Source organism: Argopecten irradians, chromosome 2, assembly GCF_041381155.1.
Source record: "Argopecten irradians isolate NY chromosome 2, Ai_NY, whole genome shotgun sequence".
Classification (NCBI taxonomy): domain Eukaryota; kingdom Metazoa; phylum Mollusca; class Bivalvia; order Pectinida; family Pectinidae; genus Argopecten; species Argopecten irradians.
In genome coordinates, this window is record NC_091135.1 from 8,280,450 (window position 1) to 8,559,747 (window position 279,298).

The 279,298-nt window shown below is 35.2% G+C and overlaps 9 protein-coding genes, 1 long non-coding RNA gene and 1 pseudogene across 21 annotated transcripts; 7 read left to right on the forward strand and 4 right to left on the reverse strand.

Moving 5' to 3' along the window:
• Positions 1 to 13,020: 13,020 nt before the first annotated feature.
• LOC138314340 (solute carrier family 28 member 3-like) lies at positions 13,021 to 33,613 on the reverse strand. Of its 2 annotated transcripts, XM_069254634.1 has the most exons (14): positions 33,478 to 33,613; positions 25,921 to 26,111; positions 25,386 to 25,525; positions 24,831 to 25,069; positions 23,944 to 24,085; positions 23,197 to 23,388; positions 22,725 to 22,886; positions 22,164 to 22,289; positions 20,502 to 20,641; positions 20,182 to 20,232; positions 19,743 to 19,908; positions 19,198 to 19,377; positions 18,827 to 19,007; positions 13,021 to 18,454 (listed from the first exon to the last, which is right to left on the reverse strand). In XM_069254634.1, exons 2-14 carry the CDS (start codon positions 26,102 to 26,104, stop codon positions 18,297 to 18,299), a joined length of 2,061 nt encoding a protein of 686 aa, XP_069110735.1. In that variant the 5' UTR covers positions 26,105 to 26,111; positions 33,478 to 33,613; the 3' UTR covers positions 13,021 to 18,296. The 2 variants fall into 2 exon arrangements, with proteins under 2 accessions (XP_069110735.1, XP_069110736.1); XM_069254635.1 differs by lacking the exon at positions 33,478 to 33,613 and having other exon boundaries at positions 25,868 to 26,061.
• Positions 33,614 to 37,225: 3,612 nt separating this feature from the next.
• LOC138314341 (aladin-like) lies at positions 37,226 to 50,383 on the forward strand. The gene is made up of 15 exons (XM_069254636.1): positions 37,226 to 37,451; positions 40,062 to 40,186; positions 40,705 to 40,760; positions 41,047 to 41,138; positions 42,230 to 42,276; positions 42,763 to 42,921; positions 43,284 to 43,367; positions 44,048 to 44,168; positions 44,673 to 44,797; positions 45,214 to 45,274; positions 46,200 to 46,387; positions 46,740 to 46,807; positions 47,169 to 47,241; positions 47,715 to 47,799; positions 49,483 to 50,383. Exons 1-15 carry the CDS (start codon positions 37,329 to 37,331, stop codon positions 49,615 to 49,617), a joined length of 1,542 nt encoding a protein of 513 aa, XP_069110737.1. The 5' UTR covers positions 37,226 to 37,328; the 3' UTR covers positions 49,618 to 50,383.
• Positions 50,384 to 82,778: 32,395 nt separating this feature from the next.
• On the forward strand, positions 82,779 to 83,892 carry LOC138316416 (skin secretory protein xP2-like). Its single transcript, XM_069258110.1, has 2 exons — positions 82,779 to 82,791; positions 83,231 to 83,892. The coding sequence occupies exons 1-2, from the start codon at positions 82,779 to 82,781 to the stop codon at positions 83,890 to 83,892; spliced, it is 675 nt and encodes a 224-aa protein (XP_069114211.1).
• A 7,221-nt stretch (positions 83,893 to 91,113) lies between these two features.
• LOC138314343 (secretin receptor-like) lies at positions 91,114 to 183,194 on the reverse strand. 4 transcript variants are annotated; one of them, XR_011207360.1, is made up of 15 exons: positions 182,679 to 183,194; positions 168,562 to 169,208; positions 109,771 to 109,867; positions 104,998 to 105,117; positions 103,195 to 103,325; positions 100,698 to 100,792; positions 100,186 to 100,351; positions 98,517 to 98,673; positions 97,826 to 97,886; positions 97,408 to 97,480; positions 96,640 to 96,731; positions 93,953 to 94,094; positions 93,532 to 93,573; positions 92,266 to 92,371; positions 91,761 to 91,893 (listed from the first exon to the last, which is right to left on the reverse strand). XR_011207360.1 is itself a non-coding variant. In XM_069254638.1 (14 exons), exons 2-14 carry the CDS (start codon positions 168,646 to 168,648, stop codon positions 91,534 to 91,536), a joined length of 1,617 nt encoding a protein of 538 aa, XP_069110739.1. In that variant the 5' UTR covers positions 168,649 to 169,208; positions 182,679 to 183,191; the 3' UTR covers positions 91,114 to 91,533. The 4 variants fall into 4 exon arrangements, 3 of the variants coding, with proteins under 3 accessions (XP_069110739.1, XP_069110738.1, XP_069110740.1); XM_069254638.1 differs by lacking the exon at positions 92,266 to 92,371 and having other exon boundaries at positions 91,114 to 91,893; positions 96,646 to 96,731; positions 182,679 to 183,191; XM_069254637.1 differs by lacking the exon at positions 92,266 to 92,371 and having other exon boundaries at positions 91,114 to 91,893; positions 182,679 to 183,189.
• A 20,113-nt stretch (positions 183,195 to 203,307) lies between these two features.
• Positions 203,308 to 220,396, forward strand: LOC138314344 (uncharacterized). 7 transcript variants are annotated; one of them, XM_069254640.1, is made up of 22 exons: positions 203,308 to 203,324; positions 203,619 to 203,715; positions 204,506 to 204,683; positions 205,248 to 205,342; positions 205,587 to 205,761; positions 206,321 to 206,412; positions 206,877 to 207,051; positions 207,700 to 207,791; positions 208,245 to 208,419; positions 209,068 to 209,159; positions 209,613 to 209,787; positions 210,284 to 210,375; positions 210,791 to 210,965; positions 211,510 to 211,619; positions 211,940 to 212,117; positions 212,643 to 212,752; positions 213,082 to 213,259; positions 213,664 to 213,773; positions 215,502 to 215,679; positions 217,035 to 217,141; positions 218,148 to 218,325; positions 220,252 to 220,396. In XM_069254640.1, the coding sequence occupies exons 2-22, from the start codon at positions 203,625 to 203,627 to the stop codon at positions 220,322 to 220,324; spliced, it is 2,829 nt and encodes a 942-aa protein (XP_069110741.1). In that variant the 5' UTR covers positions 203,308 to 203,324; positions 203,619 to 203,624; the 3' UTR covers positions 220,325 to 220,396. The 7 variants fall into 7 exon arrangements, with proteins under 7 accessions (XP_069110741.1, XP_069110746.1, XP_069110745.1 ...); XM_069254645.1 differs by lacking the exons at positions 212,643 to 212,752; positions 213,082 to 213,259; XM_069254644.1 differs by lacking the exons at positions 210,284 to 210,375; positions 210,791 to 210,965 and having other exon boundaries at positions 203,309 to 203,324.
• Positions 220,397 to 229,175: 8,779 nt separating this feature from the next.
• Positions 229,176 to 230,160, forward strand: LOC138314351 (uncharacterized; annotated as a pseudogene).
• Positions 230,161 to 234,763: 4,603 nt separating this feature from the next.
• On the reverse strand, positions 234,764 to 238,871 carry LOC138314352 (uncharacterized). Its single transcript, XR_011207361.1, has 4 exons — positions 238,388 to 238,871; positions 238,048 to 238,174; positions 236,126 to 236,657; positions 234,764 to 235,131 (listed from the first exon to the last, which is right to left on the reverse strand). It is a non-coding gene; the product is annotated as an uncharacterized lncRNA (long non-coding RNA).
• A 5,302-nt stretch (positions 238,872 to 244,173) lies between these two features.
• Positions 244,174 to 245,492, forward strand: LOC138314350 (uncharacterized). Its single transcript, XM_069254654.1, has 4 exons — positions 244,174 to 244,265; positions 244,551 to 244,683; positions 244,944 to 245,121; positions 245,367 to 245,492. The coding sequence occupies exons 2-4, from the start codon at positions 244,581 to 244,583 to the stop codon at positions 245,425 to 245,427; spliced, it is 342 nt and encodes a 113-aa protein (XP_069110755.1). The 5' UTR covers positions 244,174 to 244,265; positions 244,551 to 244,580; the 3' UTR covers positions 245,428 to 245,492.
• A 4,491-nt stretch (positions 245,493 to 249,983) lies between these two features.
• On the forward strand, positions 249,984 to 253,134 carry LOC138314349 (uncharacterized). Its single transcript, XM_069254652.1, has 4 exons — positions 249,984 to 250,138; positions 251,867 to 251,999; positions 252,568 to 252,745; positions 253,001 to 253,134. The coding sequence occupies exons 2-4, from the start codon at positions 251,897 to 251,899 to the stop codon at positions 253,068 to 253,070; spliced, it is 351 nt and encodes a 116-aa protein (XP_069110753.1). The 5' UTR covers positions 249,984 to 250,138; positions 251,867 to 251,896; the 3' UTR covers positions 253,071 to 253,134.
• A 6,412-nt stretch (positions 253,135 to 259,546) lies between these two features.
• On the forward strand, positions 259,547 to 263,841 carry LOC138314348 (uncharacterized). 2 transcript variants are annotated; one of them, XM_069254650.1, is made up of 5 exons: positions 259,588 to 259,623; positions 260,029 to 260,182; positions 262,437 to 262,569; positions 263,268 to 263,445; positions 263,712 to 263,841. In XM_069254650.1, exons 2-5 carry the CDS (start codon positions 260,129 to 260,131, stop codon positions 263,773 to 263,775), a joined length of 429 nt encoding a protein of 142 aa, XP_069110751.1. In that variant the 5' UTR covers positions 259,588 to 259,623; positions 260,029 to 260,128; the 3' UTR covers positions 263,776 to 263,841. The 2 variants fall into 2 exon arrangements, with proteins under 2 accessions (XP_069110752.1, XP_069110751.1); XM_069254651.1 differs by lacking the exon at positions 260,029 to 260,182 and having other exon boundaries at positions 259,547 to 259,623.
• A 5,175-nt stretch (positions 263,842 to 269,016) lies between these two features.
• Positions 269,017 to 275,268, reverse strand: LOC138314346 (uncharacterized). Its single transcript, XM_069254649.1, has 5 exons — positions 275,041 to 275,268; positions 272,918 to 273,023; positions 271,067 to 271,173; positions 270,167 to 270,339; positions 269,017 to 269,744 (listed from the first exon to the last, which is right to left on the reverse strand). Exons 1-5 carry the CDS (start codon positions 275,156 to 275,158, stop codon positions 269,469 to 269,471), a joined length of 780 nt encoding a protein of 259 aa, XP_069110750.1. The 5' UTR covers positions 275,159 to 275,268; the 3' UTR covers positions 269,017 to 269,468.
• Between the last annotated feature and the right edge of the window lie 4,030 nt (positions 275,269 to 279,298).

Consider the following 279,298-nt stretch of genomic DNA (forward strand, 5'->3'; position numbering starts at 1 on the left):
TGCACCTTGCTTTGAGCGCGATTTCATAGAAAAACAAAATGGCAGATTGGGCGGACACGTGTAATTATAAGTTGGCTGACGATGACTGTTAACATTTAAGAATGAACTATACATGAAATCCGTCACTAGTGAAGCAACAAAACAATTTCTGAGACCAGGGGAAGTATATGAACTTAATATCCCCGAGGTATATAAACGATTATTGGTGAACAAAATCATAAATATGCAGACTCCCGAAACGAAACAGCGAATAAAAAGCGAGTCTGCGATTCCTATGGGAAGACGAAACGCAGAACGGAAAAACAGTTATTTAGCGACGATTCGTGTAACGATAAAAACAGTTATTTAGCGACGATTCGTGTAAAGCTTCACCTTACGAAGAAATTATGACGAAATGGTCTCGATCGACGGAAAATTCCGTGACCGAAAAGTCCCCTGGGTACTTGGAATCGGAGATGACGAGAAAGAGATTCTCTGTCCATTCTATTATTTCTTAAGAAAGATGAACTGAAATCACTTTAAATCCATCCCAACACCACCCAAATCCCACCCATCCCGGGAGGTGCCATAATGAAAACAATAAGTGACAACTGCCACCACCGCGGGCACAAGGCGTACGGAAACAAAGGGAATCAGCCATGTCCATACGAGTCTTGCCCTGGGTACCATTTTTGTGCAATCTCCGCTAAGCATAGGGAGTTCAAACAAGATGTTACTAAGGTAATGTGTCTTTTTAAAACTCGATGTTTTATCTTGTGTACTACTTGTCAAAAACGTTGGCAGTCGTCTAATTTTATGGCACAGCAACAAAATGCTATTGCAAATATTGTAATTCATACTATACCTGGTTAAATAGATGATATTGTATGCATAAATGTAAACAGTAACTATACAAATATTTCGATTTGATGACAATTTAAGTTAATCAATAATATAGAAGTATGAAAAAAATGGTACCAGGTGCAGTATTTTATATGATGCTTTTTCAAAAGTTAAGTTGCGTATGGCTTCTACTTGAGACTAACCGAGTCTGGACACTCCGCCCAATAAATTGATCTAAAAAATAACCGATTTCTTTTGAATCTGTAAAGGCAGAAAATGAAATCGGCGAACTCGAAAAGGAGCTGAAAGGAAATGAAGAGTCGTTAAAAAACATAAATCCATTTCTGACAACAAATCGTACAGTACTAATTTCGTCAATACCGACAAAAATTACCGACATTAAACCCAGACAGATACCTTGGTAAATGCATCAAAAACTGTGTGCAACAACGTAAAGCAAGTCAAAAACCATGGGCAATATAAGTGGTCCTTGTCGCACACCATATTACTAAGTGTTTCCTATAATTTAAAGGGACTAACATTATCCTGACACAAATCTTGATTGCTTGAAGGCTAATTCGTCCAATCGTGTTTCCCGTAATATTTCGACGTAATTCTTATCTGGACGAGGTGACTTCACTAGCAGCACTTTGATCTATATGAAGGTTTATGAGGGGATTACAAAAACGAGGCATATCCAGTAATTCTGAAGCGGTTTTTTTCATGGATTACACAAATGAATGGAGATATTTTCTATCGACAAAATTCTATAGTATTCGGGGTTTGAATTTGACAATATGCCGTTTAAACGTGCATTCAACTTTATGGGAAATATTATTTTTTATGTTTGATGTCAAATTTCACAGAAACTAACGAAAAGATTAATGCAGTCTATATCCGATTACTTTACTCGATATAAAAATGTAATCTATTACAATTTTCCTTACAAACAAATAACATTTTGTGACCTTATAAACACTTGTTGAAGTGTGCTTAAATCTTTCCTCACAGGTGAAAGACAATAATTAAGATAATAAATTGTCACCTTTAATAAAACATAACCGGCAGGTACAAACCTTTCCTGTAGGGCAATCCATGAAAACCCTTCGTTTTATTCTCACTGATCTATCATGGTTATAACTTAAAGACGCAACTCCCATGCAAAATGATTTGAAGGGGATTTGTGCGCCAAGGTGATGTTTTATGTCATTATTTCTGATTAACCTTCAATAACCACATTGTCAATTTGATTGTCCAAATTAAACTTAACTAGTTATATGCTATGAATTCTACCAATTTAGGTTATTTGTCATCGCGCTTCGTCAGTCGTTGTCCGCCATGCGTGAGAAAATTTAATTCAAAAACACCCTTAACCGCAATGTGGATCGCTACCAAAAGAAGGAGATGCATGCATATGGTGGCTCACAGCCGATTATGATTTCATGCATCGTTTTATTGTTGGACTGTGGACTTCAAAATTGAAAAATGACAAATACCACCGAAGCAGTGCCACCTAACATGATTTTTGTATACTCAATATATATTTCTGCAAATGAAGTTTATTATAGTTTACAACGTTATTTATTTTCCTCTTTAATATTATATTTTACAGAAATATTTAGGTTAAGTATGAAAGCGTCAAACAAAAAACAATTAAAATGCAGTTTTAATAAAAGAAAAAACAGTTTGTTTGTTTGATTAAATTAAAGTCATATTAACAGCCAGTGTCATGTAAGGAAGACCCTTTCTCTATGCAGTGTGTTGTGTGTATTGGGAGACTGCGGTATATTCGTGTTACCCTTTTTTATCGTGTTATACCACTGTAACCTGTCGTCGAAGACACCAAGCAACACACCCCACCCGGTCACATCACACTGACAACCGGCGAACCAGTCGTGCCACTCCATTTATGCTGAGCGCCCATCAAGAGCAGAAACTACCACTTTTATAGACTTTGGTGTCTCGGTCGCGGGACAGAACCTAGAGTCTACCTCACAGGGGCGAGCGCTCAGCAAAAGGTCACATGTGAGACGGTGTCAAGGGGGACGTTAGTTCTCCATTTATTATCCAATAGGATAACCAACCAAAACACATGAAATGTATTTTCACGGCGACAGAGGCACTGGCTTTATTACAAAACCACCATTTATATACATACATCTATAATTAGTGCAAATGTTTAGAAAAATCTCATTCGACACAACAAAATTTTATTCTTTATGAATGTTCACCCCAAAACTCAAAACTCACAAAAAACAATTAACATGTGTTAATCCCGCTACCTGAGTCTCCTGAATGACCAACACAGGTATACCGACACGTGTACGTTCCCGTATTTGCACAACCTGCACGTGCAAATAGGCGCCATCTATTGGCATAACATGTCACGAACAATTTCAACCTAATTTCCCAGTCAAACGGTTGAAATTATATGAATAATAAAGTCAGTAAGGAAGAAGAGAAAAGATAGTTTCTGAAAACATCTCTTTTTTTCGTGTTAATGGAATGAAGTACAAAAGTCATAAGGTTACTATCAAATTTTGTTCTTTAAACACATATTTAAATGTCAAGACTAACATACATGCAAAGACGTACATCAATAATAACTGGTTAACCAAAGATTTTCACATTGAAAATAACAATGGCGTATTTCTTGTAGAAAACAAACAAAGGATAAACAGAGCACCCTGTGGAACACCCAATTCAAATAATGATTTTCAGATTTTTCTGCTCATCATAAAGAACGTGGGGTTGTCAGTATAATGTGACCGGGTAGGATGCATCTTTGGAGGCATATTTCAGCGAGATAGCTCCATCAAAAAGGGTAAAAGTTACACTTAACATAAATATTCAACAGCCTCTAAAACATAGAGATATCCACACATCACGCCGTCCCGTAACTAGGACGTTAAGTTCAAACTAGTGATATTTTCTATACCTATATATTACTTCTTATGTGTATTTTACCTAAGTTGATAAAAACAGTAAAGGAGCTAAGTGAGGTATTGCTGTTGATTTTGTTTGTTTGTTTGATTAAACTAACGTCCTATTCACAGCCAGGTTCATGAAAGGACGGCCTCCCATGTATGCGGCGTGTTGTGTGTATGAGTTTTGGTAGCCCTGCAGGTAGGGCGATAGAATTGTACCTGCTGCTCCTTATTGCATGATAGAAAAAGGCGACTTAATTTAGGATAACAATTTCCTCTTCAATGTGACAGGGTGGGTGTGTTGCTTGGTGTCTTCGGCGGCATGTTTCAGTGATATAGCACTATAAAACGGGCAACAGTTCCACTTTACAAGACGACACAACATGAATATACCGCAGTCTCCCAAAACACGCAATTCACACAACATACACGCAACACACCGCATACATGGGAGGCCGTCATTATATGACAATAGCTGTTAATAGGACGTTAATTAATCAATCAGACAAACAAACAAATTGTACTTTTCTATATATGCACTGCGTTTGGTGGAAAAACAAGCTCTTCCTGTCACTGCAGGAAATACGGTTTCCATGGCCTTTCTCGCTGCTACCAACATAACTGTCTTTGGAGCAAAAACTACGTTCCTCTGGGCCACAGCATCTCTCATTAGAGTAAAGAGTCTTCTGTTTGTGTTCTGTCTTGTTGGGCAGTAGGGCAAACACCAAGGAAAACACTGTTGAATCAATATATCCATGAAGTGAATACATCTGGCTGAACACTTCTGGGCAAGAATAAAAGGTTCCATCTCCAAACACAATGGTAGAATCACAGAGTTAATTCAAATTGTCATCTGTAGCGAAAACCATGATCATGTGTCCATTATTGTCACATAGTAGAAATCTCTCTTCTGCAAGTGTTTCCTCTAGGCACCCTGTAAGTCCACCTCTTGCTGTGTAGAAGAAAGCTTTGGTAAAGTCTTGGAACGGGATCTGTACATGGATGCTCTACAGCTCTCAAATGCCATTCTGCCAACATCATCATCAAAGTTTCCATCACGAAGGTTTCCTAATGCCTCGTCAAAGATAGTTGGGATGGCGCAGACTTCTTCCCGGCAACGTTGTTTTACTTCATTAATAAACACATCCGCCAGAAGTTTGCTGTTAATAGGACGTTAAACTAATCAAACAAACAAACAAACAAATGAACAAACAAATGATAGTATCGCGGAGATGGTTATGGCAATGTCAAACATTAAATGAAATGTTGTTGAGTGTAGTGATTGTGACAGGCCACTGTCTTTGTACACATCTCTAATAAACTCTGTCATTACGCCTGATTCGTATAGAAAACTTGAAGCCTACATGCACGAGATAGTTTTCACCTCTTCCATTTTCTGTAAAGTTAAAGTTAATCTGTGCATTTGCCATCATGAAATGAGAAGGATTAATTTAAAAATTGGATTAATTGGTTTGCCGCATCCACTAGGGTTTTGTTGTATTACGATGTCACCGACATGTGCACAATGTTCCATGTCGTGAGACATAATCGTATTTTTCAACTATCTCAAAGATATCGGCATTTTAAACAAAATAAGAACGTTTTCTCATCTTACATGTATAATCGCATCAACTCAACATTTTATCATTTCATCAACATTTTGCATGAGTTTTCTCATGTGTTTCAGCTAAAACAATTTTATCTCGTGCAACTCTTTTTTATGAAATCAGTATTTCCAATTTGTGTTTTAGTTCTTACTTGTCATTTTGTTGAATCCTGATCTTTTAGATACAGTCATTGTTTATGTCCTGATATTAATGCCTGATTTGTAGTTTGGCTCTAAATGACCTTAGTTGTCAAAGGACCGTAAAACTCAAACTAACAATGTTGTATCTCTCTACCTGTCCATTTGAAGGACAATAAGGAACAAAATACCTATGTGTTTTCACTTACCAGTCGCTTCAGAATTGTAACATCACAGTTCGGATAATTCCCAGATCCATAGGTTGTGGCATGTCTGTCTGTATTTTGTGACAAAAATGTGACGTTGAACAAAGATATTTTAAGGTAGGATGGCACATTGTCAACAAACAGAAGAATGACTATTCTTATCCCTATTTCTGTCAATTAATTGTCCGTTCTCCTCGTACACACAAATAGTCATTCAAGCTTTGGTGTTGTTTCTGTATATGACAGATAAATTCTTTATTAAATGCATGTTCTTGAAACACCGAGGATGAGCAGAGTTCCATATAATCAAAGGTTTCATGCTTGCACATAAAGCTGGAATGAATCTCTCGTTATTTCTCTTGTTTGTTTGATTCATTAACGTCCTATTATCAGTCAGTATCATGTACGGACGGCCTCCCGTGTATGCGGTGTATTGCGTGTGTGTAGTGTGCAGTGAGCGTTTTGGGAGACTGCGGTATATTCGTGTATCCTTGTGTAGTAGAACTGTTGCACTTTTTGTAGTGCTATATCACTTATACATGCCACTGAAGACACCATGCAAACCTTCGCTTACTGCTAGTGCAATCCTGTCGTTTTAATATTGGACAAAGATTTACCCGAAACAATACACCACTTTCATCCTTATTGAATATCTGACCTATACCGCACTCCCAGGGCACACACCCGCACTTGATGCACGCAGCACGAGGTTGCATATTTTTTAATTATTACGTCCCTTTTAATTTGATCTGGTTTACCATTCCATAAAAAATCAAAGCACAGACTATTAATTTGTTTAATATACAAATAATCAGGATGAAGAAGCGATATAAATAAATGGTTGAACTGGGATATTAGTGAAGTTTTTATAACAGCTATTTTGCCAATTGGTGTAAGTATTCTTTTAATCCAAATTGAAATTAGTGATTTTAGTTTTGCAATTCAATTGGATTATTCTGCTAAGATCTAAATCATATTCAAATATTAAATTCCCAATAGATTAAAGCGGGTGGTTCCCCATTTTCCAATCCAATTACCTGGGTCATTCATTTTTAAACCAGATATATTAGCATAGAAATTTAGTGATTTGAGAGTTTGATCTAAAGATTTTTCAGAGCCATCTAAAATAACAGACGTGTCATCCGCAAATTGTGATAATAGAATTTCATCTTCACGTATAAGTATACCTTTAATATTTTTTTTTATTTCTTAGTAGTTTGGATGAAATTTCTGCACAAAAAATAAAGATATATTAAGAGACGGGGTCACCTTGACGGCAGCCACGCTCTATATGGAAAAAGTTGGATAGATTTCCCCAAATATTTACTGCTGACTGTATATTCTTTCTAAATAGTTTTATCCATTTGATTATTGTTGGACCGAAATTAAAGTCATTTTAAAGTTTTATCGATAAAGTTTCAGGATACCGAGTTAAAAGCTTTTTCAAAGTCTATCAAGAGTAGAAGTCCAGGTATATTATTTTCTTCTGTGTATTGCATAACATTATATATTAACCTTGTATTTTCGCCTATATATCTTCCAGAGATATATCCAGTTTGATTATTGCTAATTAATTTACTGATTACTTTTTGAATCGTTGTGCTATTGCACCTGATGCTAATTTAATATATATTATTTAAAAGTGTTATCGGCCTCCAATTACTTAATTGATTACGAGGTTTATTGCCTTTGGGAATGCATGCAATTATTCCTTAAGTGATCTTAAAACAAATGGTCCCAATTGTTTCCAAAATATTTTCAAAAAGTTCCACTGTAAACCGTCTGAGCCAGGACTTTTATCATTTTTCATTTTTAGCAGTGTATTTTTCAATTCATTAAGAGTAAGTGTTCCTTCAATATTTAAAGATTCTTACTCAGATATTTTATGGACCAGTATAAACTTCTAGCAGTTGTTCAAGATTAACATTATTTAGTGTGGTGTTTTCTTTATATAAGTTTTTATAGTAATTTTCAGATTCATCAAGATTTTTTTTTTTATCACAGATTTTCCATTCCGTCCTCTTTAGTTATGTATGGAATAATTTTACTGGTGTAGTTTGCGAGATTCCAAGTTACAGAAATATTTAGTTGGTTTTTCCCCCTCCCTTATCCATTTTGCTCTAGATCTTATCATGCTGCCATTTATTCTTTTGCTTTCTTGTTTTTGAGCGTTCGCCCCTGTGAGGAAGGCCCTGGGTTCTGTCTCCCGGCCAAGACACACCAAAGTCTATAAAAGTGGTAATTTTTGCTTCTGTTTAGCGCTCAGTATACAGGAATGGGACGACTGGTTCGCCCGTTGTCAGTAAAATGTGACCGGATTGGGTGTGTTGCTTGGTGTCTTCGGCGGCATTTCATAACAGTTGTAGAGATTAATTCCAAATGAAAATGGTTTGTGTTGCTGTAGTTCGCTCATATGCATTGTGTTTATTATTCTGGGTCGTTCTAATTGTCATCGTATACTATCATTCTTTCGTTCTGTTTGTTATCGTTCCAATTTTTAGGTCATCTGAGTCTCAAGTGACCTATTCTAATCGCCTTTTGTCCGTCGTCGTGCGTCGTCCGTCGTATGTCCGTAAACAATTTTCATTTTCAACTTCTTCTCCAAAACTGCTGATGCAATTTCAATGAAATTTTGCACAAACCTTCTACGGCATAAGGCCAATCAAAATTGTGAATTATATGGTCCCCACCCCCCAGGGAGCTATGGGAGGGGCCAAAAGGGGTCAAATTGACTAAAATTTCAAAAATCTTCTTCTCAACTCACAGATGTGATGGAATTAAATACTCTTCATAGATAGAAAGGTCCTAAGGTCCTTTACAAAAATTGTGAATTATATGACCCTGGGGTCTCAGGTTTCCCCCTGGGGAGGGGGTTAAGTTTACTATAGTTTATATAGGGAAAACATTTTTGAGTATTATTTGATCATTGTAATAGGAAATGAGTCAAATATTGTCAGAATTATCAGTATGAGATGGCCATTGAATCCTATTAACCAATTTTCCATGACTAACCCCCAGCGGCCTTAGGGGCGGGGTCAAAAGGGGTCAAATAGGCTATAACTTCAAAAATCTTCTTCTGAAATTCTGGAAACGGTAGAATCACATACTCTTCATAGATGGAAAGGTCTTGAGGTCCTTTACAAAAATTGTGAATTATATGACCCTGGGGTCTCACGTTTCCCCCTGGGGAGGGGGTCAAGTTTACTATAGTTTATACAGGGAAAACACATTTATGAGCATTTTTTGCTCAATTTTCATAGGAAATGAGTCAAACTTGTTTAGAATTATTAGCCTGAGATAACATTTTAACATCATAACTATATTGGTCCTGGTCAACCCCCTCGGGGCAGAGGGGCGGGGCCAAAAGGGGCAAATAGGCTAAAACTTTAAAAATCTTCTTCTTAAATACTGGAAATGGTAGAATCAAATACTCGTGATAGATGGACAGGTCTTAAGGTGTTTTATGAAAATTGTGAATTATATGACCCTTGGGTTGTTTCCCACTGGGGAGGGGGTTAAGTTTACTGTAGTTTCTATAGGGAAAACACAATTTTGAGCATGATTTAGTCATTATATTAGGAAATTAGTCAATTGTCGTCAGAATTATCCCTATGTGATGGCGATTAATCTTATTACCAAATTTTCCATGACTGATCCCCAGGGGCCTTAGGGGCGGGGCCAAAAGGGGTCAAATTGGCTAAAACTTCGAAACATTTCTTCTGAAATTCTGGAACTTGTAGAATAAAATACTCGTCATTTATAAAAATATGACATGCACAACTGGCACCAAGAGGTGAGATGTTCAGTACTTGCAGAGAAAAAAGTGATAAATAATTGTTATTTATGAACAGACTGACCACAATCTGATTAAATAATACAGATCTTATAACCACTCCGTTAAATGAAGGATCTTACAAAATCCCATAGGGTAGAGTGATCTTAAGTCGGACACGATCTAGAGTCGGACATTTTTAACACGTCTTACCGCCCTTATTCCGGTTACCACGTTACAAAAAACGCTGTCTACATGCTAAATGAAGTATTGACTTTCTAGAGTTGTCTCCCGTTGATAACTTTCTCGTTTACATATTTTGCCAAGTCCGATCGCGAATAGTAGCAAAAGCGGTACATTTCACTGTGAGAGCGGGTAAAGTTTTGTGATTTCAAACTGATATGAGAAGTCATTTCTTTTGATTATTACGGCATGCAACTTAAAGCTGAAGTTTAGCTGTAAGATTTGTGTAAAACAAATGCAGAATTATCTTCAATTTGCCGATAGACACAGCATTTTATCTGATAATTTGGTTCAAAGTCGCAAACGTGATTTGATCTTGAGTCGGACACCAAAAATGTCCAAAACGATCATAAGTCGGACAGTGAATTTTAACATTATACCAGTGAATATATGTGATATATAGACATAAAGAGGTGCTGTAATTACCCTTTTTTCATCATATAAGTTTGAAACTTTCATCCCTTATTTTTTTTATAAATATTTCTTATCTATTTTTTATTTTCTAATCAGTCTTTTAAGTTTCCTTTCAGGTCACCATTGGTATTCTTCTTTAATTTTTAATCAGAATGTATGGCAGCGCACATTTTAGTAGAAAAACGTGTGTAGCCCAATGAATAAATTTTAAATATATATATACAACAAGATTTCTCATATTTTATTGGTGCCATCCTGTTGATTGTACAGTTACATAATGTACTTTGTAAAGCAAAGAAGTGATATCGAGTACGCAATACACGAATATTTTTACTTGTCCATCAAATAGACAATTTTCTCTGACATATCAATGGTATATATATCAAAACTCATTCTCTGAATCATTTATCTAAAATATCGGCAACACAAGCTACAATGTAGACACAGAAACTTTAATTTGGGATGGCCATGACTCATGATTAGCGCGGGAAAAGGATGTTGTCCATCCAGCCATCCTGGAATTTGGACACAGCACTTTTGGTTGTATAGTTTTCAATTCTTTTTAAAGTAATTGGAGCAGGTTCTGCATGTGTTTTATTAGGAACACCGGAGTTGCTATTGGCAATCGTCAATTCCTGAAAATGTTTGTGCTTTGCAAAGGACAAAGTCTCCTAGCATCAAAAAATGTACAGTGTATTTCAGAATGGGTTTAGAGCGACAGGCATTTCTCCTTATTCAACTTATGCAACCACGATAAAACACAAACTCAGATTAGGCAAATACATGTAGTTGTTTAATGATAAGGCCAGTGTGCTCGCCACGTCTGACCACGTAACATCGATACATAGCGCGTTTGAACTGCAGATCCCTTTCGTGGTTTGGTACGTCATGTTCTAAACTTTTACTAACATTGATAATTTTTCCCTGGAATCTTAGAAATAACTGAATATACTTTCAAGGAACATCTTATGTTAAAACATATAACAACCCAATTTCAAGCATTGTATGAAACAAAACCAATATACATTCCCTTATTAAAATTGACCGCAGTTTCTTTCGTTTTTCAGTCCAAGAAATATCTACAACTATTTCGTCAGGCTCATTTGTTATACAAGCTATATTTATTGATTTCCCAGAGATACACTGTATGTAAGGTGGAAACATTTTAAAGTGAAGTATATAGCCCACATCTCGTGCCCGCAAACGCACGTGTATCTATTCAATGTCGGAGCAAATGTAATGTTGTAGCATACACAATACAAAATGCATTTTTAGTCATGTGCAGTTTGCTTGACAACTGGCGATATGTCAATTACCGAAAGTAATATGAACAACAAATTTCTTATTTAATGATAAATGACTAATATTTTTGATTCAGAATTGTATAAAATGTTAACTTAATCCGATTGTCCGACGTAATATCAAAGCAATCTGGACTGTCCGACTCATAGTCAAATGCGTCCGACTCTCGATCGAATTGCAGGTTAGGTACTTTATTTGCTCTGTATTGTATTGTAAGGTAAAAAACGAGAGTATCGAAATGGAAATATGATGCAGAAAGTGTGCTCTCTCGGACGGTACCCATTAGATTAATAGTGGTCTTCATATCTCGACGTACTGCTGTTCTGAACACAAAGGGTGTCCGACTTACGATCACTTTACCCTAAGGGGTCACGTCCATATGACCTTTATACTACGTGGAATTCATACCAAATCCATTTTCTACACCTTCCTACATCAGTTGGAAGCGATATTTCGTCCCAATAAACATACACAAAGCTTTGTTGTGCTCTTTGGGCGAGATGGCTACGTAAACCAAAATAATAAATAATGTTTTTCAAACAATTTCGTCCCCTGAAATTCACTGTCAAAATTTTGCAAGTAGCAATTTGATTGGCCATTTTCAAAGGTCACCTGGACATGACCCCTAATGGGATTTTCTCAGATCCTCTTATCAAACGTAGTGACTATAAGGATCTGTATTTTAATCAGATTGGACTGACCATGGACAAAAGGTGAAATATCCAAGATATATCTGGAAAAAATGTGCTTATTTAGTTGACCACGAACAATACACCAATGAGACAAACACAATTCTTTGTTGAAATCAATACCGTTTATTGCTGTTTTTGGTTGGTCTAATTAAACACTAACACCGTATATTTATGTGACACAATGAAAGCACATGCATAGTGGAATGTAACTATTTCACAAGTATTTTATGTTAATCTCATAATTGGGATTTTCAGGGATGTGTATGAGATGTACAAAGATGATAATTATATGATAACACCGGGTTTAAGGCTTACTTAACTAATGTTTTCTCACTTTTCCAATTGTTTGAAAGAGAAAAAAATCACATTTGTAAAACAACACAAAAATGTAATGGATAAAAAATTTCATTTCCCATGAAAATAAGGGAAAAAACAAATATGCATTGGGTACAAGCTAAATTGTGTATGGATCTTAACCATGTAAATAGGTAAGTTACACAATTATATGCAGATGCAATATAATTATGTTTTAATTATGCTTGGATATATACATTCATAATGTAGTACAGTGTATATATATTTAACAACAAAATAATTTTATGCAATCAAAATGTCGTGGACATATACATTATGTACTTAATAAAAACTTCTAAGATGTTATTATGATGATTGCATATTCCAATATTTCAAACTTAAGGTTGTAACTTCATGACTGAAATAAATGGATGGGTTTGACTAGAATATGTTCACTTCCATTTTGTTAAAGGATGCAGCCTTCCTTATGATAATTAATAAATTATTAAGCTTTGTGTAAAAGATACCCATATCAATCTAATTGGTTGATACAATAGTCTTGTTAATATGAATTGACTAAATAATCAGTCAAAATTAGTTATAAACCATTGGTTTTATTGGTTCAATATAGTAAATTGAATATAAAAATCAAATCTATTGGTTAATTAGTTAAACTTTAGCAACATTTAATTGGAAGTTTTAAATCCAAACAATACTGATGAAATTAAATTCAGATAATTGCTAACTACCTTAAGAATTACATTTAGTTAAGTACTTTTGATACAGTAATGAAGCGAGATTCTTGCCTCTTTTGCTTTTGATTGTATAAGCTCATTGGTTTACATAACTCATTAGAATAATGGATATAGTTGATTCAAGTAAACAAATCTGTAATTTCTAATATAACACAATAATATCAAGGCACATATATACTTATGATAATAGCATTGCATTGAAATGTCACAAATCTCACTGATTAATATCACTCACAAATCACACACGTCAACAAAACAGTGTCTAAAACTTCCAACATTACATACTAGTTAGTGCAATGAAAGCATATGGTAAGAAATCACAGGAGCTATCTACATACAAATAGTACACTGTAGAAAAGGAGTATTGGTCAAAAAGGACCCAAGAACTAAAGCTTGTGTTAAAAATCACATACACTGTTAATGGAAGCTTGAACGGTGAGACAGACTTGTCTTGGAGAAAATATAGTGGAACCTCCCGAAACCGATCATGGTCGGTGCACATAATTTCGGCCGGTTTAGAGAGGGTTCGGTTTGTAGAAGTGAACCGAATACCGATCATTACGATCCGGATTTAATCGATCGGAAGTCTTTTTTTACACTAGTGTACTGCATGTATGGGTAGTGTTCGTTAAAACCGACCGATATTGATTGTTAATGTGAATGTTATCACAAAAGAGAGAATCATACGTTTAAAAAGGAATGGATTACAACAATCTTGACTTTGTTACCGCTTATAAACGTAGTTTAGTTAGTCAGTTGCGTGAATGTTCTTGGGGATGATCTCGTCTGCACTAACCTACACTATGATCGCTTCCGGTTACGTCAAGAATCAAATTATATGGTCTAATTACACCATGATCAGTTGATGCCGGTCATTATATGACATAGTCATTTTCTAAAACTATATGTGGCTTCAGCTTCTTCATACAGATAATTTACATTATCCAACAACTACATATGTAAATAAAAAATCCGTGTGATTTGAATACGAAACTTCTCTTTTATTACTAGCTCTGCTTGTTTTCCTACAGTAAACAAACCGCGTGCACATGGTAGACCTTCGTTAAATATCTAAACAATAGACATGATTAAATAATTACACCACCATCTCGGGTATAATTACCGTGTACCTATAGCCTTCACATCTGTATAAATGCCCCAGGACATGGCATGAGACAACTATGGTACAGGTACGTGTGTATTTCACGGTCCGTTGATCAGACCTCAGTGCAATCTATCTGTGTCGCTCAGGTAAGGCCGGTTTTCAGAAGTGTATTTTAGTTACATTTGACTATTCCGATCTCAAAATCGGTCTGGTATTCGGAATTGGGAGGGATCGGTTTTGGGAAGTTTTATATACTATTAATAAAGAGGAATTCATTCCGTACATGACATCCATGTTCGGTTTCTAGAGGTGATCGGTTTTGAGAAGGTTCGGTTTTGGGAAGTTCCACTGTACTGTTATCACATATGCAAAACAAAATCAAAGTACTTGCACACATCACAATATTTCTAGTGGTTAAAGGTCAAAAGTTCATAACTAAGAACGTAAATGACTGCATTCATTGCTTGGCTTCATTTCTTTGACTACGATAACAGTTCTGTTTGAATTAACGTAGGTAAACGTACATGTTATGATTAAATATACTTAGAATCATGAATAAAAAAATGTTGAATAATATTTTCTAAATAATTTGCTGACAAGTTAGGCCTATATATTTACACACATGAAACAATTAGATATTTGATATCTGAAAACAAAATGCAATATCGCAAATGATAGAATTATTGGATAATTCATATCTGTCAATGGTAATGCAAAAAAATAATAAAGTAGGTTGATGGTTCATAAAATATGTATTGGATAATCAAAATTCTGTTAATGAGTCGTGTATTTTTTCAACATCTGAAATAGCTGAAAAACGAAAGATTCAGAACCTGATGAGATTTTCTTTTCTGTAAAAATACATATCATTTTAAACAATTTTGAAACTCAAAACCATTCTGAAAGCTAGATCACTTTGGCAGTGAGAATATCAGCTTGAACAATTATTCTTCTCGAATATTTTCAAATCCAAATGCTATTAAGAATAGATCACTTTGGCAGTGAGAATATCAGCTTGAACAATTATTCTTCTCAAATATTTTCAAATCCAAATGCTATTAAGAATAGATCACTTTGGCAGTGAGAATATCAGCTTGAACAATTATTCTTCTCAAATATTTTCAAATCCAAATGCCATTAAGAAATGAGGTAATTAAGGGTATAAAAAGTTATGTTTATTTTGAACAACTGCTGAACGTTTTAAAATGTATAATAGAAGAAATGTTTATTGCAACTGATATTTAGATGATGTTCAATGATAATGAAATTAATGAATAGGTGATTTCATGACATTTTAGTTCATTTTATTGTTTTTGCATTTCCTACTAATTAACTAACACTTAAATACTTGGTATAGTCATTTAAGGATAAGTCAAGTTTTCATGGAGGATGAAAGCTGGAGTGCCTGACCAAAAATTATTTATCAATATTGACAAATGAGAATTTCCTATCTTACATAATACTAAACATGTTAGCTATTTGACATTAAAATATTAATTAGGAGGTATTTTAAGTACAATATATCAGTACATTGCATTACAGTACCCTGGGTATATTTCATCAAAAGCAGATCTTTAATGTTACATTGTAATGGAGAATTAGAGTATTGTAATAGTCAAGCTTTACTTTTGCTAGGTAACAAGAATAAAATATAATCAGATTTGGCAGAATTTATATTATTTGTACCCCTAAAAACTATTGCACCCATTAAAGTTTGTATGGGATGACGAACATTTAAAAAGACATGAATTGAATTTGAATAATGTGGCAAGAAAATTCAATTGATATGCAATAGCCAACAGTACAGATATAAAATGCACATGATAAGGCAAAAGCATTTAATACACTGTCTAATACTAAAACTCAACACAAAATAAACTTTAGAATGTCAGAATGGAAATGCCTATAATACAAAACTAAAAGAATAAAGATAGCGCATTGGTCTAAGATGTGTTTTAACAACAAACAAAACGACATGACAAAACCAACAGACAACATGGAAGGGATCGTGTTTAAACAAGAAACTAGACAGAAATTACCAATTAAGTTTATTTATTTTTTTTTAAATGGCTATCTGTTTGAAGGAATTTTAACAAATCAAACAGAATTTTAATAAATCTATTGCATAATCATTTAATGACAAAATAAAAATATTTGGCAAAACATCTGAATCTTTTTTGTGTAGTGAAGTTAATGAAACTTAAATAAATATTACAAGTAATCATGTCATCAAAGTGATTATATTCTTTCAGAAGGTGATTTGTACTGCATTTTATCAGTAACTAACAAAAGGTTAAAAAGATATCCTAAATTTGGGATTTCAGCTAGATCTCTTTACACAATCTGTATGCTCAAGTAATAAAAAAATAAAAAACAAAAAATGAAAAAAATATCTAAAAATTGTACATTGCTAAAAAAGACAAGAGATCCCAGAGGGATCTTGGCGCCCACCAAAGAATGATCTATGTCTGACAATGGAAAGAGGGATCTTTTCTCTGCTTTTCAAACTTTTGCAAACATACTACATATAAAATTTGAGACAGATCGCTTCAGTACTTTCTGAGAAATAGCAGTAACAAACTTCAACTATCAAAATCCAAGATGGCTCCTTGGCGGCCATCTTGTAAATCGATCGGTCCCAAATCGAAATATGCACAACTAGGGCCATAGAGGAACCTATATATGAAATTTGAGACAGATTCATTCAATACTTTCTGAGAAATAGTGATAACAAACTTTAACTATCAAATTCCAAGATGGCAGCCTGGCGGCCATTTTGTTGACCGATCGATCCAAAAACGCATTATGCACAACAAGAGCCCTAGGGAAACCTACATATGAAATATGAGAAAGATCCCTTCAGTACTTTGTGAGAAATAGCGATAACAAACTTTATTTATCAAATTCCAAGATGGCAGCCTGGCGGCCATTTTGTTGACCGATCGATCCAAAAACGCATTATGCACAACAAGAGCCCTAGGGAAACCTACATATGAAATATGAGAAAGATCCCTTCAGTACTTTGTGAGAAATAGCGATATTAATCTTTAACTATCAAAATCCAAGATGGCTGCCTGGTGGCCATTTTGTTGACCGATCGATCCAAAAACGCATTATGCACAACTAGGGCCCTAGGGGAACCTACATATGAAATTTGAGAAAGATCCCTTCAGTACTTTCTGAGAAATAGCGATAACAAACTTTAAGTATTAAAATCCAAGATGGCTGCCTGGCGGCCATCTTGTTAACCGATTGGTCCCAAAATGCAATATGCACAACTAGGGCCCTAGGGGAACCTACATATGAAATTTGAGAAAGATCCCTTTAGTACTTTCTGAGAAATAGCGATAACAAACTTTAAGTATTAAAATCCAAGATGGCTGCCTGGCGGCCATCTTGTTAACCGATTGGTCCCAAAATGCAATATGCACAACTAGGGCCCTAGGGGAACCTACATATGAAATTTGAGAAAGATCCCTTCAGTACTTTCTGAGAAATAGCGATAACAAACTTTAAGTATCAAAATCCAAGATGGCTGCCTGGCGGCCATCTTGTTAACCGATTGGTCCCAAAATGCAATATGCACAACTAGGGCCCTAGGGGAACCTACATATGAAATTTGAGAAAGATCCCTTCAGTACTTTCTGAGAAATAGCGATAACAAACTTTAAGTATCAAAATCCAAGATGGCTGCCTGGCGGCCATCTTGTTAACCGATTGGTCCCAAAATGCAATATGCACAACTAGGGCCCTAGGGGAACCTACATATGAAATTTGAGAAAGATCCCTTCAGTGCTTTCTGAGAAATAGCGATAACAAGAATTGTTAACGGACGGACGGACGGAAGGACGGACGGAAGGACGGACGGACCACGGACAAAAAGCGATTTGAATAGCCCACCATCTGATGATGGTGGGCTAAAAACTGATCAAATGGATTAGTTGAAACTAAAAGACAACGAAGACTAAAATGAACCTAATGAAAAGTAAACAATATATGTAGGCCCAGAGAATGCCTTCGTTATAAAGCTGGAACAGTTGTGTTGTAGATGAGACCCGTTTGTCCTGCCAGCTTAACATTCAGTATTGTTTCAGCGGTGCTGTTCCCAGTAAGGACGGATGATGTAACATTCAGTATCGAACAGGAAGCAGGGGCAGGGAACTCGGTCACCAACAAACCTAGACAAAACGTAAGTAAACAATGTAAACTGATACTAAGCTCAACACAAACATGAAAATACTGTCAATTCAACCAAAAAGGTAAATTCTGTAATTATATATTAATACACAGTATTGATTCGAGTCTGTGAAAAAAGGGGAGATAATTTCTTATTTCTATTTCAAACAATGGCCATTTATTAATTTGATCAATGTTATTAGATTGTATAGATGCAAGTTACTGAAATACTGGTATATGTTCGATTGTTTTGTGTCTTTTATCTAAACATGTCATTTTAGCTGTACATATCTAGTGAAAATCTCGAAAGTTATTAACTGTGACAATTAAATATAAAATGAATTGCTACAGTAGTTTATACATCATGAACTTACCTGCCACTGAGGCAGTGATCAGACAGGTAACAATTCCACCTAGAAGTGCCCGCATCACGACTGTAGCTAAATCTCCTCGACGTTCGGGTGCCATGGGGCCCAGAGCCCCTAACATGACGCCAATGGAGCCAAGATTGGAGAACCCACAAAGGGCATATGTCGCGATGACCTCTGACCTCAACTGGAAGGAAAAGAAATCAAAAGTGAGTAAATATCTAATCATGGACAAGTTTAGGATTATCTACACAAACCTATATTTTACTAGATTAGCCATTGGTAGTTATTTAAATTAGCTGGTTGTATTTTGTTAGATGAGACAGATAGCATTGTCCTAGCCTCCTCCTTCACAATCCTGAAGCTATCATACTCACAGACATGGTAGTACTATCCAGACACAGCTCCCTGGCCTTGATGTATGTAGATAATTCACTGTAGGCAATAAACTCGTTCAGGAAGGTTTTGATCCCGATGAGTTCTCCAACCACATTAGCATCCTTCCAGTCCACTCCCATGAGATAGGCCACTGGCATCAACAGGTATGAACAGATCAGCTACAAGATACAAGTGTTGTTACTATAGCAACAGTATTTAGATATACATCCCCTTTCCTATCATATAAAATCTGGATGGAATGTAACTGGATGGGTGTGACAATGCAAGATAAAATATTTCATGGCAATGGCAAAAACATGTCTTGCATAAAATTAAAACCTCTAATGAACATAAATCCACATATTTCCCCCTAAAAATATTTATAATTTAATAGTCAATCAAGTTTTTTATTCTAATTTGATAACCTATTTCACAGTATTTTTCATAGCTTTAAACATTAATCATGGTTTATAGAAATTATTCACCAACTTTCCTTTGTTTTAACTCTACAAACATTATAGTACATCTGTTAAAGAATTCTTACCTGGAAAGAGAAGTTAGAGACACCAACAAAGCTGCCAAACCAGGAAAGTATGGCGTTCACACAGGACAACATGGCGAGAAAGGCGATGAGGTTGGCAGCGATGTTGGCGACGAGTTTGATGGAAGCTGACGCTCCACCAGCTGCAGCCTCAATCACGTTCTTCTCCCTATAGTACAGTACATAAAACATTGATTAGGTTTCCTCTAAATCAAGTCATATACACTGGTAGTCATAATTTGAACTCAATGGTTATATAATCACACTTTTTTCTTTTAGATACTGGTAACTTATGCTGTGAATCAATTAATCAAATACAATCAGACGTTTTACTGGTTTAATACCTATAAACCTATTACTCTTTTCAGTTTTATATCACACAAGTTATATCACCAAGATATAAATGTGTTGGCACTTTATCCACTTTGGTAGGTAGACTTACTTTGGTTGTTGAGGTTTTATGCAGGGTTCTGTATCTAGCCCTTCTTCAATCCTGAAAACAGAAATTTGTGTTTAAAAACCAGGAAATAAAACATAACTCCTCCGGACACATAATCTGAACAGTATATGTATAGTGGATTCTTAGTAGGGTAAGTGACTACTATAAGTCTGTACACGAGGAGATATTAATTACAATCCAAATGCCAAATGGCATATAGCCAACTGTCTGTCCCTCAATGATTTGAAAAGAGATTAAACATTCCAATATCATGTTCTGTATTGTAACTCGGGTTTGGTTTTCAAACTGATTTAAAAACTCACTCTTCTGGTGTTGGTTCCGATTGGTTGGATGGTAAAACCTTCAGCTTGCTTTCTTCAGTCTCTGGGTACAAGAGTTTGGAAATAGCCAATGCACAGGGAGCGTTCATCACAGAGGCACAAAGCAAATGTTCAGCTGGTACCTACATGTATAAAATAAATTACAGATACAGGTTGTATATCTATTGGTTTTATCCCAAGTAAAACCCCATGCAGCCAAGTACAGAGGTACAACATATTCAATGTATCAAAAGTGTTATCAGCAGGTACTAAGCTCCCAGGCCTGTGCAAACAGACAACAATATGAGCTGTATTTGATACTGGTTTACAGGTGAAGATAATTTTGACTAAGCGACTGAAACTTCCAAAATCAATCGAAAAATGTCTGAGTATCTTGGGTATACGATCGGTCATATTTCTAGATGAAAATAGCTGGAAAAGTCATGCACATGATAGATGTTTTATCATAAAAAATATTTTACATAGTAAACGCCCCCCTCCCAGAAATGGACTGTTGAAATACTAAGTATGATCCTGATGTTCAATTTTAATTGTAAGTATGATGTGAACTAGAATTCTATTTATAGAAACCCAGTGTCACACCTGTACTGTTTATTTACCTGCTTGTATCATTACACTGTAACACAAGGTCAACAGTATACAAATGTAACAGGAAGCAATCTTTTCTACAAAGATTTTCACTTTCCAAAAGTTGTGAAACAAATTTGTTTTTAGTTTTCGTGTTCAAACTTGACCATTATTAAATTCTGTTTGAGAGGCGTAGGTATCTCAATATTAAATATTTCACATCCTGCACAGGATATAGAACCCTGTGTATATATGGGCAAAATGCAAGTATATGTAGGTTTGTTTCCTCGTTGTCTTTGAAAATGTTTCCCCTCCCCCCCCCCAAAGGTTTGTGAAAACAACAAGGTTGTTTAGAAAGTATGTTGGGAAGAGTATTGGAGTAAATTCAGTACCTTTTAGAAGTTTGGCTAAAAAACGAAAATCAAAACAATTTTCATTTGGAATGAGGCTAAAATTGCTTTTTCTCCATACACATATAACCTTAACTAATTTTGTTTGATCATTGAAAGCTAGAACACAGTTTAATTATAAAATTATCATTAATTACTATGTACTTTAAAACGACTTGATCATCTTGATATCTAAACATGGAAAGCGTATCAGATCGTAGTTGTAAAAAGATAAATTGTCGTACTGATGTGAATTAGAATTCTATTAATAGAAACCCAGTGTCACACCTGTACTGTTTATTTACCTGCTTGTATCATTACAATGTAACACAAAGTCAACAGTATACAAATGTAACAGGAATTCCTAGTCACCATAAACTCGGTAATATATACACACAGCACAAACCACAAAAAAAACCACATAGCATATTTGACGCAATAAGCACCCAGGGCGGTTCAAAAATTGAAGAAATCAAAGGACAAAATTTGGGCTAGGGCCATTGATAGAACCAACGTTTTGCTAAAATTTCATGAAATCATTGCACAGAGTTAGATATTATTTAATAATCAATTTGCAAAAGAAATAAAAAAACAGAAACATACACAGATTTCTTAGTTTCATTCTATATTTGATACAGTAGCATCATTTCCAGTTAAAGCTCCATTAGAATATTAAAACATTTCGTACCCCAAACTCGATGTATGCGGCCAACACTCCACCAGCTATGGTGGCAAATCCACAGGTGACGATAGCGTGTAACTCTGACTTTGTCATCAAGCTAAGATAGGGACGAATCAGGATAGGGGCCTCCGTCTGAAAACACATCAAATACATTAAATCAGACGACAAAACATATTTATCAAACCTAAATCAGAAGACAACAAAACAATAATAAAGGCTTTTCAATGAAGAGTATAAACTGTAATAGCAACAAGTCAAACGGATAACTTAATGAACAACAATTTACTAAAGATTTTAAATTCTGACTGTCCAAGCTAGGAGGAGAGTGTTTGGGGTAGGGGAAAAAGAAAATTGGAGTCATTGTGATAAAGTTGATCACTTTGTTGTCATCATTTGCAATAAAATTCTAAAGCTGTGCTAAAGAGGTAGAAAATAAAAGCACCAGGACGGTTTCTTTGTCCATTTCAGGAATCTAACCCCATAGAAGACAAGTGTGTATGTAACCACTGTCCTACAAATGCAACCTTCAAATGTATGACAATTTATTTAAAATCAATATTTCCCTACCAGGCCTACAAAGATGTTGCCTGCAGCACACAGAGACTCGGCAGCTGTTGTACCCAGGGTTACCCTCATAATCCAGGCAATCTTGCCGATGACGACCTGCATGACTCCCAGGTAGTACATCACAGAGATAGCACAGCTGAAGAACACAATGACTGGTAGCACCTGGACAACACAAAAAATATAGGGGTTACAGGTGTACTAGATTTCTTAACGACATGATATCAATATCAATGAGTGTTGAAATTTAAAGAAAGACGTTATATGTACATGTATACATTATCGTATGTAATATTTACAACAAAAACTAACTACTCCGAGAGCTACATGTACTTTGTTATATATCAAGTAAATACAAGTTTTGCAAAATATTTCAACTGTTAAAAAGATTTTATTCGGTACGAAATTATAAAATCAAAAATGCAACAAATAAATGAGTGCTCCATCAATGACTTCAGTTTATAAACAAACCCACCTTCATAGCAAAGAAATGATCGGTGTATTTTTCTCCAAACACAAACTGTGTGCCGTTGTTAGTGAAACTAAGAAATATCTGGATTTTGTCTCCGAGAAATTTAAATGCAGTGTATCCCACATCTAGCTTGAGGATAAGAGAGGCAAAGAAAAACTGTAACAAAAGTCCCCCAGCTACAGGTCTCCAGTTCACCTAAAGCAAAAAATAAAATGGTGAAATCAACAGCCAGATTTCATATAACATGCTGTCGTTGTACCCATCAGATGTGACAAGACCAGGAATAGGTTTACTTTTACAACTTCAGCTATATGTTAATCTAGCTTCATATCTATGAATAACATGTTGAAAGTCATAAATACTAAAACAATCTTGCTATTAACTGTCTGACTGATGACTATTACAACAATAACAAACATTCAAAAATAAAAAATGGCTACCTAAATAGATCAATGTTTTGCGGTGGATTGTCTGCAAATAAGACCCCCCCCTCCACACCATTTTGATCTTTATTTCTTCTCTGTGTCGGGAGTCTTGTTTGCGATGAAATATGATAGATGTTCTAAAATTCATCCTCAATATATCCTGTTATTTTTCTATGTAACCTGTTGGTATTTTTTCAAACTTCATGCTCCTTTAACTCCATTAACTGATTGGATCACTCTTACATTTACAGCAATCTCTGAGAAAATCGCATTCAATTGTATTTCATCATGATTTTCAATGACCGATAAATAAACCAATCTTTACCTTGGTGGGATGAGCTGAACAGATCCACATCACCAGTAAGAAAACAAAGATCCCCACCATGGAGATAGCATTTTCTGGTCGTACCCATATAGATGTTCCAGCGATTACTACAATGGCTGCCAATACACAGATCATCAAAAATCTGTGGAAACAAATAAAATATCATTACATTTACTCTTGGTAATGATTTGTTAAACATGCAAGTTATTTTTACTGACTGTATTAAGTCTGTTTACAAAATTGCTTCTTTAAAGATGCTCCACCGCTGACAAACGTTATTTTTTCACTATCAAAAACATGAGCAGATGATTTAGTATCTTACTTTACACCAATAACACCATTGAAAAGTTTGAGCTTCTAATTTTACTTTAAGTTAAAAATATGAAAAATAATTAATTGCATCCCGAAAAAATTCCGTGGCACTATATCTTGTATGGAATGAAGTACTGATTGCTCATGCACCAAAGGCAAAATAAATTATTTTATATTATTTTTTATGTTAATTAGACTTATATATACACGATTAAACACCAATTATTGTTCAAGTGATGAATATCTGTCGGTAGTGGAGCATCTTTAAAATCTATTAATTAATTCTTTCACTCCTAAAAACACAAATGGACATTTCTCATCCCAAAACAGGAATAGCTCATTATGAAATCACAGGGTTAAGAATTCTTAACTGGATTGCTAGATTTTTGATAGACCCCAAGAGAAGAACCATTTGTCAGTCCCAGGAACCTCTCCATTGCATATATATGGTTATTATACCTCGAACTCTTGACCCATGTGTACAGTTTCATGCTATAGTAGAAGACCATTTGACCACTATCAAAGTTTGGTGCATTATATATAATTAGAAGCCAGTGTAACAAATGTGTACTAACACTTTAAAAATCTTGATCATCTTTTTTCTGTCGTTCAAGAAGCTCTCTGTAGGCTGAATGAATCTTGTCTGTATTCTCTCTCCGAACTTATCGCTGATCAAACTTAACATGGTGATGACGACGCCGACACAGGTCAACACAACGAGTGGGGTAGGGTCTCGGAATCCTTCTGTCTGACACAGGACCATCGCCGCGACAAAATAGGCAACATAGGCAATGGCTAGAAAGGCATAGAACCCCTGAAACCAAGAAAAAATAAAAATTCAATATTTAATTCTAATTTGAACTGCTATTTCAATCCAAATCTTTTATATATACTTACCATATTTTCTCCAAGGTGTGTAAAATGAGATTTATGAGTAAGGGATTGCTATTGTAGTATGGAGAAAATGCATATAAAATGTCACTTTCATAAAGTCAATTCAGTTTTAAAAAAGTTATCCATGCATTGATCACAAAAACATTGTTATTTTCGTGTATTATATCAATAAGAAAAATAATCTTGTTTGTAATGAATTTAAATGTCATTTTGAAAGGACTTTTGAATTCAATTACCCGACAAATTTTGGTTTTCCTGGATGCGTAAAAGTCAGTCAACATCAGATGAGCTTGAATGAACCCAGAGGCCAGGTTGAAATGATCCGACGGCGCCTCATCTTCATTCTTACCATTCCCTATGTTACAGGCCACATCACCTGTACAGGTAAAACAGATGATTTTACATGGGGGGAACAAACATTTTGTTTCAAATACACTGTTATTTTAGAGAGAAAGTCTTTAGTTTAATAGTAATCCGTTTACTTTCTTAAATCCTTATATCTAAATAATTTTGGTTGTTAATTGTTGCTGACGTGGTAATAAATAGCATTAGAATAATTGTTGTAAATTCTACAATTAAAACCATAAATCTAGTTCCTTAATTGTAAGAAATATTGTTCAAATGCCTTCATTATCATGTAACAATATGTAATCAGAATTTTTTTTTTTTTTTTTTATTACGAAATTTAACTTATTTCATGTTAATTGAAGTTAGTTACCTCATTTAAAATCCCTACTCATGACCATTTACCAATCCAAAGCAGTTATTTACCACTGTTTATTCTTTGTCTTGGTCTAACTGCCTTTTTATCAGGTTGGTAGCTGACAGCATGTATGTCATCGTAAGGAGGAGGTTGACTGGCCATCGAGTCTGTGCTCTCAATAAACACCTCTGGGTCGATAGATCTGGGCTTCTCTTCATGTTCTACTTCTGTGTAGGTGTAGGCAGCAGGCATCTTCTTGCTAAAGGAAACAAAGAAATACTGTCATATTGAAAAAAGAATTTCATGTTCTTCCACTCACTATCTTTTTAATCATTTCAATCTTTTTTATAGTCAGTTAGATATACATGTAGCTGCAGCAGTAGATTGTGAAGTTTGACGGTTTCCAATAGGTTAGCGATTAGAGTGATCTCCCTTGAAACACAAAAGAGTTCCACCGGACAAAAGTTGGCCTTTACTATTAGTCAAATAAGAAAATGAGCTCAGTTGAATTGCTGTGTTCGCTAAAATCAAAATGTTTATGCTTGTATTTAGTTGTTGAGTGCTTTAAATCAAGCTGAGAGATATGTGCAAAGGCTGTCAACATATTCATTTAGCGATAAATCCGAATTTATCGTGCGCACATGCAGCCTGTGCCGGGCATAGCGAAACATTTTATTTATCGGATTCAGCTTAATCTTTACAGTGCTTAATATATATTTTCATCTGTGTTTTTATCAGATTTTATGTCACCGTTTATAAGCCTATTGTATGCTAAACATCTTGAATGTTTTAAGGGGCGCTTAGTCTGCTAAACTTGCCTATATTATTAGGCTTTTTAAACTTTTTTTTGTCTAATATATAGTCTGTACATGTAGTAATAGTCTACTGTACAAGTATATGAGCAATTGTTTTTGCAACATTTTTCCCTCGTTGCTACTGACGATAACCGTGGTACAAGTATCTAGAGTGTCAATTATATTGTCGAGAAATGATGTTTCACCTGTAATTATTAAACTAAATGCAGATTACATTCACAATACGAAGTAAGTAACTTTGATCTCAAAATACCAGGAAGTTGCTAGAGAAAGAATTAAATGTGTAACATTCATAATTTGCTGGGGAGATGTAGATGTGTTTGGCAGGTAATAAGATTTGCATCCACATTGTTTCAACCATGTATGTGCCCCATAGATTGTCACTGTTTGTGTCTGGGCATCAGTATATGTTTTAAGTAAAATCTCGATAAGAACTTTGATTGATAAGCTGATGATCTGAAGATATTCAAGATAATAAAAAAATTCTAAGTTGATTTAAAGTGCTAAGTAATCTAGCAAAATAAATGTACACGAATGTTATGTCAACGTACTAAGCAAAGGAATCCTTGTTTTTACATAAACATTTTCTTCCTTATTTGTGATTTTTATCATTTGTGCATTATTCCGTTGTTCCAATAGTAATTACACTATATACATTATTGTACATACAGTTGCATTACTTTATACATACATGTACAGTTATCAATCTGCAATAGGATAAATAATGTCTATTTTATTTCATTGAAAAAAGATGTTCCACGGTAGAAGATCCTCCAATATGCGCTCTATAAAAATAGGGAAAATCCTACTAAAATTTGCAAATCGCACGACTATGCAACTTTGCTGTCATGTAATAGATTATTTATTGGATTTTACAAACTGCTTTTTCACAAATACATTGTAGATCATTTATATATTAGATGTAAAGTATATAAACACATGTATTTAGAAACCTCATATTTGACATTTATTTCAGTCTAACGTCACTTTGAAAATGGTTACCTCTTTACTACTGAAATCTTCCCAAAGTTTACAACGTTACCTATCGACACAGCTTTGTACAACATTGACGGGTACACGTCATACCTCGGAAGTAGTGAATCGCGGGAAACCATTATTTATATTACCAATAATCTGAATGCAGAACAAATTAAGGAACACCATGGTCTAGATTATGTCAAATGTGAGATCAAGCTACAAAACAGAGACATCCTTCATATATGTTGTATCTATAGGAGCCCGAATAGCACTGAAGAAAACAACATGCTTCTGAACAGAATTATTGATGGATAGACAACAACAAGCCAACCCATATATTGCTGTTAGGAGATTTTAATTACAAGGAAATTAATTGGGAACTTCAAATATCAATGGCAGGTCCGAACAACCCCGCAAGTAAATTTCTTGAAACTATTAGGAACAAATTCCTGCATCAACATCTAAGACAACCAACAAGACTTCAGGAAAACCAAATCCCATCTCTACTAGACTTAATATTCAAAAATGAGGAGGAAATAATAGAAGACATTGGTACCTAGATAGTATTGGCAAAAGCGACCATGTGGGTATCATATTTAAAATGATCTGCTACCCCCAATCCGGTAAACAAAAACATCAATGTGAGGAAGCTAAATTTCCAGAGAGGAGACTATGAAGCTATCAAGGAAGATTTGTACACCATTGACTGTGACTTCCTAAACAATATAGATGGTATTGAGAACGTCTGGACGTACTTTACTGAACATCTCCAAACCATTTTAGAAAAACATATACCAGTGAGTAGGGTACAACACTCCAGTCGACCACACAACCCAGAAATTGACAAGGAAGCTTGTGCAGCAATAGCATTGAAAAGACGAAAATGGTACAAATACCTTAATAGCAAGACTCCTGAGAACTTCCGAAGCTACCAAGCAGCCCATAACAATGCAGCAAAAATCATTAGAAAATCAAAATATAAGTATGAAGAGAGTTTACCTCTGAAAATCAAAACAAATCCGAAACTTTTTTGGTCCCGAGTCCGATCCAAAACCAAGACTAAATCAACGATAGGGGGTATCGAAGCCGGAAACGGAAAAATTACAACAAATAACGAAGAAACTGCGAATGTCCTGAACACTTTCTTTGCCAGTGTCTTCGTTAATGACGAGGAGCTACCATTGCCAGTGGTTATTCCAAGACAAGTCAACAGCCTACTGACGGATATCTACATAAGCGAAGAAACTGTCCTCAAAGCAATTAAAAGAATTAACCCCAATAAATCTTCTGGACCAGATAATCTACACCCTAAATTCATTTTGAAACTGCTGATGTCATCAAAAAAACCTCTATCCATAATTTACAGGAAATCACTCGATGAATCAACATTACAAAAAGATTGGAACAGAGCAATAGTTACACCAATTTTCAAAAAAGGAGCAAAAAAAGAAGCTAATAATTACAGGCCCATCAGCCTAACCTCAGTACCATCAAAAATTATGCAACGAATAATCAGAGATATTCTTCTAGAGCATATGGACAACAACAATCTCTTTACTCCACACCAGCATGGGTTTAGCCTTTAGGCCAGGAAGATCTTGCATTACACAATTATTAGAAACACTTGAAGATTGGTATAGTGGACTAGACTCAGGAAGTAACATCGACGTGATATATTTAGACTTTAGTAAAGCGTTTGACAAGGTTTCACACAGATTTATTATCCACAAATTGAGAAGCTACAGTATTTGAGGGAAAATTCTAAGTTGGATAACTGCATTCCTGGCCAACAACGTTCAAAGTGTCACAGTCAATGGTCTACTATCATCAGAACTACCCATCACCAGTGGCGTACCACAAGGGAGTGTGCTGGGACCAATCCTATTCCTAATTTACGTTAATGATATGCCAGATATGCTGGACTGCACAATAAAGCTATTTGCAGATGACACTAAACTATCAGCAAAAATCACATCAATTTGATGACCGTTCTAAGCTGCAAGAAAATATCAACAAAATGTGTGACTGGACGTCGACATGGTTAATGAGCCTAAACACAGACAAACGTAAATTCTTGGAAATTGGAAACAATCTGGGAAACCACAATTACACCCTTACAACACAAGGCAACACGACTACTATCTCTCGAGTAACCATGGAAAAGGATCTTGGAGTCACTATAGACAACCAACTCAAATTCACAGCACAATTAGCGATAACATTGACAATAGTCTTTAAGGATGTACACCTCTGAGAAGTCAAAATTTTCTTGTATTAAACTTTTTTTCTCATATAGATTTGTAGAAAAAGGAGTTCATACCATGAAAGAAAATGGAATAAAAAACATATGTCCGTGTGCTCGTTTTTGAGCTTGTGTCACTCAAAGACACCTAGTTGACAAAATATTGTATTTTATGTGAACTTTGCCGTTTTGACCATATAAGATAGAGATTAAAGCCATAATTTTCTAATGAGGTGTTTGATATGTATGAATGTTTGTAGAATTCATTTTCTAGTTGTCTTCTTTAAAAATATACCAGTTTTGATCAATTAGACTAATATTTTTTCTCAGAATAACAACATTTGCTACCCCAACCCCTTAATTTTGTGCTACAAAATGCACCATTTTCAGCCATTTTTGTCAAATTTAACCTTTTATAGAAAAAGTTCTGGTATTAAACTTTTGTTATTATTTTGCATATCAATAGGGAAACGGTTGTTCTTTCTAAATCAGGAAGAAAAATTGGGGGTCCGTGTGCTTACTTTTTTGCCCCATTTGAATTTTTGTGATTTTTCAGTATTTTAGAGTAAAAAGTAAAAGTGCCCAAATTACTATTAAATGTAAAAATAAAGTCGCAAAAGTGTATTGTTTCACATATTAATGCTCAATATTTTAATAACTACGGACCTAGTAACGATTTGCAGCAAAAATTAGCTGAATAAAGCTAAAAATGCTGGCGCAGTGATGATTTAAGTAAAAACAATTTCAGTAAAAAATGGTAAAAGTGTGGCTTTTCTTGAAGCGAAAAAAGACACAATTTAAAAATGGCCGCCAAATGGACCATTTCTTAAATTCCCCGTATAAAAAAATCTACTAAACATAGAAATGCATTTTTTTTTACCAAATTTGCATCTGGCAACTTGCTACAGATACTGATAAATTATATTTGAAAATCTCATAATTTCTTTGATCTATGTTGAAACGAGACTTAAACGGGACTGAAACCTCAGAAGAATACACCCTTAAAAGCGAATAGGATGTTGGGAATAGTGTTAAAAAATATTATGAAAATAAATATTTTTATTTATTTTAATCAAATTGTTCAGAAGGTGATGATAAATGTAGTATTAACGGTCAGTTAATAATTTTAAGACTCTACAAAATTATCGATCTTGTTTTACATTCTCATTTTAAAGATTAAAAGCCGTTTCGGAAAGGTAGTGGGCCTTTAATCTATAATAACATATTTTAGCTGATACTTCTAAATACTACTAATTTATTCAAAGATTCTTTTCACAATCCAGTTTTATGAAGATAATATACATGTACCAGTCTACATTTGTTAAGGATAATGGAAATGTTAATCATAGTTTCCCTTTGGTGAACATTGAAATAAACCTGTACAAAAATATTATCTTATATCCACACACACCTGAAAATATGTCTCCAATTAAATTCAAAGGTCCCTTTGTTATGATTTGACAAGAATGTACAATAGTTGAATCATGTATGTTTATGAAATAATTACAAAATATGTTTAAAAAATACAAAAATTTTCTGAACCTTCCTTGGATTGTCTGACACACATTGTACTTCATGGTCCTTTCAATGAAAAAAATCAAATCAATTTTAAAAGGCTACTATTAAGCAAACATTTTTGAATCCATGGCTAAACAGTGGATTTTTGTAAAAAAAAAAAAAAAAAAGACTTATCTTTATTTCAGAGGAAATCTTGTTTTCAGACTCACTGTCAGCTGTCAAGAAACCGACATGAAGACACGGTTGTTTGTTATATTTTGTTAACTTCAGTTGAAGCACTCGATCACTACAAGATCTGCATGCAATCAAAGATCTTTTATATACACTGTACTTCCATTATTACTTGTGCATACTGAGTATGATTTGTTTCTGATTATCTACATGTATGTAGTGGTAAAACTACACAAGGATCATTTTGGGTGAAAAAGGGGCATGGGATGGATAATTTTCAAGAATTTGACAAATTTAGCTTAAAGCCACACTATACGTAACTATCAACAAAATTTCAAGTTAAATTCGACTCCGATATTGTTAGTATTTGTAGATGTAGTTGAAATTAAGATATATTAAAGAATATTTGTAATGATTTTTTAATAACTTTAGTACAGCAGTTGCTGAAAGTCGATACATGTAAACATGCCTTCATTTTAAACTGGTCGCCATAGAAGTTACGATTATTACCGAACGGAAGTCGGAAAGTTCATGACCCGTTTTCGGAAGAGTTCGGACAGACGTTACGTAGTAACGGTAGTCACATGACGTTCTCGGCAACGACGTTACAATGTCGGCTAACTTCGGCTTGTTTGACTAAGTGGGACCCACCTAGCGATGTTTAAGATTTTTATCAAAGTATTCCGAATCATAATCGCTCATCTTGACTTTGATTTAGTCCTCTCTCTGCATGATTTACAACAGGATTTTTTTTTCAACATTCTCCTAAATCATGAAAAAAATAAGAAAGATGCGGATATTGGGCCTTTAAGTAGGGGCATTTTCAGAAAGAAATATATAGAAATTTTCCCAATCATAGGGGCCATTTTCAAAATTGATGGGCCAATTGTCAAGGGCCACTCCAAAAGTATCCCTGCATGTCTAATCTCCCACATATAAAACAATCTGATATTCATAACAACGCCAAAGACTGGTTTAATTATGATTTATTGATTTCTGGTGTATGACTGCTGATGCAAGTGCATATTTTCTTTCCTAACATGTATAAATACATGCATCTAAATTTATTTACGACTAATTATGTACATGTAGTACTTTACAAATGAAACCTTACAAACAGTACTAGTGTACATTTACATGTACCGTGTTTCGTATTTTTCTATCATTATAATGTACAAGATAATATATAAACTCTTCAAAAATAAACAAAATAAACGCTGAAGATACAGTTGAAATAAACATAAATTCCCTTTTTAAACATTTTTTTTGTTACTGGGCCGTTATTGCAATAGGGCCGTTCTGACGGGGACCGTTTTTACAGTGGCGTCGTTTTAACTGGGATTCCACGGTTCACGACAGAATGAAGTCTATGACAACGACGAAGACGTGGAAAATAAATGGCAGTTAGGTACAGTTATATGCGAAAAATACACATACATAACGGACGATATATGTATGCTTTATGTTAAAGCAAAGATTTAAATGTAGTACATTGTGTCAATGTCACTGGATTGTACACAATCCACTGCATGGAGAAACACGTGTTTGAGAGTATGGGCTCGTTTACGCTGCCCAAATCAACAAAATGATATAAAATCTATCGATATTAAGTTAAGTAGGACAGCTCACATGTATCTAGTTCTTTTTCCAACTGTTTATTTATGTTTTCAAAGCAGTTTAACTGTTATGTCATATAAAATCTTGCACCTTGCTAAATTTCTTATGCAGGCCGCCATGCAAAATTTTGTAATGATGTAAGCGGTTTTTCCCCTATGACCTTTGACACGGCTTTTTAAGGCCGCTTAAAAAATTACGTGTTGATTGGTCTATAAACATGATTACAAGTATGAGAAAGCCAAGATCAGTAAAGTGTGAATGGTAACTAATAAAACATATCTTACTTGTTCAAATATAAGTATAGTCAGATCTGTTTCCAGTGTAAATATCGGCCGCTACAACACAAAACTTCCTGGACTGACCCACGTGTGTCAACCGGAGCTACCGAGGGGAGATAAATCATGTGTAATGCCCGATGTCGTCAGGTAGCATGTGTGTTAGTTACGTACTCTGCGCATGCACAACGGAAATACGTAAATAAATATGAGTGGGCGAGTGAAATATCTTCACTGCTGACTACACGCATGTGCTTTGATAAAAGGGCGGGATGGGCTGTTCTGTTACATCTGCTCTAATATCGATCCATGCCAAGGATCTAAAAATTAATCACTTTCAGATTTTGTTATATGAACAACCAAGGCCGTTTTCGATTATACGGTTTGACTTGTTGGACCTAGTTGTTCGTTTATTTATTAAAGACGGGCCAAACAAACAAACGAACAATAGTCCAACCAGTCAAACCGTATAATCGAAAACAGCCTAGCTAGTAAAGGTGTTGTACTAACTAGATATTATTCAATGTGTCACTAAAACATGCTAAATATTGATTATATCAGGAATTTCGAAAGGATCATTCAATTTATAACCAGGCACTGTCTTTTATATCCAATGAATCCCGTTGTTAGTGGAGGAAAAACACCGTTGATAATGAGTAAAACCTTTTTATACTATCTAGATTTCTTATATCTCTGATTTCATGTGATAGGCCTACTGTACATGAACGTAAAATATACAGTCACAGGCTTTTGGCTGTATCAGAGATTTAAATAGTATAATCATATTTAAATCTCTGGCTGTATATACATTTTTTTTCTATATATGTACATGTATATATATATAATATATAATAAATAAGAAATATCAAAGAAACAGGATGTGGCGCAGTGGTAGAAGGCGCAGGTATGTTTGGCTAGGCGATTGGGTGCCGTAGATCGTGAGGTCGAGGCCCGGATAGGGCACGAGTCAATAAATTGTCATGCTTTGTTAAATTGTGTTTCTTTGATATTTAATATTTTTATGTACTATTTTTCTATATTTTCTATTGTGTTTTTCTGTATTCTGTAGTATTTGTCTATACATAAGTATTTAGTGCTTTTCTATAGCGCATCTATCTGTTGACAGCTGGTAATTAGATGGGGGACACGCTGGACCCTTAATCCGTGAAGTAATTAATTATCTGCGGCCGTGGCATTTATCGTCTGCGGGGCTCCCTCAATTTTATTGCCCCCCCCCCCCCCCCCCCCCTATTTGAGAGATATTAATCGCCTCCCATCCCCATTATCTATAACAAATGGCTACATCGGTCTGGAAAATCTGCCAGTGTCCACATCTATATTACACACGGTCAACATTTACTTGTGGCTAATCGTTTTTCTAAGTGTTATGTTTTAGTGTTATTGTCAATTTTGGTAACCAGAGCCCACCTCCTGCAAAGGAGCGGGGTGCTCCTGCAGCGCTCCTGTACTCCTGCTGTTTGGTATAAAAGGGGCACGAAACTGAAGCTCGGGGAGTTCAGGTGTTAGCTGGTTTGAATAACGGAGTTCATGTGTTTGATGGCTGGTTTGAATGACGGAGTTCAAGTGTTAGCTATAGCTAGTTTGGATTATTGTTCAAGTGCACCATGGTTTCTATGCTAGAGAAAGCGGAGTGGTTATCCTGTGAACTGTACAGTATATATATAAAGAGACAAATGTCTAAGACCCAAGGGCCTTGGTAGTCTACTGTACAGCTACACGAGATCACTTACAAATCTTTGATTTGGACAATTTAATTAAATTAGGTTCAAATCAATGTTTGCTTTATTGCCTTAAAACGTTCTAATTCCCTCTCTGTTGTGGTCAACTTGGCCGTTTTCGTTTATAAATTCGGAACAATTTAACCGGTTAAAGTCATTATTTCAAGTATAAATCCTGACGGACCTGCAGTTTTTTTTAAGCATACCTATGAGGGCTTTATCAAGGGTCGTCTGAAAACAATATAAAAATCACCAGCAGGGGCGTAGGAAGCGGGGGGCAGGGGGGGCAACTGCCCCCCCGTTCCCCAGGACGGGGGGGGGGGGGGGGGGGCAAACATGTCTTTTTGCCCCCCCCATTTTCGCCGACTGAAATTTTCTAAAAAAGCTTATTTGAAAGAAAAAAGGGTCCTCCTGCACATTTTTCGTACTTCATTCTAGAAAATTTTCCGCTGCGCGGCGCATTTCCTAAAAGGTTCAAGCACATAATGTCAAACCTTAAATTGTAAAAATTCAATACACACAAACTAGACTAAAAATGTCCATCAAGGGATTCTATGTACTATTTAAAAAAATGTCTCTTAAAAGATCAATTTGTTTATATGTCTTAGCGAGACAATTAATTCATTTTTTTTTCTGTTACACAACAATGTACCGATGGTGTGAAGCCGGTATATTCAGATCGAGTAGGGTTCCATAATGTTATGACGACACAATTATCATTTCTAAATGCAGGTAGCTTTAAATCGAAAAATTACCATGTTAAGAACGCTTTATAATCATTAAACTTTATCGTAAAACTCATCTCAGCCATTTTAAATCGTAATTTTTTTCCCGGGGGAGACCCCCCGGACCCCCCTAACACCGAATTCTCGCGCCTTTGGGCGTTTGCAAATTCATCAAAATGCATCGAAAAACTCATCTAAGCCATTCTAAATTGTAATTTTTTCCCGGGGGAGACCCCCGCACCCCCCAAACACCAAATTTCTCGTGCTTTCGGGCGATCGCAAAATCATCAAAATACATAAAACCAGAGATTTAAATATCATTACTATTTAAATCTCTGATAAAACTCATCCCGGGGGCACCCTCAGACCCCTAATAAAACACCAAAATCTTGCGCCTTCGACGCTCACACGCTAATTTGGCCAATTTGCGTATTCGTTAATTTCCTTTTAGCGACCCCACTGTCTATAAATGTGTACAAGGATTAAATTTAGTGATATATAAAAAATGTACATAAAGCATATATTATATGGTTTGGGAGTTGAATTAATCTCCTCCTGTAGGTGTGGCGGGGGGGGGGGGGGGGGGGGGGGTTACAAAATATTGAGGACCTTTGCCCCCCCCCCCCCCCCCCCCCCCATGACGTTTCATCTTCCTACGCCACTGACCAGGTCCGTCTAAATTGTAGATCCAACCAGTCAAACCGTACACGCTTTCCGGATTATCTGTAATAACCCGTTTTCGTATTATATATTACATTAAAGCGTTTCAGTGATCAAGCACCTGCAGCCGCGAAAGTATTTTTGAAGTTGGTAAACTTCATTGAGTATGTAAGTTGTCTTTGATGATAACGCTCTAATTTATTATAACTTTTTGAATCGTTACGTTTAACATCTCGACATTGTCTATTTTGCCGTGAGATTCTCAATGTCGCCAGAAACTGATATCAAACAAATACAATAGACAAACATGCACATGTAAGCTATCGTCACTGATTGTGGTAAAAAAAAAATATTATAGATCTAGGCTACCAATATCAGTTCTGATTATGTACATGTAAGCAGCCACATGGGTTTGTAATGTGTAATATTGCAAATTCATGTGACTAGACCCTCTATATATGTGTCTGTAGTTTTGTCGTGGGTATTTTAAGAGATCTAGATAACAATGATCAACCATTTGGTTTATTTAAATTTCTGGTATTTTATTACTCTAAAATGTGATAAATATATTCCCAGAATTTTCCAAATTGCTTTTTCCAAGGTTTAGATATATATTATGCATGAATTAAGGTAATATTCTTTTTTTTTCATTCTAGTTGATGAACAATTATTATCAAACGAGAATTTGCTGTTGCATTTTGTAATTGGTCAACGTTGAATTTGAACCACATTCAAAATGAGTGGCAGCATATTTACCATATTCCCACCTGTCCCAGCAGAGGATTCAGTTACACTGTGTGAGCAGAATGGTCAAATGGTCAATGTCCGTTCAGATGGACGTGCGTCTGCTTCAAACAAGGTATAAAATAACATCCGACATAATTATAGCTTATATGACTATAACCGACCAGTACTCTACAAATTAAACAATATAGTATATCATTTACAAGAAAACACACATTTATATAGAGATTGGGAATGGGGCCTTTTATTAAAGAGACAATTCATTCAGGTTAATTCTTTTACATAACCAAGAAGCAAACTATGGCATAAATGTATTGTTCTAATTTCTTATGAAACATATAACATAAAATATTGACAAATTCCACATCAATGTTTAGTATTTTAATTGATACCGTGGTGATTACAAATCGTTGCTCAATACGATTAAGCGGGTACAATATGTACGCTGTACTCATACCCGAGCCAAAGTCACGCATGTTAAACAAATGAACTACATAACCACTGAGGAGGTGATAAAATGATTTTGAGGCAAGATAATTCACCTAATAAGGTAAGCACACTACTGTCAGAGCGATTTGAGCAGTTCTAGATAAAAGTTGCATTACTCTACGAGCAAGGGACAGGGTTCGGCATACAAGAAGTTCGACCACAATGTGTAATGGCGGACAGCGAGCGTGTTTGAACATTTCACACGCATTTCACCACCATGGGCTTTTCTGGCATATCACAGTAAAACCAACTGATCTAATTTCCATGAGAACTTGTTTTTTTTCCGATATATGTACAAATTTTAATGTTCTCTTATAATTAGACTGAATTGTCCCTTTAATTGACTTAAAATGTACTTCAGAATAGGCCCTGCAAATTGGAAAAATAAATTAACTGACGAGTGTGCATCAGCACAATACAAACAAAACAGATATTAACACAATCTCTGTCACATATGTAGATACACATTTTGTCTAACACCAAAAGATGTAATACTGATTTACCTGATGCATTGCACTCATGTCGCTGAGGCTGTATTACATGGCTACCCATGCAATCTAGACTAACTTTGTGATGCCCATGACACTGTGAAAACAAAATTACTATTTTCTCGCTGAATTTTAATACTATTTTCAGAAAATAAGCTGGTTTTTAATGCTGGTAATTGGACTGCATATCATAAATGATTAATCGGTGAGATAATTGGATGGCCTCTTCCAATCGATTATCTTATTTATTATAATCAGATTTATTTGATCTATTAATAAATATAGAAATTAAATTCCAAACACTAAATGAAAGCAATTTCAATAAAGTGGAGTCCTGAATCCATATTCCACCCTTTAGAGATGTCAAAGTGGGAGATCAGGCAATTTGACATTGACTAACATATACATGTGTTGTTTTCGCATATAATTAAAGACACACTGCCAATTTTGTGTCCAAATTCTCCTTATTTAGAGTGCTTATATCTTTCTATAGATAATTACACAATTCCTCATAGACAAGCTCAGGGAATTCATGATAACACAATCACGCATATTGTATGTATGGAAAATTGATTTGCATGCAGTTCAGATTTTCTTTGAAATTTTTCTCAAAATGGTTGGCAATTATAATTGTAAAATTGTATTGGAATATTGAGGTACGAGATAATAATATTATTTCATATGTGGATATGAAGGATATATTATAATCAAAACTCATTTTAGGGAAATTCTACCTGAGGGTCACATATTAATGTACACATAGTAAAACCTGAGGCTTGCTGAGGGTTTTACATTTTGTGATCCAGAGAAGGTAGATCCCTGTATTTCTCGCACCTCGGACAGGGAAATCTCACATGATACCCGGTGCTAGATTTTTCTATCTCGTCCGATCTGTCTGGTACCTTTACGCGAATTTTGGCGGAATTTTACGCCATTCATGTAACAGTCCGCGCATGTGACGTCAAACTCTCGAACCGGTAACGTCACAAGCGTCAGATAATCAATTTTATTAGAAATATGTGCATTCAGTCATTTACCATGAATTGTTTGGTTGTTGTTTTTAATTATGAAAACAGTATGTACCGATAGATCATCGTTTGTCTTTGATATAACCGAACTATAGTTTTATGCAGAATAACTGAAATTGAAGCGCAGATGAAATGGTTAATCGGCTTTGAACCAGGAGACCCAAGACGGGATAGTTTTACACTCTGAACGCGTATATAGATGGGTTTTGCTATATCTTAGAGGCACGAGAAAAAAAAATCTATTACCTTTAAGTGATCGAGATCGGGTTATCTCAGTCTCTGGCTAAGATTTTGTAACATTCCAACCTCAGCTAACGCCTCGGTTGGGATTATGTTACAAAATCTTAGCCCTCGACTGAGATAACCTGATCTCGATCACTTACAGGTAACAGATTTTATTAAGCCATCATATCCACATATGAAGAACGAGCCTTTAATATTTTACATGGATTGCAATCAATACAAAAACACAGATGTGCTTTAAATTTGTCTGTTGTCATGTGGGATGGGTAATGACAGAAAACATGAATTGGTAATTCTGCTTTATATTAATTATCTGCAATTCAAACGTTTTCACGACAATATATTTTCATGATTTTTTTTATTGCATGCGAAAAATACAAAGTTTAATTGCACATCAAAATAAGGTTTTTGCTAATGATTTGTATTCAAATTTTTACTTTTGCTAATGATTTGTATTCAAATTTTTACTTTTTCAAGCTTCCTGGTTACCCAGTTGTTACTATTCCAAAAGACACTACCAAAAGTTTATCACAGCGAGAGAATGCCAAATCGGCCTTTCTGTCTCATGATGAAACTGTCTGGAAAAGAGCCATGCATGCTTGGTGAGGAAATCCATATAATTAGAAACCCACTGTCTATAAAAATAACACTATTTCTATCTGGCTTTTAATTATCTATATTAAAGTAACCAAACTCACAGTAAGGCAAGACTATCATAAATAGGGTGTTTTCTTATCTATCAGCAGCAGAAACATTAATTGTGTCCGCTAAATATTGATTTGTTTTTGACAAATTATTGTTAATCACCTCCTATTGTTCTGAAACTATGCCAAGTTACTTTTTTCTCTTCATCTACAACACATATATATGTATACATACTTTTAAGAAATTAAAATGGAATCAGATTGATGGAGAAATATTTGTTCTGTATGTTTTTTTTTGTCAAATAGACTTAAACATTGTTTCATTATTTATAAAGTGGGATAAACAAGAAAAATAATCATGCATAAATCTTTAATAATTTAACCCTAGTGGTGCTGAATTGTTCTGTATGGAGATATAATATATATGATATTGACAAAGAAATATAAGATTTACAGGTCAAGTGATATTTTTACAGGTATGAGATTGGGCTGTCAGGTGTTTTTGAAGAAATAGTCAACAGTCAAGATGAAGGTAAGTACAATATCATTACATGTCTAATCTGTATATTATAACAGGTACTGTACAGTCAGTGTACAGGTAGACTGAACACATACCGTACCTGTATGGTATACACGTACATATACCCAGGGAGTGGTGTAATCCTTGTAGAGAGAAAACTAAAATAAAAATAAATGACTGCCTTTCTCTTCGATACGGCAGGAGAACATCTAACAAACCATTGTTGAAGTCTGATACTTCATTATTTATTTTAAATCTCAATTGCATTGCTTAATGTAACATTTTTTCCATACCTTAGTTCCAAATTGGGCTGCAACCATGGCCAAGTCAACTCTGACGTTCGTGAGAGGAACAAACTCTCTACATGGATCACTATTCCCCCATTTATCAGTGAGTATGATTATTTTAGATTAGACAAATTGAACATTATCAGGCTTTGAGAGGATCAGCAAAATACAATTATTGAACTTCTTTTGCTTAATTAGATATTACTCAAAGACCCTAATAAATTGAAGCATATCTTGTTGGTCTAAATTTAACTTTTTGATTGTATAGTCTAGTACACCTAGCATATTCTACCCAATAAGGTCACTTGGAAAGAAGGCCAGCAAAGGGCACTTAACAAGATAAAATTTGACATGAATCAATTTGCGAAAGAAATCATGTAAAGAAACCAATGATTTCCATATTATCAATCTGCATTAAAAAAAAAGATATTGAGATAAATCAAATGGAGGCTTTCAAAAAAAGGTTAGAGGGTGTTTGTTAGGTTGAATACCGTAACTTACAATAATTCATACCAGAGAATGGACATTACTCCAGACATTCAATTTTAAGATTCACTATGTGAAAGTTTTTTAGCTACCAAAATGGGATCCCCTTTTTTAACCAGTTTTCACCAGTATTGGAGGAACTGGGTCCCTTATTCGGGCCCCAGATTCTACTGTAGGAAAATCCCTGTGAAGCATATGTTGTTGGTCTAAATTTAACTTTTTGACTGTATAGTCTAGTACTCCTAACATATTCTACCCAATAAGGTACACTTGGACAGAAGCAGAGGGCACTTAACAAGACAAAATTGGACATAAATCAATATCAAAGAAATCATATAAAGAAACCAATGATTTCCATATTATGGATCTGCATTAAAAAAAAGATATTGAGATAAATTAAATGGAGGCTTTCAAAAAAAGGGTTAGAGGGTGTTTATTAGGTTGAATACCATAACTTGAATATGGTTATTCTATTTTTCTGTCATGGTCTTGCCAACATGAGTTAACATAACTCAACTGTACAGTAACAGCCACCTAAATGTAGATCCCCTTCTTAGTAAGACCACTTTCACCACCCAAAGGACCTATTTTGACATACTCTGACCTCTGTGTAAAAATTAAACCACTATGTGGAAAAAAAAGGTTTATAAGTAGCACTGATTTATAATAGGATTTTTATTTAAGATGTCTTATGTATTTATTTTTCAGATGTCAAACGAAGATATAATTAAAAAGTTTTCCCATATAGTGGAATGGTAAGATTATTATTTTTGGAAGTGAAATTAAGAAATGTGTGAATGGACATTGTTTCTGAGTTTTTATATGATGTTATATTAGCATATGGTAAATTATAAACTTATATAAAAGATTTTCACAGCCTCAATATTGTGTATTTGAAAATAGATAGCTATGATTTTACATATTTCAATAGCTGTATAAACATATTACCATCAGTATTCATAAATTGCATGCAATCAGTAAAGAAGTAAGAATATTCTTGTGTGGAGGGGACAGTTGTGTCGCTCATTTAAGTTATTAGTTATAAGGTGTCTGACATTTCTGCCTCTAAATCAATCGCTTCATGTTTGACTCGGGTTTTAGGCTAACATTGTTAATCAGTTGCTAGGTACTGATGTGACTACAGGATATTTAGAAACCCCTTTCACACGTCTTACAAAACTGGTGTATCTGAAATTACCACAACATTTTATATCACTTAAACACATTTTCCAATGTTGCAGGGGTTCAAGCCCAGTAAGAGCATTTGCCTGGCACCCTCACACAACCAAATTTGCATATGCAATGGAGGACGATTCCATCAAAGTTCACATGGCACGCAATGAACTTGTTCCCACTTTAAAACACAAACTTCAGAAAAATGTTTCTGATTTAGCTTGGAGGTAAGATTTCATTTTCTCTATAGTTAGTCAAGATTCTTTGCAATAATGGTATTAAATTAATCAGACTGTGTTCTCATTTCATGTGTGTAAAAAAAATAAATTTCATCAGTAATTGACATGTAATGAGTAACAGTCCTTTTGAGGAAGGATATTTTTGCTTATATATTTTTTGAAATGATATGACTCAGGTACATGTATACTATTTACTATTCTAATGAGCTAAAGTTTGCATTACAGTGTAAACTCTTTATGTGTAAATAAATTTAGCTGTTTATGAATGTTTACATGTATATTATTTATATCTTTAGGTTAGCTATATATCTATTTTATAACAAGCTGTGTATAACCTGTAATACTTACAGGCCTCAGTCAGCATCTGTGTTAGCTGTGGCATGTCAGTCCTGTATCCTCATCTGGCAGGTGGAACCAACATCCCTCGCAACTCGGTATGTGCTGCAAGATCATAATGGTCTGAAAAATGGGAGAAATGCTCTAATGTCAAGGACAAGAGACTTGCTTCAACAATACTTACTAGAGTTTCTTTTTGTTATTTTTTTTGTTCTTCCTTCTATCTCTCCTATTTTTCTACGCTCTTTCTCCTTTGTTGCTCATCACCATAAGATTACCTCAGTTACACTGCTATTTTGACAAATCAGCATATTTTGAATACGAATTAGGTAACTGTAACCAGAAAATGTTGATATTTCATATCCCTCCTTATTTCTTGTACCAGAAAACTTCCTATTTAGGCTAAAGATCAGTTCAGTTGATGTGGGGTATCATGTATCATGTATGAAAGAAATAGGTCATTAACATTGCATAAAGGAAAAAGTCTATTTGGACTCTATTTCTTACCTGTATTATTTCAGATACATGTACTTCATACATTTTTTTTTTGAATCATAGGTTCATCTAGGCAATGTATTGATGTCAATTAGTGTTAGGTCACTACCTTACATTTACATTTCTTTTATATTTTGACCATAAACTACCAGAAAAAGAAAAAAATACTATTTAATACCTTCTTCACTAACAAAGATCTATTTGAATTGTAGTATCAATTAAATTATCTTTTTATTGAAGAGTTAAACATTAAAATTTTCACATGTTCACGTTTCCATTTAAGGCCATCCACCAGTTCAGTACAAGTGTTACAACAAAGTAATCATGCACCAGTCACGTCACTGTCCTGGGACCCTAATGGATGTATCCTATTATCTGCCTCACCAGTGGACACAGCTATCCTGGTCAGTCAAATGTTTTATGTTCAATAATGATCAGTAAAATGGATTATGTGATATAATCCTTGTCAGACAATGTTCTATCAGCAGTGGTAAACATCTTCATAATTTATTATGCCTACATGTGATATTTATATTATGGGAAATTGTATATTATGTGTATCTTATGTGTTTTTTGTTAAATAACAATCCTTGTTAATCATATTCTTATTAATTAATTAATGCTATATTGCTGATGTAAAATTAGCATCACACAAAAATATTGGTACATGTTATTTGATTTTTTACATGTCAGATAGTATCTGTTAGTTTCGAATCATTCACTTCTGTAATTTCAAAATTTTCTAGTCTGATTCTCTGAAGCGTTTTGTTTTTGGAGATGAATTACATGGTGAAGACTTTGCATTTGAAATGACCAGATCAGTAAGTCTTTTGTCTCCATATTTTCAAATAAAATTCAGTTCTTAAATATGTAATGCCTTTAACATGTGTTTTCACTGTTTTTGTTAGGCCTGGGACGTTCCCATGGAAACCTGTATTCCCCTGAGGCGAGGCGGTGGTGGAGGCGTTTCTATGGTTTCTTGGTCGCCAGATGGCAGCAAAGTCTTCACAGCTACTCCTTCAAATGTGTTCAGGTAGGTTCAACTAAATGTCACTCAATACCCATCTTTGACGTCCATATATATTAAATGGTCATTTTAAAAAACCTATGTGATATGATTCAATCTCTGTTTTATAAGAATTCATTGTAGTTACCTAGAATATCTAACAACACCTGATCAGGTATTATGTTCTGGTAATATTTTAGTATTGACAACTAAATAATCACTAGAACTTTTATTAAAAATGAAAGTTTCGTGATATTTGCATAATCTGCATAAGATCAATATCTTAATAAAATCGCTATATGTTAAGAGAATATAAGTGTTATATTGAATGAAAACACAAATGCTTACATGCATCCTGACACTTGCAGCAATATAAATTATTTTATCGAAAGTTTAGTAGGAAATAGAATATAAGGTATATAACATCTTTAATGCCTTGACAGAGTATGGGAAACTACAAGATGGAGTTGTGAGAAGTGGACGAAGTGTCTTGGACGCTGTACGGTATGTGGGACTTTTATTGTTCTTTACAGTTACTTTAGCTAAACATTACAATGGAAAAATTAAATGTAAAAGATGTTACAGACCAATGTCTGTCCCATATTATTGTATTTATTCATTCAAACTTTGGGACATTTATTTTTTATGAAGGCAGACTTGGTATATAATCCTGTTCGAATGTTGTTAAAGATGCTGCACTACCGACAAATGGTATTTTTTTCACCATCAAAAACAGCAACAGACGATTTAGTATTTTTCTTCAGTTACAAAAGTTACTTACTTTACACCATTACCACCATTGAAAAGTTTGAGCTTCTGATTTTATTTTAAGTTAAAAATAATTAATTGCATCCCGAAAAAATTCCTTGGCACTATATCCTATATGGAATGAAGTACTGATTGCGCATGTACCAAAGGCAAAATGAATTATTTTACATCATTTTTTTTGTTAATTAGACATATATATACATGATTAAACACCAATTATTGTTCAAATGATGAATATCATTTATGCTCTGTCGGCGGTGGAGCATCTTTAATCAATCAAAATCCTACATTTAATACGTTGCTTTACATATCCAAGTTAAATGTATATGAAGAAAAAATCCATTCATTGACAAAAGCTTTTCACTCATTATAGAATGTATGTTTCCATGTTACATAGGCAGATTTTGCAGTCTATTTAGCGCTGTAAACCTTTTTATTTTTGCATAAACAACACATTTAACATATCAATGGCACTTACTGACAATCAAGCATTTAAATTCAAATTTGTACAAATATTTGCATCATATTTTAATTTGCGTTTTAGTTCCCTTTTGAAATTACATAGAAATTTGTTTCTTGTTGAAAAAAGGGGTTTACTTATTTTAAGTAGATTAATATTGGAATAATGAATTAGTAAAGCTATACATCTACATTCCTACAGGCAGCATGCTGGAGTCCAGATGGAAGTGTACTGTTGTTTACCACAGAGCGGGAACCAATCATATACTCCCTTACATTTTCCACATCTCGGAATGATAGAGGTACCGTGATTGGTGGGTCCCAGTCAGCTGTGGCCTCAGTGGACCTATCAGAAGTGGAGGTGAAAACAGAAGACAATGAAGATGTCGAGTGAGTGTGTAACAGTTACGAATTAAAGAATTAAGCTTTTACCTCTGCCTCGGTATATTCTTCCCTTAGGTGAAATCGTTGGTAAGCTTAGTTTAGCTAATGGTATTGAATATATTTTTCATGAAAATTGAAGCTAAGAGGACTCCAGCTATCCGCATAATGGTTATTCAAATAATTTGATTATTTGCATATTTGTCCCCTATCTATATACCTTGTTGTGTATTCCGACATGTTGTTTCTGGACATTTCTTAACCTCTGAATAGATCTAACTGTAGGCATGAAAGTGATGAAATAGCAAAGTCCAACAATTTATTATTCAATTGAAAAATCTGTTTTTTTATCTCTCGACAGCATTGGAGGTCTTGTTCATAATATGGTATGGGATTCAACTGGAGAAAGGCTTGCTGTACTTTTAGGTGGTAAGTGAATGTATTCATGATAGGACAATTGAATCACATTAATGTCTGCACTTCAAAATATACATTGAGGAAGCATCATCTAATTACTGCACAGTTAGTCAACTATTATTACGGCGGAATAATCTTACATAGGTTTACACAGGGAATCTTGCATTTGCGTGATGTTATTAGTGAACTTCTAATTTTTGTTTTGGAAATGCAGCGAGTCTATCATATGACAAATACATCATTAAATATGATAGTTAATTACTGATTATATTATAATTGTTTGTTATAAATGTTTTTCAAATGCAGTCTTCTATCTTTCTTTTTACGTATTTAAACTTTTCATATTTAATGTAAATCAATACTTTTCTTTCAGGAGATAAAAACACCAAACGCATGGTGGTTCTGTTCCGGACTAAAGTGTCTCCAATGCTTGAAGTAACACCTTGGTAGGTTGACACTGTATATGTTTAATCTTTGATGTAGATACATGTATAATCTTTACAAAAACTGTCCATACTTCATTTTGAATAATACACCTAGGCATATTCTATCTGTTTATAAACTCTGTTCTTTATGCTATACATTTTTTACTATGAAATATTATTTGTGTAGAAATGTTTGCTGTTTTCATGGTAGGCATGGAACCACAACTATAAATAACACAAAACTCACAAAATAATTGAGTTCCCAGTTAACTTATATTGTTATACAGTATCAAATCATGAATTTTGATATTTACCTAAACACAAATCTTGGTATGATTAAGTGTCATAAAATTATTTCATCTCTTTTCAGTGAATGCTATGTATCACTGTGTAGAAATATTTGTTGGTTTCGATGTAGTCATGGAAACACAAATATCAATAACACAAAATCTTCTGAATAAAAATAAATTTTGAATTTTTTGTTTTCTATTTAGTGGTTATGTAAGAGGAGATAACTGCGCCATCCCCTACCACCTCTCATTCCAGCCAAGCTACGATAATGGTGCACTTCTTACAGTGGTATGTATGGAGTCTGAAAGTAACAACATTAATAAAATTATTCTCATATCACTTCTAGTATCCTAAATGGTACAGGTAGTACAAAATAATTGCCTCATATCACTTCTAGTATCCTAAATGGTACATGTAGTACAAAATAATTGTCTCATATCACTTCTAGTATCCTAAATGGTACATGTAGTACAAAATAATTGTCTCATATCACTTCTAGTATCCTAAATGGTACATGTAGTACAAAATAATTGTCTCATATCACTTCTAGTATCCTAAATGGTACATGTAGTACAAAATAATTGTCTCATATCACTTCTAGTATCCTAAATGGTACATGTAGTACAAAATAATTGTCTCATATCACTTCTAGTATCCTAAATGGCACATGTAGTACAAAATAATTGTCTCATATCACTTCTAGTATCCTAAATGGTACATGTAGTACGTTCAAAATAATTGTCTCATATCACTTCTAGTATCCTAAATGGTACATGTAGTACAAAATAATTGTCTCATATCACTTCTAGTATCCTAAATGGTACATGTAGTACAAAATAATTGTCTCATATCACTTCTAGTATCCTAAATGGTACATGTAGTACAAAATAATTGTCTCATATCACTTCTAGTATCCTAAATGGTACATGTAGTACGTTCAAAATAATTGTCTCATATCACTTCTAGTATCCTAAATGGTACATGTAGTACAAAATAATTGTCTCATATCACTTCTAGTATCCTAAATGGTACATGTAGTACGTACAAAATAATTGTCTCACATTTCAAACATAGCATGATGTTGTGTTAGTAAATGCTATATTGGTTTTGATTAATCAACGATTTTGAAACAATATAAATTCAAAACTTCTTGTCCTTTAGTAATGTAGACTTACATACAAAAACTGATACTGTTAATAAAACAGAGAAACAGGTGATAAATAAATACATACAGAGGTTTGTATATGCATAACTTTTATCAGGTTCATAAAAATCATTTATCATAGTAGACTAGTGGTGTTCCGATTAATCAAGTTCGTCGAGTATCGTTGGTTTGAGGTGTTTTATCAATTAATCGAGTAAGAAATCTGTAATCGAGTTTCGTCGGAATTTTCCGACACTATGATAACCAAAGTATAAAGTTAGCTGATCAGTAAATAATGCAAAAAAATCATAGCCAACTTGTTAAACTCATTCCCTTGTGTGTGATTGTCACTCATATCATTTCAAATTTTAATGGTCTAGACGAATTGCATAAGCACTAAGTAGTAATGTAAACGTTCAGATGAGCTTGATTTGTGAAGAAAATTAGTGACATGAAAACATGGCAGCACAGATAGGCCTCGCGATCGTAAGCCTTTGAAGGAAATTTTATATGAGACAATTTTAATCGAGTTTATACATCAAGGAAAAAAATAATCAATTTTAATCGATCATTGATTGGTTAGATAAAACTGATGATCGACCATGAAATTTTAACTGATTCCTAACACTATAGTAGACCTGAATTAAAATTTCTCTATGTAGAAAGGGGAAAAGGGGAAAATTAGATTTATGTGTAGAAAGGGGAAAAGTGAAGACATTTCATTGGTTTTGAGTAGACCTAAATGAAACATTTATATGTTGAACTTTATATTTTGAAATAAGTATTCTAAACTGTCCATGTGCACTTTTGCCTTTTGTATATTGTAGGTATGGTCTACAGGTAGTGTGGCGTATGTTCCTCTGTACTTTGTTGCCAGTGATGTCGTGGAGTACCACAGATTCCAACAAAATGCTCCGATGTTAAATGGACAAATACTCTCTCCAATACACTCGGTGTCTTGATACACAATTGGGTTGTTCATAAACCACAAAGTTTCTTGGAGATGTTAATTTGACTGTGGCAATCGTACTTAGTACGTGTGTATATGTGCAATGTAAGTTTCAAGTTACATATCCAAATGTTCCGAAAATTTATGCATATTGATTCAAAGGTAACTTGGATGAAAAATGTATCCATTCCCACCAAACTCATGGTGTAATATGTACTAGCTGACAATTATCTTCTAAAGTTGGTGTTAATGTATTGAATTTACATTTCAGTCATGATCTATATTATTAACTACAATATATTTGTAAGTTAAAGGATAGCACTATTCTTTATGATTGAATTGAAATTGACTATAAATTGGATATTGAAACATTCTGTAATATTATTAATATCATAATATATTATGTTGATTGTGAAATGAAATTTATTTCATTTAACTGCTTTTACGAAAGGTAATTGATCATGACTCTACTACATGGAATTATTGCATGAACTAAAAAGTGCTATTGTAGAGTGTGATAAATATTTATATCTTTGCATATAAAAGGATTATTTTCAAGGAGTATTTAAAACATACATAATGATAGAAAGGATCTTGCTATATTAATATTTCATTCATGTATTTGTCTATAGAGGGTATACATGTAATGTTGAGTACATGCATATTTATGTTACATTAGTGCTTGATATCAGCGAAGGAAGAATGTTATATATATACTCTTTTGAAGGGTGAATATGTTTGAAAAACGAAAACGAAATATTTTCAATGTTGAGTAAAATGTGATAAAAATTATGTATGACTTGAAAATTTCTTTAGAAACTGATCGCCTGGATATAACTTGAACTATTACCAAAGTGGACAACTAATACTCCTGCTGCACAAATTCAGCAATTACTCCATTAATAGGGGACATTGCAGAACCTTATATAGTTTACTCAACTCTCCTTTATGTCGGGGTTCTGTGTACCAAATTTTATCAAAATCTGTCAAGTTGTTTAAGAGGAGTTCGTGGACAAATTTGTGTCTACATACATACAGATGGACGGGTGGAGAATAGTGTAAATCATCAACTAACAATTTGCTTCATTTCTGTGTATCATTTAGTGCCTTATGGTCGGGGTAAGGCTGAAGATTTATTTAACACTTCATCTGTAGATAACCAATCAGTCTTGTATTCGTCATCACCGGTCTGTAAGTCCTTTAGCACTGTACAGTGTGAAAAGCAGTGCAATGTCTGAAACACTCAAAGTATCTTACTTTTATTGGTGTTTACCACCATTGTAAGCTTCCAATATAAAGATATTATAATAAACATCCATGTCTATAATCGGACAATATATCTATATCAGTCAACTTGCAGAGGCACATTTACAACTTGTGTCGAAATCATACCATCATGCTGAATGTTTTTTGATAATTCATTAATTTTGTACTTCTACTGTTAAATATCATAACACACATCACCCTGGATTACTTGCCTCCCCATGGCTCCTGTATTTGACATATGCTTTACAAATCATTCAAACCATCTAAATCGCCTACTAAAGTACTGTACCGTCTGCTTGCCCTTGTCATCTAGCAAGCAAACACTATTGATGTAAATTCAGAACCAGGTAACAACAGCACCAAGTACTTGTGTGGTACATGTGATAACACCGTTAACTGGAACCTTAGGGGTAACCAGTGTTGCCACATCAACTGCTAAAACGTCCATACTGAAATGTATGAGGAACTGAATATGGTGTTAGCTGGCACTGTATTACATGGATAGCTATCCAAGCTATTTTTTGTTTGATCTTCATGGCATGAGCACCTGCAACCACTTTCATACACTGCCTGGTCTTGGTGACATGGGTCCATCTGTGGTCTACATTAGCATGGTGTTGTTGCCCATACACCACTTCACATCTCTACTTGGTCTCAACTGTTTGGTGACAAAATATCCGGTATTTTAAAAGAAATATAGATTATATTTATATAGGAAAGAGCTACAATCATCCTTTCCAATGGAAAAGTTATGGTGAAAAAAATAGAGCAATTACATGAAATTTATGAGTATCGTGTTCCCTGATGGATATGTCCTGGGCACAATTGGTCTGTTTGTAGGTAGCGACAACGACGCCAAAATTACCGATAAAAAGCCGATAGGTGTATAACCATGACACGTTGAGTAGTGGAAATTAAGCTACCTTTCTAGATTAAAAACAAAAAAGAACTGTCGTCTAATTATTTTTTTTTCAAAATCACTCTCGCCATCACTTATATATCAACAGGCTGAGGGCACCGATTTATCAACCGACTCCGTTGAAAAAAGAAACCGACGCCAAAATAATTTCCAATGAAAAGTTTTGTATGCAGTGACCTCCAAACGTGTCAAAGAAGACCCTAATTTGAGTAAAAGAACAATAAAAGAATGGAAAAATATGGAGTCTGCAGAGATATCATATTTCCCCGACACTAGACATGGTTTATTTGGAAACTTTGTCATGTGGATCTTAAAAATTAAAGATGGTGCCAGGGTATATTAAAGAACATTTGACATCCGATGGGAATTTTGAGGTTTATTTGTTTGTTTGTTTGATTATTTTAACGTCCTATTAACAGGCAGGGTCATGTAAGGACTGCCTCCCATGTATGCAGTGTGTAGAGTGTATGAAGTGCGGGGCGCGTGTTTTGGGAGCCTATCAACACTCTGCCGATCTTATACGATGCAAAATACAAAATGTGTCTTCTTGTATAGTGGAACTGTTGCCCTTTTTATAGTGCTATATCACTGAAGTATGCTGCCGAAAACACCAAACAACACACTCCATTCGGTCACATTATACTGACAACGGGCGAACGAGTCGTACCACTCCCTGTATGCTGAATGCTAAGCAGCAGAAACTACCACTTTATAGTTTTGGTTTGTTTAGTTTTCCTATTAACAGCCATTCATGTAGGACGTGCCAGGTTTGTTGTGTGGAGGAAACGGAGTACCCGGAAAAAACACACCGGCCAGCGTCAGTACCTGCAACTGCCCCACATAGGATTCGAACCCGCATCCCAGAGGTGGAGGGCTTGTGTACTCCCTGTATGCTGAATGCTAAGCAGGAGCAGAAACTACCACTTTTATAGACTTTGGTGTGTCGGGGACAGAACCCAGAGTCTACCTCATATGGGTGAGCGAGCGCTCAACAAAAGGCCAAAAGTGAGGCGGTGTCAATGGAGATGTAAGGAAGAAGAGAAAATATCAAATCCTAAATTTAGTCGCCTTTTACGATCATGCAATAGGGGCAGCAGGTACTATTCTTACGCCCTACCTACAGTGTGCCCACACAGCTTGCGTACTATATTAAAGATTCGGCAACATGCAAATGAGCATGTCCACACTAATAGGTACCGATTGTGTGACATGGGCATTAACTTCAAATACCAGTTCAGGGTCAGTTTGATGCACAAGGAGAAAGAGAGGATAATATTGGCTATCAGAAAATGAAAAAGAAAAGATAAACAAGGACATAGTCATTCAAATCCCCCGCCAATGGAGAGCTAAATCAATTAATGCATTAATTCTATATGCTAGTAAGAGTATAGGGAAAGTATTTTAAAACCCAACTGCAATTAAGAATATATACAAAACATATTTATGTTTTTTTTTTAACAAAGTGAAACCAACTTTGAAAACATTTGCTTCTTTGAAAAATATCAGAATTGATCTTAGCTTTAATAAAGTTCAGCAGCTAACAGTGCTATTTTTGATTTGTTTTAAACAGCGACGAGTTAATAGGAATTAAGTGAATGTTCATAGTAATTGAGTTTGATATATCTGAGTTTTACTGCATGCATATTAAATAAAAAGTAAAGCATAATACAAAATTGGAAGTCCTACATAAAATGTGTCTATGAAGTTTCATGGAAATATCTCTGCTGGTTTTAGAGTTGTGCTCTGGAAACGATTCTTACACAAAAATCTGCCATTTTCAGCAATGTTTCCATGGTTACAGAAAAAAAGTACAAAAAGTGAAAACCTTAAAATAGCAAAAGGCACTACTAGACCATAAGACTAATGTGCCTATGGAGTTCCGTGCATATATCTCAACCGGTTTTCCAGTTATGCTGCGGAAACGAACCTGGTACAAAAATATGATATTTTCAGCAATGTTTCCATGGTTAAGGAAAAAGTGCAAAAAATGAAAACCTAAAAATAGCAAAAGGCACTACTAGACCATAAGACCAATGTGTGTATGAAGTTTCGTAGAAATATCTCTACTGGTTTTAGAGTTATGTTTCGGAAACCATTCGTATGGACGGAAGGAACCCATTTGTATGTCCCCCGCCAACTTCGTTGGGCGGGGGATAATTAAAGCACGATTGTTGAAAAATAGTCGAATACAAGAGATCCTGGCGCCCACCAAAGAATGATCTATATCTGACAAAGGAAAGATGGATCTTTTCTCTACTTTTTAAATTCTCAAACATACTACATATAAAATTTGAGACAGATCGCTTCAGTACCTTTTGAGAAATAGCGGTAACAAACTTCAACTATCGAAATCCAAGATGACTCCTTGGCGGCCATCTTGTTGATCAATCGGTCCCAAATCACAATATGCACAACTAGGGCCCTAGGGGAACCTACATGTGAAATTTGAGACAGATCCCTTCAGTACTTTCTGAGAAATAGCGATTACAAACTTTGAATAACAAAATCCAAGATGGCTGCCTGGTGCCATCTTGTTAACCGATCGGTCCCAAAATGCAATATGCACAACTAGGTCCCTAGGGGAACCTACATATGAAATTTGAGACTGATACATGAGATAGCCATAACAACTTAACTATCGAAATCCAAGATGGCGCCTGGCGCCATGTCTACATTGTTACACCAGATTGGTGAGAAATAGCCATAACAAACTTTAACTATCGAAATCCAAGATGGCGGCCTGGCAGCCATCTTGTTTCACCAATTGGTCCAAAAATGCAATATGCACAACAAGGGCCCTAGGGGAACCTACATATTAAATTTGAGAAAGATCCCTTCAGCACTTTTTGAGAAATGGGGATATCAAACCTTAACTATCAAAATCCAAGATGGCCGCCTGGCGGCCATCTTGTTTTTTTCTATCAGCCTCAAAATCTGTATGGCACAACTAGGGACCAAGGGTAACCTCCATGTGAAGTTTTGACAAAATTCCTTCAGTAGTTCTCAAGAAAGAAATATTGATAACAAACTTCAACTGCCAAAATCAAAGATGGCTGCCTGGCGGCCATCTTGTTTTTTCCGATCAGCCTCAAAATCTGTATGGCACAACTAGGGACCAAGGGTAACCTCCATGTGAAGTTTGAACAAAACCCCTTCAGTAGTTCTCAAGAAATATCGATAACAAACTTCAACTGCCAAAATCAAAAGATGGCTGCCTGGCGGCCATCTTGTTTTTCCGATCAGCCTCAAAATCTGTATGGCACAAATATGGACCAAGGGGACCCTCCATGTGAAGTTTGAACAAAATCCCTGCAGCAGTTTTAGAAATAGTGATAACAAACAAAATCCCTGCAGCAATAGAAATAGTGATAACAAGCATTGTTTACGGACGGACGACGGACCACGGACGCAGGGCGATTTGAATAGCCCACCATCGATGATGGATCAGATGGTGGGCTAAAATGTCGTCCAGTAAATTTCCCGAACGCGATCTTTACATTGTATAAACCTTCATTATTGCAATTAAAATGATCAACAATTGCAATAAGGCGTTGTTTCATGTTCAGTTTGTACTTTTTTTTCAATACTATAATCAATGTTCAATTCTTTGCACTGATACTAGAACATAAATGACACATTTCACATGTCTGGAGAAGTATAGAAATTATAGGATACTTGCACATTTTTTGTGCTCCTCCATACATGAATAATTTCAACAAATTTCTTTTAATACTAAAGTACATTACTTATACTGATTAATATATCTTTTGTAGCTGTATTGCATGGAAAACAATGTAATCAAAGTCGTTATGTTTTCTTGGACGTGCTTGTTGACAAGTTCCCAGACGTGGTGTTATTGGACGTGATTTTTGACGATATTGACGTGATTTTGGATAAACAGACCGACAGACACCAACAAAACAATTCATCATTTATTACAATAGAAGAATTAGTCATTCATATTGTATATGAAACACATTGGATTTCATTTTATTTAAAATGTCTCATGTAATAACCGAGAAATTCTTTGTTTCATATGAAACCGATAATCTTAATTGGTACATGTATAGCTACTACCTAGCCCTCGGGCCCTCGATATTATCTGATTTGTTTGTTTGTTTGATTAATTAACGTCCTATTAATAGCTATGGTCACATAGGGACGGCCTCCCATGTATGCGATGTGTTGCGTGTATGTTTATTAACAAATGAACAATATCATGTAATACTTTTGAAGAACACACCACCAGAAAAGCCACTCTTATAGCTCTTTATACTTGTAAATAGATTTCAATCATCTATACATATTATATATAAATGTTTTCTGAAATCAAGCTCACTGCACATGCATTGTGTATATAATCCTTGCATACATTAAAACTGGATGACCTGAGCAAGCTGATTTAAAAATAATTTATAAGTACAAGGTCTATCAAAGTATTGTGAAGAGTCATCACAATAAATACTCTTATAAATAAATACAGGTATACTAACTATTCTTGTGACTGGCATATATACTTTGAATCAATTTTGTACCTCACATTATAACAACTCTGTACTATAGGCATATAATTATTAGAAGAGTAAGACTTTGATGATAATGTAAAGAATTATCATTGTTATTGTTCACATTCATGGCAATATCAAAATAATATAAAAGTATTGAGTTTATAGCACTGTATCAGCCCTGCAGGTAGGGCGTTAGAATTGTACCTACTGCTCCTATTGCATGATCGTAAAAGGCGACTAAATTTAGAATATCATCTTTTCTCTTCTTCCTAACTAACTTGTCCTTCCTAATGCCTCCTTTGGCACCGCCTCACTTTTAGCATTGAGTTGAGCGTTCGCCCCTGTGACGAAGACTCTGGGTTCTGTCCCCTGGCCGAGACACACCAAAGTCTATAAAAGTGGTAGTTTCTGCTCCTGCTTAGCGCTCAGCATACCGGGAGTGGGGCGACTGGTTCGCCCGTTGTCAGTATAATGTGACTGGGTGGGGTGTGTTGCTTGGTGTCTTCGGCGGCATGCTTCAGTGATATAGTACTATAAAATCAATCTGATTAAAATACAAATCCTTATTATCACTACGTTTGATAGGAGGATCTGAGAAAATTCCATTAGGGGTCATGTCCAGGTGACCTTTGAAATTGGCCAATCAAATTGCTACTTGCAATTTTCAAACAATTTCGTCCCCTGAAATTCACTGTCAAAATTATTTTGGTTTACGGAGTCATCTCGCCCAAATAGCACAACAAAGCTTATTGTGTATGTTTACTGCGACGAAATATCGTTTTCAATTGATGTAGCAAGGTGTAGAAAGGATTTGAAATGAATTCCACGTGGTATAAAGGTCATCTGGACGTGACCAGTGATGAAAGTTACATGACTAAAGAGACTGAATGCTGTATTCCGGAATCGGCGTATTAGATGCGTCGCCTGTTCCAATTTGTCGACAAACCCTGAAAATATATTTTTTAAAAATTATAAAAGTATATGTATTGGATATAATTATTTATACTTTTGTTTATTCAGTTTTGTGTATCCCCCGCCCAACGCAAACAAATGGGTTCCGTCCGTCCGTCCGTCCGTACGAATGGTTTCCGGAGCATAACTCTAAAACCAGTAGAGATATTTCCACGAAACTTCATACACACATTGGTCTTATGGTCTAGTAGTGCCTTTTGCTATTTTTAGGTTTTCATATTTTACATTTTTTCCGTAACCATGGAAACATTGCTGAAAATATCATATTTTTGTACCAGGTTCGTTTCCGGAGCATAACTCTAAAACCAGAAGAGATATTTCCACGAAACTTCATAGACACATTGGTCTTATGGTCTAGTAGTGCCTTTTGCTATTTTAAGGTTTTCACTTTTTGTACTTTTTTCTGTTACCATGGAAACATTGCTGAAAATGGCAGATTTTTGTGTAAGAATCGTTTCCGGAGCACAACTCTAAAACCAGCAGAGATATTTCCATGAAACTTCATAAACACATTGTTCTTATGGTCTAGTAGTGTTGGCCCTGCAGGTAGGGCGTTAGAATTGTACCTGCTGCCCCTATTGCATAATCGTAAAAGGCGACTAAATTTAGGATCTTATCTTTTCTCTTCTTCCTAACTGACTTTATCTTTCCTAATGCCTTCCTTGGCATCGCCTCACTTTTGGCCTTGAGTTGAGCGTTCGCCCCTGTGAGGAAGGCTCTGGGTTCTGTCCCCTGGCCGAGACACACTAAAGTCTATAAAAGTGGTAGTTTCTGCTCCTGCTTAGCGCTCAGCATACAGGGAGTGGGACGACTGGTTCGCCCGTTGTCAGTATAATGTGACCGGGTGGGGTGTGTTGCTTGGTGTCTTCGGCAGCATGCTTCAGTGATATAGCACTATAAAAAGGGCAATAGTTCCACTATACAAGAAGACACAACACGAATATACCGCAGTCTCCCAACACACGCACCTCGCACAACATACACGCAACACTACGCATACATGGGAGGCCGTCCTTACATGACCATAGCTGTTAATAGGACGTTAATAAATCAAACAAAGTCTAGTAGTGTCTTTTGCTATTTTTAGGTTTTCATTTTTTGCACTTTTTCCTTAACCATGGAAACATTGCTAAAAATATTATATTTTTGTACCAGGTTCGTTTCCGCAGCATAATTGGAAAAACCGGTTGAGATATATGCACGGAACTCCATAGGCACATTAGTCTTATGGTCTAGTAGTGCCTTATGCTATTTTAAGGTTTTCACTTTTTGTACTTTTTTCTGTAACCATGGAAACATTGCTGAAAATGGCAGATTTTTGTGTAAGAATCTTTTCCGGAGCACAACTCTAAAACCAGCAGAGATATTTCCATGAAACTTCATAGACACATTGTTCTTATGGTCTAGTAGTGTTTTTTGCTATTTTTAGTTTTCCACTTTTTGTGCTTTTTTTCTGTAACCATAGAAACATTGCTGAAAATATGTTTTTGTAGCAGGTTCATTTCCGGAACATAACTCTAAAACCAGCAGAGATATTTGCACGAAACTTCATAGACAAATTCTTTTTATGGTCTAGTAGTACCTTTTTAGGTTTTTATTTTTTTGCACTTTTTCCGTTACCATGGAAACATTGCTGAAAATAACATGGTAAATGATAAATGTTACTTTGCAAAACTCCACCTATCTTTGTGTATATAGTCTAATATAAATGTCAACCTGATTCAACAATTGCAGCCCCGCTCTACTTGAATTATACTCCATCTTTCTTTAGCTCAACTTCCTTTTTCCTGTTTTTTTTCCATACACATAAGTCTCCACAATCACACTTCAGCTTTGATATCTCCATTGGCGGGGGATCTGAATGACTATGTCCTTGTTATTATTGAAAACATATACATGTATAGTTTAAATATTATATTGTTATCAGTTTATCTCACCATTGAACAAGTAAAGCATCCGTCGTCCCATCATACGAATGTCCGGTGGAGGCAGGATCGAGACCACATCCTCTGGAAACAGTGTATGTTTTGTTGTCTGCAAGGCCCAACCAGAGTTTTTCCTAAGAAACAAAAACACTCATGGCCAACTTTCAACCTACGCCAGATATCAAGAAAATGGATTAGATGAATACTTTTAAATTTGGTTTCCAATTTTGTTAGACTCCATACAAAAACAGACTCACACGACCATACAATTTTAACTCATTGCAATTCTATGATATTCCATAAGCAATAAGAAATCAACACCCTGCGAAGCATATCAATCAAGCTTCAAAATACAGCATATCCTGCTTTTGTTTTTTCAGTATGTAGCTATTGGTTGAGCACTCCTTTCATGTTTTAGCTTCAATAAGTTACTTTGTAGTTCAGAGTAAAATGTTACAATACACATCAACCTAAAATGTTGAAAGTACGAAGGTTATAAACCCCCCCCCCCCCAAAAAAAACCCCCCACTTCGGAGTGATTTCCAACTCGTTATTGATATTATTTGATTGTTGATGTTGATGGTTCGCAGAACTTTAAAAGTTAAAATAAAAAAAGAAAATGAAACAATCTTGAAACTGAACTACAACAAGTGTTAATGTTAAAATTCCATATCAAACTTGGAAATGTTAGTCAAACAAAATGCGCTCTTTACTGATTGTTTGTTTGTTTGATTAATTTTCGTCCTATTTACAGCTATGGTCATGTAAGGACTGCTTGCGTGTATGCGAGGTGCGTGTTTAGGGAGACTGCGGTATATTCATGTTGTGTCTCTTGTATAGTGGAACTGTATTCTTCCTAACGACCCCTTGATATATTTCATTAGCTTTTTTTTTTTTTTTTTTTTTTTTTTGTCAGGGTCATGCTTTGTAGCCCATTATCCCAGCATATGCTAATGCCCAATACAGTCTCTAGAACTCTTTGGTATTAAGTTGAAGTTGGCTAATTGATTGCATCTATTATAGGTTCGCTTTATACTGTCACTTTAAAATATCTTTAAAGTTGCTCGACTCCTTTGAAAAATTATGCGCAATGTGATGGCATATGCTGTTCAAGTAAGGGAAGTCTATCCACCAAATCCTTTGAATGATGGTAAAATATTCAAATCTGAAAGATTAAGTTGTACACATGAAAAATTATTCACAATTACGTAAAGCATACTTATGCAAGACCATGCCACTCAGCAATGTCAGTAGACAGAATGCAATGAGGCGTAATGTAGTATACATGTATATCGATAAAACGAAAGCAACTTCCACACTACATTTCATGCTTTGGCATATCGAAATATTGAAAACATAAGCAGACTGGGTTTTAAAAAGATGTAGAAATTACTAAAAAGTGCATGTTCATAATTATGAAACAGCACAACACAATAACCTGATGCCAAATATGAAATACCGTCTTCTCACTTCTCAGTGTTGAGTAAATTGAAAAGTCGAATTACTAATTGATGTCGATAAATAAGATGCAGATTACCTTCAGGTTTCAACATCATCCATACTTGGGAAGAATGCCTCCACAGGAATAAGTCTGACATCATCTGCAGTAGGCCGTGTCTGGTCGTATTGCCAACAGGGTATCCTGTTTACAGCAGCAAATGCATGGACCATGTTCAGCATCATATTCTACTTCTCTCTGGTGCAATATCTGGCACTTGTCTTTTGATTTACATTGGCAAAGACAATACTAAAGCCCGTTTTTTTAATGTAACCTGACCGGATGGGGTGTGTTGCTTGGTGTTTTCGGCGCAATGTGATGGTATATGCTGTTCAAGTAAGGGAAGTCTTTCCACCAAATCCTTTGAATGATTAAGTTGTACACATGAACAATTATTAACAATTACGAAAAGCATACTTATGCAAGACCATGCCACTCAGCAATGTCAGTAGACAGAATGCAATGAGGCGTAATGTAGTATACATGTATATCGATATACCTGCTGCCCCTATTGCATGATCGTAAAAGGCGACTAAATTTAGGATCTTATCTTTTCTATTCTTCCTAACTGACTTTATCCTTCCTAATGCCTCCCTTGGCACCGCCTCACTTTTGGCCCTGAGTTGAGCGTTCGCCCCTGTGAGGAAGGCTCTGGGTTCTGTCCCCTGGCCGAGACACACCAAAGTCTGTAAAAGTGGTAGTTTCTGCTCCTGCTTAGCGCTCAGCAAAAAGGGAGTGGGACGACTGGTTCGCCCGTTGTCAGTATAACGTGACCGGGTGGGGTGTGTTGCTTGGTGTCTTCGGCGGCATGCTTCAGTGATATAGCACTATAAAAAGGGCAACAGTTCCACTATACAAGAAGACACAACATGAATATACCGCAGTCTCCCGAAACACGCACCTCGCACAACATACACGCAACACACCGCATACATGGGAGGCCGTCCTTACATGACCATAGCTGTTAATAGGACGTTAATTAATCAAACAAACAAACAAACAAAATTTTACTGAGGACTCGTAATGTAGTATACATGTATATCGATAAAACGAAAGCAACTTCCACACTACATTTCATGCTTTGGCATATCGAAATATTGAAAACATAAGCAGACTGGGTTTTAAAAAGATGTAGAAATTACTAAAAAGTGCATGTTCATAATTATGAAACAGCACAACACAATAACCTGATGCCAAATATGAAATACCGTCTTCTCACTTCTCAGTGTTGAGTAAATTGAAAAGTCGAATTACTAATTGATGTCGGTAAATAAGATACAGATTACCTTCAGGTTTCAACATCATCCATACTTGGGAAGAATGCCTCCACAGGAATAAGTCTGACATCATCTGCAGTAGGCCGTGTCTGGTCGTATTGCCAACAGGGTATCCTGTTTACAGCGGCAAATGCATGGACCATGTTCAGCATCATATTCTACTTCTCTCTGGTGCAATATCTGGCACTTGTCTTTTGATTTACATTGGCAAAGATAATACTAAAGCCCGTTTTTTAATGTAACCTGACCGGGTGGGGTGTGTTGCTTGGTGTTTTCGGCGCAATGTGATGGCATATGCTGTTCAAGTAAGGGAAGTCTTTCCACCAAATCCTTTGAATGATTAAGTTGTACACATGAAAAATTATTAACAATTACGTAAAGCATACTTATGCAAGACCATGCCACTCAGCAGGGTATCCAGTTTACAGCGGCAACTGCATGGACCATGTTCAGCATCATATTCTACTTCTCTCTGGTGCAATATCTGGCACTTTGCTTTTGATTTACATTGGCAAAGACAACACTATAGCCTGTTTTTTAGGTCACCTGAGACGAAGTCTCAAGTGACCTATTCTAATCGCCTTTTGTCCGTCGTCGTGCGTCGTCCGTCGTATGTCCGTAAACAATTTACATTTTCGACTTCTTCTCCAAAACTGCTGAAGCAATTTCAATGAAATTTTGCACAAACCTTCTTAGGTATAAGGCCAATCAAAATTGTGAATTATATGGTCCCCACCCCTCAGGGGGCTGTAAGAGGGGCCAAAAGGGGTAAAATTGAGTAAAATTTCAAAAATCTTCTCTACTCACAGATGTGGTAGAATCAAATACTTTTCATAAATAGAAAGGTCTTAAGGTCCTTTACAAAAATTGTGAATTATATGACCCTGGGGTCTCTAGTTTCCCCCTGGGGAGGGGGTTAAGTTTACTATAGTTTATATAGGGAAAACACAATTTTGCGCATTATTTGGTCATTTGTAATAGGAAATGAGTCAAATGTTGTCAGAATAATCAGTATGAGAAGGCCATTTAATCCTATTAACAAATTTTCAATGACTGACCTCCAGGGGCCTTAGGGGCGGGGTCAAAATGGGTCAAATAGGCTAAAATTTCAAAAATCTTCTTCTGAAATTCTGGAAATGGTAGAATCAAATACTTTTAATAAATAGAAAGGTCTTAAGGTCCTTTACAAAAATTGTGAATTATATGACCCTGGGGTCTCTAGGTTCCTCCCTGGGGAGGGGGTCAAGTTTACTATAGTTTATATAGGGAAAACACATTTATGAGCATGTTTTGCTCAATTTTCATTGGAAACGAGTCAAACTTGGTTAGAATTATTAGCCTGAGATAGCATTTTAATATCATATCCACATTGGTCCAGGCCGACCCCCTGGGGGCAGAGGGGCGGGGCTAAAAAAAGGGTCAAATAGGCTAAAACTTCAAAAATCTTCTTCTGAAATTCTGGAAATGGTAGAATCAAATACTTTTCATAAATAGAAAGGTCTTAAGGTCCTTTACAAAAATTGTGAATTATATGACCCTGGGGTCTCTAGTTTCCCCCTGGGGAGGGGGTCAAGTTTACTATAGTTTATATAGGGAAAACACATTTATGAGCAATTTTTGCTCAATTTTCATTGGAAACGAGTCAAACTTGGTTAGAATTATTAGCCTGAGATAGCATTTTAATATCATATCCATATTGGTCCAGGCCGACCCCCTGGGGGCAGAGAGGTGGGGCCAAAAAAGGTCAAATAGGCTAAAACTTCAAAAATATTCTTTTAAAATTCTGGAAATGGTATAATCAAATACACTTTATAGATGAAAAGTTTTTAAAGTTTGTTTATAAAAATTGTAAATTATATGACCCTGGGGTCTCCTGTTTCCCCTTGGGGAGGGGGTCAAGTTTACTATAGTTTATATAGGAAAAACACATTAATGAACATTTTTTGCTCAATTTTCATAGGAAATGAGTCAAACTTGGTTAGAATTATTAGCCTGAGATAGCATTTAAATATCATATCCACATTGGTCCTGGCCGACCCCCTGGGGGCAGAGGGGCGGGGCTAAAAAAGGGTAAAAATGATTAAAATTTCAAAAAATACCTCTAAGTTCACAGGTCTGATGGAAGCAAATACTCTTCATAGTCTAAAAAGTCAAATTTATAAATCACTGACCAACTTCAAGGCCCAGCATATGGTGTTTATATGTCTTTAATTTGTTTCATTATTTGTTTCATTATATATTCTAACTCAGGTGACCGTTAAGGCCCATGGGCCTCTTGTTTAATGTATCCTGACCGGATGGGATGTGTTGCTTGGTGTCTTCGGCGGCATGCTTCAGTGATATAGCACTATAACAAGAACAATCGTTCCACTATACAAGAAAACACAACACGAACATACCGCAGTCTCCCAAAACACACACCTCACACTGCATACATGGGAGGCCGTCCTTATATGACCCTGGTTGTTAATAGGACGTTAAAATAATCAAACAAACAAACAAAAGCCTGTTTTTCTGATTCTTGTTCAAGAATATCGTCATCTATGTATAATATACATGTAAATACATACAATCCAGATTTATACATTTCATAGTTTGATTTCATGACAGAATTTGTAAATTATTCTTGCCATTACAATATTTTAAGCAGAATTTGTTATTCATATCTCCTTATTGGAAATTGTGAACCACATTGGAACCAATTTTGTCTAAATTACATAAATAAATACATCAATCGTAGAGAATGTATTGTACATCATTGAAATTTTGTTTGTCAATTTTTTCTATGCATGTGTCTACAATTTTTTTTTCTTGTTTGTTGGATATGGTCTCTTCAAAGAAAGAGATAATAAATAATATATTTATGATTATATAGTTATGAAAACAGACATATCTATTATACATAGGACATAAAAATATTTTTCAAAACAACGATAGATGCGATATAATAGTAAGATTGTATCCATGTATCAGGGGGCCGCGGTGGCAGTGGTTAAGATGTTTAAACAAATTAAAACAAGCCCTCCACCTCAGTTCGAATCCCATGTTGGGCAGTTGCCAGGTATTGACTGCTGGTTTGTGATTTTTCTCCAGGTACTCCGGCTTTCCTCCACCACCAAACCTGGCACATCCATACATGACCCTGGCTGTTAATAGGACATTAACCCAATTAAACTCAAACACAACGTTGGGCAATTTGTTTGTTTAATTAACGTCCTATTCACAGCTATGGTAATGTAAGGACGGCCTCCCATGTACGCTGTTTGTTGCGTGTATGTTGTGAGAGGTGCGTGTTTCGGGAGACTGTGGTATATTCATGTAGTGTCTATTGTCCCTTTTATAGTGCTATATCACTGAAGCATGCCGACAGAGACTATAAGCAACACATCCCACTCGGTCACATTATACTGACAACGGGCGATTTTCTTTGTCTGTTTGATTCAATTAACGTCCTATTAACAGCTATGGTCATGCAAGGACGGCCTCCCATGTATGTGGTGTGTTGCGTGTATGTTGTGCGAGGTGCGTGTACTGGGAGACTGCGGTATATTCATGTTCTGTCTTCTTGTATAGTGGAACTTTTGCCCTTTTTTATAGTGCTATATCACTGAAGCATGCCGCCGAAGACACCAAGCAACACACACCCCACCCGGTCACATTATACTGACAACGGGCGAACCAGTCGTCCCACTCCCTTTTTGCTGAGCGCTATGCAGGAGCAGAAACTACCACTTTTACAGACTTTGGTGTGTCTCGGCCAGGGGACAGAACCCAGAGCCTTCCTCACAGGGGCGAACGCTCAACTCAAGGCCAAAAACGAGGCGGTGCCAAGGGAGGCATTAGGAAACATAATGTAAGTAAGGAGGAAGAGAGAAAAGATAAGATCAGGGAGTGGGACGACTGGTTCGCCCGTTGTCACTATAATGTGACCGGGTGGGGTGTATTGCTTGGTGTCTTCGGCGGCATGCTTCAGTGATATAGCACTATAAAAAGGCAACGGTTCCACTATACAAGAAGACACAACATGTATATACAGCAGTCTCCTAAAGCACGCACCTGGCACAACATACACACAACACACCGCATACATGGGAGGCCTTCCTTACACAATCAAAGCTGTTAACAGGACGTTAATGAATCAAACAAACAATGTAAACATGTCAGCAGTTTCTAAAGTTTCAGTAGACAATAGAGTGAAAATCTTTAGTACAACACTAGCAGGTAATAATTTTTTTTTAAAAGTAGGAATTAAAAAAGGTCAGTGCCATAGTAGATAATGGAGCAAGCATTTCATGACTAACGAATGCGTTCATCAAACAAGGATACCCAGGAGCAAAACTTGAGCCTTGTTCCTTAAAAACAGATAGAGGTGTATGAGGGGAATGTCATACAGTATTAGGTCAAGAAGAACTTCCTATCAAAATTGATGGTTTGAACTTGTATCAAAACTTTTATTCTTGAAAGATTACATTCAACAATAATTATGGGCATAGATCTTGTAAAGGATCAACAAGCTAACATAGATTTTTCAAGCAATACAGTGATTCTTAAAAATGGTTTTGCAAAAGTATGATTAGTTCCGTGACAGAGGACATACTTTTTCTTCTGTCAAGATTAAATAACATCCTGGACACAATAGGGGACTCAAAAGTTGAATGTTTTATAGATCTCGCAAGTGGATTTATGCTGATACTATTACATCAAGAAATAAAGCAAAAGTTAGCCTTTGTGACTCATCAAGGAGTATTATCATTTTAATCGCCTGTCATTTCATGCAAATGTCATTTCAAGCTTTAATGAATAGAGTCAATTTGAAATCAAATCAGATTTAGTGTACATCAATGATATTTTAGTTTATAGCAGAACATTCAGATTTGATATTTACAACCTTAGCAGAGCCCAAACTGACCTTAAAACCGACGAAATGTAACTGGGCAGTAAAACAGGTTAGGTATTTCGACCACATACTCTCAAAAGATGGATGGAGTCATTGTTGATCCAGAGAAAATTAGCGCAGTGGCAGATTTTCCGGTGCCAAAAATCACACAACGGATAAGAAAATTCCTAGGATTGTGTAACTATTATCGTGCGTTTGTAAGGGGTTACGCCAAAATTGTCTAGCCTCTTAATGAACTGCATAAGAAAGATCTCAAGTTTGTTTGGACCAAAGACTGTAACAGCGCATTGAAGCCTTGAAGACATGTCTGACAACAGCTCAAATTTAGGCCATTGGTTATCTCAACAGATGCTTCAGACTTTGTCATTGGATACGTGCTTGGACAAATTAATGGCGAGGGAAAGCGCGAGCATGCTGTAGCTTATAGAGACAGGTCGCTACATGCAGATGAGAGACGATGGAACATCAATGAAAAAGAGGGGCTTGCTTTGATAGAAGCTATCAATGCACTTAGGTCGTATTTGGAAGGAGCAATCAAAATAACTAAAAGCTGAACAGCAAAGTAGCACGAATGGCTCTACAATTACAATGATAGTGATTACACCAATAAAAGCCAAACATTTTCAGACATGTCTACAACTCAAGTCATTTGGAAGTTCAAATGCTTCTTCTTGAATCTGTATTAAACTGTGCGTGTGTCGCGGTGTTTAAATTCACCATATATATAATATGTATTATATATAGTGTTTTAACTACATGCGCCTGCAGGTAGGGCGTTAGAATTGTACCTGCTGCCCCTATTGCATGATCGTAAAAGGCGACTAAATTTAGGATCTTATCTTTTCTCTTCTTACTAACTGACTTTAATCTTTCCTAAAGCCTCCCTTGGCAACGCCTCACTTTTGGCCTTGGGTTGAGCGTTCGCCCCTGTGAGGAAGGCTCTGGGTCCTGTCCCCTGGCCGAGACACACCAAAGTCTATAAAAGTGGTAGTTTCTGCTCCTGCTTAGCGCTCAGCATAAAGGGAGTGGGACGACTGGTTCGCCCGTTGTCAGTATAATGTGACCGGGTGGGGTGTGTTGCTTGGTGTCTTCGGCGGCATGCTTCAGTGATATAGCACTATAAAAAGGGCAACAGTTCCACTATACAAGAAGACATAACATGAATATACCGCAGTCTCTCAAAACACGCACCTCGCACAACATTCACGCAACACACCGCATACATGGGAGGCCGTCCTTACATGACCATAGCTGTTAATAGGACGTTAATTAATCAAACAAACAAACAAACAAACAAGCAAAGTAATGTAGGGAGTGGGACGACTGGTTCGCCCGTTGCCAGTATAATGTGACCGGGTGGGGTGTGTTGCTTGGTGTCTTCGGCGGCATGCTTCAGTGATATAGCACTTTAAAAAGGGCAACAGTTCCACTATACAAGAAGGCACAACATGAATATACCGCAGTCTCCCGAAACACGCACCTCGCACAACATACACGCAACGCACCTCATACATGGGAGGCCGTCCTTACATGACCATAGCTGTTAATAGGACGTTAATCAAACAAACAAACAAACAAACAAACAAACATGCGCTGTGAATTTCCATGTCCCTGTGTCATGTAATGTCCTGTACGTGTAAATCTGTGTGTATGTAAGTTATGATGACATATGAGGCGAGTGAATCAAACAAACAAACAACTCAATAAATGAATGGGCTAAAAATGGCAAATTAATTTTAATGCTAATAAAACAGTAGGTCTTAATGTTACAAGAAGGAACCTAATCTTGTTTGTTTGATTATTTAACGTTCTATTAACAGCTATGGTCATGTAAGGACGGCCTCCCATGTATGCTGTGTGTTGCGTGTATGTTGTGAGAGGTGCGTGTTTTGGGAGACTGCGGTATATTCATGTAGTTTCTTCTTGTATAGTAGAACCTTTGCCCTTTTTATAGTGCTATATCACTGAGGCATGCCACGGAAGACACCAAGCAACACATCCCACCCGGTCACATTATACTGACATCGGGCTAACCAGTCGTCCCACTCCCTGACTTGGGTGCGTCTCGGCCAGGGGACAGAACATAGAGCCTTCCTCACAGGGGCGAACGCTCAACTCAAGGCCAAAAGTGAGGCAGTGCCAAGGGAGGCATAAGGAAACATAGTCAGTTAGGAAGAGGAGAAAAGATAATATCCTAAATTTAGTCGCCCTAAATGGGGCAGCAGGTACAATTCTAACGCCCTACCTGCAGGGCAGCACCTAAGAAAAAGATCATGTCAACAATCAAACGGCGGCGAGATTCTGAATGTCTCAGAAATTCAGTGAAAAACAAAAAGGTACTGTGTATTTTCCAATTTACTGACACTGAAAATAGTGAACTTCAAAACGATTTCCGGAAAGATTTATTACAGCAACTAGAAATGTTCTTTACTATCAAAACTTACCAACACGACATTAACAGAAAAGTGATTAAAATTACAAAGGGCAAACAAAATTATAGAAGAGGAATGTGCGCGCGCCAGGAATTTGAATATCAACAACTATGTGTCTCAAATTAAGGAACTAGAAAAAGCATTGAACAGAAAGAAACTAATGAAAGGCAAAGACGAAACAATCAGTACGCTAGAATTTCAGAAAAGGACGAAGAACTAAAACAGAGACAAAATATCATCACAAACCTCCAAAATCAACTGTTTTTACAGCGTTCCAAATACTACCAGACCAAATACTTTTCCCGGACAACAAAATAATTCACGACGTCAACGACCACACATTTCTAGTGAACATCGAATCTATAATTTCAAACCAAACAGTGGATAATTTTATTAAGACGCAAGACCCATCTTTCCCGGAGTGAAAGGAAATTATCACAAAGAATTTTGTGATAAACTTTAAGTCCTTAATATGTGAATAGTTGCTAAAGTTTTAACGTCCAATTATCAAAATTACTATATGTATATTTCAAAAAGAATTTGACATTCCATAGGCTTGGTTATATTTGCTCTATGTATATCTTTTTTGACATTTGAGATAAAAACTCGTGTGTGATAATTGTGTATATCCTCTGGCAGTTTACTTCAATACCTCTAATGAAAGATTTTATGTTTCATTCTATTACGTAACCGTGTTAAGTTTTCGTGTATTAATTATGTGACCGGGAGGGGTGTGTTGCTTGGTGTCTTCGGCGGCACGATATTACAGAAGAGATGCATCCAGTTGAGCCCAAGCCCCAAAATCAAGAACAGGAAAAAAACTTAAGAGTTTTGAACCAACCAAGAAAGTATGAAATTAAATGTGCTGTTCATTCATTACAATTTTCTGATTTTCCTTTTGTTCCACAAATATTTGGGCATAAAAAACTCCATTTGGATGTAGAAAAGGGGAATCAGTAACCACATTTTTTCGAAGACTATTTTATAGTGCAGCTGCAACATTTTTTTCTCGTAAATTGCAAAACCACTTTAACCATGAAACAACATTTCATTTTGAATTGCCTTAAAGATTCCAATATAATGAATATTCGTCACTGTCACGGTATGATATCCAAACTTATAACAGACCCATATTGGATTAAATATGAAAGGAGCGCCGGGAATGACATCAGTTTAGAGTCGAATGGTGGCAATTATCAAGGAAGGAGCCAACAATCCAAAATTATTCTTCCAAAACAACATCGGTCTTTTTCCAGCACCTACTCGAAATGATCAAATTTCAAACAATTTATTTTGTTCAGATATATCTCCAAATTTATGTTACATCTTCACACGCCTAAATCCCACACTACACACCAAATCATAACATCATGTTGGTTTTTATAGACGTTTTAGGCAAACGGTAATTCAACACATTACAAATGAAAGACTCATGGAAAAACTTAACAAAAAACTGAAATCTGCTCTTATATCTACTGTAAGCTTGGAAAGCTCTATTGTGCCCTGCGTAATAATTGTATCTGCTGCTTCTATATCAAGATCGTAAAATGCGACTAAATTCAATATCTTATCTTTTGTTACTTTCTTCTTTCTAACGTCTCCTTCGACACCACCTCACTTTTGACTTTTGGTTGAGCGCTCGGCCCTGTGAGGAAGGCTCTGGGCTCTGCCCCCTGGCCGAGACACCATATTCTTTAATTTGTTGGCTGTTTGTTCGATTAATTGACGTCCTATTACCAGTCAGGGTCATGTAAGGACGGAATTTCATGTATGTAATGTGTAGTGTGTATGAAGTGTGTGTTTTTGGAGGCTGTGGTATATTCGTGTTGTGTCTTGTATAGTAGCCGAACTGTTGCCCATTTTATAGTGCTATATCACTGAAGCATGCCGTCAAAGATTGTTTTATTAATTAAGATCATAGTAACAGCCAGGGACATGTAAGGACGACACCCATGTATGCGGTGTGTTGCGTGTAATGTGTGCGATGTACGTGTTTTCGGAGACTGCGGTATATTCGTGTTGTCTTCTGTTGCTCTTTTTAAAGTGCTATGCTGCCGAAGACACCAAGCAACACACCCCATACCGTCACATTTTACTGATAACGGGCGACCCAATCCCAAAAAAGCAGAAACTACCACTTTTATACACCTTTGATGTGTCTCGGTCAGGGGACAGAACCCAGAGCCTTCCTCACAGTGGTGAGCGTTCAACCAAAGGCTAAAAGTGAGATGGTGTCAAGGGAGACGTTAGGAAGAAAGAAAAGATAACATTATAAATTTAGTCGCCTTTTACGAACATGCAGTAGGGGCAGCAGGTACAATTCTAACGCCCTACCTGCCGCCAAATCTCAACCCGGTCACATTATACTGACAACGGAACAAACATACATGTACAATGTTTTTCGTTGTGTGGATGTATGTATATTTGGGAGGCTGCAGTATGTTGGTGCTTTATCCTTGAAGTAGTTGACTTTTGCATTTGCACTTTTTATACTGTTATCTCATAGGAACTTTGCATGCAGCCTTGGTATTACCGCATCAATATTTGTAGCATACCTATTGTCGAACTCTTGGGCTTTGACGAGCTGGCGCTGTTTATACTAACAGGGCTACTACCTCGGCGTACGTCTTGATTTTGTCCTCGATTTTTTACTACCGCATCCTTGGACTGTTCTCCTCGTGATATGAAAAGAGAACGATTTTGAATAGAATCGGTAAATGTTTAAATTCATATATACATGTACAACTGTACAGAATATTTAAATGTAAATTCAACAACACAACCGACGAATATATATGTACATTATAAGGTTGTGATAGGTGGCATATGTGTTCTGAGTTCGGTGTGATTCAAAAGGAAGCGCTGATAAGCGAATACGTTGTGACTTTAGTGAACCAGCAATAACACAGGGGTCCGTATTAGGCCCATTACTCAGATTTAGGAGTTTTACAGGGGTATCTCCTAGGTCCATTTATATTTCCGTTATATTGATATTTATTTCCAAAGGGCAAAGAAAATATTTTTGCAGTATGAATTAAAAGAATCCACAGACTTAGAGACAGATAGTCTAGTTTAGGGCCAGAGCGCAGTAGTACTCGCTAACTGTCATAATGTCTAAGTCTGGTGTCAGGGCCAGAGTATCTCGGGCTAGGATTAAAAGAATCACGAAAGCTATATTAAGGTTTGATTCTTGAGATATTTTTGAATCTTCGAAATATCGCATGATTTTAACTTGCGTTCTTGAGTTTGGATTCTCGAGATATTTTTTAATCTTAGAAAGATATATATCAATCATTTTGCGGAAGCATTCGCACGGTTGTAACTTGAGTTCTTTTTTCGTGATAGTTTTGAATCTAAAGACAACATTAATGAACCTCCACATGAATAATGTCATAAAAACAACAACGTTATCGTAATGCAGCACCATAAATATTTTTGTTGGCATGATGAATGGTGGCGTCCCAACCGAAACATGCGCCATTCAGGTAGGGCGTTAGAATTGTACCTGCTGCCCCTATTGCATGATCGTAACAGGCGTCTTAATTAAGGATCTTATCTTTTCTCTTCTTCCTAACTGACTTTATCTTTCCTAATGCCTCCCTTAGCACCGCTTCACTTTTGGCCTTGAGTTGAGCGTTCGCCCCTGTGAGGAAGGCTCTGCGTTCTGTCCCCTAGCCGAGACACACCAAAGTCTATAATAGTGGTAATTTCCGCTCCTGCTTAGCGCTCAGCACACAGGGAATGGGGCGACTGGTTCGCCCGTTGTCAGTATAATATGACCGGGTGGGGTGTGTTGGTTGGTGTCTTCGACGGCATGCTCAAGTGATATAGCACTATAAAAATGGCAACAGCTCCACTATACAAGAGGACACAACACGAACATACCACAGTCTCCCAAAACACGCACCTTGCATACATGGGTAGCCGTCCTTACATGACCCTGGCCGTTAAAATAATCAAACAAGCAAGCAAATCCCTCCTACCATGACTTAATGCCTTGATACCAGCGTCTTTGGCGATATGAAAAAGAACCTTCTCTATAGCAAGTAGAGAGGCAGGTTTAACGAATAACGGGTCTATCAATGTAAATGTAAATTATTCGACTTCCTCAGATCGAATGGTTTTTGTCTTCAACAAGCATCCCAGTTTCATTTGGTACATAATTGTGGAATTTCAAGGAGGAAGTGGAATGTTTAGATTTTTTCTTGGGTTCTACTAATCTTCCTTGTTAATAGCAAAATCTCTCTTATGAACACGTGACATATATCAAATTTGACTTATCTTTTCTCTTCTTCCTAACTGACGTTATAGCATTTGTGCAATCGCACTGCCTTCTTTAATATCGTTACCCAAAACAGAAATGGATCTGCGAAACAGATTTATAACTTTTTCGTCCGTTAGCTTGTAAAAGGATCCTTCAAATCCCATATTTTCTAAATCGGAATACTTTCGCCATATATCTGGATATAAATCACTATCAAACTGAAAATTCGACTTGGTAATGGAATACCTTAAAATATTTGTCATTATTTTACATCGATTTACTCCCCGTCATTCCATATGCAAGCAAAGATGGTAAAACGCTAAAGGAGACAGGTAATTTAGATCTGCTGTTCCTAACAAACATACCCCAAACCATGCTCATCTTAGGTTTTCTTATATATGAATGTATTGGTTGAATATATACACCATTACCGTTCTAAGTGCTTGATTTAGTACATTCTTGTATTAAAGCAGCTATAACAGGGTTTTGATGTCTTATTATTTATTTGTCTGATTAGTTGATAACAAGTTGTCTAATTTAAATCTATCTTTGTCTTTTTCCATATTGCTTATTTCATCAGTTAAATTGTTCTTTTCCATCGATATCACATGCCTCACAATTTCCACACATTTTCTTCAGTTCTTTTAAATTTCTACTTGAAATTGGAAAGTTTCTATTTCTGTGTCGTTATTTTTCAAAACAACACACATGGACTATATGGTTTTTTTTGTAGGCCGCTTACATAAATACGGATTCGGTGGCAACATAACATTTTATTTGTTTTAGAATAGCATGGATAGTCTCTTCTTTTTCATCATCATCATCATCATCATCATCATCATCTTCAATAACAACAGCAAGAGACGGGATCACCAACATTGCCAGGATCATCAGTAGAATCATCTATAACGTCAGAATAATTTACAGAGGCAGGATCATCAGTAGAATCATCCATAGCGTCATAATGATTTACAGAGGCAGGATCATCAGTAGAATCATCTAAAGCGAAACTGTCAGTGCGAGATGAATCGTTGTACATCTATGTTGCGTCAAACGTTCAGGCAATCTCTTCAATACATTTTCTGCGTTTTGGGCTAAATTTTGTGTCATTGTCTCTCTTCAAAGCTCGTTTCAGGTGATTCTGAAAATAAATTAATAATATACCACGTGTGGGATCAACTTGAAAAAAGTATACTTGACAGCAAAACTATATGGTTGCCGATTTATTCCATTTCGCCTAAAAGGTTTACCTTGTTCGGATTTTTGCGTTGGTCATAATAATACGAAAAAGCGAAATTGTAACAACCCGAACATGCGAAAAGACGAAACAGTAGAAATCAGCCATCATACAAAACGGAAATAAAATAGCACATATTTTGAAATCCAAATCCAAAATAACTAGATAAGTTCCTGTGTAAAACTATAGAGAATATGCATGTCTGCATGTACAATGTACGTTTAATGCACATCATTTGATTGTAGTTATGCTGTAACATTAAAGCATTAATTTAAACAGAGTTCTTATTTCATGGAAGTCAAAGCACGGAAATATGAAACTGATAAAACATCGGTTTGTTTGTTTGTTTGATTTATTAACGTCCTATTAACAGCTATGGTCATGTAAGGACGGCCTCTCATGTATGCGGTGTGTTGCGTGTATGTTGTGCGAGGTGAGTGTACTGGGAGACTGCGGTATGTTCGTGTTGTGTCTTCTTGTATAGTAGAACTGTTGCCCTTTTTATAGTGCTATATCACTGAAGCATGCCGCCGAAGACATCAAGCACCACACCCCACCCGGTCACATTATACTTACAACGGGCGAACCAGTCGTCCCACTCCCTGTATGCTGAACGCTAAGCAGGAGCAGAAACTACCACTTTTATAGACTTTGGTGTGTATCGGCAGGGGACAGAACCCAGAGCCTTCCTCACAGGGGCGAACGCTCAACTCAAGGCCAAAAGTGAGGCGTTGCCAAGGGAGGCATTAGGAAAGATAAAGTCAGTTAGGAAGAAGAGAAAAGATAAGATCCTAAATTTAGTCGCCTTTTACGATCATGCAATAGGGGCAGCAGGTACAATTCTAACGCCCTACCTGCAGGGCCGATTTTTCCGTTGTATTTAAGCATTAAACTAACGTTCTATGGCATCTATTGTTTATAAAGATGCCAGAGTTTTGCAGACAATCTTCATAATGCGCGCTAGCTCTTACATCTATACAGACCATAGATTCCACAGGAAGATAGTTTAATGCTTATATATACATATCAACTCTGCATTAACAATGTTCAATCCAAGACCAGGATAACCGTTTATTAATGACGATTTAATCCACAAGATGGAAAAACAATTTTAACGATGATTAGATGACATCACTACGTCAACATTAGTGACGTCATAATGGTCACATTTTGGGTGTCAGTTTTACCGTCATATACTTCGCTTTTTCTTGGTTAGTTTATATGATAGAAGTGACAAGTAATGTTGTGGATTCCGGATCCGGCTTACCGAAACGGGTTCCCTCACTACCTAGTGCGACGGGACTTCCGGCGGAGTGAGAAGTTTTGGTATGGTTGGAGCGAGAGGAACTGTTTCCCCGGCTCTTACGGTTCGCCGACGCTCTAAGGGGCTATCTACGCTTCCTGATAGGAAACCGGGATACCAAAGGCATACAGGTAACAATTGTTATCTCTGAACCCACAACAACTGGTGTCAGAAGTGGTTCAAACTGAATTACAGGTGTTTTCTCGCTGTTGTGATTTCTACTCACGACGCGGGGAGGCGTCATTTTTGAATGGTCGTTGTTCATTGTTTTGGTCGGGTTAGGTGAGGCACCCTCACCAGCCCTCTTACAAAATCATAAAACATTTTTTGTCATTTATTTTATGAGATCGCTCCAACAAATTCGAAAATTTATTTGGGAAAACCCGTTACCAAAAACATAAGGGTAAGGGTTGCTCTCTCAGATATCAATAGTACGCCATCACAATAAACGTTTACCATTAGAATTATGGTGTGTCACAGGAGCTTCTACTGCGTCTCTGGTTAATTTGGTCGACCACAGAATCGAGAAAGCGATCCATAGACATAAGTCAATTTTGCTGTATATGTGGGCTGGAACATGTGATATTACAAGGAAGAATGGAAAATTTATAAGGATTGCGGATCCAGCAGGGGGACATTGTGAATCAGATTGGAACAGAGTTTAGGAAATTATTAGATATTGTGAACAAATATCCAGGGTCGGTGATTTTGAAATGTGTAGAGATTCCAACTATATCTACCACAGCATGGAACCAATCCAGGAACCACAGAAACCCAGATAGTTTCCTTGAAGAGGATAAACTCATCACGGCCCAGGTATCTGTTCTAAACAGTGAAATACACTTATTGAACCTTGACCTTGGTCAAAATACTCTTAGGTTTAGTCAATACCTGGTGAGAAATAGGAAGGCTCGATCAAAGGCAAGGTCACGATACTCTCAGCGGCTGTCCTTGTTAACTGATGGGGTACATCCAGGTCCATATTTGAGCCTTGCCTGGATTAAGTGTTTCCTGGAGGATATGCTTAAGAACATTGATGAGAACAATAATGTCCAACAACCTTCAATTGTCCACCAGGCAGATGTGTTACAGATTGGAGTAGACCAGGAGGAATTACAGGAAATCTTATAGGTATTGTTATATATACACTCTAATTTACACTGCACATAGCTCTACGTAACTAGGTGAGAAAACTCATAAGCTTCAAATTAAGGTTAAGAAATCTTGTAAATTACCCTGTTCAAATAAAAAAAATTGTTAGATGTTTGTTTGAATTGTTCTAAACCTAATCAATTATACATCTATCTTTTCCGTCAGCGTATTGCTTATTGTAAACTGTTAGGTGAGGTCCACTCATCAACAGACATTAATTACAAATATGGACCCAATTAACATAAATACAGCCTCCCTCGATGAGCTTAAAGCTATCCCCAAGATCCGAGATGCAAGAGCGGAATCGATTCTTCAAAAAAGGAAGGAGTGTGGGGAGCTGACATTAGCAGATGTCAAACAAATAACTAGCATCCCGAGTACCATCTGGGATCCGCTGGTACAGCAGGGAATCGTAACTTTCGGCTCCTCGGAGAGTCCTGAGAGAGTAAAGGAGGACCTTCAGGAGGAGATAAACCTAGCCCTTATTGCCAGGTATGAGGCAAGTCTCGCAACGCTTGAAAGTGAAAGTAGAGAAAGGGAACAGCAACATCGGGCACAGATGGACAAGTTACGGAGGGAATTTGCGGATAAATTAAAGAGACAGCAAGAGCAGTTTCAAGAACACATGCATATTCTCTCGGCCAGCAAAAGAACAGACCTGGACAGGAAGCCTCAGGCAGTAGGAGAGAACCCTGACATGAAGGAAGTGATAGAGAAGTTGGCTCCCGGTGGTTTCTATCACAAGAAGCCTCTGACCAAGGACACTAACAGTAACCCAGAAGTCTCGACACGACACCGACCACCAGCGACTAGGATGGAGGGTCCACCACCTCCAAAGAAGGCGCTGTTTGATGGTAAGATCTACTGGCGTCCATACTTTGTCCAATTTTCTCACATAGCGGACCGATATCAGTGGTCAAACCCTCAGAATTTGGACAAACTGATTGAGTGTCTTCGAGGGAGAGCCCTGAAGTTCTTCACTTCCAGATCAAGGATCACACAGTTTGACTTCTAAGCCATCTGGTGGAGAGATTCAGCACGAAGGATCCACCTATTAAATCTGGTGAGGAGGGAGCTACAGGATATCAGACAGAGGAAAGATTGCAAAAAGACTTCAGGAGCTGATAATGGATGGTTACCCAAATGCCCCTGAAGACTTTTCACAATTACTTGCGGTGGACTCGTTCCTTAAAGGTTACTTAGACAAGATAGCTGCCCTGACCGCAATGGATAAGGCCCCAGAAACCCTGGACCAGGCAGTGGCAATGTTTAAACTGGCCTCCACTAACCAAAGATTGATACTTGGCGGGAAGAGACAAGAGGCAAGGAGGGTCAGTTTCCAGAAGGGTCGGAATGAAGCCTCAGGGTTCCAGGTTCGAGCATCTCCTGTGCAGGAGTCAACCCTGGCACAACTAGAGTAGCGGTTGGCCAAGACAGAGAGTCTTGGACTATACAAGGACTTCAGTGGAGCAGATACTCCAGATCTTGAAGGAGCAAAGAACGAACTCCTAGAAGATTTGGTTCCCAACAGAGGCCTCATAGTCCAGTTAGGTGCAATGCCTATTTTCGGTGTAACAGGGAGGGTCATTTTGCTAGACTGCCCGGACAAATCTTAGTTTCCCCAGAGGGATCGCTTAAGGTCACCTTCACCGGAAAACGAGGTACCTTTAAACAACTCCGGGGTAAGGCGGTAGGCCAACCCATGCCCCAGAGTTAAGACACCGGCCAGCCCCCTCCTGTACATAAATTGTCTGAAGTTCTTCTCTATTGAGAAGATGACAAACCAAAGCGATTGACGGCATATGTGCCCGTAACGCTAGGTTACTCCAATGGGCTAACTCTTAAGGCAGTGACTCCCTTGAGGCTACCGATACTGACCCGGATGACGGAGGAGTTGAGCTGACCAGATGTTGGAGGAGACCTGCCTGGCTCTCCGACTACTTGCTTGATTAGTCCCCAAGTTTCAATATTGTATATAAGTATGTAAATAGCTTTTATAATATGTATTCTGGTAATTTATTTGTCTAACCTTATCTACTTCCATACAGAAGGGGGAAGAGTGTTGTGGAATCCGGATTCGGCTTACCGAAACCGGCTCGCTAACTACCTAGTGCGACGGGACTTCCGGCGGAGGGTAACGGACCATCTGCGATCGGCTTTCATGCTCTGCAAATTGCAAACTATTCATGTACGACGTTAAAGAACGATCAGGTATCTACAATAAAGGCTGGACTTTAAATATTAAGAACTACTTACATGATAACATGAAAATAGAATGATACAAAAGCAGTGTCGTTCTATTGATAAATCAAATGAAATTACAGATGCAAATTACAACACTAGGGTTAATTGCTTCATCATTGGCCGAATATTTCTTTTAATTTATATTCTGTAATCAACACCTACACATGAAGAAGAAAACGGCATATTAATAGTCACTGAATGACTTAATTGTAGTATTATGAACTTGTAAATACCAGTTTGATAATATAAAAAAATAATTACATGTTTATTCTTTGAAAATGAAAACCATAAAACTTTGCAAAAGCTCACAAACGAGCACAAGAGAATATAACCTTTGTCATAGCTTATTCCATAATGGATTGACTTCACGTTCACTAAACTTTAGTCATCAGAACGTGATATTATTTTCACAGATGTAGAACCTTAAGGTATCGAAGAATGACATTGAAAAGGGTTATATAAATTTAAACAAAATGTGTACGACAGTAGAAAATAAGAACACTGCTACTTGCAGATTTGAAACATTATGAACAATTCGATTGTATTGTTGAATAATAAATTGGTCGTGTTCATCGATTTCCTTTTTTGATTCACTAGTGCTGATAGTCTTTCCTTCTTTTCTTTATTTTGTGATCTGACTCTCTCCTTCTTTAGATGGTTTCGGAAGCTTTCCTTCAGATATTCAAAAAAGTCTTTCTCTGTATCAGGGCGGAATTCCAAAGACCAGATCTTTTTTTCAACTCCTTCGTCGATGCACTTCTTGGCCAAAGCGTCATTTACACTTTCCGAGCGATGACTGGAGACAAACATTCTTAGAAACGCTCTCTGTTCCCGCGAAAGCCTATCATTGCTGCTGCACGCAGTCATGTATGGGGTTAGATAATCTAGAACAGCGGTGTCAATATTATGAGCCGGAGTTGTGTGGACTGGTAAAACATTGTCAACGTTTAGTATGGGTCTAGGTGTAGACACGATATTCGTGAATGCGTTTATAACAGAACTGTCTATTAGCATGTCTACTAGATCCTGAATAGCGTTGATTCCGGCCTGCAAGGCCGTCACTACAAATGTTGCTGAGTTCTTTTCGTTTTCTAAATGTTCTATTCTTTGCGCATGGACTTCAACCTCAGTCTTTAATTTATCTATTTCCTTGTCCTTTTCTAGCAACTCTCGCTTCTGCTTTCCAAGCCCACTTTTAAGTTCCCGAATATCAGCATGTTGGGAGGCGAATTTCAGTTCAAACTCCTTGACCTGGTTTGAGCTTGAATGTTGCATGTTTGCAACCTCCTCTGCCACAAACATGTCCATTTCCTCCATGGCAGATTTTTTATCTTCCATCATGTTAACTACAATGTAAGGAGAAAGATAAATATAAACAAAACATGCCAATTATAATAAAATGTTAATCTTCATTTCTGTAAAAATACCCATAGGTAAAAATTGATACCAATAAACTAGGACCGATCATAGGCCGAACCAAATAACCACAGTACATACCGACCAACCCAAATAATTGAAAAATAGATAAAAACACTAAATAACGATTATAGAAAAATAACATAAGGACCTTTAAAGAACCACGTATCATTAATTTAATGCTAAAAAACCAGGATTTACAAGTAATAGTTTTAGAGATCATCGGTCCATGAACTACGACCTATATAAGATTAATGAACCATGAACTATTTCTACAAAGTACCAAAATCCGATCAAAAAACAAAACAAAGAAAAAATATGAAGATCACGGAATTATTCTATTGCAAAAATCATTATGTATTCAAAACACCAAGCTAATGAACTGTTAACACTTATTAAAACTAAAGTATCCAAAAAAATCAACTGAAATTGCTGGTACTTTGAAGTAGTTTTTTTATGGTCCCTGGTTCATGGTTCTTTGAAGTGGTTCTTTGATGGTTCCTTGATCATGATTCTTTGAAGTGGTTCTTTGATGGTCTTTGGTTCATGGTTCTTCGAAATGGTTCTTTGATGGTCCCCGTTTCATGGTTCTTTGAAGGGGTTCTTTAATGGTCCCTTGGCCATGGTCATTGGAAGTGGTTCTTTGATGGTTCTTGGTTCAAGATTCTTTGAAGTGGTTCTTTGATGGTCCCTAGTACATGGTTCTTTCAAGTGGTTCTTTGATCGTCCCTGGTTCATGGGTCTTTGAACTGGTTCTTTGATGGTCCCTGGTTCATGGTTTTTGAAATTGTTCTTCGATGGTCCTCGGTTCATGGTTCTTTAAGGTAGTTCTTTGATGGTCCCTGGTCCATGGTTCTTTGAAGTCGTTCTTTGATGATCATTGGTTCGTGGTTCTTTAAGGTAGTTCAAAGTTCAAAGGTCATTGCTAATTGGTATTGTTATCTGATGGTCCCAAGGTCATTGTAAATTGATGTAGTTCTAATGTGTTACATTGTTCATTGTTATTACAGGTAGTTCTTTGATTGTCAAAAAGTCCTTGTAAATAGTAATGGTTCTTTAGTGGTCTCAGGTCGTTGCGAATTAAGGTTGTTGTTTGATGGTCATAAGATCATTGTAAATTTAAGTAGTTCTTTGATTGTCTTTGGGTTATTGTAAATTGATCTGGTTGTTATATGGTCACTAGGCCATAGTAAAATTGTGTGTCCCCGGGATGTCGTAACTTGATGTGGTTCTCATATGATCTATAGGTCATTGTAAATTGTGGTAGTTCATTGATTGCCCCATGTCCCTGTAAATTAATGTGGTTATTATATGGTTCCCCGGGATATTGTCTATTTACGTGAATCTTACATGGTCCCTAGGTCATTAAGGAACCAAGGACCGTTTCTACAAAGCACAGAATACATCCAAAAACCAATATATATAAACCGTGGAATTCGTATATTACAATACGCCATTATGCATCCACGCTAATGAACCAGTTGCACTAATAAAAAAATCTATAAACCCCAAACAAATAACCTTAAATTGCTGGTTATAATAGAAACACATTAAAGTCAAATATTTCAATCGAGCCATTATCTGCTTACAAAGAGTAACGATTGAAAGAACTGTAAACATTGGGCAAATGGTAAGAAAATCGATGTTTTCAAAATGTGATGCAATTCTTTTGGTTACATAAGTTATCGAATTGCACAGAACAGTTTCAGTATTACAAAACAAAATGTTACCTTATTGCACATAAACAGTTACCAGCGCAACAAGTGGTCTGTTTCCCTATTTTATCAATAGCTGGACATTATCAATCGATTAACAATACATCATCTTGATCTTTACTAAATGATACTTTTTTGGTACCTGGTTCATGATTCTTTTAGGTAATTCTTTGATGGTCCCTGGTTCATGGTTAAGGTATTTCTTTGTTGGTCCCTAATTTATGATTCTTTGAAATAGTTCTTCATACATAGAGCAGAAATGTTATTAGGGTTTGTGCAATTTTGCAGTCTAAGTAGGACTGAAATTTCATCGCTCGTACCTGGTCGAAGACACCTTGTCTACGACTAGGTACTGGTGAGGAGTATTAAAGTGCCTTAACGGGCTTAAATTACATTGCCCATAAAATCACCATGGCAGAGGCTTTAGCATTTTTCCTATACGAATCCTTAGCTAGTTCAATGAGGCCAACCTCTTCTGTTTCTACCAGGAACTGGACTACATGGAGACCAGTGTTCTTGGTTTCCATACCCTAGTTCTCTACTTGTTGAGCGAAGTAGATAATCTTATCGAGTTTAATATTCACCGGGGTCTCATGTACAGCCTGTACACTCTCCATTAGTTTAGATGCCCCGTCGCTTGATCCTGTTGAGGTGTCTGCCCCGTCGCTTGATCCTGTTGAAGTGTCTGCCCCATCGGCTGATCCTGTTGAGGTGTCTGCCCCATCACTTGATCCTGTTGAGGTGTCTGCCCCTTCTCTTGATCCTGTTGAGGTGTCTGCTCCATTGCTTGATCCTGTTGAGGTGTCTGCCCCATCGGCTGATTCTGTTGAGGTGTCTGCCCAATCGCTTGATCCTGTTGAGGTGTCTGCCCCATCGCTTGATCCTGTTGAGGTGTTTGCCCAATCGCTTGGTCAAGCTGAGGTGTCTGCCCCATCGGCTGATCCTGTTGAGGTGTCTGCCCAGTCTGTTGATCCTGTTGAGGTATCTGCCTCATCGGCTGATCCTGTTGAGGTGTCTGCCCCGTTGCTTGATCCTGTTGAGGTGTCTGCCCCATCACTTGATCCTGTTGAGGAGTCTGCCCCGTTGCTTGATCCTGTTGAGGTGTCTGCCCCATCACTTGATCCTGTTGAGGAGTCTGCCCCATCGGCTGATCCTGTTGAGGTGTCTGCCAAATCACTTGATCCTACAGATGGAGACACCATTTGTAAATATGTTATTTGTTTCATTTTCCAGTCAGATAATTTATTTATTTATGGCCTGTAATTAGCCATGGTGATTCCCTTGATTATACCCTACCAATCAGGTGGGATTGAAATTCAATTCATAGATCAGAAAACAATACCAGTCACACACTCACACACACACTCACACACGCACACACACACACACACACACACATATATATATATGTACACACACACATACAAATGTACTACAGCTACATGTACATGTACTGATCACTTTACGGATAGGAAGCTGGGTGTTCTCGGATGGCAATCCCAATCTTCTTTTCTCGGCAGCCGGTAAAGATACGGCGTCTTCAACGCAGTCCTTGCAGGACTGGTTTCTTCTGTCATTCTTGGCAATGAGGTTATTAAACACATACATGGCCTTTTTAGGACATGTCGTCGGTCAAGTAGCGAGATATTGCCTGTTGTCCAACAATCATGGAGAGTGTTACCACATGTTTTTTTCAAAACGTGAAGAAAATGGCATAAATATTGTTTGTTTGTTTGATTTATTAACGTCCTATTAACAGCTATGGTCATGTAAGGACGGCCTCCCATGTATGCGTAGTGTTGCGTGTATGTTGTGCGAGGTGCGTGTTTTGGGAGACTGCGGTATATTCATGTTGTGTCTTCTTGTATAGTGGAACTATTGCCCTTTTTATGGTGCTATATCACTGAAGCATGCCGCCGAAGACACCAAGCAACACACCCCACCCGGTCACATTATACTGACAACGGGCGAACCAGTCGTCCCACTCCCTGTATGCTGAGCGCTAAGCAGGAGCAGAAACTACCACTTTTATAGACTTTGGTGTGTCTCGGCCAGGGGACAGAACCCAGAGCCTTCCTCACAGGGGCGAACGCTCAACTCAAGGCCAAAAGTGAGGCGATGCCAAGGAAGGCATTAGGAAAGATAAAGTCAGTTAGGAAGAAGAGAAAAGATAAGATCCTAAATTTAGTCGCCTTTTACGATCATGCAATAGGGGCAGCAGGTACAATTCTAACGCCCTACCTGCAGGACGTGAAGAAAATGGCATAAATATACCAAGTAACAGTAAAAGAATGCTGCACATCGCCATGTTGTTATGTGAGGAATAAAACGTTGCTAGGAAATGCCAGTTTATATATGGTTGAATACTACGTGTAGCTCGTTTGATAATTCGGCAGCAAGATTCGCTTAATTCTCGTGGAACGTGCGCTACTTGCATTTCTACGGTTGATACGAGGATGTATTGACACGTGTTATTAACACTATCCATGTTTGTATGTTACTACATTGAAAATAATGATTTGTGTTTTATTATCATATTCTTGTTATGGAAATGTTGATTTCCAAAGATGAAATTGTTTATATTGTTGAAGACAATAACCATGCAAAATATTATCAATTTATTTGCATAAATGAATTACCCAGAGCGTAAAAACTAAATTATGCATATAACACATGTATTTTGTAAAGTAAATACGTAGTAAAACGATCACGTGTCTGTATGTCATTCACCCGATTGACTGAAGCGCGCAATGCATTATGGATAACTAGCAAGTGACGTAAATCTTTGTTTATTATCAACTGGACCTGCCTTGACACCGCCTTTCTTTTGGCCTCTTGTTGAACACTCGCCCATGTGAGGTAGGCTCTGGGTTCTGTCCATTGGCCAAGACACACCAAAGTCTATAAAAGTGGTAGTTTCTGCTCCTGCTTAGCGCTCAGCATACCGGGAGTGGAACCTCGAACTACATACACGCAGTACACAGCATACATGGGAGGTCGTCCTTACATGACGCTAGCTGTTAATAGGACGTTAATTAAATCAAACAAACAAACCGAACATGTCCACTTTCAATGAGTTGTTTGTTAGATTAATTAACGTCCTATTAAAACTCAGGGTCATGTAAGGACGGCATCTCGTGTATGTGGTGTGTAGCGTGTATGTATGCGTAGCGGTGCGTTAAACTGTGAACGACCGAACATTAATCAAAAGGGACAGTAACAGATAGTAGACAGATGTGTGTATTGATCAGGGGATGGAATCCAAAGTAATGCTCACAAAACATAGTTCCATACAAGAAGAGAAAAATAATATCCAAATTGAATTGTATTCTACGGTCGTGGAATTTAACAAGAGGACGTGCTGTTCAGGTAAAAACGCCTTAACTAAAGCATCATTCTTTCCAGTCGGAGAGATCGCAGAGCAGAAGCTTTCTTCGAAATGGACATACCTATCTTACTTGTGTGCGTCTGCTGAGAAAAGACAATCACTCTAAATACTCCTCATTTAAAACATGGCTGTGATGTCATCTATTGTTTGCCCGTTGTCAGTATAATGTGACCGGGTGGGGTGTGTTGCCTGGTGTCTTCGGCGGCATGTTTCAGTGATATAGCACTATAAAAAGGGCAACAGTTCCACTATACAAGAAGACGCAACACGAATATACCGCAGTCTCCCAAAACACACGCACCTCGCACAACATACACGCAACACACCGCATACATGGGAGGCCGTCCTTACATGACCATAGCTGTTAATAGGACGTTAATTAATCAAACAAACAAACAAACAAAAATCATCTATTGTTATAGCTTGAGGTATAGTTGAGACAAAGTCGACTATTATCACCTGCTTCTGTGGAATAGTTACCTTTCCCTTCAACCCTTGTGAAAGATTTTGGCCGTCAACCCTCGGCAAGCCTCGGATTGACCGGCCAAAATCTTTCACTCGGATTGAGATATCCCTGTCCACTTCACAGACCCATGTAAGATTCTATTAATCTTGACTATTCCATAGTTTTCGGTGTTTCTCCTATACATGATAATGCACATTTTATTGTACTGTGAATTTTTATTAAACAAGATTTTGATGTCTCTTTTTAATTTTGATGTACCTAAAATACATTATCAGAGTCGCACCAAAACATTCTTGTTTCCGTTGAATATTTATTTTAATTGATGAATAATGAATGTCAATCTGATTAAAATACAGATCCTTATAACCATTCCGTTAAATAGAAGATCTGACTACATCCCATAAGAGTCGTGTTCGGATGAGCATTTTACCACGTGTACTTCAGATCAAAAACATTTCTACACCTTGCTACGTCAATTGATAACGCCATTTCGTCTCAGTATACATATACACTTAGCTTTGGTGTGCTCTTTGGGCGAAATGACTACGTACACGAAAATAATTCTGACAGTTTTTCAAACTATTTCGTCCCCTGAAATTCACTATCAAAATTTTACAGGCAGCAATTTGATTGGCCATTTCCAAAGGTCACCTGGACATGACCTCTAATGGGATTTTCTCAGATCTTCTTACCAAACATGAGGAGGATAATAAGGATCTGTATTTTAATCAGATTGAAGGGAATTTCACCATCTTGGAATATACATTGTAAAACATGTTCGTCCCATAGTGTTTATTGCTGTATTCTATATATTTTTAAAGATAATTAAATTATGGCTTGGCAATTTTGTGGGGACGAGGCTTACTTCAGTTATTTTGTGTGTGATTTCAATTCAGTATTTTTATTTTTTCAGTAGACTATATTCATATTTACATTTTGACAATCTTTTGATTATTTTTTAATCAAGTTATAATCTGGCAGTTTTATATATCATTTGCCTCTTTCACAGTGAAATTGTATTAGATGTAAATGTTATTTTTCTCTGCCAAAAATAGGAACAGAAGAATTAGTATCTTTCTTCAGTTGCAAAAATTCTTACTTTACACCATTAACATCATTGAAAAGTTTGAGCTTCTCGTTTTACTTCAAGATAAAAATATTTAAAATAATTGCATCCCGAATAAAATTCGTAACACTATTTCCTATATGGAATGAAGTACTGATTTCGCATACACCAAAGTCAAAATAAATAATCTTACATTATTATCTTTGTTAATAAGATTGTTCAAATGATGAGTATCTTTTATGCTCTGTCGGCGGTGAACATCTGAAGTCCCTTCGAGTTGCAGTCAACCGAGTTCCACTGTACTTCATTAAAATACACCATAAATTGTTTCATACATTGAAGGATATGAAACAATCGAATCATTTAATATGTGATGAAAGACAAGGCCAATCATCTTAAAAACACAAAAGGGTTTTATTTAAATTACACAGTACAATTATGCAATGGAAAGAAAAAAACGATAAATATATCCCTTTAAGGTTTGATAAATTGATGAATATAAATGAATGCTAACGTGATACGTTCGCATATTTTCCAGATTTCTCTTTACTACGGTGTATTTTTCTCAACACATATCTCAATAAGCATTAAATATAAAATTAACCTGTGTATCGGTCCATTGCATTCTATTTAGAAAAAATATAATCAGCACCAGCACTGAGAAAAGGGGTAAGACGAAGTGATTAATGAAAAACATTGAATTTATTTCCATAACTTCAGTATAAAAAACAGTCCCATATCATATGATATGCTTAAATGTATTTTACTCCTGCGAAATAGAGAAACTAGTTAAATTTTGATTGCTAACACATCTTTACAAACTGTCAAATGATCTTGCATTTGTTTGGCGTCGTAAACTCATTTAAAACACTTGATAAGGGCGTTTTGATGGTAATTTTTTTCTTGTTAATTTCTTTTGTTTGTTCCATAGCCTAAAGGGCCCGTAAAGAAATGAAAAACTACTGTTATTCTGTTATGCGTGATAAAGCATGATTATAAATTAGTTCATTATACCAAATGCATATAGCTATGAAAGCATAGTTTGTTCTGGTCAATTAATATAATTGTGAATCGTAGCATGTAAAACAGATGACAGATCTTTTTTCATTGAACATATAATTTTTCGGACTCACTTCTGATAGTTTTGGATGCTTTCTTTTAAGCAACCAATTTTGCGGTTACATATTTTTTCAGTCGTCTTTTTAATTAATTGAAATCGTGAAAGTACTTTTTATGTCAGTTATTTAAATAAAATAAAATTCAATTTTGACAGCCTATATCGACTCTGTTATATACATTTGTATGCAAGGAGATTTCACTACGTGAAATATTGTTTATGTACGAAGTGGAATACAAAGGCATATATAGTATGGTAGTATTAAAGCTTGATATCAGGAACATTAGAAGCAGATTGACGAATTGTATTTGCTGTGTATCTTACTGATACTGTCTCTAGGTACAGGTTAAAAGAGATTCTGAAATCTGATACAAGAAAAATGTTAAGAAAATGCGACAATGTTTGAAACATTATTTTATACATATCACATCAATAATGAGGTTACAAAGTTACAAAACGTACATACAAAAAGGATAAACATCTGTGAATTAATCTAATAGAAACATACACGAAAATCGCCGTTCATATGGATAAAAAGAGAAATGGTAAGTTAGGTGGAAATGACGTTACGTTGGCTTATTTACTGTTGTGAAAATTGATTATATTGAGTGAATAATAGGGAATTCTTTAAAGATGATTTCAGATTCTTTAAAGATGATTTCAGATATTTCCAAATTACTTAAAATGCTCAACGAACATAACAGTTTATGCCATCAAGGATGTAGCTAGAACAAGTATTCGAGATTATCATTATTATGTCTTTATTACATAAACTTTGGCTTAATCCAAAAAATGATAGTATTTTATGTAGAAAAGGAAACGGTGCAAATCCGAATGCTAAACCTACTACCATCTAATAAAAAATATACGTCAGCTTATAAATTGTATGTTCGAAAATAATATCTAACCTTTACTGGATATATGTTCGAAAATAATATCTAACCTTTACTGGATATAAAAATAACTTTTGTTTAAGAACAATGCTACAAATTTGTAATTTCCTCCTTACAAGGTTATTGTTACGTGTAATTTGTAGCAATCAGCAGAAAGTGATGACGTTATACACGCACACTTACAAGTTAGTTATACAAATATCTCTCAGATTGAATGTTGACTGTGGTATAATTAAAAGTAAATGTTTATATAAACGCATTGATTTTTTTTAAACAAAACGATCCACCAATGAACGATTTTTATATTTGATATTTCTATAAGCTAAATAAAACGACATTTTACAACAGTAACATGTGCGCAATATCGATGAATTTCTATATATGATTCAGTTATTTAAAGATGCTCCACCGCTGACAAATGGTATTTTTTCACTATCAAAAACAGGAGCAGACGATTTGGTATTTTTCTTCAGTTACAAAAGTTACTTACTTTACACCAGTACCAACATTGAAAAGTTTGAGCTTCTAATTTTACTTCAAGTTAAAAATATGAAAAATAATTAATTGCATCCCGAAAAAATTCCACTGCACTATATCCTATATGGAATGATGTACTGATTGCGCATGCACCAACGGCAAAATAAATTATTTTATATTATTTTTTGTGTTAATTAGACATATATATACACGATAATACACCAATTATTGTTAAAATAATGAATATCATTTATGCTCCGTCGGCGGTGGAGCATCTTCAAATTTAAATGTTATTAATAATAAGTCAATTGTGAATATTTTAAAAGTTATTAATAATAAGTCAATTGTGAATATTTAAGTACCAAAGACAAACAAACGATATTCTTAAGATGACAAATATAATTGTTAATCTCTCTAACAAATATAAACACATATTTAGACAAGCACAATACATACTCATTAGAGAAGAAATGTTTGTGAAACATTGTGTAGCGTATTTAGGCCCTTTTATATACAATGTGTAAAATCATTAATCATTATGATTAAAACACACTCCAAACACTATTAAGATATATAATATTTAAAACAATATTTCCATGTTGCATGCAAAATATATGCTTCAATATAACTGCTGAAACATAGACAGAGACTGAAAACACAATGTGATATCAACGCTTCGCAAAGTAATTACATATGAAAATTGATTGTAACACTTTTCTCATGAACTGTAAGATAGTGATTCACGTGTGAATGTGATACAATCTGAATGATTACGAAGAAAACAAGAAATAGTGGTATTGAGAAAAACTTTTTATAATACATACATCAAATTGTTTGATATGTCATTCTTTCACGATAGCAATATATTAAAAAAACATTGCAACAGTCTATAATGATAAAGTATGAATATTAATTGCAATTCAAGTGGCACATGCATATTTGTACACCTCACAAAATAACATTTCTTCTGTGAAACATCATGACTACGAAGATAAATCTATAAAAAAAGAGTATATCATACCTTTTTGTCCTTGGTATAGAACAAGAAAAAGTGTAATATTGTCACTTTTTAAACGCAAGTTTACAGGTTGATACAATTTCAACTCTTGCAAACGTAGTAATGCAATATACCTACTGCATTAGCTGATGTAAATTTTGTTTTAATTGGGAATGGAATGAAAACACTGTCAATTCAAAACAGTAATATACTGATTTTTGTTATCGTTGCCTTAAGAAGCAAAGTCTTCTCATTTAAAACTATACCAACCTTTCATTTATGCACCTTTTATATACACATTGTCTTTTTATATATCGGAAATGTGTTTCCAATCACTCTACTTTGTTTTGTACATAAAATATATGTTTGTTTTGCACATGAAATATAATGTCATCTGAATGTCATACTGACTTCAAGACCTTTGAGATAAAACGGTCTTGCTGAATTATGAAAATATTTTTCCTCCTTTCATTTGAACTGCTGTTGAAGGTTCTAAAAGGTTATCTCCCTTTGCAGCCATCTTCTACCGTGTTGTCCGTCTGATGACATTCGAGTGTATGATTGTTATTCAAACAGGTTTCTGCCTCTTCACTCTTTGGCCACAAAGTGTCTGATTGATTTTCAATTACACTTTCCTGTGAGAATTCACTTGTGAAAGGAACTTTCTCATCATTGTTAAGACATGGGCTCATCTCCATCGGACTGATCCTGTCAGTGTACTGAATTGACCCATTCATACCGTCATTTGTAGTGTGATGACGTGATCTACTGACACGTGTCAGAAACGACGACCTTGACCTATAACTCTCCGCTCGGCGTAGATTACGCATCATCCAAGCCTTCTTCAGCTCCGATTGAACCTGTTAAACAGTACAAAACATTGGAATAAAAAGGGCAAACATTATTTAAAATAAAAAAAACATTTACATTAGAAATAAAGTGTTCAGACATTAACGGACATTGCATTGAAGTATTCTAAGTGCTCAAATGAATTTAAAATATAATAAAATGATCCGACATCTATCATGTGTTTGAAAATGTAAAGAATACAAGATTAGTGAGGCAGTAAATATCTTCTTAAATATTTTCAAGCGAAATAATTTAAGGTGAATATATTTCTAGGATCCTGAAATTTGATTTTTTTAAAAAGCACATTTATTTGCGTTTATTTTAATTTCATTGTATACAGAATGTTCATTTTAACAGTTCTCTGGAAATATAAGTTCATGTACAATGTGCTAAAACTACGTGAGGTTGAACATATGAATTCATCAATAATTTGTTGGGAAGTTTGTCGGCTCATTGTCTTCGCCAAGCCCTTTTAAGTTCTGATTGGACCTACAAAATAACGAACCACCAATCATATTATCTAATTGATACAACATTTAATTATTTTATGTGTAAATCATTGATGTTAAATTCAAGACATTTGTTCTAAATATGTTTTTCAAATCCTAATATTAGATTATGTAACGAGTTAATGCTGCATTTAGACTTGAAACAAAAACATATTTACAAAGCAATTACATTTATAAAACATTTATACTTATTCATGTCATTAATTTATTATTTCATTGGCGTTACCCTCATTTGTTACACCTACATATTTACCGGCTGATGGTTATTAGTTCCTACATACAACACCGTAACAGTTAGCAAAATAATGAAGTTAGTGCCAAGATTCTCTACAAATATTATTTAATTATTTTTATCTGACAATTAAGACAATCTTGCTGTGGAACAATACCTCACAATTAACCACGATTTGCTATATGATAAAACTGTGAACACTCATAAGGTTACTTACTAAACCACAACACAAATTGACATCTTAGAGCCGACTTTTGAATGAAGATTAATCCCATGATGCCAAGGTAAACAAGGCTAATGTCAGAATTGCACCAGCTGCTCCGTTGCAATGGTAAAAGTCGACAAATGTGAGATCTTTATTTTATTTTACTCTTTAATGAATTTCATCTTCCTTACGTCTCGCTTCACAATCACCACACTTCTGACTTTTGAAAAAGACTAGGTAATGTAGTTAACTAGAATCACAATTAATTTGAACACCTACTTCTTTCTCGGATATGAATCTATGATGTCAACAAGTTTCAACTTTCATTTCTAAAAAATAAATATTAATTTTGTAAGCAATTATACAGTGAATTATTAATGTGCATTTAGTTATTAGTTAACTAGAATAACAATTATTTTGAACAAATACATATTTTCGTTAGTGTAATTCTAATTAGACTTCTTCATGGTGGCTCGTTATAAGGACCTAACTATATTGGGTCTTTGATTTCTATATCTAAACGAAACTACATACAATAATATATATATATAATAGTCATGTGCGCTTTGTTAAAGTATATACAATAATTCCAATATGTTTTATTTGGAATGTCCTGGGTAGATGGATGCAGACGTGAGGTATTGTCTAATGTGGATGCAGAGCAATGCAAATATGCAACAATACACCAATATGTTTATTTTACCTCTGCATTGAGAAAGCAAAACAGCAAGGACAGCAAAAATCCCTGAAACAAGAGACATTATCAGTAAATTATTCATTACTATTCTTTTCAACTAATTTTGTTGACGGGTACTTATGTCAAAAGAAATTCTTTCCTTAATTATTATCCTTGTTTGTTTCTTTTTGTCTTAGTTTGCCAAACTAGCATGTCAAAATGTTTGCGTATATCTTTATATTTGTCAAACAAATTGTTTATTTATCAGATAAAAACACTGTCAACTGACATATTTGAAATCATATTTATAATTTTTATTTATAAATATATATAATATATAATATTATTAGATTAAGCAAAATTCATGATTCGGTCGAAATACAGGTTCCTGTTTTGTACGTTTTAAAATTCCTCTGCCTAAAGAAATTGAGAACCCATATTTGTTTACCTGGAATGAGTTGCAGAACATCTCGACGTACAGTAAGTGGATAAGGGCCTGTTGGTCCATACTTCCTAACGGAACGTAGGTAAAGACAATATAGTGGACTCCGAACAGCGGGATCAAGATCAATGTGGATTTAGCTAACCGTCTGTAAGAAACAAAGTTATATATGATGCTATGATGGAATTAAACTTTAATGTTATAAAACATATTAACAACGGTTACCAGTGTTTATTACTTTTCACACGTTTTGTATTAGATATTAAGCATCAATTTAATTCCGAAAAAATCATAGTTGTTCGCATTTTAAAAGATATGTAAGCTATATCAATTTGCATTAGCATATGCAAAATGCATATTTTGGAAACATGTTTTGAGTGAGGGAAAACGATATACTTGCTGTAATTCGGGTGAACATATAGAACGAAATGGCGAAACAACTAATAATTGTTGGCAAAGTATGTAGATAATTTTACAAATCTAAACGGTTCTTTACCTAAGCTAGATGCACATCAAACAAAAACATGTTAGAAGATACAGACGCTGATCCTCATAATTGTTTATTTATAATTACCATTATGTGATGAAACTGGACAACAATTTCGTTATGTATTAAACACAACAAAACACTGATACAAACGTGTCAGAGTATTTGTTTACTAATAACATGCCGCTCGTTCAGTAGCACGAGTAGTAATGTAATATGGTAGCATTGCAGAACAAATTTTACATTTTTATTTGGGATGATCCATAATGCTTTTAGTAATAGTATATACTGACATGAAAATAAAAACCTTTTTAGAATAACAAATGGTCGAAATGTACATGAAATTTGAAGTATTGCATTGACATTCAAGAAAATGCGATAAAAATCATAGAGAGGATAAAATAAGCATCCGGAGTGCTTTGTCGATAAACACTTACCAAATTTTAATAGCGAAACAGATGAATTGAAATCTGAGTCAAAGTTGGTGAGAGTAGTTCTTGACCCTTTAGAAAAGGCACCCAGGTTTTAACAAAAATGTAACCGTTATATGTTGTTAGGTATATTGCACCATTCCTTACCATTTTACGGATAACATACAAACCAACACAACATATATAGAGACACCCATGACCGAATTTCCACAAAGAATGCAAGACCATGTATGGACAGCCAAGGGGGAGGCTATCCTAGGCTATCCTACGTACAACACTGCCACGGCTAATGTACACAGTACCTACATGTTTTGTTAAACTAATTCCTTATATTGTTAGTTTTGATATGCCGATAATTCAATGGTTTAGCGATGAATATTCGCATAAAATGGGCATAAGAATAAGACAAAAAAATCTCTTCTGGATTGGCCACCTCATCATATCGATGTTATATGTTTGATAAATCAAGCATTCAAAGTAACAAGTATATGGTGTGACGGAGTTTTAGCTAATTGGACATTAATAACAAAATAATATTTATTATATTAGTTGAAAATGCATTGATAATCTACAATATTATAAGTGATTGACTTTTCCTCCTACCATGCACCTACAATGGATAAAATGATTAAATTGTTATTCCCATTTAACCTGAAATTCATTCATTATTAGGTAAAGAATAACCTTAAAGTGAATAGTCGGGCAAAGAAAACCAGTCTAAATGCGTTCATTGGCCTTCCAAAAGTTCTCACATATTAATACGACGATCAAGTTCTCCTTAGTTTCCCAGTTCTGACCATTAAAGTAAAGAAAAATTGAAAGCATTGAAAGCGAGGCTGCGTGGAAATGTAACCACGGACATAGTGAGCCGGGAGGACGTTTCAGAATTTCCATACTTTAAATTAATTTCTTCGTACGCAGACAAATTTTGACGAGAGATTTTATTTTTCCATTTCATAAGAAATTTTACTGGATACATTCACACCATTTTTACCGACTTTAGCCATCCTTGCCCGACTGTTCACTTTAATCAGTAAAGAACTGAAAGATAAGAATTCAGCTTCCCCAATAGAGGACATAAGCATAATTAGGAATACCACGACGCATGCGCTATGTATCAAAAATATATTACACATATTATCCCATCAAGCACATACAAAGTGTACAATATCATTTCCATACAACCTATGATATGTAAACCTGAAATGAAGATATATAGACTAGGTCAATCATATATACATGTACTTAAATGAAAAGGAAATTTGTGAACCCGATATTTGTTTCAAAATAAAGAGAACTGATTTACGGTAAATGATAATTCTCAGATGTTGAAGATCGACCAGTTCTTATCCATCACTATTGGTCTTCCCTATATAGACTTTGTTGTGCTGAACTCTATATGAACGATTAGATTCGGAGCTCACAAAATCTTCGGAATTCACAATTAAACATTTTCCCTTATAGGCTATAACCCTTTCCTATCTTGTATTTCTTTAAACATAATTAGTCTGTTGGTGTAATATATTTTGTTGTAAAGAGACATGCATTTTAAGGTGTTTGAAAAGGAAACGACGCCACGAAAATTACAAACAACATAAAAAGATAATATTCCTTTCCAGAAATAGGCTGATTTTGTTATCTTTGATGAATGGAAGTCAGCAACGCTCATCTGAAACTTATTCGTGTTAAGACTTTTGTTTCAAACATTCATGAGAAAGAAAATAACCTTTGAAGAATATTGAACTCATGCTTTATTAATGAAGTCGTTTACCTACCTGTACCTAAACTTCTTTGTTTCTGGACAAGGTGACGAGTTGAGTTTCGTAAATAATATCCGCACAATGTTAATGAATATACCAATATTTATCTGAAAAAAATAAAGAACAGTGTATGCCAATAATTAAACAAACGAAGTAAAATAAATAAAGTTTATATTTATATAACTAAGTTTATATTTATATAACTGTTGATATTCCTTCGGCAAAGACACAGGGAAAATGAAATGACATATTATAAGACTTAATGAAATCACTTGCTCTTTCATATACTTTTAAATACATATTTAGCATTGAATGTCTTTCAGTTGGCATTCATAGTCAATATAGCTAACTGGACAGAGGCAAATTCCATGAAGCGCGCTCCCAGTTGGCATTCATTTTGGCTATGAATGCAAACTGAAAGACGTTCAATTCTTATATTTACATTTGGAAACAATTTTATGTTGAAAGGATTTTGCATCTGTAATGAATTAATCATTCGTTATCGTCAAGGGTGGAACAACTATTTGAACAGCCGTTTTCCGCGATCGTCACAATGATAATAACGTCATAAGAAGCGATTGAAGTTCATATTCCATAAGACTGCCTACTGCACTTGGTAAGGTTACATAGTGGGACTGCAGTGAAAATGTAAATATATATTTGAAGTGAAAAAAACCCTATCAGAACTGTCATATCAATCAATGTCAAAAGAAATGCAAAGTGTATAAAAATGTGACCAATGACCACTAGTATTTTGAAAAGTACATATCAATACAGACTTACAACGATGGTAGCGGTAATTGGTCCATATATAATCCAGATCAGCCAGGGCTTATCGTAGTATGTGTTCCAACAGCTGGATAAACGATTATATATAAATGTTAATGAATCAATGCATTTTTAAACTTTGAATACTATGAATGGCTTTCTTTGAGGATTCACACATCACCGTATAACTACATATTTGATATAAGCCAATAGCCTCATCCTTTTGCTTCTAGTTGTGAAATGTAGGAAGAAAACCATAAACAATAGTTAAACATGAAAAGAGGGAGGTATGGAATACATCTTAAAAGTTTCCGTGCATGTTGATAAAAATATTAACAAATGTTTCATAAGTCAGTCAGAAGAACACTTTTCACTTCAACACATCATGTTAACTTGAGATCAGCAGATTTATCCGACAACTACACATACTTACTTCTCATTGTCTATCGTGGCTCGGACGATTGCCCATGGTATGATAAAGGACAGCGGTGTAACTGGAATACAAATATGTATGAAAGTTCAATGAAATTGTTAAAGATGCTCCACCGCTGACAAATGGTATTTTTTCACTATCAAAAACAGAAGGAGACGATTTAGTATTTTTCTTCAGTTACAAAAGTTACTTACTTTACACTATTACCGCCTTTGAAAAGTTTGATCTTCTAATTTTACTTCAAGTTAAAATTATGAAAAATAATTAATTGCATCCCGAAAAAATTCCGTCTATATCCTATATTGAATGAAGTACTGATTACGCATGTACCAAATGCAAAATAAATTATTTTATATTATTTTTGTGTTAATTAGACATATATATACACGATTAAATATCAATTATTGTTCAAATGATGAATACCATTTACACTCTGTCGGCGGTGGAGCATCTTTAAGGAACGTTTCCTTCAACATATTAATACTGTTTTTTTCATTATGTTGAATATGATAAAAACACTTTCAGTATATCCTTAATTAATTGATTTCTTGTTTTGTTAATTGATACATGCAACATCACAGATGTAGTCTAATGTAATTTAAATCTAGTTATGTACTAAGCATTCCTGCATAACATGTAGAATTAATGCACGTGTTCACCAGACAAATTTAGATATATAGTATTGTCTTACACCATCCGAGACACATGAAGTACTTGAGACGGTTCTTTTGATTGAACACGGCCACCGATATGATGACCTGGAGATAGAGAGCCTCCACAAAGATCCACATGTAGCTCGCGGCTATGATATAGTTGAATACAGTGAAGAACAAACGACATTCCCAATGCTGTAACGAAATATGTTTATTTCACATCATTATTTTCATAACAATTCCACATTTCAGAATAAAAATCCAACTATAGATTAAAACAATACATAATAATTTAGAATTTTCAAGTAGATTAATTGCAGATTGTAATTGCTATAACTATAATCCAAAAGAAACCATATTATACATGTTCAGTTGTGAGAATTTTCTCATTTTTCGAGTTTAATCCAAACATACAACTGCAAGCCGAATTTTGAATACTTTCTGTCAATTTTTTTGCGCAGCAAAACAGTAAGAGTTATCTCCCTTATAGTAAACAGACTGATTTTTAAACGGACATCCCAGGCTAGTTTTCCTTATATTATCGCACACGTGTTTTGGTTTTCTTCTTTATTGGCACAATAAAAGAGGAACTTTGATATGTGGCTAGAAGATGAGAAAATTTCTCAGGTCAGAATCCTAACGTTAACGTCTATTTCATTCCATAAGTCTCGTTATAAATTTCAAGAATTTATGTATTACGAAGACAGAGCTTTTGTATGATAGGATGGGGACTTTGGGTCGTTCTAAAGTTTTTTTCTGGGAAATGTCTTTTTCAGTCTGATATATATTTTTCTATTAATGCTTTCTTGCAGATGTTTGTTTTTACCAGTATGAAATATTTATTTTGAAGTGATTGATGGAAATAGAGATTGGTGAATATAGAGGATATAGGCTATCTTGCTGAAATTCAATATCATTTTTCATTACAAAACTGTCTACTTTAAGAGAAAGATATATGATACTTATTTAATACAGAGAGGGGAGAATGCTACCATGACATTTCTTATGGATAGAAATATACAAAAAATATATGAAAATCTATCATGTTAACTAATATCTTAAAAACAATTCCAGACGGAAAAGAAGCAAAAACAGATGAATGTTATCGAAATATGTGCTAGGGCTCTGTTTCAGGCGCCAATCCAGAATTTCGTTTAAATATCTGTTTTAAAGGGAAACAAAGATCATGATTTGTTTTTAATAAAAACGTGAGTCTGTCTACATCATCAGAACCATAATAGCCAGCTAACTAAACCCAATTTCATATATTCGGGAATGATAGCATCTGGGCGAAACGCTACCGATGAGATGATTGTCTTTACGATTAACTATCGATGTCTATGAAATAGAGTCTTTGTTAGTCACTCATGCCGTTTGATGTACATGAAATGTGTAATATCTCGTAAATCTGTTGTTGGCTCTTGTTACTATTCATTTCAATTGTATCGCAGTTGTGAGTTGTATTTTGTAATTTGTTATTTCACACAATGTGACTCCCTCAAAAACTTAGGAAAAAATAATGAAGAGATTATCAAAAGTAGATTGAATCATAAGGATATAATCTCATCATAAGTCGTCCGTGGTTGATTTAGAGTACATTTATGTATATATAAAAATATTCCTGGGGTATATCCATGTTAGTCTTTAAATCAATAACATACCCTTTATTAATTAACAACGAATAACCACAGCTGATGTTCCACCTACCGAAACATTTGGTAAGAAGACAATGCCGCCGTCCTCTACCTTCACGTCCGAAGCAAATCCTACACTTTCAATCAGGATGTTTTCTTTTACAAAGGACACACCGCCACGGAGTATGAAGGACAGGAATAGGTTAAGGTGGATGGTGTTCCTGGAGCAGTGTAGCTTCCTGGAAATAAACAATCCGTCTTAACATCATATATAAACTTAACATTGTGGCATTTAACTATTACCGCTGTAAAAACCATCAGATTGGCAACTGGCATATATCAAATATTCATGGGGATAGATTCGATTTTGCAGTTAGTGACATATTTTGCTTTATGGTTTTTATAACAGACTATTAGCGAGTTCATTTGGCGGGACTTTCCTGTTGGTCCGGAATGAGCCCGACGTTCCATTAAATGAAATTAAATTTTGTATTGAATATTTTAAAGATATAGGAATTTCGCATTTTTTATTATCAAATTAATAAATAAACGAAAAACACAAAAATGAATAATACGATTTCATACTTGAAGTAGATCATTATGAAGACAGCAATAACTAATGACGTCATTGATAATCCGTATCCAACGTTATACATTATGCGCATCTCCTGCATGTGTTTCTGAAAAAATAAATAATTACTATATTGTATAATTATTTTCTTTGCATAGGTTCAATATTTCAAGTGTTATGAGGTCGCCTTTGCGTACCCCTAAGTATGCTTGATATGATCCGCACGTTTGGTTTGGGGTAATTGTGTTATATTGTCTTTGTGTCCGTTTGAGATGGCTGAAATCGTTCCCATATTATTTTACTTTATCGCAGCTTGTTAATATCATAAACATCAATCACATCCCGTTACATTATAGTGATATCAGAAAGCATTCCCCAACACCTGATGGTGCACGCTACGTTGAATCGGTTGGCTAAAACCCTCAACTCATCATGATGTTTGTTTGTTTGATTAATTAACGTCCTATTAACAGCTATGGTCATGTAAGGACGGCCTCCCATGTATGCAGTGTGTTGTGTGTATGTTGTGCGAGGTGCGTGTTTTGGGAGACTGCGGTATATTCTTGTTGTGTCTTCTCGTATGGCGGAACTGTTGACATTTTTATAGTGCTATATCACTGAAGCATGCCGCCGAAGACCCCAAGCAACACACACCACCCGGTCACATTATACTGACAACGGGCGAACCAGTCGTCCCACTCCCGTTATGCTGAGCGCTAAGCAGGAACAGAAACTACCATTTTATAGACTTTGGTGCGTCTCGGCCAAGGGACAGAGCCTTCCTCACAGGGGCGAACGCTCAACCAAAATGAGGTGGTGTCAAGGGAGACGTTAGGAAGAATAAAATAAATTAGGACGAAAGAAAAGATAAGATCCTAACTTTAGTCGCCTTTTACGATCATGCAATAGGGGCGGCAGGTACAATTCTTACGCCCTACCTGCAGGGATAACAGAAAAGATAAGATCCTAAATTTAATCGCCTTTTACGATCATGCAATAGGGGCGGCAGGTACAATTCTTACGCCCTACCTGCAGGGCAGACTCATCATGATACCAACATGGTTATATAGTTTGTTTGTTACATGCTGCAATAAAAGATAAGCAGAGCACATTTGGATTGTGAAAAAATAACATATGTTAAGTTCTTTGATTTCCCTAACCACTGCACATTATCAAGTATTGATTCAATGGCATATATATATTTCGTGAATAAAGACATTGACTTTACTTTTCTCTAACCAAGGTCAGGTCGGTTACACAGAATTCTTCTTGTCAAACTTAAAGGACGATTGCAGGTAAACAAAACAATTACCATAGAAACGATAGCGTTTGACACATCCTTTGTGGTATACATTCAACTGATTGATGGATCGTAAATACCTGACAACTTCCCGCTTGAAGGGAGTGTCTAGGGGTCCAACAAGTATTTGATGACGTCCTGTATCACCCTCTAACACAAATTACAATAGATAATTAAAAAAACAATCCTGTTCGATGCTCACAATAAATTTTGATATCTTGATTTGTATACATAGTCATTCCACTCTACCTATGGTGTTATTACAAAAATCTTCTAATTATTTTTTATACAAAACATAAAAAATTAATCTAATTTGATTCTAACTGTTTGGCTACCTAAAGAGTTAAAATACTTCGTTATTAAGCACTTTTAAGCTTAAAACTCATTACATTTCATTTAAATAAGCTTTTTTACAACAAATTACGAATATAATATCATCGAATTCTCGCTATTCTTTCTAGGTGTACAATATAGCTACTTGTCCTTTTACTTGTAATTTTAGATTTGTCAATATTTCCACAATCTCGAGTTAGACCTTCATCTCGCTGTTAATGTAGATCATATATACGTCTGGGTCACGTAGAAAATGGCCTGACACGAAAAGCGGGAAAAGCTATATACAAAATAGACTGTATTTCACACATTTCGCTCATACTGTGACAAAGGAATTTCTTGTAGACAAGTACGTGCAGGAGGTATTAGTTTATTCATTCAATGGTTTTTCATATGAAAGGAAAAAGGGCTATATCATATGCCAGTTATCTAACTCTGAACAATCGATGTGTCAATATGTAGCTTCACTTCATCGAAAAGCATTTAGATGATAGAAATATTAAGTAAAAAGCTTAATAAAGCCTAATATAAGCTTAAACTATCGCTGAAGGCCATAACAAAGCTCTTTTTAAACTCAACAAAAAGATTCATTCTCTCTTATTTATGTCCTTAATTTTTGTTTTTTTATTTTGAGGGGGTTGGGGGGCTACATTAGCGGTTTTTCTGATTGCCGGAAATTCAAACACAAGAGAAATGTCTTGATTTTAACTGCAACTATACAAAAGCGCTAATATTGGATACACGGGATTCGATGTACCTGAACTCGCCGAATGTGTTCCATTAACGAACCCACGAAATGTGCGAATTTACGCACTATACATTTCTTTAATTTGAAAGTGACATCACTTACTTAATATTAGTGCGATACCCATACTTACAGCAAACGACCTTGGAACCGTCCAACCATTTACAACACTGGGTTGACAGGCTGTGTAGTTAGACCATGTCGTGTTTGTACCAGGCTTCATAAACCATGTTCCGTCCGGCATACACATCCGGGTCGCATTTTCTGAATGTTTAAATAACAAATAGACGAAATCAATAGCATATTCATGGAACGTTCACATCTTAATGATGTTATCATGTTTTCAGGTTCAATTGCAATCAAGTTCAAAACTACAATTAATTTTTAAGGTAGAAATGAATAACAGATTCTTTTGAAAACTAATGTCTTCATGGTAATATGCCCGCTGTTAATATAATGTGTCCAGGTAGGGTGTACTTGTTCGGTGTTTTGGACGACAAGCTACAGTGAGATTCACTAAAAAAAAGGGCAAGAGTTCACTATCACAAGGAGACACAGCAATATCGCATCGCAACATACAACACATATGGGATTTCGTCCTTAAATGACCCTTTCTGTAAAAAGTCCAAATACACAAAGCCAAACCCTGTGTTATGGCTAGCTTTGTATTATTGACATTGTTGAGAAAATCCATTATAAGCAATGTCTTTGGTTACAAACTGTAACAGTAACCCATTACCAATGACCATAATTCACACAGATACGACTATAGCTGTCATAACAAAGATAACAGCGCCATGGTATCAATATTTCTGAACTATTGAGATGAGCTATTCGTAAAGGTTGAAAACCCCTGTTAGATTGTTTCTAAAAATACAATTCTGGACAATGCCCTTTATATTACTGTCTTTTAAAGATGTTCGCCAAATAATATTTTATGAATACAATTGAAAACGTCAGTTTGTGGAATGATCGGGATATGTGCAAATGTGGGATAATTGGTTTAAATTAAGCAACCAAGAACAGGTAAATGTAACAAAGAGGTCTTCACAATGGAAGTGAAACTATTTTTGGAAAGAATCATAACGTTTAGGTTTATATTGATAATGGCTGATCTAATAATATAAATTGTAATATAAAGATTATATGCGAAAGGAGATTTCTATCTGTTGGTTTTATACAACAACATAACGTTGAGGTTTATATTGATGATGGCTAATTTAATAAAATAGTAATTCTATGCGAAAGGAGACTTTTATAATTATGTTGTTTTTATACCAGAAATTATTATATTAACCAAACTAATCATGTGATAAGAACAGGCAATACAAAATTATACATAACCGCCTAAGTATATCTGAAGAGGCATTCCAAAGTAAATATTGAAAAGAAAAATAAAACCTTTCCAAAGATAACAGGATTTTTTTCCCGTCTAAGCAAACATTTAAAATACTCAATGCAAGACAGCAGAATCACAATATCCTGAGTGAAATTAAAAAACTAAACATCCTAAAACTCAAAAATAACTGATATATCGTATAGGTTATCTCTTGTCAACAGGTTTATTGTTTTACTGTTATCAGGTAATTAACCTGTCGGCGTTTTTGTATAAAATTTGATAGATCCCAGCTGATCAAAGGATTATTGGGTTAATTACTGTCTATAAAAAATACTGTCTATAAAAAATCCTGACTTTGTTATTTCATTGAATTGGCTCACAAATTACCAGTTGAATCAAATGAGAAGTTTCCGCGTAATGTTGTTAAATTAATCATATTTGTAATTACTAGGCAAAGTATATTATAAATTTGAAAGTTCGTGCAATTTTCCTTACTTATGTCGGTTACTTTGTGTTAACATTCAACGTTTCTACCTTGTATTACTGAGAAGAAAGAGAAAACACACTGCATTAGTTAATACCAAACGAAATACTCACGTAAATAGTTGAATTTGGCGATGTATTTGGGACAAGGTTGACTTGCTACAGTACCAGCGTCCGTAGGGGCCCAGCACATGATGTTGTCCCAGATTCGCGGACATTTTAAAGAATCGTCTGCTAAAAAGAGACAATTTCGAAATTCGAACCAGGTTTTATAATCAATTGCTGACTAAGACTAATATTATGTCATGTTTTTTAAATAAATATTATTAAATGACATAGTTTTTTATGAGAAACGATCATCGTCGCATGTGAGGGGCAATTTAAACCATTTCGATATTACCCGAGTACTAAAACTGTATACATGTATTTCATCTACGCTGTGTTTTAGGAATACGCGGTTTTGTGTAATAAAAGATAAGTCATTACGTTTTTAAAACGATTGGACAATGTCATTACGTTTTTAAAATGATTAGACAGAGTAAATGAGAAACTAGAGTGACAATTGTAAAACTTATGTTTATTAAACTTTTAAAAGCAATCTTGGCGATATGAAAGAAATACGGCTAACGTTGAATTACTAAATATAGATTTAATGACATGAAAACTCGAACCTGTCCAAGATATTTAATATTTTCGTATACATCTTTTGTGTATATATTTATCCTTATTTTCACACTTCTAATACGAAATAATCGAATGTATTGCTTAGACATTTACTATGGTGCCTATTTGTCTTGGCTTGCGTAATATTTACAGAAAAATCGTTCCTACAATTAATTATGTCTGTCGGTTGCTAAGGAAAATTTACGTAGCTACCTCTAGGTTAAAATTACGAAACACAATTACAAAGCAAATTGACAAGACAATGGTTGTTATTAACAAATCGCCATAGTAAACCTTGACTGATGACAGATCATCAAAAGCTAATTTTCAGTTTCAATGACCATTTCACTGAATATTACGACCGCAAAGCATTGTTGCTGTATCGTAATTGGTAAAACAATGAAGCCTTTAGAGCGCTGGCTGAAACACTAATTGGTCAATAACTTTCTTTAATTAATAAATTTAAATTTTCTATTATATGTAAATTTTGGTGATAAATCCGTGGAGAAATAAAGCCGCTCAATAGCTGACCTCAGACGGTTAGACCGACGAAGGAACTCGTCGAAACCTCGCAAAAATAAGAACTAAAAGAGATCTTGAGCCTAACTCGATTTGCCCCTCTTCTACTTCCAGAATATAATTTCCGTTCACTCGATTGTAGCTATTCTACTTCTGGAAGCTCTTTCGTCTATAGGCTGGAAATCTTCTGAGAAGACTTCTCTTCTCTGAAGTCTTCTCAGAAGAGTGCAAATCGAGTTGAGCTCCAGACTGGTTAAAAAATCTCGTACGAAATGGACTTTCATCTATGATACTAGATTATATATATAGGATATCAAATCATTACATGACTGACTTTTGTTTCTAAAATATGAAAATTAAATGATTCCGCTGACCAGAGCTACTAGATACTTTCACAATATGTATCGGTAACTAATCAAAATACAAAGAAAATCAAGAAATTAACAGTAAAAGCTTTCTCTAACGAGATTTCAAAATGTAACTTGATAATCATACTTTGTGTGGTGTGGGGGTAATAGAAAGAGGCCGATGTTTGTTTTACTACCTCATGGAAGGTTGATTATGTTAACTCTAATTAAACTTCTTATAACATAGTTGCCATTTGGCTGATACATGGGCTGCCCAGAAACTAAGCCAAGGCTACACTTGACTAGATTATTTAAACATTTTACGATAAGTGATTCATCGATGGCACTATTCCAGAGCCGAAAATTAGGCCAATTGGATGTTGCTTTGTTATGGGAACAATGTATGTTAAAATAATTAAACAGAATGATTTTGCAAACAATACAAAAAATTAACGATTTAAAAGCCGTTATGGCAAACACTTTTGTTAAAGATGCTCCGCCGCTGACAAATGGTATTTTTTTACAATCGAAAACAGGAGCAGACGATTTAGTATTTTCTGCAGTTACAAAAGTTACTTAATTTACACCATTACCACAATTGAAAAGTTTGAGCTTCATATTTTACTTCCAGTTAAAAATATGAAATATAATTAATTGCATCCCGAAAAAAATCCGTGTCACTATATCCTATATTGAATGAAGTACTGATTGTGCATGCACCAAAGGAGAAATAAATTATATTATATCATTTTTGTGTTAATTAGACATATATATACTCGATTAAACACCAATTATTGTTCAAATGATGAATATCATTTATGCTCTGTCGGTGGTGGAGCATCTTTAACAGAGAAAAAAACAAATTGACTATTGATGGCGAAATTAAGTAAGGCCCCAATAGCTTGAAGACTTCGGTCTTGTCCAAAGCAGCAAGTTCAGACTTAACCAATAACATATCTGAAAATATTATGCCATTTTGATTGACTAACAAGAAATTCAAGATTTTTTTATGAATCTAGAGCCAGAGATGACATATAACATAAATATTAATTCCATCGATACATTTGAACGGGTTTGTACAGGTTATTGCCTGCGGACGAACTCTTGTAAATTGTTAGATTGACCTTATGCCTTGAGATCAAGGTCAAGGAGAAACCACGATAGCGACGAAACCAAATACAAATGTCCCCATCAATTCGATGTGAATGTGACTTGACATTCCGTTTTGTTGATAAACAATAAGTTACAAAATGATTTCAATTGAAATTATAAGAATATCCATTCAGATTTAATATCATATATCTTTATCATGCACTTCGTCTTCGTCATGACATGCTGTAAATTCGTGAGACGTACACTTGCTGCCCACATTGATATTCAGTCTATCACTTTTTGTAGATGATATATAGACACTGTTAAACATTTAAACGGTGTACATGCAAAATCAGTATTCGCATGAGGTAATCACTATCATCAATAAAATCTTAAACAAAGTAGTTAATTATTTATATGTACATGTATTTTCAAGATAAAAATGTGTCGTTTGTTTATATAATTTATCTTTGTAATAATTTTGAGGTTAAAACGAGTTTATAAAATTCCCCAAAGTTCAATTGTAGAAAACTAATGGGAAGTGACATCCAAGTTGAGTTTTTTTTTTTTTTTTTTTTTTTTAAATTTCATTGATTCACTGCACGTTTTCCTGGTATAAAACCTGTATGTCATGATCTTTAACCTTCTTGTTTTGGTCACAACCCATTCCGATTAAGCTTACTATGTACTCTCAGCAAGGTTTTTAGTCATTTTGGCCTGGTTCCCTGCCGGACACCAGACATGGCCGGCCGGTGGCATAGGCTTTCAGGCTTAATCGAGGAGGTGCTCGAAGAGTTAAAATCGCTCTGGTGTCCCGTAGACTTTCATAAGCGATAACATTTCCTTCAGTATATCCTGCGATATTCGGCCGGGCCAAGCACAACTATCGTTCGTTCTCCGTTAGATACTCGGGTGATATTCGAACGATGTCCTGTGTAGGCCGGCTGCAGGTAGGGCGTTAGAATTGTATCTGCTGCCCCAATTGCATGATCATAAAAGGCGACTAAATTTAGGATCTTAACTTTTCGCATCTTCCTAACTGACTTTATCCTTCCTAATGCCTCTCTTCGCACCGCCTCACTTTAGGCCTTGAGTTGAGCGTTCGCCCCTGTAAGGAAGGCTTTGGGTTCTACCCCCTGGCTGAGACACACCAAAGTCTATAAAATTGGTAGTTTCTGCTCCTGCTTAGCGCTCAGCATACAGGGAATGGGGCGACTGGTTCGACCGTTGCAAGTATAATGTGACCAGGTTGGGTGTGTTGTTGGTGTCTTCGGCGGCATGCTTCTATACAAGAAGACACTACTTGATCATACCACAGTCTCCCAAAACAAGCAATTCGCACAACATACACGCAACTCACAGCATACATGGGAGGCCGTCCTTACATGACCATAGCTTTTTATAGGACGTTAATTAATCAACGAACAAACAAATTATCGCCTGGACATCATATAATGATGGGCCTATAAGCATGATATGTTCGGTCTATATTCACTGTTTAACCGGTCCCCGAAAAAATCTCTTTCGAAACAGAAGCAGTACGATTACCGCACGGCCTTATTTTTATGTAAATTATGAGTGACACAATTTTTTGACCGCTGTTGTCCGATGTCGAAAAAATGGCAAAACTACCGGTGTTCTCCCGATTACCCTCTATCCCCGGTGACTGGCCGATCATTGTGACGATTCCCGACCGGATATCTGACAATATTCAAACAACATGTAAATGATATGTGTCCAGTTATGAAAATCTACGGGACACCGGAGAGATTTTAACTTAGAGCTATGTTACCTTCCCGATGCTACCTGAGAGCCCAGGCCACCGGCCGGCCAACTTTGGTACCCCGCCGGGAGTACATCCTAAGCCAAATTGGAAGGGATTGTGACCAAAGCATTACAATGTACTCAACATAAAATAGTATTATCAAGTTTATGGGGTTGTAACTGTTGAAATGTTTAAAACAAATGCATTTATTCAAAAGTGCTCCCTGTTCGGCATAGGCTTATGTTGTCACAAATAAGTCAATGTCATGTAAATGTTTCATTAACCTGAAGCATCTGATATTTCAAGCGCCTGCATGAAAAACATATTTTGTCTCCCATACGACGAAACTAACATCTTAATGCCATTGGAATTATTAAAAAAAAAATATTACCTTACAATTAAAACTTACTAATATAAGACAAAAACAAATATGTTATGAATATTTATCGGACTATGTAAAACACAGTGAAATAATATATGCAGGATATTCCTTATACTTACTTGTATTGGATTTGCTGTCTAGAATGGTGTGTCCCATACATTTTAGTCGATATTTGGCCAATGCTTTGCGTTGTGTATCCTCATCTTCTATAACATTCTGTAATGTTAATGGCACAGTTGAAAGGTTTGAAAATAAATCGTATATTCCAGTTGTTGTCATTTTCAAAAGTTTAACTTCACTAAACTTGTATGATCAGTAGTTTGCGTTTATGCAGATATTATTGGACATCATGTTCAAGGAATGACGGAGGTTGAATGAAATCCATCAAAACACTACCCGTGGACACTACAAAGTGCAAGAATACTAGGTCTTGTATTTGTATATACACAAAGTTTATTGTCTGCATCGTCTGGCCAAAGTAGCCTACTGTGAGATGACATATGTCATACCTATTACATTAACCTCACAAATTAACCTGTTATTTCGGACTATATGACATTTTGACGAAAGAGTCCGATAACTGTTTACAATGGAGTACGACTTCCGGTTTGATGAGGTCGCTGTAATGTCAAAACTGTTTGGCTACAATCTTGAAAATCTCCCATTCTGCCAGGGATGAATCAATAGATTAATTACTGAAAATCCGGTCTCTTCGAAATCTGATAGGAGAATATTTACTTCACATTTAAACTGTACACACGGGAAAATCCGATGACGTCCAACGCATATCACATCTAATAAAGATACTTCCGCTGATATTAATTGTTTCCATGAAGCAGAAAAACTGCAAAAAACCGTCTTTAAGAATACTGCATGATCCGGTAGCCATTCATTTTTCATAATTTTATATTAAATCTTCCATATTATCGAACATTTGCCTCCCAATCAGAGTTTAAACATGGACAGGATATCACTCCCATTGACAATGGACGATACTCATTCCATAGGATTAATCGAACGTCCCGGAAACGGTCGCTTCGATTAAACGGAGTGATTAGAATAGGAACTCGGTCAATTTCTATGGATTGCTTTTTTACATATATACGTTCCGTTTGGACTTCTGGTCAAAATCTGGGCATGAACTTAGGTGGCCAAGTATTTGTAGTGGTCAGTGTTTGTATATATTTATATACACACAGCAGCCGTCAAGAGATAAGGAGTGACCGCACGCTGTCCCTATGTATTACGATGCCTTTGGAGCCTGAAGGTAGTGGGAAACTAATTATAAACAATCAGCGTGGACAGGTGAATCTCATAAACGTCAACAAGACCAACAGACTTATCACAGTTCGGATCATCACAACCACGTGTCCACTAAACCAACCACATAACATATTTTCATATCTAACATGAAAAGTACGCGCGATTCATGACGGCTTAATTCAGTGCAAGACGTCCTGTTAGCATTAACAATGACAGAAATTAGATTTTATGAACACGCGCCCGTGTTATCAACGCAAGTTCGTTCTTAGGTTGATTGTCAAATAAATATATATTTGCAGCCAGATAAACAGCCGGTAGGAGCACATAAGCGATCGCTTTCAGTGAAGAGTTATTAACATTTAGATAAACTAAATTGTGGTTCATAAACAAACGTCCTAAAGACAGGATGATATTATTGTCAGTGTAAGGTAAGATTTCCACTTACAAAAATATTTATTTGAATGTATGTCGATAACTGTCCAATGTAAGAAAGAGTATCTTTTCTGTATTTGTTAATATTTATATATTCATTTCGAAGCTAATTAGAAAAAATACATATTATGAAAAAACAATATTGGCAGTATGTTATCAAAAGAGGTTACCGGATATAAAGGCATGTCAAATTATTCATGACAGACGACTATATACGATAAAGTTGCTGCATACAGGGAGTGGGACGACTGGTTCGCCCGTTGTCAGTATAATGTGACCGGGTGGGGTGTGTTGCTTGGTGTCTTCGGCGGCATGCTTCAGTGATATAGCACTATAAAAAGGGCAACAGTTCCACTATACAAGAAGACACAACATGAACATACCGCAGTCTCCCAGTACACTCACCTCGCACAACATACACGCAACACACCGCATACATGGGAGGCCGTCCTTACATGACCATAGCTGTTAATAGGACGTTAATAAATCAAACAAACAAACAAACAAACTGTATATAGGACGGATATATTATCTTAGGCCCCTTTTTGCAAAAGAACCTAATAATAAAAAAGTCCTAAGCATGCTATATGTTACTGATATGGTTTGAGTGAAAATCTAGAAATTATTTGTGATTTTCATCACTATCAATTCGCAAAGTATATAGAATATTACTTTACTACCATTTTCGGGAGACAAGTTCCAACATAATATATGTGTTTCTATTAGTGACCACTGAAATGCAGCGTAAAAAGCGTGTGGCGAGCATATGATCGGATCCAATATTTCTCCGAGGTAACTGTCAGAGTATTACAGAGAGCAGACATTTCACGCCAACATCCACGTTACATAAAATATAATATCTACATGAATGATCTGATACCATAGGCTCTCGCTGACGTTAATGGTGTATACAAATCTGGAATAGGGAAATGGATAGACAAATGTCGAGTTGGAAATCGTAGGAGAACCGATTTAAACAAGAGGTAAAAAACGTAATACAACGTTATCTGCTAATCTTAACTTTCATTTTGATTTACAACATATTTCAAAATATTAACGCTCTGGAAATATAATACCTTATCCATACAAACAGACCACATGTAAAATATGTATTGCTAAGATTTGGATTAGTGTATTAAGCTGAACGTCCTTTAAACCGTCAGGATATTTGAATGACGGCCTTCCATGTGTGCAATGTGTTTCGGTGTGTGAATGTCTGTATGTTTTGGGAGGCTGTGGTATATTCGTGTTGTCTCTTGTAATACAGGACACATGCCATTTTTTGTGCTATCTCATTGACGTATGTCGCCGAAGACACCGATCAAGCACAACCCATCCAGTCAGAATATACTGACAATGGGGAATTCAGTCGCCCTACACCCTTAATGCTAATTTTAATCAGGAGTAAACACCTTGTTATAGACCTTCGTGTGTCTCAGTCGGGGCAGAACTCAGAATATTTCTCAAAGAGCGAACTCAATAAAGAAACGGGAGTGACTGACACGTATGTGATTTGCTGATTTTACTGAGATTGAGGTGAAATGCTATCAATCTCTCTACACATATTGCTAGTCAGTCCCGCATGTTGTTACCTGAACGGCGAATACTGAGCAGTTTGGTGTCCTTGGTTTGCATGTCCACAATATATATACTATTACCATGTAACAACCCTGATTTATTCGCCAGCATGCAAATATTTCAATCAAATCGTTATTATTTTCTAAAGTATTCCCCTGTGAGGAGTTCCCCTATATCAGGCTCTTTATCGTCACTACCTTTATCATCCTCTACAGCTATAGCACAGTATATAATATGCTTTGAATAGTTAAAGATGCTCCACCGCCGACAGACCAAAAATGATATTCATCATTTCAACAATAATTGGTGTTTACTCGTGTATATAATAGTCTAATTAACACAAAAATTAATATAAAATAATTTCATTTTGCCTTTGGTACATGCGCATTCAGTAGTTCATTTCATATAGGATATAGTGGTACGGATTTTTTTCGGGATGCAATTAATTATTTTTCATAGTTTTAACTTGAAGTAAAATTAGAAGCTCAAACTTTTCATTGGTGGTAATGGTGTAAAGTAAGTAACTTTTGTAACTGAAGAAAAATACTAAATCGTCTGCTGCTGTTTTTAATAGTGAAAAAATACCATTTGTCAGCGGTGGATCAACTTTAAGTTATTTAGATAATGTATAAATTAGGTGTTCATCGGTGATAAATAAAAATGGAGGAAGTGTTCAATTATAATTCAAACACAAACTTTTTATGCCAAAATATGTTAAAATCATGAAAATACATTTTATTTTTCAATACAATCGATGTATTTTCTAATTTAGTTAATATAATTTGACCAATAGCTATGAAAATGTGATTGAATATAATTTTAATGTAGTAGATAATAAACCATTCCTTTGATTCTTAATGGATCGTTCCATAGTCCTTGAAAATTTCAGCTAGGTTTACCAGAATCCGATGATATCCATGATATGTCATTATATCTGAACATCTATCAAATGCTCTGGACGAAAAAGTGTCATTTGTGAAATCGACGATGTACATTATTTTTTTACATATTCCTTTCTTCTTTACCTTAACCTACCTTTCACGATAATATACTTTCGAATAGAAACCGTTATTGTTTTCAAAATATTCAAACGAAATTATCAAAAATCAATGCAAATATGAAATGATTTTCATGTCTTACAATTACGGCGGTATGTGTTTGGTGTGTTCTTTGTCCACTCCTCAATTCTAATTCAGACACATGCTACTTTCTACTAAAGACACAAATTATAATATTCCACCTGGTTACACTATGATGACACTGCTAAGCAAAACAGTCGTCCCATTGCCTGAACGTTAAGTATAAGCAGATACCTTCCTTATTGATAATTATGGTGTCTTTAGGCCAATTAAGAGAATCCTCCACTACTATCATCTCAAAAGTCAAACACAGGCCAGTGTTGAGAAAGACGTACAAGTAGGGAAAATATGGTCATATGAGTTATGAAAGACAAAATCCAATGAACAATCGCATTTTACCGTGATATTTTCTATGACAATCAGGAAAAATTCTTACGTCAACTACCTTGAGGGGTCAATTATCTATCAGACAGAAAACGTCTAGAAGTAATAATACGTTTTTTTTCTTCTGTTTACGAGGAAAAATAACAAATACTCAGCTAATGTATTTCCTGTTGTGATAAAAGTAGGTGGTCCGGATTTCGTTTCTGGCAGGTAATTAGATATAACTATGAAACTCGCGCTCGAGAAGATTAGTGCCCCGTAGGCCATATCTTACACGATATGTCTTATTGGCTGCAAGACATGCATCTTAATCACCGAGACGTTTGTCATAGCCATTAGCGGATAATCAAAGTCTCTGTATAACCTTGATCTAGCTAGGATCGCCACAAGAAAAATACACCGCGTGTTACTCTATTATAGAAATCAAATACTTAGCTGCACCTTATTAAAAGAGTATTTTTCCGTCCTCATTTGTTTTAAGTTGATTGCGTAACACTTTGTTATTTATTTTAGATAATATTTCCGTTATCGGGCTTGCAGACGGGATATTACTTATATCTATAGCGTTATAACAAAGCCTGATCATTTTCTTACGGTCTGATATACCAGTTTAGAATTTTCAACACATCACTAAAATGAATATATCTTCAAACTAGGGGGATATAATCTAGTATAGAACTCTGCTGAGAAAGTGTTATCATCACTATCATCATCAGCATCATCATCATCATCACTATCATCATCATATGTTTTTGATTCAAATTGGAATATTTGCGGATTTCAGTGTAAATACAAAAGTTGCGAAAATAAAGCACCCGCGAAAGTTAAGCTTTAAACAGTATATATATTGTGTTGGCTATATATATGCATTTCATTGTTACATTACTAATGTGTTATTTGACCAGCATTGTTAGTTTACTTTCTCTTTTTAACAATAAACACTTAGCTATGTCGGAGAAAAGCTATCAATGCGATCACCCGAGACAAGCGAATCATCGTTGGAAACTATCACATCCTGAGCACTCTACCTGTGAGAACATGACAGATATTTACTGGCCTAACGAGCGACACATAAAAGCAGGCCCAGACAAGCTTCTCCCATAGGAGGAAAACAAACAGATCTATAACATTACATAACGTCAACGTGGAGAAATATTAAAAACATTACTTTGTCGCCTCGTGTCTGATTAAGGTCAAAACGCTATCAATGTTGTATTTGTGCTTTTGCGTCATCGACTAAGAAGTAATTGTTATTCAAACATTAATGAAGGAAAAAAAACAAACGTTTTATTAATAATGACCCTAGAAACATTTTACCAAGATAAAAATGAAAATTTAAAACCTTTCTCGGATTTCAAAAGTAGAAATATACGAGTATAAGGTTCGATGAGAACTTTTAAGTTATTACATAAATCAAATGAAAAAAACCCCGGTTTCCAAAAATAAGTGAAAAGTTGAAAAAGTACATTTTGAGACGAAAATATCGCAATATCAAGAAAGAATGAAATTAAAATGCACTTTTACACATTCTTCATGGGACTCTTAGAAAATTAGCATGGAAATGGATATGACAAATTTGATGAGCTATCAAATTACAGATTATTATTCGAACTATGAAATATTCGGTTTTCGTATTAAAACGGAAATGATAGTGAAAGCCAAAGCATGTTAACGAGTTCCATTTATGAACTACTGAATGAAGATTACAAACTAATGTCTCTTTACGATTGTGCCAGATTTTCCTGATAATGTTCCAGGGAACAAAAACAAGAGTTCGACCATTTCCAGATGATTGCTTAGAGTATGCGACGATCAGAAAGGGATCTGTTCAAATACTGGTCTCACTAATGCAAAAGAATATCGAATATTCAAAGCAACATTATTACAACCAATACAGGTGTTTTACATTGATAATGTAACGTTTTCCTTTATCCACCAATATTTTGTTATAATTATTTAGGTCATTTTGTTCTTTATTCACAAAAACCTTTACATCCTTTATCACCAAATATCTCATTCCGTTTTCATTAAGGTACTAACATATCCCACGCACAGTTCTGTCAATGATACAGCAGAAAATGTTTGTGTTGATAATAACTCTATAGCATTCCTTTTATAAGTATTATACGTACATATTTACAGCTGCTTATCAATGTGGATTACATTGATACACAGATATGATTTGTATTACCAGTCATGCGGGCCTTTCAAAGAGGACACGAAGGAAGAAATTGTGCTAATGTGTTTATTGTCCTTTGTGGACTGTCATGGCATATTTACTACAGCCATGAGTGCAAAAGGGTTTAATGTACAAAATACCTGTTGAAAAACAAATAGTAATAAAGACATATGTGATGTCTGTACTATCTATCTTTTGTGGCAACATCAAAAATACGTGGTACTTCACAAACGACGAGGTATAAACGTTCTATGTGCTTTTAGAATGGATGAACCCAAGCAAAGAGAAAAGTTGTAAAAGGTGTTACGAGTTAATAGTCTGAATTATTAAGTGAATATTTCCTGAATGTGTTTCTTTTATTCAACACGATATTAATGTATTGGGTTACGCTGTACCTACTCAATGTTTATTTTATATCTACAGTATAAGGGTGTAAGCTATGTGACCTAACCCATGTTACAACAACGGAAATGATTTAATGTTCGTCCTTGTATAGTCACGTGTACTGATGAACCGGAAGGCAATACAGACGTCCGGAAGAACGCGTACTACACTATCCGGACATGTGGCTATATATCAAATCCAATATAGTAGTAATAGATACTATATATTTTAAAGGGACCCCATGGAAACTTCTTTGCAGTTACTCCAGCATAGAATTGTACTTGTAAAACACTATTTCTAACCATGAGCAATAAGAATAGCACTTAGATGGTTTATCTGCAAAAATTCTGAAAATGTGTAATAAACCAAACATCTAATCGTATAAATGCCAATTGTGTACCTAATTGAAGGTATTAAAACTAACGAGGAAAGAAAGCGTCTGAAATAAACTGGCATGCAGCTGTTCAAGTTAGTTAAATTAAAATACATTCACAAGGTTGAGGGTCCGTTTTAGAATCGTTAATTATATTTCAGGTGTCAAATATCACTGCGCATTCCGTTTCTTGCATTTAGCGTTTTTGCAAATAGGCGAAAGCTTCTCCTGTTAAACATCATGTTTGCACTTGCAATGAAGTATGGCTTTTATCAATGTTAAACGTTTTGTATAACAACAAACATTATTATTAATGCACGTTATGTGTTATAGTGTGAGAAATATACATTGTAAACTCGTAGCCTCCATGCAAGTTGAATATCTGTTTTCTTTGAAATTGATATCTGATGGCAGAGGACGAATATAACTTACTATAAAGGAATTTGTTTGAAAAACAGATTATAACACAACAACTGCAAAACAACAATTTAAATGCGTGGTCTATTAAACAGAAAGTCTGGACTGATATTGCCTTTAGTTAGGTTCGAAATCTCTACGGTATTGTAAAGCTAGCATTATACAAAACGTTGATGGGTAGTAAATGTTCCTGTGTGATAATATATACATACATAAACATGGTTAAGACCTACTACTAATCAAATTGTTGATAAGGTTTTCTCAAGTTTCATCACTGAAGGAGGTCCGTTTTAAAAATCACATACCGAAATGAATATCTATGGTGGAATTGGCGTTGATAAGACTGCAGTCCATTTCATTATTAACATACTTCGAATGTAATTGTATGTCTATCTTGATATACATTACATAAAAATCCGTCGAGTCAAATGATTAATGGCTTGGCATTAATATGCCCCTAATGGTATCTATGAATTATTCAGCTATTCAAAAAAAAAATCGATATATATTACTAATGGTTTATCAGATATAGAATGGCTACGTTATACACAATTTTACATTCTTATTTCACGTCTGGCAATTTTTATCAGACAGAAACTATACATACATTACTGTGTATCGTGGAATCATACATGCCATTTTTGGGTTATCGCTACTGGTTATTGGTGAGATAAATGTCACAGGAAATTTGAGTATAAGAAGGAGGGATTTGAAATGAAGAGCGGACATTATTTAAAGGGCTGTAATTCGCACAATAGTACTGATCGATAAGTTTCTGGACACGGTTTAGATAATCAGACACTATGACCCGGGGTCTTTATCATTATGAGTTCCACTATACCAGAAGATACAACACGAACATACCGCAGTCTCCCAAAACACGCACCACTTACACGCTACACACCACATACACGGGAGGCCGTACTTACATAACTCTGGCTGTTAATAGGACGTAAATATTATAACCAATCAAACCAATTTATCAAACAAACTTTGATACTCGAATCGATGTATACTGATATGGTCAATTGGGCAATGAGACCAGATGCTTTAATAAATAATCTAGAAAATAATTCTTAAACTCAGAGATATAGTAATTTCATTTCTTTATATACACCAGTATGAACTGAGTTTTATTTCGGTAAACCTATTGCAGAAGTGACGTTACAAATGGCAACGTCTTTTTTCTTTGATTGGCTAATAAACAAAATAGTTATGCCAGTGCAACTGTTCGGTTCGTTACAAGAATAATGGAAGTATTGAAAATGAGAGTAGACAATTTGGTTTGGTGTGATCTATTAGTTTAAAAATAATGTGTGTAGTCATGGAATATTGCATACTTTTGGTAGATTACATATAACAAAGTGAGTAAATGCTAATTCTCGGATATGTTTTGAAATAAGTTAGCAATGTACTTTAACTCCGGTCGGACAATCTGTGGTGTATTTTTGGGTTCTGTAGTGACGTCTTAAGTGGCTATATGGATGACTTTTAAAGCAAGTGTGCATATAGATAGTGTAATACCAGGAATTACACTCTGATGAATATCATGCACTTTTAGTACTGTTAGTCATATAGAAGTGAAAACATCGACATAACATAGGCGGCATGCTTCAGTGATATAGCACTATAAAAAGGAAAACAGTTCCACTATACAAGAAGACACTACATGAATATACCGCAGTCTCCCAAAACACGCACCTCGCACAACATACACGCAACACACCGCATACATGGGAGGCCGTCCTTACATGACCATAGCTGTTAATAGGACGTTAATTAAAACAAACAAACAAACAAACATAGGTTAATCAACAGTATCTTAACTATCCCTAAAAAGAAACTATATTAGAGGCATCAAATGAAGTCAGGTACATTAGAGAGGCGAAAACGATTTTGCTTCTTATCAACTTTTTCGGTTACGATATTTGAAATAAACTGCACACAGATACAGATAATTGACATGATAATAAACAGTTTAGGGTAACCTGCAAGGTTCACTTGCGGGTTTTGTGGCGGAGTTTGGCAACCCCCACACAGGCAGGCTTTTGGTTTTACTTTGTGTAATTGTTATTTTGATGCTTCGAAACTTTGTGGATGTGGCGCAGTGGTAGAAGGCGAAGGTATGTTTGGCTAGGCGATTGGGTGCCGTAGATCGTGAGTTCGAGGCCCGGATAGGGCACGAGTCAGTGAATTGTCGTGCTTTGTTAGATTGTGTTTCTTTGATATTTAACATATCCTATTAACAGACAGGTCATTTAAGGACGGTCTGTCCTGTGTGCAATGTTTTGGGAGGTTGTGGTTGATTCGTTGTGTGTCTCCTTATTATAGTGGAGCTTTTGTCCTTTTTATAGTGCTACCTCACTGAAACATACCGCTAAGTTAGTATTCGCTACTATAACACTATAATTTCATTCCATTGTTAATACTTTTATTGGTACATCCAAAACTAAATGTACGATGTAAAATTTAAGAGTAAACGTGATTTAAGACCAAGTGTTATCTCCGGGTCCATTCACATTTCTTGAACCACAGAATATGGAAGTATAAAATTCCGTTTCCATTCGATCTCTTTTCTTGGTAAGCTGATTGAACCTGGCATTATAATCCGGAGCATTAGACATCACTTCTTGTTCATAACAGGAAGGCGATTACTATTCATGATTAGACAAACGGGCTACAGCTCAGTCGATATTGCCGGTATATAATCACCTTTCTATACATACTATCCGCACGGTCAAGATGATACACCTGTTTCATTCTAATGAGAATTTGTCTGGTTCTATCGTGGATGGCCATAACAACAAAACGATGCCATGATTTAATTTAGACATCGATTTATTAAAATCAGTTTGTATAAAATCCTAAATTATCTAAATATCACGATTTCAAAGGTTTCTATTGCGAAAAGTGAAATTATGTTGCATGCTTGTTTGTTTGTTTGATTAGTTAACGTCCTATTAACAGCTATGGTCATGTAAGGACGGCCTTCCATGTATGCGGTGTGATAATTTGGTAACGAAACCATACATCCGGAGATGAAACAATCGCAACCCATCTTATCACATTATAATGACAACGGGCAAACTAGATACCAAGTCCTGTTGACTTGGTGCTGAGCGGTTAGCATGAATAGAAACTACCACTTGTATAGCCAATGTCTCGGATAGCACACATATCATTTGCTATACAAAAGATCATTTGATATGAGAAAATAGTCATAATATACACATGGTGAAGTCAAATGATACAATTTATAACATTCGTTTTTAATAAGTAAATAAAAATATGAGTATTATGACCTAGCGATACAGTAATTATCATTTAAATTAATAGTAGATGCAAATTTCTATTGTGTATCCATTATTATTGAATACGTCACTAGAAGCTTAAATGCCAATGATAATAATCTGTTATTAAATCCTGGCACACCTGTTTACGAATATGTCATCAAATGACTAATGATTTCTGAAATATGAATTTCAAATATATCTAGTTACGCGATATATTGAATAAAACAGTGACCCTAAAATAGCTGGTACGAATTACCAAGAACACTTAGAAACCCATCGCTTTGGTAAGTGAATAGTTAAAGTACTTCCCTGTATACCACTTCAAACCAGATGAGCCTCTTAATTAAAGAATACACCCTTCTGATAACAAAACAATCGTTCTTTATGTAGTGTCTACAATGTATGCATATAATTCACGCATATTTAAAAAAAATGATATTGGTGTATTGATAAGCCTGACATGTTTCTACATGTATGTTAGTGATTTTCAAATAACCTTTCCATTAGTTACATATGTGAGCTCTTGAATATCGGACTGTTGTAAATCTCAAAGAAACCTTTAATTTATCGGCTATGCGGAATGTGGTTCCCTTTTAGAATACAGAAAAAAGGAAGGATACGTGTATTACGCTACTTCAACCTGTCTCCTTGACACAGGGCACACATCAGTGTTTTAGTATATTTGGTGTGACGTAAAAGGACTTAATGTTACAACAAACAGTGCATGTGTTGTACTTAAAGTCGATGAAACATATCTCGTTTGTTCTCTTAGGTTCTTGGATACGCACAAAATGATTTTCTGTTTAACACAAGTGTTTTACATATATAAAACATTCAAGATGATATATAGTTGTCCTTCAGTAAAACCATATATCCGTTCACGAGTAAAACTCCGTTATATAAATACACATTTATACTTTATTTGTTGAATCACATACCATGAAGAGAACAGATGCTAATTCTCGGATATGTTTTGAAATAAGATAGCAAAGTACTTTAACTCCGGTCGGATAACATGTGGTGTATTTTTGGGGTCAGTAGTGACGTCTTATGTGGCTATATGGATTGCTTAACAAGTGTGTATATAGTTGGTGTAATACTAGGAAGTACTTTCTAATGAATCTCATGCCCTGTTAGTACTGTTAATCATATAGAAGTAAAAAAAAATCGACATAACATAGGTTAAGCAACAGTATCTTAACTCTATCCCTAAAAAGAAACTATGTAAGAGGCATCAAATGATGCTAGGTACATTAGAGAGTCGAAAATGATTTTGCTTCTTATCAACTTTTTCTTTGTTTGTTTGATTAATTATTTGTTTGTTTGATTTATTAACGTCCTATTAACAGCTATGGTCATATAAGGACGGCCTCCCATGTATGCGTGTGTGTTGCGTGTATGTTGTGTTTGATTAATTAACGTCCTATTAACAGCTATGGTCATGTAAGGACGGCCTCCCATGTATGCAGTGCTAGCGTGTATGTTGTGCGAGGTACGTATTAATGGAGACTGCGGTATATTCATGTTGTGTCTTCTTGTATAGTGGAACTGTTGCCCTTTTTATAGTGCTATATCACTGAAGCATGCCGCCGAAGACACCAAGCAACACACCCCACCCGGTCACATTATACTGACAACGGGCGAACCAGTCGTCCCACTCCCTGTATGCTGAGCGCTAAGCAGGAGCAGAAACTACCACTTTTATACACTTTGGTGTGTCTCGGACTGGGGAGAGAACCCAGAGCCTTCCTCACAGGGGCGAACGCTCAACTCAAGGCCAAAAGTGAGGCGGTGCCAAGGGAGGCATTAAGAAAGATAAAGTCAGTTAGGAAGAAGAGAAAAGAAAAGATCCTAAATTTAGTCGCCATTTACAATCATGCAATAGGGGTAGCAGGTACAATTCTACCGCCCTACCTGCAGGGCAGAAGATATATACGGAACAAAACATTGGACCTTTGATAAACCTAGAATGATAGAATTACCTACTTTTAAAAGGCGTTGTTTGCAACATCTAATTTATGAAGCTATCAAAACAAATAAATAGCATTTGGATAAATGTAATAAAATAAATACGTAAATATTAACGTTGCAAAATAATTATTTTATCAAAATTTTAAGTAACACACTTATCTATTATTTGACAAGCGTAAACGGTTCATAATAAATGTATACAGAACTATTATCGATCACCGATATGTTTAATGCCAGAGACCGGATGTACGCCAACACACAAGTCGGGTAATTTGGAGACGACCGGAAATGCGTCTTGTTGGAGATGGGTCTCATGACAAGGATCAATACCTTTACTGATTCAGGCCTTTCTACACTAACCAATTAATGAAGTATTCGCTGGACTTGCTTTGTCACCGTAACATTCGTGTAATAGAAAATACCTCTACAGCGCAAACAGTGGCGAAAACATGTTTTGATTTTGTTTCGATAAAATTTGTTACACAGGTATTGAATTTAACTCTTGCGTAGGTTTATGTTTTCAATAACTTAAACGTTTTTCTTTTATGGTGTCATAATGAAGCTAATCATTACAAAATACTATTGTAGTCTAGAAACAAACAAGACATGGAATGAAAGATGTTGAAAGGATTAAAGTTATAGTAATTGAATAATTAAAGATGCTCCACCGCCGACAAAAAGTATTTTTTCACTATCAAAAACAGGAGCAGACGATTTAGTATTTTTCTTCAGTTACAAAAATTACTTACTTTACACCATTACCACCATTGAAAAGTTTGAGCTTTTAATTCTTCGTCAAGTTAAAAATATAAAAAATAATTTATTGCATCCCGAAAAAAATTCCGACGCACTATATCCTATATGGAATGAAGTACTGATTGCGCACGCACCAAAGGCAAAGTGAAAAAATATATATTATTTTTGTGTTAATTAGACATACATACACACGATTGAACACCAATTATTGTTCAAATGATGAATATCATTCATGCTCTGTCGGCGGTGGAGCATCTTTAATGAAAGTTGTTGTAAATCATACAGACCTTCTGTCAGTACCAGAACACTATACCATCAATGCCTGGGGCAGGTGATCAAGATGAAGGGCCGAATGACGGTATGTGAGCCACCGTTACTACGATTGTTTCGCAAACAAACATTACAAACTTTTTTTACATAATTGAAATCCCCGACACGTTATTTTTTTTAATTAACGTCCTATTAACAGCTATGGTCATGTAAGAACGGCCTCCCACGTATGCGGTGTGTTGCCTGTATGTTGTGTGAGGTGTGCGTTTTGGGAGACTACGGTATATTCATGTTGTGTTTTGTATAGTGGAATTGTTGCCCTTTTTACAGTACTATATCACTGAAGCATGCCGCCAAAGACACCAAGCAACACACCCCACCCTGTTACATTATACTGACAATGGGAGAACCAGTCGTCCCACTCCCTATCAGGAGCAGAAACTACCACTTATATGGTGTGTCTTGGCCTGGGGACAGAACCCAGAGCCTTCATTACAAGGGCGAACGCTCAACTCAAGGCCAAAAGTGAGGCGGTGCCAAGAGAGGCATTAAGAAACATTCAGTCAGTAAGAAAGTGAAAAGATAAGATCCTAAATTTAGTCGCCTTTTACGATCATGCAATAGGGGCAGCAGATACAATTCTAACGCCTTATCTGCAGGGCAACATCTACACAATATAAAAAGGTTCTGACAGCCATAGGGCATATAGACTTAGGATTGTCAGTTAACACGATGTTTAAATTGTAAGTTATCTGAGAAATTGATTAATAAGAATAGAAGTAATCCGAATCAACCATTTAAAATAAAACCATGTGTTGCAAACGCCCAATCGTATACATTGATGTACAGAAGTCATGTTCTTACCAAAAATAAAATCTAGACATTGTATTTGATCGTTTCTGCAGACCTGAAGACTTTATCTTGTTTTTGTTAATATTAAGTGTCCTTTAATGAGATCTGATTAATTAGGAAAGACACTACTTACGTATTCACAACAGGAAATACATTAATTAATTTTACAATTTGTAACCTCATATTCATTACACTATTTACTATTCAACATTAACAAATTTCAGTGTACCAAAAGACTCCACAATATAGTCTACGTACAAATCATTTTTAAGTTATAAAAGTGAATAGTCTCGCAATGAAACCAATCTAAATGCGTTTGCTGGCCTTCCAAAAGCCCCTTTATATCAAAACGACGGTCAAGTTCTGCTGACGTTGTCCAGTTTTGACCATTGCAATTATAAAATAGCCCCGTCTACATTTAGCACAGTTAACAAAAAAAAAAAAAAAGAAAGCGAGGCTGTGTGGGAATGTCAAAACTGCCATAGCCAGCCGGGAAGACGTTTTGGGATTCCTGTAATATAAATTAATTTCTTCGCATGCATAGCGGTTTTGATGGAGAGTTTTATTTTCTTATTTCATAAGAAATTACACTTGATATATCAACATCATTTTACCGACTTTAGCCTTCCTTTGCCCGACTATTCACTTTAAAGTAAGGTTATTGAATTTCACCAAATAACGTTATTTTCTTTCACTAAATCACAATATGAAGCGATAAAATTGTATCATGATATTTATGAAGCAATTATCAAAAAATAAACATATATTAAAGTCGTTTTGTCATAAAAAGACCATGCTTGTTCCAAATTCATGGCATAATCACTTAATTGATGATTCAATATACCCGCAAATGTAATTGCATGGCATTTTCTATGTTCTATTTTCTATCATGAAACCTGAATATACTGACTGAATATGTATGCTGATCCTGTGAAATTCGTTTAAGATAGTTACACTGTGTATGAACGGCTAAACTAGGTGAAGGTAAAGGATGTGTGATGTCTGCACGCTGATTTTGTGTTGTCTCCTAAGAATGCGTGAATTATTTTCACATTTTTGCTACAATATTATATCGTAAGTGACATCGGAAGGACAGTACATCATATCCACCGATAGTAAACTTGCAGTGTGTGCTGTTATGCTATGTCAAGTGACCTCAATGCTGGTAATGACTATAGTAATTTAGGTATGAATTTCATTTGACATTATACAATGCAGCGGTGTTTATCGCTTATATCTTTTTATAACATCTTGTGATGCTATAAATGATGCAACAAAGTTCCACAGCCTAAGGAAAATAGTTTGGCGCTGTTGTGAATGATCAGGCAAATTATCGCCGTATTATATTTAAAATAAAAGTCTGAACAGATCATCGATCGAAATTTTATAATCGATATTTACTGGCATATCATGACTATCGGATCACGAACTACCAAATAAAACATCTTATAATTTACGAAATAATTTGATAAGGAAATAATAGCACTTCTTGCATTTCATTCTTCCTCGAATTCATGATCATTTATTCAATGCCAAATTGTCAGTTAATATAATACAGCAGTGACACTTCCGAGATACCGGGATGACCTATATATGTATGTGTATGTGTGATGCGTCTTCTCTCTGATACATTGATGAAGCACGTCGGATGGTTAAGGTGACTGGATGAATCACAAGGGACTGGGGTCACGGAGACGCTTGCCACCGATTAAATCAATGTCGCAGATTATTAGGAAAATTCGATTGAAAACCGAAGATAAAGTATTTTAGGGACTTTATATCTTTGGTTTCCTCCTATTATTGATTGTGTATTCCTAAATTATTCTACGACAATAAATGGATAAATAAGTATTTTATAACGACTTATTTGTTTGCTAGTTTGCTTTTGTGATATGCGGTATGATCGAGTTATGTTTGTTTACAATAGCAAAAACTCTTGTTTTATTTCAAACACACAAGTAATTCAAAGACAAACTCTCCTGTTATCAGCTGTGCTTATGAACCCTGCATTGCAGATGAAAAGAAGTTGACTACAACAAATATGTATTTTGGTCCGTCATCGGCAACACCACACAGGTAGGATTGTAACCAATTGGAAACTTCGTCTTATTTTTCAAGAGAAAATAGTTGACATGGTAACCTGGACTCTATATGCAGGTTTTATAAAAATAACGAAAAGTTCTTATGTTTTCGACTTAATCGGTTATTAAGATACCACCTGTATACCTTTACTGAATCGACTGGACTTGCTTTGTCACAGTGACATCCGTGTAATAGTATAAGATACGTTTATAACGCAAACAGTCGCGATCGTTAACTGAAGACATCAATTACTGATTTATTTGAAAACATGTTTTGATTTAGTTTTGATAAAATTAGTTACAAAGGTATTGAATTTAACTATTGCGTAGGTTCTGTTTTCAATTACGTTAACGATTTGCTTTTGTGAAGATACTCATTACAAAATACAACCTGTAAAAACCGATTTGTTTTGACATTATAGAATGTCACTGCTAATCGCTGCTGGCCAGCAATTCTAAACTTCTGATTCCACGCAACTACTTTCATTTCCTGTAAAACTCAGTAATGAGATTAAATCATTGTGTAACTTCCGGTTGTCCAGCTTCCGCTAATATGAACAAATTTACGAATAACGTAATATTAAATGACATATTGTGTTTTTAAGGAAGCGACGAAGGTTAACGCCAGACTCGGACTCAACAACGGATAATCCGTGTTATTTGGACGCAATAATATAAAACCTAAGACGCACGTGGTCATGTTATGAAAGAGAGAAACTTTTAAAATATGTAAAAGCAGGAAATGTTTAATAATTAAATGGAAGCAGGAAGCAATTTCTGCTTTGTCGTTAATCCTCCTTTGGAGTGTTATTTGATTAGTGCTTTTCTTATACTTTTTTACTTTTACAAATGGCATTTTGATAAAAATGTTATCAAAAACGAGATTTCATGAAAAAATGCAATAAACATGTTTAATGTAATAATCACAAAAATGAAATTAAATATCGGCATGTCATGAAAAGACTTTTTTTATTCTGATTCTCAAAGAAGTCATTTCAGTTCTAATTGTCAGTTGGCTGTCATTGTTCATGGCACAAATGACTATTAGGAGGATTTAAATGGAGTATCCCATTATCATTATTTTTGTGTGATGTTCGTCAAAACGAAGGATACAGAATTAATTGTGAAATTGTATTTTTAAAAGAAATTAATCAACCCTAATTTCATAATACCATCCGGTGGTTACATTCATAGTTTGGAGTACCTTGATATATATATATATCTTAGAAAATATATCATGTCTAATTTGCGAAAAGGATAAAATCTTGTCACCAAATGAAAAAAAAGGGGGGGGGGGGGCGAGTTAATATCCAATTTTCTACTGACCGAGAAGGTCACGATTTTTATGTCTTGTTTTAATAAATGTTTTGTACCTTTGAACAATATTTTCACGCGTACCGAGTCATTTTGTAAATAAGATATTGGATGTCAAATATGGCTAGTGATGCAAATTTACTTTTATTTACTTGACCGCAGTTAATGAAATGGGTCAATGCAAAGGACATTTGCTTTTCTGTTCTTTGGACTGGTGGTACTTTAGCATTGGTCAAAGTACATCACTATAGAGGGCAATTACATTAGATTTGATAAGATGTGAATTTCAATAGGAAATATATTTGGCTGGTTATTTTGTGTCATTTTTCAAATGTAAAAAAATTGTTTCGTGCACAATTTTGTTTTGTAATAGACGTCAATATTGCAAAATGTTCTTTGCTTCATAGGCTATATATTCTGTAGATAGGCAAAGGTATGATGATGGCTTAACGGAGTGTATGATGTCAGTGAAAGGTTCATGATAAAACATAGTTTGGACCCATAGTAGTTATATAAAATAAAACTGGTACAAATAGTAGACATCTGGGAATACAGAAAACCAGAACACATCGCAATTTAATGTCACTCTAGCGAGTCGAGAACAAAAGTTTTCTATAGGAACACAAAAGCAAATGTTACAGCTTTGTATAGATATGATACTATTATGAGGAATACAAAGAAGTTTGTAAGCATTTTTATATTTTTTATGATGTCTCTCGACGAGCATTATATGTGCGAAAGCACATGTAATAGAAGAGCTGTAAAAAATGTTTACTGACACAATTATAACATATTGTTTTCCTTCATGAAGAGCAATATAAAGTTTCAAAATAATATTCAAATGTTACATAAGACAGTTACAACAATTAGGCTCAGCACTCACTTAGACTATCCCTTCTGGTTATGTAATAGATGTCCTATCTTATTATTCGGATCAATGGTAATACAGTGTAACGTAAGTACAAGCTTAAAGAGAAGTTATATAACAAAGGGTTTATGCAGCCATGGTTGACCGAGACAATAATTATGAAATATACATCTGATTTTGGAAGACTTTTGGTATGCAACGTGCTTCAAACTGCTTAAATCTAACATATACATAATTACCTTTTAGTTTTGTAAGAAGGGTAATGATCATTCAATAGGATTACTAATTAATGTTAAGGGTAATGATCATTCAATAGGATTACTAATTAATGTTCACAGCCGTGTAATCCTCTTATGACGCACTGTAGTTACTATCTTGATAAACCTGTAATATGCACATAATTGTAGACAAAGACATTCATAATGCTAAGGAAAACTAGCCTAATAAAATGTTTAAGTGTTGTAACGAAAAACAGCTTAAAACATCGCAGTAAATAATTGACAAATACGCGATGTAAGATTGTTGTAAATCTATTTGTACAAACTACGCATCCCATAAATATGTAAATTTGAAATAACAGGTCATTAATAACGTATTGTGAACACATTGGCCATCATAATCGATACTCTGTCGTAAACAGACAACATCTGTCCCGGGGATATGCAAAACAAGGATTAAAGACATCACGGTCTTGATCCTCAGGAGACGGGTAATTAACAACGAGTAGGTACATTTAACCCCTCACCGACAATGATTGTGCGTCATATCGGAACTCATCTGTAGATATAGATGAAAAGATACATATTGATACATTTCACTTCTGTTTGATAGCCAATCGCGTAACATGGCATTGAGACGAATTGCAGTTATACAGACATTGTACATTTTGTATTGCATGAATATGGGAGTACGTGAGGTTTTTGTCGATTATTTCATTAAATGTGCTGTGATATTCAGTCACCATATCAATTTTTCATTCAGCACTGGTTATAAATACGCTGACAGAATCTTTGCAAACGAGTAAATAATTTTCCAAAAATGTTTTAAACTTAAGCATTTCTTCAGCTAAAAGTAAATGTGATTTTGCTTTTTGACGGGATATTTCTGCTTACATAAGTATTGATATATCTTTAGCTTATGAAGCCTATTGAGTAAAGTTAGGGGTCTAATGGTTTTTCTCTGTTTGTTGTTTATATTATCTTATTCCCCCCAAATTTCGACACTTTATGAAAAACTATTACACTAATCTTAAAAAAAAACTTTTCTGAGCCGTCAATCCATATGGTCACCATTCCCTGGCTTCGAGTGGTCAAAACGTAGATATTTCGGTGATAATTAGTATTTAGTGGATTTGAGTAATGATGAACACAATTGTGCCAGTTTCAAAACGTTTGTCGTGATAACGAAATAGGGGCTTTTAATTGGTCGAAATTTAGATATCATCCGCTTGCGAAAATAATTGATGACATCGCGGGCATTTGGAAGGACTTAATCTATCATGTTTACCTATTACGATTAACACTTTTTTGTATTACACTTTAAACCTGTATTACACTTTAAACCTCATTCTCATTGCAGTAAAAGACGCTTTTCTATGAATATTTAAATTTGATTATTTATGACAAAAGGGTTTTGCATATTGCATGGACAGCTTTGAACATCTTTCAGATTTCACGTCAGACCAAACCATGTATGACTACATAGTTGAATTATCAGTGTCCCATTCATATAGATCAAATCTTATCTGCCTGTAAAATATTTTATTTGAACGGGAATTCAATTTATATGATAGTAGAATCCGCTATCGACAAAATAATCTTATCAACCTCGGGGAAATACGTCATTATTATCAAAGAGTATAGTTAATAGATATACAATTACTTGACATACTTATAAGGCTACTGTACCCACGGTCAACGTATTTGTGTCTTAGTATATTATTTGAATATCAAACGTTTTAATAATCCTTTCATATTTCATCCCGAGAGATTAAAGTGCATTGTTAAGTGTGTTGTCCACAATAAAAATCATTAGTATTAAAAATAGCAACATACCCTTAAGGCAATTATTATTTTTGTTTAAATACATATTTTAAATATACCCTTAACTCAAGTATTACTTTTGTTGAGATACTTCTAATAAGTTGTGATCATCATTGTAATAAAATGTGTTTTTGATGTCAATAAATTTTTACGCACCTCGCACTTCAAACACTGCATGTGCTTTAAAAAAACTGATATTTTCAATACTCCCTTAACATATTCACGAGTATGTTTTGTTTGTTTGATTAAGTAACGTCCTATTAACAGCTATGGTCATGTAAGGACGGCCTCCCATGCATGCGGTGTGTTGCGTGTGTTTTGTCTGTAACGTCCTATTAACAGCCAGGGTCATGCAAGGACGGCCTTCCATGTATGCAGTGTGTGAAGTGCGAGGTGCATGTTTTCGGAGACTGGTATGTTCGTGATGTGTCTTCTCGTATAGAGGAACTATTGCCCTTTTTATAGTGCTATATCACATAAACATGCAGTCGAAGATATAAAGCAACACATCGGTCACATTATACTGACAACAGGCGAACCAGTCTTCCCACTCCCTGTATGCTGAACGCTAAGCTGGAGCAGAAACTACCATTTTATAGACTTTGGTGGGTCTCGTCCAGGGGACAGAACCCAGCCTTCCTCACAGGGGCGGGCGAACGCTCAACTCAAGACGACCAAAAGTGAGGCGGTGCCAAAGGAGGTATTAGGAAAGATAAAGTCAGTTAAAAAAAAAGAGAAAAAATAATATCCTTAATTTAGTCGCCTTTTACGATCATGCAATAGGGGCAGCAGGTACAATTCTAACGCCCTACCTGCATGTCATACATAAAATTCGATATCATTTTCACGAAAAATGTTAAGAAAATTTTATGCTGTAGAATGTTTGCATTGTATAGCTTAACATCCTGATATAACTGCCACAGTAGTTTTTTTTGTTGAAGTCCAAAAGCAACTAAGACCTCGAATCACAGGATACAGCCTGTTGACCAACCAATCACAACAGTCATCTAGCCGTCAGCAGTGAAAACAATGTTGAGTATTTTCGAGTAGTCTTTTGTTTAACAAAGCGTTTTCGTGACATAAGAATTAGTGTCGATCGATAGGAAACTCATTTATCAAACAATAACGATCCAAATTCGATCGATAGGAAACTCATTTATCCGAAGCTTGGACAGGCATGTTTCATTTCGTCTACTGTACTATAAAAAGTAACATATTTAATATCGACACCAAAGCATTGGAATCATCAGTATATATGGAACTGTCGAATACTTTTTACACGTTAGTTTTAACAAAATATGATACCGACACTACTTCAAAGGAAGCGTGTTAGAACTGCCCGTACCACCCGTCATTGCATGATCGTTCAAGGCGACTAAATTAATCTCTTTCAAGCTCTTTTTCTTTGATGATTTTCATTTACAATGTATCATTTGACATCGCCTTGATTTCGGTTTAGCCTTTAGTGTTTGCTCGCATGACGAAGGGTCAGTTTTTTTCTTGGTTTTAGCACGGCATGTTTTTGCTATTTTTCAGCACGCATAATTAAGGAATTAAGACAATTTTTTTTTATCACTGGTCATTATTGAAATAGAGCAATAAAAGCGGCAAGTGCTCTCACTTTTTACCAGGAGACAATAACGCAGTCTCTTAAAACACTTACCACATGTAATTAACGCAAATTTTGGAGACAATTATTACAATTTATGACCCTTCTCATTGGTACTGTACAGCTGATCTGATTCGAGGTGATTTGTGTTCATTATATTTGTGGTCAAATACTTTACGGAAACCTAAATGCCTGCGAAAATTCTAGAAAATATCTCTTCGTAAATAAATCTCAATGAACAAAAAATCTTACTATATAACCGAATGTTTATTTTATAAAAACAAAATTAAACACATAACAGTTTACCAAAGTCTTAATCAAAATTCAATTATGAAAATCTATTCAACAACGACAAATATATAGTAGATTAATATTTTTTTAAATCTAAAACTTATCTTTTTGGCGACTCCATTCCGCATTTAACTTTTTAATGTTTTATTACCCCATTACAATTTTTAATAATTATCGTTAATTCTAATCTTCGTGAGATGTAATTAAATGCAAAATAATTTGGTTCATAGTAAAACAAGATGCTTCGTTTAATGTCATGATTAAATTAAGACGAAGCTACATGGCTGAAATGAATCCATTTTTAGTTCAACTTTTCTAGCATCCTTGTTCTGGACATTGTTATAGTTTAGATAATATATCTCTTCATATGACGTCATTCGTTAATGTTTTGATAGTAAACAATAAAAAAAACAATGAAGGTCAATACCTGTATTACGTCTATATGTAATCTGACACGGTAAGAATGTGTATGTAAGTCGGAGATATAACGGTATTTATAATGAACCCTCATTCAGGACGGTATGTCTATATTCATTATCAATCGTGACAGATAACGGTTATCTGAAAGAAAACATACACCCTATGATAGATTTACATTGCTACCGTACTGTGTGTTAAGTTAAATAAAGTCTTGGGCAGGTGTATTTAATATATATACCCGTTTTATTATGGGGAGATTGTATGATACCATAACATAAATATGTAAGAGTAGGTTAATTTTACGCTTAATTTCCTATTAAAGATTCGATTTTATTCACATAGGTTTTGTTTGTGAAAAGAAAAATATTGAAGGAATACGAAACTGTATTCAGGTTTAAAATGCTTATGCAAATTAAGTTAACCCTGACCTGGAAATATAAAAATGCAAAATTTGCTGCACCTGCCCAATTAACACAACACTAATTTGGCGTGATGAACTAAAACCATGCCTTGCAATATTTGTGGCGAAGATATGGGAAATATTTAAATTACTTGGTTTTCTATATATTAAATTTTACTAGACATGACCAACGCCATATAATTTTGAGAACGATCAACTGGTATACTAGACACGTGTCAAAGACACATTGGTTTTGATATGTTTAACATATGTATACTTAACTTAAGAACGGTACGAAAAGATTGGAACAAAGCATCATTGCATTTACGCTAGAAGTGAAAGAAAGGTCACAATATATGCATAATTCAAACAGCAGATTTGCTTAAAGAAGGAAGTCTTGCCTACAGTGAATACGCTATATACACATGTTAACACAAAAATAATACAGGCATGACTGATAAAAAGGCATATCCAGGCCATGACCTTTATATCTGTCCCTTCGAGCCGTGGTGTCCGTTAGATAAAGGAACACTCATTGAGATACATAAGTAATAATGCAGTATATGTAGGTAAAACAAAATGCAAACTAACCTGTAGATTAAATATATCGTACGTCGTCCATTTTCTAATCTTCGGATAGGTGAACATTTTAAATCCAGTTAGAACTCTTACATCAGCCTTTCCACAGATTGTTCCGTAACTTGCTATCAAGACGTACACTTCCTTTTAAAGGCTAGGCGATGCTGATATTCATACATGTTCGCCGGATAGTGTTAACATGGATGGAATCCCGTAATGTCATCATGGCCTGTTAATCACGTCTATATGTATATACACACATATATGTTTTACGATAGTGTAGGAAGTGTCAGTTTTCGTCGGAAAGTGACGGCAGTGATAACATTCTGCTGAACCCCGCTACAGTACGTACGAACCACTCATGGACGAACCGTATCAGACCGATATCTTATATCTCATGCAAAATATCCGTGTATTCCAAACGCACTCATTTTAAATTGTTAATCTGTGAACTGAAGGCGAACTTTTACAATATCACAACACAATGATTGAATGAAGCAAATATGTGGTCAAGTTTGTTATGTAATAGTTCTGGTCAGTATAACAAACAACGGCATCAATATTTATGATTTGTTAATAAAATCAATAAACAACAGATGAGCTAAAATATCTGGTTATCATCAAATCAATATTCAGTTAATTGTCAAAATTGTCGATCCAATTATCGATTATCCTAATTTATCCAAGATCACCCAAGCGATGCAGGGATTGAGCGCCGCAAAATCTGGCCTTGTATCAGACAAAGTGAAACCGAATTCGAAGCTGTTACGCTCCGATATGAATATGCATTTCGATGAATGCAAATGCTATATAACCATATATGCTGCGTTGGCCTTATATATTGTCGTTCACGGCCTGTGTCCTTAGCACTGCTCGCTGATTAGCTAGGCCACCGATGCGATATGTTACAATATCTGGTGACAGAAGGAGTTGTTGGATCAGTGAGGTGTGTAAATGTACATTATGTACTCGCGCTTACATCCACGCTGATTACCCACACAGGGTAATGAAACTTTTGAGAAACGTTAGACTGTTCCATATAGTAGCTAGGAGTATTCAATGATGCCCAAAGCTCATAGACGATTAAATAGTGGTGTCGATAAAACGCCACCTACGCAAAAGGAGTCATTTTAACTTTTTAAAAATCACAAAAAGGGCAAAAATGAAACTAAATTCATTACCATTCTTAGGAGTGACTATCGTCTACGTTTTTAATATTGCGATAATTGGTATCGGGGAAACTATTGCAGACTACAATTACAATAATATCGCGGTAGTATTGCATCTTAATTATAAATTGGCCTCCATGTCGTACATCTAGTGCAGTGTTGGTTAATAGTTTTTACTCAATTATCTCTTAGCATCAGCAGCATCTCAAACACACTTACGATCGTGATCGAAAACAATGTCGGTGTTGTTTTTTGATCGAATAGCATGGGAAGTCTGTTGTCGTATAAAACCCCTGTGAGTATTTCATTTTAACCCCAAGTTACAGAAAAAATATCTGACTATTGAAAATATTGACAGCTTGGCATACTATCAGCGATTGTTATTGCCTTGTTGAATTTGCCATCGATTGATCGAGTTGAGATGCATACAATATATCTATCGCACGATGTAATGTAACACCCCTAACCGTTATGACTGGATGGTTTGTCGAATTATTCATTCAACATCAACGTCAATCATTCAAGACACATTTCAACATTTATTCGTACAATCCCCAACTTTCAAATATGATACTAATTGGTATGTTCTTCGAAATGAACCGATTGCACATGCCTATGAACAATTCTTTACCGAGAAAGATGGCATTTTTGTTTATTATTACTCTCCAATTTCAAACAAATCATGAGAAAGTGTGACGCTAGCTCATTAACATACTTATTATATGCTGCTTTCATTAGAAATATTTGATATCCAACATGCAAAAAAATTAACCCGAGAACCTTGTATTCCATTAGAATATAAACATCTATTCCTTTTATACTCTACTTGGCTGGAATTATATTCTTAACGTTTTAGGTATACATTTTCTCAAGTATCCATTGAAATGTGCCTATACCAACTAGACTCGGGGAAGTCTCGCTTGTTAGAAAGACTTTGTCACCGAAGTGTTAAAAGTCAGTAATATGAACCGTGCCCGATCATCTGTCCCAGTAGATTAATAATACATTTGATACTGTCTGGGATATTAGAGCTAATTGGTAACATCACAGGAAACAGAGATCAATATGTCTGTATTAAATAGATATGAAGCATATGTTTATTGCGTTATTCTAGAACCAATAATACAAATGTATTACTTTCAGAGATAAAAATCCGCTGTCGCAGCCGCCATTCTTTTCATGTGCATTTGAAACAGTGTAATTGGAAAGACTGTTTAAATAACTTATTGTATTGACATTTTAAATGCTTTATAGGAAAAAAATCATCACAGTGTATAGGATCATCGTTCTATCATTTGTAGAATATATGATATTGATAATGTCGGTTTTTATATCGTTGACATGATTTGTTTTAGTGATGATTGAGCTGGTTCAGGTAAGATAGTTTTTCGTGCTCTAATTACGATATGTTTTATCAACAAAGTAATGTACCTATTATTATTTCATTTTAATACAGTAATGTACCTATTATTATTTCATTTTAATACAGTCATATGGCCAATGACGAATAGTTCGTTCCACTTTTCCAGTAACACGAACGTGATTTAGTCTCGGTACGAGAGGCTGTTTTTAAATGACATTAGCTGTTAATAGGACGTTAAGTATTATCAACTTACCAAATAATTATGTAACTAATGAAAAAGACATGTTCTTCTAAATAATGTACAGAATGTATGAATGTAAAAGGTTCCAAATCTTTTAATATGTCTGAAGCCCCTAGTTGTCTTTGTTTGACATGCTCACTCATCAAAGCTGATGATTTGTGTATTTTCCACAATTAAGCGATTTTTATTTGCTGAAAAACGGTCTTGTGCGTGTAGAAAGAAAAAGGCAAGACGAGGATAATCATTCAAGTTTACTACTGCATTAAGTCCTACTAAAAACTATGGTAATCAATTTTTTTTCCAGTGTAAATCAAATCCATTGATATACAACAGCCAACTCGTAAATGTCCGATGAAAGCCTAGAGGCAGGTGTGAAGGATAACAGTCAGACATCTTTACCAAACTGAACTAGAAAAATAGTGGTTGAAGATCCGACATCTCAATTACCCAACATTAAACTGGCTTAATGAACTGTGATAGACTTTGACTTTGCGGCCCACGTGACCCGATTAGAGGGCGAGGGACATATTTGAGATACCTTAACCACTTAGCCACCGTCAGTCTTGGTAGAATATCAGCCACGTCAGCCGTTCTTATCCATCGCTTCTCTTGTCAGACCATAATGGTATTTACCAGTAAGCTTTAGTACGAACAAAACCAATTGTCGCACCAGATTATTGCTTTATGTGTTGCTAACACAATAATATAACTCTTTCCATCTCCTGGCACTGTTTTGTGTAGCAGCTATCACTTGTTTACATATCAAACAGTCAACTTGATTCGCTTAAATGACCTTAGTTACATAAAACACAGTGTGATGACATAAACTATAGTCTGGAACAAAATGTTGAACATGGTCAGACATAGATTGTGTATGTCAAACAATGTTATCCTCGGTTTTATGTCATGGTGTGACGTCATTTGGGTAAAATAGGTCAGGATATCTTCACGATGGTGTCACGCATGATTCAACTTATAACCATAGCGGCAAGGATGCTACGCGGACTAAGATTTTAAGTGGTGTCAATAAGAAAACTACATCATTTCATAAGCGATGATTACCGCAAAACATGATAATTACCATGACGAAGGAAGTAAAATCATTCTAACAGTATTAACCACATAACACAATTAGTCATGCTGAAATGATAGATAAATTATACGACAGCGATCTGGTTAAAAAAACATAGAGATTTAACATACAAAATATGTTGTGAATACCCAACTAATTATACTTGCATCGTAGTTATGCATAAACAAAAACACATTAAATAATTTTTTTACTTGTATGTTAATTGAATTTTTTTTTATTGTGATAATTCACATACATTTTCTGTTGGTTACCATGTTGATTCGCTTAACGTGCTATTAACAGCTAAGGCCATTTAAGGACGGCCTCTCGTTTGCGCAATGTGTTGTGATGTGTGAAGTTTTGACTATTACTTTAAGAAAGATATGACCATAAACTTGTGTTTGTTTGTTTTAATCATGAACGTCCTATTAACAGCTATGGTCATGTAAGGACGGCCTCCCGTGTATGTGGTGTGCTGCGTTCATGTTGTGCAAGGTGCATGTTTTGGGAGACTGCGGTATATTCATGTGGAACAGTTGCCCTTTTTAAAGTGCTTTATCAATGAAGCATGCCGCCGAAGACATGAATTTACCACAGTCTCCCAAAACATGCACCTCGAACAACATACACGCAACACACCGCATACATGGGAGGCCGTCCTTACATGACCATATTTGTTAATAGGACGTTAATTAAACAAACAAACAAACCGAAGACACCAAGCAACACATCCCACCGGGTCACATTATACTGACAACGGGCGAACCAGTCGTCCCACTCCCCGTATGCTGAGCGCTCAGCAGGAGAGCAGAAACTACAAGTTTTATAGACTTTGGTGTGTATCGGCCAAACTGCATTATGTTATAAAGCATTACAATATGAATTACATTATCAGTACCTTATCACTGGCAATACTCGTTCTTTATAAACATATAATGAATCAAATGAAAATAATTTTTAACGATAAATGCCAACGTGATAATGCTCTGTTTCATTTGGGCGAGTGATTTTTAAGGAAACATATCCATATTACAGCATGGCAATTAAGCATCACCTAGCAATTATCCCGAGCGTACAAAAGCGATTATAGAAGACACTATTCTATGTGGCATTTATAAGATGTGAATTGCAAGCAGATAACACTCAACGAATGAATAGATACACTGATGAACTATTGACTTATCTGCTACGGATAGCTGGTCACAAAACCATAGAAGGTCACAGAAGGGTGCTGCGTCAGATATGATATGTCGAACAAAAAAAAGAGACAATAGCGCTGAGATAAAACAGGTAAAACATGTAAGATATCGTTTTATTGCAGATTGCAGAAAAAGAAATTTCCAGTAAACGAATCCACTACGCATTTTACATACACAGCATACATGGGAGGCCGTCCTTACATGACTATGTCAGTTTATTGAATCAAACAAACGTACAAACAAATTAAACGAATCTCCACTCTTTCTCCTTATATTCAGCATATTTCATCACGTACAATATTAACAATTTGCATCATTTATAAATAAATGAAAGACAAATATTAGGTTAAAGACATGTAGTACAACTGACTAGACATATGGAAAAAATGTCTACAGTTTTCAACAAACTGAATTATTTGCGATCAAATCAGACGAACACTTATTGCTATGACTTAAGTATGGTGTCATGAACAATTACATTTATAATTTGTTGGTAACCACGAAAGATACTTGCAATTTGTCCTTTAGCATGCTGTGATGAAGTGTTGTCATGCTAAAATAGGAGGAGACATTTACCTTTATTCAAGGTCAAATAAGTCCAATATGCCAAAAGTATATTAAACAATGCATTTGTGTATAAAACTATCATCTGACTTGCATCTTCCTAGTCATATGGTGCGTAGCATCTGGGTGAAAGAATTTGCTTAAATAATTAACCATGATCCGGGCTTTTGAAACATATGAAAAAATACTCCCTTACAGTAAACTAATGGCTCAGATTCATGAAGTCAAAAACGCTTACATGCTATAAAACATTTATTAGAAAACCATGGTGTTTTTCAGGGCTCCATCTTAGATCCCTTGATTTTTTTATTTAAAATTTTTTGGCTATGGTGCATCTTTGTTAACTGTTTGAGATGCGCCTGTAGAGTATTTCCGGAAGTCATATACAGATATTGATGCAATTAGAATTTAATCCTACGAATCACGGGCCAATAAGCTCCATTGACGAGGTATCACTGATTAGGAATATATCCTGCCGTTATACAGTAATGAAGCAAATTTTGTTCTTGATCAATAAGAGGTGACTGTTCTGTCCGAAACGGCCTTTAACTTTAGATGAGTTTGTGTTGTGAATGGACGTAAACAATGGTTGTCATTATATGTAACTCTGTCAAGGAAAGGACATAATGTAAAAACACTTCTTTTATTAGTCAATCAAATTGTACACAATATGTTGTCCATTAGAAGGTTCCCATCACTACTTGCTGTTTCACATGTGAGGATTCAGGATTTTAGTTTTACCAGTATTATGATCTTAGCATACGTACGTCAATATTTTTCGGTAAGTCTTTGATCTACACAGATCAAATATGCAGCACGTAAATCGAGAACATATGTCTGTTTATCAAAGAAGATCAGAAGTTGTATAAATCCAATATTAACTACGATCAAACCGAGCTTGACCGCCTACGGCATTTCTGGCATATACGGCTGTAGAACAGACTGCGGTCAAAAGGTTGACAACAAGTCGACGATGAAACAATGCCATTAACAGAGTTTATCGTGGTATCAGAGAAATTCGTCTTCACAGCAAGTCTATGGAGAGTAATTGGCCTTCATTCCATCCGAGATTGTCATATTCAGGATCAATACAAAGATAACTGGGATAGTCAGCATGTTAGCATGTGAGAATGTCTGTTTTGACATTATCAGAATTATCGTTTCTACGTATAGAGGACTAGACATTTATTTAAAAAAGTATTTCTGCTAAATGTAATTGGATATGAATAAATATAAATACACGTCTCGACCTTTCATCCACAACATACATGTAATTTATTATTCATATTGTAATGTATTTTTATGTCGGTAATGCATGCTTCATGTAGATCAGAAGATGTGATATTGATGCAATTTAAATAGATGACGTCATACAGCTTCAAATACCTGTGCCGATTCATTATCTATACATTTTGTTAACTGGTATTGATTTACAAAGGTACTGTATCATAGAAATATTCTGATTTCTTTATTGTCTTAATTGTAGCTTTCATATGGAGGAAAATCATAATGATTAAATGGCCTCTAAATGAATAATTCAGTAATGCTATACATAACCATGAAGCAAATTTTATTTCTTATGTAAAAAAATCAGAAAACATAAAACAAATTCCACGTTAATATTAATTATTGTATTTGATACCGTTTAAATTCCTAATCCTATATAGTTAGAAGATGAAGCAGATGAAATATGTACACGAATCAGATTTCTGTTAGAAAATTAACGTATCACTGCCTGGAGTTGTTAATTGCCATTTTAAGAAGACAAATGTAAGACCATGCATCCCAAACGGTGAAAAGCTACCCCATTAGTTCTTGACAAAAACTACCTCCATTCTACTGACACGAGGCTGTGATCGGCTTCAAGACATAGCCCGACGCATAATGGCGAAGAGCGAGTTATCCTTTGCATTATCAACACTGAACACTTAGTGGACGTTTCGGGGGCGGTCAAGTACACAAAACTCTCCCACTTTCCTTAGAACAAGCATATTTTAAGCATATCAAATTACAATGCACTCTTTCAATAAAGTGTCCCTTTAATCAAGACCGTCTATCGCGTATCATTTAGCACTTTAAACAACTAAAACTTCCCATATAAACATTTCTGATTTCGTGCGATACATTTAAGTTATCTTGTAAACGCAGTGTTGTGACATTATTGTCAAAATTGATATTCATTCAAAACAAATTAAATCATCTTAGCTCTGTGAAATGAAATACTAGTTGGTCTGAGATTTCCCAGTTATCATTTAAGACTTCAATTCACTGTTTAAATCATACAAGCAAAGCATTTCTAGAGTGTTGTTAAGATCTCATAAATCTTATGGCTTCTACTCCATATTGTAACAGAGAAAAATTATATACCATAGTATACCGCTTTACAGTTGGATTTCATAACTGTAATGGAAAGGAAAATAAGAATAATGGTATTATTGAGTTTTTGTTGCAACATTTGACAGACAAGCCTATACATGTATACATAACATCAACCTCTTAAAACGGGAAAATGTATCTCACTGGTTGTAATTGAAACTGGTGTTCATGTGTGATAAATTAAATAAGGAATTAAAACTGATTAATAACGAGTGAGAATTTTATGCTGTTTGTAATTCTTTTAGTAGAGAGATATCTTTTTATAACGATATAGGTTATCGGGAGAAAGTCTTTTACCCATTATTTCTATAACAGCAACAGACAGCCAACAGATGCATAGACTCTCCAATTGTCTTTATCTTAACAGGTCGTGTTTTGATATCTGTGTTACGATGTAGGGTATAGGAGGAAAGTCTATTTCAGAGATTTTCAAAATTTACAGATATTTCTATTAAAGCGGCAGACAGTCGATTTTCAGTTGTCTTTATCTTAAGAGGTCGTGTTTAGATATGCGGAATAAGGATACGTTAACGATAATGCACGCTTACGGATAAACACGGAACTGTTCGAGAAATGGTTTCTTATGGTCTATTGAATGTTGACAATATTTTATCGAAAATTTGCATAATGATTCAGAAATATTCTAGACGTCTTGATCGCGTTTTACGTCAATTGCTTACACTTTTGTTCATTCAACAGTCGAAAAGCATCGATATTCGGCGACAATCGGTCGGGTTATGATTTATATTATACCAGTATGTCATAACTTGTTAACTCATAGAGCAAGGGAGTATTTATACATATCGTAAAATAAAGACAATCATGTATACAGCAAATATATCTTCTTTATAATAAATCAGCTTTACTGGGAAGGCACATGACCTTTGTATAGTTTCCAAGTGTCAATATAGTATCTGTATAATATTATACCAAGACAACCCTACAAGAACATAATGCAGTAAAAAGGGTCCTTCGTCGCACCCATAAATAACCCTTTGTTTTTTTATACCAAGAGGATGTTGTCAAAAAGTAATAAAAAACACAAAAATTATCTAACTGTTGATAAAAACGATAAATAGTTAAGAAAATGCCAAATCTCCCACAGGATTAATCATCGATCTTTAGACGTGTCAATAATATGGCCACTAGCTTCGGAAGTTTCTCAATGTTGCACATAGGGCAAACAATTGTTATGCAAACATTACAACTAATCGGCAACAGATGCCAGAATCCAGTTCATTTGTATACATTGCAACAAAGAAGGAACAAACAGACACCACATCAATTTATATTATGATCTCTTTAAGTCTGTATGGGAGAGTGGGAAGTTTATCTTACAATTCTGATTATCCTTCCGCCTATTTACGCACGACCTTTCCAGTGCAGTTTCAGTACCGCTGCCCGGTCTATGCGTTATATCTATCGGTTATATGGGTCACGTTTGGCGCACAGCTGTGGCTCTAATTTACTTTATAGATAAGACTGCTATTTTATAACTATTATGCCAGATTTCCATAGCAAGTTCTTCCCGGGATTCGTTCTGCTTTTACGTTATTGATGTGAAGGATCATTTGTTTTTATCTGACCTAGTTTTCTACTGAGGATTTGTCAAAGAATAGTATCTTTGCAATATTACGATTCTATGTATTCTTGGCTCTGTAGTGGGACGACTGGTTCGCCCGTTGTCAGTATAATGTGACCGGGTGGGGTGTGTTGCTTGGTGTCCTCGGCGGCATGCTTCAGTTATATAGCACTATGAAAAGGGCAACAGTTCCACTATACAAGAAGACACAACATGAATATACCGCAGTCTCCCAAAACACACACCTCGCACAACATACCGCATACATGGGAGGCCGTCCTTACATGACCATAGCTGTTAATAGGACGTTAAAGATGCTCCACCGCCGACAGAGCATAAATGATACAAATCGTTTGAACAATAATTAGCGTTTTATTGTGTATATATATGTCTAATTATCACAAAAAACAGTTTAAAATAATTTATTTTGCTTTCGGTGCATGCGCAATCAGTACTGCATTTCATATAGGCCATAGTGCCAAGGATTTTTTTCGGGATGCAATTAATTATTTTTGATTTTTTTTTTTATCTTTCAGTAAAATTAGAATCTTAAACTTTTAAATGATGGTAATGCTGTAAAGTAAGAATCTTTTGTTACCGAAGAAAAATACTAAATCTTCTGCCCCTGTTTTTGATAGAGAAAAATTACCATTTGTCAGCGATGGAGCATCTTTAATTAATCAAACAAACAAAGTAATTTTTCTATCCATATTTAATTACACCTGTATCATATTGAAGCACAATTAATTAGTTTTAACGTCCTATATTATCCAGGTCCATTGGGAGGCTGCGGTATATTCGTGGATCGTGTCCATTAACTAGTGGAATTCTTGCCCTTTTTGTATTTTTTCATTGAAACATACTGCATTAAAATAACACGGTCACATTATACTGACAACGGTCATACCAGTCGTTCCACTACATTTATGCTGAACGCTAGGCATGAGCAAAAACTGCCACTGTTATAGACTGGCTAGTTCTATTTAGTAAGGGACATGTTTCTTTGCCCGCGAGCCAGATACGATTTATCGGATATTCCATAACTTGTGAGCCAGGCACGGACATCAGACTGTGCTTCACATGATGGCAGTCGGAAGCCCACGGAACCAGCAGCCACGACAAAGCTTTAGATATCCCAGCAACAACCCAAGCAACTGGACCGACCGGGAACATATACGTATTCTTCATCAAGGTCAAGGTCAGCTATGGTGAGCTAGGGGGGTCTTACAGAGAAGGTTGTTTGTGAACAACGCACCTGCTATACCTGTCGTGACTTGGACACTAGTGAATAGAGTTAGCTACAACACTATGGGCTCTGGATTGAGTTGCATACTGCAGAGGGGACAGAACACACAGCCGTCCTCACGAATGCAAACGCTCAACTGATAGTCAAAAGTAAGGCGTTGTCAAGGGAGCCGTTATGAAGAAGAAAACAGTTATGATAAGATCCTAGTTGCAAGATACTCTAATACAAAAGGGATAACGGGTAAAATTCTAACGCTCTACCTGCAGGGTCATTAATCATACTAGATAATCTTCATTGATCATACAAATATACTCTTATATATATATATTTTTGTTTCTTACCATGCTATTTATATTATACAAAGTAAAATAATAATCATGTCAAAATGTGATGAATAAGGTACATAAACGTCATACAAATGGTAAACATAAACTTCCATGTTTATTTATTGGTATTAGACTGGCCATTATGATGAGGCAGGTCTCGTGAGGACTAAAATGACAGCATCCGTAGAGCATGTCACGTGATTGATAGGCAGACATGTCTAGGGAATTCCCTTCAGACGTACATCTTACAAAATTATGGACAGCAAATCACATCTTGCTACTAGAAGACAGAGCGTCTCCGATATAACGATTGAATATGTGGTGGACCTTCCATTTATCGGTATTGATGGGTCGTGTCGGGTTTCACATTTAAATGACAGCGTAATCGGAAGAAGACGCGTGAATATTATTCCAAGTGGAAAATGACAATCTTGGAACGTCGGAATGTCATTTTGATACATTTTATTCCAGTATTGTCAGACAAACTCCAATAAATCTTCAAACAGACGTCCAAGCCTATGTATTGCACTTTCCACGATCTACTTGTGTTCTACGTTTTGTAAAAACTAAATTTTACGTCAGTAATTATTGACAGTAGAGTGCTTACTTGTTACGTTATTAGACCAAGGTGCATTTATGTTCACATATTGTCAAAATATATAATAACTTTAATATAACCCTTTGGCCCAAAATGTGTGTATTTCATTAAACAATATCAAAATAAACAATATATTGTTGTTTAATTACCGTGTAACTCTTTTTACATTAACATTATTCAAATGGAAGTGGGTAAGGAAGTCAGCCAATTCAGCGAGACTCATTTGCATCTATATTATTTTCAGGATATATTTGAAAGGTATATTTGTTAGTCTGTAAATGACAAATTCATTTACTAAAAAATGTACAAATAACCCAAAATTAAATACAATATTTGACATTCTTGATTAAATCTGAAATATCCATTGGCTTATTGCGACTTCAAAGAATTTTTATTTTCAAAAACCATTGAAACAGATTTCCTATTGAATTTCTTCGGTTTAACTTATGCATCACATAAAGACTTCTCGGCGCACGAGAGTATTTTATTTCTTATCCAAAGAAGACTACTATATAGAAAAAATGTAGGTAGCTAAGTAATGTCTTTTGTTTGTGCTGGTTTAATTAAATTGCTACCTTCCTAATTAACCTGATAAAACGGCGTCTACTAGATTAGTTTCTGGAGTCGTGTTAAACAAATTTTCTTAATACCTCAAGACGAATCCCAAACTAACCAGAGTCTCTTATCTGTTAATTAATTATTGTCAATCAATTTGGCTTGTCTTGTCATGAAATACTTACGGGTTGATTTGTTACTACCGGAAATCCGTGTGTTTTTCAAGTTGACTTTTAATCGGGCCTGTTTTAGTTTCAGTTGAAATATCACGAAAATTAGTCAAGAATCGCCATTAATTACTATATCATCTTAAAACATTATTAATTAACCGGTAGGTCATAATACGAGGAAATTAAATTCTTAATTTTAATTGCCAATCTGGCGTATAAATTCATTAATCATAGAGAAACTTAATTTTCCTTGGATCGATCATGACGTAGTCACAGAAAGACCCCAAAACAAAAGTATATGAAAATAGTCTTAATTTTGATTTTCAATATTTCTTATTGTTGAGACTTTAGTGGTCACCAAATTTATATTTGAAAAAACGTCTTAACCTTTTTGTCAAATAGGAAAACATATTTTGCAGAAATTATAACTTATCAAACATGAAAGAGGTTGAATTAAGCGCAATTGCTATTCTATGATTAGTTTTCCATAAACGGATATTGGCAAATTATTGAAATAGGTCGGTGATATTGGTTTTTGTTTCTTCACTAAAATAAGAGTATTTTTTAAAAAGATAAAACAATGAATATTTATGAATGATACTTGTTTAGCAGTTAACGTTGAGTTAAGTCGCTTACACTGTTAAAATAAAACAGCTTCTATCTAAAGGGAGCAAACTCGTACATACCTGATGCTTTGGAAACGTGCTGAAACAACTACGGAAGTTTGAAGAAATAATATCGGTATATTTACCACTCAATTGGTATTTAATACAACATTTCGCAAATAAATAACAATTCATTAATTTTTACAACAATCTTTTTGTTTATATCTGCATGAATTTCTTAAATCCAAATATACATAACGTCGGTAAATATCTAGATACGTTCCGTTCCACAGAAATATAGATTGACTACATAAATTTTACTCGAATAAAGCTTCATCAACAGTATTCCACACTTATTCATATTTGAGTATCGGTGCATGCACAAAAGCCGTCGAAATGTAGTCATTATTTGTAAAAAAATAAAGTAAATATTTCAATAAATGTTACTTATATATATATAAAAAAAAAACATTGCCGATGTTACTTATATATTACAATACATTACCGATATGTGATATATATTTCAGCTGTGTGCTCACTGCTGCATACAAATTGGTTGCCTAGACCAGACTGACTTAAGGTTATTCAAATTGGTATATTGAATGATGCCAAATTTCAATTTGTTTTTAATGTTGACCTCGCCATAAATATTTTGATCTCATTTGGATTTGTATATTTTGCTTAGTTGTATTTTTACGCTTAGTTGAAGTAATAAATTTCTTTGATTTTATAGAATTATAAAATATGAAACAGGTTTAATTGATAGTATCAATCGTTGATGCTAAGCGCAAAAATGATTGGGTATATGAGGGAATTTGTTTTAAACCAAAAATAATAAAGAAAATAGCAATTTTTGTATTTATGTTTAAATAAAGGTCATTTGTATCAGGACAAACATGGTTATATTAGGGATTTGGGCGAGGTAGTTGATCAGAATGGTTTAGGTTTGGTTGATTTCCGAAACCAGAAATTATTGAAAATAGTTCCTATTCTTTATTCAATACGTAGTAGTTCAATCAATTATATGATACCAGATACTTTAAATTACTTTTTATTTTTATAATAGTATTATCACCAAAGAAACGCAGTCGTTGATTGGTCACATGTGAGCGTGACAAAACATCGTCATAGCAACGGTAGGCCTTTTCGTTTAATCTCGCGAAATTTTGTAACTCGCAAAAATTTTGTAACTAGCAAGATAGAATGCTTTGCAGTTACATTCTTAAAATCAATTCATTCATTACTATATATAGCTATATTTAATTCCACCAACGCCGGATGTTGTATCTGTTGTCAAGGAAACAGAACAGCTGTTTATTTCTAATTACACCGTAAGACAGATAGACTCTGTAGCTCTATAGCTGGAGTTATATTGATATCATCCGACTGATTTCCTCATTACCGGCACATTCACGTTAAATAAGTCTATTATCTCAAATAATCCTCTAAACACTAGCATTCCAGAATCAAAGAAGGTGACATTGAATCTTTATTTGGAGCTGAGCAGAAATTAATTTGAACACTATTGATGTTCCATGTCAAAAGTGTCAGTCTGACTGTAAATGCTTCAATTTTTCGGTATTGGGATAAATTCGTAAAGTATTGAAAGCATTGAAGTAAACAAATATTGTCTCTTTTTATATTTACTAATAGGAAATGCATGATAGTGATCTATAGTTTCCAATTTTTGAATTACATTAAATATATTTCTATATAGAATTATGTGTATCATTTCAAATTAATAGATGTTTTTTTAGACTAGTACGAGCAAGTAATGCTGGTATAGTATATGTCCACAGAATGAGTATTTGAAACATCCAATTCACACATTGCCGTAAAATATTGTGTGTATCAAATATTGTTATGTGCGAGCATTATTTTCTTTGTATATCCGGTCTGCTGAGGTCGAACACAGTCATGTTTTGTTTTTGAAAAATTGTCGACATTTTCTCTTGGTTTCACAACAGTCGTGTTAAATCGAGATTGTCGCGACGATGTTCGTAATGATTCGGCATCTTTCGAGCCTATTTTTCACGTGTACCCGTTAAAAAGAAATTTTTTTTACCTTTATTATGAAAAATACTTCCAGTGCTGCAACTTTTATAAAAAGTGGTAAAATTAAAAAGTTAAAAAAAAACTCGGACGGAGAAAAATATGTATAACACTTAAAACAGTTTTAACTATGACAAAAAGCGGAAGTTTTAGACCATACAACCTTAACAGAACAGACAAAGGAAATTGGATTATAACGTATTCCAAAACATGCACGCCTTAAAATTATGCAGTATTAAGTATTCGGACTAAGTCCTCCGTGTCTAGGTTAATAAAATCAATGTTATCAACGTTAATGAGTTTATGGTGCATTCATTGTACTTTTAATGACACATGCTGCATGTACTTTAAAAGTATATTCACAACCATGTTACAGATTTAAACTTGCTGAACAAATTAAATCTTCATGCTTTAGAAGAAAATTATGTTTTACATGTGTCTCCTAATACATGTAACCTGATTATATTTAATTGCTTTTTAATGGGTTTGGTTTGTTCTTCCGATGGCAACTTTATAAGTTACCCTCATCAAGTACCGTAAAATATCTTTTATTATCCCTGATGAGTAATTTGTAACAAAGGTTGAACTTATCCATTTAGGAGGTATCTTATTAATTGCTTTTAGGACGCATACCATATGATTAACGTTAAAGAAAAGATATTGTCCAGTGGAATATTCTCTCTGATTAAAAACATACACGGGTAAATGCTGAGCAACTGCACCTAAAAATGTACACCGAGGCCGTCTATACGAAGGGCAAATTGATAACTGCTGTTGCTGAATCTGCCAGAAAAAGAGCGTATAGACTGCCAGACGTATTCGTTATCAAAAAAAGTTCCAAAAAGGTACAAAGAAATAGACGGAACCATGGAACTAGATTTTGGATGAGTAATATAGATCACAATCGGAAATAATCACGATTACAATGAAGAATCCCGTGCCTACACCAGTCATTCTCTTTCCAATAGCAATGTAATACGTTGGTGATTGCATACGTTTCACCATGTTTTCAACCATTTGTAATCAAACCTAACTTCCACTATAAAAGTTCAAAAAAGGTTAAGATTTAGTCATGAACTCTCTTTTTAACAACTTGTGATTAAGATGCGCATCACACGCTTGATTTTTAAGAAACGCAAAATATGCACGTACAAATGTACGTCGTGTGTTCAGCGAATGTAAAACGTGCCAGCATTGTAATTGCATAAAAATAACTCGTGATGTAAAGGGTAATGAATGGGAGACATTCCTATAACATTGTTATTTGATCTTGTACGCATGTGCCTTGTGTCATTTGAGCAATTTTAGCTACTGTTATGCTGTGTGTGCATATCACACGATTTTATATAGCGATTGCATGTCTTTGTAACGATGCTAGCTAGTTGGTGTTTTTTTTTTAAATCCTATTACCACCTTACGAAAGAAGACCCATCTTTCTTTGACTATTGGTACACTGTGTATTATTTATTATTTCATATTATTACGGATTATGGCGGCAAAATAATAAGAAGAAAAAAACAAAAATCTCAAAAACTCATTTCGATCATACAGCACGTGCATTATAAGTGTAGTTGAATACAACGGATTTTTAAGTGTCCTATTCTAATCGTCTTTTCTTCGTCGTATATCCGTAAACAATTTACATTTTCGACTTCTTCTCCAAAATTGTTGAAGCAGTTTCAGTGAAATCTTTCACAAACCTTCTAAGCCATAAGGCCAATCGAAATTGTGAATTAAATGACCCCCAACCCCCAAGAGGCTGTTGGAGGGGCAAAAGGGGTAAATTTGACTAAAATTTCAAAAATCTCACAGATGTGATGGAATCAAATACTCTTCATTGATAGAAAGTTCTTAAGGTCCTTTAATAAAATTGTGAAATATATGACCCTGGGGTCTCTCGTTTCCACCTGGGGAGGGGATTAAGGTTATAATAGTTAATGAGGGAAAACTCATTTATTAGCATTTTTTTTGCTCAATTTTCATAGAAAAATGCGACAAACCTGTTAAGAACTATAAGCCTACTATAGCATTGTAATATCATATCCATATTGTCCTGGCCGACCCCCTGGGGGCAAATAGGCTAAAACCTCAAAAATCTACATAAACTCTGGAAATGGTAGAATTGTAGTTTACTTTAGTTTATATGTGAAAAATACATTTATTGACATTATTTGCTCAATTTTCATAGGAATTGAGTCAAACTTGATCAGAATTATTAGCATGAGAAATAGTATTTTAACATCCATATCAGTCCTCGCTGACCCTCTGGGGGATCAAAGGGGCGGGACCAAACAGGGTCAAAATGACTAAAATTTCAAAAAATCTTCTGAGGGAACAGGTTTGATGGCAGCAAATACTCTTCATAGATTAAAAAGTCAAATTTATAAAATTACTGACGGACTTCAAGGGCCAGTATATTAATGTTTATATGTCTTTGTTTCATTCTAAACGAAATGACCGTTAAGGCCCATGGGCTTCTTGTTTCATCAACGTTAAAAACTCGCTGGAACTGAAATAAAAGTTTTTTAAGAAAGAAATTGAAATTAATTCTAAAATATTTCAATGCTGGTTCTTAAGAATTAAACCATCTCGATATGAAAATGGTTAATACACAGGAAAAATATATTCAAATCGGAAATATCCAATTTAATAATGCTAGTTAATTGGCCTGGAAATGTTTTTCCTTCAACATTACATGATCATATTATGAATTGGCCTGGAAATGTTTTTCCTTCAACATTACATGATCATATTATGAAGTCTTGTTCTCAAACGTCAAATAATATGTTTCTATAAACCAGTTTGTATGAAGCCGTCATCTTGTTTCTTTACGTTTGCTATGAATTAGTGATTGTGTTGTTCATTAATGTGATAAGACTGAATATCACTGTTTAAAACCCAGAAGGAATCTTAACTTGTGTTTAATTACAAAAGACGCTGAACATGCTGTCATGAAGACACGATTGTCAGATGAAATAATCGATGGCATCAAAATATTACCTGACACACCGCAGGCTCCCAAAACACGCTCTTCGCACAACATACACTCAACACACCGCTTACATGGGAGGCCGTCCTTACATGACCATAGCTGTTATTAGGAAGTAAATTAATCAAACAATCAAACAAACCGACACAATAGTAAATGTTTGAATTGTATTATGGATTGAATACGAAAGTAAATTTTCTTGTAGGATGTTCATGTATCGATCATAATATTACTTTTTGCTGTATCAATTATATAATGGAAGTTTTATAAAACACATTCATCTGATATTTCACTTTCAACCTATACAAGAAAAGGCGACTAAATTTGTGATATTATATTTTTCATAACGGATTTTATTCTCTCTTAAGATATCTTAAGACACCGCCTCACTTTTCACATCATAAACTGGCAATGTTTGCACCTGCTTAATGTTTAACATGAATTAACTGGGATGGCTCGATTGTCCGCTATAAGTGTAATGCAACCTACCGGTGATATGTGCTGTTCGGTTTTTCGGCAGAATATTTCAGCCTTCGAAAACCTAGATATTCCACACACAACATACCCAGGACCATTTAAGAATGTGCCAGGTTCAGTTGGTAAAGGAAATCCGGACTACCAGGAGAATACCCAACGGACCTACAACCAGTACCTAAAATCTTTCCAGATGGGTTTTGAATTATCAGTAACAAGTCACGACCTTTTAACCACTCTGTCACCGCAACCAAATCAACCAACCAACAAAATTGTGTCTCGATAAGGAACGGACAGCCTAAAATATTGTACAAACATGTTGGATTACAGAAATTACTTCTTTGCCCCACATTAGATAATTATTTGTGAAACTATTTAACTATAATTGAAGTAATAAATAATGCACAAGTAATTAAAGCCATGTTGCTAAATGATTTATCCCATTTAAACGCCATTGATTAAAAATGATTTAGAGAAATGCTTTGAATAACGAACTTTTTTTTCAATTCTCTAATTATACTTCATTCTCCGTTTATTTAATTTTATAGTTCATTAAAGTTCTCGGTTTCTCGTAAAACTCTGATACCTCAGTTGCTGCATTTAATTAACAGAATCCGAAAGTGAAAATTTATATCGTCTGCAGTATGATACCAAATTTCTCCAGTGAAATAATGTCAGAATACGCTAATTGACATCCGGTTGGAGATAACCTTTCAGACTTATCAAAACAAACTCTGACTATATATATACAAATGTTGTACACAATTAGATAAATGCAAACTGTTTGTGTCATCGTGCAAGCCTTATCTGTCAATTATATACGCATGTTATTTCAAAGGAATGTGCTCAGTTTTCTTCTGAATTATTAAGCAGGTGGTTTATCACATAAAAAGTTGTCGTATACTGATAACGATAATTGCTTTCACTTGAAGTAACTGCGTTCGTTTCGTAAATTTGCAATTCAAAGCACGTTCCAGTCCAAGCACATTGTATTGGAAGATGAAAGTGTCGTTTAAGCTCTCATAATGCTGACAATTTCGATATTGCTTGTGTGTTATTTTGTCTAAAAGATCTTATTTGTAATTTATTTTGTTAACTTATTTCATCATATTTGACTATAATTTGTATGCCAGAAAAAGGCGGGAGTAACCGAAGAAACTTTATAACATAGGTTTCAAATAGATAATGGTTGAATGGCGAGCAACCTAATCACTCGGTCAATGGGGTCCTATTTTTGCTTTTAATAATGCCATTTTATTTCAGATGCTAACCTATAGATCCATAATAGGACGTTTCACTATATCTAGGACGTTTGGTTATATTATGGTGTCAAAGACACAAAACAACACACCACATCTTGTCACATTATACAAAGAGCGATCAAAGTTGTCATCCAATATTCCTAATTATGAAAGCTGGGCCCGGTCCCACTAAGCAGAGGTAGGAATGACCACTTGTTATATAAAACGGCGTTAGTCTACCAGATGATCGATTCAAAAGTCTCCCTAGGAGGATAAACGTTCCAATTGAATATAAAAAGGGACAAAATATCAAATAGGAAAACTAGAAAAGATAAAATCACAAAAGTCGTGTGTAGGGTTACACAAATATGAAAATATGCATAATTCCAACGTCTGCCTGTAGGACAGGTAGCCCCGAAGAAGTTGACCCTCTTTTGCTTTAAATGCAATATTTGATTTGTTGGAAAAATTGAATGCTTAAACAGTAACGAAATAATCGTATTGTTTATCAATTGCGCAATAGTAAATTTAATTAAGCCCAAAGTCAGTAGTTTAGGTACTACCTCGGTAATTTTGAAATTTCCCAAGGCGACATAAACCAATACTGACCAAATTAAAGGTCCTTTAATCTGTATATATGGAGAATATGTATGAAATATTATCTGATATGTGTTTATAATGATGGAAATAGGAACCACCCTGAGAGACTCAATATGGTTTTGGCGATGTGGCATTGCTAATGGATATTAACTCTGTGTTTCTAAAAATTATAACATCGAAACGATTACAAGAAATACTGGTAACATGTATTAATGTATGTTAGTACATTATTTTGGAGTGGTTTCGATGCAAGTAGGACGCAAAACTTCTATATGTTGTCCCTATTGCATGGTCGTAGAAGGTTTTTTTCTAACGTCTCCCTTGACACCACCTCACGTTTAGAGCGCCCGCCCCTATAAGGTAGGCTTTGGTTTCTGTCCACTGGTCGAGACACACAAAAGTCTATAAAAGTGGTATAGTAGTTTCTATTCCTGCTCAGCGCTCAGTACATCGTTTGTGCGACGACTGGTTCACCCGTTGTCAGTATAATATGATCGGGTGGGATGTATTGCTTGGTGTTTGTTTGATTAATTAACGTCCAATTAACAGTCAGGGTCACGTAAGGACGGCTTCATGTATATGCAGTGTGTGGCGTGTATGAAGTGCGTGGTGTGTTTTTTGGAAGACTGTGGTATTTTTGTGTTTTTCTTCTTGTTTAGTGGAACTGTTGTGACTTCAGTGGCATGTTTTAATGATAAAGCACTATAAAAAGTGTAATAGTTTAACTATACATGTAGACACAACACAAACATACCGCAGCATCCCCAAACACTCACCACTCACATCATACACGCTATACACCGCATACATGGGAGACCGTCCTTACATGAACTTGGTTGTTAATAGGACGTTAATTTATCCAACCAAACGACCAAATGTTTCGATGACTGGTATGAAAGTAGTTTACATTCGAGTCACAACCTATTTACAATGTGTATTTTTAAAGCATTGACATGCAATTAGTTGGCAATTAAATATCAAGTACAGACCTTTGTTTCCGTCCATATGGACCGAAACAAGGGTAACACTGCTATTTTAAATTTTACACCATATGGACCGAAACAAAGGTATAAGGTACACATTTTCCATTATGCATTTTAATTACAAGAAAAGCGTCCGTCATAGAACGCCAGCCTGAAGAATGCAACGTTTGGGCAAGGAATTTTACCAAGGAATATTGACTCGGTGCTATATATTGAACGTCAAGTGATCACGTACAAGCCAATAATAATACAATCCATGATGTCATTACTCAAACATGGAGATTTTCAGGGTGACATCCTGTAGCCATCCTTCTTACTGTAATTAATATATAAATCGGATAGTTGTTTTGGCATTTATCAAAGGAACTGAAAACATGTACATATCTAATATAGAAATTAAAAACCTTTTATTTGCTTCGGTCCGTATTGTATCATGACCTCGGGCGTTAATTCTACCAAGGCGTTTTAACATAGCGTCATCGTCAATGTCGGAACAGTGATTTCAACAGCTATCTTCCGTGATCGCGGGAACGATAAGTGTGACATCACAATGATAATGACGTCAAAATAGCGGATGTTATTTGATGTGTTGACGAAAGCCAGGTGCGTTTGCTAAAGTTACATAATTGGGATGCGGTGAAAACATAGCTATTTGAATTCGCATATATTTGGCAGCCAGTTGAGCATTCTAACTATCTTTCTACGAACGTATGACCTACATAAGTGCTATATATGTGTTGAGCTTTGTAGACAACCTTCATAATGCGCGCTATTACATTTCTAAGGATCAATCGTCGAGCTGACTTTGTATACAGTAGTATGGGCATAATTGCAACAGACATATTCTATGGTGCGCAATGACTAGACCATCCTTTCTTCACACAATTTGTTCCAAATTACAAGCCGACATCACGAAAAATTATATATTTCGGACAACCTACATTCAAACAATGGATAAAGTTAAATTAATTCCTGCAAATGATGTATCATTTAGCAGACATTCATATTCAATATCGAATTTCCAAAGTAAATCTGTCTGGGATGTTGACCGCCTTGACACGATAGACATGCGCTTTTCATCTACATAAAACACGGAAGTTTAACAGGCAGGTCATTTCTGGGGAAAATGAAAATAGTAAACCAGATGTAAAATTATCAATACATGTTGTGAACCACCTTGTGTCATTGTTAACGATATCACGTTAGATGGCAGTCATGGTATCTACACAATGCGGATTTGGATTGTTTCTGGCGCACATTACATATAAGTCGAGATCGGTGCAGCGTTCCCGATACTTCCTAAGTCTTTATAAAATGTCGAGAAAATGAGCAACCATTTGTTTGTTTGTTTGATTAATTAACGTCCTATTAACAGCTATGGTCATGTAAGGACGGCCTCCCATGCATGCGGTGTGTTGCGTGTATGTTGTGCGAGGTACGTGTTTTGGGAGACTGCGGTATATTTATGTTGTTTCTTCTTGTATAGTGGAACTGTTGCCCTTTTTATAGTGCTATATCACTGAAGCATGCCGCCGAAGACACCAAGCAACACACTCCACCCGGTCACATTATACTGACAACGGGCGAACCAGTCGTCCCACTCCCTGTGTGCTGGGCGCTAAGCAGGAGCAGAAACTACCACTTTTATAGACTTTGGTGTGTCTCGGCCAGGGGACAGAACCCAGAGCCTTCCTCACAGAGGCGAACGCTCAACTCAAGGCCAAAAGTGAGGCGGTGCCAAGGGAGGCATTAGGAAAGATAAAGTCAGTTAGGAAGAAAAGAAAAGATAAGATCCTAAATTTAGTCGCCTTTTACGATCATGCAATAGGGGCAGCAGGTACAATTCTAACGCCCTACCTGCAGGGCCGACGAGCAACCATCTCGACGAAACAAAAAAGGAGAAAAATGAAACGAGGGAGGTAGGATAAGTAATATACTGTTTTCTTTGCTTTTACCCTTGAACAAACTATCCCCTTTTTCCTGTAGAAAGCTTTATGTAATTCGGTCTATCAAAGTGTCGGCCGGTACAACCTATAACTATATCTACCTTATGTTACTACTCAACTGACAAGTACTTTCGTCGACACAGATTACATAAACCAGTCACAGGTCCTGGAATGCTACACAGGAGTTTACTTAACATTTACTATCTTATCTCTAGCATTCAACCTCAAGTGGACAGCAATCAAAACTTTCCTGATAGGATCTGCCATTCACTGTGCAATAATTGTAACAAATGTAAACCGATTTTCTTAAAAGTTAGTATCGAACTTAAATGCCTTAAAAGAGCTCAGCCAAGTTTAATAGTCACTTTCAGCGGACATTTTTTAACACAGATTATACCTCCTTCATTTACTGAAAATTTCAGTTTCTGCCATTTCCAGTAATAGCTCATCTGCTTAATGTAATTACAGGTATGCATTATTTACACTATGCTTTCTTCAATCAGTTTCCTTTACCCAATAATACATAATAAAATTATCATAAAATAACTAGTAAAAGATCTTACTTCCTAATAAGACTTAAATTTATTTTTTCATGATTCAACCAATGTTAAATCTAACCTCAATAATGTTTACCTGCAATATGTCCTGAAAGCGGGGGATGGAAATTCCACGAATTTGCTTGTTCCTCCTACAAATTACTTCACGTGTGACTGTTGACGAATGTAGATTCAATGGTATCCGATCTTTCTATGTTAAAAAGTTAAGTACATTCTTCTGAAATAGCCCTCTCTGTCCAAAGGACAGATAATGAAACAAACACATCAAACGTAATTAATCCACGAATTTCTTGTAAGTATCATTCTTCCTCTCTTCAATTTAACCTCACATTAAACGCGGTAATCAAACATGAGTCGCACTAGCTTCAACCTCTACCAATTTCCTATATATTATACAATAATGCCGGTAAAAGCTGAGGAATACGACATATCAAATGGTGCTATTTTTTATTCTATGGAAAAGTAGCTATATAACTTACATATATTTATCATGTAAAAAGAGTATGATATCAATACATTCATTTGGTTTATTTTCTGGATGTTTGATTTAAAGCGGCAGTCATTTAAATAAGTACCTGGCGACATGTTTTTGCAAGTTTCAGCAATTAATCAAACAAAGGGTTTGATTGAAGGACATCGCAACCACTCAGACCCAAGCTTGACTGGAGTCAAGGCGCAAATTTGTTATAGGGACCAAAGAATATTTCTGGAAATTCCGTTTTGGGCTGAAGATTTCATAGAGAGGTGAATTTTTCGGAGCCTGCTGGTTGGATATCCAAGGGAGCATCACTTTCAACTGTCTTACGTGCGTTGGGAAATACATGTAGATGTTGCATGAGTAAAGAATTTTTGAAATTAATTTTAGTCTGTTTCTAATCAGACCCAAGATATGATAATCAGATGCACATTGCAATTTTATGAAAATTTTAGTCAGTTGGTGGTACAGAATTTAACACAAGATGATGCCTCCACTTAATAATATAGCAAACATTAAAAAGTTAAATTCACATGTATGTGAATTGGTGATACATGTAAATTATCAGAGGTTGACGTCTTGGTCGAAGCGCAACGTTATAATGACGTCATGTAATGGTGACGTCACAATACATGCACGTTCAATTTCGCGCCACTTCAATAGTGCCCGCTTGCCCGGTCACTATTGCAAATAGTATCCATGTGTGTAGCCAATCAGAATCCAATATTCTGTCACGTGATGTACTAATTTATATGATTTTCTCTTTAAGCATGTAAACATCAATACTGGAAAGATAATGCAGTAATTGAATACAGTTCAAAATCCATTTTCTTGTTACGCAATCGGGAGTTCGTTTTAGTTTTAGGCTAGAAGTATATTTGTCAATTTCTTTGAATGGACCAATATATCATACGGCAAAGGTTTTCTTAAGGGGTTTCAAAACTTGAAGATCGGATTCATTGTTCGTGACTTTCAACGCCTATCGGTACTTATAAGTAATGGCGCTGTCTAAAGTGCATGAGGCAACATCATAAATACCAAGGGAAACGTTCTTGAAAAGTCAAATGAAACACTTAATTCTTGCATGATATTTACGGACAATAATCAATAATTTCTACTGCAAGTTTAACAAGCTCCTATACCGTCTTTTTATCATTGTATCATTTATGTATTGTATCATTTCGGTCGTTCTTTGGTTGTTTGATTGATGGGGCGTAACGTTCTATTATAGGTCATTTAAGGGCAGTCTCCACAGTTTGTTGAGAGCCAAGAGCTTTCCTCACAGCAGTCAGCTCTCAATCAAAGGCCAAAATAGCGAGCTATACGTAATGCGTTGCGTGTTGCGGGTACTGCGATCGTAAGCCTCTGAAGAAATGATTTAGATAAATTTAGTTGTGTTTATATCCAAATTAGTATCTTTTTCTTGTCATGCTATTGTTAAAACCGAGCGTGACTATTGTATCTGGAATCGCACTGTACAATGGATCAAGCGCATCAAGTCTACCAATCGCTAGCAAGTCTAGAACGTTGGTTTAATATTTCCCAAAAAAAACATGATATGTTAAATAAGTCTACGAAATAGTTATATAAGTCATAAAAATGACAAATTGATGGGCATTAGCGATTCAGGATAATAAATGATTCAAAAAATTATTTAAAAAAAAATATAAGTACGAATGCATCAGTTTATAATTGTTGAAGTCACTGGCATGATAGAATAAAGTAGACATGATTTCCATTTCAAAACTTTCACATATGATATGTTCAAGGATATCATGTTCGGAAGCGGGAGCAGAGATAACAGAACACAATATTGGAGTGGGGAGAGGTGATGGAAACGGTATTATCAGATCTGAAATTAAGAATCGTTTGGTATTAGTTACAGCGGTTTGAATGACATCTCTGTAATCATAGACGTGAAGCTGAATATCCAATCTGCAAAAAGGGGCGAATCCTATGAGCTGGTTTGTGACATTTATATTGGGACTAGTATCTCATCAAGTCGGATTTGTCAGAATAACCTAACATGCGCAAGGAAATTAACAAAATACGTTCTGGAAATACCATATACGCAGATACTATGATAATATACGTCTTATCCCAAGTTTTCGTACCTTCGATATCGCTTGTGCCGAATGGCTGTTTTCAGGAGCAATTGATAATCGCTCTATTGTTGTTTGTTTTCATTGTTTATATATTTCTGCCACTTTCTTTATTATAACAGCTTGAATTGGTTGTTTGTTAGTAGTTATAATTAATCTGTATAAACCTATAAACTTATATCGTTGAGATACACAACCATATTATCGCGCCCTTTTCGTATGAAATATTAAGCATGAATGTTGAGTGTAAACGTTCATTATTACACTGTTGTCTTGCCATTGAAGTTAAGTAATGCTAATATAGAAATGGTGGAGTCACATAACTGAATGCCAAGTGCATGTGAATTTTAAGAGTTGTAGTGAAATGGAACCTCCCTGTATAACGTTAAGAAGACAACTCGTCAGTGTTTCAATGAATCCCTGCCGCATTCTACACGAGTAATACTGGCTGGTCTAGGGCAATACACTAATGTCACCTGATGCTGTATTGCATGGCTACCCATGACGTAAACAAAATTACTATTTCCTCAGTAAAATTTTAACCTTTTTTTCCACAAACTTGCCTGGTTGTACTAAGATGCCAACAATGGAATTTATGTTGAAAATATTACGTTATTCTTCATGTATAGAAAATTGACTTGCAGTCGAGGTTTTGTTCGAATTTATTTCAAAATGGCGGGATATTATAGCTTTAAAATTGCAATAAAACGTCGAAGTATAAAAGAAAAATACTCTTTCATAAGTGTATATGAAGGATAGGGATATTCTACCCTCGGGATCACAAAATGTTGCAAAACCCTCGGCAAGCCTCTGGGAGAACATCCCTATCCTTCATATCCACATATGAAAGAGTCTTATGATACTATATATGATTGTTGATATTTTATACAACAGAGGTCTATGATGCAGATGAACGATGGTTGCGTCGCTTGTGTAAAAATACATATACGTCATTTGGATTTATTTGATAGCACCAGCGAACAAAATTGGTTTTACTAAATCGTGATTGCGTTTTACAATAATAGATAGAATTGCATATCTATCTCGCAATATAAATTAAACAAGTCCTTTGGGCACTGTTCCCAGTATCTTTGGCATGGAACGTGACTCGCACGACATTCATCGTATCACCATTAAAAATGTTAAATCGGCATCAAACGATGTGAATTGATAACGGGTTTTCATGATTACAATCTCACAAAACACATCTGTCGACAAAATCGTATGAAAATAGACACAAGCCTGACATATCTCTCAGTTTCATGAAGAAAAAAGTGAAGCTGTAGATTAAAAAATTATTTGAAAAACAAAACATTTGTTTTGAATTAATCATGAAACAATTTGTATTACAGTATGCCTCATACGTCACGGAACAAAATATACGATAATCTTCGGGTAGAACATCCCTATCCTTCATATCCACATATGAAAGAGTCTTATGATACTATATATGATTGTTGATAGTTTTATACAACAAAGGTCTCTGAAGCAGATGAACGATGGTTGCGTCGCTTGTGTAAAAATACATATACGTCATTTGGATTTATTTGATTAGCGCCAGCGAACAAAATGAGTTTTACTAAATCGTGATTGCGTTTTACAATAATAGATAGAATTGCATATCTATCTCGCAATATAAATTAAACAAGTCCTTTGGGCACTGTTCCCAGTATCTTTGGCATGGAACGTGACTCGCACGACATTCATCGTATCACCATTAAAAATGTTAAATCGGCATCAAACGATGTGAATTGATAACGGGGTTTCATGATTACAATCTCTCAAAACACATCTGTCGACAAAATCGTATGAAAATAGACACAAGCCTGACATATCTCTCAGTTTCATGAAGAAAAAAGTGAAGCTGTTGATTAAAAAATTAATTAAAAAACAAAACATTTGTTTTGAATTAATCATGAAACAATTTGTATTACAGTATGCCTCATACGTCACGGAACAAAATATACGATAATCTAATCTAGTAAACAGACGTGAAGAGAAAGTTATGGTTCTACATGGTAATATGTCTTATTACTATGCTTATTGAGGATATTTCTTGCATAGTGGAATTCTTGCCCTTTTTTTAAGTGTTCTGTCAAGAATCGTGCTGCCGAAGGCACCAATCAACACACCCCGGCCGGTCATAATGCATAATATACTGACAAAGGGCGAATCAGTCATCCTATTCCCTTCATGCTGAGCGCTAAGTAGAAATAGCAAATACCACTTTATAGACTATGTCTCGGCCAGGGGACAGAACCAATGCCAGAACCTACCTTATAAGGGATAACGCTCAACAGAAGGTCGAAAGCGAGGTGGTGTCAATGGAGATGGTAGGAAGAAGAAAGTCAGTTAGAATTGAGAGAGAAAACAAAATCCTAAATATCGTCGCGTCTTCTGATCACGCAATAGGGGCAGCAGGTGCAGTTTTAACGCCCTTCCTGCATTTACGTTACGAACATACACTATTCATATGTTCTAGAATTGAGGCTGGTGAAAGTAATATATATATAGTTATTTATGTGCTCCATACAGCTCTTCTCCTTTGTTCCTCTCAAAACTAAATTTATTTGTTATCCCTATGACTGGGTATATATTTTAAGTAAAAGTGATATTGCAACCTGACCTAGTCGATTATGTATAAAATACTAATAGCAAACTAAAAACCTACACATTGTAGAAATAATTTACTTTCTTCCAAAGAGCAAGCGCCGACATTTCCTCTTGCAGTAATGCATTACCAGACATAAAGATAGATCATTAATCACTTTCTATAAATTATAATGTCATTCATGTGAAATGATTGCCATTATACCACAGAACTGTAAGATCTTTAAATGAAATAACCGAATATTTGTTCTTGTGCAGATGCACCTTTTAACCTTTTTCATTTTTAAGCTTCAAGTGGAAACAAGATTGTTCAATTACCTCGAATCTGGTAAACGTCTCATAGTTTTAGTAGAAGGTAAATGATATATATGTTTTCAAATGCAAGTAATGATACGCTGAAGGCCATTTAGACAAAGTGTACGTAACATTCTCAATTTAATGTTCATTTTTTATATTTTTGTTATAAGGTTCGTTAAAACATTATGTAACAGAGTACAGATTTTTTTACAAGTTCATTCATTGCCTCTGCCAGGGATCAAATTCGAAACTTCTGGATTACCAGTCTGACGCTCAACCGATCGAGCTAAAGTGAAGTTCTCTCTAGCCTAGCAGTATATTGCGGCTAGTATTGACCAGGGTTTCACACACAGATCATAAGCATTATCATAGAACATAATGTTAAACAACTTGTTTTCATGAGCGATCAATTTTAATGTATTTCGCAGGCGATACGAAATCGCGAAAATTAATCGCTATGAAGCCGTTTCGTCATTTTATTATATTATATTAACAAACACATGCAGATCGCAAAGTAAGAAGTTCGACAGAATATCGCGTAATTCACTCGAAAATAACTTGATTAACAATACATTTAGTTTGGTATGTTTTTAATAACAATGATTTAGACTAATTGAATTTTTTCAACCCTTTTATGCAGTGACATAAACATTACAATGTAAATTATAAATAAATACGCGGGTTTTTCAAAATTAAAAAACACGCGTTCCTAGTTAACCATTTACTTTTATAAGTACATTGTTTATTAACTTTTACTACCGGTAATTCTTTACTAACAGGAATTTATATTTCCTTAGGAAGGTGCAATGTTGTATAAAGAAGAAATAAAACCATAGAAATAACACACGGTATAATCTGAAACTGCTTTTTTGGGCAGTAATTATCCCTAAGTACTTACTGCGTTAATGGCTGGTCATAACATAAGAACACGGACATTGTCGATATAGCCATAAAAGGTGATCGGGATTAATCTCTAAGGCGAACTTAAAACATAAAATCACACGTAGTTATTGCTTTTTCTTTTTATCATCGTAGTACTTAGGTGTTTCACCGATTGACGATCCATTTGCGGGATACTCAGACACACCGAAGCAAATCTTCTGGGGAATCATTTATTGCTTTACTGCTAGTTTTGGGAGTTCTGATGAAAGATTTACAGTTTCTGAAACTTAAACTTTACTAAGCCAAATACAATCGTACAATGAAAAGGATTTAGGATATATAGGCGTGTTCGTCGACATAATTAAGCATCCTTCAATGCTATTTAATTCCCGCAACGAAGGAGAAATAACATTTTGAATATCAATTTAAAGCAGTGTCATCTACCGCTAACAATTACTGTTATGTGATGAGAATATGCTGTAATGAAATAACACAATAAATAGTCGTGGCTTTTAAAATTAGCTGGTTAAGCCAAACATTACGTAATCATGATATATGTATCATCATTGCTATTTTTTAGTTTAACACCAGATAAACACGTAAATGACTCCTTTCTCTTTCTATTCCCAGATTACTTCTGAATGGTTCAATTAATTTACTGATCGTTGACTTACTTTACTAAGTAATAAAGTTAATAAAATTAATAATGAAAAAAAATCAAAATCAATATTTCAAGAATTAATTTTAGTAATTTTACTTCTATAATTTACATCTTAAATATATATTCTAATTTAGAAAAAAGAAATTCGATAATTCCTGAGAAACGTTAAGTGTAAATATTGCTAAAAAATTACATTAAAGCATACAAAGAAATGCCATTTAATTTACAAATACATCCGATTCATATCATTAAGTCTCGAGTGCAAATAATCTGTATTAGAAGTAGTTTTTGGTTCCTTTATAGAAAATCATTAATGTGTATGGTTTAATTGAACGAGAAATATTTGCAACAATGCGGACATCTTAGTGAATTTATCATACAACTCGCTACAATTCGTTAATAAGCATATCGGAATAAAATTGTTAAAACATTCGGCGTAGAAACACAACGTAGCATTGTTCCGTAACCAATTTGAAAACGCACAAACAGTTATTTTCTCTGACTGCATTTTACCATAAATAACTGTAATCGCCGATAATGATTTCCGGTAAATTTCGTAAATATAAAAAACTTACAATACCATTTTTAAGTGGATCGATATTCCATTGAACTGTCGTATATCGGTGATTTTCCGAGTTTCTTCCATTATAAATCAGAAACTTTACTAAAACCTGACAAAAGAGCCATAGTCTTGCAGGAAGTGCGTACAAAATGTGTCTGCTGCCATAATTGCATGATCGCAAAATGCGTATACATTTTGGATGTTTGTCGAGTTATTGCCCTTTGCACAATTCATCATCATTTGAAATTATGAACACGATAACTTGAGTGAATATAAATCGAGCTTAATGGAAAATTTTAATGTAAATATTTGAAAGATCTCGAACGAGTTCGAAAGTCAGCGTGGTTTTACCATAGTTTATGGGGTTATTGCCCTTTGCACTATAATTATTTTCGGACTTTGTGAACACGATAACTTGAGTAAATAGACGCCGGCTTAATGAAACTTTTTATGTATATTAAAATTGGAAATGTCTTAGACGAGTTCGAAAATTAGCTTAACTCTACTGTAACTTTATTACGGAGTTATTGCCCTATGTAATAATAATACAATCTTGTGAGCACGATAACGTGAGGGAACATGAACCAAGCTTAATGAATTTTTCTTTGTAGACCTATTAGATCTATGTTTCCATTTCGTGAACAAAAGTCTTCAGTTGGCTAGTAAATAACATAACTAATATGTATGTATATATCTGGTGCCATCAGCTCTTTATCATTTCTTCCTAACCTGCCTCTTGACACCACTTTTGACCTGAGGTTAAGAGCATGCTCTTGTGAGGAAGTCTCTGGACTATGTCGTAAATGAAGTAGTTTCTGTTCTTTATAAGCGTTCTTAATAGATGGATTGGGACGACTGGTTTTGCCCGTTGACAGTGAAAAAAGACAAAAGTTCCGCTAATATAACGAGGCGAGACACAACACTTATATATCATAGCCTTCCAGAACATAAATGTACACACATAACAGATTCTACACAGCGGAGATCGTCTTTTCATCCTAATTAACCTACCAAACAATATTCATTGACCTATTTACGACTTAAAGAGGTTTCGAACCCTGAACCTTTATAGCTATTTCTCTCATGCCTACGGAGACAATACTGACTGGTCTCAAGAAATACACTGATGCCGCCAAAGGCTGCATTGCATAGCTACCCATGCCTCGATTTGCAGTTACGGTTTTTTCTCGCACTACCTACACGCAATACACAGCATACATGGGAGGCCGTCTTTACATGACCCTACATGTTAATAAGACCTTAATTGAATCAAACAAACAAACAAATATTTCAAAATGGCGGGATATCATAATTGTGAAATTGCAATAAATTTTGGGTTAGAGAGAAAATCACTCTTTCTTATGTGGATATAAAGGATTGAAATATTTTCCCCTCGTGATCACAAAATGTTGTTAAACCCTAATTGAGTCACAAAGTCTAGATACGTGTAGCTCTTGTAAGATACAAGAAATCGGCAAACCACTCTGTTCTACTTACTTTACATATTAACTTATAAATCCATAATCTGAACCTAACAATGGGAATACTTCTTTTCCATTATTAAGGCTATCTTGAGACGTCATATTATTGCTGTAAGATCTATCGGTATATGCAGCAAAATTCAGAAAATGTCAATACAATATATTAATTCCTTGTATATAGCATGGCATTCTTGACATTTTTGTCAAATATGTTTGTTGATATATCACGTCCTTAGTTTTTTTTCAGTAATCGGCAAGTAGAATATCTGTATAGAGCTAATTGTTATCAATACAATTTAAAGCTCTACGCTAGATTAACATTTCATAAAACATTGGATAAAGACGTGATGTTGAACAATCAATCTAAAGACAATCAATGCTTCACTATTATTTTCATTAAAGAAAAAAGTCCCTCATCTTTTAACAACTGATTTCGTAAAACACATCAATTTTATACAGATACACATGAAAAATGTACATGCACCTTTCATCGACATGTCACTGTAAAGCAACGTACCGCAACTCCGACATGCTACATCAATATACGAAAGTTTTCTAGACCATATACATGTACGCGTTCGCATATGTGGAAAGTCGACCTCAAAAAACAATAGCAAATGGTTTTAGATTTTTTAACAAAAAGAAAAAAATTGTTACATGGAATTTTTTTAATATTCTGGATAAACAAATATGTGACTGCATGACTCGCTTTCAAAGAGAGACTGTTATTATTTCATCATTTTTTATACCTTTAATACGAACAAAACAATTTGTTTGAAAATTTTTGTATCGTCACCTTGGCAAAACTCAAAAGTTTTTTTTAAAAGGACGATATCTGAAGCATGTCGTTGGCCACAGCCGAGTGATTAAGAATCTAACTTCTCCATGCTTTAGCATGATAACAATAGCTCCTGGGTTAAGGGTCTAGGAACGTACTGCAGACTCCCAAAACATTTATATTCACTTTCAACATATTGCACACATGGGATATCGTCCTTAAATGATCCTAGCTGTTATAGAATGCTAAGCCTAAAATGAATACAAGTTAAGCATCAAATCAAAATGGTGAAAATTTAAAAACAAAGTTCAGTACTTACCGTAGAGAGGCATGCTCCTATTAAAATGAACACTTGTAGAACAGCAACATGCGCCCGTATGTGGCTACCTTTATAGTGAATAGGCATTATTTAAATCCAGTCAGTGCTTCGTTAGGCTAGTCATAGACAGGATTCTTCACCAAAATAATCTCAAAGTCGCTGTCCATTCAACTTTATAGCCATGCACGGCTTAGCAACAGTGCTCCTTGTTACGCGCCACAATCCAACATCCGTGTTATTGATATTCAGCACATGGTTACATAGTGAATGCAGACATTTATGACCAATCACATTGTTTGTAACATACTTTGGTTGGTATGAAGAAAATATCTCCCGTCAAATATCTTTGGATGTTAATAGAGATCAAAAAGACAAAAATGTTCCTTTCTTTAGGTTATGTAATAGACGTATTAATTACTATTAGATATCAAATTGGGTACATTTTGAAAATAAAGTGCAAATCTAATTGAAAATGGCCCAAGGTCACTCTTGTAGTCTTTCTGTACCTCGATAAATGTTATTCAGAAAAGGAAAACGGTGAACGCTTTTGAAAACATTTGGTAAAATGACGTCATCAATGGAAGGTGCGAATGATTATCCGTTTGGTTTAGGAACATCAATTACCAATCGTAGTCGTGTCCAAAGACCTGAAATGACAAAATATTTAGGTTAAATATACGGCAGCTGGCTTAGTCAAAGCAACCCGACTAATTACTTCGCGACGAGTATTTTAAGATAGCAATGATATTTAATCGGCTTTCATTGATTCCATTTTCTGGTGTATCAACGTCATGTAGTGTGTATCATTTCACGTTCACTTCTGCAGCGTCTTGAGTAAAGATACAGTGATTGCAATAGTAACATTATGTACAACATGCGTGGTAATATTCAACTTATACTAATGCATTTAGGTATAGATCATGATAAATAACGGAACATAATCTTATATTTAAGCCTACGTATAGGGTATTAGTTCAAAGCCGTGAAATGGCTAACGCTGTGTCCTCACTAGCAATAATTTTTCTAAACATCTGATACTGATATTTGTTCAGGGTTTGGTAATAAAAAATAACTTTCAGATATTAAAGAATTATATAATATAATATTCACCATGTCATAGCCTTCTGTTATTATCTTGAATATATTATTATCACAAGACCAATTACATATTTTTAGATTGGCGACTGAAAAAAAAAGAATTGCATTCCAATTTCTTTTAATCTTCATTAACAAACATGTCTGAACCTAATAGATCAGTAGAAAAATCTTAACTTAATTCAAAGAACATGGTATGTAAAAAGGTAATATCCTGACAAATACTGAAATATACCATGACAACACAAACATACATTCGAAATAGATATATATTGCAATTTCTTTCATTTCCGATACAACCCGTGAACATCAGAATTAAATTATCCAGACATCACGATCTATGTAACAGACCTACTCCTGTAACACTGGTGTTAAATTAACCAGAATACCTTATAGTGTTTATATCGCGTGTGCGATTGGGAAGTCAGACACTTATTATGGATAGCGTGTCATCTATGCTTTTAGTGCGAAACTTCACCCAAAGCAAATCATTTGTCAATTATAAGATGCATTTACACTATACCTAGATCAATTCCACAATGAAATGTGTATTTCGAAATCGACATTAAAAGACGTTAAAACACATTGTGAGTTTGGATTTGTAGAATGTGTTTGATTGAGCCCTGTGATGAACGATCTGGGTTCTGTCCCGTGGCCGAGACAAACCAAAGTCTATAAAAGTGGTAGTTTCTTCTCCTGCTTAGCGCTCAGCATACCGGGAGAGGGACGACTGGTTCGCCCGTTGTCAGTATAATGTGACCGGGTGATTGTGTTGCTTGGTGTCTTTGGCGGTATGATTCAGTGATAGAGCACTATAAAAAGGGCAACAGTTCCACTATACAAGAAGACACAACATGAATATACCGCAGTCTCCCAAAACACGCACCTCGCACAAGATACACGCAACACACCGCAAGCATGGGAGGCCGTCCTTACATGACCATAACTGTTAGGACATAATAGGACGTTAATTAATCAAACAAACAAACAATTAAGGATGGCCCCTGATGTATGCGGCATATTATGGGTATGTCGTATGTGATGCGTGTTTTGGGAGACTGCGGTATATTTGTATTGTGTCCTCTTGTATAGTGGAACTCTTGCCCTTTTTATAGTGCTATATCACGGAAGCATGTCACCGAAGACACTAAGCAACATACTCAACCCGGTCACATTATATTGACAACGGGCGAGCCACTCGTCCCACTCCTTTCATGCTAAGCGCTAAGCAACAGCAGAAACTACTATTTTTATAGACTATGGTGTTTCTCGGCCAGGAGGGCAGAACCCAGAGCCTACCTCACAGTGGCGAGCGCTCAACCGAAGACCAAATGTGAGGTCGTGTCAAGAGAGACGTTAGGATGAAGGAAGTAAGAAAGAAAAGATTGATCCTAAATTGTAGAACAAACCGAGATAAGATAAAGCAAAATAAATATTGAATTTAGTTTTGGTCACCATCAAAATAAAAGCAATTTTTTTTCTGAAGGCGACTTCGCATTATTTCATGTTACTTTACATGATCATAATATATTAATATGATTAACATTGAATGCTTAACATAATGCTCTTTCTTCGATTATTTTTAAGACGACCCCCCAACAGAAAGTCAATCGAAAACAAATGCAGTTAGACCACGATAAGGAAGATAAGGAATTATAAAGTCTCTGTAAACAATAATATACGAAAATGTATATTAATGGTTTAAGAGGATGTTATAACACCAACCAAATGCATTCCCTAATGCATTCCCTGCGTAACCTATGTTAACAGTGAAAAATCATTTCGCTGTTTTGCCGTCCGGCGCGGTAATTAGGACGACGGCAGGAAACATAAAACGACCCGAGTTATGAATGTTAACATTTAATTTATTTTAATTAAACTGTTAAGAAGGCGATGATAAATGTAGTATTAACGGTAAGTTAATAACTTTTGTGACTATACTATAATCAATCTCGTTTTACATTCACATTTAAAAAATTGAAAAGCCGGTTCGGAAAGAAAGTGGCCCTTGAAACTGTCTTGCTTTGGAATCTCTATGGTCTATATAGATGCTAGAGCTGTGCAGACAACCTTCCTGATGCATGATAGCGCATTATGGGGAGATTGATTGCAAAGCTCTAACATCTATATAGACCATTACATATTCCATAGGAAGATAGTTTAAATTACTTATATTTATATGATTAACTTACTTTGGGTATCTCTGCATTAACATTATTTAAATTAGGCCAAGAAAACCGACGACGATTCATTACACACGGTGGAACAGCCATTTTGACGATGATCTGTTGATGTTACCAAGTGAATATTAGTGACGTCATAAATGGTCACGTTTTGAGGGTCCATTTAACGCCAATAAACTTAGATAGTATATATACTCGCAGTGGCAAATAAATGTATATATTCAAGATTAGAACCGCGCGATGTAAAATATTAATTTAACAAGAGTGCCAGGACGACAAAATTGGGATTAAAATACAATAAGCAGTTTTCTATGGAGCAATGATTTTGACGATGACTGAACCAGAGTTTTACACTTTCCGCGCAACTAACCATGAATGTTTACGTTTTTACCATTATCCCGTTGTTGTCTTATGAATTATTGCGTACATAACCAGTTTTCGATTCGTGGAATAAATAAAAACAGACCTTGGTGAGTTATTAGTTATGACAGTAGCGAACGATTACTTCAAAACTTACAAGATAACGCCATTTGATGGAAAACCGGTCGTTTTTCATGATATCACCAAAATGTATTTGTTTAGTTCTCGTTCGGTTTACAATTGATTTTAAATTATTCGAAATTAGTTTGACATTGACAGACAAAATAAACTGTATGCAATTATCCATTATTACGGTGAAAAATATTCTTCAACATTATAATTTGTCTGGTAAAATAGAGATGTAGTGATAGCCAATCCCTATTCACTGCTTCGTGCAAATAAACAAAATCACTATTGAGGATTATATGTGTATAGATGTTTACTGTTAAACAGCCATAATGCTTGATTTAGATTTCAGCATAAAAATAGTAATACTGATTACTTGATCTGAAATAAATGTTAAAAAAGCTCCACCAACGACAGAGAATAAACAATACCCATGATTGGAACAATAACTGATGTTGATATGTGTCTTTACAGAGAAATACACATAAAATAATTTCTTTTTGCTTTTTGTACATCTGCATCTGTAATTCCATTTAGGACATAGTGCTTTGATTTTTTTTCTTGACGAAATTAATTATTCTTAGTTTGTTCATTTTTAATCAAAACAAGAAATTCAATGGTGGTAATTGTGTAAAGTAAGTCACTTTTGTAACTTAAGAAAATACTAATTCGTCTCCTCCTATTTTTTATATGGGTAAAACTACAATTCGCCAGCGGCGAATTATCTTTAAATTAATTCGAATATACGGTGTTTCAATAGAAAACAATTTGATGAATTAGAGCTTGAAATGCAATAGCAGATGATATGGGTAACTAAATTTAAAATGTAGAAAGCGACATACAGTTTCTATCGACTCAAAACATCCTAATTTCAGATTTTCACGAAGTAGAAAGTACACAGTCTTTTTGCAAAAAATATTTGTGGATATTTCTCTAGGTTCTTTTATTTAATTCCTTTCTATTCTAAATAATGTCTCCCTTCACACCACCTCAAATCTAGGTTTCTGTTCAACGTTCGCCCCTGTGGGGAAGGCTTTGAGTTCTGTCCCCTGGCCGCGACACATCATAGTCTAGTTGTTTCAACTACAGCTATAGCGCTCAGCATACCGGGAGTGGGGCGACAAAAAAGGATAATAAGGACTTTATTACAGGAAGACACAACACGAACATACTGCTGCAGTTTAAAACACGCACCGCACTGTTCACATACGGCATACTTAAATGGCTGGCTTTTAATAGGACAATACTTGAATTTAACAAATAAACAAACCTTGGCTGTTGGTTTACAATGTGTCATGGGAGGCTGCTGTATATTCGCGGCGTGTCTATTTGGAATATACACAGGTCAGAGACACCGCACAGATCGTTACACTATACTGACAACGAGTGCTCTCCCTTTATGATGAGTGACAAGCAGGATCAGAAACAATCATTCTGATAGAATATAGTTGGAGAAACCCCATAACCATCATTATATATATATGATATATTATCGCAATTGCTGGTATATTTACCAGTCTATTAACGCGGTAGATTCTGTTTCTTCTTAGTGCTCAGAATTATTGGTTCGCCCGTTCTCTGTATAATGTGACCGGGTGGGGTGTGTTGCTTGAAGTGTTCGTCGGCATGCTTCAATGATATAACACTACAAAAAAGGCAATAGCTCCACTATACAAACATAACATGAATATACCTCAATCTCTCAAAACACGCACCATGCATTTCATACATACCACACACATACATAAGAGGCCGTCCTTACATGAGCCTTAAAGCAAACAAACAATGTTTAGCACGCAGTCTTGTTGTTTGTAAAACCGAAGATTATGGATGTGCGTGATAGCAGCTGCGTAAATCTTAATTTTTATATACAATATTTTATAAGACGGACGTTGCATTTGATATTAATATAAAGAAAATATCAATAAAAGTTGAACTGGGATCTGATGATCATTAATAACTTTTCATAGACACGTGTCTTAACCGTTGTTATAAAGATTTAGATACTCGTAGGTACTCGGGTTTGCAAGGGATAACTGATTAGACATGAAATAAGCAACGTCTACGGATATTCATCTAATGGATGCTGTTTATGGTGCGAACACCAAATTTAATATGAGCTGCGATTCAAAATTCCTACTTTCAGAACTTGAATAATTTTACAAAGAATTTTTGTTCGCGATAGGAATATCCATTTCAATTACAGAATCAAGCAGCAAAATTAATGATATCCTATGTGCATGAGGATATCACGACGGGTTTGCGCGTCGTCAGTATATTGTGACTGGATAGGTCGTGGTTGTCCACTGTCTCAGCTTCCGTCATTGAGATATCTATACAAAGATGGCAAGAGTTCAGAAATAACAAATACAAAATCCCAACACATACAGCATGCATGGGAGGCCATCCTTAAATGGCCATGGCTATTGAGACTATGTGCTTTGATTCACCATCTACCAAATGAGGATAGACAGAAATGTTTGTCTCTTTGGAAGATATTGGTATCGTCATTTTTGAGAAAAGAGTAAGAATCCATAGACATGTAGTTGAAAACTAATATTGAACAATGACTTTGTAAATAATTATCCAATAAGGTTATACGCACCGCTCAAAAGCATATTTTTTCGGAATATCTTATTAATGTTAACATTGCAAAATGTGTACGAAAATGAATTAGAAATAAAATAATGATTCGTTTTTATCAGTTATTAAAAATCATTTGTCTGACATTAGCCTATGACTTACCTGCTTATGTGTGTCCATTGAAACTCCGCTACACCATTGTTTATAACAATAAAATGTATACCTGGTATTTATTATAGTTACTGTGTCAACAAATGTAATATCTCAAGGCTCTGGCACTAAGTGTTTTTATATTATATTTTATCTGGCCTTGACATTTAACAGAAACATGTGTGTATCAAGCAACCTAATATAAACACACGAAGAATAGATAATAGCCCAGTGATGTACATATTGCGTCCTGCGTATTGTATCACCGAGGTTCTTCATTACAGTCGGATACTGTAAACGTGCTTAGCGGTGGTTTTATTTTAGCGGTTTTTTTCGCGCTTATTCATAGACAATGCTAAAGTTTGTAACAGGATATTTCCAGTATTGAACCACTGAATTACGCTACTAAATCATTTTTTTGCATTTGCGCTCAAATATGTATGTTTGCAGTATATTAAAGAAATTCTATGACAAAGTAACTAGTGAAGAACGCATTATCAATGCTTCATCATAGAATTCATATATCTTTACATTAAAATGTTTTGCGCGATATATATTTTTGTTTAAGAATATAATTAATCGAAATATAAGGGGTCTCTTGTAACATTGTGACTTTTTATTAGGTCACATGGGACGAAGACCAACTCTAATCGCCTTGTGTCCGTCGTCCGGTCGTAAACAATTTACATTTTCGACTTCTTCTCAAAAACTGTTGAAGCAATTTCAATGAAATTTTGAACAAACCTTCTAAAGCATAAAGCCAAACAAAATGATGAGTTATATGACCCCCGTCCCCAGGGGGCTGTGGGAAGGGCCAAAAGGGTTAAATTTGAGTAAAATTTCAAAAATTTTCTTTCTTCTCCACTCAAAGATGTGGTAGAATCAAATACTCTACATATATAGAAAGGTCTGAAGGCCCCCTACAAAAATTGTAAATTATATGACACTGGAGTCTCAGGTTTCTCTCTGGAGAAGGATTTACGTTTACTATAGTTTATATAGTGAAAACACATTTTGGAGCATTATTTGGTAATTAATAGTAGAAAATTAGTCAAATGTTATCAGAATTATCCCTATGAGATGGGCATTGAATTCTATTAACAAATTTGCCATGACTGACCCCCAGGGGCCTTAGGGGCGGGGCCAAAAGCGGGCAAATTGGCTAAAACTGTAATAATCTTCTTTTGCAATTCTGGAACTGGTAGAATCAAATATTCTTTATAGATTGAAAGGTCTTTAGGTCTTTACAAAAATTGTGAATTATATGACCCTGGGGTCCCATGTTTCCCCCTGGGTCAAGTCAATTTTACTATAGTTTATATAGGAAAACACATTTACGAACGTTATGTGCTTATTTGCCATAAGAAATTTGTCTGGGATAGAATTTTTAGCCTTAGATAACATTTAATCGTCGTATCCATATTGGTCATGGCCGATCCCAAGTGGCCTTAGGGGCGGGGCCAAAATGGGTCAAATAGGCTAAAACTTCTTCTGAATTCACAGATTTGATGGAACCAAATACTCTTAAAAGATTGGAAGGTCTTTAGGTCCTGTACAAAAATTGTGAATTTCTTTGCCCTGGGATCTCAGATTTTGGCCTGGGAAGGGAGTCAAATTTACTATAGTTTATATAGGAAAAACAAATTTATGAACATTATTTGCTTATTTTTAATAGGAAATGAGTCAAACTGGGTTAGAATTATTAGCCTGAAATAGTATTTTACCACCTTATCCATATTGGTGCTGGCTGACCCTCAGGGACCAGAGTGGTGGGGCCAAAATGGCTAAAACTTCAAAACATCTTCTTCTGAATTCACAGGTTTGATGGAACCTAAAACTCTTCATAGATTAAAAAGTGAAATTTATAAAATCACTGACACTGACTGACTTATAGTTTGGTTTTTGTTGTTTAATGTCGGCGAAGCAAATTAGAATTTTAAGCATAAGGTTTGGTAACATAATACACTAACTACCAAAATGAAAAGCAAAAAATAAAAATTCTACTTCATAAATACTTTTTACAAATTTGAACCAACTTTGCAATGCTCTTTCTGTATCAGCACTCAGGTGACCGTCAAGGCCTCGTGGGCCTCTTGTATGTCTCCTTATCAATCACAATGCAACACAAAAATATAGAATCCAGTGAATTTTCGAAATACGTTATAGGTCATTGTGTCAGCCTATTTCAGTAATTCTGGATTCAGATAGGTTCTGATACTTAATTAAGAAATTCCGGAGTTGGTTCCGAGTATTAGTCTCGCCACCTATTATGGGATTGTGACCATGGACGCTAACTATGCGTTGTCACAGCGAGCATACAATAGAATCGATACGTTAATGCATGTGCGTCTAAAGCATCGACAAAAACAATTTTAATTCATGGTTGAACAGATTGGTTGTAATTAAGACATAATAACAAAGCTACACATATGAATCTGACAAGCGTTTCACAATGTAAACAATCCAATGCGATACAGTAATAAAATCACAATGAGCAATATAAATATCAATTAAGTTTTAGCAGACACATTATGTAACTTTCAAGCTGACGTAAATCAAAATCAATGCGTCTTTAAGACACAAAGGTAGCATAGTCAGGAATCTCTAATATCGCTTATTTAATTAACTTCACTGCTGGTATGAAATTTTAATGGTCAGTCTGTGTTATACATCAAAATGTCACTGCAGAGCTAGGCTAAAATTATTGTACATCTGTGACATCCAATTGCCAAGACACAGGCAGACGACCGTGTTTAAAGTATGATTTTCTCACCTAGAGGAGGTTGGATGGCTGATTAGGTTGTCGGCAGTGTATTTCATGTGTGAACGTCTGTATGTGGACACCAAACAACCAACTCCACCTGGTCACACTATACTGACAACGGGCAAATGAGTGCAGAAATTTCACCTTTTTAGACTAGGTTAGTCTCTACCAGGGAAAGAATTATGAGTCTTCCTCACAGGGGCGTGAATCAAGCTCAAGGACAAAACTGAGGCGTTGTCAAATGAGATGTTAGTAAGTTTGCATGAAAAAGTTAAGATCCCAATCTAAGTACCATTTTACGAACATGCATTAGGGGCATCTGGTAAAAGTTTGACGCCTTACGTGCAGGTTCCACCTGGCGCTCAGCCAGAATATTTTGGGGCCGATATGCAATAAGCGCGACGTAGCATCCTTGGTACGTTGAAAATATGTAAGAGTTGAAGTGCCGCAATTAACAGATTTAATTTAAGGTCAATAGGTGAAAAAAAGATATTGCAAATATGATCTAAATTGTGTTTGAAATAATCATTTTTATTGCTCGTTAGCACCGTTTTTAAGGAATAGATGAGATATAAGAATAATGCGGAATAAATAGAGGATCTGTAGTGAGTTTCTTTCATATAAATTTTATGATAAAAGTTTAGAATTTTTTAAATGAAAAACAAAATCGAAACGAGTATCGTAAATCTAATATGAAGGGAAACGAACGATAAAATTATATTTATTACATGACTAATATTTGCCTTTGTTTCTTCCCGTTTGGAGTTTTCTCAACCGGTCATTTTGTGATTCGGACCGCATTACTAGAAAACAAAAGTCGGCCAAGTATCAATGCGCCGTGATTACTAGTGCCAATATAACCAGTTCATTTAAAGTAATAACCAAGTAAGTGTGAGCGTACTAGCACTATTATATTATTGCACTTGTCAAGTGTAGAGTCAGTGTACATCCGCTTTGCGCAGATTTCAACTCCGCACGCGATACCGGAAGTCAGTGTCTTATACGGTTTATTAGATTTCGCCATGATGTAGTGACAACAACCTCTCAAACACACACATATATAGATATACTTGTTAGCGATAATCTACTATACATTAACAACAGTGACATTACACAGTGCTAAACGCATTTGTTTTGTGTAAACTTCAAGCGGCATATCAAACTCTTGCATAGATCACGATATTCTAAGCATCTGATCGACTTTGGAAACTTTCGGAACAATGCAATGCAATTAAGGTCTATGCACTCAATAAAAGACAGTTACGAAACGGGTAACTTTTAGTACTGGCCACATATTGAATTTATTTTACATCAACTTATATCCTAGGTGCACGTTGCACTATCGCTTACAAAACTCTGAGACCACAGACCACGTTTGATGCAGATCTCATAAATATTTTTAAAAACAGAATATAAAAAGTATAAAAGCAACAGAATAAAAAACATACAATACCAGTCTGAGTGTCTGAGCTCTATATCTAACGTACCCAAGAAATGCGTTCAAGCAGGGCAGAGGAAAGTCACCACGTGCACAGAGACTAGACAGTGTTCTAGCGGACTACTATTTTGAACAGCGAAATAAGTTCATCGTTTGAATATCAATATGATAATAAACTCACTTCTATGTAACAAAGAACACACTTAACAAAGTTCAAAGTAATTTCACATTTAAAGTTCTGATGAAGTAAAGGAAAGTATTTATTACAATACACCTGGACGTAAACCATCTCCTTGCAATAGTCCCAAGCATAATTAGCGAAAGTGCTACGTACACATGTTGCCGAGGATGATTTCATACTAGAAATAAGTTTAGGAAGTAGTTAGCAAGCACTATTTCTAGTTTTTCTTATGTACTTCCGTATCAAACCGTTTCCTGTCAATGTGTGTTTGTTTGATTAACGTCATATTAACAGCCAGGGTCATGTAAGGACGGCCTCCCATGTATGCAGTGTGTAGCGTATGTAAAGTGCGGGGTGCGTGTTTTGGGAGACTGCGATATGTTCGTGTTGTGTCATCTTGTATAGTCGAACTGTTGCCCTTTTTATAGTGCTATATCACTGAAGCATGCCGTCGAAGACACTAAGCAACCCACCTCAACCGGTCACATTATACTGACAACGTGCGAACCAGTCGTCCCACTCCCGTTATGCTGAGCGCTGTGCAGGAGCAGAAACTACCACTTTTATAGACTATAGTGTGTCTCGGCCAGGGGACAGAACCCAGAGCCTTCCTCAGGGGCGAGCGCTCAACTCAAGGCCAAAAGTGAGGCGGTGCCAAGGGAAGCTTTAGGAAAGATAAATTCAGTTAGGAAGAAGAGAAAAGATAAGATCCTAACTTTAGTTACGATCATACAATAGGGGCAGCAGGTAAAATTCTAACGCCCTACCTGCAGGGCCACCTGCAAATGATTTATAGCGACGAATTGAATGCTAGAAATATGTTTGATATCTATCAATGTTTTAGCATATAATTGACTACACAAGCGATATTCTATATCGTGACGTTTTCGTGACGAAACATATTGACGTTTGACGCGAAAACACATTTCCCAACAGTCATTTACAGTTTTCGTCATGCAGGACTGCCAGACGCCATTTAGACATCGCTTTGAACCTTTACTGTTTTATTGAAGATATTCAAAGATGTTTCATCGATTATCATGTTTAAATCAATATCAGAAGGTGAGAATTGATACTGATTGCTGAATCTACATATTAGTATGGTGCCGTCTTACAATTCAGCATTTCATAGTAAAATATTTTAGTAAAAGGAAGGTAATTCTCCACAAGTAGAAAAAGTACTACCCATCTGAATCAACCAGATAGGTTATATTACACGTGACTAATAATTGAAAATTATGAAACGGCTTTATTAAATGGGAAAACACGGAAGTCATATAATAGAGCAGATTACCACTAATACTAGTGTATTAATTTGCCGCTATTCCATTGAATTGATTTAATTAAAGCAAACCGCAAAGGTGACTAGACTAGATATTACATTGATATTGTTGTTTTGTATACTTGTTACCTGTGAAAGTCTTTATGGGGAAAAACTATCTAAAAGACAAATGGCTTCTTGAATAAAGATAAAGCCCTTGATAGAATTTTGTCCAGGTCGTTGGTTGTCTTCAAAAGTGAAAATAAATTCCGACAGGTAATCATCCTTAGGTAACAAAGAGATGAATTTGAAAAAAAATAGATTGAAATAAAACATCAAAATTAAAATTGTGTTGCAAAGACATATTTTCAGGAAGTTTAAATGCAAAATAGCTATTATGTTTGGAGATGGAGCTGAAGGATTCAACCTTTTTTTCTAAGTGTTATACGAGAACCTTTACCTTATAGCCCAGTAACTAAATACTTTTCAGCTGATATAATTATATATGACAAAAGTCTAACATTGTTCTCCGTGTAAAAACATTTAACTGGTTGGTCTCTAAACGGGTTTATCGCAAGCGGAATGTACGAATTATGTGAGGTATCCTTTATCTTCGGCAGCATACTTTCGTGTTGTAGCAATATACGATACCCATAAGACTTCACAAATGGTCATCATACCAAAACAATGCGATATGTTCATATATACAAAGCCGTAAGTCTCATAAAAATAAATAATTATTTACTTCCATTGTCACCTTTTTTCATCAGAGTATTGTAAAAAAAAACGTGATTGTGTTAACTGCTTTTTAGCCGCTTCTTTTTTGTGTGTGACATTTAAAAAAATTAAATTTAGCCTTTTGGTAAAGCAATGATTGGAAAATAACATCCTTAACGATTGGTAATTGGAGCGTATCAATGACTCCACTGAAGTAGAACATGATAATATCTACAAAAGCAATCGTGCTGGCAGCACGTGAGCGATCATGATACATCCACGACTGAAATATATTGTTAAACAAAGCTGAAACTACATTTCGATAAAGTGACATTTCTATTTTACATCTAATTGATCTAGAGACCTACACTATCTAGAGACCTACACCTCTCGACAATAGAGTGAAACCAACACCAACCGGAAGCGTCCATTATCTTTGTTATAAGTCATATTTCAACGTGAAAGTGATATTGCGTCACGAAGGAACCAGCCAATCAAAAATATACCTTTGGAATCTCTTCTGAACAGTTTTAGTGATTTATGCGCTAAAATACAAGCACTACGATATTATAATTTATAAGTTATGCAAGTGACACGAGATATCAACTAAATGATGCTGAACATAGCTGTACCATGGTAGCTCAACACGTCTAAAAATAGCTTGTGCATCCAATCCGTCACCGACTTATTAACTATTATTATTAAATTAAAGACGAAGTTGCTGTTACTAGCAAATATATAACAATCAAACCCTATTACTAATGGAATTTAACAATCAACTAGTGAAATATTCATTCTAATCCGAGTTACTACCCATCATTTCACTCCGTCATTACTGACGAGATGAAAAGAAGGTGAGTAACTGATTGATCAGAATGTGGAATATACGGATATTTCACAAATTGTCAGCTGTCAATTAACCGCACGTGTACCGCACGTGACTTTTTTTCATTTTTGTACGGTCACATCGACGATGTGATAATAAAGTTAAAAATTACAATTATATACATTTTCTTTCCATTTCATATTATGATACATATTAATTAATCGTTATCATTTTGTAATGAAAGCAAATTGAAACAATACAGAATATTAAATATAAAATTACTTTTTAAAATGTTATGTTGTATTATTAAAAGTGTAGCGCCTGATAATAACTATTGGAGCCACTATCGCTTGTCGATATGACGCATTCAGATAGTGTAGACTACCATACATTAACCCTTATTAACCATAATTAGGTATATGTCCAGACTTACTGTCAAATGAGCCAATACAGATATCCACGTCCAGGTTTTGTAAACTTCTCATATGAAACACTTGTTTTGCATTTGCTTCCGAGGCATGTTGGTTTTCGAATGTGATATTCACTTTCGTTTAGATTGTTCAGTTGTTAATTGGTTTGAATATTAATACTGGAACAAATCTCACATATCCGCATGGGACTGTCATACATGAAGTCAATAAAATCCACGTTGACTTACACAAATACACAAAGCATTGGCTTCTTTATGAAGTATTGAGGATTGCTCAATAATATTTAGATAAAAGATTTTCCCTTTAAGAGGTAACAACACGCAGAAGAACTATGTGTATATATCCAGTCATTATTCGCCTAATACTTGTGTATGTCGCTGCCTAGGCGAGTATCGCAAACCGATAGCCGGCTAATTGAAATCATAATAAGAGTCAACTATTCCTTACGGCTAAACAGTTATAAAGCTATTACGCTTTCAGGATCCTGCGTTATTTAAACGATAACGTTGTCGATTGCCGCTTGACGAGTGAGGGAGACCAGAGTCGAACCGGTAAATCGTTTAGGAGCGATGGTGCAGAACATTTCCTTATCGATACTTATGCATACCATTGCTATTTTTACTTCATTACAAGATGTACTACGTAAAACAATGTATGCATGCTCGTTATTTCGGTCAGTTGGGTCAAGGAAGGGCAATTTGGAGAAGGTGAGTCAAGGAATCTGTGGATCGCATTATCGAGACGGGTTACATATCGTTAATCGGTCATGTGGGTTTAACAATGACATTCGAAAGGTGATTCACAAGAGGATAATGTAAAATAAAGAGCGAATATAGATTATTGGTTGATTTGTTCGTCGTACAATATTCATCGCGGATCCGTTAAGGTCGAGTTCCCGGAGATAATCAATGCTATTGCTACAACGTCTGTATGTCATGTGTAGCATAAAGATAACGTCTGTATGGATATGACCCGATTCAAACGGTTAATTTATCATGTGATGAAACAGATTACTTGCCTTATTGCCTTAGAAGGGTTGACCAATGACCTTAGAAGGGTTGACCATTTGTCCATGGTCCAGAACTAGTGCGATTGGACTTTACTTGTTTATCTATTGCAATATCCAGGTGTTAAGTATAACTTAAAATCAACACCACCGCTCCGCGTAAAATAACACTTTTATAGAGGAGTTGAACTAAAAATTAAAAAAACCACCTTAAAATAAATATATACTTGACGAGGTTTTCATAGATGATGAGCGATCTTTCAGATAACTGTAATTTCATTACACGTGTACGCCTGATAGACCAACTTAGATCGTTGTTATGTCAATATTTGCTTGCTTTTTGGCAAGGATATAATACCAAAGGCGTAAGATTCTCATCCTGTTTATTTTGTGATGTCAGTGATGAGGCTGGATCTGTTTTCATAAAGCTGGAAAACGCCTGTCAGTCGTTATCTGATGTGTAAAATTAACGTGATAACCGATATTTACTTAACAAAATGCCATTCATTTAGAACGGTAGACAAGTGATACTTAAGCACACCATACATACAACGTGCGACATTCCTTATAAATAATTCCCGACTACTTAAAGGACAATTATCATAACATAACGATAGCATTGCCACATCCCATCCAGCTTTCACATGGGACATTATCCACTTTGACAGGACTGTATTGCAGATAGTTAAAAGGTTGAACCTTTCTAACAAGGTACATAAAATACCTTTAAAAACGCTATGACTAAAGTTATCGCTGTCCTTGATACAATGCAAAATCGATTCTTTAATTAACTGTGATGTTCGTTTGTATCCATCTTAAATCAATAAACTTAATTATCTAAATATAAAGTTTGTATAGCTTCAATATACCGTAGTACAATGGACCCTACGACGAGCATTAACTTAGAATTACAGAACTTCTGGAAATATCCACAAAAACTAAGTAAGCATCAATTGTAAATGAAAATAAATTGAAGATTCAATCTTTTTAAACTTTTACATACATTTCCTCAGCCGATTATGTTATTTTGAATTGATATATTGTGTCATTTGCTATTACATTCAACATATCCCTATTCAATCGATACCAGACGCTCTTGTATTCTGTTTCCGGTTTAAATAACCGTTACGTAACCTCTTGTTACTATGTAATGTACTGCCCGGGTTAACATTTCCGGTTAAGGAATATTTGCTACAACATGCTTTTTGCAAACAGCGATTTTCACTTTTAATAGATTTTAATAAAACACGAATGAACAGACATGATAGGTTATTGTCTCTTTCTTACAATTTCTCATTAAAGAGAATGATCTAACTTATGTATGCCAGATAGTGGTTTATTATGATTGTCTCTAACATTCCTTTATGATTCACTTAAATACGATTATGACACACTTGTCAATGTAAATTGTGCTTCGTTTGATGATAAAACAAACAACTACAAATACCAATGATATTAATTCATGACAATAATGGAATTAAAAATCATATCTTTTATGGCGTGGACGATTGAATCAAATTGCAAATTACGGTGCAGCTGTCATATTTTACTATATATGCAATACATGTGTTTATAAATGTAAGAAACCACCTGGTTTGTTTATACCAGTTATACGTGCAGTAATAACTTTCTCCAGACAGTTTTGTATATTAAAACACGTAGATTGCTTTGAGAAGACATGCGCCATCGACAAAAATACGGTTTGATTTGGTTTGTTCGGTTGAACGTCCTATTACCAGGTAAGTAATATCCCCAGTGTACAATGTGTTGCATGTGTGGATTTTTTATTTTGGGAGGCAGCAGTATAATTGTGTAGATATGAAAGACGTGAAGCCATAAAACTAGATATATATTAGGACCTTATCATTTCTTAACTTACCGTCTCCTTCCTAACGTCTCCCTTGATACCATCTTACTTTTGGTCTTCTGTTAGCACTCGCGACTGTGAAGTATATGCATGCTCTGGGTTCTGCCCCATGGCCGAGACACACCAAAGGCTATAAAATGGTCGTTTTTGCTCCCGTTAAGGGAGTGGTACAACTGGCTCGTCCCTTGTGTCAGTATCATGTGATCCGGTGGAGTGTGTTGCATGGTACCTTCGGCGGCATGATTCAGTGATATGGTACTATAAAAAGGGCAAGAGCTCCACAATACAAGAAGTAATAACACGAATATACTGCAGTCTCCTATAGAGAGCAACCAACTAAATGATTTTAAATAGACCACAGTGTTAAACTTTGTTAAAATTTTGTACTGTATTATTAAAACAAATAAATATTAGTTAGGTATTGTGTTCTATAATTAAAGTCTAGGTTCTCGTATAACACTAGATAGAAAAAAAAAGTTTGGGTCCTTCTGTTCAAACTCCAACCAGGGTAGCTTTATTAAAATCAGGCGCATTTTGCACTAAAATATCCGGAAATTCTAATGTTTTTACCTATTCATTATCAAAATTGATATTTTGAACCTAAATCTCAATATGAATTTCCAAATTGATATCATGGTTATCTAGGAATAATTACCTGTCAGAAAACATTTTTAGTTTTGAAATTCATAATTAGCCAGCCAATCAGCGGCCGGGTTAAAATTCTATCCTGGGCTCAATCTTGTATACACAGGGGCCATTTCGAAGGTCTTTTTTTATTTAGTTGGTTGATCCCTAAATACGCACAACGCATTTCGTACACACAGCATAAATGGGAGGCCGTCCTTACAGGACCATAGCTGTTAATAGGACGTTAATTAATGAAACAAACAAACATGACTATAGTTGTTGATGGGACGTTCATTTATCAAACAAACAAATCTTGAATGCTCTCCCCTGTGCGGTAGGCTCTGGGTTATGTGCTCTGGCACCATAGTCTATAAAATGGTAGTTTCTGCTCTTGCTTAGCGCTCAGCATTAAGGGAGTGGGACGACTGGTACGCCCGTTGTCGGTGTAATGTGACCGAACTGGGTATATTTCTTGATCTGCGTCAGTGATATAGCACTATAAAAAGTTAACAGATCCACTCTACAAGAAGACACAACAAGAATAAACCACAGTCTCCCAAACACGCACCTCACACTTCAAACACGCAAAACACCTCATACATGGGAGGCCGTCCTTACATGACCCTTGCTGTTAATAGGAACTACACGTATATAGTATAATAACATTATGATGTTGACATAAGTTTGACTTGTGTCGTATTAGTTTATATCTTTACAATATGCCCTTTTGGTAGAACTTGTTACTGAAATAAATATAAAGTAGAAATGTCGAACAATATTGACAAATAGGTGGACCTAACTTTATCATGCTATGTACAGTATTCCATGTTACTGTGTAAGCTCCGATGTCATAGCTTGCAAGGGTAAAAATAATTGGAAAACATCAAAATGAAATAAGGATTTAGTTTACTGCTGAATAGAGGAATGTTTGAACTTTGGAACAAAACATGGCGAATCTCTTAAGATCTCTCTAGGGCACAGGTCATTATGATTAAGCGTACCTGATAGACAATGGGCTATACGTCACTACACATCTAATACGTATAAAAAGCAAATGCCAGATCAGGTTTGTACTAAATATATGATATCTATATAAAACTATTATTTAAAATTCTGTCTAAATTTCATTTGTTATTTGCTCCAAGGGACAGCGAGCCTAGACAAGTTGGCAATACTTAACTTGTCGGTATTATCTTGCTTATGTATACAAAATTATGTTTTCCTTTTTTGGACGATGAAAGAGACCAATTAAGTGATAAAAATATCGTTATCAAAGAACTCTGACAAAACATGAAATATTGGAATGACGAGTTATGGAAAAGACAAGATAATGTAATCGAAATATGGTTAGAGACAACGGCGGAAGATACCTAATTGCGCTATCTAATTTATGAAGTCACGTCTGTCGTAACCATAGAGATAACATCCCGTTACCAAACGCACCTGTTAGGGAAATGAAAATAATTCTAAGTGAAGCATTAATGTTGGTTTAAATGTTTTCCTTCATATTTCTCCTGCCGGTGAAACCGAAGGGAACTTAGTGTCTGTCTCCGTCTGTTTGTCTGTCCTATGTAGTTTTCCAGACGATAAAGTGAGAATGGATTGATGGATTTTGTTGAAACTTCATACAATCGTATCTTTGTAGTAACAGATTTGCATCAGCATTTTAACTGCAAAGGTCACTGTTACAAAAATGTAGGGTTTTTAGAGGATAGGTTTAGAAGGGTTTGATGAATTGTCTTAAAACGTCATACAATGGTAATCAATGAGGACACACAGTTTGAGATAAATTTTGGGGTTGAAACCTCAACTACAAAGGTCAGTGTAACTACAAATAGGTTATAAGGTAATTGTAAGAGCTTCAGGGATCCGGTAAGGTGAAATGCACTATTTCAGCAATACTCTCAGAATGTTTGTTTAATTTAATTTCTTTTTTAATTCTATTTCAAAGCCAGTCAAATAGTTTGATATACATATAACTTCATAATGAAGAATATAAGTTTGTTAGTAGATTAGTAATTGGTACGGATAATATAATTTGGTTTATGTAATTGAAACATCAGTCAGACCCTAGTTGATATCTCTACTTGAAAGTCGTTTCCAATTTTCTTTTTCACTGATTGATAAACCTTCCATGAATTTAATGTCTAATAATAACCGGTGATCCAATGATATACTAATTAATTATTACATAAGAAAGGAAAATACAACTGAACATTAAAGAAACTGATATTTTACATGTCACTGAAAATTATGTAAAAGCGACATTCTTTTGTTCTTTGCTAATCACTCTTCCTATATGCACGTCACTGACATCAGTAACAATGCATCTTCCGGGCTCGGAATGGTCTGAGGATTCTGTCACATCTCAACAAATGGTCATGATATCTTTATTGCGTTGATATTTCTATCAAACCTTGCGTGAAAACTGCCATACACCATTGACCAATTATCAAAATTACCAAAGGTCTAAATTTTCTATTTCAAACCACAAAGGTTTGATTAAGATAATTGCATTTTGTTACAAGAGGAAGAACTCTTTGTGTCATTGCGTTGGAGGTGTTTTTGTCTTTTAAATAATAATGAAGCAATCGACTATGACGAAAACGTGATACCAACATTCGAAGAGATCAGCTGACAAGGACATCGCTTATCTACAATGGCGTCAAGCCGTAACGTCTCGTTCTGTGCGTTATTACGTAATTTGTAAAAAAAAATGTTGATAACTAGAATAGTATAGAAGTCAGAAAGGCTATATTACTGATCCACCAAGGTACGCATGGAAACCCTATCGCTTGCAAGTCCCCGTCAAAATGCATTATACAAATTAAAATGTTTTAATAAAAATGATTAATTCCAAACAACAGTTTAGAAATGAACAAAATATTAATGAATGGTTTACGTTTAACTGACCATTGGCAAAAGACAACAGTCACAATATATAGTAGCGGCTAGCAACTAAGGCAATCCAATATCGTAGCCGGTAAGACCAATCCAATATCGTAGCCGGTAAGACTTGGGTAAATGAAGGAATTAGGTCTTGCTTTGTGACCTTTGCTACAGAACCGGATTGATTTCAATAACAGGAATGTAGAGTAGCAAATTAGAGGAAAGTATTTGCTGAACACATCGTAATTAAACCCCAATTAGTTTTTGCTTTATATAATCTGAAAAATATGTGTTTGGGGAAGGTTATGGTAGGTCTTGAACAAATTCATTTAATTTCAATGGGGTACAGTGGTAGCCATACATATACATGTATATAAAGCCAAGATATCGAATTTAATCTTTAAGTCAATCCGCCGCAGGACTGAAACAAAACGTCACTTATGGTAACCTAACTTCAGATATCCTTTCTTGTACACTTCTTAACAAACTACAAATCTGCCATTTTTTCATTTCAACAAATGTTATTGACATGATGTTGCAGTCAAAAAGGTCGAATAACAGGCAAAGCCTATCTAAATTCTCTTTCAAAGTTTTCTACACTATTTCCTTCTTCACGTACGATTTGACCTTATAACGCACCAATAAACCTCGTGACCTTTCACTATGATACCGGGCGAGGTAGTTCCGGTTACGTCATAACGTTTTAGATAACAATGCGTTAATGGAATAGGCCAGCTTGATAATGGTGTGTGTATTGAGGGACATAATCTGGTCAATTAGACATGTGCAGTGAAACTCCTGCAAGATTGGACGCTTGTAATCTACACCCGTTGTCATTTTCGTCGATTATACAAAATCGAATTACATTGGCAAGGCTAAAAGGAGATTAAGATCATTCCTGGTGGAATTGATTGCAAGAATGCAATTTAATTTATTTTGTCAGTTAAACTGTTAACGTCTAATGAAATTCACCAAAAGCATAAATGAGATTTTTCTAACTTATCATTATTCTCATATCTAGTTAGAAATTACATATTTTTACAATGGTATCAAAGTGGGAAACATCCTAAAAAGTCCATGCTCTATTTTCTCAAACGTTTTTAGTTCAATATTTGGTATTTAGATAGGGTCATTATGAATGTCATTTTGAATTAATGAATATTGTGACATGAAATTTGAATAAATATTTAGAAAACCGATTACTGACAGACATGGAGTCGTGGTCTCAATCGGATGATGTTTTGATTAATAATGATAAAGGCATGATAAATCATTATTAAGCACAGATCGTACGGAAGCGAAGAAATTGATAAAACGGAACTGTGCAGCGAACCCCGATACGGTGTCAGCACATTTAATAATGAGATCACATTATATTGCTGTGCGTCCTATTGGTTATGATTGGACACTAGCGAATGTGCAACTCAATTTGAAGCTCTCATTTCATTGCCTTCTTGTTTCGTTTCTTTGATACATTGTAACCAATGAAAATGCATAAATCTCCATAGAAATTCCACTTTGTGAAATCGAATTCAATACTCGTATTAATCTCTTTCGTTATCTAAGGATTGACCACTGCAGACCTGTATTTAATGAAAACAGATGTAAAGTCATTGATATTATTTTTATTCATAGCAATTTGTTCATTTAAATACACAAACGGCAACGCTGAATACGAAAGATGCCTATATGTAAAAAATAATATTCGATATTAAAGTACCGGTTGTGAAAGATGCTTCATCGCCGACAGAGCATACACGATACTCATCATTTTAACATTAATTTGTGTTTGATAATGTCTAATTAACACAAAAATAATATAAAATCATTTATGTATCCATGCTGTTCAGTAGAACGATAAAATATTTAAAAGTATATAAAATACGCATATTTTAGCGTTCTGCTGAACAGCGTGGATACATTTTATTTGTAGATCCGGCCTTCGGCTGCCACTTGCTGAAGGGTAAATTGTATAGTTTAATATGTGTCTACTTTTTCCCGCATTACTGTTCGCATCCTATTATGTAATCGTGTTCGTTTTGTATGTCTTGATAAAATAATCGCCTCGAAAATTTAACAATTACTTCCTTGATTGTATTGATGTAATACATATAAATGTGGTAAATCGTGTACATGTCGGTCTTTCTGAATGGCATCGCCATTTCATGTCTCGCCCTACCTTGGTTCAAGGGATTTTTCTGGAATTTAAATGCAGAAAACAATGATGCGATTGAAATGAGATGCTTAACTATATAAGGACCAGATGCCCGATCTTAACCTCAGCAAGTGCTCGTGCACACAAATCTTACAATGTAAAGCTGAAAATGCAAGTTAAACATATTTCGTGTTAGAATCATTATTTTAAAGGGACTATTCACTCAGGCTAATTCTTGTACATAACCAAGAACCAAATATGGCATAGATGTGGATAAATCCGGAGTACTTTGAGGAAAACCATTACGGTGAACTACGGTCGGTGCATGTCACTGGCCCCACGATAGTTATCTTATTTATGTACTTGGACATCTAGAATGCTTCAAACCATATCTACTCTGCAACTATGACCTCTTTTATTTTTGTTAGATTTTGTTAAAAAAAAGGATAGAATGATTTATTTTGTCTTTAAATTAAATCGAAAAAAAAACAAAATGAAATTTAGAAAAAAACATAGCTGTTACTTAATCTCTCTGCCTTACGGGCTAAGGCGATTTCAAAATCAATACATTTGCCTTGATCATATTGACTTTACAACTAGAAAGTAAGACAGTATAATGATAGATTGAACATCATCGTCCTTCTATAACTGGTCGTTTTCTAATTCCATGTTTCATCCGGTGCAATAGAAATCGCATTCGATACCTCTGTTTTTTCTGTTTCATTACGGACCTCAAATAATTTAAGACTTGCTGAAGAGAAACTTGATTTGGTACAAAAGAACGCTACTGCCTAAACCGTGTATATAGAAAAGATTGATTTCTGGCAAATTGTGGGTCGCCTTGTCTCTTTCAGTTTCAATTTATCGTACGAAACACGCAGGCGAGAATGCAAGAAAAACCAAGCAACGTTAAAGAAAAACAACAGATTTAATTTTGTTCGGAATTCGTGGTCATTGTGTCTAAAAGGTCTAATCGTCGGAAAGGTGTTTGGGACATTTCCTACGTGGATGCTAATTGTGTCCTATTCTTCAAGGCGCATACCACTGAAATGAGATCATGTAATGAACAGATTTGCCCGTGCCCGTAGGTCAATGGCGTTTGCTGCAAAAATGTATTACGTTTTTTGGCAAATCTTGCTGACATTGATTCGAAAAGACAAAACATCGTTTTGGTTTTAGCAATTTTCCTTTTACAGGTTCGGCTTTTAAATCGGAAACCTGTATCGCCGATCATTCACGTCACTGATAACATGCACCCTCAGGTATATTTCAAATGCTGATATCTGAACACTGTATTATTTTGTCTGATACATATATCTAACGACGAGTCATTGTCGCGAAAAAAATATGGAATGTGTTTACGCTGATTCACACAGTTTGCAAACACAATTTCTTTCATACCCCTATGAAGTTAAAACAAAAGTGACATCAATGCTTAATAACTATTTTGACACGAATTTACTGTTATTTATTTATCAAACTGTTCAATTGATGGTTAGCTCAATTATTAAAATTATATTTGTCTGCTTTATTTTCCGAATTGAAACGGTGAATGCTCAAAAACTGTTTAATGTCAAAACAAAGAAACCATGACATTCCAATATAAACACCTTACGAAGACAAGTTTCATTGAATTCTATTACTTGGTTTTTATATTTGTGTTTTAACCCGAGCCAAATTATAAATGTAAAGTAAATAGGGACACAGTTATGAAAAAAAGTCACCAAACAAACATGTTTACCTTGTTCATATCGTTAAATTTAATGGCGATAAACACATTAATTAAGGATTAACTGTGATAAAATTTTTATGTTATGGAGATTTAACACAAACATCAAAGGGTTTGTTTGTTTGATTAATTAACGTCCAATTAACAGCTATGGCCATGTAAGGACGGCCTCCCATTTATGCAGTGTTTTGTGTGTATGTTGTGCGAGGTGCGTGTTTTGCGAGACTGTGGTATGATCAAGTAGTGTCTTCTTGTATAATGGAACTGTTGCCCTTTTTATAGTGCTATATCACTGAAGCAAGCCCCCGAAGACACCAAGCAACACACCCCACCCGGTCACATTATATTGACAACGGGCGAACCAGTCGTCCTACTCCCATTATGCTGAGCGCTAAGCAGAAGCAGAAACTACCACTATTATAGACTTTGGTGTGCCTCGGCCATAGGACAAAACCCAAAACCTTCCTCACAGGGGCGAGCGCTCAACTAAAGGCCAAAAGTGGGGTGGTGTCAAGGGAGACTTTAGGAAAATAAAGTAATTTAGGAAGAAAGAAAAAGATAAGATCCTAAATTTAGTCGCCTCTTACGATCATGCAATAGGGGCAGCAGGTACACTTTTAACGCCCTACCTGCAGGGCCAACATTAGAGGGGATTCTAAATAAAGTGCGATGTAGTTCATAATGAGAGTGCACTCAGATTCATCTTAGCTTTAATAAGAAGCAATGCTACAAAAAGCGACGCCATGTTTTCCTTTATGTAAAATTGTAGGCCAATGAGAATGCTCGCAGCAAAATTGAGTTATTTTGATAATATCTCGAGTTTTGGAAAGTTTAACAATACCTTTCTTACCCAAAAATATGGAAGACTGTGGTACATTTTTGTTTTATCTTTTAATGTAGCGAAACTCTCGTCTTTTATAGTGCTATATCACTGAAGCATGTCGCAGTAGACATCAATTACGACAACCCCGCTAGTGACCACATACAGGGGAGACCGTCCTTAGATGACCCTGTCTGGTCTGTTAATACGACGTAAATATAATAACTCAAACTATACCAAGCTAAAAAATTACACGGCAACATGTTCTCACGTGATTGACGTAAAATTACGTAAAAGTACAGGCGGTCTGTAAATTGAAATCAACTTCAATGTTTGCTAGTTGCTATTGGATGATGTTGAATTCTTCGCGTCAAGTCGCGTAGTAAACGTATCAGAATTGTATCATGGTTAACCAGACGTTTCGATAACTGGTGAAATAAGAGCTTAAATTACTTTCTCCTGTAAAAAAAGTAAATAACGTGTAATCTGTCTCACTTAAATGCATTACCATGTAAGATTCTTGGAGTATGACTGGGTGAATGCCAAAACCTTCGAAATGGCATTATGTCAAAAACATTTACTCTGACGAAAAACATTATATGGTATTTCCATGAGAAAAGAGCAGCGCAGTATGAATATATGATTACAGTTATTTAGATCTTGTGTTGAAGTACAATATTTGCAACCATAGGTTTATTTAGTATATTGCATTCCATGTGTGCAATTGACGTAATAGAATTTTTTTTTTTATCCATTTCTACTTTACCGAAAAATAATAATGTAGATCGTATAATACATGTCTTTCAATCCGTTATTATTTTATCTTTATGTTTAAGTTTCATGATAAATAAATAATTTCGATTTTTTAAAAAGAAATTCGATATTTCACTCGCTGATTGCATCGTGCAGTTACGGGCGGTTACGTGCTTGGTGTCGCGGCTGCATGTTTCAGTGATATAGCACTACAAAAAGGGCAAAAATTCAACTATACAATAAGACACAACCCGAATATACCGCAGTCTCACAAAACCCGCATCCAACACTTTAGGGCGAGTTCACGTGAAACTCGCGGGTTGAGCTAAGTGACGTAAAACCCTATTTATAGACTCTAGTTCGAGAGTCGTGAACAAAACGCGTTGGTCTACTTTGAGAGAAACTCTCCGAACCCTGGGTCTCAGCTAGGTAAGACACGGGTAGAGTTCAAAGTTCAAATTACGTCACACGAACCGCTCGTGTTAACTCTAGAGTTTCAAGTGAACTTGCCCTTAGATACGCAACCCATCACACACATGGGAGGCCGTCCTTACATGACCCTAGGTGTTAATAGGAAGGCACAATAGATGTAAACAAACATGTAGACGAACCCGTTGTCTTAGTGTTATTTTGGACTGAAGAACACCCTATAGTGGCTGAAAATATATTCCATAGAAATCATTTTTAATTTTACTTTGAATTCATTTTGGCCTTTTATTTCGGATTATTAATATACTAGCTTTATACCGGTTTTTTTTACCTCATTCGGAAGTTAACTTAATCCAAGAATATTAGACACAAACAAAGAAACCATGTTCACAGCGTTCACTTATAAACAACAAATATTTGAAAGGCCGTTTTTAATCATAGGATGGCAAATAATCCAGTCTGTCTAGAAAATTCGGACAAAATCAGATCTTTTGGAATTTTTTTTATCCGCAAAATTTGCCAGTAAGCCAATATTAATCAGAACAACTATAGTGTTTTATGTATGTGAGTTATTTTTTGTTCAAAGCTACACCAATCCTTGTCTTCCTGTTGGATGCTGATGGTTAAAGCCATGATGCAAAAAAAGTTGGTTTACGTAATGCATTATACTACCGGATAAATCACAAGTTGGCGCCAAATTAAGAGTTATGAGAGCATTATTTCATCACTGGAAATAAGTTTCGATGTTTACTTCGCTTTTAATTTGTTTGACCTGTGGATTTCGATAATGCGTATTAGATGTAAGCCTGACAAGACGAGTATTGTCATTGATTTTATGCATAATACGAATAAAAGCTGTAAATCATCAATTATCACCGTTTGTTTTGTATACTGGCAGCAGTAAAATTTAATGATAATTTCATCATTTACGTTTATATGGCATGCATTTTACCATACAAATAGACGACACGGCTAGGAAAAACACATTATTATGCATTCGGAATCAGATATCTGATTGGTAAGATGTGTAAAGGCGTCTGGAGTATGAAAGCTGTAGAAAATCGCGCCACAAACGTGACACAAAGGAATAACATCACGATAACCATAATTAAAGCATTGGTCGCATGTCAGAGGTTATATGCTCACATGAAGAGAAATCCTATAGGTATTATGTGCTTAGTACACTTTTCGAACTTATTTGGTCTGAAACAAATGCATGTCAATTATCAATGTATGGAAATTACCAACTGCCGAAAGATTTCTCCTTATATCACATATACTGTCAAATGTTAACGAAATTGAAATTACTTGTCAATTCTTTTTGTTGTAGTTTTCCTACCATTTGGCTTAATATTATCATACGTAATATCAGATAACCAACTAAGGTCATTTCACAGTACTCCCCTGTAGACAAATGTATGTGGTAGGTTAATGCAGGTTGATTGAAGACTTTGCGTTCAAGGAAATTGTTCATGTTATGTTGCCTTGTGACAAAAAGGACGCCTGACTAGTGTATGATGATATTTTAGATTTGAAATATTCGACATCAATACTTCAATGTCTCTTATTTGTTTTCTCTTTTTCGTGTCGTGAGAGGATTTGATATTGTTTTTGGGTATTTAAAAGAAAGAAATCAGATTGTATGATAGTGTAATAATTAGATGAGGAATCTTCAATTGTATTTTTTTTAAATAAACTTGTCACTTTGTTCGTATCATTTACTGATATCAACGTTTGTTTGTTTGTTTGATTATTTTAACGTCCTATTAACAGCCAGGGTCATGTAAGGATGGCCTCCAATGTGTGCAGTGTGAAAGGTGTGTGAAGTGCGAGGTGCGTGTTTTGGGAGATTGGGGTATGTTCGTGTTGTGTCTTCTTGTATAGTTGAACTGTTATACTTGTTATAATGCTATATCACTGAAGCATTCCGCCGAAGACACCAACCAACACACCCTACCCGGTCACATTATAACTGACGACGGACGAACCAGTCGTCCCACTCCTTGTTTGTTGAGCGCTAAGCAGAAGCATAATCTACCACTATTATAGACTTTATTGTGTCTCGGCCAGGGGACAGAACCCAGAGCCTTCCTCACAGGTGCAACCGCTCAACTCAAGGCCAAAATTGAGGCGTTGCAAAGGGAGGCAATAGAGAACATAAAATCAGTTAGGAAGAATAGAAAAGATAAAATCCTAAATTCATTCGTCTTTTACGATCATGCAATAGGGGCAGCAGGTACAATTCTCACGCCCTACCTGCAGGACCATGCAATCAACGATTAAATTCGTCAGGGAAATATAGTATGTTTTTAATTCAATGTTTTACATTTATATCATCTGACAAGAAGTGTCATCGACCTTTTAATTAATCAATCAAACAAACAAATATCTTGATAACGGAAAGACCAAATGTAACTCATATTAACGTTTACCAAGTTTGTTTAAATTAATTTCTTGACCATTATTACAGTGATCAAGAAGTCTTAACTCATTCACCGGATTCTTGCCAATAACTAAAATCCTAAAGCCCTGACATTGGGCCTGTAGCATGCTTGGACGACTAGTTTGATCAAATACATGACATTGTCCTTCATGCAATGTAACATGAATCTAACTGGCTTAAATTATTGCTAATTTGAATGACCGTTCAAGATCACAGTGATCAAACGCATTAGAAATGGCAACCCTAGTGTACAATGTGCTAAGTATTAGTAAAAAAAAGACCACGTAGTATTTTGCCAATCGTTAGATGACCGTTAACGTCTATGGGTCTCTTGTATATCAAGTATCATATTTCGAGTTTGACAATTTAAATGATAATGGCCCAGCTCTAAAGGTTTAATGTCTAAAAGTCAAACTAAAACAAACATACATTGGAACACCAACGATACAATTCAGAATGTAGGTCATCTTTACTGTCAACGTCATTTTAGTCACCAGTCAATGGATACATAAGCCAATGTCCAACTCAAAAGTGAAGCGTACCTCAGAAACACACGGAATAATCATGTATCCAGAACAGAACTGCAGTGCGTTCGTCCGGAATGTGGTCTTACCCGACGGCAAATATGGTAATGAGGTGATTGTAGTTGCAGTTTCAATATGTGGCGGTTATCGAAATGCATTACATACTTGTCTTTGCTCCCACCATAGCATGGTCTATGCATTGTTAATGAAGGAACGAATGACCTTTTCTCTTACTCTTCTATAATTATTTGATACAGGATAACAGCAAATACTGATTAAATTTTCAAAATCATAGATGATTTCCTGTCAACCATGCTTTCTGATTGGTCACAAAATTCATCGTAACTCTAAATCAAGATAAAACTAAAGATTATATTTGATTGTACTTGTTCAACCTAGACACTTTTTCCTCCCTTGAATTCGTTCCTCGCTGCTGTTCAATGTTTAATGGATACGGGTTTTCAAATCAAGGTAATTACAGAATAGCTTAATTACTTCACAATCAAAAAAGTTAATTACACGAGAAAGAGTAACGTTCGCCCGTATTTGATGATTTCCTTTTGTTTCAGTACGCTTGGGATTTTCAAATATATTTCTCAGGCCCTTGTTTCATAAACGTTGGTAAATCCCTAGTTATAGGCAACTTACGAAAAAATGACAATGATAAAGTAAAGTATTTTTTTTTAAGAATCATCAAAGAAAGTTGACTGTTATTTTTGTTTTATTCCTTTTATCAGTAATTATGCCGGGACCAGCATTTCTCATAATCTGTTACACTATAACAGAAATCTTACGAAAAGGTGAAGAAGACAAAACTCTTCTAAAACAAGACATGCAGGGACATTTCAAAATAAGACAAAGTAAAGCCAATTTACGAAGTATATTGCTGATTTATTCCCGAGACAAAGCTCTGGAATATTTTTTTTTTTTTCAAAATTGTAACAACAATAACTGTTGTTGATCACCCTGCTTTCATTTATTCCTGCGTCTGAGCATGTCAATCTTATTTATTATACATCTGTAATGGTAAAGACAGGTCTATCTCTTGAGGCGATTGGGCTCCCTTTATGAATGACATACACAGAAGATTTTGGCATAATTATATATCGCGTGTGAAAAGGTACAAAACTATCATTTTCTCTTAAACACTCAATACTTGAAAAACAATCTGTGAAATATAATGATACCACTTGCATTTTTTTTGCACTTAAACTATTGTCATCGACCTCCGATAATAGAAACACAAGTCATCTTTTGTAGTTCTCGCATGAAAGTACAATCTCATGATTTGTCTTTTTAGTTTCCGTGATATCATAAAAAATTGTTTTTAAATCCATGCATTTAAGTCATAATAATAACACAGTATAAATCACTGCAGCGTATGAAAAATTCCATCATTACTAAGAGAAAAAAGCAAAATCCAGAATTACACACGCAAACACAACACGCGACATATATTAAAGTGTTCAGGGAAGAAATTTAAGCTGTTCATGTAACCTCAAGAAAAAGAAAAAAAACACGATCATGCAACTAAGATTGTTTCGAAATCTATATAGCGCTCCACAAGCAACGCGATACAGCATCAAATAATAATTCAATGACTAGCTAAATTGGTGAACGATTCTATTTCTTGAACCAAACTTTGGTTTTCGTTGATAAGCATTTTCACAATCGCATTGGCATTGTTTCCTAAAATTAAAAAGAAAACCCATTTATTTATGTATGTCAACCGTTTAAACATAAACGGGAATGAACACAGCTATTTTAATTTTTTGCAAGGCAAGTATGTGATGCAATATAAGAAGAAGCAATATATGAGATCGATATAGGATGATTTAACGTGCCATTCGTCAGAGAAAAAAATAGAAATTTGATTTAAAATTTTCCTGTCGTCTTTAAAGATCTTATAAAATTGCGATTCAATTCAATAACGCATACTTTACTCTACGTTGAAATTTGAAATGATGAAAATATACCTATCAATAATCAGAATATAACCTAATTTGTTTAATTGGGTGTAAATTGTTCTTCAAGGACGTCTTTCAAAATTAGAATCATCGACATAAAATTGAACTCTTATATCTACATCTTTACGGCTTCATGTCAATTATATATCATTTCATAGTGCCCTACCCCCGGGTATCTGGAAACAAAATATTACTTATCGGTCATGGCCACCAGAAGGCCCAAATGTATACTACTCTTTTGTGTACATTCTGAAAGAAATATATGGAGTTTCTGTGTTTTTGTTATCTCTTAGGTATGGTAGTCACAATTCGAACTTGTGATCAAATGACAATTTCACAATTCTTCACTTAACAGTTATCCTCACTTGTAATTTTAGGAAGTATTGTTGGATACCTCATATATAACGAAAATAGTGCTATATCGGCAAACATCATAATCATTGCAATTAGACATTTGTAGTTTAGTTAACAACCTAATTATATATGGATAATGTTCGGTAACTGCAACTAAGTCTGTCTAAGTAACGGCCGATAAAATCAGAACTACTCTAAACTTGCGCATAACACACAAGCTCGGGGAAAATCCACTGGGCATTAAGGTAACCATATAAAATGTGACCCCTCCAATGATAACGTCGCATATGAGGTGGCTGAGTTGGCTATAACCTGTGAATGACATGTGGTGTATATAGTTGTGTTTGCATACGTGTACTTTTATGCATACTTCAGTGTTATAATGGACACTGAGCTGATTGAACAATGCAAATCGGTGGTGGCTGTTATCATGCTATTGATAACACGGTATCGAAGTCTGCCAAGTTAACCTGGGCATACGTTATTCATTACGTTTGTGACCTCCGATGTTAATTAGCGATATTTTATTCCAGCCTTCGATAATTACCGTCGCACAACGACTGGAGCGTGGGATTGCCCTGCGATTAGCACATACCTCATACAGCTTCTTATCAGCCGAAACAGCCTATGAAAGCAATGCAAAGAACTAGAGACTTTAATTTAATTTCAAATTTGAATTTGTTTTTAAAAATGTCTTCATTTTTTTGTATCCGAACACTTAATTTTATCATGTGTATCCGTTGAAAATAACGAGCATTTCATTCTTTAGTCTATAAAATATTAATTTGTGTACTCTTTTTACAGTTACATCCATGCAAGGTGGACCGTAATGCATTGTAAACGTACGCAGCCACTCGAGATAACATGCATACTATTATATATTATACGTGTCCATTATGGGCGGATTCTGTTTGTTTACACTCTTTATAAATGAACCGAATTATGTACTAAACTGACTGTTATCGAAAATAGGTGCTCTATATACCTTGGTGACGTCAATGATTTTTTTCTCATCAGTATAGATGCTGATTGTTGCATGGATATCTAATTTAGTTCAACATTTATTTAGCATATCGTCCATCAGACCAGTTGCCATTTATAAACTAAAACCCAATATTACTGACTGAATTTGAATACGTCATTAAGGTGCGATTACCATGCGGTTAATGCATCTACACTTGCACCATAACTCTTCATACCTGGGTAGCGTGTACGAGACAGGTTTGGGAAAATTTCCTGATCTCGTTAAAAGGGTGTGAAACAACACCGCGAACACGGTAAAAGTATTAGCATTAAAATAGAACGTCATTAATATTTAAAAAAAATCATCTGTATTGTTAAATTAGAATTAATCCCCTTTTCATTATAATTAAGCAAATTTATATTTGCAAACCTCAGTATGGAACGAGATTAATATAGCTCGATTTTACTTCAAAATGGACCATTTCGAATTGTATTTCATATTTTTCTCGTATGTGTTCCATTGCAAATTATCCTGTACCTAGTTATTCTCATGAGGACGAATTTTTCGCGATTTTGACATTATTATGATAGCGAAAATGTGAAACGCGAAATATTTAGAAATAATCACGAAAATGTGAAACGCGAAATATTGAGAAAAAATCGCGAAAATTTAAAAATATTTTATCTACCTGTAATTGCCTGGTTGTACGTAAAAATCACGAATATTTTGACTTAATTAAATACCCGGCCATACGGTATGTTTTTCATATTAGTTTTTATATAATTCCAGACGAATTGTATTTTCAGTTTATATTTTGCTTTAACAACTGCAGATACAGCTATATGGTCATATTCAGCAACGATCAATTCATATTAGGCAAAGATCACCAAGCTTTCGAAACGTCGAATAGAGACAATACGACAGTAGGTAGAGGGCAATGGCTTTGAAATGATTTCAATATTTACATTCCCGATACCGCCAATTTATTGCGCAATAACATATCAACATAAAATACCAACAGAATTCCGCCATGTTTATATATCTATCTTGTGATCTATTCTAGTGCCAAAATGATTTCTACAGTTGTTATGTTTCGTTAATACCGTGCCTCACCAGTGTGTGAGTTCCGTGAGATAATATCGTAAGACATTTCTGAGGCGACGTACTTATATAACCCCAAACGTCTTGAACTATTATTAGCTATTAGTCAGTGACTTTATGTCAAAGTTAAATTCATAATGACTTCTCTGATATCCAGCCGTAGCAATAGAAATAGTACATGGTCAGATGTTTTTGTCATGTTATGAAATTTGGTATAATCAGTAAAATGCGTTTATGAACTTTGCTATTCCGTTGTCAGTACAAATTTCCAGTTTGCTATTGAGCATTCGCGCATAATGATACATTCTGCTTCTGTTGAGCGCTTATAATAATGGGGGTTGGGGGTGGGGGACGACTTGTTCGCCCGTTGTCAGAATAACATGATCGAATTGGGTGTGTTGTTTGATGTCTTCGGCAACATACTCCATAGATATAGCTCTATCAAAAAGGCGAAAGTTCCACTATACAAGAAGACATAACACGAAAAACCGTAGTCTCTCAAACAAGCACCACACATTTCATACACGTAACACATCGCATACATGGGAGGCCGTCCTTACATGACCGTTGCCGGTTATTTAATCAAAGTTAACCATACCGCACCCTTCGTGCGGAGAAAGGTGGAGAATATATTTAGCATTACAATTACGAAGGTCATATTCAGGTTGATTTAAGAAAATCATACAAAAATTCGAAGATATTGCCATTTTTATGAAACAGAATGAATACCAAAATAATATATAAAGATTACTTTATACAGGATATTTTCTCTTTGGCTAATGTCTCCATTTATTGAAAATATTAATGATCCGAAATCCGTGATAATTTTAGGTGTGGCTATTTGATAGTCGAGGTCAATGTTTATACGGAATTCCAACTGGAACTAACAGTCACGACGTGTATGTGAAGTGGTCATCTGCTGGTTCGAGAAGTCATGGTCACTTGATTGATAGGTGAGGCTAGTATAAAACTGACCACTGTTTAAGAGCCCACTTCATTACCCAGGGCGGCAATCAACAGGTAAGAAATATAAATATGCAAACTATATTCAATTTTGAATTGAAAAATCGAAATCAAGATTTAAAAAAAAAGAAACAAAACATAAGTCATTTTTACGCAGTGATTTTACACAATATATTAATACACACATCGTTTTATTGAAAAAAGAAAAGAAAAAATATTGCGTTGTTCATCACTCTCAAATTCCTGATAATTTAAAATGAAATTCAGAAATTATACATATATATTCGTTTTCGAAACATCATACCTTTTTTTTATTACTTATGCATACCGTATATTTAATATTTGTTTCAGCGGAAAATGAAGTGGTTTGGAATACTCTTGTTAGCAGTGCCTTTGGCCATAGCTGCCCCCGAGAGGAGGTCCACAAATCCTTTCTTAGGTGCAATTTGTAAGTTGAATATAGGTAGTAAGAATTACCAATAACAAGTCGGTAGCTTGCATCAATGTAAAAATATTGGGATATACGATTTTACGTTGGTTCTCTGTATAGCAAAAATATTGGGATCCATGATTTTTCGTCGATTATTTGTAAAGCAAAAATGAAAAAAAATATGATTGAGGACACTCAGAAACACGAAATAATGCGTAGTACTGAAAGTGCTGTTAAGTTTCAATGGCATATCTTATTAAAAGCATAATATATAATTAGATCTTAAAGCTAAGACAAAGGTTGTGAAATTCGTGTGAAAATCCATCCTATGTGTGAACCATGTATCAAGATGGGTTAACAAATATAAAAGAAATGTAGCACCTTTGCCCGGGTAATAGTGAAACATCCGAATATCCGAATATTTAACGGTGCATTTAACGGTTGTTATTTATATTGAACTCAAAACAGTTATAATTCACCTACAAAATAAAATATTAATATTACAGATTTCTAAACATGCAGAAATTCATACATTACATACAGCGTAGGCCGTTCTACGACCTTGGCTGATAATATATATCTGCAAAATGTTAAATTTGATAAAAATATTTTGATTTTCGATACGCGGTTTCCTACCATTAACAAGGTTTGCTTTGGTGACGTCATGAATATGCGAAATTCGCCTTTTTTGGAAAGGGTTGCCAACACCATCAATCAGAAAGTTGTATGTTTAGAACTACATGACTATGAAAAAGTTTGCAGAATATATACAAATTCATCTCGTTCTTTCGGTTTCGTATTTTCATAGTAAATATTTTCCATGCCGACGAGGTAAAGACCATAGTACAGGACCTTTACCACTCCATGGGGACTGATGAGCGTGAAGTCGAATGCGAGGCCGAATGTAACAAACTTGTTGATAGCCAACTTTCTTCTGGATCTCTTAACACTATTGGCCACACTGCCTGTCCTCTGATCTGTCACTCGTAAGTCTAGGTTTTCATTGTATCAAAATACCACAGGGTCTGTCAGAACTATCGGATAAATGAATGTCGTCTATTCTAATTTGTTACATTTGTTTATTTACATGAAATATCAGTTCTCAGATTTACATTGACAATTCTTAGCTCTGAACGTATAGACTTCATTTTGCTTGTAAGTGTTTCATAGACGGTTGCAAAAGCTTGTAAGTGTTTTATTGTTTATAGTATATCCAAAGTTTCCTAATTTTCCCTTATGCTCTGTTAGATATTGTATGGAGTAATTTCATACAAAGATATATTTAATGGGATAAACATGTGTGAAAATAGTCCATGCAGCCTACCAAACGACGTTTGCAGTTTTTTTAGTTCTGTTCTATGCAATATAATTGTTATTATTTTTCGTTCAATCATTGACCATTGCTTTTTCCTCATTTCTTCTTTATTGTTTTTCTATATTGAGTTTTGGTGATTTTAATATCATGTTTCATCTATCGTTTTACTACGTTCTCTCCATGCTATGTCTTTCAATCGTATTATCCTAGCATATTGATGACATTCTGGTTTCAGCTACCAAGAACTAGTGCATTACTTTGATGTAACACCGCAGACCGCCGCCGCCGCTCCAGCCAAGAGGGCTTTGAATCCCTTCCTTTCATCAATCTGTAAGTGTCCACATTAAAAATCGTACCTTTTAAATTCTGAACTATTTTAGAGAAAAGCCTTAACGTTTTAATCACCAAAGCAAAGAAAATATTGTTTATGTCGGGTATTACAAATAATTATGAGCACATTAGATTAAGCAAGGTGGCCAGTTATAAAATGTTTCATTTCTTTTTTCATAATGATTGTTAGGATTTTGGATTTCCTCTTCATAAAACTTTTAAACTTATTTTCTGTTTTGTCCAGTAAACGTGTTCCACGCTGATGAGATCAAGACCATTGTCACAGATTTGTACCAGTCCATGGGAACTGATGAGCGTGAGGCCGAGTGTGAGTCTGAGTGTAACAAACTTGTCGAGAGTCAGGCCACTGGCTCCCTCAACACCATTGGACACACTGCCTGTCCCCTAATCTGTCACTCGTAAGTTATGTTCGATATGATTGATGATTTTGATTGGCAGTAATGTACTTAATGCCCTATTGACAAATAAGTTAATTTAAAGACAGATAGATATATCATAATTATATTATATTATATTTCTAACCACGAAATTAACTTTATTATCCACTACCCATCCGAAACGGCTTTTGTTTTTTTAAATGGAAATGAAAAACGAGATTGATGATTTTGTCGCAAAAGTTATTGACTTAATGTTAACACTGCACGTATCATCACCTTCTAAACAATTGTAAAATTACATGCGAATTTCATAACGCGGGTCGCATAATGTTTCCCGCCATCGTCCTAATCCTTATCTTAGATTAACGAAATACATTTTCATATGTTATTGATTATTGAGGTAGTGAGAAAACTGTTTTGAAAGGTTGTTTCGGAAAGGAGGTGGGCCTTTAGATACGAAGCATCTTAACTCAACATATGTCATTACATATAATGGATATCATTACATAACCTTTCCAAATTTGGTCTTCGCAACATTGAAAGAAAGATGAACCTATACGGTTTTTATCACCATCTAAAGATTCCAGGAACTCGTCCATCATTTCGACATCAACCAACAAACCGCCGCCGCTCCAGCCAAGAGGGCTTTGAATCCTTTCCTGTCATCCATCTGTAAGTTTCCACGTTTAAAATCATACCAATTTAAATTAGCGATGACTATTTTAGCAAAAAAAAAACAAAACATTACTATATTCATTAAAAAGATCTTGTTTTAAGTCAGGTGTTATTTTTTTTCAAACAGAAGAGTTAGAGATTTTGATTTTCATAACAAGTTTTTTCCAAGGACAAAACCCTAAACCTGATGCTTCAATTTGCAAATTCAAGCAATGAATGAAATTCTAAATCTGAAACTAATAAGCAGTTAAGAGTCTGTAAAAATGATGTAGTTAATAACTCATCTTTATATCATCGACAAAAACGTCTTTTGCCTTTACATACACATTTTATCTTCATGATACCAGTGGTATGTGTATTTGAAGCAGACACAGGATATGGCTTATTTATATAAGTTCATAAGGGATGAAATACACGATCATTCACTTTGCGTACATCGTGTACTGTTTCTGTTTGGCCAGTGAATGTGTTCCACGCTGACGAGATTAAGACCATCGTCACAGATTTGTACCACTCTATGGGATCTGATGAGCGTGAGGTCGAGTGTGAGGCCGAGTGTAACAAACTTGTCGAGAGTCAGGCTACTGGCACATTGAACACCATTGGACACACTGCCTGTCCTCTGATCTGTCACTCGTAAGTAATGTTCGATATAATTGATATTTTTTAATTAACTGCAATGTACTTAATGTCCTATTGGCAAATAAGGTAATTTAAAGACAGATAGATATATTAGATTTCTAACCATGGAACTAACTTTAAGATCCACTACCCTTCCGAAACGGCTTTTGTTTTATAATATGGAAATGAAAAACGAGATTGATACTATTTTCGCAAGGATATTGACTTAATGTTAATACTACACGTCTCATCACCTTCTAAACAATTTAATTAAAAATTAAATTAAATGTGAATATTCATAACGCGGGTCACATTATGTTTCCCGCCCTCGTTCATATCACGGCGCGTTAGTTGATTGTCACTGCGTTAAACGCCAAAATATCGAAATGAATCCTTACTGTAAACATGGATTACGCACGAAAAAAACATTGTTTGGTATTGTAACCTCATTTTAGACCATCGACACTCATATTCATATGTTATTAATTTTAATGAAACTATTTTTTGTTTTGTTTCGGAAAGGTTTTGTCTCTTTCAATTAGTTAAATTTGAATTGAATACGCGTGTTTAGATGGAATGGATATCGTGCCGTAATTTTCAAAATTTGCAATTTCCAATGGTTGAAGAAAGATGAACCTATAAGCTTTTTATCACCATCTAAAGATTCCAGGAACTTGTCCATCATTTCGACATCAACCAACAAACCGCCGCCGCTCCAGCCAAGAGGGCTTTGAATCCCTTCCTGTCATCGATATGTAAGTACCCACGTTTAAAATCATACCAATTTATATTAGCGATGACTATTTAAGCAAATAAACATTACTCTATTCATTAAAAAGATGTTGTTTTAAGTCAGGTGTTATTTTTTTCACTCAGAATAGTTAGAGATTTGGATTTTCATAACGAGATTTGTCCAAGGACAAAACCCTAAAACTGATTCTTCAATTTGCAATTCAAACAATGAATGAAATTCTAAATCTGAAACTAATAACAAGTTAAGAGTCTGTAAAAATGATGTAGTTAATAACTCATCGTATATCATCGACAAAAACGTCTTTTGTCTTTACATACACATTTTATCTTCATGATACCAGTAATATGTGTTTTTGAAGCAGAAACAGGATATGGCTTACTTATATAAGTTCATAAGGGATCAAATACATGATCATTTACTTTGCATGCAGCGTGTACTGTTTCTGTTTGTCCAGTGAACGTTTTCCACGCTGACGAGATTAAGACCATCGTCACAGATTTGTACCAATCTATGGGAACTGATGAGCGTGAGGCCGAGTGTGAGTCCGAGTGCAACAAACTCGTCGAGAGTCAGGCCACTGGTTCCCTCAACACCATTGGACACACTGCCTGTCCTCTGATCTGTCACTCGTAAGTAATGTTCGATATAATTGATGTTTTTTAATTACCTGCAATGTACTTAATGCCCTATTGGCAAATAAGGTAATTTAAAGACAGATAGATATATTAGATTTCTAACCATGGAACTAACTTTAAGATCCACCACCCTTCCGAAACGGCTTTTGTTTTATAATATGGAAATGAAAAACAAGATTGATAATATTGTCGCAAAAGTTATTGACTTAATGTTAATACTACACGTAACATCACCTTCTAAACAATTTAATTAAAAACAAAATTAAATGTGAATATTCATAACGCGGGTCACATTATGTTTCCCGCCCTCGTTCATATCGCCGCGCGTTAGTTGATTGTCACTTCGCCAAACGCCAAAATAGCGAAATTAATCTTACTGTAAACATGGATTACGCACGAAAAAAAACATTGTTTGGTGTTGTAACCTCATCTTAGACCATCGACATTCATTTTCATTTGTTATCAATTTTAATGAAACTAATATTTTTTTGTTTCGGAAAGGTTGTGTCTCTTTCAGTAAGTAACATTTAAATTGAATACGCGTTTTTACATGAAATGGATATCGTGCCGTTATTTTCAAAATTTGTAATTTCCAATGTTTGAAGAAAGATGAACCTATACGGTTTTTATCACCATCTAAAGATTCCAGGAACTCGTCCATCATTTCGACATTAACCAACAAACCGCCGCCGCTCCAGCCAAGAGGGCTTTGAATCCCTTCCTGTCATCCATCTGTAAGTACCCACATTTAATATCGCACCATTTAAATTGATAATAACTATTTTAGAGAAAAGCATTACACAATTCTTCATAACATGTTGTTTTAAGTCAGATATTGAATTTGTTTTCACACTTATTACACGCAATAATTATGAATTTGGATTTGATATTCACATAACCGTAAAACTGATGCTTCTGTTCCCAACTAAAAATGAATCCATTTCCAAACTTAAACAAACTGATAAGCAGTTAAGAGTCTAGTGACTAACTCATTTATATCTCATCACAAAAGCGTAACTCTTCTCGGCTTCTGCCTTTGCATATACATTGTAACTTCAGGACGCTATTAGTAGAATGTGTAGTTGAAGCAGAAACATAATTTGGCTTACTATATAGGTAACAACCAAAGGGATCAAATGCATAACTATTCACTTTGAATACAGCGTATACTGTTTATGTTTGACCAGTGAACGTGTTCCATGCTGATGAGATCAAGACCATCGTCACAGATCTGTACCACTCTATGGGATCTGATGAGCGTGAGGTCGAGTGTGAGGCCGAGTGTAACAAACTCGTCGAGAGTCAGGCTACTGGCACATTGAATACCATTGGACACACTGCCTGTCCTCTCATCTGTCACTCGTAAGTAATGTTGGCTATAAGGGATGCTTTTGACCGGTTGTATGGACCTAACGTCCTATTGACAAATATGGCCATCTATGGACGGACTCACTTGTATGCCGTGTGTTGCGTGTATAGATGTCTGTAAAATGTGGGAGAATGCGTTATATTCGATATTTGTCTCTCTACAATAGTGCAATCTCGTGCCTATTTAATATCGATAAAACAATACACCAGAGTTACAAGGACAGCACACCCAACCTGGTTGCATTATGCTGACAACGGGATAGCCAGTCCAATTATTATTCATGCGAACGCTAAGCAACAGCAGACAAATAATATCTTTAACGAATTTGTTGTGATATCGATTCATGTCAGAATGTTAATGTGGTTACTTTTTTCTGAAAAAGATGGTCCTCTACGTTAAAACTGTCTCGAATTATTTCCTGCATTTATTGGTATTCAAAATGAGTTAGATATAGCCTCTGAAACTTAAACTTTTTGTCTGCATGTACAGATTCCAGGAACTCGTCCACCATTTCGACATCAACCAACAAACCGCCGCCGCTCCAGCAAAGAGGGCTTTGAATCCCTTCCTGTCATCCATCTGTAAGTATACACGTTTAAAATCGTACTATTTAAATGATATAAGTATTTGAGATAAAAGCATATTACACGATTCTCTACCAAAGGATAAAAAAATATTGTTTTAAGCCAGGTAAAAAGTTTTTTTCCAAAGTCAGAAATATCTTAATTTGATACTTCTATTTTCAACTAATATGCAAGTAATAAACAGATGTAGCGTCTCTAATAATGATGTCGTTTGTTTTCTATACTATCGATATACCAAAAACTTTACCCTTCTGGTATTCTGCCTTTGCATACACATTTCAACCTTAAGATACGAAGGTGCTGTTCGTAGTGCACGCAGATGCACATGACTTACTTATATATAGGTAGTTCCTAAGGGATCAAATATATGACCATTCACTTTGCAAACTGATAACTGTTTCTGTTTGACCAGTGAACGTGTTCCATGCTGATGAGATCAAGACCATTGTCACAGATCTGTACCACTCCATGGGATCTGATGAGCGTGAGGTCGAGTGTGAGGCCGAATGTAACAAACTTGTTGAGAGTCAGGCCACTGGCACATTGAACACCATTGGACACACTGCCTGTCCTCTGATCTGTCACTCGTAAGTAATGTTGGCTATAAGGGATGTTTTTGTCGGTTTCTTGTCTTGTGAACACTTAATGACGACAACCGTGCGTTGCGTGTGTGGATGTCTGGTACATTTATACGGTATATTTCAGTTGTGCCTCCCTCCAATAGTGGAATTTCCTGCATTAAGCAAATTTTTTCAAAGAGAAGTTACATACATGTATCTGTCTATCAACGAACTGTCTTGAATTATTTCCTGTTTTTGTGGTATTCAAAATGAATTTGACATAGTTTCTGAAACTTGAAATGATTTTGCTTTCTCTTTTATTTTGTTTTTAATTTTCAATTTTCTGTTATAATTGAATATATAGATGTGGTGATATATTCCGTACCGATGGTTTGATTTCGATCTGTTTTTAGTTCACAAATATTAAAGGTCTTAGCACGAAACACTTGAAAATCGTAACATTTATATATCTTTCATTTCTTTTAATGTTATGGATAGCATAACGTGTTTTCACAATTTGTGATATTCAAAGTTGAAAGTTGAACGTATAGGTTTTTATCACCATATGCAGATTCCAGGAACTCGTCCATCATTTTGACATCACCCCTCAGACTGCTGTTGCTCCGGCTACTGGTACCAGTGCTAAACGCTCTTTTGGATCAACCTTCATGAACTCCATCTGTAAGTTGTATACTGAAATACTTCAGCACAGTACTTTAAAGAAACTTTTAATCATTGTAACCCTAATTTAATGTGATACTACGATGCAAATAAAACTATTCTATTTTGTTCTGGATCTTTCTTGTTGAAATTAATTGAAACTGCATTTGATTTTATTATTCATATGTGTTCAATTGAGGAAACTTTGACATATGTCTGAAATATCACATTTTGAATTATTAACGAAAAAAATGTAAAAGAGGATGCAAACAGAAGTTTATAATGATTTTTATCTATTTTTGTAAACTATAGTCTCTATGGCGTTTCTTTTTCTCTACAAGTGAACGTGTTTCACGCTGACGAAATCAAGACTATCGTCACTGATCTGTACCACTCCATGGGATCTGATGAGCGTGAGGCTGAGTGTGAGAAGGAATGTAACAACCTAGTTGACACCCAGTTCAGCAGTGGAACGACCAACACTCTTGGCCACACTGCCTGTCCCCTGATCTGTCATTCGTAAGATCACAGTTAATCTCTTTTCTCAGTCGAACAAAATATGCGTGCGGATTTAAAATTTTCATAATTCATTTAGTTTTTCCTACCGTCTGTGATATCGTTGTTTTTCCTTTCGAAACTAATATAAAGCAACCAGGTTAGGTGCGTTGTTTGGTGTCTTACGTAGTGAGTTAGAACTATAGAAAGAACAAAGCAACACCAAACGAATACACCACAGCATTACAAAAATAGACGTTCACACTCTAGCAGTACATGGCATCCAGTTTGACCGTCCTTAGTTGACCCTAGCTGTTAAGACCAGGGAACCAACCATTGCTCTTTTAATAATGGAACTCGTGCATTTAGAAGTGTTATTTCTAACATGCTTTGATTCTTTGTTATCTATAATATATTTGAAAATTTATTTTCTTGTTTGATTAAATAACGTCCTATCAACAGTTATGGTCAAGCTAATCCTGGAATTATATATTCTTCACATAATGGTGTCAGTGTAATTTAAAAATATTGTTTTATTTTAATTTACAGATTCCAGGAACTTGTCCACCATTACGACATCACCCCACAGACGGCTGTTGCTCCGGCTACTGGTACCAGTGCTAAACGCTCTTTTGGATCAACCTTCATGAACTCCATCTGTAAGCTCTATACTGAAGCACTGTAGCATAATATTCGAAAAAAACAACAACATTTATTCGTTGCAACCCATATTTCATCTCATATAATGTTATTCAATATTGCAAAAAAAACTTTGATAGGTGTTGTCTGTTTTGTTCTGGATCCTGTTTGTTTAAATTAATTGAAAACACATATATCTGGATTTTATCATTTATTTGTGTTCAATAGAGTACATTTGTCCGAGTTATTTAAATAACGACAGGAAAAAATAGAAAATAAATGTAAAAAGAAATACATTACTGTTTTAACACATTTTGCAGTCCCTTTCGTGTTTCTTTTTCTCTGATAGTGAACGTGTTCCACGCTGACGAGATTAAAACAATCGTCACAGATCTGTACCACTCCATGGGATCTGATGAGCGTGAGGCCGAGTGTGAGAAGGAATGTAACAACCTAGTTGACACCCAGTTCAGCAGTGGAACGACCAACACTCTTGGCCACACTGCCTGTCCCTTGATCTGTCATTCGTGAGTTTGTTTATTCGTTTGTGTCAGTATAAATTGTCACAGTTGATCATTTCTCCCAGTTTTCACAATATATTTAGTTATCCTTACCGTCCTCATTATTGCTGTCCTTCCTTTCGAAACTAGAATAACGTGACCGGGTTAAGTGTGTTTGTTTGTTTGATTAACGTGCTATTAACAGCTATGGTAAGGTGAGAGCTAGGTGTGTTTTTGGTCTCTATGACAGCATGCTTCACTATATAAAAAGCAATAGACACAATAAGAATACACCACAGCCTCCCAAAACATACAAACATTCACACATGCAGCACATGGAATCAAATGGATGCCGTCCTTTAATGGGATTTTATATTCTTTACAAAATGGTGACCGAGCAATGTTGATATGGTATTTTCTTTTTAATATAGATTTCAGGAACTTGTCCACCATTACGACATCACCCCACAGACGGCTGTTGCTCCGGCTACTGGTACCAACGTCAGGCGATCTCTCGGGTCATCCCTCTTGACTTCCATTTGTAAGTCTTTTATTTTTTGTGTGTGTACTTACTGCAACTTGTAATTGTCCATTTGCATTCAAGTTCAATCCGTTTCCTGTTCCTGTTCAGAAATTCATATTTTCTATTCGTAAGATTTTAAAAATATCCATGTATTTCTGATTCATTTCCTGCTGCTGTAATGTCCCTGTTAAGATTATACCCCGTCCATATTATGTTTGTATATAGTTATATAATGACGACACTAGCTGAAGTAATGTTTAAAAAATAACAGGCTATACAATAAGACTCGCATATTCACAATTGTAATGTACAATATGGCTTGCAGATTCACAATTATAATATACAATATGGCTTGCACATTCACAATTATAATGTAAAATATGGCTTGCACATTTACAATTATAATATACAATATGGCTTGCACATTCACAATTATAATGTACAATATGGCTTGCACATTCACAATTATAATGTACAATATGGCTTGCACATTCAAAATGATAATGCACAATATGGCTTGCACATTCACAATTATAATGTACAATATGGCTTGCACATTCACAATTATAATGTACAATATGGCTTGCACATTCACAATTATAATGTAAAATATGGCTTGCACATTTACAATTATAATATACAATATGGCTTGCACTTTCACAAATATAATTTACAATATGGCTTGCACATTCACAATTATAATATACAATATAGCTTGCACATTCACAATTATAATATACAATATGGCTTGCACTTTCACAATTATAATGTACAATGTAGCTTGCACATTCATAATTATAACATACAATATGGCTTGCACATTCACAATTATAATGTAAAATATGGCTTGCACATTTAAAATCATAATGCACAATATGACTTCCACATTCACAATTATAATCTTCAATATGGCTTGCACATTTACAAATATAATGTACAATATGACTTCCACATTCACAATTATAATATAAAATATGGCTTGCATTTTCACAATTATAATATACAATATGGCTTGCACATTCACAATTATAATATACAATATGGCTTGCACATTCACAATTATAATATACAATATGGCTTGCACTTTCACAATTATAATGTACAATATAGCTTGCACATTCACAATTATAATATACAATATGGCTTGCACATTCACAATTATAATATACAATATGGCTTGCACTTTCACAATTATAATGTACAATATGGCTTGCACTTTCACAATTATAATGTACAATATGGCTTGCACATTTACAATTATAATATTACAATATGGCTTGCATATTCACAATTATAATGTACAATATGGCTTGCACATTCACAATTATAATGTACAATATGGCTTGCACATTTACAATTATAATATACAATATGGCTTGCACTTTCACAATTATAATGTACAATATGGCTTGCACTTTCACAATTATAATGTACAATATGGCTTGCACATTTACAATAATATTAGTTGTCTGTATGATTTATTTACGTCCTATTAACAGCTAGTAAGGACCGCCTACCATGTATGTGGTATGTAGTGTGTATAAAGTGCAAAGCGCATAATGAACATTATAGTTCTTCTTTGATTGCAAGAGTCGAAAACATCTATTTATGAAATTTATGCACTGTAAACTTGCACAATGTAATGTTCAATACGATTTGCACATTCACAAATACAATGTACAATACGACTTACACAATTAGGTATAATGAACAAACTCCGTTCCATGTGTTCTCTTACTTCATCAGTGAACGTTTTCCACGCTGATGAGATCAAGACCATCGTCACAGATCTGTACCACTCCATGGGAACTGATGAGCGTGAGGCCGAATGTGAGCGGGAATGTAGCAATCTTATTGAAACACAATTCCACGCTGGATCTCTCAACACAATTGGACACACATCATGTCCTCTTATCTGCCATTCGTAAGTTTTTCTTTGATTGTTTAACTTTGGTTGTAATAGTCGAAAAACATTATATATATGAAATTTATGTACTGTAAAATCCTTATTTGTAAGTCTAATGTATGATTATATGGAAATATGCCTGCAGAAATGACTTTGAAATACTAATTAACCCCGTAAATATGTAAATTGAAATTGTAGACCAAATTTGATTTTAAGATGTGACCGTATGTGCACAAGGATTTTTGACATTACTGCCAAATGTTTATAAAATCATTTTCAGCTCTTATTTGTGCTAGTAAAATTACAAACTCAAAATGTTGTTAATTTTTTATGGTGAGTGGAAAAATTAAAAACTCTTTTTTGCACATTTATATCATACTTTGTGTTCGAAGATATTTCCTGAAATTTGAAGCTAATTGACTTCTTATTACAAAAAATACAATAAATAGACTGACCGATCATTTAGCACTATATCTAAACGGAATAGATTTCTTAACATGACTAAAGGGAGATCAATCAAATTATTTTCTCTAACTCTCAATGGTCAGGAACATTGCTTCCTAAATGATTTGAAATGTTCAAATTAAATGAAACAAATCAGATCATTTTAGGGCATCATCCTTGTTAATATGTTTTTAAATTTCCCTTCTTATTCTTACATGCCCTGTGTTTATAAAAAGTTTTAAATGAATCAGATCTTGATATATAAAATAAGAATATGTTACCGATTTTATCAAGCCGGACAATATGTTAATGACAATTATATAAAGAATACGTGTAATGACTAGATGATACGGATCCAGCCTTGCAGATAGTGGTAACAAAAAACCTGCTGACCCAGTTGCAAGATAAGGCAACTAAATTTGAAATCTATACTTTTTATGTCTTACTAACCCTTAACACTGTCTTACTGTTGACCTTGAACTAAGCATTCTCCCCTGTAAGTTAGCGTCTGTGTGTCGGCCAGGGGACAAAACAAAGTAATAAAAAAAGTGTTAGCTTCTGCTCCTGCTTAAAACTAAGCATAAAAAGAGAAAGATGACTGGTTTGCCCGTTGCCAGTGACCGCGAGTAGGGTGTGCTGTACGGTGTCTTCGGCAACATTCTTCAGAGGAATAGCACTACAAAACCGGCAACAATCCCATCGTTATAATGAACACAAACACATCGCAATATCCCAACACATACAGACAATCATCACACACTCAACAAATTGCATACAAAGAATGCCGTCATTAAATGGCCTCAGATTAAACCAACAAAGCAAATAACTAGCTTTATTATTACGTTAACCATGTTTACGTATTCAGTTGATGTATATAGTATCAAAAGAATAAACTTGTGTCATTAGATTTAGATTTATTTCATTTACAGATTCCAGGAGCTCGTCCACCATTTCGATATTGCCCCCACTAGTGCTAACCCCGCCCCAGCAACATCTACCAACAAACGGGCATTGAACCCCCTAGTCAGCGCTGTATGTAAGTAGTCTAGGAGTCTAGATTACCGTTTTATAATTCAGTGCTACTGTTACATACCAGGTATGTAATCAGTGTATTATGACGTGTATGCTTGACCACTGGTTCTCGATATCTGACTCTCTGTGTATACCCTGTAGCATCCATACATTATTTTCCACCTTAATAATGAACCGATGAACAATATGTTGTACTTTATAAGCATGTTACAACTAAAGGACTTGCGGTACAAAAATCCTTACAATTCAGTTTCAATTTTTGAATTTAGCATTTCGTCAATAGTGTCAATATGAGGGGAAGTAGTTCTGCTATAGATGACCTTCAGTTGTTGTCGATATGCTTAATCTTTATTTCCATGACTGATATTTTCGAATGCAACTACACATTTTCCTTAACTAAACAATGCCCATCGTCCCTTATAATATTCATATTATTTTATCAAAAATAAAGTGTTCTCTACATTTCGGGTAACAGGTAATACTCTTTTGAAAATATCACACCATATACAGGACAGCCGATATATTAATTATCCACGATCACACGTCTCATTCATATATTGGAATCTTAATTCATCCCCCATCTACAAATGTTGACGTTTACAAAAATGGCATAAAACGGATTTCCATAGCAAAATCTTACCTATAAATTAAAACCGTTACTAACGTCAAGCGCATTAAGAAATCTGAAATGTTTTGAATCTTTTGTTTGTTTGATTATGTTAACGTCCTATTAACAGTCAGGGTCATAAAAGGACGGTCTCCCATTTGTGTCGCGTGTGTGAAGTGCGAGGTGCGTGTTTGGGAGACTGTGTTTGAATCAAATAGGACTTTAATTGAATTGTAAGAACGGCAGCACAGTGAAAAGGACTTTCGCACTGATTCTAATCAACAAAGTAATGTGTGTTTCCTGGGGATGTGTATACAAAGGGAAACAACTCCCGATCAACCATTCTTGAAAACCTACTGTCATCATTTGAGCTTTTATATGTAATTCGGACATTGTATTGTAGTGAACATTTTCCATGTTGACGAGATCAAGACCATCGTCACAGATCTGTACCACTCCATGGGATCTGATGAGCGTGAGGCTGAGTGTGAGAAAGAATGTAATAACCTGGTTGACACTCAGTTCAGCAGTGGAACGACCAACACTCTAGGTCATACCGCCTGTCCACTTGTTTGTCACTCGTAAGTATCGTGCACAGTCGATAATTTCCGTAATGTTTCGTAACCATATGAAATGTTCAGGATTGCATTTTTCTTATCAGAATACGGTTATCTAGGTGTTCTATGTTCTAAATATTACAGTATATCTGATTAGTTAGCTTTCATAGACATTCAAGTTTGTGTAAGGAATGTCATGCTATGCTTAAATTGTTCATGTTTCAATTACAGTTTTTGCAATATGAGTATATTGTACTTAAATATTGTGTAAGGAATGTCATGCTATGCTTAGCATTGGTTCTCAAAATATCGAATTTAATATTTTTGAACCATGTAAAAGTACATATCAATGACTCAATTGAATTTAGAGTAATATACAACTACATGATATCCCCTGTGCTTAGTTTAAACAAGTCAAGCTGTGTTAACTTAAAAACTGATTAGCTTATATACACGTACCAGAAATTAATCACTAAACAACATTGATCATTTTAAATTGAACAGTCGGGCAAGGATGGCTAAAGTCGGTAAAAATGGTGTGAATGTATCCAGTATAATTTCTTATGAAATGGAAAAATAAAATCTCTCGTCAAAATCTGTCTGCGTACGAAGAAATTAATTTAAAGTATGGAAATTCTAAAACGTCCTCCCGGCTCACTATGTCCGTGGTTACATTTCCACGCAGCCTCGCTTTCAATGCTTTCAAATGTTCTTTGCTTTAATGGTCATAACTGGGTTACAAAGCAGAACTTGACCGTCGTATTAATATGTGAGAACTTTTGGAAGGCCAATGAACGCATTTAGCTGGTTTTCTTTGCCCGACTATTCACTTTAACATTCAATTGTTTCTATCAAAAAGCAAAATTATAACCAACAGTTGAAGTCTTTAGTGAGCTTTGAATACAACAATCTACATAATTTATGTGCACACTGATTTCTTTAGACCTGACATCCTATGGGACTGACAATAAGATCCTAGGTTAATATGTCCGTACGACCTACTTGCGTAACACGTCCTAATATCTTACCTTATAGTTATGTATGTGATTGGTTCCATATGTTGGTATTATCAAAAGCTCTGACGTCATGAGTCGAACGATCACGAATTGCGATTATCTTAATACATATATAGTAAGAAAGGTACAACATGAAGGACGTTTTAGCATCGGGTCATACCATTTTTATAAAGCACACACTAATAATATATGGCTTATAGTTCTTTTGTACACCAATGAAACAAGTATAATTTTATTTTACTTATGAGTTTTAGTGAGAGCTTATTTTAATTTCCGTTAAAATAGATTTGTTATTAAACCTGCACGAATGTTAACACTAATTTGTAAAGCATACATGTTTAACAACAGTCACAGGCTCAAATGTACTTAGAAATTTAATTCGTAATACGAATAGTGTGTTGCAAACGATGGAAATACACTTTGTCTTAATGTCGTTTATTTTTTAATTTACAATCACTGACTCTGGTAGTTAGTACAAATTAAACAAAATCACAAACTACTGTTATTTTTGAATATCTAATATAAACCATAAATGATATCAGCCACACGATTTGCAGAAAACGTCCAAATAGGGTAATGAGAGATTAGCTATTCGATGTATGGGTATAAAATTAGTATTCAAGTCGAGTTATTCATTTTGCTTTATGCGAATCACTATTATCGCTTATTGTTATGTAAACTAACATTGCCAAATTGAAGTTTATCAGGCCATAAATGGTATCTCATATGATGAAGCAAAGTGACCACGGCTATCAATATCTGAACTAAGACCTAAAAAGAAGTTTTGTGATCAAGCGTAGATTGGAACAAGATCATAGACATAAATGGTAAATATAGATGCACAACGCGCAATATGAACCTAGTTTAATATTATATAACCAACCTTTACTTAATGCTTAGAAGTTGCGCTTATGTTTACAATATCTATTTTCAGATTCCAGGAACTTGTATCACATTTCGACATTGCTTCTCAGACAGCTCCAGTGTCTGGTACGTCACAAGCCTAAATGTGTTGTTTCATTGAGTTGTTTCGCTATTATTTATTGAATACTATTTAAATAAACACCTTGTTACCTGTTTGTACGATTTCTGATTTTTATTATCAATACTTATTTTACATATTTTGTCTTAATGGTCATGGAAGTAGGACTTTACGTATCGAATAAATTACCCCTATATCATATTGGTAAGTACTTCATGAATTAATGAAAATATTCCAAACTGCTTATTATTAAACACAGCTTTAAGCAAACAGTGGAGGTCAGACGTAAAATGTAAACTTTCATATAGCTATAATTTCTGGAAATAATCTTTCGTTACCATATATTCTTAGTGTGTTATTACAAAAAAAAATCATGATATAAAAGTGCAGTATAAATGATAACATCTTGTCGGCACTCAACACACCTTCCTTTTATCAAATTTTTCCATCAGGAACAGCCCTCACAGATATGGATCACGCGATCATTCTTTATATAGAATTTGTAACCATAAGTAATTTAAATATCCTTACTAGGTTAAATCAAACATAGAGATAAGGAATGTATACTCTCCCACGATGAACATGTTGGCTTATCTTTAATAGAATTCCGTCGGTAGAGGTGGCTATCATCTACAATTTCAACTATTGCTATCAAGGGAAACACCATTGCGATAGTTTAACCACTGCAGACTACAATTGCAATAGTATTTTGATAGTATTGCACTCTGAAGTGAATCCGATTACAACGCAGTCAATGAATTGACCGCAATGACGTACATCTAGTGCAGTATTGGTTTAGAGTTACTTCCCTTTACCTCCTAGCGTCAGTACCAACTCAAATGCAATGGAGATCGTGATTGAGAACATTGTCGGTGTTTTGGTTTTGATTGAAAAGCATGGGAAAGTGATATTGATACAGTAGTGTAATCGCACAACGTTACACGATGTGCGGCGTGCGGACGATGTGCGCACGATGTGCGGTCTTGGCGGTAGAGAGAGCAACTAACTAAATAATTTTACATAGACCACAGTGTTAAATTTTGTTAAAGTTTTGTACTGTATCATTAAAACAAAGGAGTATTAGTTAGCTATTGTGCTCTATAATTAAAGTCTAGGTTCTCATATATCACTAAATAGAAAAAAAGTTTGGGTCCTTCTGCTCAAACTCCAACCAGGGTAGCTTTATTGAAATCAGACGCATTTTGCACTAAAAAAATCCTGAAATTCTAATGCTTTTACCTATTCATTATCAAAGTTGATATTTTGAACCTAAATCTCAATATAAATTTCCAAATTCATATCATGGTTATCTAGGAATAATTACCTGTCAGAAAACATTTTTACTTTTGAAATTCATAATTAGCCAGCCAATCAGCGGCCGGGTTAAAATGCTATCCTGGGCTCAATCTTGTATACACAGGGGCCATTTCGAAGGTCTTTTTTTTTATTTAGTTGGTTGATCCCTATAAACGGTGTCTGGGCGATTGTTATAGTGGTTGATATAAATTCAGGAATACAATTGTATTGAGTAAACGAGCAAAACGATGATGGGGTTTTATTTCAACTGTATTGAAGGCATGGGCAATCTAGATGTGATATATAAAGTATATTAAATGTATTTTGTTTTGTTTACTTGACAATTTACGTACTTGGAGCTGCTAAACAGTCTACTGTTCCGGCTAATGAGACCTTTACAATGTTAATTTTAAACATCTTCATACTTTGATTTTGTTCTATTGTTAACGTAACAATAGTTCATTTTTAAAGTTTAAAGATTTAATTGAGACAGCTTTATTAATTAAAGTTATTGTCATGTAGTCTCATTAAGAAATTACATTAAGATATTCAAAATTAATAATACTCCAAATCGTTTGTACATGTACATGTAGCTACATTTATTTTGGACTGAAGAAGACCCTTTAGTGGCTGAATATATTTTCAATATAAATTATTTTTGATTTAACTATGAATTTATTTTTCCCTTTTATTTCGGATAACTAATATACTAGCTTTATACGTTTTTACCTCATTATGATATATTTTTCTAGCTAGATCATAGTTTTTACCAGAAATCTATATAATACATTATCTAAATATAAATATCTGGGTTTACGTACGTTAATCCAGGTATTCGCATCCTTTGTATACGTTAATCCAGGTATTCGCATCCTTTGTATATGTATACCTGAGCAAGGATATTAGTTTAATTAAAGGTAAAACGTTTCATGGCCAGAGGCCAGAATTAGTGTCAGAGCGGCGAAATACACATACAATATCTAGCTATATATACAAATAGTACACAATTTTGTAGGTAGATTTGGGGTTGGGCTGGGGCATAAAGGAGCCCAAAGGATATTGTCTCGAAGCATGTTTGAAATGCACATGTACATGTATACATGTAGTATAAATTTAACTGTTAGTAAACCCCTCTCCCTCTCCTGAAAAAAGATCAATAAAATACAAAACAAGATACAAATCAATGTGTATAAAGTATCTTCATTTTTAGAAAAAAAATCAATTTTATAACAATTATTCTCAATTGAAAAGATAAGCGCAATTTGATAAAAAAGTAGCTATCAGTTAATTATTACTATTTGAAACAAAACCACGCATGGAATCACGTAGACTTTACTAAACTAATCAGGTTATGCAGGTACAGAGGCGGTCACAGCATGCTATTAATTGTACATGTATTGAATGCTAGAATGGACCCTCCTGGGTTAAAAAAATAGGTAAACTCTACCTGTGACGCCTAACTGATCATCATCTCAGGTAAGGTATGACCTTCTTAGGATGGGATAGGGAAAGACGGAGAAAAGACCCCTTATTTTATTTAATCTTCTAGTAAATTTACACAACTTAATATAGATTTCATGTTTATATATAATATATAATTATAGAGACTAATTATAGCCCAAACTGACAATACAATGAATAAATCAAAATTGAATGTATATCAATCAAAGTATGTTTCAAATATTAATATGAAATAGTACATATGTAGAAACAATTGTTTAAACAGAAATTAATCATTAGATTTAGATATCACTAAAATGACAGTGCAAGTAAATTATACTCCTCATCACGGTCCGTTTATGGAATGATTTCGCAAATTTGACTGACCGATAGTCCCGATAGCACAACTGTGCGGACGATGTGCGCCCGATGAATGCACGATGTGTGGACGATGTGCGCACGCAGTTTTTGGAACGTTGTGCGGTCACATAACTGTAGTGACTATTAGTCAGTTACTAAATCCAACCTCTGTGAGTACATGATTTTAGTCAAAGTTACAGAAAATATCTGACAATTGAACTATCGAGTTTTGCGAACTATCGTCGATTGTTATCAACTTTTTTTAATATTGCCATCGATTGATCGAGTTAGGAGGCATATGATCGCAATATAACGATAGTCTGACGTATCGTTACACCCCTATCCGTCGGTCTAGTTTTGCTCAATGTGATTTGTGTATTTTGAAATAAAGAATTAATCATACATCGAGTAACTAATTTACATTCGGCTTCTTCTCTTTCACTGGTATATGTTCATCAATAACATATTTAAGTAAACATTCATGAACCCAGTAAACATCATCAGCATGATCAAAAGTGAAGTCCACATTGAAGGGTATATTGCCTATATCATAGTTAAATCTTGCTCGTGAAAGTTTTTATAGCTACGAAATTTGAGTTTTTCCTTTTCGATTCTACCCTCAATGACTATGCCTACAAAGTTGTGCCAATCACTTATGTCTGTAGTGAAATTAAGGGGGTTAAAACAAAAGTTAAGATGGTTTGTCAAAATGACATCCAAAAGAGATTGGTCACAGTCTTACAAACAAGTAGGAGCATTAATTTTGCAGCTCAGATAAAAAAAAAAAACATCAAATAAATCAGAGGTTTCTCTCTAGTAGGGTGAGTTAGATCAAAGTTGAGGTCTCCTAAAATAAGAATATTATCATATTTAGTGGATATTTAGTCAAACCTCTAGTTGCACTGTCCTCAAAAAGTCTGACATTAAGACTTGGTGGTTTATAAGTTCCTGTAATAACCCACTTTCTCTTCTGAATGCTACTAATAGACTTATCTTTGAAATATGTATCAGTTAAATGTTTCCTTGACTCCTCAGTTAGAAAATATTGAAAGTTATGGCATACTTTAAAGAGTGCTCGGAATGGTTTGGTATGTAAGGCTTGGTAAATGCGTCACTGGATAAAACTTAGTTTAGAGAAAGTCGAGTTACAGCGATTACGGTATTATGGATAATGAGACTTTTCTCGAAAACACGCCTGAAGCCACAAGCCATATGACCCTGATTAGCTGATCACTGATCAAAACGCTATAAAACAATGGGACCGACTCTCTCCACAATAAATCAGACTTTTTTTGAAGTCTGCCAACTAATGTAAACGGTATGTTGGAACAAAAAAACGATTTTTGTACATGTGATATACCTATATAATGTTATTATCAAGGCGTTTTCACAGATATTGGTAAGGAATACGCTTAAATATGGATTGATACGATACACTACACAACTATACGCAATAAATGTATACCCCTAGTTCGTGTTTGGAACCACATTATCAAAGATATAATTAAACAAGAAATAAACAAATGTATGCATGAATATTGTATGTCAAGGATGTATACTTGTACGTCCTTGGTTATATTATCGAAAACGTCGATCCGCGTCGCCTGATGTCTCCTAGTCAAACTCACTTTACGAATGTGCTGTTGTCAAATCGCCCACAGCGATTTCTTAAAACTCGACTATATTTTCATGTAAAGCTATGGAAATTACATATGGAACAAGATGCTATTTTTCACTTGACCCATTAGCGCGCTCATAGCGCCATTTACTTTACTTTTCTCGTTTACAATTAAGTGTACCTATATTTTTCACAGGTAGTGGTATTTGTCACTGAGAGGTGTTCTCACTATTAGGTATACATTATTGTAGTGCATACATCCTAGTTTCAAATGATAAACTGTTGATCATGTAAAAAACAAACGAGTTTAGTACAAAATGACGAAGAAACCAAATTCGAAAATTTTCATCAAATTCAAAACACCGTTTTTAAAATCAAGCGGCAAAATCAGCATGATAATATGCGAGTACTATCGATGTTAGTAGTGTTTAAAAAACATATTTAACTGTATATCAGCAAAACAAGGTCGTGCCGAATCACTGGATAACGGCAGTAATTCAATGTTAATGTATGTGGTAAAATGCACCAAAAAACGTGTGTGCCACAAAGTAAAGAAAGTAAAAACAACACGGGCAATACAAGTGGTCCTTGTCGTACGCCATAATGCAACATTTCCTATGATTAAAAGGGACTAACATTATCCTGACAAAAATCTTGAAACAAATAGTTTGCTTGAAGACAAATTCGTCTAAATGTTTTCCTGTAATATTTCAACGTATTTCTTGTCTGGACGAGGTGTCTTTACTTGCAGGACTTTCTGTGGTTTGACTAATAGACGGATTACACAATGAATGGAGATATTTTCTATCGAGAAGTTTCGATAGTACTTGGGGTTTGAATTGGACAAAATGACGTTTAATTACTTATAATTTATCTATTACGTGTTGCATTTTGACATTCAAAATTATGACTGAATAAACTGTTTTTATCATATAATTTCAGAAAAATAATTTACGCAAAGATCTGTCTTTTAATGGCTATTCTTTGACCTTATTGCTGCACGGATGAAATTTTCGGGGTCACAGCAATATCCCGCGTAATCGCCAAGCTATCCAAGAAAGATTATCGGCTATACGGTTCTGTCGTCAACATATATATACCTTATTTCAACTCAAACTTTATCAGGAAAATAAATATATGTTGTGAATTCTAGAAAAAAGCTGCATTTATATACGAAGCTGTCGTTTTAGAATATCTCCGCATGATTTTTGATGACATGTTTGATTTTTACTTTTTTGTTTGTGTGATTTATTAAGCATCACATGTATGCGGTGTTCGGCGTGTATTTAGATTGCAATGTGTTTTTTGGAGACTGATATATACGTGTCTTATTGTATATTGAAACTTTTGCCCTCTTTGTTGTCACTGACGCATGCTGCCGAAGAAACCAAGCAAACACAACCAATGATTTTTTTTTCTGGATGCAATTAATTATTTTTAATATTTTTATCCTGAAGTAAAATTAGAAGCTCAAACTATTCAATGGTGGTAATGGTGTTATTAGAAATTGAGTATCTTTTGTAAATAAAGAAAAATACTAATTCGTCTGCTCATTATTTTGATAGAGAAAACATATCATTTGTCAGCGATGGAGCATCTTTAATAGTCTACTCCAGAATATCACCTGTACCTCAATGCAGATATCTACCACATTAAGTGAGAAGTTTCATTGCAATGGTGAAAAATCATATTTTATACAAATTAGTCTGGTTAGCCCTTTGGGACAAAGCGAATGTGCCCCAAATAGGGAACATTGTTTAAATTTTGATTACAAATTCTACTCCTTCATAACCCTTGAGTGGATAACACCAAGATTTGGTGTGAAACATCGTGCGGGAGGGCAGTCATGTTCTATATAGATGAGCCTGGTTCCATCCCCAGGGACAGAGAGGCGGAATCCTAATTGTGATTTTTGTTTTTAAATTGTATGAAAACATGAAATTTGTCTTTTCGTCCCAGGTAAAATAAATACTAAACGATTTAGAACCATAGACCTCTTGTTTTTAATCTTAATAATAAGTAATAATTAACCGTAAATTAGTCTTTTAAAGAATAAATATTAAGCTAAAAAATGTTGTAATTGTTTCATTGGGATGTCTTTGACTGTTGGCGATATGGGGGAAAACGAAGTTGGAACAGCTGTTTAGCTCTTTTTTTATCAGCTGACGTCTTTGAACACGTGTTATGTCTATCATAAATGAGGACGTAAATATGCCTCTATAAAAACACTGCACACCATTGTCTCGACCTAGCCGTCCGCAAGCAGTAGCATAGGTATAAGGAAAGCTAAGGATTATTTGATTTTAGTATACATATCTGTATAAAGTATTGTTTATGAAGAAAGATTTCTGAAGTTCCCGCTCATATCTTTATTTACATTTTTTATTCAATATTAGATTACATAATGATATACAAAATGAATGTTCCTTTCTTAGAAGGACTCGCATGCCATTTCCATATTTCATAAAAGTTCATATCTTAATTGAAAAAAAACCCTATGTTTACGGAATTTAATCGTTATCTTGAAGATGTTCCACCACCGACAAACCATAAACGATACTCATCATTTGAACAACAATTTAAATCGTTTGCTCTTGTTTTTTATAAAGAAAAAAATATATGTCAGCGGAGCATCTTGAAAAATATTCATCTGAAAAAAAAGTTTTGCTCAATTAAAATACACTTTAATAAATGTATTCTCTCTAAAGTATAGTTTTTATTTATATATGTGATTAACTTAATTGTATAATACAGATGAATGTGAATCTGCGATTTACTATTCATGTGAATTAACATGGAGAAACATGTAGCAAAATTACGTTTTACAGTATCTTTTGGAAAGGACACATAATTAGTTTGAGATTCAAACGCCATATTTCAATGAGGTTCCTATTCAAAAGAACTTATTTAGACTTACTCAGAATACACATACTTAACATTTCGTTTGAATTTCATTAACTATTCTATATGTAAAGCATCCATTTTTTTCTTTCATGTTATCCAACTATCTTGTTATCCAACATAGTTGATTAATATATATATATATATATCACATACAGCTTTTAAAACAAATATACGTTATTGGAATAAGTCCAGGTTTCTACCCTAGCCAACGTGAAACAATTGTTGTTAAAAATACAGCCAATTTATCGCACCTCGGACAGAAGTGTCACCAAATAATTGGCGGAGAGCCGTCCCGTGGTGATCCCCTAACACTTTGTATGGGGCCAGTAAATTTTGTTATGGTGCAATATGGCGGCTGTCGCCCTCGCTTCAAAATTTAAACACCTTCTCTTCAACAAAATATACCATTTCATTACCGTAAAATCTATATTACTTGTTTTTTTGTGTGTAAATTTAACTTAAATCCTTTTGATACTTCAAATTAAATGAAATGCATTTTTAATACGAGTTGCTTCCTCTATGCCAGTTTGAAAGTTGATGACGCGGTAAAAGTCAAACGTAACAATTCAAGCGTTTTTCTCGACTGTGATTATAAACGAATTGAGGTGTTCGTACCTAAAGATTTATCCTCACTTTACTATCAATTTATCGGCAAAACTTATAAAAGATTATTTCAGCGAGAATGCAGAGATGATCAAGGAAATTGTGCTTTTAAATGTTGGATTGATGTTTGTGTCATTTTTGTTTGTGATACTTTCAATACAGTATACAGCCAGCCTGGTGTCGTACTGTGGTAGGCCTACTAGTTCTAACCTTGAATAGGGATGTCGAAACTATTTTTGATTTATGAATTATTCATTAAGACTCTACAGGTCCCTTATACAGTATACATTGCAGATTCCGGAAAGAAATACATATATAAATTTGTAGGCCTATATGTTTGTATCCTTCGCCAGCATGCTTCAAGGTTGATTTCAGATTTGTGATCAAACAAATAGGAAACAAATACCTAATGAAACAAATCAATGGTCTTTGATGCGATAAATTCGTTATATAGTCAGTAATAGTAACATTGACACAAAAAATTAAGAATAGAAATATTATATAACAAAAAACTTTAAATTCGGGAAAATAAAGCTATATGAATTATTGACAAGTGTTTTCTTATGCTACGCACATATAACATAATCCCAAATGCGAATATTCATTTTATTGAAATTTAATTACAGTATGTTTCTTTATTTGTTCTACAGCTCAATAACCTGTTCACTCTACACGTCATCATGAAGTTTGCACTCTTCCTCGTTATTGCATTGCCTTTGGTAATGGCAGCACCCCATAAGAAGGCTTTAGATCTCAGCTCGAACCCGTTCGTGAACAGTCTATGTGAGTCCAAAAACATCATTATCTACAATGTGTGTTTCTATATATTATTGTTTATTTTTGTAAATCAGGGCCGCGGTGGCCGAGTGGTTAAGATGTCCCGACATATTACCACAAGCCCTCCATCTCTGGGATGCGGGTTCGAATCCCAAAGTTGCCAGGTAATGAACGCTGACCGGTGTTTTTTCTCCGGGTACTCCGGCTTTCCTCCACCAACAAACCTGGCACGTCCTTACATGACCCTGGCTGTTAATAGGACGTAAAACTAAACAAACCACAAAAGTATATAGATCTTGCCATATTCCTTTTCCTTTTTAGTGAACGTTTTCCATGTTGACGAGCTCAAACAGCTGGTTACAGACTTGGTTGACGATCTTGGATCTGATGCTAGGTTGAACGAATGTAGTTTAGAGTGTAACCATTTGGTAGATACACAGTTTTCTGCTGACACTGTCCCACACCGCTTGTCCTCTGGCTTGCCATTCGTAAGTATCCATCTAGAAAATTAAATAATGATATAGCCTTGCTTTCTCACACATCTTTTATATGTACATATGTGCAATTAATTGAACAAAAAAAGTTTTATGACAAGTTTTGTTTGTTTGTTGATAAGCCATTAGTCTAATTTCCCTGGAACAAAAGAAAAATGTCATATTCCCAGTGTATTTAAATCACACAGAAATAGATAACAAGAATGAAGACTTTTATCAAGAATGATAGTTTTATATTCATTTATTTCTTTCTCTGAATGGTTTATTCGTATATTTGTAGGCTGCAGGAGTTGGCGCACTTTTTCCATGTCCAAACTACAACTGCCGCACCAGCAGTGTAAATGGACTCGATGGTATTTGTGTAGAGAAAATAATGATCGGAATAAAATAAAATAGCGAGATCAAATAGCATTATTATTGTTTCTTTACGATGAGTCCCTCATGAACATTTCTTGTTTGCCCACTTTCACTGTCGACGGATACAATACCCTTTTTTATTTTATTTGCTCTCTCATTTTTTTTTTAAATTTCTTCCATAAGTTGACATATGTCATATCAAATTTACAAATGTGACCATTTACAATGTCTTTTTCAATATCTTATTAATTTACATAAATAATAATAATAATAATAATAAAAATACTGTTAGAGGTATCTTCATAATTCCAACTGTTCCGAAATCAGAATGATTTTTTTAGTGTAAAATTAATGTATTTTATTTTTCTTACTTTTTGAGAAAAATAACTTTTTATGTCCCTGTTCCCCCGATGCAAATATTCACTTGGAAGGTCTTTATCACTACGGTGTTGATTCCTGTTGAAAACAAGCGTTCTGACGCTCTTCGAATTTGCGAATTAAAACTCAATAAAAGTAGCGGAACAATATCAATCAAAAAGATATTTTCAGCACTAATATCGAGATTAATCAGGCATAGAACTCGATACCAGGTAATAAGAATTACCTGTAAGAGTTGTGATAGGAAAATATTGCGATATGAGTAAATAAATGTTCAATTTCTTTGTTTTGATTACCATTTCTAAATTTGATAATTTGATCCCGAACATTCCTATGACGTCACGTTTTAGTGATTCGACATTTCAAGCTGGCGTTTTGAAGGAATAAGCATTCATTTGTGGTATTATGGTGGCAATTTACACTCATATACGGCATAACATACTTTAAAATAATAGTGTAAGTTTATCTTGAAACATTTTAATATTTTTAAAAACGTCTGACAAAAAGAAACAGTAGGCTTCGTTTTACTTTAGTGGATGAAATTCATGATTTATTTCACAAAAACATCATTAACATGTTTCTGAAACATAAAATTAATGATTCAATACTTCAGACACGTAGAAAATATCGTACAAGTCCGACGTGCTCCTTGTTCATTTTAAAGTTGTGTGAAATATTGGTTGACATAGGTCATTGTTATCTACTTAGAGCAGACGGAATGTTTACTAAGGAGTAAAATGACGACACAGACGGGGCCCAAAGTTGGTTAACCCCAAAGATGTAATTAAGCTGAATCAGCACAATATCTACAATCGTACAGTTATGTATATCGAAGAGATTTCATAATTTTTAGTTATATTTTTTATGAAATTAAGAAAGCCTGCCATTTATGATGCATTTAACATAAATTATATATGAAAAAAAATACTGAATGGTCCTATATCGTTTTTGTGTCGCCTGAAACTATGTCTTCGTCGGCGGCGTCCGGGAAAAGATTTCCGCGCAATAACTTTAGTACTTAATATTGTCAGATTTCAATCAAATGTTATATTGCGTTATATCAGTGAGATCCCGGATGGGTTTCATACTGGTCAAAATCCGTCAATATTTGCAAAATTTTCAGGACTTTAAAATCGTCAAAACAGATAAATCCATTGTGTCCACTAGATAACTGTAGTATTACTTGTCCGATTTCAACCAAATGTGATATATTGCTAAACACTAATCAGATCTCGAACGAATTTGATACTGGTCAAAATCTGTCAATATTTCCAAGAGTTTAAAAATCGTCAAAACTGATAAATCCATGGTTTCCGCTCGATAACTTCAGTATTTATTGTCCTTGTCCGATTTTAACCGAATTTGGTGTATTGCTTTACATGAGAGAGATCTCGGATTAGTTGATACTGGTTAAAATCCGTTAATATTTGCAAGAGTTGCGGGACTTTACAATCATCAAAACAGAGTTTCCGTGTGATAACAATAATATTCATTATTCGATTATAACTAAATTTTGTATATTGCTTTATAACAATGAGATCTAGGATGGGTTTGATATTGGTCAAATCCGTCAATATTTGCAAGAGATAATTTCTTGGTTTCCGCTCAATATCTTTTGTATTTTTTTAGTATCCGATATCAACCAAATTATGCATATTATATGCAAATGATGTGCTTATAACAAAGATATATCTGATGGGTTTGATACTGGTCCAAAAGCCGTCAAGATGTACAAGAGTTACGGGACCTGAATACTTAACCTAATTATTAACAATATTTTATATTGTAAATAACTATTTTTGTGATGTTTTAAACTGCTGGACAGGCGACACATCCACTTCCGTGGAGTTCTTGCTTAAAAAGTCACGTAATGATCATGAGAAACAAAAAATATCTTTTGATAACATAAATCTGGGACAGCTTTATATATTAAAGCTAACAAGCGGTCTCGACATAGGTTATCAACATATCGCATTGGCTCAAATGTATTGATCCAAGAGCTGCATAACTTGTGCGTCTCTATGCATGATATAAATAATATCCAGAGTCATAAGTGAATGACGTCAGTCATGACGCATCAAAACAGCATAGCGCATGACCGGAAATTCACGAACATCAAGCCCTCCCGAGGCCTCCACAGCAATTGGCGGAATATAATGAAATGAAATTGCATCATTATTGTTATTTCTTTACCACATCTATCTTATAAACGATCTTGGTTTCCTATACTTTTACTGTCAACAAATAATATTATTACTATTTTCTCATTTTTTTAATTTTCTGCAAAACTTCACATATAATTTAAATTTACACATGTGACAATTTGCAATGTATTAAAGTCATTATTTTTTTAAAATAAGAAATATTTTTATTACTAATATCCACTATAAACATTATACAATCTTAGATCAGCGTAACGGATTCTCACAAAAATTTGTGAACATGATTATTTCATAACCCGATGAAATTAATAAAAAAAGTAACATCAATAATTTTCAATTAATTTTTTCAATTAATTTTCCAGACTAAGTGATAAACTATTATACATTTACACGTACAATTTCATTGATTTTCCCAGGATAATGTTTCCAATTCAATATGCAACGCAACGTTTATATTGTGAGGTCACGATAACGTCGAAAATTCGTGCCATTCTCGAGTTTTTCCATACACGGTGGGGAATCACGTGGTCTGTAGTTGGTGTGTTACACGAATCAAAATGGCGGCCGCCAGCATTTTTGCCAGAAAAGGAGGTAAGTCACTGAAAATACCCTTTGTATCGGCATTTAATAGTGACGAGCATATGCTATACATAATTCTAGACAAACCGATACCTTAGTTGTGTTGCAACGCTCTGTACTTTTCTGTAACATTCTGACCAAAGTTTTGAATAGGAGCGATTTTGCTCGTAGTAGAATTGGTAGTATACACGAACATACATGCTTTTCGTACGTTTTCTGTGTTGAGACAAGGTCATTCGCTGTAAATGTGATATTATCTAAATGTTAAAGTCTACATTCAATTGCATATCAAACCTTTTTGACAGAAAGCATCATGTTCATTGTTAATTCTTTGGTTTTGTAAAAGGATGAGTAAACACGTACCGTTTTGGACTGATGAGTTGACACGAGCTGCTACATATTTCCGTCAGTTTGACTAATCTGACAAACATTGATAGTGTGTGTTCAAGTATGTAAGATGAACCTATACCAGTTAAAAGTAAGAATAGTATACTTATTTAATTGATTAAACTTTAACACACAAAATTAGAAGGTGAAAGGATATAGCCGTTTGAAGTCCCGGAAGTGGACGTCGTTTGCAGCTTCAGTCAAAATGGCAAATATGTACGTTGCCTTATTTTACTATAATTCAATTTTGCTTGTTACAAGCATTTTCATTGGCTTAAAAATTTACTTTATCAGCCCATAAAGGAAAAAATGGCGTCGCCGTTTATGACGTTGCTTCTGATTGGCTGAGATGACGGCGTAATGATTTCATAGACAAAAGAGTCCCAAAATGAATTTTAAGTATTGAAGAGATTATCTTTATTAAATTGAATTATAAGGATTAATTTGAATAGATTTTTTATGTTATGAAGATATAACACAAAAATCTGAGTGTACTCTCATCATAAACCGCTTCGCGGTTTATTTAGAGTACACTCAGATTTTTGTGTTATATCTCCATAACATAAAAAATATATTCAAATTCATCCTTAAACAAACATGCCATACAAAACAACAGGAATCTGTAAAATATGCCGTACAGTCATTATTGGCTTACATCAAGTTGATCTTCAGTAACTGCAGTCCAAGGGTATTTAAGCACTGTCGTTGGTAAATATATTGATGAATTACTTTTACTTTTTAGAGTGTTGAATATAACAAATTTGTGATTAATTTGTCAATTGTCTTTGAAATACAAGGGATCCCTGGTGTTATTCCACATACATGTATATGTATTTGACTATATAACTCCGGAATTTTTAGTGAAAGATTTTTAAGTCTTATTTCTGAAGGAAACAGTCATGACATTGGGTCTTTCCATAATTCACAATCTTTATTCCTTTAGTCAAAATGACGAGACTAGTTCCCTTTTTATAACCGTAATTCTAATATATATGTTCCAAATAAAGACGTTCCCTACAAGTTTCGCGAATTTGAAAGACACTGTGTGGTGTAGCCCATATTCCCTTTTAAAAGCCATTTTACAAAATTTGTATATTATCTGGCCTTTTAATACAGCATATCAACATATAACGATATGATACAAAGAATCACTACGGAACCGACTCTAATTAATGGTTGGAAGATCTTATGATTGACAACTAGTATAATTTACGTATATTGTACTTGATTATTTATACATTTGTATATTTAATGTTAACACTGCTGTTTTGAAAATACTCAATAAATACACATTGAAGCATGGGTTTTGTTCATTGGTTATATTTATACTCTTCTGTACAGTCCTATTTTAATCCGGTAGCATTCTTGATTCATTGCAAGGAGACTTAACCCATCTTACACACAGGAATCTTTTTGTATGGCGACACTTTAACCGTTCCTTCTTTCCGTCGTTCTGACAGGCGTTTTCTTCCGGTCTCTGAAAAATACCAAATGTGTGTTATTGATGTTGTACAAATTACTTGTTTGTGGTTTATAATCTTGTTTGTGATTTTCCCTTTGGATGAATAAAGTTATGGTTGGTATTATGTCAGCCTATATTGGTTACGAGAAATCATCAATGTCTTTCTTTGACTAAGTTGTAGATTCATTCTATAACATATTCATCTATAAAACTGATTAACAAACAAATCTCAACATTACCAATACTTAAAAACATTAAACGTGTATGTTAGATACCGTATATATATATATATATATTGATCTTCTAGAAATGGACGGACACAGACACAAAGTGTTATGACCTTCCCCAATCATCCCGTTTGTTTCCTTAACCAGATGATATGCAGTCATGGCTTTGATGCAGTAGGTTGTGAATGTCCTGGTTATTAAAACAGTTGTCATAGATATTGAACGATATTCTATTGAACGATAGCTTGTTTAACATATTCCGTTAAATTTTAACCGCCTACATACTACATCATGCGGTTGATTCTAACTGGTATGAGTTAATCATGTAAATATACTTGAACATAATTATTACAATATCATTGTTTGTCAGCTTAGACTAGTTAAAGTAACGGACATATGTAACAGTTCGTGTCAACTCATCAATCCAAAACGGTACGTGTTTACTCATCCTTTCGTAAAACCAAAGAATTAACAATGAACATGATGTTTTCTGCCATAAAGGTTAGATGTGCAATTGAATGTAGACTTTAACATTTAGACAATATCACATTTACAGCGAAGGGCCCTGTCTCAACACAGAAAACGTACGAAAAGTGTATGTTCGTGTATACTACCAATTCTACTACGATCAAAATCGCTCCGATTCAAAACTTTGGTCAGAATGTTACAGAAAAGTACAGAGTGTTGCAACACAACTAAGGTATGGGTTTGTCTAGAATTATGTATAGCATATGCTCGTCACTATAAAATGCCGATACAAAAAGGTATTTTCAGTGACTTACTTCCTTTTCTGGCAAAACTGCTGGCGGCCGCCATTTTGATTCGAGTAACACACCAACTACAGACCACGTGATTCCCCACCGTGCCATAGCTGTATGAAAATAAGTCGTCCAATTAGAATGCCCGATTTAGCATGAAAACAAAGAAAAATTATTATGTTATAAACGATTTTGCAACTTAAGTCATGACTTATTAGGAACGCACTCAGCTAGCCATGACTATTATTTAGTTATCAACTGTTTTGACTTACAACGTGTTATTTGATTAAAACCCAGCTAGTAAAGTTACCTTTGTTGTATAGAACCATTGTATTAGATAATGAACACCAAGGAGTCTATTATGTAACTCGCTGTCTATTATTATAGAGTCACTGTCCATTATTCCCCAAAATAATGGACAGTCTATTTTGAACAAAGGAAAAATACGCTGCTATAATGAAAACAAAAAAAGTTTTTTGGACCAACCAAAATTTTACATCTATGTTCACTGCTCCATCGAAATTATTGCTTCCCTTCCTTCCAAGCTGTTACTGTTCTAAAAATTAAAACAAAAACATAATTAGAGTCTTGCACTATCATTTGTAACACATTTTTAAAACTTGTAATTGACGAAGAATAGGAATTCTAGATTCTTGACGGTGTTTGGATAATATGCAGTCTTTTAGCTCAGATATTTCACATCCCTTATAACATAATCTGATGATTATGGTTAAACATAATAAAATATAAAACTCTTTCATATGTTTGGGATATTCTACCCAAGGGTTACTAAATGTTGTAAAACCCGAGGCTTGCCCAGGGTTTTGCAACATTTTTGTGATCCCGAGGGTAGGATATCCCTATCCATCATATCCACTTTTTCTTTCATACCTCGACGTTTTATTGCAATTTTACAACTATAATATCCCGCCATTTTAAAATAAATTCGAAGAAATTAGCGACTGGAAGTCAATTTTCCATTCATGAAAAAATACGTGATATTTTCAACACAAATTCCGTTGTTTACATCTTTTATAGTAAAACAAGTCATATTTGCAAAAAAAAAAAAAAAGTTAAAATTTTGGCGAGGAAAAAGAGATTTTGTTGACGCCGTGACGTCACGAGGCTTTATTGCATGGGTAGTCATGCAATACAGCCTCAGGCGACATGAGTTTATTGCCCTAGACCAGCCAGTATTATACCCGTAGGTATGAATGAATGGTCAATAGAGCGAAACCTGTCTAATCTGACACATGGTTTCCCTACATCCTATTTGTAACTGTGAGTTGATCTCACGTGGTGTCTGCAGGTAGGGCGTTAGAATTGTACCTGCTGCCCCTATTGCATAATCGTAAAAGGCGACTAAATTTAGGATCTTATCTTTTCTATTCTTCCTAACTGACTTTATCCTTCCTAATGCCTCCCTTGGCACCGCCTCACTTTTGGCTTTGAGTTGAGCGTTCGCCCCTGTGAGGAAGGCTCTGGGTTCTGTCCCCTGGCCGAGACACACCAAAGTCTGTAAAAGTGGTAGTTTCTGCTCCTGCTTAGCGCTCAGCATACAGGGAGTGGGACGACTGGTTGGCCCGTTGTCAGTATAATGTGACCGGGTGGGGTGTGTTGCTTGGTGTCTTCGGCGGCATGCTTCAGTGATATAGCACTATAAAAAGGGCAACAGTTCCACTATACAAGAAGACACAACATGAATATACCGCAGTCTCCCAAAACACGCACCTCGCACAACATACACGCATCATACGCATACATGGGAGGCCGTCCTTACATGACCATAGCTGTTAATAGGACGTTAATTAATCAAACAAACAAACGAACAAAAAAGTAAGCTTGGACAAGGATGGACAGGGCTATACTTGATCGCGTCACTGATGTTACATATCGAGTAAAGAAACAAGTCGATCAATATCCATGTGGACCACCTCAAACCATACCAGGGTTGCAATTCACCAGATACTGGACTTCCCGTTTCTTCTCGGTCTTCTACTCCACTTCCTGTCTCACCTCGACAATCTTCCCTTCCTGTTATAACGCCTTCTTCAGCTCAATCTCCTGTAAAAACTAGAACAGGAAGAATATCTTTGACTTGAAAGATTATTCTTGTTATGACAAGAGGGGAACGATAAAACTATGTCAAGTCTATGCCAAAATAGGAAAACGTTAACCTTGTATATATGTACAGAGATAATCTTTTTAATTTGGCAACATCTCTTTACTTGGGTAATAGAGATCTCTGACCTGGTTTATTTGACTTCCCCAGAATTATGGACGTACTTTGGTGTGTGGGTGGGCACAGAAGAGGCCATATCACTGGACAGTGATGTCAACATGAAGTGGGAGGAGGGAATGTCGTGTCCGGTTGTAAGCTGTAGGGGACCTCTGTATACTCGCTATGCGGCCCTCCAGGCCATTGGTGGAAGGTGCACCATCCCACATTTCGGAAGCACCTGTGCTTTACAACGGGATGTACAGCTTCGTTTGTACAAATTGCGAAGCTAAGGCAGTACCTCTTCAGAGTGCATGGAACATCGGACAGCGGTGAGGATCTTGCAAGGAGGACTGGAAAGGATTTTTTGTTTGTTTGTTTGATTAATTAACGTCCTATTAACAGCTATGGTCATGTAAGGACGGCCTCCCATGTATGCGGTGTGTTGCGTGTATGTTGTGCGAGGTGCGTGTTTCGGGAGACTGCGGTATATTCATGTTGTGTCTTCTTGTATAGTGGAACTTTTGCCCTTTTTATAGTGCTATATCACTGAAGCATGCCGCCGAAAACACCAAGCAACACACCCCACCCGGTCACATTATACTGACAACGGACGAACCAGTCGTCCCACTCCCTTTTTGCTGAGCGCTAAGCAGGAGCAGAAACTACCACTTTTACAGACTTTGGTGTGTCTCGACCAGGGGACAAAATCCAGATCCTTCCTCACAGGGGCGAACGCTCAACTCAAGGCCAAAAGTGAGGCGGTGCCAAGGGAGGCATTAGGAAGGATAAAGTCAGTTAGGAAGAATAGAAAAAATAAGATCCTAAATTTAGTCGCCTTTTACGATCATGGGGCAGCAGGTACAATTCTAGGTGACCGCCTTATATCCCTACGGCCCAATAGTCCGAAGGCCCATTAGTCCTAAGGCCCGTTAGTCCGAAGGCCCAATAGTCCGAAGGCCCGATAGTCCGAAAACAGATAATACAATTGGGATTTATATGCGAATAGTACTTGAAATGAAACAAACGTTTATTACAGTTTTCGATGCAAAAGATTTGTTGTAAACTTGCTGAGGTATACTTACATGTATGTGACTATAGAATTGATACGGAAAATGATATGAAACAACGAAATGTAGCGTATTTTCAAAAGAGCATAATCTTGAAATACATAAACGTATCTGATATTAAAGAGTATTGTTTTGTATATGTACAATGTGATCCTGTTTAATATTTCCCCGAAAAAAATATCATTATGTGGACCATTTCCATCATTATGGGTAGAATAAACAATTCAAAGAATGGGGAAGCAAAAATAAGTCCTTAAATACATGTATATATTGTACAAAATAACGACGTTTACAGGTATAATAAAAGTCATTTTTCGATAAGATTTGATTATATACATCATTTATTCATGAAACAATGTTAATCCTAATGCAATACAGTGTACAAAAGGCTAACAATAGGACATTTTAAAGCTTGCATGTTTGGAAGATAATCCATAGAATGTATGCTTGTGAAATATCCTATAAAATGTAAGATGTTATTTTATTATTTTTTTTTATCTATTTTTTTTTTATTTTGATGTAATTTTGACCTGGCATTGCTCATGAAGAAATGACAACTTGCTGTCCATAGAAATTGTCAGATCATCAGTGCCGAAAAATGTTTTCGTCAAAATACGTTAATTATAACAACTCTCTAACTTGCAATATTTACTAATTTTCGGACTAACGGGCCTTCGGACTATTGGGCCGTAGGGATATAAGGGTGTCACCCAATTCTAACGCCCTACCTGCAGGGCCAGACTGGAAAGGAGGAAGGAGGTGCAAAACACCAACTTTGTAAACCCCATTTGGGCAAGGATGCTACCTGCTCCTGGCTTCATGGATGTTGACAGGAGGAAGAAGATTAGTGAAGTGGGGAGAGGAAGAGAGGCCCAGGAACGTCAACGGAGAACCAGTATTCTAGTCAAGGACGTAATTCAGTAATTGAGTGCCATTCAATCGTACTGGAGGAGCATACATTCGAAGGTTTCGATTAGGGAGTGTATCGATTCACTATATTCAGGATGTTGTACATAATTCTCTTTATTTCAAATATACGCTGGGCGTGAGTATTAACAATGACAGTTGTAATAGAACTTATTGGTGCTTTCCACGAATTATTGTCATTTAGTTGTTATTAATTATCGTTATTGATTCAACACTGTTTGGTTGTTAAGCTTGATAAAAGTAAAAGTTTATGATATTTAGTCCGTTTTAGGAACTATTTAAAAAATGTTGTCTGTTATAACTTTTTTATACAATGTTTTACAATTTTTAAGCCCTTAATTTTTTAAGCGTTATAATGATTTTATTTTCTGAATTTTGGTTAGTATTTTGTAAATATGTTAACTATCGCTGACCGAGCATAAATGAAACTCCTCATTTGAACAATACTTGGTGTTGAATTATTTAATAGTGTATATATATGTATAATTAACAAACAAAAATAAACTATTTTTATGTTGCTTTTGGTGCATGCGCAGTCAGAACTTCATTCCATATAGAACATAGTGCCACGGATTTTTTTGGGATGCAATTAATTTTTTTCTAATATTTTCATATTGAAATAAAATTAGAAGCTGGTGTTAAGTAAGTAACTTTTGTAACTGAAAAAATACTAAATCGTCTGCTTCTGTTTTGTGATAGGGAAAAATACCATTTGTCAGCGGTGGAGCATCTTTAAGAGTATAATGCTGTTATGAAATTAATTTACCAACAGTTAAATATTTTTCAGGGTGCACACCCCAGTTATATAGTTTTTTTTCTCTTGAAACAAATATTCAAGTCTATTTGTTTTTAAGAGAGGAGTAGTGAGACAGGAGTAAATTGATATGTTTATACTTACATAATGGTGTGGTAAATTTTCATTTTCATACACGTGTATTTTGATTATTACATACGGGTATCAGGTCAATACCACTTCCGTTGAATCGGTTACGTCTGGAGAATGTAACCTGAATTGATGCCGTTACCCTTTTATGTTACTGTTACGGGTATATACAACTGTAAGACCGTGTGTTAGCTATATCTGTCACTTTGGTATCTAGACAACATATTGTCAGCCGGGTCACCTCCTGAGGTGAGTAGGTAACTCCTTATTATTAGTACATCGGGCCTTGTAGTCATATGATAAGTTAGAAGAATAAAAAGTTTTGTTAAATATACTGTAAATCAATGTTCTCCTGCATTTAGAAGCTGGTTTTAGTGAACTGTTTCTATATTGTTTGTATCTCGAATAAAACATATTACTTTTATATCTTAGCGTTTTTGTCGTAGTTGCAAGGAATGTCAACCAACACTGAACCTCAGATTCGGAATAGCCCTGCTGGTAGGGCGTTAAAATGGTAACTGCTTCCCATATTGCATTATCGTAAAAAGGCGACTTAATTTAGGATCTTATCTTTTCTCTTCTTCCTTACTGACTTTATCTTTCCTGCGATTTGGCTGAAACTTGCATGATATGATCTTGACATGTCCGACAAAGTGTTGTAATTTTTCGAGATGATCCGAACTCCCAAGATGGCAACCACAGCCGCCGTCTTGAAAACACATTTTGAACTTCTTTTCAAGTTTTTCCTTTGCTATTTGGCTGAAACTTGCATGAAATGATCCTGACATGGTCCCGACAAACCGTTGTTATTTTTCGGGCTGATCCGAATTCCAAGATGGCTGACATAGCCGCCATCTTGAAAACACATTTTGAACTTCTTCTCAAGTTCTACCGGTGCGATTTGGCTGAAACTTGCAGGATTTGATCCTGACATGGTCCCGACTATTAGTTGTTATTTTTCGTGTCTATTCTTCGATATCTAAGACCACAGCCGCCATGTAAAACTTCTTTACAAGTTCTACACTTGTGAATTGTCTGAAACTTACATGAACAATGATCCTTACATGATTCCAACAAAGTGTTGTTATTTTTCGGGTTGATCCGAACTCCTAAGATGACCACCACAGCCGCCTTCTTGAAAACACATTTTGGACTCCTTTTCCAGTTTTTCTGTTGCTTTTTCGCTGAAACTTGCATGAAATGATCCTGACATGGTCCCGACAAAGTGTTGTTACTGGTTGACCCCAATCAAAGATGACTTCCATGACACTATATTTAAGTAATTTCATATATGATTATTGCCAAGGTAGTCAGATGACCGTTAAGGCCCTTGGGCCTCTTGTTCTTATACCAAAATTTATTACACACAGGATACTACCCTGTGGGACTTTTATCTTAGATTGTCCTACGTTAAAATGTCTTTCTGTTAAAAATTCGAAACGAATTGTGGTAAAGAATTGTCAGCATTATATTGGTATACGTATTCATCTCGCCCAAAGAGCATAAAAAGCTAAATGAAGATTGATACTAGGACGAAATGACGTTTTCAATTTAATAAAAAAAATCAATAGAAACTGCATTTGATCTTAAGTACACATGGTATAAAGGTTTACCAAAGTTGTTTGCTTACCGTTAATTCTATACTTATTATCACCTTCTGAATTAGTTTAAATAAATCAATTTGTAATTTTCATAACGCCGGCCCTTTTATGTTTCGCACATATTTGGTGTTGTAACCTCATCTAAGGCTATTTATATTATATATTTTCTTATGTTTTTATGTTTTAAACTTTTAATATTCCTATGTTTCGGAAACGTAGCATGGTTGTAGGTCCGTGTTTGACTTTTACTGCCTTTAGGGGATTGGACCGAATGAAAACATCCATAGTTTATATATATAGAGAGTTAATTTACGTCCGTAAGTCAGCCAGGTGTATAGCACCATTTAAATTTTGTCTTATGTTATAGATACACTGCCCTCCGTCGCACGTGTTAGGATTCGTGACGACATTGAACATTTCCACGAACCATTCGTCGTTGTCTACCAATAAGAACATAGATAAGACTTCAGTTTGTTAGAGAAACAGCATTGCTTTTTCTCCTTGATATAGGTTACATGACAAATGTATTTTCGGAGTTATTTGCTTAGTGAATACGAATAAAATCAATCAAAAACAAACTGCTTCATCTGAATTAATCATACCGAAATAATAAAAAAAAGAGTTTGGTTTAGACATCTTGTTGTAGTACTCACAGACATATAACAATGACGTTTCTCCTAAGTCCATAAATCAATGACCTTAAATTATGAGACATTTATAATGAAAGATAGTTATTGCAAATAAAGGTATACTTTTTCGTGTGATAAGTATGTGAAATCATATTCACATGACTCTATTTCAAATAAACATTTTTGTAAGTAATAAATAGGAACATGAACATACGTTGTGCAATGGATAGAAGCTTAAGTTATGGAAATAGAACGAGTATAATATAAGATTTAGGAATAAATATTATACAGTATAAATATTATATAGTATAATTGTAATATAGTATAATAGTTTTGTTATGTCAGATAACACCGTATGACTTTTATCACGTTCTTGATCTGAAATAATAATAATTATAATAAGTTTATTTATGCGTTAGAGAAACAACATACAATGTCATGTCTTTAAAATAAAGCTGGTGTGACGGAAATGGATAATATTGGGATGCGGTTTAGTAGAAAAATGATAGGATTGCAAAACTGTTATAACAGTAATTCGGTGTTTTATCAAACGTCTAAATGATTGGTGTTACTTAGCGTAATATGTTTTGATTAGGGTCATTAATGTATAATTGAATAAAGCATGAATATGCAGCAAATATAATGTTTGGATTGTTGGATTGGCGTAACGTGTCTTTGACTGTTGGAAAAATGCACAGCTGTTTAGTTTTTTTAAAGCTATCTTTTGATAGCGTGACATGCCACATGTATATGTATGCACGTAGATTTGCCTATATATAAACAGCTCATACCATTGTCTCGACCTATCCGTCTGCAAGGAGTAACATACGTGGAAGGTAAGCTAAGGATGAGGAATGTCTTGGTATTTTTTTCTATCAACAGTTTTGTTTATGAAGAAATATGTTTGAGACGTCCGTTTTATTAATTAATAGATGATATAAATCTATCTTTTTATAATTTTTTTTAGAGTTGAAATGAAGCAATTGTCGATATTTGTATTATTTTTAATGCATTCATGTTACTTTGCTAGTGTTAATTATTATGCCAAGCACCGTATTTTAATTCAAACTACGGTTTCTCATTTTATTTTATATGCAATACTTTCTTCATTTGTTGTACAGGTCGATAGCCTGTTCAGTCTACACATCATCATGAAGTTCGCTCTTTTCCTCGTTGTTGCATTGCCTTTGGTAATGACAGCACCCCATAAGAAGGCTTTAGATCTCAGCTCGAACCCGTTCGTGAACAGTCTATGTGAGTCCAATGGTTAATGTAATTGTAATCGGTTCAAACACAGAAATATTGTTGGAACGCCTTGAAAGGCCTCAAAGGAACAATATACTTTTGTAACCGTATTAAGGCAAATAAAAATCAAACTGAATGGAAGACTATGTGTCTTGCCTCTGGACAAAATATCATCAGATGTTTTGGAACGAGTATGATACTTGTTTTTTTAATCGACAATTATCAAGATTTATGTATATAGATCTTGTCATATTCCTTTTCCTTTTTAGTGAACGTCTTCCATGTTGACGAGCTCAAACAGCTGGTTACAGACTTAGTTGACGATCTCGGATCTGATGCTAGGTTGAATGAATGTCAGAAGGAGTGTGACCATTTGGTAGATACACAGTTTTCTACTGGCACTGTCAACACACTGTCTCACACCGCTTGTCCTCTGGCTTGCCATTCGTAAGTATCCACGTGTAAAATAAAATAATAAATATAACCTCCCTTTCCTACACATCTTTTATCTTACAATCAATTAAAAAACTGTTTCATGTTATTTGATAAACAATGAAGATCAATCCTTTTTATAAAATAAAATGTCTATGTCTGGGATAATTAAAATTGAAACGTTTAATAATAATGATAGTGTCTGTAATAGTGAAAATTAGAATTTTATTTCTCTGAATGGTTATTCTGTAAATTTGTAGGCTGCAGGAGTTGGCGCACTTTTTCCATGTCCAAACTACAACTGCCGCACCAGCAGTGTAAATGGACTCGATGGTATTTGTGTAGAAAAGCAATTTTCAAAATAAAATGAAAAAGTCACATGAAAACCATCATTATTGTCTTTCTTTGGTGTTAAGTAAGTCACTTTTGTAACTGAAGAAAAATACTAAATCGTTTGCTCCTGTTTTTTATAGTGAAAAAATACTATTTGTCAGCGGTGGAGCATCTTTAAGGAAATAATCCCTCCAAAGTGCTTGAATAACAATAAATCTGCTAGAGATAACAGTGTAGATCTCTAGGAATCTTTTCGATGTGTGAGAATATTTGTTTACATTTGTTATAAAGACTGCATACCCTCATATAGATATTTTTTACGGAAGATATATATTTGGGTTATATCATGGTAGACGGAAAATGTTTATTTATATGTTGCAACTTGGTATAGTGTCGGCCGCATATGTGTTTACCAAAGTTTTGAGGGAGGTTGTTAAACGCGTGCGATGTCATGGACATATGCTGATCATGGTTTTAGATGATTGTATAGGTGGTCATTGTACAGACGTCAGTGCTAAAATCTTAAGCAGTACGGAGTGTTTTGAAGATTTTGGATTTTTGTTAGCTTACGAAAATGTCAATTGACATCTTCGCAGCACATGGTATGACTCGGGTGCACGTGGTTGATGACAGAGGGTGTGGTTAGAGCGACCAATGAGAGAGTCGAACGATTGCTTGGTTTGTTGTTGCATTCTATGTAACTTGTAAATCAAGGTCAACTATTGTTCTCGGCCAGGTATATCGTAAGTATTATTGGTCAAATTATCTCTATGTAAAGTATAGTAGGGTCACAGGCAAGATTACGTACACGAGAGTTATGTAACTGTTTATCATCCCGATCTAACTGTAACGCATGTGTCTTTATCAACTCGTCAGCTTTTGACGAGGTTGTATATTGGCTAGAAAACATGAAGGATTTGAATGAAATTGGTTCTAAACTTTCTCATAAAATGTGACATGATCGACGTCAGGTTATGAAGGGTATGTCAGGGAGTGAGGAATATCATACTGATAGATATCACGATGGGGATACATGTAGATCCTATTGGGAGAGTCTCCTGTCATACCCAGGTGAAACAAAAGGTTGTAGTGAGACTGCAGAACCAAATAATTTCGCTATATACTATATATTAACGTTTGCCACTGTCCAGGTTAAATGGAGTTTTTAAGTCTGGTCACCTGTCACTAATTTTCGAGAATGCCATCTTGCATACCTGTGAATAAAAAGAAATTAAGATCTACCATCGTGCTAACTTTAATGTGGGGTGTGCCATCTTATGTTGAATTCCGCACCAAAAATTGACCAAATTATTCATAAAATTACAATATTGATTACCTGCCCCTGTCCGAAACACAATTCACAGATTTTTTTAAAATTTCTTTACATATTTTACATCTACATGCATTGCCCAATCCACACATTAAACATTTTAAACTGTTGCGCCCTGAATACCCAATCAGCAGACTCCTAAACATTCACCTCTCTAAGAAATCTTGTGCCCAAAAGGGGATTTCCTGCAATCTATATTTGGTTTGATTCTGCGGTCCCTATAGCATTTTACATATTTTTCAAAGGACCTCTTTCACGAGCAATGGAAATTTGCCCACAAACCAATTTGATGAAAACTAAATGTTACCTATAGCAACATTAATGCAAACCCTTGAAATACGTTTAAAAATCCAAAAGGTTCCAGGGGCTGTGCTTTGGCCAACTTAAAGTTGCCTAGTAGAGATGTATGACAGGGTTCACTTTTTATCCGAAAAGGTATCAAAATAATGTTTTATGGCATCAAACTGCATTATTTTCTGAAGAGTATAAATATTTACATGTTAATACAAAGATGTAGGCAATATGTAAGTAACCCTTGACCTGAAGTAAATATTGCGATAATTTCTAAAAAATATGGAATGATTTCATTTGTAAATCGCTAGTATGCAAAAGAATATATGTTAAATTGTCTGTATATTTATTTTGAATAATTAAACGCCGACTGGTCTCTAAGCTACACGGGCTAGTACGGCAAACATAGTTTTGGTGGTTTTTTTGGTTATACTTGAGAGGTGGAGAGAAGACCTAATAAAATTCGTTTAGTTGTATTTAATTAAAATGGCCAAACTCATAATTAAAGCATATATTGCAGTCTCCGCAATCTATAATAAAACTTTTACCTAATGTTCTAGTTGTATATTCTAAAACATATCATCCTCATTTGGGACGTAGAATAGTAGCAGATTTATCTTTCTATCAAACATTTTTATTTTAAGTGCATATACAGTACCATTGATATTTTTAGATTCCTTCACAGTTTCAAACTGAAAGTATTATCAAATAAAAGAGAAACATTCCTAAAATACATGTATCTAAAATATGAGCACAATTCAGCAGTATAGCCGCATCAGTGGTCTAATATTGTCTCTTTGGTAGAATGGGTATATATTAATACAGACATACCATATTTATCCTTGAAACCATTGAAAAAATATCAATGTTTAATTTTATCCGACAACAAACCACAGCAACAGCAGGAACAGTTTTAGCTCACTTGGCCCGAAGGGCCGTTGAGCTTATGTCATGGTGTGTCAACATTTACTAGGAATGTAACCAAATTTGGCCGGAAACATCCTTATGGGCAGAGGAACAGTGTTTGTATAATTTCTTATTTCTTTCTCTGACACCGCCTCTCCCCTGCCTCTTATTTTATTTTTATTTTTTTTCTCCCATAATTGCACCTTTTTTCTCCTTGTGGCGTATTCATATATCAATTTAGAGTAAATTTATCAACAGTGTTTATAAAATTCCCTAGCAAATTAATTTTACGGGCACTAAACGTATAAACAAACCGTACATCCGGCTATTTCACGTCACAGTTCTCGCGAGAACGAGAAAATAGTCATCTCGATTCAAATTTAATTTTCGTGATATGCATAATTTAACCATTTCACAATTTTCGGATCTATTTTCGTGATAATAGGAATATTGAAATTGTGAAAATATCCCCGCAAGATTGTCGGCTTTAAGGTATACAAGCATCGACTGCCAATGTCGTCCGCAATCGAAATTACATGTATCGGTATATTTTGATTCAAGCCCTTAAAGATGCACCACCACTTACAGATCTAGAGCATAAACGATACTCATCATGTGAACAATAACTGATGTTTAATAGTGTATATATTATCAACAGAAAATTAGTAGTTAACACAAAAATACATATAAAGTAACTTATTTGCATTTGGTGCATGCACAATCAATACCTCATTCCAATATTAGACATATTTGACGTGGAATATTTTTGAGACGCAATCATTTTTTATATATTTATCTTATCTTGAAGTTAAATAAGAAGCTCAAACTTTTCAATGGTGGTAATGGTGTAAAGTAAGTAACTTTTGTAACTGGAGAAAAATACTTATTTGGATTGCTCCTGATTTCGATTGAGAACAAATTCCAATTGTCAGCGGTGGAGCATCTTACTGTGGTGTCGGTCTAACCGTTGACAAAATAAATTATGTAATACCTCGGTATGTTGAGCGACAGATATATCAACTGGTCGAGTGGTTCTGTCAATCGTCTGGAGGGGCGGAGTTTAGATAGTCTACCCGACGTCAGGTGATAGAACGAGTGGGCGGAGTTTATCTGATAATGTTCTAGAGTTTGATAGGCAAATGGCTGCGACTGATAAGAAAAACGTGTGTGGAAGATTCGGACGGTAAACTTCGTCGTGAAATACTTGATCTTCATTATAAAGGATTATCTTTTCATGAGATTAGTAAAATAATGATATTACGAGAGGAGGTTGTCACAAGATGATTAATAATGTGACTGCACGGGGGACATTTGACCCCGTCACCTATTCATCGGAACCCAAGCAAAATTACTAGAAGTCCTAACGATAACAACGTTAGATCTATGAGCGTACGATGTTTGTCCTTGAATGTTTGAAAAAAAAACCGGCACATTCTGTAAGTAATCCATTAACAGCCGATAAATCTGTAGTGAATTAAAAGTACTTTAGACGGCATTGATAATTAAGAAGTTGATTGATAAAGATACAAACAGAGGCAAACTTACCGCGAGGCGGGCCTCAAGGCAGCCATTACGTTGTTCTCTATGTTACGTTCATCCCCTACGGTGAATTATGCTATCGATGACGCGAAAAGTTATCCAGTCTATCCCGGCTGAAACACGAACAACTTCATTCCACAACAATTGCACTTCTTTGAAGAAAAGTTTGTTGTAAAAACTACAGGTAGTTTACCCTGCAGTTCTATGAATACGGTAACACCCGATGAGTTTAGGATGGATCTATCGCACGTGGGTCACTTATATCCACGATATAAGCCGGGCCCACAAACCAGTCAACTCGCGTCTAGCATTATATTGTAACCCAGTATGCAATAGGTATTGCGCAAGTTGCGCGGAGAGTACATCTCTTGCGCGGCGAGTACATCACTTTCATCGTCAACGGTTAGACCGACACGACAGTAAAGGTATAATAAATTAAGTATGAGTTTGGATTGTTTGAATGTGTTTGGCTGTTGGAAAGATAAGGAAAAAATGCACATTTCTTTTACTTTTTATTAGCTGAATTTTGACAGCTGTTGTCTGTCATGCGTGTGAACGTAGATTTGCCTCTATATAAGCAGTGCATATCACTGTCGCGTCCTAGCCGTCTGCAAGAAGTAACTTTGGTAGAAGGTAAGCTAAGGATTATGAACATTTTAGTATACTTTTTTGTTTATACAGTTTTGTTTATCAAGACATATGTTTCGGGATTAGGTTTCCGCATGTATTTAAATTAATACATTTTCTTAATATCGGTTGTCTCATAAGATTTTTTTAAGAATTTGAAATGAAGTAATAGCGATATTCGCATTATTTATAATGTACAGTGTAACTTCCCGAAACCGAACCTTCTCAAAACCGATCACCTCTAGAAACCGAACATTGATGTCATATACGGAATGAATTCCTCTTTATTAATAGTAAATAAAACTTCCCATATCGATCCCTCTCATTTCCGAATACCAGACCGATTTTGAGATCGGAGTAGTCAAATGTAACTAAAATACACTTATGAAAACCGGCCTTACCTGAGCGACACCGATAGTTTGCATTAAGTTCTGACCGAACGACCGTGAAATACACACGCAAAAAACACAGTATTTTAACTCAAACTACGATTTCCATTTTATTTCATTTTCAATATGTGTCTTTACTTGTTCTACATTTCAAAAGCAAGTTCACTCTACACACCATCATGAAGTTCGCACTTTTCCTCGTTATTGCATTGCCTTTGGTAATGGCAACACCCCACAAGAAGGCTTTAGATGTATTATTTTGCAACGATTAACGTAATTGCAATATTGTTGTCATATAGGCATATTGATATCCTCATCTTGCAAATTGCCAGGAACGTTGCAAAAATACATTTTAAGTATCTTTTTGAAATGACACTCTTGGAGTTGGAGATTAAAACGTCATATTTCGATGATGTATATACTAAAAAAATGTCATCATGTCATGTCATGTCATCCAACATAGTTGAATCTGATATACAAGGTACAGTTTTATACCATGTTCTAAAACAAATAAATGTTATAGATATAGCATTTAGTACTAGTATAAAAAAGTGATGGCATGGTTTGTAGTATGTACTGTTTTCTAGACGTAGTCAATGCGAAACAGTTGATAGTGGAACAAATACAGCCTTTAGATAGAGACAATTAATTGAAATTAAAATCAAAACGGAAACCATGACATAAGACCGTATAAATGTGGCGAGATGAGACTTTGCTAATGTTAATGATAATGCTAAGCACAGTATCTTCTGCCCTGCAGGTAGGGCGTTAGAATTGTACCTGCTGCCCCTATTACAAGATCGTAAAAGGCGACTTAATTTAGGATCTTATCTTTTCTCCTCTTTCTAACTGACTATCTTTCCTAATGTCTCCCTTGGCACCGCCTCACTTTTGGCCTTGAGTTGAGCGTTCGCCCCTGTGAGGAAGGCTCTGGGTTCTTTCCCCCTGGCCGAGACATACCAAAGTCAATAAAAGAGGTAGTTTCTGCTCCTGCTTTGCGCTCAGCATACAGGGAGTGGGACGACTGGTTCGCTCGTTGTCAGTATATTTGACCGGGTGGGGTGTGTTGCTTGGTGTCTTCGGCGGCATGCTTCAGTGATATAGCACTATAAAAAGGGCAACAGTTCCACTATACAAGAAGACACAACATAAATATTTCCTAAAACACGTACCTCGCACAACATACACGTAACACATTGCATACATGGGAGGCCGCCCTAACATGACCATAACTGTTAATAGGACGTTAATTATTCAAACAAACAAACAAAGCACGGTATTTAATTCAAACTACGATTTCCCATTTTATTTTATTTGCAACATGTGTCTTCATTTTTTTGTACAGGTCAATAGCCTGTTCAGTCTACATATCATCATGAAGTTCACACTTCTCCTCGTTATTGCATTGCCTTTGGTAATGGCAGCACCCCATAAGAAGGCTTTAGATCTCAGCTCGAACCCGTTCGTGAACAGTCTTTGTAAGTAAAATGTGTTTGTATATACTGTAAATAATTGGGTTTTGTGATTGTTTAAATTTCAATTGCTATCAACTATATCATGTATTCCATATTATTTTACATTTGAATTAATGTGTTTAATAACAACACATAATCATACATATTTCAGGTTAAAATGAATACGTTTTTCATTTTGAAGGTTATCAAGGCATTTTTAGAATCAGCAATTGGTCAATGCAATTGTAATCGGTTCAAGCACTGAAATATAGTTGGAACGTCTTGCAAGGCCTCAAAGGAACAATATAAGTCTCTTCGGTGTCTGTTAGATTAACAGATTAACAGATAGTTAAGACTCTGAAGATAAAGTTTACTGGGGAAAATTGATTAATAAAGTTTGCTTCGTTCGTCTGTTACCGTATTAAGGCAAATGAAAAATCAGTCAAAATCCAGCTGAAAAGAAGGCTATGTGTCTTTTCTCCGGAAAAAATGTCATCAGATGTTTTGGAACTAGTAAGAGACTTATATTTTTTTATCGACAATTATCAAGATTTATGTATATAGATCTTGCCATATTCCTTTTCCTTTTTAGTGAACGTTTTCCATGTTGACGAGCTCAAACAGCTGGTTACAGACTTGGTTGATGATCTTGGATCTGATGCTAGGTTAAACGAATGTCAGAATGAGTGTGACCATTTGGTAGATACACAGTTTTCTGCTGGCACTGTCAACACACTGTCTCACACCGCTTGTCCTCTGGCTTGCCATTCGTAAGTATCCATGTGTAAAATAAAATAATATAGGCTTCCTTTCCTACACATCTTTTATCTGTACTCTCAATTAAAAATAGTTTTATGTTATTTGATAAACAATGGAGATCAATTTATTTTACTAGTAGCAAAACAAACCGTTAACTTTCTATCTCTAGGATATTGCAAAATGAAAACATTTAATAAGAATGATAGTTTCTGTATGATCGAAATTAGACTTTTATTTCCCTGAAAGGTTTATCTGTATATTTGTAGGCTACAGGAGTTGGCACACTTTTTCCATGTCAAACCATCAACAACAACTACTGCCACACCATCAGTGTAAATGGACTCGATAGCATTTGTGTAGAAAAGCAATTATCGTAATAAAATGAAATAGCCACATGAAATGGCATCATTATTGTCTTTTTTTGCGACAGCTTACATATTAATATTTCTTGCTTTCCCTCTCAACAGTTAAAATAGTTTTTCTTTATCTCTCACTTCAAAACGAAATCCAAGAGTTCATTTGTTTGTTTGATTAAATTTACGTCCTGCTAACAGCGTCATGTAAGGATGGCCTCCCATGTATATTGTGTGTTGCTTGTATGAATTACATGATGCATGTTTTGGGAGTTTGGGAGACTACGGTATATTCGTGATGTCTTCGTGTATAGTGGCACCCTTGTCCGTTTCATAGTGTTATATCACTGTAGCATGCCGCCGAATACACCGTGGAACACACCCCACCGGTCACATTATATTGACAACGAGCGATCCAGTAGTCCTAGTCCCTTAATACTGAGCGCTAAGCAGGAGCAGAAACTACCACTTTTAAAGACTCTGGTGTGTCTAGGCCATAGAACAGAACCTAGAGCTTTTCTCACAGTTTACTTGTTACAAATAAAATTTACCTAATTATTTAAGTGACAATTTACAATGTTTAATAGTATATCATCTTATGATATAATACATTAAACAGGTATCACTATATTTTATATTATACTAGCATAGGGACTAGTAGGTGTACCTTTACCAAGCATAACTGAAACTTAAATGAGGACATGTACAACAAACAGAAACGAATAAATACAAATACAAAATACAAAATTAACAAAAAAGTTCAAGTGAAAATGGCGGAAGCAGAACATTTTTGTACAGAAAGATAGAAAGTAGCCACGTGCCAAAATTTTAGAAGGTATGAAAATGATTGACTTCAGACAAAAGTTGGTTTTGCTGGCCGACATTTCGGAATACGACTGGAAGACAGCGGAGGAATATCAGGCGGATCCGATTGCCTCAGACTCAGAGGACGAGAGGAAGATTGACAGGGCCCGGGCTAGGAATATGAAAGTAGTTAAGACCAAGGGGTGGGACAGACTTAGCAAATACTCACCATATGATGCTGATCAGTAGGGCAGACGATATCTTCGTCATCAGGGACGTGGACACGTCCTAGGATCGTGCGACGGATCTAGATTGAAACCAGGAACTTGTTATAAAGTGGCAAAGTTGGGCTTTGGAGGATAAAATGCCCCGAGGGAGCTAATACAGGGCCGAGCACGGCATCGATGGGCAATAAGTTAAGTATAGCTGTATTTGCTAAACATGTTTAAACGAATGCCCGGCAGGGCCCCGTGGCAGAGGGAGATACGCAGGTTTGTTTTAATAAAATTAACCATGAGAAAAAGACAGCTGACCATGCATTGTCAGCAGTAGGTAGGCTGAAAGGTAAGTTGGAATATTGGAAGGAAGTTGGGGCTTGTAACGTTGTAGTGAATATAATTTCAGAGGGTAAAAGATACCATTGAAGGAAATACCCCTAAAGTGTTTTTGAATAATAATAAATCTGCTAGAGAAAACGGTGTATTTGTTCATGCTGAGGTGGATCGGTTGCTGCCATTAGGATATATGTCCGAGTTAGAGTCCCAGCCATCGGTGGTTTACCCGCTTACAGTAGCGTTTAGCAAATCGAGAAAGCCGCCGTTAGTGCTAGACTGTGGCATGTAAAGGGATCTTTTCATCTTTTCGATGTGAGAGAATATTTGTTTACATTTGATATAAAGGCTGCATACCCTCATATACAGATTTTTCCGGGAGATAGAGAATATTTGGGTTTCCATATAATGATAGACGGGAAATGTGGGTTTTGTGTTTTTAATGTGTTGCCATTTGGTATAGCGACGGCCGGATATGTGTTTACCAAAGTTTTGAGGGAGGTTTTTAAACACGTGCGAGGTCAAGGACATACGCTGATCATGTTTTGAGATGATGGTATAGGTGGTCCTTGTACAGAGGTCAGTGCTAAAATCTTAAGCAGGTTGGTACGGAGTGTTTTGAAGATTTTGGATTTTCGTCAGCTCACGAAAAATGTCGATGGACGTCTTCTCAGTAGTACGTGGTATGGCTCGGGTGCACGTGGTCGATGACATTGGGTGCTGGAGCGACCAATGAGAGAGTGGAACGATTGCATGGTTTGTTGTCGCATACTATAGCACTTGTCAGTCAAGGTCGACTATTGTTCTCGGTGAGGTACATCGTAAGTATCATTGGTCAAATAATCTATGCAAAGTATAGTGGAATCACAGGTAAGGTTACGTACACGTGAGTTATGTAAATGTTTATCATCCCGAGCTAGCTGAAACACATGTGTCTTTATAAACTCGCCAGGTTTTGATGAGGTTGTGTATTGGCTAGAAAACATGAAGGATTTGAATGACATTGGCTATAAACTTTCAGAAGATGTGACATGATCGGCGTCAGGTTATGGAGGATGTTTCGGGGGTGAGGACTATCATACTGATAGATATCACGATGGGGATACATGTAGATCCTATTGTGAGAGTCTCCTGTCATACTTAGGTGAAACAGAAGGTTGTAGTGAGACCACAGACCCAAATGATCTGTATACGAAATGTTAACGTTTGCCGCTGTCCAGGTTAAATGAAGTTTTCAAGTCTTGTCATCCGTCACTAATTTTTAAGAATTACATCTCGCATACCTGTGAATAAAAAGAAATTAAGATCTACCATCTTGCTAACTTTTATGTGGGGAGTGCCATCTTATGTTGAATCCCGCATTGAAATTGACCAAAAATATTCATAAAATTCTAATATTGATTACCTTCCCCTTACAGAAACACAATTTACAGAATTTTAAAATTTCGTTACATATTTTCCATCTTCATGCATTGCCTAAACCATACATTAAACATTTGCTACTGATGCGCCCTGAATACCCAATCAGCAGGCTCCGAAACATTCACCTCTCTATTAAATATTGTGCCCAAAAAGGGATTTCCTGCAATCTATTTTTGGTTTGATTCTGCGGTCCCTATAGCATTTTACATTTTTTCCAAAGGACCTCTTTCACGAACAATGGAAACTTGCCAGCGAATCAATTTTATTAAAACTAAATGTTACCTGTAGCAACATGAATGCAAACCCTTGAAATACGTTTAAAAAATTCAAAATGTCCCAAGGGCCTGTGCTTTGGCCAAATTAACGTTGCCAAGTAGAGGTGTATGACAGGGTTCACTTTTTTATCCAAAAAGGTATCAAAATAATGTTTTATGTCATCAAACTGTATTTTTTTTCTGAAGAGTATAAATAATGAAGAGTATAAATAATTACATATTATGATCACAAATATGTAGGCAAAATGTAATAAATACAATTTTGGCTATTTTATTAAGATAGAAAAAGTTGATTTTTTTGGGGTGTTATTTTCGGCCATGTCAATTATTAACAATGTCGAATTATCCACTTCTAGTTTGAGTGCACCAAAAATATTTTTTTTAAAAGTTGGCCCTTTATCTGAAGTTAATATTGTGAAAATTCAGAAAAAATGTGGATTGATTTCATTTGTAAATCGCTAGTATGCAAAAGAATATGTGTATAATTCTCTGTATATTTATTTGAAATAATTAAACGTCGACTGCTCTCTAAGCCACACGGGCTTGTACGGCAAACATAGTTTTGGTGTTTTGGTTATACTCGAGAAGTGGAGAGAAGACCTAATAAAATTCGTTTAGTAGTATTCAATTAAAGCTTACATTCCAGTCTACACAAGCTTTAATAAAAAAATATCAAATGTTTTAGTTGTATATTTAAAAAAAAAGAGTATCCTCATTTGGGACGTAGAATACTAGAAGATTTATCTTTCTATCAAAGATTTTTATTTCAAGTACATTGTATATATACAATACCATTCATATATCAATTTTACGGGCACTAAACGTATAAACAAACCGTTCATCCGACTATTTACAAGTCACTGTTCTCGCGAGAACGAGAAAATAGTCATCTCAAATTTAATTTTCGTGATAGGCATAATTTAACCATTTCACAATTTGCGGATCTATTTTAGTGATCATAGGAATATTGAAATTGCGAAAATATTCAAGCAAGATTGTCGGCTATAAGGTATACAAGCATCGTCTGCCAATGTCGTCCGTTATCAAAATTTGCTAGTTTAACGATGACATGCCGTAATACCAGGATGAGTAAATAAATAACCAGCCTAACCTACTATTTCCGGTTGAATTCGACCTCTTATTATGCCTCACAAACGAAATGAGGGGCATATTGATTTTGCTTCGTTTCTTCTTAATAATAAGTTCGTGTAAGAAGCGTTGCATCTTTCAACAAGCTAACAAATTTGATAATACTTATTATAATGTGGAACAGGAATTTCTAAATAATTTTAGCTAACAATATATCTTTTATGAGTGGTCCTTAAGAGTTAAATGTACATGTTGTCCTAATTGGAACTCTTTCATAAATAAACTTTGACCATCATGTTGTTGGTAATTCGGGGGATATACGAGTCTTTTTAATTTCTTTTTTTTTCAAGGACGTGAGTAAATCCTTTATCTCCTTTATCTGGCACTTCATACGGTCTTGTGGTCTCTTCATTATTGCGAATTTATTGATTAGGGGTCAAAGAAGTAATACGGGATTTTCCAGATGACACGGGATCCAATCAAACGTAAGTCTGTTGGACACGAATTACTTCAAATGGTAAATATGGGACAAGGAAGTAATTCCAACCCTGTGGACAACAAATGTTAAAATTTTCGAGGCGATCTGCCCTTTTATCAAGACACATAAAACGAACACGGTTATAAAATAGGATACGAACAGTGATGCGGAGCAAAGTAGACAAATATAAAAAAAAGTACCTGCTGCCCCAATCGCATGATCGTGAAAGGCGAAAAAATTAGGACCTTATCTTTTATCTTCTTCCTAACTTATTTTCTTCTTCCTAACATCTCCCTTGACATCGCCTCAATTTAGGTTCAGCCTTGTGAGATAGGCTATGGGTTCTGTCCGCTGGCCGAGGCATTCTGAAGTATATATAAGTGGTACTTTCTGTTCTTGCCTATCCCCCAGCATACAGGGAGTAGGACGACTGTCAAAATGGGGGAGGAGAAATAGGTTCCCGTGTACCCCTCTGGCAATTTTTCGAAACATGGTTTTTAGGATCGGTATGATGTCTAGTTTCATTTTATGCTTGTTGCCATTGACAACTAACGTCCAATGGGGGCATATGGCGGCCATCTTGGATTTCAGGTATCAAAAATGGCCAAAATGACACATTCGCATATAGGCGCATAGATAGAGAACCAGACAACAATCAGAGGCAAATAAATACATTTTTAATATGATTGAAACATGCTGAGTACAATTAAATCCTAATAATGATGTTACATCTGCTCATATTTGGTTTATCAGTATATTTTGATTCGAGCCCTTAAAGATGCACCACCACCTACAGATCTAGAGCATAAACGATACTCATCATGTGAACAATAACTGATGTTTAATAGTGTATATATTATCAACACAAAATTAGTAGTTAACACAAAAATACATATAAAGTAACTTATTTGCATTTGGTGCATGCACAATCAATACCTCATTCCATATAAGACATGTTTGCCGTGGAATAATTTCGGGACGCAATCATTTTATATATATATATCTTATCTTGAAGTTAAATAAGAATCTCAAACTTTACAATGATTTGTAACCTTTGTAACTGGAGAAAAATACTAATTCGGCTGCTCCTGATTTCGATTGAGAACAAATACCATTTGTCAGCGGTGGATCATCTTATTGTCGTGTCGGTCTAACCGTTGATAAAATAAATAATGATGTGCCGTTTTTTTTCACACATTCTGGAAGTAATCCATTAACAGCCGATAAATCTGTATTGAATTAAAAGTACTTTAGACGGCATTGATAATTAAGAAGTTGATTGATAAAGATACAAACAGAGGCAAACTTACCGCGAGGCGGGCCTCACGGCAGCCATTACGTTGTTCTCTAGGTACGTTCATCCCCTACCGTGAATCATGCTATCGATGACGCGAAAAGTTATCCAGTCTATCCCGGCTGAAACACGGACAACTTCATTCCACAACAATTGCACTTCTTTGAAGAAAAGTTTGTTGTAAAAACTACAGGTAGTATACCCTGCAGTTCTATGAATACGGTAACACCCGATGAGTTTAGGATGGATCTATCGCACGTGGGTCACATATATCCACGATATAAGCCGGGCCCACCAACCAGTCAACTCGCGTCTAGCATTGTATTGTAACCCAGTATGCAAAAGGTATTGCGCAAGTTGCGCGGCGAGTACATCACTTTCATCGTAAACGGTTAGACCGACACGACAGTAAAGGTATAATATAATAAAGTATGAGTTTGGATTATTTGAATATGTTTGTCTGTTGGAAAGATAAGGAAAAAATGCACATTTCTTTTACTTTTTATTAGCTGAATTTTGACAGCTGTTGTCTGTCATGCGTGTGAACGTAGATTTGCCTCTATATAAGCAGTGCATATCACTGTCGCGTCCTAGGCGTCTGCAAGCAGTAACTTTGGTAGAAGGTAAGCTAAGGATTAAGAACATTTTAGTATACTTTTCTATCAACAGTTTTGTTTATCAAGACATATGTTTCGGGATTAGGTTTCCGCATGTATTTAAATTAATACATTTTCTTATTATCGTTTGTCTCATAAGATTTTTTAAGAATTTGAAATGAAGCAATAGCGATATTCGTATTATTTATAATGTACGGTGTAACTTCCCGAGGCCGAACCTTCTCAAAACCGATCACCCCTAGAAACCGAACATTGATGTCATGTACGGAATGAATTCCTCTTCGACCATGCAGGTAGGGCGTTAGAATTGTATCTGCTGCCCCTATTGCATGATCGTAAAAGGCGACTAAATTTAGGATCTTATCTTTTCTTCCTAACTGACTTTATCTTTCCTAATGCCTCCCTTGGCAGCCTCACTTTTGGCCTTGGGTTGAGCGTTCGCCCCTGTGAGGAAGGCTCTGGGTTCTGTCCCCTGGCCGAGACACACCAAAGTCTATAAAATTGGTAGTTTATGCTCCTGTTTAGCGCTCAGCAAACAGGGAGTGGGACGACTGGTTCGCCCGTTGTGAGTATAATGTGACCGGGTGGAGTGTGTTGCTTGGTGTCTTCGGCGGCATGCTTCAGTGATATAGCACTATAAAAAGGGCAACAGTTCCACTATACAAGAAGACACAACATAAATATACCGCAGTCTCCCAAAACACGCACCTTGCACAACATACACGCAACACACCGCATGCATGGGAGGCCGTCCTTACATGACCATAGCTGTTAATAGGACGTTAATTAATCAAACGAACAAACAAACAAACATAATTCCTCTTTATTAATAGTAAGTAAAACTTCCCATACCGATCCCTCTCATTTCCGAATACCAGACCGATTTTGAGATGGGAGTAGTCAAATGTAACTAAAATACACTTCTGAAAACTGGTCTTACCTGAGCGACACCGATAGTTTGTATTGAGTTCTGACCAACCGACCGTGGAATACACACGTATCTGTATCCAAAGTTGGCGTATCCCATGTATGTATGCATCACCGTAAATTCCTCCGGCATTGAAGCACCCGCCTATATGACGGTACAACGAAGTCAGATACTCTCCACAAGGGATTACTGGGTTTAGTGTCTATGGCATCCAACTACCAACTCTACCAACACAAACTAACTACAATTTATATGTAAACAAGCACACATAAGATAGAGACAATTAATTGAAATTAAAATCAAAACGGAAACCGTGACATGAGACCGTATACATGTGGCGAGATGAGACTTTGCTAATGTTAACGCTAATGCTAAGCAAAGTATTTTAACTCACGATTTCCCATTTTATTTCATTTTCAACATGTGTCTTTATTTGTTCTACAGATCAAAAGCAAGTTCACTCTACACACCATCATGACGTTCGCACTTTTCCTCGTTATTGCATTGCCTTTGGTAATGGCAACACCCCACAAGACGGCTTTAGATCTCTTAAAGGGACAATTCACTCAGGCTAATTCTTTTACATAACCAAGAAGCAAAATATGGCATAAATGTATTGTTCTACATTTCTTATGAAACATATAATATAAAATATTGACAAATTCCACGTTATTGTTTATTATTTTAATGAATATCGTTGAAATATCAAATCGTTGATCAATACGATTAAGCAGGTACAATATGGACGCTGTACCCTTACCCGAGCAAAAGTCACTCACGTTTAACAAATAAACTACATAACCACTGAGAAGGTGATAAAATATTTTTTAGGCAAGACAATTCACCTAATAAGGTAAACACACTACTGTCAGTGCGATTTGAGCAGTTCTAGACAAAAGTTACATTGCTCTACGAGCAAGGGACAGGGTTCGGCATACAAGAAGTTCGACCACAATGTGTAATGGCGGACAGCGAGCATCTACATGTACACACATGTCACAACCATAGGCTTTTCAGGCATATCACAGTAAAACCGACTGATCTAATTTCCATTAGAAATGGTTTTTTCCGATATATGTATACATTTTTATGTTCTCTTAGACTGAATTGTCCCTTTAATGCATTTATGTTGATGATTTTATATAATTCACTTCCGAAAAGAAATGTGTTATTTTGCAACGATTAACGTAATTGCAATATTGTTGTCATATAGGCAGATTTATTTCCTCATCTTGCAAATTACCAGGAGCGTTGCAAAAATACATTTTAAGTATCTTTTTTGAAATGACACACTTGGAGTTGGAGATTCAAACGTCATATTTCGATGATGGATATACTAAGAAATGTCATCATGTCATGTCATGTCATCCAACATAGTTGAATCTGATATACAAGGCACAGTTTTATACCATGTTCTAAAATAAATAAACGTTATAGATATAAAATTTAGTACTAGTATAAAAAGGTGAGGAAGGCTCTGAGTTCTTTCCCCTGGCCGAGACATACCAAAGTCAATAAAAGAGGTAGTTTCTGCTCCTGCTTTGCGCTCAGCATACAGGGAGTGGGACGACTGGTTTGCTCGTTGTCAGTATATTTGACCGGGTGGGGTGTGTTGCTTGGTGTCTTGGGCGGCATGCTTCAGTGATATAGCACTATAAAAAGGGCAACAGTTCCACTATACAAGAAGACACAATATAAATATCTCCTAAAACACGTAACTCGCACAACATACACGCAACACATTGCATACATGGGAGGCCGCCCTAACACGACCATAACTGTTAATAGGACGTTAATTATTCAAACAAACAAACAAAGCACGGTATTTAATTCAAACTACGATTTCCCATTTTATTTTATTTGCAACATGTGTCTTCATTTTTTTGTACAGGTCAATAGCCTGTTCAGTCTACACATCATCATGAAGTTCACACTTCTCCTCGTTATTGCATTGCCTTTGGTAATGGCAGCACCCCATAAGAAGGCTTTAGATCTCAGCTCGAACCCGTTCGTGAACAGTCTTTGTAAGTAAAATGTGTTTGTATATAGTGTTAATAATTGGCATTGTGATTGTTGAAATTTCAATTGCTATCAACTGTATCATGTATTCCATAATATTTTAGATTTGAATTAATGTGTTTATACCATTAACAATAACACATAATCATACATATCTCAGGTTAAAATGAATACGTTTTTCATTTTGAAGGTTATCAAGGCATTTTTAGAATCAGCAATTGGTCAATGCAATTGTAATCGGTTCAAGCACTGAAATATATTTGGAACGCCTTGCAAGGCCTCAAAGGAACAATATAAGTCTCTCCGGTCTGTTAGATTAACATAGCTTCTAAGCCTAATTTGCCAAATTAGAATCGTTTAATACAATTTACGACGCAAGTACATTTAAGACACCAACATCAACATTGTACTTCATTTCTACCTCATTTCGTACAAAGATTGGATTTACATTTTGAATATTTGTTTAATAAGACTTTGAAGATAAAGTTTACTGGGGTAAATTGATTAATAAAGTGTGCATCGTTCGTCTGTTACCGTATTAAGGCAAAAAATCAGTCAAAATCCAACTGAACAGAAGACTATGTGTCTTTCCTCTGGAAAAAATGTCATCAGATGATTAGAACTAGTAAGAGACTTATATTTTTTATCGACAATTATCAAGATTTATGTATATAGATCTTGTCATATTCATTTTCCTTTTTAGTGAACGTCTTCCATGTTGACGAGCTCAAACAGCTAGTTACAGACTTGGTTGATGATCTTGGATCTGATGCTAGGTTGGTCGAATGTCAGAAAGAGTGTGACCATTTGGTAGATACCCAGTTTTCTGCTGGCACTGTCAACACTCTGTCCCACACTGCTTGTCCCCTGGCTTGCCATTCGTAAGTATCCACGTGTAAAATAAAATTATAAATATAGCCTTCCTTACCTACACATCTTTTATCTTACTATCAATTAGAAAACTGTTCAATGTTATTTGATAAACAATGGAGATCAATCTATTTTATTAGACGCAAAACTTTACAATCCGCAAAATTTCTATCTCAAGGATATTGCGAAAATTAAATAGTTTAATAAGAATGATAGTGTCTGTATTAGTGAAATTTAGACTTTTATTTCTCTGAATGGCGTTTCCGTATATTTGTAGGCTGCAGGAGTTGGCGCACTTTTTCCATGTCCAAACTACAACAACTACCGCACCAGCAGTGTAAATGGACTCGATAGTATTTGTGTAGAAAAGCAATTATCGAAATAAAACGAAATAGCCACATGAAAAACATCATTATTGTCTTTCTTTGCGACGTCTTACATATATTTAATCAATTCAATGAATTCCCTTATTGTAATGTGAAACCGAAATTTCCAATTATTTTAGCCTTTATATATCTTTTATGAATGGGCCTTAAGAGTTATATGTTTGTCCTAATTGGAAATTTCTCTTTTTTTCAAGGACTTTAGTATATGCTTTATCTGGCACTATATACGGTCTTGTGGCCTCTTCATTATTGCGAATTCATTGTTTAGACATATTGACATCTGTGACCATAAATGGAAGTACATTTTTGTTATTTACCGTAGGTGAACCTACTCTTTCTACGTATTTTTGCCGATGGTTTTCAATCAAAACAAACCTTGTGAGTGATGGTCATCTTCATAGGTCACAGTTACTAAAGATAGATTTATTTTGGGAAATATTCGTTTCCAGAGGATAACTTCAATCAGTTGCAGGACGTTCATAAATCGTAAAAGAACATCTTTACTCTGAAATATAACGAAATCACCACCTGCAGCAATGTGGTCAAAACCAGAGGGACTGTGGTCATGCCGAGAGGCAAGACCCGATATTGGAATATTTTGCATTTGCAAATGTAACATAGATGCTTCCTCGTCGACCTATTGATGGGAATATGAAAATGATATTCAGATCAACTTCAGCTGTCCAAATACACCACACGAGGGATGTAATTATGTCCAGTAGGGTCTTTATCATGAACTAAAGATATGTCATATCCATGTTGAAAGCACTCAGGTTCATGATATAACGACAATGTCCGTTGTTCATTCAGATCATAAATATTCTGGAGTGGAAACTGAGCTTATATTCTGTGGTATAGAACCCAGAGCATTCCTCTCGAGGGTGAACGCTTAACTGTAGGCCAAAAGTGAGATGGTGTCGAGGGAGACATTAGGAAGAAGGAAGTCAATTTGGAAGAAGAGAAAAAATACTATCCAAAAGTAAGTCCATTTTAAGAGCAATAGGTGTAGCAGGTATACATTTAACGCCTTACCTGCAGGGCAATAATATGGTAGCTGGCGATACGCTATCCGACAATATGACAATGCTACTATGCGCCAAGCTGTTCGTTCTGCAGGTAGGGCGTTAGAATTGTACTTGCTCCCCTATTTCATAATCGAGAAAGGCGGCGTTTAGGATTTTATTTCTTCTCATCCTCCTAACTAACTTTCGTCTTCCTAACATCTCCCTTGACACTTCCTTATTTTTGGCCTTTTGTTAGCCGTTACACACCAACGTCTATATAAGTGGTACTTTCTGCTCGTGTTTGGCGCTCAGCATACAGGGAGTGCGACGACTGTCAGTATAATGTGACCGGATATTTGCTATGGATCTTTGGCAACATGCTTCAGTAATATATAAAAATGGAAAGAGTTCTACTATACAAGAAGATATATCACAAATATACCGCAGTCTCCCAAAACATGCGGTCATTACATGACCATGGCTATTTATAGGACGTCATTAAATCAAACACACAAAAGTCAATCTTTTGCATGGATTATTGTTGCACTACACTTGGCACACAGTCGTATTGTCACACTGTTGAACTGTCGTATGGCACAGTGTTATACTGCCACATGGCGGGGTCCCCAATGCGACGGTGCGAGTTGGCCAAAATAAACCACAATATAACGGGAATGGAATACGAACCAGGCCTTCAAGTTTGGTTTTAATTCGATAAACCGGGGCTTGATCTATTTAACTGTTTTAAGGATGCTAGTTGCAAATTTTGTCAAATATTGTAAGTAGATATTTTTATACGGGGATTTCAAGAAATGACCCATTTGGCAACCATTTTGAAAATGTGTCTGTATTACGCTTTGAGTTGAGTTGAGCGTTCGCCCTTGTGAGGAAGGCTCTGGGTTCTCTCCCCTGGCCAAGACACATCAAAGTCTATAAAAGTGTTAGTTTCTGCTCCTGAATTTTACCCTGCAGGTAGGGCGTTAGAATTGTACCTGCTAGAAAACTCAGCACTGTGCCAGCATTTTTAGCTGCATCCAGCTAAATAAAGCTGTAAATCTGGTAAAAAAATTAATTTGGTAATTCACATTTGTCTCTTTATTTCTAAATTTCATGGTGTTTTGAGCACTTATTTTTTGCTATGAAATATTAAAAAGTAATAAATATTTAAATGGGACAAAAAAGTAAGCACACGGAACCCCAGTTTTTCTGCCTGATTTAGAAAGAGCAACCTTTTACCTTTTGATATGCATAATATTTACAAAAGTTTAATACCAAAACTTTTTCTATAAAGGGTTTCATTTGGCAAAAATGGCTGGAAATTGTGCATTTTGTAGCTTAAAATTAAGGGGTAGGTGTAGCATATGTTGTTATTCTGTGAAAAAACCAGGAGATTTGTTAATCATCAATGGTATATTTTTAAAGCAGACGACTTGAAAATAATTTTTGCAAACATCCATACATTAATATTGAACGCCTCATTAGGAAATTACCTCTAGTCTTTGTGGTTAAAACAGCAAAATTCCCATAAAATTCAACATTTTGTTAATAAGGTATATATGAGTGACACAAGCACAAAAACGAGCACATGGATATATGTTTTTTCTTACGCGAAAATTTGACTTCTAAGAGGTGTACATCTTTAAAGGGATTTGGCTGAACGGGAAAATATGAAAGTTGATATAGGGTGAAATAACGTCCGCATGTTAGAAAGGTCAAACATATAAAACTAACCACGTGCATATCAAGGTGGCACCGTATACTGTTTGTCTTATGGTATACATACGCTGCCCTCCTACTGCACGTGTTAGAATTCGTGACGACATTGAGCATTACCACGAACCATTCGCCATTGTCCACCAATAAGAGCATAGATAAGACTTATGTTTCAAAATCTAAATGGGGCGATAAGGCCCTCTGGGTCTTTTCTTGCTTCTTACTCGCGAATATAAACGACATACAGTATATTAAATATGGTTTTAAATCAATGTAACGGAGATAACAATATAAAAGAAAAATGATAAAATTGCACGATATCACACGTATTTTTATCAAAAGTCAAAATGATTAACGATACTTTGTATTTTGTTTATTAGTATATTTTGATTCGAGCCCTTAAAAATGCTCCACCACCGACAAATCTAGAGCATAAACGATACTCATCATGTGAACAATAACTGATGTTTAATAGTGTATATACACTTATGTGTCTAATTAACATAAAAATACATATAAAGTAGCTTGTTTTGCATTTGGTGCATGCACAATCAATACATCATTCCACAGAGAACATATTTGCCGTGGACTATTTTCGGGACGCAATCAATTATAGATATATATATATATATTATCTTGAAGTTAAATAAGAATCTCAAACTTTACAATGATTTGTAACCTTTAGGACTGGAGAAAAATACTAATTCACCTGTTCCTGATTTCGATTGAGAACAAATACCATTTATCAGCGATGGAGCATCTTAAAGGTATAATATAATAAAGTATGAGTATCACACAAAAAAGTTTAGATTGTTTGAATGTGTTTGGCTGTTGAAAAGATAAGGGAAAATGCTCATTTTTTTTTTACTTTTTATTAGCTGTATTTTTGACAGCTGCTGTCTGTCATGCATGTGAACGTAGATTTGCCTCTATATAAGCAGTGCACATCATTGTCCCAACCTAGCCGTCTGCAAGCAGTAACATTGGTAGAAGGTAAGCTAAGGATTATGAACGTTTTAGTATACTTTTCTATCAACAGTTTTGTTTATCAAGACATATATTTAGGGATTGGGTTTCCGCATGTATTTAAATTAATACATTTTCTTAATATCGTTTGTCTCATAAGATTTCTTTAAGAATTTGAAATAAAGCAATAGCGTTATTCGTATAATTTTTAATGTATTTACATTGATGATTTGATATAATTTACTTCCGAAAAGGAAGTATTATTCCTTAACGATTGTTTTTTCAAAGCAAACATTTATTAACAACTGGTGTCACATAAACACTTTGAAATTCTCATCGATTACCTTCATGTTATCAAGTTTTGATATGTCTTTAATATATTATTTCGGTGACATGGTTGCTATTGATATAACTTAATATTGCAGCATTTTTGTGATGTAAAGGAACTTTTTTGCGATTTAGTTTTATTGCCAAATAACAGGAAAATAAATACGTTACAACTATATTTTTCATGGTTTCGTTTTGAAATGACACAATTAGTTGGCGAATTAAACGCCATGATACGATGTCGAATGTGTACTTACTCAAAAAGGGACAGGAAAAGGATTTATTCATCATATAAATCATAATATCATCCTAGATAGATTGAACCCTTTCATTCACATTGTTTTATGTAAATCAAGTACATCTGTAGATATGGTTTTAAAAACAAAAAGTGCGTTATAGATATAAGTTATAAGTATTTTCATTAATGATAGCTTGACTTTTATCCGTAAAAAACGCGAAACAGATGATATTGGGGGAAAAATAGTCATATCTTCACATCGAAACATGATACTGAAATTAAAAGGAAACATAAGCATAATTCGAAAAGACCGAAATGAGAATATGCAGCTGTTTTCTGTACACGCACGAATTATAATTCTAACTGCGATTCTTAATTTATTCCAATTTAATTACAACACGAATGTTTGCTTGTTAAACAGGTCAATAGCCTGTTCACTCTACACATCATCATGAAGTTCGCTCTTTTCCTCGTTATTGCATTGCCTTTGGTAATGACAGCACCCAATAAGAAGGCTTTAGATCTCAGCTCGAACCCGATCGTGAACAGTCTATGTGAGTACAATGTGTTTGTGTAAAGTATACTTCGTTTTTACTTAGTTATATATGCCGTATTTTTCATACTCACGAATCAAAAAGAGATTTTTAAAATAAATATATTATTTGCCACCAACAAGTACCATTACTTTTGCAAATTACAATACTTACAATGCATTGGTTTTAATTTTAGTACAAATAAGAGCTAAAAAATATTTTTGACAATAATGCAAAAAAATGAAATGAATTATTGTTAACATCTACAATGCAATGATATGAAAACATACGGTCCAACCATGAAGCCAAATCATTGTTTATATACATTGCCTATAGACTGTCAAGGTTGATATTACACTTATCAGTGTAACCTTTGTATTTGATGGTCGTGTGTTCAACCCTGAAATGTGCTATAGATAACCGGTTGTTCAGTATATCATATTGATAATACTTTATCATTGACACATGCTTGTTAAGGACAAACGATAATCCTAAGCCTAGCATATGTTCATTTCTAATTCGGTAATCCCTTTTTATGATACATTAACTTCAGCACCATTCATATTCACTCCATGTGATATTCTGTCAATAGCAAATGAAGTTCAGCTAAATCGGTCCTTGTAGCTTGGAGCTACTGAAAAAATATATTAATGGGTTATCAATACATTACTTGCATAGTGTACATATGTATATTGTAACCACCGCACAACTAATATTGTATATTAATCAGCCCGTAAATGTATTTACTTCGCCAAATGCATTGGAATCATACATTGCAATCATTCACACAAAAGTTACATACGTTATATTACGCCACTTCCGTCCAGAATTACTGATGTCACAAAGGCCATAATCATAAATCACTCCTCACCAAATGAAAGGTATAAGTTTTGGTGTTGACTTGAGATATTCTAGATAGGCCGGATCTGATCCATATCTCTTCATGGCTGAGCGTTGTTGTAGAGGAATACCGCTGACGTTGGTTAGGAGGTAAGTCACAAAGATAGGGGACAGTACACCCACGTGTTCCCAGCCCTTTAGGACGGTTGAGGAGGACAGGTAAAGTCCGGACCACATCATGATCTCTCCGAGGTAGTTAGGGTACTGGACCATCCGCCATAGTCCTTGGTTAATAAAAGTCTTCTACAACACAAAGGTAGGAAATGTAAGCATAGTTGTAGCCCGTCCCTTACAAATTGTTATTTCTGTTTGGTACGTTTTCACTATGTTTTTAACTGCATTTTGGATTCATTTGCATCACATCAATATTTTGAACATCAACTCCACTGCCATATATTACGGATTAGTTATGTTATTAAGCGAATAGCGAACGGATATATGTGTAAATAATTGAGAATGAAAAACGTGTCAATTAATTTCCAGCACCTGTTCATTTAGACCACAGTACATGTTCATTGCGCAAACATTGTTATATATCTGTAACAACCGAACAGTATTTGATTATTTAAGGTTCAATTTCCTCTCTTATGAATTGAAAAAGACTTAGAGATAATTGAATTAAGAATGGAATTTTTAAAATCTTCATTTTGTCTCTAATCACTTACATGATTGTCTGGGTTACTTCTAAATTGGGACTTCTGGTAGTCCGCTATGGTCTCCAGTAGGAATCCGACAGTCCACATGCCATATCCGATGTAGTCCCGGCGTGTTAAGGGTTTATCTTCCTTCTTATTATTGAGGATCAGAGTGGGCAGAAGGGTGGCAAATACCCAAACACCTAAAACCAAAACAATGAACATACAAAAAAATGTACAATAAATAATAATGTATACACCGTACGTCTTAAATCAAAGTTCTGTCCCTTGGACAAGAAAATCAAGAGAGTATCGAAGGGGTACTTTCTGCTCAGAGCTCAACATAAATGGAGTGGAACGACTGGTTTCACTGTCAATATAATGCGACAGGGTGGCATATGCTTTGTCTGTATCTCAGGCAGCATAATGCAGTGAGATAACACTATAAAAAGCGTAACAGTTCCACTATTGCAAAGGGTCACATCACTTAGCACTTCAACACATGTATATATGACGGTAACAAATATCCAAATTTTCTTTTAACACTAATCAATCCACTAATATCACCTGGAAATACACACACACATTCAATAAATCATAAATTACTAACCATTATAACTTTAACTTACGTGGAAAGGAAGTCGATATAGAGCATTTGTTTCGGATGTGTGAACCACATTGCCCAAACAATAGGTTCTTCAGGGTGGTGCTCTATGGCCATCGTTTTCCCGTAAGTAATATGCACATCAAATCATCATTTTTAAGCGCATTTTTTAAGCAACTCCATAACCAATACAAACAAGATAGCGACATAGCGACCTGGTAAAATCTTATATAAGTGTTTAATTCTACCAGAGCAGTATTACACCAAATTCAGCTCAACAAAGGTCCAAAAGTTTAACGGATGGTTATACCTATAAATCAACTTACCTTGTATGGTCCAATAGACAAAGAAGGTGCTAGGCTTATTTCTGACTTTGTTAAAACGGCGATCTTGTCCTTCCTTAAGTATCCGTGAGAACAAGAATAATCCCAACCTGCATTAAATCATTAAAGGTTTTCTTTTATTTTATATTTAAAATGAATATATGCATAATTTGTAATGCTATATAGCATTTTCAACAATATACAATATTGGTTTAAGAAAATATTGTTGATACTAAGGATTTAAATCATTTCTAGTTCTGACAAGATATATGACTGCAGGTTTTGAATACCACACTTAGAAATCAGGTATGAACGAACCGGTACTGTATACCGTTGTGATTTTTTTTCTTGTGTCGAGATCCTTTTATTTTATATATGTTTTTCTTTGCAACTTGTAGGGCAATGATTTTCTGAGGAAATGACCGTTATGTCCTGACATGTTAAAGAGTAACTGGATATTTAGCTTCATTACTTCACTCATAATTGCATTAAAATTATATTGAGAAGGGAATGCTTTCCCAGGAGATATCATATTTTTTTAAGAATACCTTTTACAATTTAGTACAAAACACAACTACATGTACGTGTCGTTGTGATTTTTTTTCTTGTGTCGAGATCCTTTTATTTTTATATGTTTTTCTTTGCAACTTGTAGGGCAGTGATTTACTGAGGAAATGACCGTTATGTCCTGACATGTTAAAGAGTAACTGGATATTTAGCTTCATTACTTCACTCATAATTGCATTTGACCATATTGAGAAGGGAATGCTTTCCCAGGAGATATCATTATATTTTTTTTAAGAATACCTTTTACAATTTAGTACAAAACACAACTACATGTACGTGTATGTATAAAGTGACATTGTCTTATATGGTAAGGGATATTTCTATGAAGTTCAAGCCTATCACCAGTACAACGTATTCGAATCATGCGTGGAAATGAATTAGCTGCTGAGACCTTGCCTTTCGAATTTTGACCTGAAGGCAGCGTTCGGATTTGCTGAAGGGAATTTATTATTCGCAAGTAATAGAGTTCTACGCCGCATGTAAAGTTCTGTACGGACGACAACGTCACTTCCACCGCAGTCACTTTTAATTTAGTGACATCTATAAGTGATGCCTTCTTGTACAGACGATATAGAATTTGAGGTGACAGGAAAAGTGACCACATTTACAATTTCATTTCAATATCATTCGAAATTGTGGGAAATATTTCAGTGATATTTCAATTGTGTGCCAGGAGCTATCACGAACCATACCTAAATCCCCATGTGGCCGCTAGCCACGACACGATACGCTGTCGTTTGTAGTAGGTTTTGTTCCATTTCAGAGAGAGCAGAGCGAGATACAGTATAGTACCAGAACCTATCGGAGCCTCTACCAAGAACGCTGCACAGAAACAGAAGGAAAACATACTTATTTCCTTAAGCTTTACAATATATCAGCAGAATTAAAGTACCCGAGTCCGCTTAGGTTGGCCCTGAAATAATAAATCATACGAGTGCAAGCTTCATTATTCAGGTTTCCGCTCTGAGATATTGGTTATGAAATTAAAAATCGAGTTCATTTTTGTTGTTATGGATTTCACTTTAAACCGAATTCACCGATATGGCGTTCTGAATCTATAAAAGGAAGAAAATTTGAGATTATGTTTCCGATAAATCTTTACACAAACTTATTTGAAGAATGTATACTAAATAGCTCAAAATTTTACAGCAATTGCTTGCAGTATCTCTACAGTGACTCTTTAACCCACAAACAATATTTGGAAACGGAAACCTGAAAAGATAACCTAGTGTGGTATTAGTTTAAGTTGGTTAGAAATCGTGATGTCCAAAATTGACCAGTACACACCTGGCTGACCAGGTCATGACCATGCCCGTGTTGATCTTCTGTCGGGGGTAATAGGTGTTGTTCCATCGCAAACTCTGTAGTGCCAGGTAGAAAAATGTGCTTGATCCTGTAAATAATCACATTTTTTGTAATAAACACTTAAGTGATACGTGCTGGTAAAGGTTGTGGCATAGCATAAAAACGTCCTTAAAAATGCTCCATCGAATTGTTTCTAAATAAAAAAGGGCAGACGACGACAAATTATCATTTTTCTTCAGTTATTAAAGTTACTTGCATCATTGAAAAGTTTGAGCTTCAAATTTTCTTTCAAATAAAAAATATTTAAAATAATTAATTGCATTCATCCCGAAAACAATTCGTTGCACTGACTATGTTCTATATGGAATGAAGTACTGATTGCGCATTTACCAACAGTAAAATAAATTATTTTCCATGTATATTATTTGTTGTGTTATTTAGACACATATTTACACAATTAAACACCAATTATTGTTTAAATGATGAGTATCATTTATGCTCTGTCGGCAGTGGAGCATTATTAAATGATATTAGTTTTTAATATGACATTAACCCTAATCAACCCTATCAAATAACAGGATATTCTAAAAGATATTACAAACTATATTCGCGAAAAGTCTTCATCGGAATATTTCGGACTTTACCCTATGAGCTTGATGTTGTGACGACGTAAAATACGAAACGTAAACCAATCTAATCACATTGTCATTAAATGAGTAGCACAGTTGTAAAGTTTGACATTTTTCAATCAACTCCTGACATCCTCTGTACTCCTGGGGTTATTTTCACAGTACTGTGAATACTACGACAAGTGATGGTAACCCTTGGAATATCGAGGATGAACCTCAGCAGACTCGTAATTAAATTTGCACCTGATCTTTTCTTTAACCACGGTATATAATCAATAAAAATATATTATATGTACAACGTTGAGAAACGTGTGCTGTTAGATACGAGGCACTGGCGTAGGACGATGAAACGTAATGGGGGGTGGGTGGGCAAAGGTCCTGAATATTAAATATTTCGTAACACCCCCCTCCCTCGCGCGCCCGCACCTACAGGGGTTAATTGAGAAAAAAAATCATATATTAATTATTATATATAATCCTTGTATACATCTATTAGACAGTGGCGTTGAAAACAGGGAAATTAATGAATACGCAAATTAGTGTGCGAGTTAGGGGGTCCTGGGTATCCCCTGGAAAAAAATTCGATTAAGAATGACTTGGGTGATTTGATGATTTTGCGAGCGCTAAAGGCGCGAGATTTCGGTGTTTGGGGGGTCTCCCGGGAAAAATTGTACGATTTAAAATGGCAGAGATGAAAATAATAATGAATTGATTGTCTTGCTAAGACATATGAACAAATTAATCTTTTAAGAAGATTTTTTTTTTTTGAAAAAGTATAATCCCTTGATGGACATTTTTAGCCTAGTTCGTGTGCATTGAATTTTCATTATTAAAAGTTTGAACATTACGTGCTTGAACGTTTTAGGAAACGCGCCGCGCAGAGGAAAATTTTCTGAATTGAAGTACAAAAATGTGCAAAAGGACGCTTTTTTCTTACAAATGTGCACTTTAAGAACATTTTACTCGGCGAAAATTGGGGGGGGGGCAAAAAGACAGGTTCCATTACTAAATAGAATACATGGGGACACAATATTGATAAAGTCTCATAGTATAGTCTCTATATGAAAAATAGAGACTATACATGGCCCTGTGGTACAACATTGGCAACATTTGGACAGAGATTCGCAAAACCGCTATCTAAAAATGTATGTCGCATACCATTAGTGCGTTTGCACTAAAGAAAATAAAATGTTTTTTTTTTGTTACTTGTACTTGTAGGTTATATGTAAGAGTTATCGTACTTTCGTCATAGCCAGATTCTGTACCAGTATGCTAACTTCCAGCATTCCGGTAGATATATAGACTGTAAGATATTTCGATATTATTGTAAATAAAGCAGCCTGCAATTGCAATATAATTCATGAAAATTCTATAAATAGTCTATGTAACTTATATCAAGATATCCTTCTTGCAATAAGTGTACTGTAAATATCTTGGACGCTAATTATAAGCATTTACCATATATTGTGCACTGACCTGCTAGATCGTAGAATTTTTCCGTTTGTAGCGCTGCGGCCACCGCCCAGCACGCCCATTGAATGCCAAAGTCTACCGCCGCAGCTTTCGCTAGAGAATTCCCCATGTCGAATAGCATAACAGCCTTAACTGGGAGATAATGACGAGTGGTCAAAGGTTATGTTTACCGGTCTTGTTTGTGCTCAGTTTCGTGTGTTGTATAACATGTAAACTTCCGGTTTACTATATCTGGCTAAATATATTAGAGTTATCTCTCTTGGCACATTAAAGAAAGATCTGATAAAAAATCTCGCGTACGAACCTTTGACTTGACTAAAACAAGTGAAACAATATTAATGTAATCTAGGCCTACCATAATATCTGTTTCTTCTAATCGGCATTGATGAAGTTTTTAATCAAACACTGTATATTACATGTCTACAATGTAGAATTTAAGCACGCGCACTGATTCGACTAATCTTATTTTTGAGTCAAATATATTTGTGAAAGAAGAGCATATTTGAAACATTTTGACAGCTCTTAATTTAAACACACTGTGTTTTTTCTATTAATTTGGCAGATAGACGAAGCAGGTTTTTTTCTTCAAATTTGTGATAATCGTTATGTTAATTTAAGAGTCTTTAAAACTGGGCGTATTAAAATATAAAATACAAAGAGTAAAATTAAATGGCTCTTTTTTAAGAGACAGTCGATGCTCCATTCTGAAATATTACCCAGTAATAAGATAAAATAAGATAAGATAAGATAAGATTTATTCTGGTTCAGGACAATCATGAGTCCTCTATACCAGACTCGTATAGATACATATTACATAAGTCATAAATGCATTTATAATCTGTACACATCATACAAAATTGTGGTATTATGATATTGTTGCTTCGTAATTGAAAAAAAGTTCCTGATTCTTCCAGTGATTATCCAACTTATTCTTAAACGAATTTACATTAATTGCTGATACTACATGTTTTGACAGTTCATTCTAAATATTTACAGTTCTTATAGCGAAATACATGTAGTTCTTTTTGACTAATGTTGTTGATCGTTTTGGGAATATTTTTTCGTATGTCCTCTAGTACTATTGCGGTCTGATGCATCTTTTCAAAGAAATATGGCATTGAAACATTCTTTATCTTAGAAATGACTTGTTATCTTATATAGTTCGATCATATCTCCCCTGATTCTCCTGAAGGCTAGCGTTGGTAAATTTAGTTTCTTCAACCTGTCTTGATAGGTCATGTTTTCCATTTCTGGGAGACATCTAGTTGCTCTTCTGATAAGTATATGTATATAAGCAACCGTAATTTTGCAGGAAGAAGAAATTATCACTTTTTATATTGACTATGTCACAGAAAGAACCCAGAACCTTCCTCACAAGGCCGAGTGCTCCACTGAAGGTCAAAATTGATTCGGTGTCAATAGAGCCGCTAGTGAGATTAAAGTCGCATAATTAGAAGCATCCTCGATACTCCAGGGGTTACTATTACTGCGTTTTCTCCACCGCTGAACTGTCTTATAGTTAAACTGCAAATTAAAGATACAAATCTGACAAACCACAGGCCTGCACAGACTTCCTTTGAAGACAACAGATATTGCGACGCCCAACTTCAAAGCCACACGGCCAAGTAAAGTGAACTATTTTACGATTGTACATCAAAGGTCTAAATTTCCTGTTCTTTTCTGTTGCCTCCAGTTTTACTATGAAATAGTCCAGAGATGAATATAACGTCAGTAATAGTAACCCCTTGAGTATTGAAGATGAGGAAGAAAAACTCAAAAGATAAAATCCTAAATTTAGTCGCCTTATACGATTAAAATTCTAACGTCTTCTTTATTGTTTACCTATTTATTACATGTAAGTATTAATTTACACATGTTCATGAAATGCAGCAAATGCAATGTACTGCACTTATACATGCGCTTAAAACGAACGCTGGTGATAGAATATTGGCATTTTATATAAAGGAAAAACAATCATTCGAAATGACATGTTTTATGTTTATTTGTCAATATTTTGTATGCACCATTAATTATTATATATCAAACAATAAAAAGATAAAATATAATTAGGTAGTTAAACATACAATTTGTAATATAACTTACGCTTAACACAAAAGTAACTGACCATAAAAAAGAAATAATTTAAAGAGAGTTTACCTACTTGTCATATGAATATTACTTCATTAGTATCGCTCTGTATCATATCATTGGAAGACCAGTGATAAGGATAGATGTTTCATATATACAGTATCTTATAGCACGGGGAGCATTCTTAGACATCACATGTGTTATACAATCTATCAGAACTATAAACCGCTGCTGCTTCTAGACCGAAGGATACAGCGATATACATGCACCTAATCTGCTAAAGAATATGTTTACTGTACAACGTATTTCATTACCATTTTTGTTCTAGAAGATAAGAAATGTCACTGTATCGATCACTAAGCATAACTCTTAACGGATTAAAATGTATCACGTCCCTCCCCGTGTAAAGTATATAATTTATTTTGGACAAATTACAGATAATCACATCAATTGAATGAACATATAAATGAAAATCAAAAACAGGTTACAAAAGAATTCTAGTTGAGAAAATAGCACAACAAAAGAACAAACAATTATAAAAGAAAAGATGATATCAATGTGTTACATCAGCTTTTGACACAGAGATAACATTAGAGATACATGTATAATCATCCTTGTTTTGTTCAGTATTTACTTTATTCGATATAAATAAAATTTGTACATATACATACTGTACATATATAAATCACGCAGTGTCTTATTTGGTCACTTAATCATATGTGATTTAAAAATGCGTCATCTTTTTAACGATAAGAAAATCATGTAATATAACATAAACTCGACAATTGCTGTCTGCATTTGCACAAATGATTTTACAGTTGATTTCCTTCTGTGCAAGAGGTTTTGAATTATTTCCAAAATAAATTGTAAGAAGTTTTAAAGATGACTGGATCCAAATACATGTAATTGTCAATGGATTCGATATTGATACCCTCTGTAGACTCATAAGCACATCAAAGCTATAATCTTTTTAAATGAAATGATGGAAAGTGGAAATTTCACTGTTTGTTTTAAGACGTTGACAGCCAAACCTATGCTCCAAAACCAAATCGTATCTCAACATTTATCATGATGCATGCTTTGCCAATATTCCGGGGAGTCAGCTATTTTCAAAACATCTTCAATGGACTTTAATAATTGACGAAGTCAACACTGAGGTTAAATTGCTATTGATAATGCCTAACTTTACACCTGCTTCTAAATGCCTCCAGCCTTCACACGGGTAGATTACATGAACATGTCCACGAAGTTATTGTTCGTAAACAATAGATCGGTTGTATTATACTGTAGTCTGGACATGCAACTCACCACTTAAAAGTCAACAAAGAAAATTAATGTAAACAAATTTTCCACCAATATTTTGCCATTCAAAACAAGAAAAAAATACGAAAAGGTGTCTGTAAATAAGAGGTTACCTCCACAAAGGGTTGCTTGTTTTGTACCTAAATTGTCAAATAGATTACTAGATCAATACATCATCGGATATGAATCGAACCACTTATCGGATAACAAAGCCACCGAATGCATGTACGGGAAACTGTTCACTATGCGAATATTTATGTATTATGTGTTTAAATGGTAAGAGCTGTCTACAGATAATCAAAGATAATATACACAGTGTTTGTTTACACGCACTGGTTAAATGGAATGCATATTATAAAAACTTTAAATAAAATACATATATAAATCACCATTTAACATGATAAATCCTGTAATTACGATGAGATGCTTTTCATGAAACGCCAATGTATTTTAGCTATGTAAATATCCTTTCTATATGTGTTCCATTTTTAGACATGATTGTAGGTCACCTGTAAAATTGATAGAGTTTACAGAATTCATATAAGTCGGTGATGATATTTATTAAGTGGATAAAATTTACAGAGGATTTAAAATACATAGATTCGTATGTGCATTTTACCGCGACAGGAACTTTTATGCTTAGCCAATGTCTACGATATATGGACATTTAGAACGTTTTTGAGGCCATGATGATCTGAAAATATCATAGAATGACGTGGTCGTGTCAGTTAACGGAATGAAATATGTGAATGAGATAATCAAAATATTCATCTTTATGACAGTTATCCGAAGGTCTCCTAAATGAAAGTTGAATAAATAGTTAGTGCTGTGAATAAATAAATAGATAAATAAATAAATAAATCAATAAATA

Excerpts from the sequence above, each read along its gene's own strand:
- LOC138314341 (XM_069254636.1), top strand. The coding sequence starts at position 37,329 with ATGAGTGGCAGCATATTTACCATATTCCCACCTGTCCCAGCAGAGGAT. Across the intron at positions 40,187-40,704 it reads AAAAGAGCCATGCATGCTTG|GTATGAGATTGGGCTGTCAG; the intron begins GTGAGGAAATCC and ends ATATTTTTACAG. Across the intron at positions 47,242-47,714 it reads ATGCTTGAAGTAACACCTTG|TGGTTATGTAAGAGGAGATA; the intron begins GTAGGTTGACAC and ends TTTTCTATTTAG.
- LOC138314348 (XM_069254650.1), top strand. The coding sequence starts at position 260,129 with ATGCTCCTGTTTAGCGCTCAGCAAACAGGGAGTGGGACGACTGGTTCG. Across the intron at positions 260,183-262,436 it reads GGACGACTGGTTCGCCCGTT|GTCAATAGCCTGTTCAGTCT; the intron begins GTGAGTATAATG and ends TTTTTTGTACAG. Across the intron at positions 263,446-263,711 it reads TGTCCCCTGGCTTGCCATTC|GCTGCAGGAGTTGGCGCACT; the intron begins GTAAGTATCCAC and ends GTATATTTGTAG.
- LOC138314346 (XM_069254649.1), bottom strand. The coding sequence starts at position 275,158 with ATGCTATTCGACATGGGGAATTCTCTAGCGAAAGCTGCGGCGGTAGAC. Across the intron at positions 270,340-271,066 it reads TGTCTATTGGACCATACAAG|GTGTTTGGGTATTTGCCACC; the intron begins GTAAGTTGATTT and ends TTTTGGTTTTAG. Across the intron at positions 269,745-270,166 it reads GAAGTAACCCAGACAATCAT|AAGACTTTTATTAACCAAGG; the intron begins GTAAGTGATTAG and ends TTTGTGTTGTAG.
- LOC138314343 (XM_069254637.1), bottom strand. The coding sequence starts at position 168,648 with ATGCCTATTCACTATAAAGGTAGCCACATACGGGCGCATGTTGCTGTT. Across the intron at positions 94,095-96,639 it reads ACAAAGAAGTTTAGGTACAG|ACGGTTAGCTAAATCCACAT; the intron begins GTAGGTAAACGA and ends TGTTTCTTACAG. Across the intron at positions 91,894-93,531 it reads TTTGCTTTCTCAATGCAGAG|GTTCAATCGGAGCTGAAGAA; the intron begins GTAAAATAAACA and ends ACTGTTTAACAG.
- LOC138314340 (XM_069254634.1), bottom strand. The coding sequence starts at position 26,104 with ATGCCTGCTGCCTACACCTACACAGAAGTAGAACATGAAGAGAAGCCC. Across the intron at positions 20,233-20,501 it reads TCGGAACCAACACCAGAAGA|GATTGAAGAAGGGCTAGATA; the intron begins GTGAGTTTTTAA and ends TTCTGTTTTCAG. Across the intron at positions 18,455-18,826 it reads GATCACTGCCTCAGTGGCAG|GTTTGTTGGTGACCGAGTTC; the intron begins GTAAGTTCATGA and ends CGTTTTGTCTAG.
- LOC138314350 (XM_069254654.1), top strand. The coding sequence starts at position 244,581 with ATGAAGTTCGCTCTTTTCCTCGTTGTTGCATTGCCTTTGGTAATGACA. Across the intron at positions 244,684-244,943 it reads CCCGTTCGTGAACAGTCTAT|TGAACGTCTTCCATGTTGAC; the intron begins GTGAGTCCAATG and ends TTTCCTTTTTAG. Across the intron at positions 245,122-245,366 it reads TGTCCTCTGGCTTGCCATTC|GCTGCAGGAGTTGGCGCACT; the intron begins GTAAGTATCCAC and ends GTAAATTTGTAG.
- LOC138314349 (XM_069254652.1), top strand. The coding sequence starts at position 251,897 with ATGAAGTTCACACTTCTCCTCGTTATTGCATTGCCTTTGGTAATGGCA. Across the intron at positions 252,000-252,567 it reads CCCGTTCGTGAACAGTCTTT|TGAACGTTTTCCATGTTGAC; the intron begins GTAAGTAAAATG and ends TTTCCTTTTTAG. Across the intron at positions 252,746-253,000 it reads TGTCCTCTGGCTTGCCATTC|GCTACAGGAGTTGGCACACT; the intron begins GTAAGTATCCAT and ends GTATATTTGTAG.
- LOC138314344 (XM_069254640.1), top strand. The coding sequence starts at position 203,625 with ATGAAGTGGTTTGGAATACTCTTGTTAGCAGTGCCTTTGGCCATAGCT. Across the intron at positions 208,420-209,067 it reads TGTCCTCTGATCTGTCACTC|ATTCCAGGAACTCGTCCATC; the intron begins GTAAGTAATGTT and ends CACCATCTAAAG. Across the intron at positions 215,680-217,034 it reads TGTCCTCTTATCTGCCATTC|ATTCCAGGAGCTCGTCCACC; the intron begins GTAAGTTTTTCT and ends TTTCATTTACAG.